The 288,358-nt window shown below is 44.0% G+C and overlaps 3 protein-coding genes and 3 long non-coding RNA genes across 18 annotated transcripts; 3 read left to right on the forward strand and 3 right to left on the reverse strand.

The window, feature by feature from the left end:
- Nucleotides 1–8,257: 8,257 nt before the first annotated feature.
- CMPK2 (cytidine/uridine monophosphate kinase 2) lies at nt 8,258–24,735 on the reverse strand. Its single transcript, XM_003908242.5, has 5 exons — nt 23,861–24,735; nt 22,308–22,422; nt 20,067–20,268; nt 11,613–11,846; nt 8,258–10,144 (listed from the first exon to the last, which is right to left on the reverse strand). The coding sequence occupies exons 1-5, from the start codon at nt 24,530–24,532 to the stop codon at nt 10,021–10,023; spliced, it is 1,347 nt and encodes a 448-aa protein (XP_003908291.2). The 5' UTR covers nt 24,533–24,735; the 3' UTR covers nt 8,258–10,020.
- An 8,425-nt stretch (nt 24,736–33,160) lies between these two features.
- Nucleotides 33,161–50,599, forward strand: RSAD2 (radical S-adenosyl methionine domain containing 2). The gene is given in 6 exon segments (NM_001279531.1): nt 33,161–33,503; nt 37,823–37,984; nt 41,290–41,519; nt 44,549–44,698; nt 48,346–48,378; nt 50,435–50,599. Coding segments are annotated over 6 exon segments (1,083 nt in total).
- Nucleotides 40,812–72,068, reverse strand: LOC116270235. Its single transcript, XR_004178170.1, has 3 exons — nt 71,560–72,068; nt 68,919–69,077; nt 40,812–40,893 (listed from the first exon to the last, which is right to left on the reverse strand). It is a non-coding gene; the product is annotated as an uncharacterized LOC116270235 (long non-coding RNA).
- Nucleotides 72,069–72,104: 36 nt separating this feature from the next.
- On the forward strand, nt 72,105–226,950 carry RNF144A (ring finger protein 144A). 13 transcript variants are annotated; one of them, XM_031654912.1, is made up of 10 exons: nt 78,014–78,154; nt 81,329–81,363; nt 82,387–82,530; nt 93,975–94,174; nt 150,218–150,363; nt 163,809–163,913; nt 164,067–164,127; nt 169,796–170,003; nt 173,706–173,853; nt 179,452–180,216. In XM_031654912.1, exons 5-10 carry the CDS (start codon nt 150,229–150,231, stop codon nt 179,659–179,661), a joined length of 867 nt encoding a protein of 288 aa, XP_031510772.1. In that variant the 5' UTR covers nt 78,014–78,154; nt 81,329–81,363; nt 82,387–82,530; nt 93,975–94,174; nt 150,218–150,228; the 3' UTR covers nt 179,662–180,216. The 13 variants fall into 13 exon arrangements, with proteins under 13 accessions (XP_031510771.1, XP_031510779.1, XP_031510776.1 ...); XM_031654911.1 differs by lacking the exons at nt 78,014–78,154; nt 81,329–81,363; nt 82,387–82,530 and adding an exon at nt 72,105–72,335; XM_031654916.1 differs by lacking the exons at nt 78,014–78,154; nt 81,329–81,363; nt 82,387–82,530 and adding an exon at nt 72,734–73,107.
- Nucleotides 114,059–114,648, reverse strand: LOC116270236. Its single transcript, XR_004178171.1, has 2 exons — nt 114,497–114,648; nt 114,059–114,416 (listed from the first exon to the last, which is right to left on the reverse strand). It is a non-coding gene; the product is annotated as an uncharacterized LOC116270236 (long non-coding RNA).
- LOC116270237 lies at nt 120,309–127,970 on the forward strand. The gene is made up of 2 exons (XR_004178172.1): nt 120,309–123,411; nt 123,506–127,970. It is a non-coding gene; the product is annotated as an uncharacterized LOC116270237 (long non-coding RNA).
- Nucleotides 226,951–288,358: the final 61,408 nt, after the last annotated feature.

Below are 288,358 nucleotides of genomic sequence, written 5' to 3' on the forward strand. Positions count from 1 at the left end.
CAGAGAGAGGCATTTGTTATCATTCTATCAACTTCACCTAGTCTAAGGGTGAGAGTTTTACCCTCGGGGGTGTGTCTTTCTGGGTGGGGTTACAAATGCTCCCATACCATGTTCCCTTTATACCTATTAAGTCCTTAATGGTTTAAGGTAAAGTCATCAGAGGGAACCTTAAGATGGTGAGTTCTGAATAATTTCAAAGAGTCCATTGGTGTTATTAAACTGAGTAAATTGTTCAGGGCAAACAGTAATCAGTCTTGTTGTACAGATTGGCAATATCTGATATTGTAGGGGCCAAAGAATGTGAGGCACTGCTACATTTAGCAATGAATGCTAGTAAACGCGATAGTAACAAAATCTTCATATTTATCTTTTATCTGTGACTACTATCCCTGCTATATGAATAATAACTAAGCAAAATATTATGGCAATTGAGACTCTTTTCCAAATATTCCACTTAGAAGGTGCCACAGTATATAGTCCTACTGCAAAGAGCAAGGTGAGTACAATTCCCATATGTGTGAAGTAATAAAGTTCCATTTTTAAATCTTACTCACCAAGATATATAATTTTTTTGTGGGGGTGGTTTATGAGGTTATGAATATAATCCCATGGGTAATCAAAATCTGCCTGTAAGTATATGACACAAGTTCTAATATCTAACAGCAAATCTCAAGAAGAAAGGTAGAAATGACTTTGGTATCTGGTAAGGGAAGGGTGGGATTGAACTGAACAGAGAGTTCTCACTCATTTACTTATCTTCTGTATTTTCAGTTTGAAATCCCTGAATTCTTCCTACTGATATCTGGGATGTTCTTCTGGGATGTCAGGGGTCATTCCAGGTCTTGACTCGAGTGTGATGAATCCAAGAGTCCAGTCCCACAAACTTCACCACCAAGCGGGTGGAGAGGACGGTATAAAGTCCCTCCCAGCTGGGACATAGAGAGGGGAAAAGAGAGGAAAAAGCCTTCACCAGTACCATGTCTCCTTGGTCGAACAGAGGTGGCCCTAGTTCTTGGGGTTGGAATTCTGATAGCTGTTTTAATTCCTGCTGGAAACGGGCCAGGGAGGTTACATGTTTAACCAATTCAGTTCTCTGATCTAATATAAAATCATTGGTAAGGAAAGGCCATCCACACACCATTTCAAAATGGTGAAGGAACACCCCTTCGACCCTAAATTTGAAGGGGTGTTCCTCACCTGCACTAAGGCTATAGGAAGATAAGCAGTTTAGAGGAGGTGAGTTTCTTGAGACAACTTCCTGAGGTGTCTCTTAATGATATTATTTGCTTTCTCCACCTTCCCTGAAGACTGTGGTCTCCAAGCACAATGAAGATGGTATTGTATGCTCAGTGCTTTTGAGACCCCCTGGGTAACAGCCACCTTAAATGAGGGGCCATTGTCACTTTGGAGGTATTTAGGGAGTCCAAAGCGACGAATTATTTCATTGACTAGTGCTTTTATCGCCCTAGAGGCCTTTCTGTTTGACATAGAAATGTCTCTACCCAGTTAGTGAAGGTATCCACCCACACCAAGAGTCGCTGAATTCCCCTTATCTTTGGAAAATGGATAAAATCCATTTGCCAGTCCTCCCCTGGGCAACTTCCCATTCTCTGAGTTGCTGGGGATGGAGAGATGCCATTTGTTGAGGGGATTGTTTTTGAGGCAGATCTTACAAGCATTAACAACTTGTTTGACTGTTTTTGGTAGATACTTACCTGAGAACAACCTCTGTGCTAGTTGATGAGTTTTATTCTTTCCCAAGTGAAAAGTTTGGTGAAGGATCTTAAGAACTTTCCACCGACTGGAGACTGACAAATAACATTTGCCATCCTCTGATTGTAAACATCCTGAGGGCTGAAAAGTGCATCCTCAAGAGGTGGCCCATTCTATCTCTGCAGGGGAATACCGAGGCTTTATTTCCCTTATGGAGCCCTCCCAAATTACAGAGGCTTCAAGTGTGCTGGGACCTTGGGGTCTTCTTACTGCTGACTTAGCTGTTTGGTCTGCTAGCCTATTTCCTTCAGCTATTTCATCCATCCCCTTCTGGTGCCCTTTGCAATGTCTACTTGCCACTTCCTGCAGAAGGAAAACTGAGGACAACAATCTATTTCCTAATGGTATTTAACGAAAGACCCATTAGCATTCAGGAAGTGTCTTTCTTTCCAAATAGCAGCATGAACATGAAGAACCAGGAAAGCATACTTAGAATCCATATATATGTTAACTGCCTTAGCTTTGCTTAGTTCAAGCACCCTCATGACGGCAATTCAACTAATTGAGCACTTGTACTTGGTGAGAGAGGTGCGCTTTTAATGATGTCATCCAGGGTGACTATTGCATACCCTGCCGTACAGGTTCCTTGTTCTATAATAGAGCTTTACTTGTAAAGAGAGCCCAGTTTCAGTTTTCTAGAGGAGTTTCCTGGATGTCCTCTCTGGCTGCATAGGTTTGCATCACTATTTTTTTCACCATCATGTTCAGGTTCTCCAATTTCATCTGGAAGGAAAGTGTCTGAGTTCAGGCAAGGACAGGACTTTAACTGAACTGCAGATCCCTCCAGCAGCAAAACTTAATATTTGAGGAGGCAATTATTTGTTAGCCAGAGACTTCCTTTAGATGATAACAGTCCTGCTACGTTATGGGGAGTCTAAACAGTTAGGTCATTCCCCATGGTCAACTTAGTCGTTTCTGGCACCGGCAAAGCCACCACTGCAACTGCTGGGCTGGACCTCCGGCCTGAGTTAAGACTCCCAAAGCTATCCCCTTCCTTTCTGAGATATGCAGATTAAATGCCCTCCCTATGGGAAGACTGAGGGTTGATGCTTTAAGTAAAGTTTGCTTTAGCTGATTAAAGGCCTTCTGAGCCTTAGGTTCCCAGATCAGGGAGTGAGTTTTAGCTACTTGAGTTTCTTTTATAAGATGATATAAAGGGTGAACTATTTCACTGTACCCAGGTATCCACAGTCTACAAAATAAATAAATAAATAAATAAAAATCCTCTTAGCTGTTTGAGGGTTTGGGGAAGGGGAAAGGAGGAAATAGGCTGAATCCTCTTCTCATCTAATGTTCTGGTCCCTTCTGACAAGACTAGATGTAGGTACCTTGCTGAAGTTTGACAGAGCTGAACTTTAGATTTGGAAATTTTATATCCCCTACCTGCTAGAAAATTAAGAAGAGCTTAAGTACATTTTTGAGAAAGTCCCTCAGTTGGGACACAGAGGAGAATATCATCTACATATTGTAAAACTTTAATCTGAGGATGAGAGAATTCAGACAGGTCTTCTGATAATGTTTGCCCAAACAAGTGGGGGCTGTCTCTGAACCCCTGAGGCAGTACTGTCCAAGTCAACTTGGTAGCCTGACTGGAGGGATCCTCTAAAGCAGACAAATATTGGGAGTCAGCATGCAATAGCATTCAGAAAAAGACTTCCTTTAGGTCCCAAACTGTGAACCATTTAGTTCTCTCAGGTATTTGAGTTAGCAAAGTATTAGGATTAGGAACCACTGGATGGATTGGAATTACAGCTTTATTAATGAGATGGAGGTCCTGAACTAGCATCCATTCCCCACTGGGTTTCTGTACCCCTAATAGTGGGGTGTTATAAGGGTTGTTGGAAGGTCCAAGAAGGTCCTGTGCTTTTAAATTATTAATGATGGCTTATAGTCTTTTTGGGGGTACTGCATTAGGGGGTACTGCTTCTAGTTAGGGAAGGAGGTGGGATCCTTAAGGTGAATCTGGACCAGGATAGCAGTTGCAGCCTGGCTATTTTTCCCTTGACTTGCCCACACCTGTGGGCTAATGTTGATTTCTACTAAGGGGAGACAAACAGTCTGTCCTGGAACCATAGGAATGGTGGCTCCCATATGGGCTAGAATATCTCTAGTAAAAGACTGGGACTCTCAGGTATGATTAAAAAGGCATGAGGAAATAGCAGTTCCCCCCTACTACAACTAAGGGGATATGAAAAATATTGGGTTAAAGACTTTCCTGAGATGCTCACCATGGTTGTGCTGTGGGAGGAGAGAAGGCCAGGACTGGAGAAGACAACAGAGAGGGTGGCTCTAGTATCCAGTAGGAAGTCTACTTTTCTCCTTTCTACATCCAGAATCACCCAGGGATCCTGGATAGTAATGGCAGTTCGAGTTGCTGGAGCCAAGAAATTAAGCCCCAGGACCCATCAGTCCTACTGGACCATCTGGGAGACTGGCTCTGGACCTAATGACCTATGTCTCCAGGGACAGTTTGACTTCCAGTGGTCTCCACCACAGGGTGAACAGGGTTGAGGTGGCTTCTTCTTGCTGTCTGGGCAACCCCTTTGAAGTGCCCCAGTTTGCCACAGTGATAGTGATTAGCAAATCCACCTCAGGGATTCTGGATTTTATAGGCCTCTAATGTGACCACTAGAGCCTCTGTTTTTTCTCACATTTCCTCTTCTTCTCCTGGGCTTCCTCCTGGACTGTATTGTAAAAGACCAAAGTAGCCACTTTCAAGAGGTTCTCCAGAGTACTATCTGGACCTATGGCCAGTTTCTGCAACTTCCTTTTGATATCGGGGACTGCCTGGGTAATAAACTTGTCTTTAAGATTGGCTTTCCCTCAACTGAACGAGGAGCCAGGGAGATGTGTTTCACTAATGTGTCACGAGAAATTTTTATCTGGTTTTTGATCTATCATGGATAACTTACAATAATTAAGAGATTTGGTACTGGTCCTTCTCAAGCCTTCCCGTATACACATCCGAAAGTGTTTTCTATTCAACTAATCTATAGGATCACTGGCATTCCAATTGGGATTTTCAAGGAACACTGCCTCCCTCCCTATTGGTAATACAGATTCTGCTACTTGTTCACCTTCCTTTTCTCTTTTGCCCTCCCTTCTTTTAGACTTCTTCCCTTCCGAACTTTTAGACTGGCTATAGGAGATACATTGTTCATCTCCGAATGTTTCTGCTTCCTGTGAGGCTGCCTGCTTTTCTGAAACAGTTAGGGTTTGGCTTAAAAGTAGCATAGCATCTCTCCATGTAAGATAAAACATGTTAAATTTTGGAAAGACTCTATACGTCTATCAGGGTCATCAGAGAACCTGTCTAAAGTTGGGAATTTCTTAAGTGGCACAGCCAGAGGAACTAATGATTTGGCTTCTAGGAGTCCCAAATAAGTGAGGCAGGTAGGGCATGCAGAAGTTGCATTCGAGGATTCCCCAAAGGGTTTGACTCTTTGATTTTGGGGAATTATCTTTTGTAGGCTTATCTGACATGGCTGCCCCAAGTGTGGGGTCAACTGTACAATGCTTACAAAGATTTGGGTTGTCTCGCAGGGCAAAGAAAGCTTGTACATAGTAAACCTTGGACCATGTACCCTCCCAACTACAGAAAATATCTAGTTGTTTAATAGTATATAAAAAAGAGACTTCTCTTAGAAGGCCAGGTTTGTTCATCCCCAAGATGGTAAAAAGACCATGTCCTTGTACAATAGAATATGAGCCATTTTATCATCAGAGCCTCAGGGTCAAAGGAGTTCCACTGATTCAGAATGCACTAGAAGGGAGTACAGACTGCAGATGGTTTGTTATCCATCTAATAAGAGATGGGAGGCAAGGCATCCCTCAGTCCCCTTCCTCCTTTCTGTGCTACCCAGGGTGGACGGAAAGAGAGAAAAGGCATTCCCCTTCTCCTTCCTTCTCTCCTCTGGGTCCCTGCAGCCATCATAGGTGCTGCCCCATGGATGCAAGCATATCCTTCACCCATGGATCCAGATGAACCAGTAGGCAGGGCTAGTCATGCTTACCTGCATAAGGCCCTAGCTTTCCACCCTGCTGGATTCCTAGACCCACTCAGCCAAAAAGGCTCTCAAGGTACCCCAAGAGGCCTAGGAGAGATTATGTAGTAGTTGGGTTTGGGCAAGACTCTTTAATGCAGGGAATGTCCTAATACCATCTGTGGCTTCCCTTGCTATGGCCCCAGTGAAAAATCAGAATTCCACAGGATGAGACTGATTAACATCCAAACATAAAATTCTTTTTTAAAAAAATCCCATTGTAGTTGAATGCAGAACGGGTGCCTCAAATGAGTGTAAGAATTGAATGGCTGCCATTCCTTTGATGGGGACAGTACTGAAGCTAAGATCTATCTTATCAGGATGGCCACTCCCAACTGTCGAAAGCAGATTTTTTTTTTTTTTTTTTTTTTTTGGTCTACAAATAGGACATGGGGTCTGATCACTGAAAGAGGTACATAAAAGGGAAAAGAATTGGCAAACAAGAGGTTTGGGGCAGAGGAATGACAAGGCTCCCCACAGAAAAAAATTCCTTTCTACTAGGTGGCACTGTAGGGTTAGAAATGTTCAGTAAAAACTCTGACTCCAAATTCTTTTCAGGCAAAAGTTAGAGAGATTTGGGGTTTGATAGGTTGCCCCCATAGCAAGCCTCCCACCATAACAAAATTAACTTCTCTCATAAAAGAACTGCTTAAATTCACTGGACAATGCTGAAGTCTTATACTGGAGGAAAACACAACCCAAACGGAGAGGAAGATATTCACTCCGGGTGAAAGATCCTCCCATATGGTGCCATGAATGTCTATTACTGTGGGATAGAAAGGCCCTTACTAGGTGAAAATTTAGAGTGAAGTCTTGAATTCCCTGTTTCCAGGAAATCACAAAAACAACTCTTTGAATTACATTCTTGATTACTAAGACACAAACTAACTCTACTCAGGAAAATTCTATCCCTGGGTTACAAAAATACCCACAACATTGCATACAAAGAAGAGGTAGGAGACATGATAGCCACAAGAAGAAAGAAGGAAAATGCAATAGGAAAAGAGTGGAAGTCTTTGTGCTGATTCCCTGATGGGCTGTAGGGGACTGGAGTTAGTCCAAGGGCCTCCAGATAACACTGAGGGGTAGCCCCAGTCAGAAACCTTCAGTTGCCCTGGGACCTTCCAATCCCACTTGACAGCTAGGCCCTCTGTGAAAGGAAACTAGATTGCAATAGACAAGAAGCCTCAGAAATGCAAGTAAAGGGTGACAGTTAAAGGTCAACTATTAATCATCCTTCTAATGAATTCCCTTCTTCCCAGTCAATGCACCAAAATGTGTTGTAGTCTTACCAATGCACCAAGATGTAACAGTCTCCTGTTGTCTGAGATAATACCCAGAGTCCTTTGTCCTACTTCCAAGAAGATGAAGGAGTGCAGACACGAAGGTGAAGTTGGAGTGAAAGTTTAATAAGTGAAAAAATAAAGCTCTCTGCCAGCAGAGAGTGGGGATCTAATGGGGTGCCCACTATAAGGCCAGTTGTGGGGGGTTTATGGGCTGCAAAGGGGAAGGAATGTGCTTAGTCTACCAGCTGTCTTGGAGAAGGCGTGACTCAGCTTGGCCAGGCACCCTGGCCCAGGACCAATCAGAAAGCCTGGCCTAGGACATTTGCCTGGGACCAATCAACGGCTGAAGTTACGATTCATAGAGGCCAGACTCACAGTCCAAAAACTGGAAAGGAAAGTGCCCACTGGAACCCACTGGAGCCCACTGTGCCCATGCCCACAAAAGGAGAAAAAACGTTTTTTATGCCAGGACTTGTTCCCTCATCTGAGGGAGCCAGAGGTTTGTGAAAGCTTTTATCTGAATGGGCCAGAGGCTCTCCTATCTGTGCAGCCGCAGGCATGTCTCCAGGCACAACACCCTGTGCTAGTTCCCTTATCAGTGCCTGCAGTTTGATTTTTTCCCCAGGCTGCTTTTTAGGTTATGTGGGATGAGGCACTTACCAGTGGGCGGAAGGCTCTCTGGGGACCCTTCCCTTGTTATTTACCTAAGGTAAGCTAATTCCTTTCAGTGTCATCCTTATCTCTTGGTCCTTAGATGGCTCGCTATCACCTCTGAATACAGTTGATATGAAGAGTTAAAGGGGAAAGGGATAATATCCCCTTGACATTTCAGATATTCCTTCTGCTCACATAGTATTGGCAAGAAACTAGCCAGTCACCCACCTCTAGCTGTAAGGGAGCCTTGGAAATGCACTAGGAATTCTTGGCACCCATGTACCAAGCTAAATATTACATTACCATGGAATAAAGGAAGAATAAATTTTGGGGTAACTAATGGTCTACCACAGGAACAGAAACAAAGCTCATCTTGCAATGAGCAGAGCCAAGCAAAGGATTACCTGCCATCAGTTTTAGGGTAGGAGGTGCTATTTTACCGAATACTCGTAAGTCATACATTCCTATCGGTATATAAAAAGTCCAGGTGTACAAAGAATAAATTACAAAAAGTCTTTAATATTTGTAATGAGGAAATGATATTTAAAAGCAAACAATAGCCCTCCCCTTTCTCTGAAAGCACTTTGACCACAAATTCCACTTAGCCTGCCAGCTCACACCTTTCAACTTCCTTTACCAAAATTTCCCTCCTTTATATCACAATATTAAAAGGGGAACTGAAAAAGCACGTTTCAGACAAATCAATACGTACCCAGGATGACAGCACAGAGTAGTAAACCACAGCAAAGTTTATTCATGTGCAAGGGACATAAAGATACATTAATTGTTTGTTTTTCTGGGCTGCCAGTATAAGCTTTTCAGAATGTTTAAAGTAAATAAAACTAATAATACAGCTAGATACCACATTGCTAAGAACCCTAATGCTATTTATCAGCTTTAAAATACTTTCAACTGAAACCAATTACATTTTAATATATATAGATATATTATATAGAAATTAACTATAGCTCTTTTAAAAATCCTATGACATTAACATGAAACTTTATTAGAATTTAATATTCTATATGCAAACCCGATAAAACCTTAAATTTAATTATTTGGCAGTAATGTCTTCTTAAGAAATGGTAGATAGGATAAAATAATTTACAGTTTTATCTGCTTTTGAACTGGAAGGAATTTTAGGTAATCACCTGGTTCAACCTACTCCCTAAAGCCACATAGCTCTATAATTTCCCCTTCACTCAGCTACTTTTTTCTATCTAAAGATATCTCAATGCGATTTTGTATGTAATCATGAGACATTCAAGTGCAAGATAATTTACCAAGAAATCCCACTCCAAGATCCACTGTACTTACTGAACAAGACAAATTAAGTTTGTGTAATGAAAATACACAACAAACATTGCATTTAGCGTTTTGACTCCACTTTTAATTAGTGAATCATAGCTCCTACGCTGAGGAAACATATATTATGTATAGATCAATATAAATAAATTACTGGATTGGCTAAATGAAATACATCCAGTTCAACGGAAAATGTGCATTCTATTCAGGGCCATACTTTAGATAAAAAAGAAAAGGAATATAAATAAGCAAAATATAATTCAGAGAAGGTTGGTTGCAGTTGGAGCATCTTGGCTTGAATGTCTTTATATATGACTCAGAAGCCTACCAAAAGGGCTCTGAGCCTCAGACACAAGACCAATGCCTTCTTTGTAAGTGTTCCTTACCCAAAACATGGCCCTGCAGGAGTGTCCTTGGATAGCCAGGACATATAGACAGCCTCTGCAGGAACACTTGGCTCTAGAATTTGGGACTGAGGGAGATGCAGCGAGCCCATCATGATGAGTGCAACCAGATGTGGAAGAAGCCAATGCTAGGCACGTCACGATCTCATCAGCATGCCAGTGTAGGAGAAGGAGGGGCTCCGGAGGCTCCTTGCTGATCCGGAAGATCTTCTCCGCTGCTTCTGTACACCTCGTGCTGTCTGAGTAAGACAGGTCTTCCAGAGATTTGGTAGTGATGAAGTGAAACTTATGTTCCAAGAAGATGTTTACTATGCCAGGAAGAAAGCAATTGCTGGCCTCTCACTGGAACATGATGAGAGGGTCCTTTGTGATGACAGGTCCATTAGTCAGAAGAGGGTATGATGGCTGAAGTAAAATTAAGATGCCTGGTCTCCAATTTTCTGCCACACAACATGCTTGCACAACAGAAATTTGGGAACACTGCGTAACAAATGGTGGATGTAGATGTTTCAAACAACATCTAATCTAGTTAGACATGGCACCTGGCCAGAGTAACTACAGTTCGTTAAAACTATTTTGGATTAGGCTTAATACTGTCTGCAGGACCTTTTCTCTGCAGGGGCTGGCATCAACCACATGGCAGCCAGGATTCTCCATCCGCTGGTAGGACATTTCTACCCTGAGGACAGGCAAAACACAAAGAGTTGGTCTACTTTTTCACACAGCTATTTGCATTAATGTTCGTTTCCTACCATAGCATAAACAGCTTGAAGCAAGCTTCCCATGTCATTTATCTCACTGTAACTAGCTTTGCCCACAGAAGACGTTGATGCATTTTATTTAATAAATAATAAACGAATAATAATGTTTAATAGCTAGCATTTGTTGAATACCTGTTTTCTGCCAAGCATTAGCATTTTGCATGACTTTTCTCATTTAATTCTCAAAGTAACCTTAGGAGGGAGACTATTGTCATCCCTCTTTTGCAGAGAAGGCAACTGAAGCTCAAAGAATTTAGGTAATTTGTTCAGTGGCAAATTTCCCCCAAGTCTGTGCCCTGAATAATTTTCATGCAAGCCAGAGTCCTTGATATATGCATGGGACTCTTCTAATATTTTGCCAGAAATCTACATATCCTTTCCATGCTAGCTAGCCTTCATGTGTATACCAGAGTGACTAGTGCCTATATCTTTATGGAATCCTCACAGCACTGCGGTTAAAACACGGGTGTCGAGGTGGATCGTCTGCACTCACAACTCTGCTTGACTACTTCCTAGCCAAGTGAATTGGTCAAATCTCTTATCCTCCGTGTCTCAGTTTCCTCTGCTGCAAAATGAAGACTGAAACCATACCTCCCTTGCAAATGTTCACTGAAGTTTAATGGAATTAATATAAGCCAACTGCTTAGCACAGTATCTTAACCCACAGCAGCTACCATTATTCATAAACATTACTATGTTATGGTAACAGAGCTGTCATTGTTTAGTTAGAGAAAATATTTCTGCTTCAGTTTTTAAAGGCAGTGCTGTAGAACTGATTCATACTCAGTCATGAGGCAGGAGGCCTGGCCAGACTCTCTTCTGCTGTTGTGTTTATAACTTTCTAATTAAAACAAAAACACTGGCTGCAAAATCAGAAAGATTTTAATCCCGGTTTTACTACTGAACACTTATGTACATTTAGACAAATCACTTAATCCTTTGAGCCTTAAAGTTGCAAACTGTAAAATGCGGCTAATGTTTTCCTCGCAAGGATGACATAACATCAGTAAAATGCCTGACACACGGGAAGCATCTAATAGGTAAATGTTACTGTGAGCTCATTATCTAGTGCTCTGTGTGATTTTGCTATGACTGGGGAAACTGAGGCACAGTCACTTACTGTCTTACCCAGGTGCAGCTGCTCCTAGCACAGCCAGGATCAGCGGCAGGGTCTGATCCCTAGTCTGATGACCTTTGCTTTAAGATAGCAATGCTGCAGACCTGTGGTGACAAGCCCATTGGAAAGGGATGAAGTAACTTAGAGGATGTTGCCTCTTGCATTTGAAAACTGGAAACAGTATCACTTCCTCACAATCCTAAAGCCAGTGCCAGTGGCGCATCTCCCTTCAGGAACGCCTGCCACTCACATTGCATTGGGACACCTACTTTTGACGAAATACACTGTTGGCCTCAAGTTCTGCTTCTTCCCTGGTCTTCTCCATGCCCCGGCCCTGGAGCCTCTGCAACCTCTCCTCAGGACTCACGGTGAGCAGCAGGATGAGGTCAGGTTTAAGCAGGTCCTCTGGCCACTGGTATACAGGGTGATGGGCTGGGGGCAGGTGCTGGAGACCCCCACTCACCTCGGTGGCTATGGCATAGGTGGCAGTGCTGTGCCAGTACCTGAGAAGGAATGGGGTAGTGAGTTCTCTGTCTGCAGAAGAAGTCAAAGTAGCATCTGAAAATCAGCAGCCGGGAATGATGAAACCAGGTTTGGCTCTACAGACGGTTTTCTAGTATTGAATAAGTTAAATAAAATTAAATTTTATAAACTAAAAAATGTTATACAATATTGTTTAAAACATAAAATTGACAACAGTAATAATGCAGCGTGTTCTTCACATAGCTCCATTGACGTATCTCAAACTACCATTTAGTGTGGCCTCCGCCATCACATCTTTTTGGTCCTGCTGTCCGAGTTCCTCTATGAAAGAATGGAGGGTGACAGGGCACGATGAACCTGTTTGGCAGTTCATTTGTATTTAAGGGCTGTGTCTTGGCAGACTAAAAACCTGGAAAGGCCATGTCAGTTCCTACACCTTCAGTTCTTTGTTTTTTTGTTTTTTGCTCTTGGTGTTTTTGAGATGGAGTCTCACTCTGTTGTTGCCCAGGCTGGAGTGCAGTGGCAGGATCTCAGCTCACTGCAACCTTTGCTTCCCAGGTTCCAGCAATTCTCCTGCCCCATCCTCCCAAGTAGCTGGGATTACAGGCATGCACCACCACGCCCAGCTAATTTTTGTATTTTTAGCAGACATGGGGTTTCATCATGTTGGCCAGGCTGGTCTCAAACTCCTGACCTCAGGTGATCCACGTGCCTTGGCCTCCCAAAGTGCTGGAATTACAGGTGTGAGCCACCATGCCTGGCCCAATTCTTTAAAATCCTAAAATTTTGATCATTTTAGAAGTGCACTCCTCTCCACAGTGGAAAGTACACAGTGGTATCCACATAATAAATTCCCTGTGTCACCTGGACTGTGCGTCATTCTGCCTGTGCCCCCCGCCCCACTTGTTTTGTAGATATAGGTAAAAGCCATCGTAGCTGATACAGCCTCAATCTCCTTATCTGGAAAACAGAGATCATGCAAGGTTTGTTTGCCTTCCATAGTTGTTGCAACCTCTCCTCTGGACCTCTGTGCTTTAAAAAAAACTGTATCACACTGTTACTATAAGATAAATATCTAATTCTTATCAGACACTGGTTTTAACTAAAGCCAGATCATTGCAAATTATGATAACAGAATACAGGACAGCACTGAAAAGGACGCAAGAAAAAAATTCACTTGCGAGTTGATCATCCCGACGCCATTCATCCTTCAAAGCCCTTGCTCACCTCCAAAAGTGTGCTCTGAGAGCTTCAGGCCACTGCCAGCTCCTGTGAGTTCTGCCTGGGCACCTTCCTAGGTGTTACTTACCCAGCTCCTGTCACTCACAAACTTGTACTTTCAGCTTCTCTGTCAGACGGATTTTGTCCCGCAAGCTCAAAAAAGCCAATCAGGGTCTCCGTTTTCTTTTTCTGGTACTTAAACTATAATTTACACCATGGTCTGCGCATGCTCCAGATTCACTGAATTAAATGCCCATCGATGAATACAGAGTCTGATATCATCTTATTTTTAAAGTCTTCTTTATTGTAGAAAAATCACCAGCAAGAATAGATTTTTAAAGGTAATAGGGGTGATTAAGTCTCCAGCCCTAACCACAGTCCCGTTAAAAATTACTGTCTCTCATATTTTTCAGCTAGATGATGGTATTGTCTAAAATGGGTTTCATTCAAATCTTTAAACATGAACAAAACCCACAAAGACAACAAATAACTGCTCTTTTCTTTTCATCTGACAAGGTGATACAGCATTTCTTTAAAGAACTAAATTGCAGACAATTCACACACACAAAGACGACAAATCAAGGGAAGAATTAGGGACCCGTTTTCTATAGAGTTCTCCCTAGACAATACAGCTGCTTGTTTTAAATAATCACACCCTTAGCCCATCAATTTCAGATGCTTCCCACTCTTTAGTATTCTCCAATCCTGCCGTCAGGGAAGCCACATTAGTTCAAATCAAAAGCAATTTGCCAACACATACACAGCTCATATTATGATGCTTTATATTTTAATAGCAATTTCCTATTTTCAGGGCACTTCCACACACATCCACTCACTGAATCTTCATCAGAACTCCTGACCGTAGGAAGGGAAGGGGGCATGAGTGTCCCCACTTAACAGATCAGAAAACTGGGGAACAGAGCGCAGAAATCCCTGCCCGCACACAGTGGCCAGTGCTGCTTCAGGATCCGCAGGCGTCCTAGGAAATAATGTACCTCGAAAGTCATACCCTGCTGGGAAAACCTTAGTTTTCTCAGTGCTTTTCAGTCCTTTTCAGTGCTGTCCTGTATTCTGTTATTATAATTTGCAATGATCCGGCTTTAGTTATAACCAGTGTCTGAAAAGAATTAGATATTTATCTTATCGTAACAGTGTGATATAGTTTTTTTAAATAGTTTTGATACAGGACTGTATCAAAAAAGATATCAATTTGGTTTGGTTCTTTGTCCCCACCAAAATCTCCTGCCAAAGTGTATTAGGTTGGTACAAAAGTCATTGCAGTTTTCGCCATTAAGCATAATATCAAAACCCACAATGACTTTTGCACCAACCTAATAATTCTCATTGTTGGAGATGAGGCCTGGTGGGAGTTGACTGGATCATGGGGGCAGACATCCCCCTTGCTGTTCTCGTGATGGTGAGTGAGTTGTCACAAGATCTGGGGGTTTAAAATGTGTAGCACTTCCCCTGGCTCGCTCGCTTTGGCTCTCTCTCTCTCGTGTTCTCTCTCTTTCTCTCTCTCTCTCCTGTTGCCATTGTTTCCTCTTCAACTTCTGCCACGATTGTGCGTTTCCTGAGGCCTCCCCAGCCATGCCTCCCATATAGCCATGTGGAACTGTCAGTCAACTAAACCTCTTTTCTTTATAGATTACCCAGTCTCAGGTATGTCTTTATAGCAGTGTGAGAATGAACTAATACAGATATCACATATGATAACACCGGGCACATTAACAATAGGGCAAAAACATTTTCCAGGCAAAGCATTCCCATAAACGACCGAGATTTTGTATCCTTCTCAGTTCATCCTAAGATTCCACATAACTTGCCAACTTTGAAATTCTTATTGTGTTATCCCCATTGTCATCCCAGGGTTAAAACGACTCATGGGCCATCACAGTCTAGACTGTAGCAACAGCCTTCTAGCTGATTCTTTTTCCTTTCCTGCCCCTCCCCCACCACACACTTTATTCTCCACATACACTCAGGGCGGTCTCTTGATGGAATATTTCAGACATACAGAAAAGTGTACAGAGAAAGATATAGTTTCAAGAAAGGAGTAGTAGTTCTGTGTCCCGATATCACAAATTAGCTTTTCAGTGACCAGCTTACCCACCAGGAACAAGTGGAAAAGCTAGAGGAGTCAAAATTAAAACCTGCTAATACTAAATGTCAACAGGGCTGTTAGTCACAGGGACTTGACAAACACTGCTGTTGGGAGGGGAGGAGACTCAACATTCTTTCAACCCCTTTAGAATACTTTTTGCAACACCTACCAAACCTGAACAGCCACAAACCCCATGCCCCTGCAGTTCTGTTCCTGGGAACCTATGCAACAGAATGGCATCCATATGTGCACCAAAAATGTATGAAATTTAGTTCACAATAACAGAGACAAATCTTCAAAACACATGTGGTATGAAAGAAGTCAGGCGCAAACAGAACTCCATACCTAACAAATAGTTGCATTTGTAGGCAGTTTAAGAACAGGCAGAACTAATATATGGCTGTCAGTTGGGACAGTCATCACCCCTGGGGATGAAATGGGCAATGACTGGGTGGGGGCAGAACAGGGGTGTAGGGGCTGTGGCAGGCTCTCATTCTTGATCCGAGTACAGGTGACTTGGTTGTGTTGACTTCTTGAAATTCCTTGAGATTTACATTTATGATTAATGTTATTTACCAACTATGCCATACTTCAATGCAATTGCTTATGTTTACAAAAATAAGTAAATCTTTGGAGAAAATGAACATTCAAGAAATGGTAAGAAATAATCCAATCACAATCGAAGTCCTTCTGAACTCCTTCTCAACCACATTTATCTCTACTTTCCAGAGAACAACTTTCTTAAATCTGCTGTTCAACATCCTTTCATTTCTCTACTCTTTGCAGTATGAATAACTGTGAGTGTATTCTACTGAACATCTTTCGGCAACTTGACATTTTCATTCAACATTATGGTTTTGTAATGTGTGCGCTCTCATGCACTGCACAACATATTTACACTGCTGCTATATGGTTCTCCACCTTATAAATATGCTGGTATTTATTCATGCTTTCTCCTGTTGATGGGCTTTAGGTGTTGCAAATTTTGCAACAGTATGAAGGAAGCTGAAAGAAACTTTTGTGAGTGTTTCTTCAACAGGCAGGAGCAATCTTCCACTTTGCTACATCCTCTCAAACTGCTCTCCAAGTGATTATGCTAGTATCATATGATATGCTCTGACCAGCATCATATGAGAGTTTCTATTGATCCATATCATATGAGGAAACTTTTAGTTACAGTAGTTTCACCAACTAGATGGGAGTAAAATGAAATCCAGATGGGAGTAAAATGGAATCTCACAGTGACTGTAATCTTTTCATCCCTGTGCCATCGTGATGTAAGTTCAGTATGACCTACTTGTCATATTCTTTCTCCTTTCTTAGAGTATTTTTAAAGCTATTTTTTTCTTCTTTTTTGTTTTATTGTTTTTGGGATTTTTTTTTTGAGACAAGGCCCCTCTTGCTCTGTCACCCTCTTGCTCTGTGATTGTAGCCTTGACCTCCTGGGCTTGAGGGATTCTCCTTCCTGAGTCTCCTAAGTAGCTGGGACTACAACTGGGCACCACCATACCCAGCTATTTTTTTTTCTTTTTTTTTTTTTTTGTAGAGATGAGGTCTCACTATGTTATCAAGGCTGGTGTTGAACTCCTGGGCTCAAGCACTCTTCCCACCTCAGCCTTCCAAAGTGCTTGGATTACAAGTGTAAGCTACTGCACCTGACCTAAAGCTATTTCCTACAGATGAATTTTTAAAGTACATATCAGTTTATGTCTCTCCTTTATCAGAAACATTCCAGTGGCTCCCCAGTGCACTCAGAATAAAATCCACTCTATGCCATGGCCTACAGGCCCTACAGATCTGCCCCAACCTTCCTCTTCCCATTCATCCACAAAGCACCTCCTCATCTACTACGTTTCCAGAACATAGACCATTTTATAGTTGTCAGATATGTTAACTTATTTCAGTTCAGTCTTAGCTTCATTCTTGAAGATTCCTCTCTCCACACTGCTTTCTGTTACCTGGGAATTTTCACATTTGGCTTTTTTTTTTTTTTTAAATCAGGGCTCTGACTAATGGTGCTTTCTCAGACAGGCCTTCCTAAACCATATCTAGTGGGAGGTTAGCCATTTTCTAGCACATTACTTTGATTTTTCCTTTTCCCTGCATTTATCATGCTTTGATATTGTCTTATCTCATCTTATGTATTATTTTATGTATTTGTTCACTTGATACTTTTCTTCTCCTAAAATGTTAAGTTTGCTCAATGAAAGTAGGGAACAATCTATCTCATTGTTATGGTTTGGCTGTGCTCCCACTCAAATCTCAGCTTGAATTCTCATGTGTTGTTGGAGGGATCCAGTGGGAGCTAATTGAATCACAGGGTCAGGTCTTTCCCATACTGTTCTCATGGTAGTGAATAAGTCTCATGAGACCTGATGGTTTTAAAAAGGGGAGTTTCCCTACACAAGCTCTCTACTCTTGTCTGCTGCCATGTGAGATGTGCCTTTTACCTTCCACCATGACTATGAGACCTCAGCAACATGGAACTGTAAATCCACTAAACCTCTTTCTTTCGTAAATTGCCCAATTTCGGGTATGTCTTTATCAGCAGTGTGAAAATGAACCAATACAGTAAATCAGTACCAGAAGTGGGGTGCTGCTGAAAAGATACCCCAAAAATGCAGAAGTGACTTTGGAACTGGGTAACAGGCAGAGATTGGAGCAGTTTGGAGGGTTCAGATGAAGACAGGAAAATGTGGGAAAGGCTGACCTCCCTAGAGATCTGTTCAATGGCTTTGACCAAAATGCTGATAATGATATGGACAATGAAATCCAGGCTGAGGTGGTCTTAGATGGAAATGAGGAACTGGTTGAGAACTGGAGCAAAAGTAACACTTGTTATGCTTTAGCAAAGACATTGGCAGCATTTAGCCCTTGCCCTAGAGATTTGCGGAACTTTGAACGTGAGAGAGATAATTTAGGGTATCTGGTGGAAGAAATTTCTAAGCAGCAAAGCATTCAAGAGGTGACTTGGGTGCTGTTAAAGGCATTTAGTTTTAAAATGGAAAAGAGCATAAAAGTTTGGAAGATTTGCAGCCTGACAATGTGACAGAAAAGAAAATCCCATTTTCTGAGGACAAATTCATGCTGGCTGCAGAAGTCTGCATAAGCAATGAGGAGCCAAATGTTAATCACCAAGACAATGGGGAAAATGTCTCAAGGGCATGTCAGAGACCTCTGCTGTAGCCCCTCCCATCACAGACCCAGAGGTTTAGGAGGAAAAAAATGGTTTTGTGGGCCCAGGGTCCCTCTGGTGTGTGCAGCCTAGAGACTTGGTGCCCTGTGTCCCAGCCACTTTAGCCTTGAGCAAAAGAGGCCAAGGTACAGCTCAGGCTCTTGATTCAGAGGGGGCAAGCCCCAAGCCTTGGCAGCTTCCATGTGGTATTGAGCCTACAGGTACACAGAAGTCAAGAATTGAGGTTTGGGAACCTCCGCCTAGATTTCACAGGATGTGTGGAAATGTGGGGATGTCCAAGCAGAAGTTTGCTGCAAGAGTGGGGCTCTCATGGAGAACCTCTGCTAGGGTAGTGCGGAAGGTAAATGTGGGGTTGGAGCCCCCACACTGAGTCCCTACTGGGGCACTGCCTAGTGGAGCTGTTTGAAGAGAGTCACTGTCCACCAGACCCCAGAATGGTAGATCCACTGACGGCTTGCACCGTGCACCTGGAAAAGCTACAGATAACACCAGCCTGTGCAAGCAGCAAGGAGGGAGGCTATACCCTGCAAAGCCACAGAGATGGCACTGCCCAAGCCCATGAGGACCCACCTCTTGCATCAGCATGATCTGGATGTGAGAAATGGAGTCAAAGGAGATCATTTTGGAGCTTTAAGATTTGACTACCCAGCTGGATTTCAGACTTGCATGGAGTCTGTAGCCCCTCTGTTTTGGTCAATTTCTCCCATTTGTAATGGCTGTATCTAGGAAGTAACTAACTTGCTTTTGGTTTTACAGGTTCATAGGTGGAAGAGACTTGCCTTATCTCAGATGAGACTTTGGCTGTGGACTTTTGACTTAATGCTGAAATGAGTTAAGAGTTTGTGGGACTGTTGGGAAGGCATGATTGGTTTTGAAATGTGAGGACATGAGGTTTGGGAGAGGCCAGGAAGGGAGTGATATGGTTTGGCTGTGTCCTCACCCAAATCTCATCTTGAATTCCCATGTATTGTGGGAAGGACCCGGTGGGAGGTAATTGAATCATGGGGGCAGGTCTTTACCATGCCATTCTCATGATTGGGAATAAGTCTTACAAGGTCTGATGGTTTTAAACAGGGGAGTTTCCCTGCACATGCTCTCTACTCTTGTCTGCCACTATGTGAGATGTGCTTTTTACCTTCCACCATGATTGTGAGGCCTCCCTAGCCCCATGGAACTCTAAGTCCATTAAACCTCTTTCTTTTGTAGATTGCCCAATCTCAGGTATGTCTTTATTAGCAGCATGAAAATGGACTAATACACTGGTTTATCATTGAATCCTCTGAATTGAGACTAGTCTTTGGCACACAGGAGGTGTCCAGTAAGTGTTTGTTGAATAAGCCAATGAACAAATGAATGACTGAAAGTATAGACTCATTAATGTCCCCAGTATGCTATTTCCAGCTTGCTATTACCTTGGCAAGTTACTTTACCTTTCTGAGATCTACAGTTCTCATCAGTAAACTGGGAATAGCATTTAACATTCACCTACCCAAGTTATAGTTCCAGATACTAGTATTATATATGTAATTCTCCAGCAAATGCCAGTGCCTGGTATAGGTAATTAACAATTCATAAGCAGAATTCCTATTATTATCATAATACAGTTTGACTTAAACACAATTTTTTCTTGGCATATACATGTATGTATACACACACACACACACACTCACTCATATATTAAGAGAGAAAAGGCCTAATTCAAGGCATCTTTATACCCACCTGTCTACAATCACAGGAGATTTGGCAGATTCTTTAGCTATTTCAGAGGCCACAATATAATTGCCCAATGAATAAAAAGCTCTTCTAATGATAGTTGGTTCATCATCAAAGATTTTCCTCCACTGGCCAATGCAAGAGGGTGGTGACTTTAAGAGGACAGCCTTAAGCGAATCTGCAACTGACTGGGTCACCGTGGTTTTACCTGCAGATCATACACAAAGTATACACATCTTAACCACAGCCCAAAAGTTAATATTGATGTAGAAAGAGCACAGACACTCTCTCAACCTGCAAATCAAATGAGCAGACTAAATAACAGGATTCTTTATAAAAAGCTATAGACCCATAGGAAGGTAGGATTCCTCTGTGTGGTATTAGGAAACCTGGAGGAAAAACTCTTGTTAGTGATCAAATCTGATATTGGGAGTCTAGATACAAGAGCCCCTTTTATGTGTGACTTTTATTCCCGGCAGCCCAGCTACTGCTTACCCTCTTACCATGTTCCCCACCCTGAAGACTTTCTCTCGTCTTACTGTCTGTAGTTGATGAACCCACAGCTGGCATCCACAGCGACTCTTCTCGCCCCTCTTCTCTTTCTACCTTCTTCAAACCCTGCTTCCACTTCTGTGCAATCCCTTTCCAATTTCCAGGCCTGGTTCTACCACTCACTCCCGTGCTTGCCCCTTTGGGCTTGGCCTTTAGAGCTTTTGTATCTGCTTTAGGCTTCAGCCTTCTCCTCAAAGACACTGCTCAGGCCTCATTGACTTTCTGACTCCCCCTTGCACAACCTCAGGTGACAGATTAGCCCCTTCCCAGAGCCCATCTCACAATTATCAGCTGCTGCCTGGAGCTCAGGACAGGTGGTGATGTGAAGATGATCTACTCCAGCAAACTGTGCACTAGTTTCTCTGAGCTCCTACTGTTTCAATTTGTTTATAAGTTTCTCTATCACATACTTAACACTTTATTGCCAACTATCTATTTTCTTTTTTTCTTGGGTTATCAGGATGGACCTTAACAGTAGCTACCATTTCTCAGTGTCTACTAGGAGCCAAGTACTCAGCACGTTATGCTCCTAATTCTCCAAAATAGTTATTATTCAATCATCTTACAGATGAAGAAACGGAGCACTGGAGAAGTTAACAAATTTACCCCAACTCACCCTCCTGGCAGGCCTTGGTGCAGGATGCAAATGCAGGGCAGACAGAACCACTAGCCTGTGTTCTTTCTGCCACTCTATGCTATCTCCTTGTAACATTTGTATGTGTGGATGCTTGTGTTGAGGCAGAATTTTTATATCTCCTGTAATCCTACCAAATCTAAATTAGCTGTGGGTACAAAATAAATGATCAACAAAACACATCAGCTGAAGGACTGATAGTGTTACAATTCCCTCTGCAGCTGAAAGAAACTATGACTTGTCCTGGGCACAGCCAGTACACCTGAGTGATGACAGCTGGTCTCCCTGAAGGCCAAGGCATGGCCCGATCCTTCATATGGAGCCAGGATGGTCAACATGGGCCACATCTCCCTAGCTGGGTACACAAGTGCCTCTATATGGAAATTGCCTTTTATATCATTAAAAGTCTGTACCCCTCAAGTTTACACAGGAGGAGAAACTCCTGTGCTGAACCACTCGGATGCTAGTTCTCCAGCATTAACCCTCCCCTCGGTGTGTCCTGGGCCACAGGAGCAGCACTTCTGCCCCTTTTGTACTTTGGGCTAATGTGAGCACACATTGTATTTTGACCTCAGTTTGACAGCTCAGAAGGCTTTTTTTCTTGCATTTCCTAGTTCTTCCACATTTTGCTCCAGAAGAATCTCTGAATTGCCTGTGGTTCCTGGACACATCACCCTGGTTCAAGCCCCTGCACATTTGCCCATGCTATTTCTTCTGTCTGGAGGATGCTACCTGCTTTCATCACCTGACCAACTCCTATCTCTACTTAAAATACAATCCAGGTATCACGCACTCCACCCCACAAAGCCCCACAGAGGCCAGATTCAGTGCTCTCCCTATGTTCCACCAGACCACTGAGGGTTCGCGCCCACACACCATGCTGCTTCATATTGAAGGTCTTATTCATCTCTGCATCCCAGGGCCTGCCTAGCACAAGGCCTGCCACACAGTAGGGCACAGAGAAGGCTCCATATAAAGTTTTGTTTTGCAGGAAGTATTTCTGTTTCTGCAACTAATCAGTTAGTGTCATTGCCTATAACTAAAAGGTAATATTATCTTACCCGTGGCATCCAGTCCTTCGATGGCAACAACCTGGCACTTTCCTTTCTGGACCTGTTTTGGGCACTGGTCGACCAGGTCAAGCACCGCCCGGGCTTCAGGAATAAAGGAGGTACACTGTAAAACAACGTCTATCCGTCAGCAATGAAGCCAGGGGGCTTTTGCAGAAATCACACCTAAATTGCTCAGCACAACATTATAGGCCTAAGTTATACTGAGAACCGTGCCAGACCATGGAAATTCAGAGTATTTGATGCTAGGGTGGACTGGAGTGTTTTATTTTATATTAAGTAGCCGAGGCTCGAAACAGCTGTCCCCATCTGGATCGCTCGGTGGCATGCAGCCCTCACTGAGCAGCTCTGAGAAAGGCCAGGCAAGGCACATCATTAGTGTCCTGTGACACAGCAACATGGAACTACAGGCCCACTGGGAACACAGTGTCACAAGAATGGGAAATCAGCTACACAGTGAGCTGGAGACAGCAGTCTGCATCTGCAGCATGTCCTCTCCTAGCCACTCAGGAGACTGAGCAAAAGAGCCAAGCACAGCAATCACAAAGCCAGCAGAGCAGCATCCCTCTGGGAATTTCCAGTTCCTCAATGTGCATTATCTCACTGCACGCTCACGGCAACTCACAGCGAGGCTCAGACACTCATGTGCTTGCTCTGAGCAAGGCAATCTTTTAAGTGCTTTACAAGTATTCAGTTGCCAATCTCTGTGATAGCTTTGAGGTGGTGGTTGGGGGTACTATTATAATTCCTAGCCTATGAATTAAGGAAACTGAGGCAGAGAGTTGAAGAAACTTGCTCAAAGTGACACAGTTCATAAATGCCAGAGTTTAAATTTAAATACACGTGGTTGATCTTGCACTCTTAACTGCTCCACAACGCTGTCCCGTAAGCTTGGAAAATATTCCCAAGATCCATGGGGCATCCTCAAGGGTCATCTGTGCCACAGGAGGAAATCTGCCTAGCCTGCGATCAGAAAGAATCTTCAGTCTCTTTCTTTGAGTACCTGTTGTGAGTCAGATGTTTCCTTAATCATCAGGACAACACCGCAAGGCAGGAATTGTACAAGTCAAAGGGTCAACCTTAGAGTAGTTGAGTAACCTGTACAAGGTTCATGGCCAGTCGGTAGGTAAACACTATTTAAGTCTAAATTTCTTAAACCGCCTAAACGCATGCATTTTCTTTTTCACCCCAAGATCCTCGAATGGTGATCATCAGCAAATAAAATGACTTCCCAGCTGACATTATTTTCCCTTACTCCCGGCAACCCCTTTACTCCCTCTGTAGTGCTGTCGGGATGCTTTTACAGCAAGCATCGCGTGGCCTGGTGTAGGTCTATGTTCCACATCAGGTTGGAAGATCCTTGCAAACAAGAATCTTGAAAGAGTTGCCTGGCATACAGGACACCTTCCCTACCTGATTTGCGAACGGAAATAAACAAACCACCCAGGCAAGAAGCGGCTTCACAGACCAGCCTCTTGGTCCAGTTTTCTGGTCTGAAGGGTTCAGATGCCACGCTGGGCGCTGGAAAGGGACAGAACTCTTACCTCCTCCAAAACGGCCCGGGCGGCTTCCCGGTCCGGGAAGACTACGGAACTAGGCAAGTCTGGCACCACCGGGTGCAGCGGGGGCTCCGGGGCGGGCACGACCTGTGCGCAGCCCACCTGCAGCCGTCTGCCATCTTGCACCTCCCAGAGGCGCTGCCACAGCTGGCCGCGGGGGTCGGCCTCGAACTCGCCTAGGTGGGGGCGTGGTGCCTCCTGGCAGGCGCCCAGCAGCTCGAGCAGCGCTTGCCGGGTGTCAGGGCCATCCAGGGGGTCGCGCAGCAGGAAGCCTTGCTGCGCGCCGGCCTGGCCGCCCGGGCAGTAGCAGAGCAGCCTGAGCAGCTGGCACCGCTGGAAGGGGCCGCGACGCAGCTGGTGCAGCAGGCGTTGGTGCAACCGCGCCGCCCGGACTCGGGCCCCGCAGCCGGCGTCCGGGGTCACCGGCACGCACAGCGAGTAGCTGCGCTCCGGGGGCCCCAGCAGCGCCGCCAAGCGGGGGTCGGGGGCGTCTGCGTCGCCGGGGTCATCGGCGCCCAGGGCGAAATGAGCCAGGGTGCAGTCGGGGAGCTCCAGGACGAAGCGGCGCGGCGGAGCCATGGCCCCAGCGCAGACCCCGCGCCGCCCGAGCAGCTGCCCCGAGAGTGGCCGGCGCAGAAGCGGGCGGGCGAAGGCCATGGGCGTCTCAGCGACGCCGCCCTCGGCCCCGCCTCAGAAAGGAAACCCGGCGGGAGCCCGGCGTCGGCGGGAAATGAAACCTGGCGGGAGCCAGGCGCCGGCGGGAAACGAAACCGAAGCGTTGCGGGGAAACGAAAGCCAGAGGCCCCGGCGGGGCAGGAGCCCTGAGGCTGGCGCGCTCTTCCGGCCTCTCCTCCTCGCCGCGAGATTTGCGCGATAAACAGCCGGCGCTCGGGAGCAAACGCTCGGCCCCGGGGCCCCAGGTGCGCGGCGCCGCCGGCCTGCGCGGTCCCCAAGCGCAGGCTCCCGGGGCTGACACCGAATGAGGCCCTGTGTCCTCGGCCCCAAGGTAGCTCCGTGTGCGTTCTGCGGGTGGCTGGCGGTCCCGACCCTGGTTTGAGTTGCTCCTCTGCGGCATATGCTGGGTGCATGGAGGGGGTGGGGGTGCACGCGCGAGGGACAGAGGGACAGAGAAGTCCCTTCCCGGTGTAACTGGCTCTGAAACGCCCACGTGCAGGCGCACTACTGCCCTTGGATGACTGACCAGGCCCTGCAGACCGTGGGTCCCCTCCCCGACCTCAACTCCTAGCTCTGACCCCGCGTCCCCGCCCCTGTAATCCTGCAGAGCTGCCTTCCTATGGGAACAGGGCGCAGTTCTGGCTCTTCCCTCTCCTGTATCTTATCTCACTTGTTCACTCACTCACCTGTGCACCCACTCACCTGTGTACAAGATTTTCCCTCTTCCCGGAATTGCCCTCTCCTTTTTGCTGATTCCAACTGGGAAGTGTCGCCCAGATTGGCACCTCGAAATCGCCTTTCATCCACCAAATTGAAGTTTCCTGCACTAAGGTGAAGTGTGTCAGGATAGCACCCTCTGCCTGCCACAGTCCAGCATCAGCACTGTTGCTGCCCAACAGTGTTAACTGCCCAACAGTGTAACAGTGTTTGCCCAGTTATATGGATATTTTATTCTGTGTTTACTCATTAACTGATGGCTTTTAAAACTGATATCAAACAAACAAAAGGATAATATTCTCCAGGGAAACTCTCTCAAAAATTTAGAATTGAGACAAAGATTGAAAACATTAGATGAGCTGAAAGCAGTTATATTTTTTATGTCTTAATAATATTGGGCTTAAACTTGGGATTATGTTTAATTCTGAAAAAAAGTATTTTTAACAAATGTGAAATATAGATAGGTGGTTGGAGTGTGGGTTCATAGGCTAAGAAGAATTAGGAGTTTAAAATTTTTTAGCTCTTGGAGAATAGAATAATTTATCAGGAATTTCACTTTTGGACGTTTAGCATGTGCGAATGGTTTCACGTGTATGTAGTGTATGAAAGTAAGAATCTCCCAGCCACTCCCTTTTCTTCTCTAAGACAGTACTGCATCCTCAAGCCTGCTGGACGTTTTCCCTATGCCATCCGCCTCTCTGGATGTATTAGTCTATCTTGGCTGCCATAACAAAATACCACAGACTGGGCAGCCTAAACAATAGAAAATGTATTTTCTCAAAGTTCAGGTGGCCAGAGAAGTTGGAGATCAAGTTGCCATCAGGGTTTGCTTTTTCTGAGGCCTCTCTTTCTAGCGTGCAGATGGCCGCCTTCTCTCTTGTGTTCTCACGGCACCTTTCCTCTGTACTTGCATCCTTGGCGTCTCCTTGAAAGTCCAATTTCCTCTTCTGGGAGGGACACCAGTCATACTGGATTAGGGCCCACCATAATGTTCTCATTTTAATGTAATCACCTATTGAAAGCCTTATTTTGAAATAAGTCATACTGTGAGGAACTGGGGATTAGGGCTGTAATGTGAATTTTGGGGGACATGATATAGCCTATAACCCTCCACATATCTGGGTTAGTAGCCTCTCCTGTATCCCCCACCAAGGCTTTTTGTATCCTCGGACTTTAACACTCCACAGTCACTTGCCAGTGCTCAGCTCCCACCACGGAGCACCTAGAGGGTAAGTAGGAAGACTAGCTTCTTCCTAACTTTTCTCTGAGCCTCCAACTGAAAGAAAACCTGACATACAGTTTGCCAAATGAAGAGTCCTATGTTTTTTTAATTTAAGTTTTCCTGTTTTTCACCTACCTTTGCCCTGCAAAGAGATGTAAAGTTAATAACACTGCGGTATCTGGGCTTAGTCAATATTATATAAGTGTTGAAGATGTTGAAGATATATCTTCATTCATAAAGAAACATTTCTGTTAGATTTTCAAGCCCCTTCAAATTTGTAGGACAGAGACTCTGAGAGCCACAGCTGGATGTTTATATTGGCTAAACGTGTCTGTAGCAGCCCACGCTTGCAGGTGGAAAGGAGAGAAGCTGCAGGCTGGGAAGATACTTCAAAGAGGTGTCTTTAAATGAATGAATAGCACAGCTGTATCATAGGAAAAGCCACAATCTTCAACATTTACAGTATTAAACAAGAGAAAATGAAACTTTTCTAGCCATTCTGCTCCTAAGAAAGAAATAAGTAGAATGGGAGAATTAAAAATATAAATAACAATTAATAAATAATAAAATGAAAAAGTAACATTTTGCAAAAGAGCTTAGTTTTTGAAAACATGTTTAAACAGATGTGCTTCTAGGTACTTTATTCAATTGGAAAAAGAAAGAAAATGCAAATCAGAATAGGAATAAATAAGATGATAGAACCACAAGTTGAAAAGGATGCACAAAAGAGAATATTACAAACAATTCCACATTCGTAAAAGTGAATATTACAAAATAAATGATAAGCTCAGAAAATAAGAATTAATAAAATGAGCCCAGGATAGAGTGATGACTCTATAACCCAAATCCGAGGCTAGAAGTTAACAAAAGGGCTAAAAACACTGAGCAACTTTCAGAGATCAGGTCTAAGTAAATCATAAGCTGCATGAAAAGAAAGTTTATAAAAGCAATTTTCTGTGCAAGCAGGTTGGCTACAATTGAAAAGAAATTGTACATGAGTCTTTCTCAGGATTAAACTTTGATGTTAAAAATACACTGATACAGAACTTTAAAATTTGGTCCCCTGTATTAAAACAAGGTTTTCTTAAAATACTGATTTGGTCTTAGTAAAATTGCAAGAGTAATTTTTAATTTGCAAATCTGTTCCCTTAATAGTAATCCTCTAAACTACGAACAGTTTCTGTTTCTGGCATATTTCCTCCTGAGATCTATATAATTTTCCTGTTTTCAGGTTGTAAATGCAGCTCTCTTTCTCTTGGTCCTTGAAAAGGTAAATTCTTTTTGCATGGCCACATGATAACCATCTCCTTCAACCTTTTTGTCAAGTCCTGTAACTTTTTCTCTGGTTCTAACACTGCTGTCATGGCCTGATGCTAAAATGTTTATTTTGAAGTTCTAGAAAACCAAAGTTTTCCTTCATTATAACTTGATTTTACACTCTTGGCTTTTCTTGGTGTGTCTGAACTGTTCATGTAACCAGGAAGCTTCCTATGCTGTTCCTAAGAACCAAGGATTTCCACGTTCAAGGTACTAGTTTTCTTGTTTACGTTTCTCTATAATAGCATACGCTTAGAATTCTGGCCGGGCGCGGTGGCTCAAGCCTGTAATCCCAGCACTTTGGGAGGCCGAGGCGGGTGGATCACGAGGTCAGGAGATCGAGACCATCCTGGCTAACATGGTGAAACCCCGTCTCTACTAAAAATACAAAAAACTAGCCGGGCGTGGTGGCGGGCGCCTGTAGTCCCAGCTACTCGGAGGCTGAGGCAGGAGAATGGCGTGAACCTGGGAGGCGGAGCTTGCAGTGAGCCGAGATCGCGCCACTGCACTCCAGCCTGGGTGACACAGCGCGAGACTCCGTCTCAAAAAAAAAAAAAAAAAAAAAAAAAAAGAATTCTGGATACATTCTTTCCGTGCCTGATTAAATTCAAATACCCTTTGCATCAGGTTTAACTTTCAGGTTATGCGAATGGGCTTTCCATAAGGAGAAGCAGTCATACTAAAGGAAGTTTGTTTCCCCTTTACCTATTAGATAACTGGTCTAGTAAGCTAAGAGTCTGCGTTTTACTGAGATAATTCCTTTGCTTCATGTTGTTTTTATTAGGCTTTTCATTATTTAGAGAAACTGAACTTTAAAAAAAGGTAGGATTTTCACATCCATGTAAATCTGTATTCTTTTTGAAGTCTTCTGATTATCACTTTGTTTATTTAGCAGTGATATATGATTCTGGTTAATCAAGTATTTTGAACCTTTTGACACCTTTGGCAGGTTTCCTCAATACCAAAACCCTAAATTAGGACTCTTTGATCTTGTAGAGATACTAAATGATTAGACTTATTTGGCAAATCATATGGGAAGCATATCAAATGAGAAATGGTATTTAACTCCCTTTAAGTTATATTTATATAAATATGTTACTAATATGTGTTCCAGATTGCATGAGATCTTAAAATTCCGAGATGTTATATGATATGGTTTAGATTTGTGTCCCCAGCCAAATCTTATGGTGAAATTGTAAACCTCAATGTTGGAGGTGCAACCTGGTGGGAAGTGATTGGATCATGGGAGCAGGTCCTTATGAATGGCTTAGTACCAACTTGGTACTGTCCTCAGGATAGTGAGTTCTTGTGAGATCTAATTGTTTAAAAGTGTGTAGCACCTCCCCCCGACCAACATCTTTCTCTCTTGCTCCTGCTCTGGCCATGTGAGACATCTTCTCCCACTTTTCCTTCCGTCATGATTGTAAGTTTCCTGAGGCCTCCCCAGAAGCCAAGCAGATGCCAGCATGATGCTTCCTGTACAACCTGCATAAGCATGAGCCAATTCAACGTCTTTTCCTTATAAATAACCCAATCTTGGGTATTTCTTTACAGCAATACAAGAATTGACTAATATATCATAATATGTGTTATCAGTCTTGAGTATGATTGTTTTGTTAAATGATTGTGTGCCACAAAAATATCTTAATTTTCTTTTAAATTTTCTTGCAATTATTTCTACATTCTTTCTAACAATTTCCTTGTAAACTCTCATCAGAGTTTTGATCATGGCTGTTCTGTATTTTTCTCCTCCACAATTATTGTTTTAAATTCTTCCCTAGTAGCATTTGCAATCAGCTATAGCCCAAAATTACTAATTAAAATTAAGGAAAACAAATAACTGAAAGTGAGTAATTGATAAGGATAATTTTATGACTTTTATTTAAAATGTTGGTTCTAAAATATTTTTTCAGATTCAAGAAATTTTTCTTTCATTAGCTATAGTTTACAATAATTTGGTGAAGTATACTTTTGTGAACACCAGTGGAAGCATTTGCCTTACTCCAAACTTGAGTCCTCCGAAATTCAGACACTATTTGTGAGCATTCTTATTGTGTTTCTGTAAGTTCAGTAAACATCTGCTCTCCCTTTATAAGCAGGATACTATTGGAAATACTGATTATATTACTAGGCTTTGACTGAAAAGTCGTATTTAAGAAGGGTCATAAAATGCCTGGCTTCAAGAGTTCCCAGCCTTATAGTGAATGCATAAAACTTGTCACTTCCTGCTGGGCCCAATAACCTTAAGACCCTAAGTAAAATCTAAAGCCTGCCTTGATTTGGCTTCTTAACCTCTAGAGGTTCTAAAACCTGAAAGTTCCTGTATGATTAATGTGGAGAGAAAAAGTCATGTTCTTTTTTTTTTTTTTTTTTTTTTTTTTGAGGCGGAGTCTTGCTCGGTAGCCCGGGCTGGAGTGCAGTGGCCGGATCTCAGCTCACTGCAAGCTCCGCCTCCCGGGTTTACGCCATTCTTCTGCCTCAGCCTCCCAAGTAGCTGGGACTACAGGCGCCCGCCACCTCGCCCGGCTAGTTTTTTGTATTTTTAGTAGAGACGGGGTTTCACGGTGTTAGCCAGGATGGTCTCGATCTCCTGACCTCGTGATCCGCCCGTCTCGGCCTCCCAAAGTGCTGGGATTACAGGCTTGAGCCACCGCGCCCGGCCCAAAAGTCATGTTCTTAAGAAAAACTAACATGCACCTATTATTAGCCCTGTGCCCTGTTTTCAAGTTCAGGTTTTCTACCTGTAGACTGGACTGGATCCTGAGTTCTCCTAATTTCCTACAATATCTGGCTACAATTAAACCCTGATAAAGTTTACCAGCCCTCTTCCGTCAAGCAGAACTATAGAGCCTCTCAGGACATTTCCCCTACTCGAATTACTCAACTAGGGGAATTAGGTATTAAGATTGGAGAAAACTCATCAGAGCTCTGGTCAACACTGGGGCTACTCTGTCCATCCTTAACCCCAGCATGCTTTCCGTGGACCCTCCCCAGGGTTCTGAATTCATCCAGATGGTTGGGGTAGCCAACCAACCTATGATGGTTCCTAATCTTCACCTATCCTTTTCCAACTAGTAGCCCTCGTGGGCAGTTGTTTTTCGTTCGGGCTTCCACACACTTCCTAGGAAGGGACTTCTTAGAAATATTCCAGGCCCGTATTTTATTCTCCCAGAAAGGAGAAATAATACTTGAGTTATCCTCACTGGGAGATTTTGCCACGGAAATACCTTTTCCCAAATTCCCATCTATTCAGTTATCCCCACCAGCACTACCTACCCTGTTCTCTAACAGTTATAATCCAACACTGATGATAACTCCTCAGATTATGAAAATAATAGTTGTTGATACTCTCAAGGATATAATTCATCTAGAAGAGTTAACCCTAGAAGGAGCTAGATTGGAAGGTTTTTTGGGTCCCAATTTAAACTAGATTCTGCTTGGAATTCATAAATGATCAGAAACCCTTCCTGAACTGTTCACAGAATTGCCTGCTCCACCACCCAAGTGATCAGAGTGCAACAGAGGTCCATAGACTCACTTGCTCGTGTGGTCCTAGACAAACACATTGCTTTAGACTCTCTCCTCCCTGCACAGAGTGATGTTTGCGCTGCTGCTGCCACTTTCTGCAGGGTAAATACTTCCAGGCAGGTTGAATTGGGAACATGTAAGATCTTAAGGCTAGCCAAATCTCTGAAAAACACCTTCAAAAAGCCTCCTGGCTGGACTTTCTAGGTTAAGTTTCTGATCTCCAGATATTTCCAGCTGGCTTCCGCTGCAGTAGGGTTCCTTCTGCATGCCACCCTACAAGTCTTGATCCTCCTCATGTTTGGGCTAAGCATTTGGCGCCTCTTTAAGATTTTCCTAGCCTATTTTAACCGATGCCTGCAAGAGACCCCCACTAGAATCGTGCTGACCTAACCTTTGAGACTTCAAACTTTCTCCAGCCAGAAAGGGGAACCAAGTTAACCCAAAAGAATTTGACTCAAATTTAACAGGTACCTGTATGCCTCTCATGATCACACGTGTATGCAGAAGTGAGATCTAGCAAAAAGTGATTTTCAATTGTGCAAGACCATGGCCTGAGAGTTTAAGAAACTTTGGGCTGAGATTTCAAGGACTTGAGATATAGCTACTGTTGAATATTTGGTAATCATTAAGCAGACAATTTTGCAGATGTTAAATGTTAAGTTAAACATGTTTAATGTTTTATTTTAAGTAAAATAAGTCATTTCTGTTTCAATTCAGAATATGACAGGATCAGAATAACAGGAGCTAACCCTAACTGAACACTTAAAGTTTGCCAGGCAAACTTCATTTCTCTGGATTTCTCAAAAATTGGCAGTTTTACTCTGCACAAAAATCGCATGAGATATGCGGCTTTGCTGATAAAGAAATGGAAATCCAGAGAAATGAAGTCACTTACTCAAAGTAACCCAGCTACATGATTTGTGGGCTCTGGAAGTTCAGCTACTAGGACTCTTCCAGCTTTCTACAGGTGTCATGAAAGCACAAGACCACACACACACAGCTCTGATGAAAGACGGCTAAAAGGAAGATTTCAGTAAAAAGGTCAACAAGGCTTTCTAAGAAAACTGTAAAGATAAATAAACAATGGGTCGCAGTAATTCTCACCAACTAGGAAGCATCTCAGAAAAGCACTGGATTTCCTCTAACTAAAAGCATCTATAAAAAATGATATCAAAATACAGGAAGATGTAAATACCTAAATTCTAACACTGTCACCTTGCATACATTAGGCTGAATAGCTAATGGACTAAGACATAAATTCAATTTTTGTTCCATGCGTTTTTACTGTGATCTGAAAGGGGTCTCGAGGTGAATGATCCTGTACTCATCCTCCACCAACCAATCAGTCTGTTTATTATTTGGCTCTAAAAAGAAACTTTTCCTGAGGACCCCCCCGACCCCCACTATGATGGAGCAAAAACTATTACTTGGCTATGTCAAGAGAAAGCAATGCAACAAGTACAAAGCGTGCTGATCAATGCCCCTGTGTCTATCTCTATCAGACAGAAAGCTGGATATTGATAGAGACTGCTATCCTCATCTGTAACTACATCAAGCTAGAGAGACTGTTATAATACAAGGGGTCTGAGGCAGCCGTGAGTAGAGAAACCAGGAATGCTGGTCCCGATCTCTAGTCTTCAGTCTTGGCCCTGTTTCAACTTTCACTTTCATGTGTGAAAAATCGAAACTCTAACTCAAGTGAGTGTTGGTCAAAGAAGGTGTGTCCTGCTCCCCATGACAGGTTGCTCAGAGACTGCTGATTTCCACCCCTATATAAAGAGAGTCCCCGGCATACAGGGACTGCTGTGCTCCAGGCGTCTGCCACCATGTGGGTACTCACGCCTGCTGCTTTTGCTGGGAAGCTCCTGAGTGTGTTCAGGCAACCTCTGAGCTCTCTGTGGAGGAGCCTTTTCCCGCTGTTCTGCTGGCTGAGGGCAACCTGGCTGCTAGCTTCCAAGAGGACAAAGCAGCAGCTGGTCTGGAGAGAGCCAGATGAGACCAAAGAGGAGGAAGAGGACCCTCCTCTGTCCACCACCCCAACCAGCGTCAACTATCACTTCACTCGCCAGTGCAACTACAAATGCGGCTTCTGTTTCCACACAGCCAAAACATCCTTTGTGCTGCCCCTTGAGGAAGCAAAGAGAGGATTGCTTTTGCTTAAGGAAGCTGGTGAGTCCATGGTCCCAGACAGAAATCGGGATTCTCAACCATTCGGCAGTAGGGTAAGGCGAGAAGGGGCTGGGGGCACACACAAGCTGGTGAGCTTCTCCAAAACTCAAGGTCACCATTTGCCATTGCACGGTGAGCATGTTGTCCTAGGAGAAAATAATTCAGTGAATTTTGGAGTGGGCACCTAGTCCTTCCTAAATCACAGAGTTGGCCTGGAGCAGGGGATTTGTGGAGCAAACCTGTCCCTCCTGCCACTTGGAAGTGAGCAGGGGTCTATGCAAAGGGCAGGTCCCTGTTACACTCGGTGTTTGGAAAGAGGCAGTTTGGGAAGATTGTACCACTTTCTGAGTTTGCCCACAACACTAATGAATTTGGGTTTTTTAGAAACAGTTATTAATAATTAGGAAAGTTGGAAACAAAAACAAAAACTTTGACGTAAAAACAGCAGCGGTTGAATCTTATATTTGAGTTTGTGTATATTCTTTTAATAGGAAGCCTTACAATTTTTTTGGCAAATATGTCAAGGACTTAGCTCTCAAGAATGCTTACTGAGTATCACCACATTAGTAACTGGCAGCATCTTGGAGAGTACTCAGCATGTGACCTTCGAATGCAACATCTTCCACTCCAGATCTGTTCTTCCTTCCATCCTTGTCTTCCTGTCTTTCTTAGAGTACCTTCTCAGCTAGTAACTTCAGCAACATCTCTAGCTTCTTTCCCTCCTTGTTTAACTTTTTAACGAAAGCATAGCATACATGCACCATATTACACATATTCTGGGTGTGCATCCTGATGAATTTCAGAAAACAGTCACACTCATTTTCTCCAAACACCAAAATCGCTAAGACAATGGTCATATTGTTGTCTCTTCCTAGAATGTCTGTCCTCAAATCTTTGTTGATGAACTTTCAAAGCTCCTTTGAATTCTCCTTGGTTCTCTGCAGCCATAATTATGCCCTTTACTTTTCACTTGTGAACTCATGGCACTTGCTACAAATGTGTCTTGCAGCTTTTTAAAATGTACTATTTTGTTCAGTTTTTTTTTTTTTAAATATCTGGTTCCTCAAAGAAATTGCATTCCAAGGTTGAATTTTACCCTCCTGTGTATCTTCATGCCTGGCAGAATGTCTAGAATGTAATAGAGGCTTAAGAAATGTTTTAGATAAATGAATGAATGCATGAGTGAGTGAATAAGGAGACATGTCGAGTGAAATTTCGACTTTCATTCAGAAGGCCAGGGTTTGAGTTTCTGCTCTAACATTTTCTAGACTTGTCAAGACATTTAGCTTTTCTGAGTATCAGTTCCATGATCTTTAAAATTATCTTTAGATAATAATGATAACTGATAAACCAATCTCAAAAAAGTTGGTACAAGGCACAAACAAGTGAATGTTCATGTATTTTGTCATAAAAGATAAATTATTAATAGTTATAATTAATACTTTTATATAATATCCTTTTGTTTTAAGTAAATAAAACCAAAGTTAATTGAAATGCTTACAGGATAATGTAGGTTGTATTTTCCTGTAAGAGAGATTTCTATATAATGGAGGAAACCTATTTTTTTGGTTGTAGGAATTAAAGAAAGAGGAAAGAATCACAAAAGGTGGCTCCACAGTCAAGGACAGGTTTATTTTAGAGAAAACAAACCTGATAGGGGCTTGTGGCTGAGTTAGGTCAGAGCCCATACTCTTACAGACCAAGAGTTTTAAGGATTTAGGGTGGGAGAGTTTATTAGAGGCTTGGACTGCTTCTGTTTCTCTTTGTTGTGTTTATCTGGGAAGGAGAGTTGTGTGTCTGTTACCATACATCTTCCTGCAGCTGCAGGCATACCCACCCTGAATCTGCTTTTAGCTTCCCTATCTTAGAGCACTGAAGAGAAACGAATGTGCGTATTAAGGCCCACTGTTTTACTGGGGCCCATTGTATGAGAATGAAGTTTGGCAGTTACCTAAGAGACTTCCCTCAACCTCCCTCTGTGCCCGAGCTGTCTTATCTGTGTTTTACTGTCTGCTCTTTCTGGCTGCTTGTAGTTAGAAGAGAAGTGACTTCCTTAAAATGCATAAGGCCAGAAAGGGAGCTGGAACTTGAAGTGGTGGTGTTTGTCTGAGATGACGATGTTCCTGCTCTGTCGGTGGTAATTAAAGGTTTACATTTACATTGAAATTTAAATTTTAATATATATTTTATATATTGTATTTAAAATTAAAATTTACTATTCTGGCTAAAGATGCTTCTAAAATATACTATTTACTTTTCTGGCTTTTAAACTGTTTTGAAATTCTATTCAGAAAGACTGAATAGAATTAAAAATAATGAGCATCAGATCTGGGCTGTAATATGATCACTCGTGCATGTTAACACTATTGTAAATCAATTACTCCTTGTCTAAGATCTTAACTATGCCTCTAAATTCTATTCCTTCCATTTCCTTATTCTTCCATCCCTTCTAAATATAGTCCTCAAAATTGTTAGCAGTTCTGTGCCACTGGCCAGGCCCCTGTCTTACTTTCTACAGTTTATCTGCCACTACGTCACCACACTACTTAGGTAATTATGTTTTATTTGGTTTTCAGGTTATAATGAGTGTCACTCAAGCTGCCTCCCAGCATGATGGATCATAAATAGGTGGTATAATGTCTCACTGTCCAATCATAGAGACGTCTGAGCGTGAAAGGGGGCACTAAAACTCACAGATACTGTTTTGTTTACTATAAACCAAAACTGTTCCAGGCACACCAGCCTGGAGGCTTCTCTACTTATAAAGACTCCAGGCTTTGGATCTAGGCATGTACCTTAGCTCTACTTTTCTCTTGTCTTATGATCTTCAGCAAGTTGTTTAACCTTTCTTGGCTTCAATTCTTGCACTAAAAACCAGATAATAATTCCTTCCCCATGGGTTATTTAAGGGTTGAAAGCTTTAACCATATTACCTTGGGTGATGTATGGTGAGACCAGATACAGATTAAGAGAGACCAAAAAGAGGTTTGCACAGGCTCACTCTCCTAGAATGCAGGCAGGCAGGTGTATGATGCATAGGCCTGTCCTTCTAGAACGCAGACTGGCAGGTGTATGGCACAAAGGTCCATCTTCCTAGAATGCAGGCAGGCAGGTGTGTAACGCATAGATCCATCCTCCTAGAATGCAGGCAGGTGGCTGTATAACGCACAAGCCCATCCTCCTAGAACACAGGCAGGCAGATGGGTAAACGTAGACCCCATCCTCCTAGAATGCAGGCAGGTGGATGTGTAACGCATAGACTCCATCCTCCTAGAATGCAGGCAGGTGGGTGTGTAACACATGCAAGAGACAGATGTTCTTCTCTGAGAAAACAAAATGACCCCAAAGTAAAGACCAAGGATATTAGCAGTTGGAGGTTTTTCTGTGAATAAACCGGTTTACCTCTCTGTCTCTCTCTAGTGAAACCCTCCTTTGGACCAGCCCCTCCCTTCATCATATAAATTCCATTCACTTATTTTGTGCCACACTGAAATTTAAATGAACAAATAAAAACATCAAAAGAAAAGGCAGACACCAAAACAAACACCCAGAGAGGATGTAGGAAGAAGAAAACTTCCAAAAAAACTATAACTAGTAATTGCAGAGAGATAAGAGAAAGAATTGCATATATGAAACAAGAATAGAATGCCTGGAAAGGAATAGTCAGAATATGGAAGTGTCTGGGGAACTAAAAATGGGGTTTCTAAAATTAAAATCTTAATAGAAAGACGAAAAGGCAAAGTCTTGCCAAAATGAGACCAAAAAATCAGGATAGATATAGAAAGGAAGATGATAAGAAAATAGTAGTTAAATTTAGAAACTCCAATATTCCAGTAATATAAGTTCCAGATTCCTGCTTTTACATTTTTTTCAGGAAGCCTGTAAAGGGATTTTCTAAAATAAGGGAGTAGCCCAAGAGAGAGGGCGACACGGAATCCAGGACAAGGAGTGGAGATGGGAAACGCAGAGTGAGGAGGAGTGTTATTCCCTGGCTGGCAGCTGGCCTGTGGACAGTCAGGCCGCATGGCAGGGATGTGGCTTTCTGCTTTGCAAATCCTGGTGCTGCCTCATTGTACCCTTTGGTGTCTGAGCAATTCTATTCATCTGTGTAACCAATTCCCTGCATCCCTGTTTAGACCCCAAATTTAACATATGCTATTCCCATTGGGTGGGATTGGTGTTGAGAACTAGGGTTAGGGGAGAGGAAGATAATGAGAAAATTTTATTTCTTTTTTTTACATTGAGAAAATATTACTTTTGCTATTAAAATAATAATGTATATTTGTGAAGTGGTAAAATTCATGTATCACCTTGCACAGGTATGGAGAAGATCAACTTTTCAGGTGGAGAGCCATTTCTTCACGACCGGGGAGAATACCTGGGCAAGTTGGTGAAGTTCTGCAAAACAGAGCTGCAGCTGCCTAGCGTGAGCATCGTGAGCAACGGAAGCCTGATCCGGGAGAGGTGGTTCCAGAATTATGGTGTGCTTCATGGGATGGCACTCTCCTTACTGCTATTGTTATTGTTGGTTCTTGTATTTCCTTCCATCCTGGGCCTTCAGCCAGACCTGCTGAGGAGAACTGGAAGGCAGGAAAAACTAATCTTGCTAACTCTAATCGCTTTTCAAGCTGTGCATGGCATTATGGCAGTTTTACTTCCTTAGGGTTCTCAGTAAACAAGTTTGGCAAGTTAGATAATAGACCTTATTACTGAGATGACTATCTTGTACATTGCAATTTAGCAAATACAAGATCTATGGCCTTAGTTTAGACACTAGGTAGGAAAATTAACACATTTGACAGCTTTGTAATAAAATATCTCTGTTGGGACTGGACTGGATCCATAGACTAATTGTATCAGAACCTCGTGGTGTGTGGATTGGCCAATATGGGGAGCTCCAAGGGATTCTACCGTGTAGCCAGAATTAAGAACCGCTGAATTCTAAGTCTGCTGAGATTCCTCGCAGTTTTCAGCAGATGTCATGTCCATAGAGCAGTGCTTGAAACTTAGCAAGGGCTTGGAAAACATTAGCTCTTCTTATATGGACTGTCATGTTGGGAAACAGGTATAACCTGTTATAGTAAAATTCTCTGTTCTTGTTTATATGAGCTGTTCGAGACTTGAAGTCTTTCCAAGAGAAGCTGCATTTATAATCTGTTGAGGATGTTGCTGAGACATCTCTGGTACACCATCTGTGATGGTGCGGACATGGACTGTGGGGGAGGGACGCTGTGGATGTGGGTTGGAGGGTCCATCTGATAAGGGTTAACGGTAGTGAAGGGAGGCACTTTGTCACACAGGCGGTCTGAGGTTGAAAAGTGAACTTTGGGAACCATACTCAGAGAGAGAAAAAAGAAACTGAGGAAGCGGTGTGATGGAGAGTACCTGGCGGGATTTTCTGGGTGGGTACCCAGCCAATGCCCTTCCTCTAAGATCAGTCATCCAGGATGTCTTTGTGGTGTACAGATCAGGGATAGTGCTGCACATGCAGGTCAAATCTCTCAGGCTTGTGGGAGAAAGTGGTATAAATTAGTGAATTTAGAAGCATATAAGAAAAGTCACTGTCAGCAGCTTGGAGACAATAGGAAAGCACAAAGACTGGAGGACGGGAAGCACTGTGCCCTATTCCTATAGTGCATGGGCGGAGAGCCAGCTAGGAGGTTTCATTGATTTTTGTGCCGCAAGATAATTTGGATGATCCTCAAATTATTAAACATAGATCAAAAATATATAATTATAAACATTTGTAAATAATTTGAAATACTTTTAGGCATTGTGAGGAACAAATGTATACAGATGCCTATCTGGCCCATAAGCTGCTAATTTTCCACCTCTGGCTCAATGGGTCAGGGATGGGTCATGTGCTTGAGTGGATGAAGAGAGCTGTTTTAGAACCCCACTGCCTCGCCAAGTTTGGTAATTTGCTAGAAGGACTTCCAACACTCAATAGCCAGCTATACTCATGGCTAGGGTTTATTAGAGTAAAGGATACAGAACAGAAACAGCAGGGTAATGACATATATATATCACCAGAGTCCAGAGAGTCCAGACACAGGCCCTGAGTCCTTCTCCATCCCAGGCCTCACAGGTTGTACTTTCTCTCTAGCAGTGAACTACAGGGACATAGTTGGAATGTGTTTGCATAGGAAGGTCCATTTGAGTCTTAGAGTCTGAGGCTTTATACAAGGCTGGTCATTTATGCACATGCTGCTATGTAACCAGCTATTGGAACTGAAACTCAGGACCCCAACAATGCAACCAAGGAAGTCGTGGATCTGGCTAAACAATCCTGAGAAGTCTTGACAAGTTGATTTAACATGCTCCATTGCCCCAGGTTTATACACCTCACCAATGATAAGTAGAATATTGTAGTTGCCATATATGCAGGGGTTGGCCAAGATTCCACCATGGTTCCGGGTTCTGGAAAGATATAGGGACTGAGCAAACAGATCTGTTCCATTAAATCTTTCTTCCCAAGAGCTTTGGCAAGGAAAAGCTGAGAACAGGAGGATAGTTATCATGGACATACAGCAAAAGTTGGAAGGGGGGCAGAAGATAGCAATTGACTTACAGATCCTCAGATGACTTGTCTTGACTTTTGCATAACTGATAAGTCTCTGCATTTTTGGTTTTGAACTTAATTTCTGGTCTGTTTGGAGATCAGGTGCTCAGTGATTTGCCTTTTCACAATGTGATATGCCATTAGGAATTTATTTGAGATCAATTTTTAGAATGTTTCGAGTTGTTTTAAATCATGGACAGTTGCCTTATTCTGGCTCCAGTTTATGCTAGATGTTTTGAGGGCATATGTTACATATGGATAAAATAAAATTAGCCCAAAATAGGAGTCAAAATGACTCCTTTTGTAATATTAGAGGATAGCTGCTTAAAGAGTTTTTGGAATTTCCAGCTTCTATAATTTGAAAGTAATTTTAAGAAAAGCAGTCAACTCTTAAAAAGTCACAAAACTAGGAAAACTCTGACTTAATCAACTGCAAGGAGTGACTCAGCCATCGAGAATGCCTGTACTTAAGAGATAAGTGGATAGCATGAAGGAGCAGAGGAAACTGGAGGGGTAATAAGAGAGGTGGAGCAGAAACTAGTGTGACAGAAACCAAAGCAAAGGTAATTGTGAACACTTTCTGTACTCCCGAAATGACATGCTATCACAGCTCTTCACATACCATGTTGCAAGGAGGGTCTGTTTACACTTTATTCCCACACCAGGCTTCCCTTTCTCTTGGTTTTCTTGGCATCTAACACAGTTGTCATTGACATCACATAGAGTGTTTCTAAATATTTAGATGATGAATCAACTATTAAGGAGATGTCCAGAAGAAGCTGATGAACTTAGCAAAAATACTAGGGATCTTCAGCAGAGCAATTTTATCTGTGTGATGGAAAGAAAAAGAAGTAAATTTGTAACTGTTCATAAATAAGTCTATAGGCATCCAAATATATCTACATGCCTCAGAAATTACATACTTTGTATGCAGGAATAAATGAAAAACCTGATATATTTAAATATGTCAGTAAGTGCTCACACACATACATGTGCAGAGTTTTCAAATAATCAACTAAGTCCTTATTTTACATATATATTTAGTTTTTCAAGTTTATTTGACATAAGAAGAAAGTATAATTCATATCTCAGTGAGTTTCGTGGGTATAAGGAAAAGTGTCTTTTTAAAAATTAAAACAACATATATTTTATCACAAGAGATATAATAGCCTGAGGGGCTTGGTGCTTGGATAGAAAAGTTTAAAAATGATCATTTTCCCTCAGGTGAATATTTGGACATTCTCGCTGTCTCCTGTGACAGCTTTGATGAGGAAGTCAATGTCCTTATTGGCCGTGGCCAAGGAAAGAAGAACCATGTGGAAAACCTTCAAAAGCTGAGGACGTGGTGTAGGGATTATAGAGTCGCTTTCAAGATAAATTCTGTCATTAATCGTTTCAACGTGGAAGAGGACATGACGGAACAGATCAAAGCACTAAACCCCGTCCGCTGGAAAGTAAGTACACAAGGTCGCTTTTGCTGATTTCCTTCAAGAAAACATTCAGGAATGACTTTTTTCAATGAAATTGAAAATAATACTGACACAAGAGAACTCTGAACCTCGCAAGCCAGTCCAGAAGTCAGATTCTTGGTCTTCCAGCTCTGTTAGACTTAAAACTGTACTTTTCTTTGCCTTACTTCCCGTTTCTGAAGACTTGAAATGATTTCCTTTGGAAATATTGTGAGGATAAACATAAAAAAATATGCTCAGTGCTTGGAAATGTTTGGAATAATATGTTCATAGAAAGCCTACATTTCTTTTTAAAACTCTTGGCTTATGAATGGACAGATACAGGTTCCTCATAAATTCTGATGCAGTGAATTTCTAGAAGACATTGGGGTAAAGTCATCCCCAAGTTGTAGCAAAATGGGACCTTTACTCCCAGATTCATGCTTTAGGGCTGGCGCCACTACCAGCTACTAAAAGCCTGAAGTCCACACACATGCAAGCCAACTCTGTATATGCAGCTCCCACTGTGTGCAGACATGCATGACTAAAATCCCAGGTTTCTACCTTTGACTGCTTGTCAGAGTCAACTCAGGAGGCTGTTTAAAAGCAGTTTCTTGGGCCTCATACCTGCTGTCCTGAAACAAGGCCTGTGGTGAAGGCAAGCATAGCAGGGAGGGCTTGCACAAGCATGTATTTCTAACAGGCAGTCCTGGGGACTCTTGTATAGCCACCCAGCGCCTGTGTCTGGAGCCCAGCATAGATGCAATGAAAGATAAGATGCAGAGCGCAGTGCTAGCACAAACACACAAAAAGAGATGTGGGAAAAGTCACTAATAGAAAGCTATGTGTGCTATCATACCGTGAAATGGCAAAAGAGGCTGAGCTTAAGCGGAAGGCTTCGTATAGGAGGAGGCATTTGGCTATGCTCTGAAAAATGGAAAGAATTTTCATAGGTGGCAAAGACCTGAAGAAGAAAGCCACATCCAGACTAGAGGGCTTGCCTGCACAAAGAACAGGTTTTCCTTCAAAGCTGCCTTGGCTATTTCTTTTAATCCCATGTCAGCATTCCAGATAGAGTTAGGGAGGAGGGAAAGGGATATTCTATCATTTTCCTGAAGCTGTCCTGTAATATGTGGAAATGGGTTAGGGGAAGCTGGAGATGCTACTTTGAAAAAATTTTAATAGGTATGTTGAACTTGAACTTTTGGTTACATGTATAAGGACATGAAATATCAGCCTCATTTCCAGGTGTAGAAGGAACTGGAGAAAAGCTAAAGAGAGAGGTCTGATGGGAAAAACAGGAACACGATCCACCAGGAAGGCAGAGGCTCCAGCTGGAGGGCTAAGCTACCTTAGAGACATTGACTTTCCTGCCTGCCCCTCTCCTGTCCCCACCTCTCTCCTCTGCCCCATGTTTCCTGTTACTGTCTTCCTCATTGCTGTCTTTTGGCATCCTTTTTTCAGATGTATAAGTATTTTTTCCCCAAGCTTGGTGTTCTCCTATCTCATGGCCTTTCTCTCAGATATATTGACTCCTACACTGGCTTCCATTCATCTGATTCACTCTAGATTTGCCATCAAAATCCTGACTCTTTTGGTGGAAGGCTAGCTTCTGCCTGTTTGGAAAACCAGATTGTTGGTATATGCAGGCTTCCAATTGATGTAAATTGATGCTCCTGGATCAGGTGCCTGTTCTTAGTCCAATCGTACATTGCACTCAGAACCTGGTTTCCTGAGGCTGCCTCCTCCACCATGAGGCTGTGGGCTGGAAGGTGTCACCAGCCGTGTCCCCGGGACAACAGCACTGAGCATACGATTACTCATTGGGAGGCTTTGTTGTGACCTGTAGGCTTGCTCCAGCAGCATGGCAGGAGGGAGCTCGTTCTACTCTTCCATGCCCAATCCCACGCCCTCAATATTGTTCCCCTTTCAGCTCCTACAGCTTGGTTTTCTCCTGCAGAGGCCCTTCCATTCTAGCTGGCTGATTCTGGAGTCAAAGTCCCTGGGAAAAAATGCCTGTGATGTATGTCTTCTTTGATAGTCAAGTCTGCTCATGATTCAAACCTACATGGAAGGGCCCTCCCTGCCAGGCCTCTCCGTACCCTGAGCCTGAATGGGGCATGGGGATGGGTGATGATCCCTCCCAAGATGCTCACAGTCTTTTAAGGAAGAAACCATGAAAGCAAAAAGCAAAGGGGACAGTGGAGGCAAATATCAAAAGACTGAGGAGCAAAAAAGAAGGGGAAAATAAAGAGTGAGCAAAAAAGGCAACGTTGAAGTGTTGACAATTCCTTCTCATCTGACTACAGTGGCATCTGAGTGGTTCAGATGATGATATTAGTGAAATTCTGTGTAGAATAATCCTTTCCATGGAAACCCTTTAGATCTGGGCTTGTCCTGGCTCTGTCTTGGGTTAGCTGTCACCCTTTGTCACCTTGGGCAAGTCTCTTCACTTCTTGCCTTTTGTAGGACTGAATTTTATTTTCAAACGATGGTAGTATGTATAGAATAATACACTTTACACAATCATACATACACATTTGTTCACTTAAAAGACTGTCAAAAGAGAATATTAATGATTTTGAAAAACTGTTCTTAGGTTTTAAGTGAAAAACAGACATACACTAGAGGCTTTTATAAGAATCTATTAAAAATCAGAGAAAACAATGTTTTTAAAATGTGTTTTTCTTGGTTATGGGATTACACATGATTTATTTTTTATGCTCTTTTATAGTTTATATTTTTTCAATAAATACCCATTATTTTGTTGTCAGAAAATATTATAAGACTCAATCAAACATAATCTAGACAAGTTTTTGAAAGTTTATATTTTAAGGATGTTTGTGCTTCTAACAGCATATTCCTAAATTTCAGGGCTAGCTTTCATTTCCACAAAGTAATATTTCTCTAGAATGTCCCTCAGCTCATAGAGTCTTCTTTACTCAGAAGAAATAAAGCTTGTAAAAGGGGAGTGAGGTTTGGGGGAAAACATAATGGAAGCTCTCTGCAAAGCAAATGCTACCATTGCCTTTCAGGTGTTCCAGTGCCTCTTAATTGAGGGTGAGAATTGTGGAGAAGATGCTCTAAGGGAAGCAGAAAGATTTGTTATTGGTGATGAAGAATTTGAAAGATTCTTGGAGCGCCACAAAGAAGTGTCCTGTTTGGTGCCTGAATCTAACCAGAAGGTTGTATAAAGCAAAAGTTGTTTTATCATCATACATTCAGACTGACTCCCGAGAGGGAAGTCTCTCAGCCAAGGGTCCCACACATCGTTACTTTAGAGGGTTCGTGGTGAGAAGTGGGAGGAGTGCCATGTCAGGGCAGATCGGGCTGAGGGCTGCCATTGGCTCTGCCACCTCCCAGCTGCAGGGTCTTTAGAGAGCTTCAGCTTCTCTATCCATGATGGATACAGTGGTACTTTGCAGACGATACAATTGTATATAGATTCATGTAGATATTCTTTATATATGATTCATATATGTATAAGGTCCCTATGTGTCATACATGTATGACATAGCCCTTAAACACAGAAAGAACTAACGAATACCACTCTATTGATATCAATATTATCACTTTATTTAGTTGAATAATCTCTATGTATAATTTTGTTATGTTGCATAGAATGTAGAAGAAATGTTTCCTGTTTAGTTTTCTAATGGAATGACAATTGGATCCATCCTATTACCACAAATTTCATACACAGATAAAACAAGGTTGGCCAAAGCATGTCCACACTGTGGAACTCTCAGGTATTACTAGGAGCAGGGGATCTAAAGATGTGTTCTCAGAAGCTACAGAAAAAAATCCATTAATAAGGAACCTCTTTATTTTTTTTTTTATTTTTATTTTTTTTGAGACGGAGTCTCGCTCTGTCGCCCAGGCTGGAGTGCAGTGGCGCGATCTCGGCTCACTGCAAGCTCCACCTCCCGGGCTCACGCCATTCTCCCGCCTCAGCCTCCGAGTAGCTGGGACTACAGGCGCCCGCCACCACGCCCGGCTAGTTTTTTGTATTTTTAGTAGAGACGGGGTTTCACCATGTTAGCCAGGATGGTCTCGATCTCCTGACCTCGTGATCCACCCGCCTCGGCCTCCCAAAGTGCTGGGATTACAGGCTTGAGCCACCGCGCCCGGCCGAACCTCTTTATTAATGAAAGATACAAACTTAAAAAAAATTGATAGTATAATTGAATCCATAAAATTAAAAATATATGTCACACATGTCATAAAATTAAAAGTGAAATATGTTAACATATTATACTGAATTGTATAAAGTATTATATATAAAAAGTTATTTAAATCAATAATCTATTAACACCAAAAAAGCAAAACATGCAATGGACATAAATAGTTTACAGAAGAAAAACAAATGGTGAATAAATATTTTAAGGGCATTTGATATTGTCTATATTCAAAGAAATACAAAATAAAATATGAAGCATAAAGTTGCAGTAAGAGGCAAGTTCATGTTGTTAGCAACAGTATAAATTATTGCAACTTTCCTAGAAAACGAATTGCTAACTTTATAACCTTTAAAATAGCCACATATTTGAATTTAGAAATTCTACCTTAAAACATGAAATATTCACAGATGTAGAGAAGTATTTATGTAAAGATATGTTACTGCAGTATTAAGAATAATACTGGCTGGGCACGGTGGCTCACGCCTGTAATCCTAGCACGTTGAGAGGCCGAGGCGGGTAGATCACGAGGTCAGGATATCGAGACCATCCTTGCTAACACAGTGAAACCCCGTCTCTACTAAAAATACAAAAATTTAGCCAGGCGTGGTGGCGGGTCCCTGTAGTCCCAGCTACTCGGGAGGCTGAGGCAGGAGAATGGTGTGAACCTAGGAGTTGGAGCTTGCGGTGAGCAGAGACCATGCCACTGCAGTCCAACCTGGGCAACAGAGCAAGACTCAGTCTCCCAAAAAAATAAAAAATAAAAGAAGAATACCAAAAAAATTAAAGATAGCCTGTCATTCAGCATAAAGAGAATGAGTAAATCTGTAGGTTCACAGAATGAAATGTTACACTGACTAACAAGCATATTCCAAAAATTTTTAAGTGACAAAGAGAAATTCTGATAATATAACAGTAGGTACAGATAAAAAACAGTATGCAAAATTAATTTGAAGTTTAAGCCTAATGTGTAAAAAAAAGTGCATGTCTACATATTCCTATGGTTATCTTGGAGTAGTGGAATTATGAGTCGTTTTATTCACCTTTTTAACTTTTTGAACTTTAAAATTTTGTAACTTAAGTATTAGTTTTATTATTTTAAAAACAGCTTCTCCATCTGCCATCCAAAAATACACATACAGGAAAATCTCTACCCCATATGCTTAAGTAATGCTAGGAACTCAAAGAGCAGACATTCATTCCTTATGTTTTAGACTTCTGAGGCTCTAGGTAAATGGTTCAAGTTTAAAAGGTAATGTTGAAGTGAACACGAATAAGAAAATCCCGGAATGGCGGACAGGATGACCATGAAAAAGAAGAGAAAGGGGGTAGAGGAGGTTTTCCTCTATGCACTATTTTATTTGATATTTTAAAACTCCATCTTAATTAAATAGTTAATATGACATTAAAGAAAATCTGGCTGAGTACCTCCTTTGTAAGAGGGGCTGTTATCCCTTTGACTCATCACCATTTTCACTAGTGCTTCATGAGCCAGGTTTTATCATCTCCGTTGTATACACCAAGAGGCCGAGTGGTAGGTGCTCATTTACCAGACTTGTATCAGGGGCAAAATCTGAATTTTGATGACCCCAAAGCCCACGAACCTTTTAGCCAGTTTGTTTCAAACTTCATCAAATCACCTGGGATCTTGTGAAAGGGCAGACCCTTACTCAGTGGGTCTGAGGTGGGCCCACCACTCTGCACCTGGAACTAGTTCCCAGATGATGCTAATGCTACTGGTACCCCACTAGACATCCAATAGCAGGTCTGCTCCTATCCCTGCAGAGGAGTTGGCAAACGCTGGCGCCAGGGACGGGTCTGGCCTGCCACCTGTTGTAGTACAGGATGCAAGTTAAGAGTTGATGAGGGAAAACATCAAAACAAGAATCGTTTTTGTGACCTGTGAACATTATGTAAAAGCTGTTTTTCTGGGCCCATAAATTAAGTTTCAGGGGAGCTCAGCCAAGCTATTTTTCTTATGTATCATCTGTGGTGGCTTTTGGGCTGCAAAGCACAGTTGATTAGTTGTGACAGACTGTGTGGCCTGCTAAGCAGAAAATATTTGCCATCTGGCCCTTTACAGAAAACAATTTTGCAGACCCCTATCTACAAGGATAGGGATAGAAGGAATACCTTCCCATCAGCAGTACAGGTACAGCTGCTCTATATGTATAGAGGGCATAACTATTGACAAGTAATGTTAGGGTAATATTAAAATCCTCAGGTCAATCCACCTTTGAGCTCCCAAAAGTAGCTTTCAAGAGAGTTCTGCTTCATAAATTGAAAAGGGGGAAATTAGATACATGGTGGACAGAGTCATTGGAAATACCACGTAAAGAAGAAAAGGGCTCTCCAAAAGTGTGAAGGGATGGGGAAATTGCCTTGGAGTTCACTGTCAGGGAAGCCTGCAGGAAGAAGGTTCTGATGTTTGACCTTTTCAGCAAAGAGCAGAGAATCCAGGCCTGCTGTGATCTGTTGGAAACCGAATGCACACAAACAGAGCCTTGTCTTGCGAGGGCCATGCCAAAGGCAACTCAAGGGAAATGAGAAATGCTGGATCCAAAATAATAACGCAAACACTCCAGGTGGACAGTTGAGCTCACATACTGAGAAATGCACCTGAAACTAAATTTGTATTAACTTCTCCTTTGCAGATGAAAGACTCCTACCTTATTCTGGATGAATATGTGAGTATTTCCAATGAGTTATAAAATTATCACTTAATTAATTAATTAGCAGCAGTGGCAGAGTTGACTTCCATAAGCATAATTATCTAGTACCTATTTGTCCTTCTTAATTAGCACTTCACAGTTTGATGGTCAGTGATTACGATTATGCCAGAGCCCTCACTTCTCAGGGTCAAACGTGGAGCTAAACACTGGAACAGCACAAGCTTGAACCCAGGTCCCAGCATTGATTTGCACTGAGCACCACGTGATATTGTCTGCCATATAGCTATGCATCCGTGGATGTCACATGGAACTCGTTATCACACACAACAAAGTCGTCTGTTATGTAGTCCTGGGCTGGAGGCTCTCCTGAGATACGGCATCCAGCCTACTTTGGAGCACTATTGGCCGTATCACTCTTCTCATTATCTTGGAGAAACCAGACACAGCCAGTTTGTCTTCTGATTGGTAAACCTTGGCTTTGGTGAGGAGAGGCTTATGGTTCTGCTCCAAACACCACTGATATTATTCCTACCCCCACTGCCTTCCAAAGGAAGAGGGAAACCCATGCTTCTCAAAATTGAAAAACAAATCACTTCCCCCTTTCCTCTGTCTTTTTTTTTTTTTTCTAGATCTATAACCTTTGCCACTCTTTCTAGCAAAGGACAAATAAGTCCATTTGAAGACGTATTTTAAAGAAATGAGCTCCAGCCACCTTGAGTTCCGTATTTAAATTGGATTTGTCTTTTGGAGAAATGCTTACTGTCACTTTTGATGTTTTCTTTTCTTTTCTTTTCTTTTTTTTTTTTTTTCTGAGATAGGGTTTCCTGTCATCCAGGCTAGAGGGCAATGGCACAATCTTGGCTCACTGCAGCCTCAGCCTCCTGGGCTCAGGTGATCCTCCTGCCTCAGCCTCCCAAGTAGCTGGTACTGCAGGTGTGCATTACCACACACAACTGGATTTTTATGTATTTTTTGTAGAGATTGGATTTTGCCATGTTGCCCATGCTGGTCTTGAACTCTTGGGCCTCCCTAAATGCTGGGATTCCAGGTGTGGGCCCCCATGCCCAGCTGGTATTTTGTTATTTTCAAGTTAACCAATCAGTGTTTATAGCCATTTCATTTCTTAACAATATAAGCTTTCTTAATAGAGTGTAAGGGAAAAGGTGATAAGGAAAATACTCAGTTTCTGGGTCCAAGGTAGAGAGGAAAATTCAAACAATTTATTTTTGGAGTGGAAATTATTATGATTGACTAGAGATTTTGACCAGCATCCCTCAGCAAGCTAGCTGGTCTCCACATATTTGGAAAACACATAGTTGAACCAAAATTTGCTTTTACCAATTGAATAACATTTTGCTTCAACAAGTATTACTTGTGCTCCTATGAAACACTCAGTGTAGGTCGTAAGGAGTGTGAAGAAATATTTCTGCCTACAGAGTAGAATAGGACAGAATAAAACAAATGAAAATGGATGGAATAAGATTAAAACAAAGAACCTTAGCAGGTCATAGAAGACTCTTGTTGATCCGGCACCTGCCTGCTTCAGCAGCGCCTTTCTTTACATCCTCTCTCCCTTTCTCAAAACAAGCCTTTATTAATATTTACGTGTGTATATGCATGCACTTTATACATGCACATCGTTTCTATTCCAGAAATACCGTCTACCTCCAATTTCCCCAGTACATCATGCTATATCACACTTCTGTGCTTTTATGATACCATTCCCTCCAATTTAAAATCTCAACACATAATTCAGATGTCAGCATTTGGGGGAAGCCTCTCCTGATTACCCCTTCCCCCAGTGGAGCTACATCTGCCCACGCGGAGTGCATATCATTCTGTTTATCGTGCACTTAGGTGTCCACTATGCTTAGCCCAGCCTCTTCCACCAGATCATGAGCTGGTTGAGTAGAGAGATGCGGTCCAAGGGGTTCAATATCAGCCACAGATTTCAAAAAATATCTGTCGACATGACTGGAATATCAAAAGCTATTTGGGATTAATACTGTAGATTGAGTTCTACAGGATTCATCACATGGAAATATACCAGTTTCTGTTATGAATTTTCTAGATGCGCTTTCTGAACTGTAGAAAGGGACGGAAGGACCCTTCCAAGTCCATCCTGGATGTTGGTGTAGAAGAAGCTATAAAATTCAGTGGATTTGATGAAAAGATGTTTCTGAAGCGAGGAGGAAAATACACATGGAGTAAGGCTGATCTGAAGCTGGATTGGTAGAGCGTAAAGTGGAACGAGACTTCAACACACCAGTGGGAAAACCTCTGGAGTGACTGCCATTGTCTGCAGTGCTATCCCGTTGGTATTTCCCAATGGCTGAAAACCTGATTTTCTGCTGCACATGACATCTGATTACCTGTGGTCACTGAACACATAAATAACTTGGATAGCAAATCCTGAGACAATGGAAAACCACGAACTTTACTTCATTGACTTATAACCTTGTTGTTATTGAAACAGCACTTCTGTTTTTGAGTTTGATTTAGCTAAAAAGAGGGAATACACACAGGAATAATGGCCCCAAAAAAGCTTAGACAGGGTCCCTATACACAGGACCTGACCTTTAGCTCAATGGTGCATTTGTAAGAAATAAGCTCTAGTGATATCTGTGGGGGCAATATTTAATTTGGATCTGACATTTTAAACAATGTTTACTGTGATTTCTGTATTTCCATTTTGAAGCCATTTCTTGTTCCAAGTTTGTTCGTTTGACAGAGTCAATATTTTTTGCTAAATATCCAGATACCAGTTTTCACATCTGAGACATTATGAAATATCTGCTTCAATTACTTCTGCTGGTTATAATGCTTTTCTTTTTTTATTTTTGGCCTTTATGCCATTGCAGTCTTGTACTTTTTACTGTAAAGTATAGAAATAGTCAACAGATGTTTCCAAGAACATATGATAATCCTACCAATTTTCAAGAAGTCCCTAGGAGATAACACATATTTACATGTGTACATGCATGCAGTTTATACGTGCACACTGTTTCTATTCCAGAAACAACGTCTACCTCCGATTTCCCCAGTACATCATGCTATATCACACTTCTGTGCTTTTATGATTCCATTCCCTCCAATTTAAAAAAGGGTGCAGCCCTGCGCATGGTGGCTGTTCCGTGAATGCTGGCTACCTATATATGTGTGGTACCTGTTGTATTCCTTTCTCTTCGAAGATCCTGAGCAAAACCAAGATACGCTTTCCATTTGATGATGGCGTTGACATGGGAGCAGTGCTTGTACTGCTTTGTTCACCTATCATTTGGCCACATGAGGCTGTCAAGCAAAAGAATAGGAGTGTCGTTGAATAGCTGGTTGTCCCTACGTTTCTGAGAGGTGACGGCACACAGGATTGGCATAAGATATCCTAAAATCATGCTGGAACCTTGGATGAAGAAGAATGTGAGCAAGAGCAGAGAGAGTGCCTAGATTTCATGTCAGTGAATCCATGTCACCATATCATATTTTTGAATGAACTCTGAGTCAATTGAAATAAGGTACCATCTAGGTCAGTTTAAGAAGAGTCAGCTCAGAGAAAGCAAGCGTGAGGGAAAATGTCACGTAAACTAGATCAGGGAACAAAATCCTCTCCTTGTGGAAATATCCCATGCAGTTTGTTGCCATAACTTAGTATCTTATTGCCTAAAAAATAATTTCTTATCATTGTTTCAAAAAAGCAAAATCATGGAAAATTTTTGTTGTCCAGGCAAATAAAAGGTCATTTTAATTCAGCTGCAATTTCAGTGTTCCTCACTAGGTGGCATTTAAATGTTGCCTGATGTCATTAAACACCATCCAGAAATTCTGCTTCATAATCTGTTTTCAAGACTTGGTGATTTTGAAAGTTTTGGTTTTTGTGACTTTGTTTCTCAGAAAAAAAAAAATTCCTACTTAAATTTTAAGTCACTATAATTCAATTTAAATATGTGCGTGTCTCATCCAGGATAGGATAGGTTGTCTTCTATTTTCCTTTTTACCTATTTACTTTTTTTGTTAGAAAAGAGAAAAATGAATTATAAAACTGTTCCCCATGGATTTTGATTGTATCTAAGCTATGATAACCTTCATATAATCAGCATAAACATAAAATAAATTTTGTACTTAACATGAGTGCACTTTGCTGATCTTCACGGCACGGTGGCTCACGCCTGTAATCCCAGCACTTTGGGAGGCCGAGGTGGGTGGGTCACGAGGTCAGGAGTTCGAGACCAGCCTGGCCAACATAGTGAAACCCCGTTTCCACTAAAAATACAAAAATTAGCCAGGCATGGTGGCATACACCTGTGATTCCAGCTACTCAGAAGGCCCAGGCGGGAGGATTGCTTAAACCTGGAAGGCAGAGGTTGCAGAGCCGAGATAGTGCCACTGCACTCCAGCCTGGGTGACAGAGCAAGACTCCATCTCAAAAAAAAAAAAAAAAAACAAGAGTTCAACTAAGAAGGGTCACATGTGTGAAAGCCCCAAGGACACTGTTTGATATACAGCAGGTATTCAATCAGTGTTATTTGAAACCAAATCTGAATTTGAAGTTTGAATCTTCTGAGTTGGAGTGAATTTTTTTCTAGCTGAGGGAAACTGTATTTTTCTTTCCCCAAAGAGGAATGTAATGTAAAATGAAATAAAACTGTAAGCTATGTTTAATACATTTTCAGCTATTTTATCCACTATTATTCACATGCCACGCCAACCCCCCCCCCACACACACACACAACCCGCCACCGCTGCCTAATGCACTGGTAGGATTTGCAAGGCCTTAATGTTTAAAATATTCAGATGTTAATTTCTCTTAACGGGGAGAAATAAGGACTTCTAACATTACAGTAAATTCAAATTCAGTCTATATAGTGTTTTGCTTTATATTTTCAGTTTTAAATGTGAGTGTTAGTTTTGTAAAACACATTCAATTGAGAAAGCAAGGAACAATTTCTTGGAGGTATCTTACATGTTAAGGGAAGATATTTTACATTGCATTTAATTATTTTTTTAATCCAAAATTTTATTTGACTGTGTTTGTCTAGAAGTGACAGTATCATTTCTTACATTAACTAGAACTGGAGCCTGGAGATAGAAAATAAGTCTAGTTACATAAAAATTTTAAATGTATGCACATTTGAATTTATCAATTATGAATATATACACTCTACACAATGAATTGTGGAGAATAATGAAAGTAGCAAACCATTGTATATGTCAAAGTAATTTCTAGTGCATATATATATGTGTATGTGTGTGTGTGTGTGTATTACACTTTAAGTTCTGGGATACATGTGCAGAACGTGCAGGTTTGTTACATAGGTATACACGTGCCATGGTGGTTTGCTGCACCCATCAACCTGTCATCTACATTAGGTATTTCTCCTAATGCTATCCCTCCCGTGACCCCCCAACCCTGACAGGCCCTGGTGTGTGATGTTCCCCTCCCTGTATCCATGTTTTCTCATTGTTCAACTCCCACTTATGAGTGAAAGCATGCATTGTTTGGTTTTCTGTTCTTGTGTTAGTTTGCTGACAATGATGGTTTCCAGCTTCATCCATGTCCCTGCAAAGGACATTAACCCATCCTTTTTTATGGCTGAATAGTATTCCATGGCATATATGTGCCACATTTTCTTTTTCCAGTCTATCATTGATGGGCATTTTGGTTGGTTCCAGGTCTTTGCTATTTGTGAACAGCACTGCATGTGCATGTGTGTTTATAGTAGAACGATTTATAATCCTTTGGGTATATACCCAGTAATGGGATTGCTGGGTCAAATGGTATTTCTGGTTCTAGATCCTTGAGGAATCACCACAATGGTTGAACTAATTTACACTCCCACTAACAACGTAAAAGCATTCCTATTTCTCCACATCCTCTCCAGCATCTGTTGTTTCCTGACTTTTTAATGATTGCCATTCTAACTGGCGTGAGATGGTATCTCTCATTGTGGTTTTGATTTGCATTTCTCTAATGACCAGTGATGTTGAACTTTTTTTCATAGATTTGTTGGCCATATAAATGTCTTCTTCTGAGAAGTGTCTGTTCATATCCTTTGCCCACTTTTTGATGGGTTTGTTTGTTTATTGTAAATTTGTTTAAGTTCCTTATAGATTCTGGGTATTAGCCCTTTGTCAGGTGGCTAGAATGCAAAAATTTTCTCCCATTCTGTAGGTTGCTTGTTCACTCTGATGATAATTTCTTTTGCTGTGCAGAAGCTCTTTAGTTTAATTAGATCCCATTTGTCAATTTTGGCTTGTGTTGCCATTGCTTTTGGTGTTTTAGTCATGAAGTGTTTGCCCATGCCTATGTCCCGAGTGTATTGCCTGGGTTTTGTTCTAGAGCTTTTATGATTTTTAGGTCTTACGTTTAAGTCTTTAATCCATCTTGAGTAAATTTTTGTTTAAGGTGTAAGGAAGGGGTGCAGTTTCAGTTTTCTGCATATGGCTAGCCAGTTTTCCCAACACAATTTATCAAATAGGAAATCCTTTCCCCATTGCTTGTTTTTGTCAGGTTTGTCAAAGATCAGATGGTTGTAGATGTGTGGTGTTATTTCTGAGGCCTCTGTTCTGTTCCATTGGTCTATATATCTGTTTTGGTACCAGTACCATGCTGTTTTGGTTACTGTAGCCTTGTAGTCTAGTTTGAAGTCAGATCACGTGATGCCTCCAGCTTTGTTCTTTTTGCTTAGGATTGTCTTGGCTATACAGGCTATTTTTTGGTTCCAAATAAAATTTAAAATAGTTTTTTCTAATTCTGTGAAGAAAGTCAATGGTAGCTTGATGGGGATAGCATTGAATCTATGAATTACTTTGGGCAGTATTGCCATTTTCACAATATCGATTCTTCCTATCCATGAGCATGGAATGCTTTTCCCATTTGTTTGTGTCCTCTCTTGTTTCCTTGAGCAGTGGTTTGTAGTTCTCCTTGAAGAGGTCTTTCACATCCCTTGTAAGTTGTATTCCTAGGTATTTCATTCTCTTTGTAGCAGTTGTGAATGGGAGTTCACTCATAATTTGGCTGTTTGTCTGTTGGTGTAGAGGAATGCTTGTGATTTTTGCCCATTGATTTTGTATCCTGCGACTTTTCTGAAGTTGCTTATCAGCTTAAAAAGATTTGAGGCTGAGACAATGGGGTTTTCTAAACATACAATCATGTCATCTGCCAACAGAGACAATTTGACCTCCTCTCTTCCTATTTCAGTACACTTTATTTCTTTCTCTTGCCTGATTGCCCTGGCCAGAACTTCCAATACTGTGTTGAATAGGAGTGGTGAGAAAGGGCATCCTTGTCTTGTGCCAATTTTCAAAGGGAATGCTTCTAGTTTTTGCCCATTCAGTAAGATATTGGCTGTAGTTTTATCATAAATAGCTCTGATTATTTTGAATATGTTCCATCAATACCTAGTTCACTGAGAGTTTTTAGTATGAAGGGTGTTGAATTTTATCGAAGACCTTTTCTGCATCCATTGAGATAATCATGTGGTTTTTGTCATTGGTTCTGTTTATGTGAAGGATTACGTTTATTGATTTGTGTATGTTGAACGAGCCTTGCATCTCAGGGATGAAGCCAACTTGATCATGGTAGATAAGCTTTTTGATGTGCTGCTGGATTCGGTTTGCTAGTGTTTTATTGAGGATTTTCACATCAATGTTCATCAGAGAATATTGGCCTGAAATGTTCTTTTTTTGTGGTCTCTCTGCCAGGTTTTGGTATCAGGATGATGCCGGCCTTATAAAATGAGTTAGGGAGGAGTCCTTCTTTTTCTATTGTTTGGAATCATTTCAGAAGGAATTTGTACCAGCTCCTCTTTGTACTACTAGTAGAACTTGGCTGTGAATCCATCTGGTCCAGGGCATTTTTTGGTTGGTAGGCTATTAATTACTGCCTCCATTTCAGAACTTGTTATTGGTCTATTCTGGGATTCGACTTTTTCCTGGTTTAGTGTCAGGAGGGTATATGTGTCCAGGAATTTATCCATTTCTTCTAGATTTTCTAGTTTATTTGCATAGAGGTGTTTATAGTGTTCTCTGATGGTAGTTTGTATTTCTGTGGGATCAGTGGTGATATCCCCTTTATCATTTTTTATTGTGCCTATTTGATTCTTCTCTCTTTTCTTCTTTGTTAGTCTGGCTAGTGGTCTATTTTGTTGATCTTTTCAAAAAACCAGCTCCTGCATTCATTGATTTTTTTTGAAGGGTTTTTCATGTTTTCATCTCCTTCAGTTCTGCTCTAATCTTAGTTATTTCTTGTCTTCTGCTAGCTTTTGAGTTTGTTTGCTCTTGCTCCTCCAGGTCTTTTAATTGTGATGTTAGGGTGTCGATTTTAGATCCTTCCCACTTTCTCCTGTGGGCATTTAGTGCTATAAATTTCCCTCTAAACACTGCTTTAACTGTGTCCCAGAGATTCTGGTACGTTGTGTCTCTGTTCTCATTGGTTTCAAAGAACTTACTTATTTCTACCTTCATTTTGTTATTTACCCAGCAGTAATTCAGGAGCAGGTTGTTCAGTCTTCATGTAGTTGTGTGGTTTTGAGCGAATTTCTTAATCCTGAGCTCTAATTTGATTGCACTGTGGTCTGAGAGACTGTTTGTTATGATTTCTGTCTCTTTGTAGGTCTCTAAAAACTTGCTTTATGAATCAGGGTGCTCCTCCTGTATTGGGTGCGTATATATTTAGGATAGTTAGCTCTTCTTGTTGCATCGGTCCTGTTGCCATTATGTAATGCCCTTCTTTGTCTTTTTTGATCTCTGTTGGTTTAAAGTCTGTTTTATCAGAAACTAGGATTGCAATCCCTGCTTTTTTTTTCTTTCCATTTGATTGGTAAATATTCCTCCATCCCTTTATTTTGAGCCTATGTGTGTCTTTACACATGAGATGGGTCTCCTGAATACAGCACACTGATGGCTCTTGACTCTTCATGCAATTTGCCAGTCTGTGCCTTTTAATTGGAGCATTTAGCCCATTTACATTTAAGGTTAATATTGTTATGTGTAAATTTGATCCTGTCATTATGATGCTAGCTGGTTATTTTGCCCGTTAGTTGACACAGTTTCTTCATCGTGTCAATGGTCTTTACAATTTGGTATGTTTTTGCAGTGGCTGGTACCAGTTTTTCCTTTCAATATTTAGTGCTTCCTTCAGGAGCTCTTGTAAGCCAGGCCTGATAGTGACAAAATCCCTGAACATTTATTTGTCTGTAAAGGATTTTATTTCTCTTTTGTTAATGAAGCTTTGTTTGGCTGGATATGAAATTCTGTGTTGAAAATTCTTTTTTTAAAAAAAGGTTCAATATTGGCCCCCACTCTCTTCTGGCTTGTATAGTTTCTGTAGAGAGATCTGCTGTTAGTCTGATGCGCTTCCCTTTGTGGGTAACCTAACCATTCTCTCTGGCTGCTCTTAACATTTTTTCCTTCATTTTAACCTTGGTAAATTTGACAATTATGTGTCTTGGGGTTGTTCTTCTCGAGGAGTATCTTTGTGGTGTTCTCTGTATTTCCTGAATTTGAAGGTTGCCCTGTCTTGCTAGGTTGAGGAAGTTCTCCTGGATGATATCCTGAAGTGTGTTTTCCAACTTGGTTCCATTATCCTCGTCTCTTTCAGGTACACCAATTAAACATAGGTTTGGTCTTTTCACATAATCCCATATTTCTTGGAGGCTTTGTTTGTTCCTTTGTATTCTTTTTTCTTTTTTTTTTTTTTTTGTTGAGACAGAGTCTCGCTTTGTCGCCCAGGCTGGAGTGCAGTGGCCGGATCTCAGCTCACTGCAAGCTCCGCCTCCCGGGTTCACGCCATTCTCCTGCCTCAGCCTCCCAAGTAGCTGGGACTACAGACGCCCGCCACCTTGCCCGGCTAGGTTTTTGTATTTTTTAGTAGAGACGGGGTTTCACCGTGTTAGCCAGGATGGTCTCGATCTCCTGACCTTGTGATCCGCCCGTCTCGGCCTCCCAAAGTGCTGGGATTACAGGCTTGATGCATGCTTTTTTCTCTAATCTTGTCTTCACGCTTTATTTCATTAAGTTGATCTTCAATTTTTGATATCCTTTCTTTCACTTGATCGATTTGGCTATTGATACTTGTGTATGCTTCATGAAGTTCTTGTGCTGTGTTTTTCAGCTCTATCAGGTCATTTATGTTCTTCTCTAAACTGGTTATTCTAGTTAGCAGTTCCTGTAACCTTTTATCAAGGTTCTTGTTACCCAACTTCTACTTCTGTCAATTCATCAAACTCATTCTGCATCCAGTTTTGTTTCCTTGCTGGTGGGGAGTTGTGATCCTTTGGAGAAGAGGCCCTGTGGTTTTTGGGATTTTTCAGCATTTTTGTGCTGGTTTTTCCTCATCTTTGTGGATTTATCTACCTTTCGTCTTTGATGTTGGTGACCTTTGGATGGGGTTTTTCCATGGGCATCCTTTCTGTTGATGTTGATGTTACTGATTTCTGTTTGTTAGTTTGCCTGCTAACAGGCCTCTCTTCTGCAGGTCTGCTGGAGTTTGCTGGGGGTCCACTCCAGACCTTGTTTCCCTGATTATCACCAGCAGAGGCTGCAGAACAGCAAAGATTGCTGCCCGCTCCTTCCTCTGGAAGCTTTGTTCCAGAGGGGCACCTGCCAGAGGCCAGCTGGAACTCTCCTGTATGAGGTGTCTGTCGACCACTGCTGGGAGGTGTCTCCCAGTCAGGAGGCATGAGGGTCAGGGACCCACTTGAGGAGGCAATCTGTCCCTTAGCAGGGCTTGAGCGCTGTGCTGGGAGATCCATTACTCGCTTCAGAGCCAGCAGGCAGGAACATTTAAGTCTGCTGAAGTTGTGCCCACAGCCACTCCTTCCCCCAGGTGCTCAGTCCCAGTGAGATGGGAGTTTTATCTATAAGCCCCTGACTGGGGCTGGGGCTACTGCATTTCTTTCTTTCCTTTCTTTCTGATGGAGTCTGGCTCTGTTGCCCAGGCTGGAGTACAGTGGCCTGATCTTAGCTCACTGCAGCCTCTGCCTCCTGGATTCAAGTGATTCTACTCCCTTGGCCTCCTGAGTAGCTGGGATTACAGGTGTGCACCACCATGCCCATCTAATTTTTATATTTTTAATAGAGATGGGGTTTCACCGTGTTGGTCAGGTTGGTCTCGAACACCTGACCTTGTGATCCACCCGCCTTGGCCTCCCAAAGTGCTGGAATTACAGGTGTGAGCCCGGCCGGGCTGCTGCCTTTCTTTCAGAGATGCCCTGCCCAGGGAGGAGGAATCTAGAGAATTCATCTGGCTACAGCCACTTTGCTGTGTTATGGTGGGCTCCCCCCTAGTTCGAATTTCCCGGCAACTTTGTTTGAACTGTGAGGAGAAAAGAGCCTACTCAAGCCTCAGTAATGACAGACGCCCCTCCCTCGACCAAGCTCAAGTGTCTTAGGTCGACTTCAGACTGTGGTGCTGGCAGCAAGAATTTCAAGCCAGTGGATCTTATCTTGCTGGGCTCTGTGGGGGTGGGATCCGCTGAGCAAGAGCACTCGGCTCCCTGGCTTCAACCCCGTTTCCAGGGCAGTGAATGGTTCTGTCTCACTGGTGTTCCAGGGGCCACTGGGGTATGAAGAAAAACTCCTGCAGCTAGCTCAGCGTCTGCCCAAATGGCTGCCCAATTTTGTGCTTGAAACCCAGGGCCCTGGTGGTGTAGGGCCAAGGGAATCTCCTGGTCTGTGGTTTGTGAAGACCATGGGAAAAGCATAGTATCTGGGCTGGATAGCACCATTCCTCACAGCACAGTCCCTCATAGCTTCCTTTAGCTAGGGGAGGGAGTTCCCTGACCCCCTGTGCTTCCTGGGTGAGGCGATGCCCCACCCTGCTTTGGCTCACCCTCCATGGGCTGCACCCGCTGTCCAACCAGTCCCAATGAGATGAACCACGTACCTCAGTTGGAAATGCAGAAATCACCCACCTTCTTTGTTGCTCTCACTGGGAGCTGCAGACCAGAGCTGTTCCTATTTGGCCACTTGCCAGTCCTCCAAGTCAAGTTTAATTATACAAAAACCCCATATATGCTTAGGAGAACTACAGCAAGTCCACCTCAGATACTACTAAAAGAGACTTAAAAGATCAGAACGATTGTAACAATATTTATTTTTATTATTTAAAAATACGCATTTGGAGGATTTTGAAAACAGTAAAACAAAATGAAGAAAATTAAAATTACCCATAATTGTGTCACATAGAGGTAACTGGTAATTTAGCTTACATCTTTCCAGTCATATATATTGCTTAGTAGAATTGCATTCATACTCAATAATTTTATTTTTCACGTCTTCTGAAGTTTTTAAAAGTCAATTAGCATGTTATACTTTAATGAGAACAGCCAGTTCTCAGCAATTCACACTAATAGATGAGAAAACATTCAATGGCATTAAAAAGTCAGAGTTAACTTGAGAAAAACCACTGGATTTGGTTTTTGAGTTGTTTACATGTTTGTTTATGGATGTGAGTGGTATCCTGTTAATTTTGGTAATATTCTCTACACACACACACACACAAATAAAAACAAAGCTTCTCTGTGAAAGTTCATTCTTGGGGAATCTGGAAAACTGCCCAAACATTGTTTATTTTTTTCATTCAGGGCCGCCTCAACTTGTTTCTAAACCCCTCTCAGCAACACGTCTGAATAGACTGACCTTTGTCAGTTCTCTTCCTGGGTTATACTCAGCTTTATCTTTTATGTTTTCTGACATCTACTCATGTGAATAACCAGAAAACCTTTGTATATATGTAGCTGGTGCCATCTGCTTTTGCGAAGAATACCTCATTTTTCATTAAATCGTAACTCAGATATCACTGTTTCCTGAAAGCCTAGTAGACAGCAGGCATTCAAATGCTGGTTGAGTCAAACTGACCTGAATTAGTCAGCTCAGGCTGCCATAACAAAATACCATATACCATGTGGCAGAAACAACACACATGTATTTCTCTGGAGGCTGGAAGTCCAAGATCGGTGCCAACTGTTTCAGTTCCTGGTGAGGCTTCTCTCCCTGGCTTGCAGATGGCTGCCTTGTCCCTGTTCTCATATGGAAGAGAGAGAGAGATCTCTCTCCTCTTACAAGGCCACCATCCTTTTGCATAAGGACTTCATTTGAATTTAACTACCTGCTAAAGACCCTGTGTCCAGATATAGTCACACTGGGGATCAGAGCTTTGACATGTGAATTTTGGAAGGAGACAATTCAGTCCATAGCATGACCCATCATTGAAATAGTAAGATGTAGTATACCTAATAGATTTGACATGACTTTGTTGCCATTTAATAGATTTGACCTGACTTTGATGGCAATTAATAAAGCCACTTCTATTGAAATAGGCAGTGCTGTGAGTAGTATGACTTGGTGACACCTATTGCCTCCATCAGCTGTGACAGAGCCTGAAATATCTTCGTTGTGATTACGCTTGCAATTTCTCCACTGATTTTCTGTAAAACTGAGGGAGTTTGGGGAAGTAGCAAACATTAATCTTGTTCTTCCAGTTGTCGTGGGGATGAGTCAGCACCACCTTTCCTTCAGGTATTGGCCAGGAGAGGGAAAAGAAGGGAACAGAGAGCAAACTGAAGCTATGTCCTACCTATTTGCCTACCATAACCTGGTGATGCATGGCAAGATCCTTGTAGTTGAAAGGTTTAATTCAGGAACAGCTGGGTGCATATCTACCATGTGGTGAGACTTGTGCCAGACGCTATGGGGAATATCCAAGAAGAAGTTGGGCTTTTCAACTTTGAGAAATTTGCAAATGTTGGATAGGACAAGAGTTGGACACACGAGAGAGTTAAACAACTGAGTAAGAGAGGCAAAGCAGTGATAGAAAAGGCACAGGCCAAGGAGACAGCCCGGCTTGAGCTGCAGTACTGTGTTTGATTAAGGGTGAGATACTTAGGTTCACAAAGGCCCAGTTTCTTCATCAGCAAAATGAGGGATCAATGCAAAGATTAGAGTAAGGACTTGAGTTAATTACACAAACAGCTCCTGGTGGCCTCTGGTAACTACTAACAGTAACCGATGAGTTCACATCGCGTGAAAGCCATCCTTCATAATCTAAGGTAACGCAGGACAAAATAGATAAAATCTCATGTCACAGTTTCAAGTCCTGATAATTGTCGTGAGCAAAAAGAGAGGACATTTGGGTTTGGGGGAGGAACACCTTAGAGAACAGGAGGCTTAAGACGGCTGCCCATTAGTTCACTTACTCATTTAGTATGCACCTATGATATATCAGGTTTTATAGCAAGTGCTAAAAACACAAAAATGAGCATGAGATTGCTTTGTTGCTAAGGCGCTCAAAGTTTAGTGAAGAAGGCAGTCTTGTAAACAAATAGGTAAAATAAGTGTTGAAGGATGGTAGAAGTAGCAACAAAGTTTTCACACACACACACAAAATACATGGCTGACTCTGGTCTCGTCTCTCATTCTACATCTTAATGGGAATATTGAGATGAGTGCCTCCCCAGAGCTCAGGTCTGAAAAATTCAGTAGAACATAAACTTCTAAAAATGTTCTGACTACTCATCCATAAAAAAGAATGAATTAATGGCATTTGCAGCAACTTGAATGAGATTAGAGACCATTATTCTAAGTGAAGTAATTCAGGAATGGAAAACCAAACGTTGTATGTTATCACACTTAAGTGGGAGCTAAGCTATGAGGATGCAACGGCATAAGAATGACACAGTGGGCTTTGGGGACTCAGTGGGAAAGGGTGGGATGTGGGTGAGGGATAAAAGACTACAAATTGGGTGCAGTGTGTACTGCTCGGGTGATGGGTGCACCAAAGTTTCACATATCACCACTACAGAATTTACTCATGTAGCCAAACACCACCTGTTCCCCCAGTAACCTACGGAAAGAAAAAACAAAACAAAAAAACGCTTTGCTCTGTTTTGTGAAGGGTCCAATGTTGGCCTTCAAGTGGCCTCAAAAATCAGAGACACAGAAATGTGCAAAGCAACTGGATATAAGACAGCACAGGGTGGTGGGAGCCAGGGCGAGGTAGAAAACATACTCCTCTTAGAGGCATTCAAGTTTTATAAAACATGACACTCCCCAAGTGAAATACCTCTGAAGATCTGACTTGTCTTATCAGATGCCTGTCTTCAAATTCAAGTCTCATTGCCACCATGACTATCCCCTAATTTATTCAATGGTATGTCAGGCATTAGCTGTTCACTGAAAACTGCTAACCTTAATCATTGTTCCTTGAAGGAAATATTTTTACTCCCTATTGTAAAGACGTTGAGTAGTCTTTCATACCCCCTTCTGTGAACATGAGAAAATTATACTTTCTCACCTTCTTTCAGTTAAGCAAAGCTACTCGTTCTGGCCAATGATGAGTGCGTTTAACTGCTGGTACAAGGCTTTACATTTGCTTTTGGGTCCATAGTGATTACAGAGGAGGCCTAATGTTGAGATGGCTGAGTCTAAAAACAGGCAACCTTGATCTTGTGTGCTTATTGGGAGGATAGAATTGAAGAGACAAATATGGTCATAGCAAACTGCATATATGGGACAGTTCACCTTTTGAGATTACTTGTTACTGTAACACAGATTAGCCAGTCCTAACCAAAATGATCCCATAACAAATAACATTCAGATTGTCTAAGGCTAATGATGGAGATACAATTTCAGTAGGGGTTAAGGCATTTGGACTTCACAGTCCCATTTCACAATATTGACCAAGATTTACATTCTCCGTGGGGGTGGCTCTACAACTGATAGAATCACAATAATCTCGGCCTTGGGGGAATGCGCCTACGCCTCCTACCAGTGGACACACGATTCTTCTCTTAAACTATATGGCCCTTGAGGGTAGAGAGCATATTTTAGCAGCTAACAATTTTTGAGCCCTGAAGCAGGCATGGCAAGTATGGTGTTAAGTGCTTTGACTAATTTTTATTTTAAATGCTCAGAGAAACCATATAAGAGAAGTGTAATCATCCCTTATTTTATAGCTGGAGCGGAGGGAGTCTAACTGACATGACCGCGCCCATAGCTAGATCTTGATGAAACACAGACTGACTTTGGCGGCCAAGCCCAAACCAAGCTCAGGGAGATGGCTTTGTCCTTCTTCCTTCCAAACTGCCTGGGACTCAGCTTCTGAGTTTCTGGGTTTTATTTGTTGTTGTTATTTGTTTGTTTCAATCCGTGAAGCCTGCTCCCCTCTTGATGATGAGAAACTGTGAGTGCATGTCTTCTTTGGAGGAAGTGGCTTGTGGCCTTGCCCTGTGATCCTCTGATAAGAATATGTTCTCAGAAATACAACCCAATAGACCAAACTTTCACACAAAGATATGAAATGAGAGAAGAAGGAAGGAGAAGACAGATGGATAGAGATCTTCATACACATGCAAGATGGGGAAAGGAGAAAGAGGAATTTGCATTCTTTCATTGGAATATTACATTCTTTCATGTCTAATGCCAAACATACAAATATAATAATATAATAAGAGAGTAATAAAAGTGGTGTGAGCACAACTCAGCAGAAAGATTGGCTAACCCAGCGGGGTGACAGAAATGTTACTAGAGGTGTCAGTGGTGCACTGAAGTTTAAAAGAGTATGAGAAATTTTCCAGGCTGTCAAGGCATGGGGATTTGATGAAGGTGTTTGCGTTAATTATTGTTGTTGATGGGGGTGGCGATGGTGTGTGTGTGTGTGTGTGTGTATGTGTAGAAAGAAAGAGAAAGAGAGAGAGAGAGAGAGAGAGAGAGAGAGAGAGAGAGAGAGAGAGGAGTTTTTAAGTACTGTATGTATTTTAAGGAGATTGAATAATCTAAGGTTAGGAGCATTTAAAATAATAGCAGAATAAAAGTCAAATACTTAGAAACACAGAGCAATGAGACAAAATGACCTCTAAAGGGGCTTTTAAGTATGTTTCAGTCCACAAAGGGTCTCTATAGCCCCTATTCTTATTTTTATTCCCACCATCCCCCAGAACTTTCCATTCTTAGGTGACATCCAAGGCTCCATCCATTCCTGCTCCGGCCCACCTGCCACCTTTATCCATAAAACCTGCTGGTCCTACCAAGTCAGACAATCTATTGTCAGGAAAATGTTTTATGATTCTCTTCTGCAGTCTTGCTGGAGCTCACTTTCCCTATCTTACTGTCTCAGGTCAGGTTCCCTGGGAAACAGACTCTTGAGATGGAGGTTGGCTGTTAAGAGATGCTTAGGAAGGGTTCCTGTAGAAGAATGAGGAAGCAGGGGAGCTGGGATGCCTTTGCTGGGGAACTCTGGGGCTAGGGAGCCCTTCAGTGTGGTTCCAAGGTATGCCAAGTGGGGCAGGCATTAGCCTTGCCTGGATCAGGCATTAGCCTTGCCTGGATCAGGCAAACTGTTTTGGAAGCAGCTTTACAGGAGGCAGCTACCTTTGACCAAGGTATCGATTCCTGGGATTCCTGGGATGCAAGCCTTCCACATCCAACAGTCCCAGTTCATGGGATCATGACTGCCTTGGTTCTGTAGCGAATCTGCATGAAGCACTCAAGCATCCACCTTGCGATATATCACCTGAGCCCTGTTCAGTAGGTGGAGCAGCAAGTCCTGTTTCTCCCCCGTGGCTCTTTATTTTAAACCTCATGTGTTACCACGTGGCAGCGTTCACTAGGAATGAGCGGTGGGCACCTGAGTTGTTGTCCAGGACACAGACCTGGATTCTGTACTGTGTTCCCCTTCCACCTATCTGCTACCTGAATTTCTTCTAGGTTCCCATCTTTTCCTAGCTCTTGGCTATCTGCCTCAAATGTGCTCTCATGTCTAAGACTGAATAACTTACTCTGCCTACCTAGCACTGTACTTGGGCTCTCCTTCAAGACTCAAGTACCTATGAATTACTGCTACTCAAAACCAGTTTACAGTGAATGTGTTAGCTTTAGTTGTTAGTTTAGGCAAGACCATGCTGCACTAACAAATAAACCCTAAAATTTCAATAGCTTAATGCATGCAGGTTCAGATTCTCCTGAGAATCATCTTACCAGTGGGCAAGCCACAGATCCAGCGGACTCCATTTGGTGGTCCCACTACCTCCATATGTGGTTCTATCACTGGGATGGGGATGGGCAAGTTCAGTGTCATGAAGGTCTTCTCTTTGCCTTGGCCCAGAAGTGAGGCTTGTGTCTACAGTCTATGGAACAAAATGAGTCACATGCCCTGGCCTGACTGTGAGGCCAGAAAATCTAGGAAAGTGCGCGGCTATTTAGTGAGCATTAAATGTTTGCCCACGTGAAGTCTGTCTGCTGTTAAATATAATCATTCTTGGAGACTTGAGAAAGCCTTTAAAAATTTTGTCAAGCCCCAGGGGCCATATTCAATTGATTACTATAGAAAGGCAGTGTAATAAAAAGTTAAAAGACCTCTGAATCAGCCTTCTGTAATAGTACCATATGTGCCATGAGCAAGCAGGGATCCCGGATCTGGCACAGCCTCGGTAAACCTCCGTGTTTCCATAAGTGAAGTGAAAAGATCAGACAAAACTTTCTCTCGGGTCCTTTTCAGTTCTAAGTAGACTCTATGGAGCTTGCATTTGAGCCATGCATAGAAGATCTGGTTAATAGAGAACCATGGAATGTTCTTTCTTACATCCAACAAATGTAATTTCTTACATTCAACAAATTTTAATTAAGTGTCTAGAACTTATCTTGCCATTGCTGGATATGATGGCAAACAAGAAAGACACATCTCTACTTTCTAGGAGAATGCTAGGAAAAATATCTTTACTTTTAATTCACATGTTAATGTTTTCATTTATTGTCATTTATCTTGCCACCTCTGTGTAACACTTACTTTTATTATAACGCTTGTCCTCTGAGTTGTAGTCATGAGTAGACACTTTCCATGTGCTTGTATTAGTTTGCTAGGCCTGGTGAAATAAAGTACCACCTTCCAGGTGGCTTAAACCACAGAAATTTATTGTCTCACAGTTCTGGAGGTGTATTAGGGTTCTTCAGAGACACGGAATCAATAGGAGAGAGAGAGAGAGAGAAAGAGAGAAAGATAGATAGATGGATAGATAGATAGATAGATAGATAGATAGATAGATAGATAGATAGATAGATAGATTTATTATGGGAATTGGCTCACATAATTATGGAGGCCAAGAAGTCCCATGATCTGCTGTCTGCAAGCTGGAGACTCTGAAATACTGGTGGTGGAATTCAGTCAGAGGCCAAAGGGCTGAGAACCTAGGGGTGGAGTGGGGAGGGGGAAGCATGCTGTCATGTAAGTGCTGGAATCCTGAGGAATCCTGAGGCCCAAGAACCAGGAGCTCTGAAGTCAGGGGGCAGGAGAAGATGGATGTGCCAGCTGGAACAGAGGGAGCATCTGTGCCCTTCCTCCTCTTTGTTCGGGCTCTCTAGAGACTGGGTGATGCACGTGGGTGGGGGCAGATCTTCTTTAAGGATTCAAATGCTGATCTTATCCAGAAACACTCTGAGAGATGCACACAGACATACTGTCTTACCAGCTATCTGGGCGTCCCTTAACCCACTCAAGTTGACACTTAACATCAACAATCACAGGGGGCTAGAAATCTAAGTCAAAGCTCTAGCAAGATTGGTTCCTTTTGAGGGCTGTGAGGAAGAATCTGGTCCAGGCTCCTCTTCCAGCTGCTGATGCTTTGCTGGTCATCTTTGGTGTTTCTTGGCTTGTAGAAGCATCACCCAAATCTTTGACTTCAGTTCACCTGGTGTTCTCCTTGTGTGTGTCTGTGTCCAAATTTCCCCCTTACATAACACCAGTCATATTGGATTACAGCCCACTCCAGTATGATCTCCTCTTAACTAATCATATCTGCAGTGACCCTATTTCCAAAGAAGGTCACATTCTGGGGTACTGGGGCTTAGAACTTCAGTGTATGAATTTTAAGGGGACACAAGATGTCCGTGACAGGGCTGTGTTAAGTGACGGGAAGGATGAAGTTCCTTCTTCACTTGCACTTTCTTTCTTGAAGTTTTGTTTGAAGCTGCTTGGGGACATCTCTGCATCCTGTCTTATGTGGATGCCACACCCACTGCAGAGATTACTTGAGATGTCAAGGTTGGAAAAGAAAGAGAGGGTGCTTTTGAAGGGAGGAGGGTAAGAGTACAGACAAGGGAAGCTGTCAATAAAGCTTGTCATTGTCACAATGTCACATGTGTCACAATTGTCACACTGCCAATAAAGACATGCCCAAGACTAGGTCATTTATAAAGAAAAAGAGGTTTAATGGACTCACAGTTCCACATGACTGGGGAGGCCTCACAATCATGGTAGAAGCCAAGGAGGAGCAAAGGCACAGCAGGCAAGACCATTTGCAGGGGAACTCTCCTTTAAAAACCATCAGATCTCATAAGACTTACTCGCTGTCACGAGAATGGCACAGGAAAAACCCACCCCCATGATGCAGTTACCTCTCACCGCATCCCTCCCACAACATATGAGAATTATGGGAGCTACAATTCCAGATGAGACTCAGGTGGAGGCACAGCTGAACTGTATCAGAAGCTTTGCCAAGAAGACCCTGAGAGTAGCGGAAACTCTCCTCTGTTCCTTGGCATTACCCTGGGAAGGCTGTGTGGCTCACCTGGGGACTGTGCCTCTGGCAGGAAAGCCTTGTGCAGTCTGCTCCTGAGCGAAGGCATGGCTTCCTGAATGAGACGGTCAGTAGCACAGACAGGCTGAAGATGAGAGGTCACATTCCACATTCCCAGAACCATAATATCCCCCAGATTCCTGTGTGTCCCTAAAGAGAGAGAGTCAGAATGAGAACTGGCATTTAATTTCCTGCTACCCTAGAGAAACAAGAAATGGAATTTGTTAATTTTTAAAATTAAAAAATGTGAATTTTCTATATTTATGGAATGTGTGATTACAAATTCACACAAACTCCCCTGTCTAATTTTTTTTCCTTTTTTTTTTTGTTTGAGACTGAGTTTTGCTCTTGTTGCCCAGGTTGGAGTGCAATGGCACAATCTTGGCTTACTGCAACCTCTGCCTCCCGGATTCAAGTGATTCTCCTTGCCTTAGCCTCCCGAGTAGCTGGGATTACAGGCATATGCCACCACGCCTGACTAATTTTGTATTTTTAATAGAGACGGGTTTCTCCATGTTGGTCAGGCTGGTCTCGAACTCCCGACCTTAGTTGATCTGCCTGCCATGGCCTCCCAAAGTGCTGGGATTACAGGCATGAGCCACCAAGCCCAGCCCGTTGTCTAATTCTTTTTAAAAATTCAAGTGTGAGTCTGAGCTTCCCTTGATTTTGTGTCTAGAAGAGGTGTCAGAATGGCTGTCTGCTTTCCCAGCCTCTGGGCCTTTTGCTGCAGCACTGAGTTGCCAGCCTGCTTCCCATGAGCAGAAATTTTACCCATCTAGGTAATCAGGAAGAGCTTGTTCAATGAGTGAAGGGTGAGTCACACTGCATTGGCACAAACACTTGGCAACAATGAGTGTCCTTTACAATGGGCTCTATGGGACAGCCCTTTGGGGGAGATGGGCCAGCCAGACCTGAATAGAGGGCTGGATTGAAAACTGACAGTGACAGCTGGAAGTGAACTTGAGAGACCCAACAAACTTACTGTTGGAGAGAACTAGGGCAGCTGCTCAGAGGCACAGCTCAGAGGAGAGGATTTCACTCAGTATTTATTGAGCGCTTATTATGTTCAAGGCCCTAAGAGGGAATATGTAGAAAAACGCTGTTCTCTAGAATCTTAAGATCTAAGCATCAGAGAGTGAATGCCACAAACAATAAGTGTGGCAGATGCCATGACCAACATAGACAAAGACTAAATATTACACCAGCTCAGAGATCAGAGATCTGGGGATGGGGAATGCCATGATAGGCCGGGAAATCTTCGCAGAGAAAACTGCATCTGAGTGCCTTTTGAGGCCTGCTGCAAACTGTACTTTCAATGCCAGTGGCCCCTCTCACTATCTCCCCAACAATGATTGCATTCACAAAGACAGAGCAGGGGAATGAAGTCACATGTGTTACCACATGAGCAATTACAAGTCTCAGTTGGGTTAGGGCGGTTTTGCACCTTAACTCTCTTCCTGCAGCCCCAGATGCTCCTATGCAGTCCCCCAGCTTGACTCTTATACCTCTGTATGCCATGAGAACGCCTGCATCTTTATACAGACCACTTTATTGTGGGGAACACAGTACAACGTCCACTTCTTGTGCATTTGCAGTCACCCACCCATGCATTCCCTGAATCCTTCATTCATAAGTAGTACTCAACCAAGAACTTCTCTGGTATCCCAACTCGGACATGGGAGGTGTGAATATATTTTTCATAAAGCTCAGGCCTTTATGCAGAACTATTTTCATCTTCTAGTGAGAGGCTGGAGTAACAAAGTGCTGTTGTTAAGATTCTTCCCATTGTGCATTTTTCTTGAATAATGACATTTCTAAAAAGAATCTGAAACTGAGGCATTAGAAGGCAAGTGCTCGTTCATATCTTTGAAGAGGTCAAAGATTTACCAGAATAACTTCTCAATACAGAGGAGGCAGATTTATTTTATTTTATTTTACTATAAAAATGTATGGGTAGCAGAAGACAAATGATGCAGAGCTTTGAGTTAGTTAATAATCATCTCATTTAATTCTTTGGAGAAATGAGACAAACTGTAGCTCAGGACTATGGAGTTGTTTTAGTTTGCCAGTTATGTTTAATTTGACTATCTATTTATTGAGAGACAAAGTCTTACTCTGTTGCGCAGGCTGGAGTGTAGTGATGCAAACACAGCTCACTTCAGCCTTGACCTCCTGGGCTCAAGCAATCCTCCTGCCTTGGCCTCCCAAAGTGTTGGGCTTACAGGTGTAAGCCATGGTGCTCGGCCTATTTGACTTGTGTAATCCCTCCCAAGAACTCATACATACTATTGCCACCTCATTTTCCACATAAGAAAATGGAAGCACGAAAACATTAAATAACTTGCTTAATGGCTAGTAGGTGGTAAAGCTTGCATTTAGACCACACAGTGTGGAGGGTCTGCTATTAAGGAAAAACGATGTTCTAGTGGGGTTTCCGTTTAATATTGCAGAAAAAAGAATCTTTATATTGAAGAAGGTGTTATTTCATGCATACTCGTAGGTTTTGTTCATATATGCACATCTGACATACAATTTAACATTTGTGTAACTTGAAGCTCCTATGGGGAGTGGCAGAAGATACAGGAATTCTATTAATACCTTCGCAGATCTTAGATTCCAACAAGCTAGATACCTTAAGAAAAAGAAAGAAAGTGCTATGCTTGGATCCCAGATGTCCATTCCACCTTTTGGGACCACCCGGGGGCGGGGGACCCTCTCTTCTCCATCCTTCTAGACAAGCAGGTAGTGGGATGAACAGACAGACTTTCCTTGCGAGGGTTGGCTCAGGAAGGCTCTGGGCTCATCTCACAGCACCCCCAGCAAGGGTCTGGGAGGCAGGTGCTGGCTCCGGTGGGGTCTGCAGCAGAGCAGGACCGGAGCCCAGGGCGCAGCTGCGCAGCTTAACGCCGGTTCGCGCCCTGGTTTAGAGCGCTGGGCTGGGTCACCCCTTCTTTCCTAGCTTGCTGATATGTGTTCCCTCGGTGTGGGAATCAGGGCAGTGTCTTCTGGAGGCCACTAAAGCAGGAGTAGCATTTTCATGTTAGCGTGCGCAGGCGGTCTCCGCAGTCCCTCGTGGTCCCGGAGCCTGTCCTGGGGGCCTGCGGGGCGGCTCCCGACCTCGGGCGGGCGCACGCGGGCGGCAGGGGGCGCTGTGCGGCTCGGGGCGGGGGCGGGGCCGAGCCTCCCGCGTGCCCGGCCTCTGTGCGCGCTCGCGCCCCGCCCGCGCCGCCGCCTCTCCCCGCGCGGGCTCTCGGCAGGCGGGAGGCAGCAGGGCCGGGGTTGCAGAGCGGGCCGTGCGGGCTGCGCGGGCGCGGGGAGGCGCGGGCGGCAAACGGCGGGCACCCGGCACCTCGCAGCCGGTACCGGGCGGAGCCGTCGGAGCCGCGCACCGCGGAAGAGCAGGCCCAGGTAGGGTGACGCGCGTCCCCTTTGTGTCGGCATCGCCCGGGCCGGCCGCGGAGCGGGGAGGGCGGGACGCGGCGCTGCGGTGCCGGCCTTGGTGCTCGGGGCTTGCGGCCGCGCCTGCCCCGCTGGATCCTGCCCGGGCGCCGGGTGGCAGCGGGCGGGGGCCAGCGTCCCTGGCGGGGACTCGCGGGCTCGGTGCAGAGGACGCCCGCCCAGCTCTGCCCATGTCCCTGCCCTCGTCCCTGCTCTGCTCCTGCCCCTGCCCTGCCCTACCTCTCGCTGGTGGCGCCCGCGCCTCAGCGCAGTGGGCGCTTAGGGACCTGGCGGCCCCCTGCTTGCGCTGCGCGGTCGCGGGTCTGCGCTGCGGCGCGGGATCAGGGCGCCCCGGGCCAGGGTCCCGCGGGCGATCTGGCGGCGGGGCTTTCACGGTTCGTGGCCCCGCCCGCAGACCCTGGGGCTGGAGCCTCGGTCCCAAGAGCAGGTCTGGGAAAGGACTACGCCCCCGGGGCACCGCCACCGGCGGGGAAGGTCGGAACTGGCCAAGAGGACGCCCCGCACATCTCCTGCGCGCGGGGTCCGCGGCCACTACTGCCCGCAGTACCCACCGCGAGCCCTTTCCTGGGGAATGAGCCGCCGCCCAAGCCCCGGAGTTCCCTGCGGGTCTTACCCACCCCAGCCTCCGGCCGCCGCCCCCAAGCCGCCTGCACTGTGCTTGGCTCCCAGCTGTTTGGTCGCTTATGCCATCCTGGAGGCTTCCTGGTTCTGGGGTGAAGAGGTGACTTCTTTACCCTAATGGTCTTCGTAGGCAGGTCTCAGGATGTCCACTCCAAAGTTCGTGGTCTTTTTTCTAGCTAATAATAATTTTTAAAATCCTTTGAACAAATATCCTGCGCTGCCTCCTGCAGGGTCAAGGCTGGGGTAACAGAGGAGTGAGACAAGGCCCCAAGAAACTATCCCCAGTGGATCCCTGCTGCCCTGCGGTGAGAGGGGGTCTGGCTCCTGCACTGGGAGACTGGGAAGAAAGCACTTCCCGTAGTGGGGCCTGGGAGATGGAAGGAGGACATGCCCCAGTGAATGGGGCTGGGGTTGGGGGTTGAGAGTTGATCCTGGCACCTAAGATGCATTTGTAAATGGAATGCCAGGCAGAAAGTAAGTTGGTGTAGGCGCCTGTGGAGCTGTGGGAGTCCCTAGGAGTCAGGGTGGCTTTGCAAGGGAGGGGGGGTCTGAGTCAAAGCTTGCAGGTGGGGCAGGTCCAAGGTGGCAGGAAGGGCCTCTGTCCAGAGAGAGCTGCTCCAGCAAAGGAAGGGGGAGGGACACCGTGAACTTTCCCAGGGGGTTCACCCAGTGGTTCCAAAGGAGACAACAGCCTTTTTGATTGTATTCTCTTCTCCAGTACTGAGATTAGGGAACCTCGTTTTTTGCACTTTTCTAGTGCCTTTTACATTTTTTGTTTTTATTTTTAAAGTGTGCAAAGGAAATGTGACTAGAGGGGTCAAATGAGGATATATCGTGAAATCTTTGAATTCTAGGCCAAGACTTTGGGTTTGACTCTGTGTCAGTGGGAGCCATTGATGATTTTGGAGGAGGAGAGTGATCTGAGCCCTGCTCCAGAGTGATTGCCACAGTGTTGAGTGGAAGGGAAGGCATGGTGCCGTGTGCCTACTGTGGCTTCAGAGTCAGACCCCCACTGGCTGTGGACTTCCACCTGCATCAGGCATGGAAGGTTGTGGATGGATTGAGGACCTCATGAGAAAATGGGTGCAAATAACCCAATTTTAATGGGATGGAAATTTTCCAGACCCAGTGCAATTTGATTTTTGCAGTTTGTGTTTTTAAAGAGGCCCTGATTCTAATGTCAGGAACTCTGGAAGAGGAACTAATGAAGGGCAAACTCAATTGCACGATGCAGGCACCCCCAGGTCATCTGTGCCATGAGGATTTGGGAAACTCAAAGAGCATTGTAAAATGTATATATTTTATAAATAGATTCCAGTGCCCTCAGCTTGCTAGTTGGTAATCCCTGTATCCAGACTGTTACTAGAGTAAGTCACGTCTCCTGGGGATTCAGTGTGGTTTGGGACTTTGAAGGGACCTCACACTGTTTGGCTGAAGCTGCTGAGGTTCAGGGGTAGACGTGCCACTCTGGCAGGCAGCAGCAGGGCCGGGAGCTACAAGCCACGTTGCCTGCCTCTGAGAACATTTTTTTCCCCTGTGGTCCACCACGTGGCCCCACTGCCTACTTTTGTTCACATTTCTCCCTCCTAGAAGCCTTTCCCTCTGGGGGTAGCGATGGAAAGGAAGCCTGCCCTTGGAGACTGACAGTCATAGAACCAGGTGGGTCAGCACCCATCTGCCCTGCGAACCCTCATTGTAACCATGGGAACCTTGTGGCTTGGAGAGGAGGGGTCAGGTAGCCCAGGCCACACGATAAGCTGTGGCTGGTCCAGCCCTGGCATCAGCTTTTCTGGTTCTGTCTGCTGTCCCTTTTTCCCCCACACCTCACTTGCAATAGTGGATGAAGCTGTGCTCGCTGCCCTGCGTGTTGGGTGGTCTGGAACCACTCAGGATGGTACTGAGCCCTCAGACTCTCCCAGGGAACTGCCAAGCAAGGAACCCCTGGCTTCCCAGGATGTGGGATCTCAGAGGCAGCCCAGAGGCGGGGAATGGAATGGAATTGCTTCTAAGGAAGAGGGACTCTCCGTATTTTCTCTGGGGAATTTTCTAACTTTGAGATCCAAGAATGAAGTTGAAGGTGCCTTTCTTTTCTTTAAGAAGTAATCTTTTCCAAGACCAGCCTCCTTTCTCCGTTGTTTCTGCATTACTGAAACATATGAATACCCTTTCTTAATTAGATGAAGAAATTAAATTGAAGCCACTGCTCACATACCTGCTGGGTAGTGGGGCTGAAGAACAGAGCTTATTACAATTTCCTGACCCAGCTGTCTGGCCCTGGGCCAGCGTCTTAACCTCCCTGGATGGCTCCAGTGTTTTGAGGATAAAACTGAGGTGTTGGCCAAAATATTTTCCAAGATCCAGAAATAAAAATGTCCTGTTGGATCATATTTTTTTTCCAGGAGAATAAATATTACAGGACGACTCACCAGGTAGAACCATTCGTAAGGGTCTGTTTGTTTGTTTCCCAAGAGAAAATATTTTAACTTTCAGAAGAGTGGCTTTTTTCCGGAGTGAAATGGTGAGAAATGAAGCTTTGAGGAGGGTGCCTCATTGCCTTCACCTTGCTCCACTCCACACATAACCCAAGACCTGAATTTAAAGGTGCTTACTTCCTGGATGTTCTGTAGAACTGGACGATGGCCTTTCTCTAAGGAGCAGGCTTATAAGCTGGATGCAGTGTTCCAGACAAAAGCAAGCTCCTTGATGACATGAAGTGTGTCAACCAGTATTTTATCATCTCAGGTGTGTTTGGCACTCGAGGTGGAGGAGGTGGTGGTTAATATTCATTATGCATTTGCCTTACTTTCAGGGTTTTGCTTGGATTGTGGATGCAGTTCTCACACAGCCCCATAGCACAGGCATATGTGGCTGTGTCTAGCTGACAGAGGAGCAGAATGAAGCAGAGAGCGGGGATGTTATCCAAGGTCGCACACACATCGTCAATTTTGAATCCTGGCTTTGAACCCAGAGGCCTGCAGATAAGGACAGATCCCATGACCTTGAGGAGGCTGTCGTCTAGGGAGCGGGAAGCTCAAACATTAACAGATGGTTTGAACGGTGGTGTCAGGGCAGCATGGGAGGTCAGGGCAGAGTGCAGTGGGACTCATAGGATGCCTGGGTCAGCCCCGGGTGGCAGGGAGGCTGCTTGCTGGGGCGATGCTGCTGGTCTGGGATGGGAGGGACGGGTCAGAGTTAGCTAGGCAAATTAGAAGGTCAAGGTCACATTCTGGGCCTGGGAACAGCAAGAAACAGCCTGGGGTGGACAGGGAACTTAGGACCAGCACACAGGGCCAAGCTTCCCAGCTGCCTTACTTACCACTAGCCTTTTTAGGGTGGCTGGTGGTCTCTGAGCTGTTTGGACCTAGATTTCCATGTGTGACACAGCCGCTTCCATTACTAGCATCTCCTGGAAGCTCCTATCGCTGCATTTTCGTTTTCACTGTTTTGTTTTGGAGCCTCTTTCTCTGTGTTCCCTCCATTTCCTTTCTTCCTCCTCCAGTTCTACCTGGTGGGAGAGTGAGTTCGGGGAAAGATCCGGGAAACCACCCATAGCGACCATTGTTTTTACAGTCAGTCACTTTGCTCCCATGTCTTCCGAGTGACCCATAGTCGCCTGGCGCCAGCGACTAGGAACCTCTGAACTAGACATTAGCCCAGTGCAGGTGCTGGATATGGCAGTGCAGGCTCTGGGGGCTTCTGCCTGTGGGAGCCTGTGGGAGCGAAAGGGAAGGGTTCCAAGTCCTGAAAGTGGATGTTGTCAGAGTCCTTTACTGATTAAATGGGATTTTGTATCTGTCCTAGGACTGTGCACATCTCTTACAACATTGTGTTCCTGGGAATACTATTTAGGTTTCCCAAGAACGGCTTTCAGGTAATTGTTTGGAGCAGGGCATGTTTATTGTTGATGTGTGGTGTGTGAAGGTCCTCTGGAGGGCAGGGGAGTGCTGAATGCAGCAAGCGCGACTGCCTCCTGCGAGCCATGCAGAGGGGACCTGCCCGCTTTGTCTTCTTTTTCTTTTTCTTTCTTTCTTTCTTTCTTTTTTTTTTTTTTTTTTTTTGAGACGGAGTCTCGCTCTGTCTCCCAGGCTGGAGTGCAGTGGCGCCATCTTGGCTCACTGCAACCTCCGCCTCCCTGGTTCACGCCATTCTCCTGCCTCAGCCTCCTGAGTAGCTGGGACTACAGGCGCCTGTCACCACCATGCCTGGCTAATTTTTGTTGTATTTTTAGTAGAGACGGGGTTTCACCGTGTTAGCAAGGATGGTGTGGATCTCCTGACCTCATGATCCGCCTGCCTCGGCCTCCCGAAGTGCTGGGATTACAGGCGTGAGCCACTGCGCCCGGCCGACCCGCTTTTTCATAGGTCTCAGACTCCAGGGTGTGCCACCTGGCTGGTGATCTGGTGGGTTGCAGGAGTCCCCTCTGTGCACCCTCCATGACTGACTGGTCTGCACCCACTTCTGCAAGTTTCCAGCATTCGAGAGTGAACTCTCCGATGTCTGCACCACCTGTTTGACCCCTGCTACAGCCTCTTCAGTGAGGCCTGTCCATATCCTCTGAACAAAAGGGGGCCTGACAGGGAGGCAGCAGCACTTCCCCATGTCCCCATTTGGCTCCTGGGTGTAGGGAGTGTTCCCCTTCACAGAAATACTCAGATGTCTGTATGAGGGGACTTTCTCCTCAAGTTCAGACATTCACTGAAATGGAAATGCACTGTAGCTGGAATCACCGCACGCCTTTTTTAACTGTCTTGGGCAGGTTGCGTGCTAAGCCTGTCGGTGTCTGTAAACACTTCTCTATTCAGACACCTCCAGCAACCCTCATTGCCCAAGTTACCTGTGAGCCCGCAGTTGAGTGTTCAAGCCTCTTCCTGCCTTGGCTCCAGCCTGTCTTTCCAGGGCTGATCTCAGCAGCTGCTGACATGTGCCTGGGACGCTCTCCCACCATGCATGTGCCAGCTTCCTAATGATTCTTGAAGGCTCATCACAAATGCTGCCTTTCCTTCCAGCTGTAAAATTACCCACATGGGTGGCTGTGGAGATGCTCTCCTCTGACACTGGCATTGCGCAGATGAGAAGATGGAGCCACAGAGAGCAGAAGGGGAGCGGAGTTAAAGCCCCAGGGTCCAAACCAGGTCCTGCATGCCCAGGTGCCTGCATTCTCTCTTTTCTCTTCCCAGGCACAAATGTTTTCCCCACCAGGTGCTTCCATAGCAACTTTTTCTTTTTTTTTTTTCCCCAGAACCTGTAGTTGCATTTAAAACTCTCTAATCTAATTTTAGTGATTTATGTAACCATCTTATTTCCTCTCCTAAATTATAATCTCTGCACAGGTAGGAACTTACTCACTTTTACATTCTCTCAGTGCCTATAGTGCTCTTTCTGAATGGATTTTTGTTAAGTGATTGACTACAAGATAGAGAAACCTGGTTTAAGAAGGAAGCCTGGAACAGATTATGAATGAAAACATGGAATTCGAGTTTAAATTCTGTACTCCACCATGATCCGAGCAAATCACATGCTCTCTTTAGGTCAGGTCCCAGAACAACACACCGCAAGACTGTGAGAAGTCGGGTGGGAATCTTGGCTTGGGTTTAAGAGTGAGGATAGTAGAATGTAGCCCGGTGGCCTGGAATGCAGAGAGAGAATCCTGGTACCGTGGTTGTGTAGACACCACGTAAGTGAGATCCAGTGTAATAGCTGGCGAGGCTTCCATGGCCATGTTGCTGGGGGGCCCAGGGGCCCGAGGCACTCTGTGATGCACAGGAAACATGTGACGTGGCCTTTGCCCGTGATGTTCCTCATCCAGCAAAGGGAGACGCATAATGCAGAATGGTTAGGACCAAGCGCCAGAATGTGCCCATCCGAGCACATGTCCTGGGCGTCTGGTGAGGAAGTGATTGTGGAAACGGGAGTCAGCATAGGTGGGCTTTGGAGAGCTGGGAAGAGTAGAGAAGGGGGGTGCTCTGAGCTGTCAGAGAGCGGGGCAAAGACCCAGGCCAGGCAGGGTTTGTTCTGGAGGATACTGAGGAGACAGCGTTGTTGGATGAACCCTCAGGAGCAGCAGAGGAGGGGCCTCTGTCTCCCCTCCGAGCGCGGGACTCTCATGAAACACTGGGAAGCTTTCGCCAGTGCCTTGGAACAGCTTGCCAGGTAAGGCCCCAGGGCCAGAGATTCCTGTGGTTCTTCCTGTATCGGAGTTGAAGAACTGCAGCTGCTAAGTGTGCTGTGAAGTGTGTGAGGAGCCGTCCTTCGTGTTCACTGTGTTCTCTGTCTCTGAGGAATCCGTTTTCTGAGTAACTTACGTGCCCTTGGTCTAGGGTGCCAGTTGTGCACTCACAGGCATAATGCAGGCTGTGTGCTCTGAGGGAGCCTTTGCTTTGGGAAGGGTGCGGGCTTGCAGAGACCTTGGGGCTGACTCTTTGACGGATGGAGAATGTCAGGAAGCACCCGGGTCCTTCTGAGTTTTCTGGCGACGCCGATTGCCACGTGGCGAATCTTGGTAGCGTATGCACTGGAGCGATGTAGTCTAGGGCAGTGGCATCCAAAATGCTTCCAGGAGACTTTCTGAGTTGGCACCTTAGATCTGAACTCTCTTGACTGAAACACGTGCATTTCCTTCTAATCACTTGGTAGAAGTAAGAGGATTGTAATCCCTAGTGTGGACGGGATGGGGCTGGCTCTGTGCCACAGATCTCACTCACAGGTCGCAGGTCTTTCTTCTTTTTGTCTCAGTGAAGCACTAGCCAAGGCCCTGAAAACGGAGCCAGTCTGGTCGTTGATGGCCGGCAGAGTGGTGGATAGGGCCAGGTGTATTAGGAAAAAGAAAAAAAAAATCTCTTTAGTCCATCGTGAGACCCTAAGAAACCAGCTGTGTTTCAGCTTCTGTCCTCCTCCCTCCCCAGCTGCTCTCTTTACTTCCCTCATTATCATGTGTAGGGGTAAAAATGGCCAGATATGAGAGTAAGATTTCCCATTTATCCAAGGACAGAAGCAGGCAGGAACCTCAGGATCTGATGTGGGCAAGCCGCAGGTAAAGGGCAGGTTCAAGGCCCAGAATACAGGTAGATGATTCTCTCTAATATCTGCCTGCATCTTCATGTGGCTGTCTTCTCTCTCTGTCTCTGCGCTGGGAGTGTGTCTCTTCTCACAAGGACATCAGTCATGTTGGATTAGGGCCAACCCTGTTGATCTCATCTTCGCTTGATTGCATCTGCAAACACCCTAATAAGGTCACATTCATAAGCATCAGGGGTTAGGAGTTCAATATATCCTTTGGGGGAGACATGATTCAACACACACACATGTGTGCACACACACACATAAACACACACATACACATGCATCGATACACACAACACATATATAGGTACCAGTATCAGGTGTGGTGTGTGTTTGTGTTTGGATATGTTAGCATATGTTTGGCCAGCAGCATAGCACTTACTAACAAGGACTTAAACAGCTTTCTGTTTCCTTGATAGCAAGGCACTGAAGGTGGGTGCTTGCTTCCAGGCGCTGGTGCAGTGGCTTGGGATGTTACTGAGAGCCCAGGTTCTCTCTTCTTTCTGCTCTGCCATCCTCAGCATGTTTTCCTTTGCTCCATGATGCAAAAGGGCTGGCCACAGCTGTGGCACATCTGTGTTTCAGGCAGTGAGAGAGGTGGGGGATTTGGTGTCAGCTGCATCTGTCCATTTTTGTCAGGAAGCGACAAGCTTTTCCAAAAGTTTGGTGGCTGACTCTATTCAGGGCCCAGTGCCAGAGCTGGGCTACGTGACTGGCTCCTGGAGAACGAGAAGGTGAGAAAATGAGGGTCTGCCTGGGAGAAGGTCCTGGAGGAATGAACAGGATAACACATGCGAGAGAACTGCCCCATGCAGGGGTTGGCCGTGCTAGGCCTTGATAACTGCCTTTCCCTCTCCTACCTGCTCTTCCTGGCAAAGCAGGAGCCCATATGGATTAGGCCCAGAGCCATGTGCATGCAGCTTCAAGGCTGCAGGTGTGGTGCTACGCACACCTGTGCGTTCCATCAGTAGGTTCGGTGTGGGTGCGGTGTGGGTGCATTGTGGGCCGGGAATCCCAGTCCTGTCCTGGTCGTCTTTGTACCCCTCTAGCACCCAGCACACAGTCGTCTCATAGGAGGCGCTCAATAAATATTTGTTGAGCTGAATTTGCATCTTTTCCCTTCAAAGACTTTTGAGTCCAGAAACAACCACACCCATTCACTATAATATTCATGAATATCTTACTCTTTATTTCTATTGATGTTGTTATTTATTTACTTTTGTTCTTTTATCCATCATTTGGCAAAAACTACTTGGTACCAGGGATTCAACGACACATTGAGGACTATATAGTGAAGGTGAGGACTTGCAGAGAGGAACGGATGGGGCAGAGTTGGGGGTTCCCTTTCTGAAACAAGGGAGAGTTTACCGTTCTGGAGTCCACATGGCAGGGATTCATCTCTTAAACTTGAGGAATTTTATTGAGTCCAGTTTCACTTTAGTAAAAACAAACAGAACACGTAGGAAGCCCTATTGGTCCCGTCAGGTTGCCTGCTCTTCACTTCTGTTTGTGAAATAGCACAGGATTTTAGGTGCAGGGTATTTCACATGCTGAATAAATATTTGTGTAGCCTTCGCTCTTGGCCAGGTACTGTGCTGTCAACTGTGAAAACCTGAGTAAGACTCAGAAGGACGTGTTGCAGCTCCTCCTGAAAGGAATGCACAATTTCTGCCTGCTGATTGGCCGAGGGAAGCATTTCTTATCTGTTAATACTTTAATCACTCCTGGGACTCTCTCCCTTTGGCCTACAGCTCTGCTTCCTTGACAGTGACCTTGTTTTTTTTTCTGTCCCTGGCCATGTGCAGTGGATCCAGCCTTTCCTCGGGAGGACCAGCATGACTGTGCCTGCCTGGGCGACTGATCAGGGCCTTGAGCTGTGTCCTGCTAGCCTGGCAGATAAGGGCTGCTTTCCGGAGGCAGGCAGGACTTCTTCCTTGTGTAGCAGGGAAAACAGAATGCAGACAGGCGGAGGGGAAGCGAGGACCTGGAGCCAGGCTGTCCTCTGTGGTAGCCACTGGCCCTGTGGGGCCCCGGAGCGCATAAACTCCAGTTTAAAAGCCAGTTCCAGTTGAGCTGTGCTGTCAGTGGGTTTGGGGTGTGAAAAACAGAATGTAAAGTACCCACTCATAATTGTTATATGGATTATATGTTGAGATGATTATATTTTGGCTATATTGGGTTAAATAAAATATATTACTAAAACTAATTTCCCATGCTTTTTAATAAAATGTGGCTATCAGAAAATTTACAGTGATGTGTGTGGCTTACATCAGACTGAATTTCTGATCTGGAGGCCTTGGAGAACTGTGCTTCTTTCCAGGTTACCAGCCTTTTGACCAGCTCTTCTAGAGTGCTTACCTGCCCTGGATTCTGGGATCCCAGCATGGACAGGGTCCCTTGCCTGCATCTGGGGGCCTGGTTTGTGCCATTTCACCGTCACTAGGCACGTCGTACATGCCTTGAGGTTAGTTGTGGATGGTTCAGACTCTTGTCCCACTTGTCCAATTGGGGCATGTCCGTCTCTGTAGCCTGTATTATTCAGACTCAGCTGTTCAACCAGCTCAACTCTGTTTAGTCTCAATTCAGATTCCAACATGTTTGGGTCTTTTAAAAAAATGTGTAAAATGGAGGGTTTGGGTTCGATGAATTTAATATTTTTCCTTAAAACACTCTACTGTCAGAATCTACCCTGATGTCCATCATCTTTGCATCAAGTTCATTGCCACAGGCCCCCTTCATTTCTCCTCTGGGTCCACCACCTGCCTGTGTGTTTGCCTGTGGCATTCTCCTGGCCTTCAGCTGTCAGGGCAGACGGCACCCAATGGATCTTGCACATATGTTTGATTCCCAGTGAAGACTGGTTGAGAGAAACCTCTCCCATACCTGTCTCTTCTCTGCACATCCTACATCTGCACCACAGACCAAGTACGCACGTCTAGAATACCAAACACGCCCCCAAGCCACCAGCTCCTAGCCCAGGTACTGCTCTCCTTCACTGGCCTTCTGCATGCCCTGGCCTCTGTGCTCCTCCCTTCCTTTCTGGCGACTGCACATTCCTCATTTGAGCCCTTGCCTTCAGAGTTGCCCCAGATTTTTTTCCACATCTTTGAAACCTGTGGCTTTTGCTGACCTTTTCTCCGTGGTTGGCTCCAAGGCCTCCTATCACCTGACACCCTCTGTGGTCGAGGGCTTCCCCGTGAACTTCCTCCTCACCTGCTTTTTCCTGCATCCCCAGTGTCTCCTGCTGTGGCACCCTGCCTTCGGTGATGGTCAGAAACTGGCCCATCCTCTTCCTGCCACTTCTGGGGGTTCTGCGTGGCCCCTTCAGGCCTCTTCAGTTCCCTGAGCAGCTCTGGCATTTTGGGGGTGACATGGAATGAAGTCAGCATCCATTTGCTCCCTAGACACAGCAGAGTTGGTGCCGAGGGCCTATGAGCTTTGCCAAATGAAATATTTAAAAAAATTGGAAACAAGTATTAGCTCTAGAGTATTAAAAAAAAAAACACCAGAATTGGTGTTACCATGTATAACATGTCAACAAAATTTAACTGTTATTGACTTGATTGAAACTCCATGCATAGTTACATAGAAATTGTATTTAACCTGATGTGAGGGTACTTTTCAGTTTTTGGCATAAAGAGAGATGAGACCTGTGGAAGTCACGTGCCCCTGAGTTAAATACCGCCCTCGCCACCATATTTTATCTCTACCCAACTCTCCTTGACCGTGGAATTGAGACTGAGTTTGACATTTATTTGTTGCGCTTCCATAGGGTGAATGAATGTACAGTGAGCTGGGCTCCTGGAACTAAGCCGTGGGTGTTACTCATTTTGAATTTCCAGCGCAGGACGTGGTATGCTGAACTTCACTTGGGAACTTTTCACTGAACTCTCTCTCTCTCTATATATATATATATATATTTATTTTAAATAAGGAACATTGGGATCCTGCCTGAAGGTCTGTGTTTTCTTTTTACTGAAACACCACAATGTGGTGGTTTTCGAAACCACGCATGTCTATAAACTGACCTCAAATGGCAAAAACCCTTAGCTGAGGTGCTAATAAAAATAATTATTGTGAAGCTTATACAATTGTAGTTTGGAAGACTTTGAATTATATTTGAATATTTCCTGGTATTGACTTATATGTTATCCACACCTACTGTTTATGTAGAAATCAATTTATTTAAAATATGACTACCATTATGTGATAATAAATAGCTTTGGAGATAGAATAAAGTTTTTCTTGTTAAGCATGGAACTGTTATTTTTTTAAAAAAAATTCTATAACTACCATTATGTGATAATAAATAGCTTTGGAGATAGGATAAAGTTTTTCTTGTTAGCATGGAACTGTTATTTAAAAAAAAAAAAAAATTTCTAAGAGAAAGTAGCTAAAGTGCATTTCCTAATATGATGAAGTGGGCCCTGGTGTGGGAAGGAAACAAATATAAATCATGTTGGCTCAGCAGAAAGAATGAATTTCTAGACCTAAACTGGTGAAAGGATGGCTTAAGGAAAGACACAGTATTTTTATTTGCAATGGTGTGATTACTTTGCACGGTTGCACTTTGGGGAATCCAGCTCCAAGAAATGATACTAAATGTGGAGAAAAATAAATGCTTGATGCGCAAATGTATTTCTTCATGTTTTTTAAAGAATAATAGCCCCAAATGGAAAACATCTAAATATAGTTAAGTAAATATCATGCTCTAATTAGATAAGATTTTTGGAGATAGTGGGCATGAGAAATGTTTATATTATTAAGTGAAAGCAATGGTGAGGCAGAATAGTACAGTTTGATGTACAAACTTGAAAAATGTGCTGAGGAGAGAGAGGAATCAGAACTCTTAAGGACTGTGACATGTTTTCTATTTTTTATTTTTCAATTATGGTTATATTTCATTTTTAGTGAAGTAAATTATTTTAGTTTTGTAAAAAATTAGTTGTAAATTCAGACACTCGCTCAGTCCACACAAATTTTATTACTTCATATACCAAAAATACATGTATACAGACACATGCCCACCACACACACACACATATATCTATGTGTATGTGTCTATAGACACACACACACACACACGTGTATATATACGTATAATTTTTTTTTTTTTTTGAGACAGGATCTTGCTCTGTCACTTTGGCTGGAGTGCAGTGGTAAAATCTCGGCTCACTACAGCTTTGATCTCTGGGACTCAAGCACTCCTCCCACCTCAGCCTCCTGAATAGCTGGGAGCACAGGTGTGTGCCACCACACCCAGCACATTTTTATATTTTTTTGTAGAGGTGGGGATTTGCCAGGTTGCCCAGGCTGGTCTCGAATTCTTGAGCTCAAGCAGTCCTCCCACCTCAGCCTCCCAAAGTGCTCGGATTACAGGCTTGAGCCACTGCACCTGGCTAACTATACATATTTCAACCAATACATCCACGTTATATTTTAAGTGGACATTTTGCTGCCGTGGAGTTGAAGTGAAACAAGGAAGAAACCCTCCTATTATTAATAAACTGGACAAAGCTATGCAGGCACGCACATTGCTCCTAAAGGGCTGCCCTCCCAGGCTGACCTGATACCGTACACCTGCAGGTCTGGCTGAGAGTACTGTTCATGTCAGAACTGGGACAGCGTACCCGGCAGAGTCCAGAAGCATCTCCTAGTGCAGCGGTTGTGGTCAGTGCTTGAGCAGAGAAGGCAAGACTGTGGGGACAGAGACAGGATCCTGCTCAAGACTTCAGGCCCCACTGGATTTGTGAAAAGACCTGTGACCTCTCTGTAAATGTTCCTGTTTTATTCATCTCTAAAATGAGAATAGTACCAGGGTTACTTATTTTGTGGGAATCTTCTGAGGATTAAAGAAATCATGCCCATGAAACTTCAAAGGAAAACCTTGAAGTCCTATCCAAAATGCAGATCCACAAATTACCCTTGGAATTCCATAGGTGGGAAGCTGGGTTTTGGGAATGGGGAGGGACAGGCCTGCTGACAGTATTCAGAATCCACGGTGGAGAGCTTAATTGGCTTAATAAAAGACTGCCCTCTTGTCCACAAAAATGGAAGTATTTGACCCATGTAGTTTTTTTTCCTAGGTTTCAGGTAAAGATAGCCTAGATGAAATAATGCCGTATTTCCATTTTTTCTCTAATTTTCCGTTTTGGTGGTGGTTTTGTTTTAAATTTATGGTGAAAATGCCAGTGGCTCTTGTGTTATCTAGAAGTGTGCTGTTTAATCTCCAGATATTTAGAGATTTTCCATCTCTCTTTCTCTTACTAATTTCTAGTTTAATTCCATTGTAATAGGAGGGCATACTTTGTATGATTTTTGTTTTTTTCTTTGTTTTTACATTTAAGGTGTGGTTTGTGGCCTGGACTCTTCCCTTTGAACTAAAGAAATGTGTATTCTACTGTTGCTGGATGGAATATTCTTTAACAAGTAGATCAAGTTGATTGTTAGTGCTCTTCAGTTCAATTGTGTTCTTGTTGATTTTCTGCCTGCTGAATTTGACAATTTCTGATAAAGGGGTGTTAAAGTCTACAGCTTTTAGTGGTGGATTTGTCTGTTTCTCCCTGCAGTTCTGTCAGTTTTGCCATATGTATTTTGATGCTCTGTTGCAGGGTATTACGTGTTTAGCATTGTTTTGTCTTGGAAAATTGATCCTTTATTAGTTTGTGATGGCCCTCTTTGTTGTGATGATTTTTTTCTTGCTTTGAATTCTGCTTTATCTGAAATTAACATAGCTAGTCCAGTTTTCTTTTGATTAGTGTTAGCATGGTATATCTTTTTCCATCCTTTTACTTTTAACATGAATCTTCCTGTTTGAAGTGGGTTTCCTGTGGACAACACAACATGTAGTTGACGCTTGCTATTTTAGCCACCCTGAATATCTGTACCTTTTAACTGGTATATTTAGACCACTCACAATTATACATACTTTTAAAATAGAAAATACTGTGTATTGCTATTTGGAGATTCTTTTTTTCCTTAGTATATTAGGTTACCTTATTCCTTTACAAAGTTACATAGCCAAAGGAATTGCTTTCTAAGTTCTTTAAAATTGGTATGTGTTTTATCTCACCATTCTAAATAAACTATTTTTTCCTGTGGTAATGCCTCTACTCTAACAAGCTTCTCATTTTGTGCCTAATTTGGTATCCGGTCGGGTAAATCAATTGGTTCTTTGTGAGCAGTTTAAGCCTAAGACTCAGCTTCATTTTTATGAGTGGTATCTTAGAATGAGGAATGGTGGCAGAATTAGCCAAATGCCTTTTATCACAATAAGAGAATTTTAAACAATACTCAGTTAATTGATAACCAATGAACCAACGAGGTTGTTCCATAGCTATAATTTAACAAATGTCTCCACTGCTGAAGAGTGTATTTTATTTTACCCCAGAGAAGACAAGTGCAAAATAACTCACTGCAGGGCAACTCTAAAGGGATCCCTGTGTTTCCCAGCGTACAGACTATTAGTATACGATGCATGCAAACAGAGAGGTGCTTTATCGAAGCGGGACAAGACCTCTATTCATAGTAAAGTCAAACAAACCACACATGTGAAAACCTCCACTTATAGTGGCTGCATAAGCTTAACTGCACAGAGCTATACTGCTTTTTGAAATATTAACTTGCCAGTTCAGCAACGGCTAAGAAAACAATCCTAGACTTGGAAATTCAAAGACTGGAGGGATTCCTTTGGAACCCCTTTGTGTACATGTGTGTGAGGAATTGTAGGTAAGTGGGAGGGTCTCTCTTGAGCAGTATTTTGCTGTGATAACTGGTGGGCACAGAGTCTAAATGTTCCTTCATTAGGGAGAAGAGGGAGAAAGGATATGGAGAAGGAAGAGCCTCCACTGACTTGGATTTCTGTGTGGATTTCAGAGCAGACCCTACTCTAAGGATTTGCTTCAGTGAGGCTGCAATGCAAAGAAACGCTGTCTTTTTGTGGGATTTTAATTTAGAGCTTGCAATATGTTATACTTATGAGATACAATCCTTGGTGAGGCAAAATAAAAATAGTTGTTTTCTCTCAGTGTATAGTATCTCGTGGATACTGTATCGAAAGTCTTTAGCCTCTAAAAATTTAAAGTTATGAATGCAGAGAGTAAAAAACAACTTTGAAAGGAAGAAAAAATGGAGAATAAAATTCTCTTTATTCTAACGCAATTATCCACAGGTTTTTTTTCAAATTTTAATTCTTCTAGAAAAATTGTATTGTGAGTATAGAACTTAAATGTGTGTTCACAAATGGGATCATGGTGTATAAATATTTTTGTACTGTGACTTTTTATTTGCTGATATATCTTAGACATCTTTTAATGCCAAAACATGAAATATTAACTAAGGTTCAACTTATTCTTCACTCATATAGCTGTATTATTTATTCAGCTTTTCTTCTGTTGATGTAAAATAAGTTGTGTATGTAAGTAGATTTTCCATTTTTTGCTGTTGTGAAGATTGCTTCCAGGGTTTTTTGGTTTTTGTTTCATTTTGTTTTAACATACACATGATTTTTTTTTTTTTTTTTTTTGCCAATGTATCTCTAGAGTAAATACTTAGGACAGCACATGTGGGTCAGAGTTGTGTGTGTTTTATATTTTCATCTGTTCCTAAGTCATTTTCCAAAATGACATCTATTGTTGTACTGCTAAGAAATGAATGAGAGTTCCTCTTTCTCCACATTCCACAGTGTTGGGTTTTTATTCAACAGTATCGAGGTTTTTCATCATTGCTGATCTGACAAGTGAAATATGGTATCTTTTTACTTCACGTCTTTAATTAGGAGTAAGTTTCAGTGGGAGCTGAAAACAGCTTTTCAAATGTTTATCAGCCACTAGTATTTCTCTTTCTGTGAACCTGTTCACATTCTTTACCTGCTTTTCTATTGCAGTGTTTTCTATTGATATTTTTCTGTATAAATTAAAAGTATTAATTCTTCATTGCATGTAATGAGAGTAATTATTCCCAGTTTTGTTATTTACTTTTTACTTGTCTTATGTTATTTTTTTCCAAATAGAAATATAATTTTTATGTAGTTAGAACTTTACCACTTCCTTATTTTTGAGGTTTGCTTTAAAGGCCTTTCTCCCTGCTGGGTTATACATATTTTAGTTATTTTTTTCCTCAGGTAAAATTGTAGTTTTACTTCTAGCATTGTTAGGAAACCAGCCTAATCTTTTTTTCCCAGCCTATTTTTTCCCCACCTATAGCTATTTGTCTGAAAACTGCTTAGTGAATAACCCATCTTTCTTCTATTGTTCTGAGACACTACTTAGAAGTATTTAAAGATATCTGCATAGAAGACTTTGTAGAGTCCTGGGTAAGAGCAGAGCTCTGCATCTGGACGTGGGTTGCCGCTGACAGCTATCTGACCTGGGCAAATATTTTAACCTGTTTCCTCTTCTGTAAGATGCAGCTCTTTTGCAGTAGCTGTGCTTTTGCCAATATTGTGCATATCACAGCATAGTTCAGTGACTGTCACATGGTCATCACTTAAAAAAAAAAGAAACCACACAGTCAGGGTGGAGTGGGCGCTGTCTGTGCTTCTCATTGCCGCTTCCAGGCCATTGCGCCTTCTTCCTCCCTAAAACTTCCCCTGCTCCCTTGAGACATGTGCCATCAGGCTTTACCATCCCTCTTCCTTCTTCTTTGAACCTTCTACAGATACCCCCTCCTTTTGTCCTCCTCCGCATTCATAGATGAGTTTAGCAACGAATTCATCGTCTTCATCTTCCTTCCTGTTACTACTTTAGCCATTTCAACATCTGCATAGCAGGCCATTTCAAAACTGGATCCCTCACTTTCTTCTTTGGCCTCCTCCTTTTAGTCATTCTCTTTGTCTTACATGAACTACCCATTCCTTCAGTAACACCCTGTTCTTCTAAAATCTGGACATCCAGCATCCTGTTCTGAGGTCACCACCCTCTCCATGCAGCTCTCCCTGCAGCTCCCTTTGCAGCTCCCTGTTCCTCCTCCTTCATTGGTCACTCTTCATTCCTGAACTGTGTCTCTTTGTTTGGACATCCGAGGGCCCCATAGCTCCATCCTCAGGCCTCTTTTGCTGTCTTTCCCTTCTACATCCCTGCCCAGGTGAGCTCATTTATCCCCCAGTGTTAATGTTAACAGCATGTAGATAGGATGGCCTCTCACTTTGTGTCACCAGACCACCCCCAAGAGCCCGTGCTTGTCGTGGGCACAGCAATCTGCACACCTACCCTGGGGCTTCTGAGGGACACCAGTGTCATGGACAGGGCTGCTCACACGACCGTTCAGGACAAAAGTCTGGAAGCGTCTTTGACTTCTTTCTTTCCCTCCCTCCTTCCCTGCCACCCTTCCTTTCTCCCATCAAATCTTTGGGAGGTACCTTCAGAATCTGTCGGGTTTCTGCTTCTCACTGCTTTCACTATTCCTTTAGGCCAAGCCACCTAAGGGAACAGTTCCCTTAGGATCTCGGGCGGCTCGGCCTACGGGAACAGTGAAGGCGGGGAGCGCTTCACTCTCAGTGCTTGTGAGGAGCAGTGAGCATGTTTGTGGAGCATGTTCTTCCTCTGTACATTCTCATGCCCTGCTTGCTCATTTCATCCAGGACTCACTTGAGATATCACGTCTTCAGAGAGGCCTTAAAGACTAAGAAAATAGCGCATCCTTTCTTTACCTGGTTGTGTTTTATTGTAGCTGTTATCACTAGCTGATGGCATGTGTATACACACCCCCCACACACACACATACATAGATGCATATATACACATGTATACACATACATGCGTCTTTAGATGCATGTGTGTGTGCATATAGAGAAATACTCAGACTGCAAAATTCTCAAGGTTTTGAGTGGTTGTCACTGACTTTTTTTTCTCATAAGCCTTTTTATTGTAGTGATTTCAGCTGCTGCTATTTTGGTGCCTTTATTTAATAAGGAGTCATCTTATATAATCTTTAAAAATCACCAACGGGATCCTTTTCTATATTGATATACACACACTTGGTGAAAGAAATAAATGAATAAAATAATTTCTTTAATATATGTTTTTTTGCATCAGGTTGACTTTCTCAGGTTATTCTGAACCATTGAGTCTTTTGTTCATAGTTTGAAGTAGCATCTGTGTTCCCAGAAAGGTGTAAATTAATTAATTGTATTGAAATTACCAGAGAAGCACACTGTTAGGAAATGAGAAGCCTCATCCTGTCCTTCAGTATATCAGAGTTTTTTCAATGACACACGGTAGTGTGTGTGTGTGTGTGTGTGTGTGTGTCACCGAGGGCCAGGTGCGTTCTTACAGATTCCTGCATAGTCTGAGCTCCTTGAGAGCAGAAACCACATCTTATTCACCTTGTTATCACGCCTACCTGCTGTCTCAGCACATGGTCGAGGTGCAAGAAAAGGCTGAGGAGTGCATGAACATTTACTACAGATGTTTCTGCTAAAACCCAATACATGCATTCCTGGTGTTCTGTAAAACCTGGTACTAAAAATATGAGGGCTTCTTGAGTATTGAGAGACTGACCACTCAATACCCGTGTGGCTTTGTAACCAGAGTAGTATGAAGAACAATTCTTGATACCTGGGCACACATGCAGCTTGGCTGGAGGCTGTAAGTTAAAAATATGGATGACAAACAAGCAAGTGAAATGCATGGCACTTCATTAGCGCCTGTTTGCTGGTGCTGAGAAAATGCGGATGCCAGTTAGCTATGTGACCGTGGGCCACTGTCCAGTTAGGGGCAGGAGGCTTTGCAACCTGCCAACATCCCAGGAGCCACACTGGGCTCCCAGCACACCCCTCTGGGCAGAGAGCTCTGTGGCCAGGCTCTCTTTATAAATCTTTTTATAATGCAGCTGGGAAAGGCTTCATTTGCCAGTGCACCAGCTGAGCAGAGAGCTTTTCTTCCTGCTGGAGGTTATAATTCTGTTTATAAGCTCTCTTACCTGGGAAAAATGGCGGAAGCTGTAGTAAAAGACACTATATTGTCTTTTATTTGAAGGCTCAGAATTTATTGCCAAGTAAAGGCAGAGAATAGATTTGCAACAAAGTGGATACCGTTTTCTGGAATGGGTATCTAGATGCTGCTCAGGACTGAGGAGGAACAGCTTTCTGGAGGTGAGAGGCTTGCTCTGTGCACTGCCGGTGATGTTCGGAGGCTGGGTCAGGGCTCTCAGCTGGCGGAGATATTAGCATTAAAGACTTTAGCTTGAGCAGCCTCGTCCTGAGTGCTGCAAAAAATTAGCATCCTCAGACTGCATGTAGGCAATGCTTGCTATTTTAGTAAAGGAGCAGTAACAAGGGAATATCTACCAAAAAGATACGTGGGCCTGTCCACCAGGCTGTGTCTTCTGGTCAGATGGAAACACCACTCCTCTGATTCTCTGCTTTGAGAAAACTAGGATGGCCCTGCAGAGGCAGAGGGGGAGAGAGAAAGATGCAGTTGAATTTGTTCTTTGCTTCTCGAACAGAAATGCCTAAAGTTAAGCAGAGTTTACATATAGTGTTGCAGTCTTGATGAACAAAAGCTATACTGAGAAAGAGAACATTTGGGAAAACCTGAAGTAATCTTGCCTTCGTCTTTTACATTTTCTTCCACTTGGCATGTTTCTTTCCTCTCCTCCGCATCCACCGCCCGGTCGCCAACCGTCCGAGTGGTCCGCACGCACCGCATCGACCGCAACTGGCACCGCAACCCGCACCAATCAACGCAACTCCTGCCCTCCCCTCCCTCCCCTGCTTTCTTTTTTTTTTTTTTGATGGAGTTTCACTTTGTTGCCTCAGGCTGGAGTGCAATAGCTGCCATCTTGCCTTTCACTGGGCACCTCTGCCTCCTGGGTTCAAGCGCATTCTCCTGCCTCAGTTCCCAGCTGGGATTACAGGTGCCTGCCACCATGCCCAGCTAATTTTTGTGTTTTTGGTAGAGATAGGGTTTCACCATGTTGGCCAGGCTGGTCTCAAACTCCTTACCTCGTGATCCACCTGCCTCGGCCTCCCAAAGTGCTGGGATTACAGGTGTGAGCCACCACGCCAGGCGTCTTTCTTTCTTCTTAAATAGTAGTTTTATTAAAATAGAATTTGAACAGCATAAAAGTCATCATTTTAAAGTATACCATTCTGTGGTTTTTAATCAATCTGTTAATATATTAGTTTGGAAAGTGTTGCTATCTTAGCAATATTGTCTTCCATCCATGAGCATGGGATATCTACTTTTTTAGGGCTTAAAATTTCTTTTAATGATGTTTTGGTAGTTATTAATAGACAGATCTTACACATCTTTTGTTAAATTTGTTTCTAAGTATTCCTTCTGGTGCTATTCTAAATTATGTTTCTTGTAATAACATATAGTGTTACTCATTCAAACAATCCCTGCCATTTGAATGGAGTGTTTAAACCATTTAGTGTAATTACTGATAACATTGAACTTATGTCTGCCATTGTACTATTTGTTTTCCATGGATCTTAATGTCATTTGTGTTCTTCTGTTCTTCCATTTTGCCTTCTTTTTCATTAGTTTATTTTATCCTCTTTTAATTCTATTTTTATTTTATTATATTCTTTTGAGTTATTTTTTTCATGGTTGCCCTGAAAAGCAAGCTTTTTTGTGGATTTGCACCTCTCTCTATAGGAGACTCACTGGGCAAAGCTGAATGGCTGTGATTAAAAAAGGAGGGGACAGAATGTAGATCGAGGGGACAGTTTGTTATCTCAGAATTGTCTGTGTTGATGGATTTATTCATTAACTTCTTGGTGGATTTTTTTTAACATAGTAAACCTCAGTTTTTTCTCCGGTATTCTATTATGCTTCACAACTGTCTGACTGGATAAGATTTCTAGTGTCAGTAGCCTTTCCTCTGGGCTTGAAGAAAGGCTTTGTACCCTGCTCTTCTCCTCCCTGCTGCTCTAACTGCCTGTGTTCTTCTCTTGTTTCCTAGGCATCCAGCACTCTGCTGACTCTGACATGCCCCCAGCATCCCCCAGCTCTGCAGGGAGCCCTGGTGCCGGAGACCTTCTCCCGCTTCTCCCTATGGGCGCCTGACCTGAGGGCAGAGCTGTCTGAGTGTGCATAAGCACAGTAGGACATCAGGACCTGGCCGGAAGACATTTCCTCCCCTCCCCTCTGGACTTCTCAGAGGTAACTTTGAATTTGGAAAATGAAGGCTTGCCAACCTTCACTGATCTCTTCTTAGAGGAATCTCAGGTCATTGCTGGAAAAGATGGTAGGCCTGCCTGGGTGGATTTTTCTATACCTCTTAAGCCACACTGTATAGGCAGTTTTCTAGTAGGCTTCCCTGGAATGAATTTTAAGATAGTGTTCAACACATTATTTTATGCCATTGTAGTTATTTATACTTTGGAAAGATTTCCAGGTTTGTTCATTTGCTACTTATAACAATCTTTTGAGACTCCTGTTTTAGATCTCCCTGATTCACTGGAGAACACGTGGATTGGGCTCCCGCGTGTGCCAGGCACAGCTCTAACTCAGAACACAGTGAGGCAGCACCAGTTCCTGCTCGCATGGAGATTCTGTGTTTGTGGGGAGTACAGGTGGAGGATGGGGTTTGGGATAGGCAGGAAGAGACAGATAATTTTCATTTGACAGTAGCAGAAGCAAATTACATGCTATGCAACAAGCCCTAGATATTGTAGAGAAAAGAAAAAGTAGACTATTTAGTCTCGTTTAGTAGGATGGGGCAGGTTGCAGTTTTAAGTGGAGTGGTCAGGGAGGTCTCTAAAGGAGAAATTGAATATGGACTTTAAGGAGGTGCAGGAACTAGCCACTTAGCATCTGGGCAAGAGCGCTGCAGAGAGAAGGACTGGTGGCTGTAGCACACAGACAGCTGGAGGAGCACCCAGCCCAGCGTGGCTGGAAGGATGCAGCACAGAGCCGTGAGCTGGGACTGAGCGGGACATAGCAGGACCTGACTGTGCCTGCCATTGCAGGCTGTTGGGGAATTCTGGGTTCATGATGGGAAATCAGTGTAGGGTTTTAAGCAGAGAAGCAGGGTCTAATTCATTTTAATCAGCTTACTCTGGCCTCTACATTGAGAATAAACTGTAGAAGGTGGAGGAGAGGGTAGAATCCAGGAGACCATCTTGGAGGATATTGCAGATGGCAGAAGACAAGGCTAGAGTCCAGGAGACCATCTCAGAGGACTTTGGAGAGAGTGGAAGACAAGGGTAGAGTTCAGGAGACCATCTCAGAGGCCATTGCAGAGGGTAGAGGACAAGACTGGAGTCCAGGAGACTATCTCAGAGAACTTTGGAGACGGTAGAGGACAAGGCTAGAGTCCAGGAGACCATCTCAGAGGTCATTTTAGAAGGCGGATGACAAGGCTAGAATCCAGGAGACCATCTCAGAGGATGTTGCAGAGGGTGGAGGACAAGGCTAGAGTCCAGGAGACCATCTCAGGGGATATTGGAGAGGGTGGAGGACAAGGCTAGAGTCCAGGAGACCATCTCAGGGGATATTGGAGAGGGTGGAGGACAAGGGTAGAGTTCAGGAGATGATCTCAGAGGACATTGTAGAAGGTGGAGGACAAGGGTAGAGTTCAGGAGATGATCTCAGAGGACATTGTAGAAGGTGGAGGACAAGGGTAAAATCCAGGAGACCATCTCAGAGGACATTAGAGAGAGTGGAGGACAAGGGTAGAGTCCAGGAGACCATCTCAGAGGATGTTGGAGAGGGCGGTGGAAAAGAGTAAAATCCAGGAGGCCATCTCAGAGGTCACTGGAGAATTCTACTTTAGTAATCCAGACAAGAGACAGTGGGGCACACTCTGCAGATAGCAGCAGCAGCAGCAGGGAAAAGTGGCCACATTCTGGATACAGTTTGAAGAGAAAGCCCTTACCATGTCCTTCCAGAGTGCTTGTGAGTATGAGGAAAAGGGGAAAGTCTGTAATGATTCCAGGGACTTTAGTTTGAGTAACTAGATGGAATTGTCACCAGTGGAGATGGAGTAGGTTGCAGCCAGAGAAGGTTTGGGTGCAAAAAGGGATTCAGAGGCTGGGCACGGTGGCTCACGCTTGTAATCCCAGCACTTTGGGAGGCCGAGATGGGTGGATCACCTGAGGTCAGGAGTTCGAGACCAGCCTGGCCAACATGGCAAAACCCCGTCTCTACTAAAAATATAAAAATTAGCTGAGAGTTGTGGCAGATGCCTGTAATTCCAGCTACTCAGGAGGCTGAGTCAGGAGAATCTCTTGAACCTGGGAGGCGGAGGTTGCAATGAGCTGAGATCACGTCATTGCACTCCAGCCTGGGTGACAAAAGCGAGACTCCGTCTCAATTAAAAAAAGAGATTCAGAGTTCAGTTCTGAACTTGCTGAGTGTGAGAAGATTATAAACCACCCACATAGAGATGCCGAGTGGGTGATCCTTTCCAGAGCTGGTTGTTTAAGAGGGCGGTCTGTGCCGGAGATGTGATGGGAGTCTTTGGCCTCTGGTTGGTATTTCAAGGAATAAGATCAGATGAGATCCCCAGTGAAAGAAGAGAGGAGTTGTATGGACAGGGCCCTGGGGCATTCCAGCTTCATGAGGAGCAGAAGAGGACAAGCCAGCAAAGGAGAACAAGAGGGAACCACCAGGGAGGAAGCGGGGAAACCAGGAGCATGGAGAGGACTGAGAATGGAGGCTCAGGTCAGTGCCAGGGCCAGTGGTCTGGTGGCTGTGGCCACACACGCTGGATTGGAGAGAAGAATGCAGGGGAGGTAGTGGATACAGGGATTGTAGACAACTCAGTTGAGCTTTGCTGCAAAAGGGAGCAGAGTTTGAGGTGGTATCTGGTGGGGTAAATAAGCTCAGGAGAATTGTTTTTCAGTTGGAAGCATTATCAGCATGTTTAGATGCCGATGGGAGTGATTGAGTAGAGAGTGAAATATTGATTATGTGGGCTGGAGGGTTGCTGAAAACACCTCTTGAGTAGGCGAGAGAGATGGGTTTGTGGACAAGTGGAGTCACTGGCTTTAGGAGGAACATGGATAGTTGCCAGTGGGGATGGACCAAATGACGGATACATGCATGGGTGGTGCTCAGAGGAGGAGGCTCTGCAGTTCTCTTCTGATTGCCGACCTTCCTTTTTGAAATGGGAGTCAAAGCTAGCATCTGAGCATGCCACATGGAGGAGGGATTGGAAGTCTCCAGAGACCAGGAGGCAGCAGAAAGTCCTCTAGAGAGGCGGAGGTGCAGAGCCGTCATCTGAAGCTTTCCCAGCCCTCTCGAAGCCCTGGCCGCAGACTGAAGGAGCCACTCTGGTGACTGCACGCTTCTCTAGATAGCCCTGCTGGGGAGCTGACACGTGCAGATCAAGAATTGAGTGATCGTTTGGCCGAGCTGAGGGGGACACAGTGAAAGAGTGGCTGGAGTTGGCAGTGTGTGCCGGGGAGAGAGGATCCTAATCTCAGAGGGCACTGAGACGGGGAAGTGAGGAGCGAGGACAGCAGGGCTGAGGGAGGAAGGAGCAGAGGAGGAGCCATTGGAGATGCGGGAGGAGGCCGAGCACTGTGGGGCCGGGGCGATGGAGAAGGGACCTGCAGTGGCACAGGCAGGGATCTGAGGTGGTGTGAGGAATCCGGAATGTGGGGTGTGTGCGAGTGCCGCGGGTTCCAGTGTTCCTCCCAAAAGCTCGGCTTCTTAGTCATCCTGCCTCACGTTTTCATTGTCCGTACTTTAAAAGGGCTGCTGGAGAGATCTGCCCCTCCACTTACCCAATTGCCTACTTACCCCTTTGGTGGGTAATTGCTAAGGTGAAAAGGCATTGCTAAGGTGTCACTGTTGCATTTCCTGGCTGGGGCACTGTGGCCCCGATGTGGCCACCAAGAAAGCTGACATCTGAAGTTTCCCCTCCCACCTTCTCTTCCATTCCTTGGAAAATAAATGCATTCAAACTTTATGTTTATTTTTTAATCTTAACATTAACATACTAGGATTACTGCATCTTTCCCTGCAGTGCTTTTGCTGGTCCCGAGATAGGGCCTCCTCAGGTGTGAGCGAGACAGTAAAGAACCCTGGAGAAAACTCATGATGAGGCCAAGTGGAATTCTGTGTTCTCTCTGTTGGCCACGCCCACCTCCCGGGACGCTCTGTTTGGGAATCTGTCTCAAACAAATTCCAAGAACTGTGAAATGGCTTCATATTCACAAAAGAGTCATGGTGAAATGGCCAAAATACTAGAAAATGACATTCCAGCATCAGCAAAGATGTTTATAAATGTTCGGGATTTATAAAGAGAGATGATTTTCATGGACTGTAAACCAGCCTCAGTCCAGCCTTCTATGACTGATGTAGCTAAATCTGAAATACAGGTTTTTATTCTGTTTGGTTTTGTTGTTTTGTTTTTCCCAAGTGGGAAATATCAGTAGTTTAAAAAGAAAAGAAATCGTCGGTTAAAAACTTGGCCTCAGCCCTGGCCATCACTCAGCCTTGGGACCGGCCACGTTTGGGAACTGCAGCTTTGTGTGGCCGGCTCATTGCTGGTCTGCCTTTGGCTAGTTGGCCTTTAGGGCAAAGGTCGTTTTTAAAGCATGAACTGGAAGCGAAAAGATCAATACCTTGCTCTAGTTCCTCCTGGATTCAGAATTCCTGACGTGGAGAAATGAGCAGTATTTTTAGAAATGGAAACAGAGATGCTCTTCTGAGATGCAGCGGCTGATGGTATCGTTAAAACCAATCGTAACCACATTTTCCACATTTAGCTCAGTTACAGTTTTCTGGGGTTTGTTTTCTTTTGTTTTTCAGCACTTTGGGCCATTTTCCTCCGTGTTCTGTGCTCTAGGCTATGGTGTTAAGTCAGTCTGTTGCTGGGTCACTCTTCTCTGAGCCTTCCGGGTGTGTATACTTGCCAAACTGGAGGGGCCAGAGAACTACTGGCAAGAGAACAGCAAGTGCCTGTTTGCTATGGCAGTAAGATTTCTCTAGAAAGATCAAGTCGGCATTGAATGAGCACCCATGATGTGCAAGGTCCCATGCTTGAGGCCCCCAGGATAAATGAGGAGACACAGGCCGACTTCTGTTTATAAGATTGTGGTTTTTTTTGTTGATTTTCTTTTTTTTTTTTTTTTTTGGGTAATGTTGACAAGCTGAGGATGTGGACTCCAGTTCCCAAAACTTGGGCACAGGCCAGAGTAAAACTAAGACAATGGGAAATGGGTGCTGACTGTTAGAAGAATTCTCACAACCAAGGCAGTTTTGAGCCTGCTGTGAGGAAAGAGATGAGGAGAACCTGGGGCCTGGAACAGCAGGGCTGGGGGGCCGCTTGGAGCCTGGAGTCTGAAGATTTCCTGTCGGGAGGAGGTAGAATCTGTCTCCTGGGCAGGGAGAACCATTCAGATGCGTCCAGGGTAGTGTTGTGATTCAAAACGAAAGGATTCTGGATGGTTGATTGGGTGATATCTGCTTCTGGGATAAAGGGAAGAAGACCTAGCAGGAAATGTTGTGTCATGAGGCTTAACAAAAACAAATGTATTTTTGTCCTTATTTTAAACATATATTTCTTTTGATTATTCCCAAAAGCCTAACCACAGAGCTTCATAGACACATGCATATACATTCGTTAAAGAAATATCATGCCTACTCTCAGACTTACAGCTTCATCAATAACGTCTAATTTTAGCTCAATTTAACACTGCTTTATTCAGTATAAATGAGACCACCATTAGTATCTTGCCTTTATAATTTGTTATAAAATGGGTAACATAATTCAATCACCTCAATCTTGATTTAAACCTGACCTTACTGATTTTAATAATCTGTTTGATGAGTTATATTTCATAATTTATCTCTCAGTGCTTTAAAAATTACTTTTCCTTTTTTCTTTCTCTCTCTGTAAATATATATGATATAAATAAATATAATACCTATAATTATATGTACATAAATATATAGTCAATGTAAAAACATTTATTTGAATTTAAAAATAAGGTGAAACCTCTTCTGATAGAACATAGGGTTGATCGATTTGACAGTGAGAGCCTCCTTTGTTTCTTTTTTTTTTTTTTTTTTTTTTTTTTGTTTTTGAGACGGAGTCTCGCGCTGTCGCCCAGGCTGGAGTGCAGTGGCCGGATCTCAGCTCACTGCAAGCTCCGCCTCCCGGGTTCACGCCATTCTCCGGCCTCAGCCTCCCGAGTAGCTGGGACTACAGGCGCTGCCACCTCGCCCGGCTATTTTTTGTATTTCTTAGTAGAGACGGGGTTTCACCGTGTTAGCCAGGATGGTCTCGATCTCCTGACCTCGTGATCCGCCCATCTCGGCCTCCCAAAGTGCTGGGATTACAGGCTTGAGCCACCGCGCCCGGCCACCTTTGTTTCTTAAGTTATTAGAATGAGCTAAATATACAAATAATATTGACAAACATGTAACTGAAAGATTTTTAATAATAAAATCGTGTATTAAGTTTTTTTTCAGGCTCGTTCTGAGTATATTGACTTAAACAAGGTGCCTCCAAGTGAAAAAGTAATGAGTACAATTATTTATAAAGTCTTAGTATAGTCTCTTGATGTATTTCCCAGAAACTGGGCTTGAATGACTAATATCTTGGTTGTTCATTATTTACATATCTGGTGGTTCCCCAAGGTTTACTTTTGTGGGAAGATCTGCTGATTAAGTTGTCAGCTGATCACTTAGAGTTAGTTTTTCTTTGATTACTATGTGATTTTTGGCATACATGTAGAAGTTCAGGACTTGAGTTTCATTTTTACAGTGTATCTTCTAGTCCATCTGTGTATGTATGTGAACAACGTAGTGAAGTTATTATAGCTATAAAAGTGAAAAATTGGAACAAAATTGATCTTGAATTGAGTCTTATTATACACATAAGTAATATTTATCTGTAGATATACAAACTTAGAGAAAAAAATCTAAATTCTTCTATTTTCAATAGAAGTTTATTTTTTAGATTTAAGAAATACACATTAATTTTATATTTATCCTGTTTTTATTAATTAGATAATCATTACAATTGCAGTAATTTTTAATAGTTGGAACCTTATGGTAACAAGCTATTTCAAAAATTAATACTTTTCTTAATTTTTAAAATCAGTAAACTACTTCCGCTGATAAAGTATAGACAGAGAATCCTAGCTTACATTACACGAAGTAAAAATTATGTCAGGAGAATAACAATGCTCATATAGTGTCAGAGAGATAAAGGAATGCTATAAAATTTCTGCCCAAGAAGAAAGTTTCTGCGTATATAAAAATTAGTGATAGGCCAAAAATTAAATCGTTTTCAACTGACCTTGACTTATTTTTCAAAAGGCAATATGCCAGAAGTTACATCATTTTCAGTGATTTGTAGTTCTTACGAATTTTTTTGATGGCAACTGAGGGCACGTGCAAAGGGCCTGAGTAGTTTTTAAAAAGTATTTTAAGCCGTATTTAAGCCAAAAAAAGGGACAGCCTCTGCTGCAGGCCACACAGTGCCGATGAGAGGGTCTGTGGGAAGAGGTGGAGCTGGAGAGTCAGTGAGGCCTGGCTCTGCCCCGTCCTGCCCACGTGATCTGGAGAAGCCACATCCCTCTTGGATTTGTTCACTGTACAATGGGAACGGCGGATGCTCTCTCTAACGATCAGATGTGTTGAAGGATGGGGAAATTGTTCGTAACGTGTGATCAACATTCAGATATTAGCCACTCACATGTTAACTATGGGCTAAGAACTAAAAGCACACAAAATGACCACCTGCAGCCCAGTCTAGGTCCCGAGGGAAGAGGGAAGGAGGTCAGTGTGTGCAGCTGGTGCAGCCATGCTAAATGGTGGAAACTCAGCAGATACAAACAAGATACCAGCGAGCTCTATTGCTCCCAGCTGCAAGGAAGACTGGGTATGGAGATGGTCTACATGTTTTATTGTCTTAGGGGAGAATACTCTGATGGTGCTGCAGGGATTTGGGAGATCCAGATCTGGCTGAGGGATATCTTCTGTCACAGCACAGAGAGAAGGGACAACCTTAGAGGAGGTTGATTTTGATTCTCAAGCTCTTGGAGCCACGCAAGTTTGGATCCTGCCCAGAGGTCTAGGGATGCATGAAATACCTCATGGTTGCTGCGGACAGCGATCATTTGTTTATCACTTTGATGTTTATAAATGCACTTCCATCTGCATGGTTATTTTGCCAGCTTACACAATGCCCCTGTGAGCTACGGTGTTTCCCGTCATCCAGCTGAGAAAACTGAGACTGAACAAGGCTTGCTCAAGATGAGGCAACGGGCCATTGGTGGAGCTGAAACAAGCCCAGGATGCTCCATTTCCAAATCTCACATTACCTGTCTGCCTGGTAAAAATTTTGGAGGGACTCTTAGGAGGTGACTCTTAGCACCAGGAAAGCAGGGAAGATAAAATCTTGGAAAATATCTTGATTCCAAATGGAAGTGATTTAGGATTGCAAGACTCTCCAGGGTCCAGATGGGCATGGGTGTGGTGGGAGTGGAGTGGATCATTTCTGGACATTGGTGTTTTGGAGGAGCCATTTTAAGGGCTATCAGCTGGTGTTTCATGTGCTTCAGAAGAGATCTTGAGTACCAGAAATAATGGTGTCCAGCTGTGGGAAGAAGCACATATTGAAATCAGATGAATTATTTTGCAGAGACTAGGAACATGACTGTGAAGTCCATTAGTGGATGAGGTCATTGGGGACAGAGGAGAGGCACCAGTGGGCTCTGGGGTGCCTGTCCATCCCTGAAAGCGTAGGCCGTGCGGGATGACCACATGGTGCTTTTGATTTTTCTTCTGGGTCCTCTTTGCCCAATTCAAGTTGAAAACTTCGGTGCCGGCTAAAGTCAGCCCCAGAGAGTGTCATATTATCACCAACACTTCCCAGAAAGAAAAAGTCAGATGCAATTTGAGGTTTTGAAGAATCAGAATGAAGAGCCTGCTGTTAAACATTTCTCCACTATGTGAATAAGTCGACTGAATGTGAGGATTAACTACAAGCAGGAGGTTTGTACATAAATGTTTCCAGAATGGGAGAAAAAAATCACATTTCAGAATCTTTGAAGAAGGGGTTAACCTGGGGAAGGCATTTCACAGTCCCCTCCCCTCCCTTCCCCTTCCTTTCCTTTTTTTTTTTTTTTAAGGAAATCAAGAAACTTCTGGTAGAATAGAGAATAAATTGAAAGTGCATCGTCCGAGGAAGATTCTTATATAGGACAGGAATTAAAGGACATCCTCTGTATTAAAAGGATCATGAAATCCACAGACTTTGCGAGCTGACCCCGGAGGCAGTCTAGGCCTCTTTAGCACAGAGCTGAGTCTCTCCTCGAAGAGACCACGGAGTGAGTAGGGTGTGGGCATTACCCGGGACTTCCCTGTCAGAGACCCGCACTCAGCCGGACCGTTTCTGTGTTCTTTCAATTCATTGACGAATCAACATTGGATTTTCGAAATTCATTCAGGATCTGTCTTTGCTCTTAATCTTAACTTTTGTCTTTGAGTTCTAGAAGTTCTCTAAGGAATTACTTAGTTAAGTAATTGTGGATAATTTATTTTAAAAATCAATATACATACACAGTAAAATTATTAAACTACAGAGAGTGTATTAAGTAAAAATTTAAATTTTCTACCTTCTTCCCCAGAGAAAACCACTATCATCATCACCATTATTATTGTTATTTTTATTGACCCTTCTAGAAAATTTAGGAGGCATAAAAAGATACCCGCTTTTTAATCAGAACAGGATTCTGCCGTATTACTGTTTTAAGCAGTGCATTTAAAGAGCTGTATTCAGTAGAATTTGATACATGAAAAACTGCGTTATGTCAGTTTTGGAGCATCATTCGCAAATATCCGTGAACCTTCCTTTCAAACGAGAGCATTGTCGATGTGAATGGTGCCCCCATATATTGCTGCCCTGGCGTCCCACCTTTCCCCTGAGCTACCTCCTAATCTTCCCTTGCTATTTTAAGCATTCTTTATTGCTAAACCTCGTATCCTTTTACTCATTAACAATGATACTGTGCTATAGGTAGACTTGCTTACGCAGTGTTCTCTAAGATTTAACCAGGTTGTTTTGTGTAACTGTATTTATTCATTTCATGTTGTGTGATATTTGATAATCTTAGCATCAGTTTCTTCGTGCATTCTTCTGCCATTGGATGTTTGGATGATTTTCAGTCTTTACTGTCAGAAAACAGTCTGCTATTAGTATTCTTGGTTCCTACATACCTGGTCCATGGGTGCAATTTTTTTCTTGATTATATACCAAGGAAGAGCACAGCTGGGCCTGAAAAATAAAAGCTAATTAACGATTAAGTTTGCAAGAAAATGCTGTAATGATTTCTGAAGTGCGATCATGCCAATTCACATTGCCATCAGCAGTGAATAAGAGTTTCCTTTAAAATTTGTGCCTTTCTTATCCCAACACTCGGCATTATTAGGTGTGTTAATTTTTGCCAAATTAATAGTAAGATGAATTTAAGGTACCAGTAATGTTGAGCTTCCTTTCCCGTGTTTAATCACCATTAAACTGTAAAATGACTGCTTGTATTTTTGGTCTAGTTTTTTTATTGGAGTATATTTTTCTTACTGGTTTGAACACATTTTTCCTGTATTCTGAAGACTATTGTTAGTTTCATGTGTTAAAAATATTACCTCCCAGTTTGTGCGATCCATTTTCACTTTCTGTAAGTTACCTTTTTAATGACTAGAAGTTCTTGATTTTAACATGCTGAGTGTATCAACCTTGCCCATTTATAGTTAGGGCCTTTTATTTAATACAGTCTTATGTATTCTGAGGTCATAAGTCACTCTCTTATATTTAATAGTTTAAAAAGTATTTAGAATTAACTTTTGTGTGTAATGGAGGAATCCAATATGATTTTTATTCATAAGGAAAAACAATACCTAGTAACATCTATTGAATGGCCCTTTTTCTCTATTTATCTGAAATACACACTCTGTTATGTGTCGTATTTCCATGTATTCATGTTTTTGTTTTTTTTTTTTTTTTCCTGTGTCTCCTTTATTAACTTGGTTAGATTGTCCACCTCTGTGTCAATGCAGCATGCTCTTAATGACTCCAGCTCTCTAGTAAGTTTTGGCACTTGGCTTTCAGCCTTTTCCCTGTTATTCGGTGGCGTTTGGCTAAACCTGGTCCTCTGCCCTCTGTAGAGATTTTAGAGTTAGTTTATGAACTAACAGCACCAATGACAACAGCAGCAAACCCTTGTTGGGAAGTTGCTTGGATTGCATTAAATGTGTAGGTCAGTTTAGAAAGAATTGGCATAATCTGTGATACTGCCTTTTCTCATCCATGAACATTGTATCACTATCCATGTATTTATGTCTTAAATGTCTATGTTTTGTACTTTTCTCTAGATCCATACACCTTACTTATCTTTTGTTGAATGTGCTCCTAGTACCTTAGTTTCTTTTATACCCTTGGAAATGGAATCTTTGCTGGAGTGTATAAATGTAATTACCTTTTTAATATTGATCTTGCATCTAGTCACTTTACCAAACCTTTGGTATTCTTAATATTTTGTCTATAGATTCTTGTATGTATACTGTGTTTTTTAAATAATGAAATTATTGTTTATTCATTTTCAATTCTTATAGATTCTCTTTCTTTTTATTGTTTTCTTTTTTGCAGTAGAGCCCAAGGTACAATATTGAATTGAAGTAATAGCAGATATCTTTTCCTTCAGCCTGAGTTTTGTAGGGAATGTTCTAATTTAATTAAGAATATATTTGCCGCCATATTTTTGTAAATGTCCTTTGTTAGGTTAAGGAAATTACCTTGTGTTTCTAATTTGTCGAGTTGTATTTTATGTTTTTAATCATAAGTGCATGCTGAATTTTATCAAAGGCTTGTTCTGCATCTATTAAGAGGACCATATGGTTCTCACTGTTTTTTTTTTAACGTTCTATTACACTTACAGTATATTCTAATGTTAAATTCTCTTATACTTCTAAGATAAATCTAGCTTGTTTAAATACACATCTGACACACATCTGGATTCCATTTGCTCATATTTTGTTTTAAATTTTTGCTTCTTTACTCATGAGAGAGTTTGGCCTATATTTTTTCTTTCCTTAACTGTTTTTGTCTGATTGAAGAGGGAGGGTTTTTTTTTCCCCCCGGTTTTTCCCAATTTACCAGAAGATTTTGTGTACGATTTATATTATCTGCTCTTGAAATTTTGGTAGTACTCAACTGAAAATGAGACCTGGTGATTTTATTGTAGGAAGATTTCTAGTCAATTTTTTTCAAAGTTCGTAAAATTATTTGCACTCGTTTCTTCTTGAGTCAGTTTTCTTAAGCTTTATGTATATATGTATATGTTATATATAAAAAAGTATGTTAACATATGTTTATATATATAACTTAAGAAAAAAATTTAAAAATGAGCAAATAGAATCCAGATGTGTATTTATATTTTATATATACATATATACACACATATATATGTTTTAGAGATGGAATCTTACCGTGCTACCCAGGTTAAATGGTATTCTTTTAGGCGTGTGTTCATAATTCCCTGCTTTTCAATTTAATTAGCATGAAATTATTCACAGATTTTAAAATCTCTTCTATTATTTATTACAATACAGTTGTTCTTTTTTCTTCCTCAACGAACCTGCCAGATTGTGCATGTATTATGATTTTCAAAGGAAAACACTCTTGGCTTTGTTGAGCCTCTGTACTGTAACTTTACCTTGTGTTTTGTTTATTTTTGTTTTTGTGTGTTATACGTCTTCTTTTGCTATCCTTGAGTTTAGGCTGTAGTTGCTTTTCTGACTTGTTCAGCTAAAAACAACTCAATAATTTTTAGCCCTGTAAGCATTTAAGATTATGAATTTTCTTTTCGGGGCTGGACGCAATGGCTCACATCTGTAATCCCAGCACTTTGGGATGCCGAAGCTGGTGGATCACCTGAGGTCAGGAGTTTGAGACCAGCCTGGCCAACATGGCGAAACCCTGTCTCTGCTAAAAAATACAAAAATTAGCGAGGCATGGTGGCGGGTGCCTGTAATCCCAGCTACTCGGGAGACTGAGGCAGGAGAATTGCTTGAGCCCGGGAGATGGAGGTTGCAGTGAGCCAAGATTGTGCCACTGCACTCCAGCCTGGGACAAAAGCGCAAAACTGCATCTCAAAAAAAAATTTTCTTCTCACTACTGCTTTAATGGCGTCTCATACGTTTTCTTAAATAATATTCTCATTAATGTTCAGTTCTACATATTTTTTAAGTTACATATTTTTCTATAACCCATGAGTTACTGATAAGTCTTTCAAAATTTTCCAACATGGGGAATCTTTTCATTATCGACATCTATCTTAATTGCATTGAGGTCAGAACACATGGTCTGCTGAGTTGTTCTTTATGTCTCAGTATAATGTCAGCTTTTGTGAATTTTCTGTTTTTGTTTGTTTGTTTGTTTTTTTGAGAAAACTGAATTCCCAGTGTATTGGTTCTGGGTTTTACAATCTATTACATCAAGATTGTTTACGGTGCTTTTCATGTTTTCTACATTTTTACTAGTTTGCATGTTTCCCATTTTAAAGTCATATATAATGAGTTTTCTCAGTGCGATGGTGTACTTGGCATTTTTCTCAGTAAGTGTAATTTTTGCTTTGTATATTTTGAAGTTATTTGATGTATACAAACTTAAAATTTTATGCCTTCTTAATGAATTAAACCTTTTATAATTATTACCTTCTTTTTCTCTAGTTAGACTTTATTCTTTAAAGCCTATTTTGTCTGATAGCTTTCTTTTGATTGGCATTTTTCTTGATCACTTTTCTCCATCCTTTGACTTCTAATTTCTCCAATTTCTTATAGTTTTAGGTATATTTATCTGTTTTTAAAATTTAATTTTGCCATTTCTTTCTTTTGGCTATCAAGTTTAATCCATTTATTTTTTATGATCTTTAACATATTTGGTTTTTTTTTCTCCACATGCTTTTATGCTGTTTCCTGTTTTTTAAGTACATATTTGTTTCTTTATATTATTACTTCTTTTTTCTTTTATAATTTGGAAGTTATACATTCTGTTTCTCTCCTCTTAGTAGACACCACTGGTATTTTTCTGTGTGCACAGAAAATTAAAACAAAAAAAGCCTTCAATTCTCAGTTTCTAAAAACCCTAAGAGCCTTAGAATTCTGTAGTCCACTTACAGGTTTATAAGCTTATTCATTTTTTAGTTCAATCTGTTTTAACTGGGCTTTAGTTATTTTCTGGTGGGAAGGATCTTGATAGAAACTAGTTCATCATAATGAGGGAAGTGGATGTCTGCAATTGTTGATTTTGTTGGGACTGAAGACGTAGGTGGCCCCTTGGTTCAAAGCCTGTTTAATCATTTGGATGGAGCATCAAAGAAGATGGGAACTCTTCACTGATAGGTTTTTCATGACACTTATGTAGATTTCCAATTAAGCAGGCACAGATTTTCAGTGTAGAAAAAATATTTTATGATCATGTGAACTAGATGAAGGACTGAGATCTTACGTACGTGTAAGTCCAGGGACATGTGACACACTTTGCAAATGTGGAAAGAACATAGCACTGGTAACATCAAGTTGATATTCTAGGTTATCTTCATTCTATAATTTTTTAAACCTTATTTTCTGTAGTAAACATATGTCAACATTTATAAGGTGACCCACGCACTACTTTCTCCAAAAGATAGTGTTATTTTAAAAATAGATGCCTCTTTGCCCTATTTTTTCTGTGTGACTTGAAATTTGGGAACAAATCAGGATTTCATTATCAGACATGTTTATTAGGGTGTCCATAGCACAATGACAGAGTCTTTTAGGGTAAGATAAGAAACCTTTTTTTCTTTTGATTTTTTTACTGTAAGGCAACACTGTTGTGTGCAAATATGAACGCTTAAAGGAAATTATAGAGATCATGCAGTACAGAGTTTTCAAAATTTGGGGAGTAGTTTTGTGGTGATCCATTTTCCAAAGGAAGTCTTATGGAAGCCCGATGTCTTAAAAATAAATGAAAATAAAATTCAGCTCAGGCTGAGACGGGAATAAGTTTAGGGCACCTGTGACCCCTATCAACTAAGGCTTCCCCTCCGTGGTTCCCCTCCATGAAACGCAAAAGAGCATCCTTTACATTTAAGGCCTTCATGTTACAGAGGCGGGATCGGAGACCTGCGGGGGTCCCAGGGCTGGCCAGTGGCTAGATCAAGTCCGTTCTTCTCAGCCCATTCCAGGCAGGCCCTCCTGCCCCTCCGCAGCTCATTTCCACAACCAAATAGAGTTGCTTCTTCATGCAAAACCAGTTAGGAAGTGTTTAGTGCAATTTCTTTCTTAATTATTTCCTTTACAATCATCACTGTGTCTAAATGTTTTGCTTGGATGACCCCCGAGTTTCCAGCCAGACTTGTCCTGTCTGTTGCACCCTAGCTCCGTGGCTGCTCCTGGCTTTGTTGGTGTCTCCTGGACTGGAAAAGCCTGTCCAGTGTCCCAAAACAGGGATTTGGTGACAAGAAGCCCCGTTTTAATGGCTGTCTTTTGTTTGCTACAGGCCCTTTGGTGGTCTTCTAGCTGTTGCCACAGAAGGATTGATTCTTTTCAGGCAGACAGACCACATGCTATTTCTGTGCTGTAAATTTCCAAAGCTTCTTCCCTGTCCACCTCTCCAACCACACACTGGAACAAGAAGTGTGTTTGCAGCTATAATCAGCACACTTAAGTACTAGTTAAATTCAGAGTGAGGACAAAATCCGTACAGCTCCTGACTCTGAAAGAGGCTATAAAAATATTACAACATGGCTTCAAGCCCTCTAGGACCTTTAAAAATAAGGTGATCCCTCCTAACCCATTGAAAACTTATTGGGGGTTCTAAAATAGCCCAGATTACATGTTAAGGGAGTTGTCTGATTCATAGAGGATTGTGTCAGACACCAAGGAGTCCTGGCTGCCGACTAGCAAATTCTTTTCTTGTTTCTGTTTTTTTTTTTTTTTTTAGGGGGCGGGGGATAATATGCACAGTTATAGCCACTTACTTTCCTGTAAACTCCTTGAGGCTAGTCACCTTCCTCTGTATCCATGGTGTGTACCTGAAATGGTCGTGAAATAGCCAAACTAGAGAGTCAGAGGTGCCTGCGGAAGAAGCAGCTTTCAGCTCTCTAATCTCGTCTGTACACCACACATCTTTTTGGACGTCATTTCTGTAGGTTATTGCAGAGATCCCCATGACAGCCCTGTGAGAAGCAGGGCAGTTCTCAGTAACCCAAATCACAGATGAGGATACTGAGGCTTTATGGCACCATGGAATGGTCCAAGGTCTCATGAATTTAATTTGCAGTAGGGTCTTGAATGTGGGTCTCTTGGATCTTAGACCGAGATTTTTGTTTGCTTGGCCCACTGTTAATCTCAGGTCTGGCTTCGCGATACTCTGTTCTAATCTAGTGGCATCCTGGTACGCTGCTCAGCTTCAATGTAAGAACAACCCTGCATGCTTCCGGCAGGCTTGGTGGTTTGTAGTCCACTCATACGTTGTCTGATAAGCTTTCAGCACATACATATGCTACGAAAAATATGCAGGGCACTTGCAAATTATTACTTACCTGCAGCAAAGTTCTGACTGCTTTCCTTGTCTCAGACTGTAGAAAATCATGCGAAAATGACAAGCGCATTAAAATATTCTCTGTTGAAAACTCCATCAGTAGTTCTCAGGGCGTCAGGAGCAGGAGCAAAGTTTGGACTCTTTTCCTGAACCTGTGAGGAAGCTCCTGGCCTGGCTGCAGACTCATTTACTCTTGGGCCACCAGCACACTCCAACTGGAATGTAAGGAATAATTGGTGGCCCTGGACAGCCCTTTGGTGCTCTGGTTTCTCACTGGCTCTTCCCTCCCCTTGGTCCAGTGTCTGCAACAAGCTCTTCGTGGGAGCTCTTCTGGTTGAGAAACCCCTTCTCTGTCCTGCGTGCTTCCCTCTGTTAAATCCTGTATCCCTCTGCCCTGCATGTAGGGCTTTACCAGCTGCATCTGGGCTGAGCTCAGTGTAGAAGGCCTGGCACCTGCTCCGGTGTTAAGAGTGCTCAGAGGTCAGAAGGCACTTGGTAAATATTTGCTGAATGAAGGAACTGTATTTTAAAACAATTCCCTTTTGCATTATATTTGTGCAAAACTGTGTGCAAAGTGTGACAGGAAGGATGTGATTGTGTGCAGGTAAGTGCCGGATGTTGTGCTTAGTAAGAGGGAAACTGGTCTACCTGATGCCCACCTTGGCGTTGACCACACCAGTCTTAGAGAGCTCACTGCATAGAGGCTGCTGTGGGATTGGCAGGAAATGGGTACCCCGCATGGTTTATCTCTGTATTTCCTCCAAGCAACTCTGCACACTTTTGCATCGAACTGCCCCTCAACAAGTGCTTTTGGGATTGAATGGCGCTGTCATGTCTCTAAATACTTGGACTTTATGAGCCCTCTGGTTCTAGGCCGCTGCTGAGATCCCAGAGGACACCGAAAGGCATATTCTGAGAGCTACCTCTTTGCAAATGCTTTTATTTTTAAGTAAAAGAAAATGTCCTTGTTTCCTCCTACCCCTTTTCCAATCTTAGCACTCTATATTGCCTTGCAGGGACTGTGGGCCATCACTAGCTCCCCGCCTCTCACCACTCAATCTCAACATGTCTGTTTTTTAGCAGCTTGGTGTGAGGCTCTTAGCTTTCCTTCTGGGGGCTGCAGCTGAGACTGCCTAATCTTGGATGTGCCCAGTTAGGCGACGACAGAATGGGGTGGGGGAGTCGGGATGGAGCTCCAGGGAAGCAGATGGATCGCCGGAGGGCTGCTGTCACATTGCACTGGAAGGTGACAGATGGAAGCACACAGTAGTCTGCAGCCAGGCTGTCATGCGCAGGCACCACGGGGCACCAGGCACGCTGCCTCTTCCTGGAAGGTGGAACCTGATCACCGCTCTTCCTGGCCTCAGCAGTGCCTTCTGCAGGGCTCTGCTCTGGGCTGGTGAAGGGACAGAAAGCAAAGTGAAGTGATTGAAGGGCACAGCCCAGTAACTCAGCTGCCTGCCGTGCCAGAGGTGGAACAAACGCATGGACAAGGGCAAGCCTGCCTTGCTTTCCTCCCCCGCACCCAGGTGACCACCGAGTTTGGGAGAAAAAAAGAATGTTGCAATTTAGGCAGAGCAGCTGGTTAAGGTTCTCGAGCCAGATGTCTTAGTGATTCATAGTGCTCTCAGCATAGACCTTGAACAATAACCCGTGTGGCCCACTTCGGTCGTTCTTGGTGGAGTGCTGGCTGCCTCTGGGAGTTACAAATGTTGGACTGTGACTAGCACCTTGAGCTAATGCAGTAGCCTCTCTCCTGTGTCATGGTGGGGAGTGTGTGGGACGCTGAGGGACAAAACTGAAGAAAGGTCAGTGTCCATGATTCTGGCGGACTGTCCATGTGGATTTTCTAGAGGGTCCCAGGCTGGCTGCCTTCCCAATCAGGCAGTTGCTTCTGTGGATCCCGCAGGAGGAGGCAGAGGAGGACATGGGTTTGGTATCTCACCTGCAAGGTGGCAGTGGGTGGGCTGTGCAGAGATCAAGGTTAAGAGTGGGCCCTGCTGAAAGGAGCTTGGATACTCTTCCAAAGCTCCTCTTTTACCCAATGGCTCCCTAAAAGCTTCTCTCTTACCCAGTAGCTCCCTATATGGTGCATTAGATCATCTTGTGGGTGCAGCATGGGGCTCCAGTTACTGCTCTCCAGTGCTTGCTCCCCTGAGCACTCTCTTACGGCCCTTGGAGCACAGAACACGTGATGTTCCTGGTGAAGCACCTCATTGACTCATTCCAAATAAACTCCCTCAGTGACAGGACAGGGCTTCCGCATCCCTGTGGCCAAGTCACAGCACTGGGTGTGAGGCTGGTGATCCGATACATGAGAAGCGCCCCGGCCTGTCTGCAACTCCAGGGAGTTCCTATCTCAGGGTCTCATGAAGCCCTTGTAACTTTCACAGCTTGTTCTCTCAGTGGGACATTGGGGCATGGCCAGGAATCAGAGACTATAAAAAGGAAGCAGAGAACCGAACGGCGGGATGGAAGTGAAGGTGGAGTGTGGCTCATTGGCATGATGATTTAATAGATTATTAGGAAAACAGGGATCATGATGTACCGTTGCGTGTGCACATCCAGCTAGGAGAGCTGCTGTTGGATGTCTTTGTTCATTTTCTGTTGCTGTAATAGAGTATCTGAGACTGGGTAATATAGAGAAAAGAAGTTTATTTCTCACAGTCCTGGAGGCTGGGAAGTCCGGGATCAGATGACCTCATGGGGTGGGCTCTTGGTGGGGGGCCTCACACTGCATCATAGCACAGCAGAAGGCATCACAGGACGAGGGGCGCACAAAAGAAAACCAAAGTGGCTTCTATAACAGACCCACTCTCATGACAGCTATTCTGCTCCCGTGATAACCCGTTAATCTATTCATCCATGACCAGTGAATGGATTCATCCAGTCATGAGGACAGATGCCTTATGACCCAGTCACTTCTTAAAAGATCACCACCGCCCCCTATACTGTTTCATTGAGGATTAAGTTTCAGCATGAGTTCCAGAGGGAAAAAACATGGAAACCATCGCACTGGAGCAGCAAGTGAAGTTCCCAAGTCCCCTGGATTCCCCGGGACTAGCCTACTACCAAATAGGCATGTGGATCGCAGTCAAGGGGCTACCTGTCCCTGCCCTCCTGTGGAGATCGTATAGCGCCGCTCCGAATTGTTCCTCCCTGCCCTCGTGTGGAGACCGTACAGCGCCGCTCCGTGTTGTCTCCTCCCTGCCCTCATTGTTGTCTCCTCCCTGCCCTTGTGTGGAGATCGCACAGCGCCGCTCCGTGTTGTCCCCTCCCTGCCCTCCTGTGGAGATCGCACGGCGCCACTCCGTGTTGTCTCCTCTGGGTGGCCCGCGTTCCGGAGACCCTCCAGCCCTCACGTTCTGTGATTCTAACAGTTAGAAATGAATGTCTTGCCCCTAGTATCCGGGAGGATATTTCATGGCAATGGAGACCACAGGAGAACTAAAGGGAAACATGGGTGGAGGAAAAGTAAACTGTATTGTTCAGTGAAGCCCTAAAATCCTCTTTTTCCTTTTATTCCCTTGGAGTAGACTAGGGACCATGTACATCAAAGACCCTTGTGCCTTTGGCATGGAATCTTTGCAACAGAGTGAAACCCTTTGAGGTTTCCAGATCAACTCTGAGAATCTGCCTCACTCTCTTATTTTTTTAAAAATGAGCCCAGCTGAAGGTGGTTCCCGACACTCGGAAGGCATACCATGAAGGGACTTTGACTTTTGTTAGAGAACTTGAGTCGGGGTGAGTCCACCTGGACCCCTGGATGGTACTCTTTTATGAAGGCAATGAGAGTGGCCAAGGTTGTGTTCTGGAAAGTGATGGTCACAACACACAACGGGGGAAGGATAATGCCATCTGGAATTGAAGGAGAAATTAGTCATGACTCGGGAGTGTTGGTGTGTAGAGAGAGGATTCTCAGATAGAACAGCACTGACCTGCTCTCTGCATAGATCAGGCATGTATTTCTTCTCACCGTGAAGGGAGGAGGTCATGCCAGGTAAATCTCAAGGAGCTTCCACACCTGAAATGTTCCTGGCAAATACGTGGGTTCCCCGGTGTGGCGGTATGAGAGTTCTTTTCTCCTTCACCGTGGACAGGCAGCTCTGTGGCAGTTTCAGGCTCTCCGCTGCATTCACACTCACAAGTGGTTTGTTTACTTCCTTCAGCATGAAGGAAGAACTGAAGAAAGTGCTGGCATGCGCTTAATTTTCAAATTGGCAGTGAAGTGATTGTATGAAGTCATTGGTCAGCATAATGCCAATTTCAATTGTGTGTGTGTGTGTGTGTGTGTGTGTGTGTGTGTGTGGTACTGAAGAAAGCTTTCAGAAAAATCTGCTTTGCTGTTTGAAATACAACTAGGTCCTCTGGATGTCTTTCTTGGACTTATGTGGTTTTTCTTCTTTATGGCTTTAGTGTAATTTCTCTTTAAAACATGTAATAATTTAGCAATTAGAAAAGGAATAATGCATGCTTTTCTTTTTTTAAGTCTGATGTTAAATCAGTCTGTGGGTTTCCGGTTATCTCTTACTGTATCACAGAAATGTCTGCTGCTTCATAGGCATTTAACATGTTGCGATTATCTTTATGATAATAAATCTTTATGATGATAATGATGATGATGATAATGATATGACCAGGAAAAAAATTAATTTCTGAGGGGTGGAGGCGTTTTATCTTCCAGATTGAATTCCTATAAAGGTACATTTTTTTTTCTCTTAGAATATGAACTACTCTTTTACAGACCTGCACTGAGTGCCTACTGTGCCCAGGGCACTGTCAGTGGAGTCCCTGCGATCCAGAGTATTTGATACAGACCCAGCCTCAGGAGACAGTAATGTATTTGGAGAGATGAGACATGCATGCATCCTAAGGACAAGAGGACACTAAGAGCCAGAGGACACTAAGAGAGAAAAGCTCCGATGCAGGGATCTTGCTGTGGATGACATCCTTGAGGCCATGCCTTCATGTCTGGCACATGACTTTGAATACCCATCCCCCTTTTGTCCTTCTGCCTAGAATTTCTTTCACTCACATAACAACATCACTCCAGCTTTAAAGCCCAGCACGAATAGCCCTTCTTCCCTGAAGCATTCCTGACTTGGCCACCTGGAAATGCTGTGTTTTCTTGGAATTCCTAGGCAGTGTGTGGTATTGTGGGAGTCATATTAGCGACAGTGTTTGATTGGCATTTGAAAATCTCTCTCTCATTTACTAAATACTTGTGAAATTGAAACAGCCTCGTTGTCTGGGGTAATACCTGAGGTTTGTTGTCTCATGGCCAGGGAGAACAAGGACACCAACACATGAAGAGTGAGGTTGAGAGTGGAAGTTTAACAGGTGAAAGAAAGAGAATAGCTCTCCACTACTGAGAGGGGTCCTGAAAAAAATGGGTTGTCGGATCCACAGTGAAATACAGGGAGTTTATAGATAAGCTGGTGGGGAAGTGATACCTGATCTACACAGGGAGCTAAAGACTGGTTAGACCAGGTGTGCCATTTGCATAGGATGCAAATCTCTGGTAGCCCCCACCCTAATGTTTTATTATGCAGGGCGGTTCTCTGCCTGAGCTGTACCATGTTGCCCTTTTATTTATTACTGTACACGTGGTAACAGAAAAGGGAAGATGGAGCCTCCGTGTTGGACATGCCCGGCCCCCAGGTAACTCTTTTCTATTGGTGCAGCTGCTGGCATCCCTCATCCAAGCTTCTAGCTTCCTTATTTTTGTTTGTGGCTCCATTTTTCAGGGTGTTCTTTGTTATAAGAGAAATGATTTTGGGGGGCAGGTTTTTGGTAGAAGGGAAGCTCTGCCAAACACCCTTTTGCCCTCACTGCCTGCCTAAATACTTTCTTTCTACCTCCTATATCAAAACTTTGTGCTATTTAGCCTTCTGACTGAACACTGGTTTCCTCATCTGTGAAGCCATGTATCTCATCAGATTATGGATAGTTACATTCACTGAAATAGGGAAAACTTCTAACACTTAGACCAGATAGTCAATAAAACATTAGTTCTTCCCCATTCTCTTTTACTTGAATATTTGTGCACTTGTCTTATTAACTGCAGCATAAACTTCCCGAGGCAGGGCAATGCCTTTCCCATTACTGAGCATAGGCATTCATGCACTGAAGGTCTTCAGTTAATGACTGGCCCCACCTTGCTAGTCTCCATGGTTTATGCCATCATGATGCCAGTGTTGCATTTGTGGTGGTCTTTGAACTGTGATTGATCATTGAAGGGAGATGACAAGATTATTTTGATAATTTGAAAAGGTGGATGAAGAAGGGGACTGTCCTCGGCACTGAGAAGCAGAGGTCAAGGATGAAGTTGTACTTGGACTTGAATTAGGCTAAGTTATAAGTGGTGATTTGATGCATGAAATCCACCTTCTAGTTTTGAGATACTGGAGCACATCTTGTCTGAATCGTGCCTTGTTCCACAGAGAGATACTGAGGCCTGAACAGACAGGATCGTAGGTAACATCAGGAGTCCTCAGGTAACATGAACATGAAATACCTGAAAAATGTGTGTTTGATTTTTACCCTTACTGGCCAAGCAAGGAGTCTCTGGGTTGAAATGTTTGTGCGCGTTTAGAGATAAGTGAATCTCCAGTGATTTTGGGAGCATGAAAGTTAATATGCAACACATTCTGATCCGATATACCTTCTTTGTTGGCTCCATCCTGTTCCTTAATGGATTGATGAACCTCTCTCGGTATCATGTCACTTTCTGAGCTCATAGACATTCCTCATCACACAATTAAATTCTTCGTGATTTTTTTTCTAAGTTAAACCTTTTCTTGCCTCCTTCCTCTTCTCAGAATGAATCTGTGTAATTGGATGTGTAAGGTCTGCTTACTTGCCATTTACCTGAATCTTTCCAAAATGACAGAACAAAAGACTATTACAAGAGAAGAGGCCCAAACAAACCCTGCAGTTTTAACAAATTTCCTTTTCCCCTTCCTTTTTCCCTCTCTCCCTCTCTCTTTTCCCCTTTCTTCTTTCCTCTGTTTAATTGATGAGCAAAAGTCTTTAGCTAGTTAATTACATATCTAGAGTTAAAACTCAGGGTTTCTGAGTCATGTGTCCTTGGTGTGCAGTCATTGGGTGAGGAGCTGGGGTTGTTAAAAATGAATTTAATATAGTCCCTCCTGTGAAGCAGCCGCAAACTAGAGGCAGGCATGGGACACACTGTATGCCCCGGAGTGGCTTTGCATTTGAGAACCATCCTTCTGGAAGCTGTGCAGGGAATGGGTCAGCCTGGTCTTGCATTTTCCTCACTCCCCTCCTGGCCCGCTCCAGCAGCTGGTAGGCAGAGCTGTAAAGGAAGTAATGATGTGGCTCAAGAAAGAGGCATGAGGTTAAAGTAAAACTGTGGCAAGGGTAGCAGAGATGGAAAACAAAAACAAAACAAAACACAGCAAGAGAACACATTGGCTTCCAATGTGAATTTTCATTCTTTGAAAGAGGGAGCGTGGTTTTGCACTCAACACAGTAGCAAGGAGTTTAGGTATAAAATTAGGATTTCTGCACACAGAGGAATTCTGCCTGCGCGTGCGTGCTGGGTGCCCCGTTTGGAATTGTTTACAGACAGTTGTACTCAACAAGTGTCAAATGTTTGCCCTATCATAGCTGGCAGGCCTGTTATGAGGATATTTACAAGAAACGTGAAACAACCCTGCAGACACATGCACTGGGACGAGGCTCAGCTTTTCTGGGCCTGGAGGGAAAACAGGAAAATAGGACACGATCTCAGCTCAGGAGGAGGGCGTGTTGGAGGCCATCATAGGAGGCAGTGGTGTCCCTGCAAGGTGGGGAACAGCCCCCACCACACATGCAAAGGCAGGTGGAAGCTCTTTGGTGAGTGGACCTACAGCACCAGACATGTACATGTATGGAGAGCAATTTTCTGTCAATTACTCAATTATAGAAATGTCTGTATATTCAGGGCCTTTATGGAGTTTAAGGGACCAGTGCCTTCTAGAGGGAGAAGCTTTTCTAAGCCTGAGGCATAACGCAAAACCTAAGCACAAATAGCGGGAAGGTAGGGCGGTGACTCTGTGGCAAGTGTGGAGCTGCAGGCCGGTGCGGTGGCGCAGAGCTTGGGGAAACGGGCGAGGATTGCATCTTCAGGATGGCATCCCGAAGCTGTTTTCCCATCCTTTCCAGGTGAATAAGGAAATAGGCACAAGATTTATAAAAATTGCTTTTGATAATTATCATCTTAAAAGGAAATCTCTCTTTTACCTTCTAGATTGCTATGCTGTTTGTATTTGGTGAAGAGACAGAAAATTTGCCTAAGTTTATCGGGGTTTTCACTTATTAAGCTTTCAGTTTTTAAACAGGATGTGCGTTTTAGGTTTGAAGGAGTTAAATGTTTAGTATCATTAAAAAAGAAAGAAAAGGAAAAAAGATACCCCCCCAACCCCCACAACACACACACTAATACCAAAATTACACATTCCCCCACAACACACACACTAATACCAAAATTGCACATTCAGCATTGGAGAAGTTGTTTACTCAGCAACAATTGTTATACCCTGACCTTTGCAGGCACTTCAAAGTCTTAGCCCATATATTTCACAGTAAGAAGAAATGGTGGTTTAAATGGACCGTGTGAGGACGATTATGACAATATTGGCCAGAGAAACACTGGAATATTTTAAAATTTGAGTTAGTCTCCAAATGTTGGATGTTTTCTTCACCTTCTAGCTAGGATGCAGAAACAACAGTAACACGAAGACTAAACAGCCATGGTCAGCGTCACCCGCTTTGGTCTTCCCAGAACCTGAAAAGTCTGTGCTCTGAGGTTTGTTTGGGGAGAAGGATGAATTGCCCCTGGAGAAATCTCCAGTCACCAAATGTCTAAAGCAGCCCCCACTATAAAAAGAATATTTTAAGAGGTTAATAGTAGCCAAGTTCTTTTTCCATGACAACCTCCTGTCTTGCGTTTTGAAGTACAGTAAATATTGGCATGAGAAGGGGAGTGATTTAGGGGCTATTTTCAGGAGGCCTGAAGCATTTCAACTTTAATAGAACAATCACCGAGCAGAGTGTTCCGTGAACAGGTAATTAGGAAGTCCGTGGTTAGGGCAGTAGCACAAGCTTGTGCAGTGAAGGCAATTCTTGAGCTGGTGTTACTCCTGATGGGATTTTCTATGGCCAGGTCTCTGGTTATACATCCTGGCCACTTCCACCTGGAAGCCCTCCTGATCCTTGAAGATCCATGCTTCTCCCCTGTACAGGCTTCTTTTCCCGACCGACCTTCCTCTCTTGGCTTTAGCTTTAGTTCTTTGGTTCGTGGTGTCAGGAGTTTTTACAGCCATCCACACAAGACATTTTGGAGACAAGTTTGTCTCCTCCTCCTCCCCACATACCATCCCCCATGCCTGTATGATGTTCTCCCTTTTCGTGACTCTCCCAGCAAGCCTTTGCTTCTCCAGTTTCCCATGGTCACCTGCTGAGTCAAGGTTCTTATTGGTTCGTACATGTGTGATAATGAATTTTTTTTTTTGTTTTTTTGAGAGGGAGTCTCGCGCTGTCGCCCAGGCTGGAGTGCAGTGGCCGGATCTCAGTCACTGCAAGCTCCAACTCCCGGTTTGCCGGCCTCCTGCCTCATCTTCCGGTGGCTGGGATCACAGGCTACCGGGCCTCGGGGCTATTTTTTTTTTTTTTTTGTATTTTAGTAGAGATGGGGTTTCACTGTGTTAGCCAGGATGGCCTCATCTCCTGACCTCGGATTCAATCTGCCTCGCCTGTGATAATGAATTTTACCCATCACTATGCATGTAGGTCATTCTTCCTCCAATGAGAGTTTATTCTGACAAATTACTACAAATCAAGCTTTGAAAATGTTATGTGAAACATGTAATTCTTCATCTACAGAAGACACCGTTCGTTTGTCATCTGCGACAGAAAACTTCCCTTGGGGCGTGTGGGCACCAGTGGTTATGGGGGAAGGAGGATGAGTGTGAAGGGAACCTGCCCAGGGTCTTGTTAGTGCCCCATTGTGCCCCACCCTTGCCCCTTTTTGCATGGGGACTTTGAGGAGCCCCTCAGCCTTGTCCTGTGGCGCCCTGTCCTGGAGCAGCCCCCGGTCTTGGGAGATAGAGTTGGTAGATCTCAGCCCCTGCTCTCTACTTCTGGGTAACTATGAGGCAGGGGTGTGACAGTGACTGTCTGAGTCCTCCATGGGATTAAGCATCCATTAACCTCAGTAGCGACCAGAGTGGTAAATCCTTCACTTGTACTTCATTCACTTCTTCACGTCTACAACTGTTTCCTTAGCTCAAGAAACTCACCTACCAAATAAATCACTTGCATAGGAATCATTGTCTCAGGGTCTGCTCTAGGGGAAGCCAAATTAAGATACTTCCATAGACTTCTTTTTTTTTTCTTTTTATGTGCAAAATGAGGGAAAAGTCAAAAGCTCGCTGGAAATATCAAATGAATTAAAAGTTGATGAACATCTTTGCAAACCCAGAGCACTAAGCTACTTGATTTGGGAACTCATGTTTCAGTGGACCTGGACCTTCTATTAGCATTTTAAGGAACAGTGTTTTTTTCAGAAACGGGTCACTGCGTGCGGTGAGTTGTTGATATCTGTAGAGTAGGGGAAGTGGTGTCCACTTCAAAGGATTCTTAATTCCATGGGATTTGGCATTAGTTGCTTTTGAATGGTATGTCTCTTCTGCTCATTACTCCCAGAATGGTATCATGTAAAACAGCCCGGTGTGGGCAGCCACCCTGTCCTTGCTGATCCTTCCTCAAGGGCCTTCTCTTCTCTGGGCAACCCTTGAGAAGGCTAGAGGAGGTGTGTTCTAAACTCTTCTGGCATTCCATATTTTCATTTGAAAATACAGAAAGAGAAGATCCTGCAGGATGAGTTGCAAGTTAAAATACGTGGGCATAGTACTTTCTTATATTATTTTGGTTGAAGGAGGGGAACAGTGAACACTTCGGGCCCAGAGCAGGCAAGGTTAGAACAGACTCCTGGTGGGTGCAGCTGGCTTTGCCAGTGGCTCTTCACCTCCTCAGCTGGGACAAACCACTGATTTATTCTGGGAACATAGAACACGGCTCCAGTAATTGGAATGTGTTCTTGTGGCTGCAGCAGTCCTGCGGGTCCATGCTTGCTGGCCCATTGCCTGGTCTTGAAGACAAGAGCTTTGCTCCCCCTACTGGGATCAGTCTAGTCTCATCACAAGAAACAAACACGTTTGAGAAAACAAATCCTTTTCTCCTACCATACAAAATAACACCCAGAATTACCTGTCAATGTGTTTTTTACAAATTTAGCCACAGTGTCTGGAAAAACGCATCAACTCTTCTTCAGGGCAAAGCAGGCACTGTGAAGTTGGCGAGGGCATTGCCAGTGTCTCTTGGCATCATCCTCCTCAAGCATGACTGGTGGTCAGAGCCCACGGTGTTCCCAGGTATTATGTGTTCGGGCTGTCCCATTGAGTCCCTGCAGTGGTAGTAAGAGGCTGGTGAGATGTGGAGGTTCCTGCTGGTCAGATGAGGTCCTGGGCTCAGGGACACTGTGAGCGTAGCACAGAGCCGCCCCTCGAGAGCATAGCATGTGGTCTCAGGGTGCACCCAGGTATACCGCCTCTTGGTCCAGGGCTGTAGCCAGTAGGTTAGGTAATACCTCATCCTTGGGGCTGAATGTCAGTAGTGATGACAATAATGATGGCCATTCCTGTAGTGCATCAGTGTCATTACTGGCCTTGTTAGTAGGGTGCCACATCTGTTAACTTATTTAATCCTCATTATTCTAAATGGTGTCGTGGGCTTAACCATGTCCCCTTAAAATTCATATGTTGGAATCCTAACTCCCAGTACATCAGAGTGTGTGACCTTATTTGGAAAGAGGGCCTTTACAGTGGTAATCAAGTTTAAATTAGGTCGCTGGGGTAGGCCCTCACCCGGGATGACTGGTGTCCATATAAGACGGGGAAACTGGGAGACAGAGATACACACAGAAGGAAGATGATATGAAGAGACACAGGGAGAAGACGGCACCGACAAGCCAGGGAGAGGGGCCTGGGACAGATCCTTCCTCTGAGCCTCAGAAGGAGCCGACCCTGCCCACACCCTGCTCATGCTCCTGCATCTTCCAGAAGTGTGAGAAAATACGTTTCTGCTATTGGAGCCACTCAGTCTGTGGTGTTTGTCACTGCAGCCCCAAGAAACTAATAAAAGTACAGGCTGAGCATTCCTAATTCAAAAACGCCAAAATCTGAAATGCTGCAGAGTATGAAACTTTGAGTGCCGACCGTGCCACGGGTGGAAACGTTCATATTTGACCTCATGTGACAGATTGCAGGCAAAATGCAGTCAGTCTGCCTTTCATGCACAAAATTGTTACAAATCTTTTATAAAATTTTACCTTCAGGCTATGTGTGTATAAGGTGTATATGGAGCAAAAGTGAATTTCATGTTTAAACTTGGGTCCTGATATGGTTTGACTTTGTGTCCTCACCCACATCTCATCTTGTAGCTCCCATAGTTCCCGTGTGTTGTGGGAAGGACCTGGTGGGAGATGATTGAACCATGGGGGCGAGTCTTTCCCATGCTGTTCTCGTGATAGTCAGTGGGTCTCCTGAGATCCGATGTTTTTAAAAACAGGAGTTTCCCTGCGCAAGCTCTCGCTCTGCCTGCTGCCATCCACGTACGATGTGACTTGCTCCTCCTTGCCTTTCATCATGATTGTGAAGCCTCCCCAGCAATGTGGAGCTGTAAGTGCAATGAGCCTGTTTCTTTTGTAAATTGCCCGGTCTCGGGTAAGTCTTTATCAGCAGCATGAAAACAGACGAATACACGTCCCAGCCCCAAGCTATCTCATCAGGTATATGCAAATATTTCAAAATCCAAAACACTTCTGTTCCAAGCATTTCGGATGAGGGATATTCAACTGGTACCATTTTCCTCATTTTATACAGGAGGAAACTGAGACCTGGAGAGGGAGGAACTTGCCCAGGTCCCTTCAGAGAGCAGAGGCTATGGTGGAGAATGAGCCCAGGGTCTGTCCCAGTATCCACACCCTCAGCCACCAGCTTCACCAAGTAGTGACTTGCACCTTCTTTCTGCACAAGCCACAGGACTGTGTTTTTCTCACCATGCGATGGCTTCTCCAGTGGCCTAGCCCTTCCTCCTGCAGCCCCCATTTCTGTTTGAAGTTTTGAACCAAATTTGTTGCCCCCAAAGCATGACCTGCACAAAATTGAGTGCATAGAGTCATGTGTAAAACTGAACTTTGAGAATATGAATTTTGTGCACTAAAATCACTCTTGTCTTTACCTTGCTTTCCTTATTTGACACATTTTTCTTACTTGTTTTTCTTTTTGCAAAGTATAACATACACTTCGTAAAATAACTGACAAGTATAGAAAAGCAGAAATACTTAGTGACCATGTCATTGTACTCTGTGGTGTGTGGTCACTGGGTTTCCCATTGTTCTTTGGCCTTGTCCTTGTTGCAGGAGTTCCAGCTGATTGGACAGAAACCTCTGGCTGGGAAGTCATGCCCAGTCCTCTTGGGACGGGTGTGCAGTTTTCCACGTTCTCCTGAGTCCCTTTCCGTTTCCACATCTGTAAACTATTGCCTGCTTTAATATTCCTTCAGTTGTCTGGTTCCTTGAGTGGGCCTGCCTTCTTTCTACTGGGAGCCCCTGTAGGGATGGTAGGGATGGCCAGGGTGTGGGGTCCCAGTGATAGGGCTGTCTAGCATATGAGGTGATTCTAGTCTTCAGCATATCTGCCAGAAGGATAATAAATGTTACAAAACTAAAATATGGGGCAAACCAGGTCATGGGTGAGTTAAGACTGAATAACAAATTGCATTCTGAGGTGGGGTCTGGCAGCATGCTGCAGTTTCAGGGTCAATGAGATTTTTCCTTAACCCTTCTCTTTTGCAGTCTTCAGCTGTGTGGAACTTGCTGACATGGGGCAGTCAGTTATTCTAGACACAGACAGCTCTGGCACCTGTGTGGGGAGTGGCAGCGCTGCTCACCTGGGCCTTGGAATTCTGTCCTCTGATTTGCCATGTATCTGAGTGATACCAGATGAAGTCTTGGACAGAAGCACTCCCTGGGCTCTCGCTAGTTCTGACCTTCACTTTGTTTTTTGCATGGATTCAACTCCCAGTTTCCAGTTAGCTAAGCCTGCTTCTCTACTTTTCAGTGGGACCTGGGATATTTCTCTACTGTGGGATAAGAGAGTATACAATGTTTCTTTCTAGATTCCTGATTTTATTCTTTTGAACCTAATGCAGTTTCCTTTCTAGTCTTAATGGTTTTCAAAAAGAGGGGATTGCAGTTTGGTTCATGAATGGAGAGCCTTGGAAGGGGAGTCTCATTTCTTCTCACACAGGCCCCTGGGGAGGAATTATTGTCTCCCCCAGGGTTCCGATCCAGCCCACAACCTTATAGGAGTAACTTCAAATCAAGCTGATGCCACCTAAACCCACCCATTTCCCTTGAAGCCAGAGCAACAGCAAACAGCAGAGTGGATTCTAATTTTAACTGGTCTGCCTCCTCTTCTTTCCCTCCTCCTCATTGCAGGCCTAAATTGTGGGCACACGCTCAGTCATCTGCCAGGCAGAGCTGCAGCAAGATTGAGTGACAGTCTGAAATGCTGCTGTACTTCTGTGTTCAACTATCAAACTTTGGGAGATAACTTTCCTCCTAGCTACAAAAGGGAAATTATATAACTTCTTGTGCTAACCGCCACTTACCCTCTTTAACTGCACATGGCTTCGTATGTTTATAACTTATTTTTTCCTTTTTAGAATAATTTTTCAGGTGGGTTGGGTGGAACGGAAATAGCCCTGTGGGGGGGTCGTTCCTCGGGCTAATTGCTGATTCTTGGAGTGGGGCTGTGGGATTGGAAGATTCCTCTTGACAATCCTTTTCCTTTTCTGGTTGCCTCCCTTCCTGGCCTCTCTGGCACATAAACCATCTTCTCTTAGAGATTGACTGTTCGGTGCGCATGTTGCGCAGGACTATAGCTAACAAGGCAGCCAGCTGTGTCTCAGGGTTGCGTTCCACCCCGGGGATGCAGTGTGTCCCAGCGAGGCCAAGGACTGCCATTCTGTTCCCGAGCCACATCCAGGCCCAAACTCCCACAGAAAAGGACCTACAGATGCTTGCATCTGGCAAAGCGGAAGATCCACAGGAAAGCGTTTAGTTCTTGACTAGAAAGGTGCACGCCCTCTAACAGTGGGGGATAATAGTTACAATAATGGTAGACACCAGCACCAGTGAAGCCCAAGAGGCGGTCACATTTATGGTTTGAAGAGTAGGATTCTGAAGCCAGATTGCCTCTGTTTGAAGCTAGGCTCTTGACATTTACTAATTTTGTGACGTTGGACAAGTTGGGGAACTTTAAAGCCTCATTTTCTTATCTGTGAAATGGGGATGAGCATGCCTACTTCATAGTTTACTGAAAGGATTAAATGAGGCATTATACCACTAATGCAGGTTCGGATGGTGCCTTAGTTACTGGAGCTGGTGTTAAGTGTAGGCAATTTGCCACAGTCACGTGGTTGGGTGTCTGAGCTGGGGTTCAAACTCAGTGGCCTCTGATCCCAGAAGATTGCACACTTTTTAGTATAGGATGTTGTGTCTAATATTAGGATGTCGTGTCTAATATTAGGCTCACGTGGTGTCTTAGGATCTTTGGATAAAGAGACTTAGGCTCTTATCCTAAAATTGTCATTAACTGTTCAACCACAGACTAGTTGGATTAATTTTATTGTACTTCCTCCATTTCTTCTGTGTGTATCGGCATGTAAGGCTCTTGTATTGCCATCAAACATGCAGATTAAATGCTGATGGAAGGTGGCCCGGGTAGAAGGTCCTCCTGGTCACCTCTTAGTACAGGGTGGGCATCTCCTCAGAAGACCAGTCCGACAGCACAGTGCACACTGTCTGCTGGAAAATAGGCCAGGGAGGATGAGGTTGGGAAAGGGTTTCACATCAGGCATAAGTCTTTGGAGTGGAAATGGAATTTTAACTTTCTTCCAATATTTACTAGAGAAAGGAGAAGATTGGAAGGGTGAGATGGATTTCCACCATCCCTAGAAAATTGTCAGTACCCACCGCAGGGGTCAGCATATGGTCCATGGGCCAAATCCGGCCCACTGCCTGTTTTCATAAATAAGGCTTCACAGGCACACAGCCGTGCCTGTTGGCTTACATGCCATCTCTGACTGCTTCGTGCTCCAGGATCAGAGTGGTCTTTTCTACAGAGACCCCATGGCCTACAAAGCCTGAAATGTTTTCCATCTTGCCCTTAGCAGGTAGACTTTACCAATCTCTGGTCTACAGTGTTACTGGACTTCAGGATAGCACGTTGTTCACCACGTAAGGAAGGATGTGGAAATTAAGAGTAAGTGAGAATTCTGGAGGATCTAGTTTTTTAGGCTATGACTCATGCCCATTAATTGATGTTAGATTTGTCATTTACCAGCTCCACCTCATTCTCAGCCTGTAAAGTGGGAGGGTGGAAGTTACAGGCATATCTGTTCTCCAGGAGTGCTGAATAGTATAGGTGTCTCAAGAAGGGAGAATGGCGTTTGTAGCATGATTCTGCACATTGTCAAGATTATGGCTGCCTTATGACCATCAGTATCACGTGCATTCTAATTTTCAGAAAATAATTAAATACAATATTGTGGTTCAGAGCATGGGGCTGGCTTCAGACTGCCGAGATCCATATGCTGTTTCCATGTCCGTGGTAGTGTGATAGTCAACAAACTTCTTAACCTCGCTGTGCCCCGGTCTCCTTGTACCAAATGGGAGGTAATAATACCACCTCACTAAGCTATTGTAAGATTAAGTGGCTTATGAGTTGGTACACCTAGTAAGATCTTAATACATGTCAGCTATTATTAGTGCATAATTCTTGTTTGAATTAACACTGTTTTTTTTTTTTTTTTTCTTATGGGAAAAAGAAAAGCCTCCCTGAAAGGCTGGCACTATGAAAGTAGTCAGACTTTACTGATTGTGAAAGTAAGTCTTACATTCACAGTGCCGTGAGCTGACCAACCTTGTCTAACTCTTAGCTCTCGACAGGCAGATGCATCAAGGATGTTGCACCTTTTGACAATAAAATACATTTCAGATTTTAAATTAAGAAGAGACATGTAGGGGAGCCGACATAGGCTGACATTTTTGGAACTCCGAGTTAGAGACAAAAAATTAATTAAAATATTATTTGGAATTTTTGTGGTAATTTATACAATACTAAAATACATTTCCTAACTTTCTTTGAATAGCCAAATAGATGTATAGAATGAGCAGGTATGATTGCTTGGTTGTGACCGGAAACGAAGTTAGAGACCGTCTGTTTATTCTGAATGATTATAATGGCTTTTATTTTTATTAAAATCTTTGCAATGTTTAAATATGCACGTGTATTAGTCTGTTTTCATGCTGCTGATAAAGACATACCCAAGACTGGGAAACTTACAAAAGAAAGGTTTAATTGGACTGACATTTCCATGTGGCTGGGGAGGCCTCACAATCATGGCAGAAGACGAAAGGCACATCTCACATGGCGGCAGACAAGGCAAGAGAACTTGTGCAGGGAAATTTCCATTTGTAAAACCATCAGATGTCGTGAGATCCATTCACTATCACGAGAACAGCACGGGAAAGACCTGCCCCCATGCTTCAGTCATCTCCCACTGGGTCTTTACCACAACTTGTGGGAATTATGGGAGCTACAAGATGAGATTTGGGTGGGGACACAGAGCCAAACCCTATCAGCATGTGATTCATAATCAAACTTCTTTAAAGCTATATATGGAGAATCCAGCTGGCACCTGTGCCTGCTCCTTCTCTCCACTGTCCAGCCCTCCTCGCCATGTTAAGTAACTCTTTTAATTAGAATCTTGGATATTCGGCCAGATGCAGTGGCTGACTGACGCCTGTAATCCCAGGACTTTGGGAGGCTGAGGCAGGCACATTGCTTGAGCTCAGGAGTTTAAGACCAGCCTGGGCAACAAGTTGAAAGCCCATCTCTACAAAAAATACAAAAATTAGTCAGGTGTGGTTGTGGCACAGGCCTGTGGTCCCAGCTACTTGAGAGGCTGAGGTGGGGATCACCTGAGCCCAGGAGGGCAGTGCTGCAGTGAGCCAAGAGTGCACTACAGCACTCTAGCCTGGGTAACAGGGCGAGACTCTGTCTCAAAAAATAAAAGAATCTTGGATATCCATGCAGTGTTTATTTATGTGAACACAAATAAATACACAAAGTTTATCATAGGATATATGCTGTTCTATGCTTTGCTCTTTTTACTGAACACATATTGCAGATCTTTCCATTTGAATGCATAGAAGGCTTTTTCATCCTTTCTTCAGCGGCACAGTATTCCACTGTGCAAACCTTCCATGGTTTAGTCCACAGCCTGCCACTTGGGTTGCTCTCAGTCTTCTGATGTTACAAACAAGACCCCAGGGACTAACTTCCTCCACTGGGCACATGCCTGGAAGTGGGATTACTAGGTCAATGGGTACATGTAGTAAACCTTTGGTAGGTATATTGACGTAGTCCCCATTTCATGTGTTCTATCATCATTTGGAACTCCAACCAGGAAGGTGTGTGAATGATGGTTGACCTACAGCCTCCCCAACAGGATTTGCCAAATATTTGAATTTTTGCTAACTTGATAGTTGGGGAATGGCATCTCGATATAGTAAGAGTGAATTTCTCTTCTTATAAGTGTGTTTGAAGGCCATTTGAGTTGTATCTTGTTCCTTGATCATTTTTTATTCCGTTGTTGCTCTTTTACTTCTCAGTTTATAAAGTTGTGTATGTATTAAGGAGAATAACTCTTTGGGATACATTTTGCAATCTTTTTCATTTTGTTATTTGTTTTAAGTTTCCTCGGTTTGCAGAAGTTTTTGAAATTTAACTTTCCTTGGTTTGCAGAAGTTTTTGAAATTTATGTGTATATAAATGTCATATATATAAAACTATATATAAATTTCATATATAACGATATATGTCCTATATATGTACATTACATATATATAAATTTGTCATATATACATTTCATATATAACCTTTTATGTAATATGAATATTGCACAAAGAAAAACAGTTACTTCTCACTCTCATAAGAAATGATTTTGTGTGAGTATGTACTGTCCTTGTCTTTGTCTGTAGTACCATTGTAATTAACAGATGGGTTTTATGCTTACTTTTCACCTACCAAAATTATACCAAAAGGCTATTGGTTAATCCTACAAAATGTCATTCTATAACATATTCTTCCTTTTTTTATTTATTTATTTTTTCTTCTTTTTTTTTTTTGAGACAGAGTCTTGCTCAGTTGCTCAGGCTGGAGTGCAGTGGCACGATCTCGGCTCACTGCAAGCTCCGCCTCCCGGGTTTACGCCATTCTCCTGCCTCAGCCTCCCAAGTAGCTGGGACTACAGGCGCCTGCCACTACACCCGGCTATTTTTTTTTTTTTTTTGTATTTTTAGTAGAGACGGGGTTTCACCTTGTTAGCCAGGATGGTCTTGATCTCCTGACCTCGTGATCCGCCCATCTCGGCCTCCCAAAGTGCTGGGATTACAGGCATGAGCCACCGCGCCCGGCCTCTTCTTTTTTTTTTTTTTAACTGGTCTGATATGCCTTTGAAAATATTATATTCATGCACTTACAGCTTTTTAATATTATAGACAATGCTGTAATCCACATTTTCATGCCTGCAATTATTTGTTCAATGGATGAAATTCCCAGAAATTGGACTTCTTGATCAGGGATTTAAAAAATTTTAAGTTCCTTGGTAAATATCACATATTGCCTCTCAAAAGTGTTATTTCATTGTATGTTACCATTAGCCATGTTTATTGCTTTCTCTAAGACTATAACCAAGTTATTACAATGTTTTTAAATGTTCAGTTGATTTTATAGGTGGAAAATAAGCCCTATCATTCTCCACATGAGTAAAGAAGGATGCAGAGAGCTTAGGAGATGTGCCAGGATCCCAGGGCTGGCAGAAGGCAGACCCAGGGCTGGAAGCCAGGCCTCCTTGTTCCCAGGGAGGGAAAGCTGCATATGCCTTTTGAGTTAACCCCACGGAAGCACAGGCAACCGGACATGGTTCTTTTGAACATTTTAACATCAATTCACTGGGACCAAATCAACACTGAGCAGCTGTATTCAGTGTTTAATGCACATTTTAATTTCAGTGCAGAGAGGATCACACCTCATTAGTAGCCACTCAGTAAATATTTACTTTCTACATGTAGTACATTATACCAAATAGTTGATGTTACATGGGCCTAAAATGATCCCTGTTACTAGGAAGCTTCTGGTGCAGGAGAGGTGGTAAACCTTTTATTGCTGTTACAAGAGCTTTCTCCAAGGCAGCAAGCTTTAGAGTGTCCATTAAACTTTACTGACCAATTTTTATGGAGCACCTCCTGTGTGCTTGCACTGTTGTAAATTCTTGGGATAGAATAGTGAACCAAGCAAATAAAAACTACTGCCCTCATGGGGTGTCTATTCTGGAATGACAAAAAGAACATAAACAAGAGAACTAAGTTATACAGTAGACAGTACTAAGCCTATTGTTTTGAGGAGGACATGAAAGCATAGATGGTAGCGAGTGTCAGCGGGGAGCTGTTGGGGAGTTTGCATTGAAGATACGTCACTCTGGAGTCACTGGAAGTTTCCGTCTGGGAGACATCTCTTGAAATAGTGTCCTTGGTGGGTATGTGGTCAGCCGGTGAACCCACTCCTCATCCTCAACAGGGGCGAGTAGACCAGGAGAGGAGAGGAGGTGTGGGCACCCTCATGAGGTAAGGGTGCCTGTGGTCCTGCATAGTCCTGGAGGACTTGGACTTACTTCTTTCTGGAATGACAGGAAGCTCCTAACAGGACTTTATGTGTCAAAGGCATACGATAGCCTGTGAATGTGGAAAACATGGTTGCATATGGTGGGTTCTATTGTTTTTGGTGCTGTAATTTTACATTAATGATGCTCAAGTGACCAAGGACTTGTACTGTCTTAAGAGCACATAGTCCCATTAGGCCTATTGTCATTTCAACAAGATCCTTCCTGGGAACAGACTTCTAGACAGCCCATGTCTGTTGTTTGTGACTGGGGCCTCCAAGCTCAGGGACACCTTATAAAGGTTCCAAGGGTAAAAACCCAAGTTTGAACGTGGGGCTGGAAATAATTACTCCATACAGACTTGTGTTATTATGGGTATTCCCAGCAGGAATGGTTCCCGCCTTGAAGACTGTTCCCAGGTTGCTGGGGTTTTCTTGGGAATAATTTGAAGTTGGCATCTCTGTTTCCCTCCAGGAGAGGTTGCATCAGTTTATGCGGTGACGTTCAAGTCCCTCGAGGTTGGACTCAGAACCAAGCTGAATGCTCAGGAAACAAGTGGGCTGGTTCTGCAGTCTGAGCCTGGACCCTGTCTGTTCGTAGGCTTTCCTTCTCTCTTTGTGAATATTCTCTTTAGGAGAAAGCTCTCTTTCTGCACCTGTGGGGATCATCACCACCATGTCAGAACTAATTCTGAGTAAGTTCTGTGGTTTGTTTTTATAGCTAACAGTTTCCCATTGTTGTCCAGCAAAGGGATGGAGCATTGGATGGGTGAGGATTGGCTTCCAGGAGAAAGGGTGGCATGAAGGGTTCACAGTCCTACAGTGACCACATATCTCTACCCAACTTCTGGGCTGCCTCTCTGTCTCATGAGCTCATCTGCACTTGGTGGTCTCTGCAGCCAGCGTCAGAAAGTAGAGAGATAGGGACAGCCTTGTGGGTTTCCTGAGTGCCTATTGGAGTCTGAGTTCTAGAATAGTGGGTGAGGGGCTGGGACAGAGGCTGCGCCTTGTGGATCTGAGGGATGTTGGACAGAAATGTCTCTTCTGAATGAGTGGGAGGCGCTGCTGTGGGTTGATCCTGAGCCTGTGGTCTTCAGTCTTGGCCGAGGCTGTAGGGATCATGCAGACTTCCTCACAGAGGGGGTAGGAGATGCAGATGAGATGAGATATTTTTTTCCTGGTTATTAGGACAGGCAGTCTCCAGCACTGGCTGTGAAGGAGGCAGAGGTGCTTTCTGTGTAATTATGACTGGGGAAGTTGAGCACTGGATTTATCTCTGCATCCTAGCCAACTAAATGCTCTGCCATTGCCATTGTTAAACCAAAGGCCTATTTAATACCTAGAGGACTCTGTGATGAAACAGACATTCTTCTCAGGTGTGAAAAGTTAAAAGAAATCATTGGCTTTTTTTTTTTTTTTTTTCTTGAGGGTGGCTTCTTTAGTATTTCTAAAGGTGAAACAATCAGATTTGCAATTACATCTTTGGTGGGGGACCAGAAGTTATTGTTTATGAATGAGCCTTCCAGGCTCCACAGAAGCCTCCAGGATGATGTGTACCTGAAAAGAATGTGGGGTTTGTAAGTCAAGAGACTTAGGTTTAAGTTCTGAATTTGCCACTTATTACCCAGGGACTTTGGACAAATTGTGCATCCCTCTTAAACCTCAGTTCTTAATTTGTTACATGAAGATAATTGAGTTAATGTATTAGTTCATTTTCACACTGCTGTAATGATACTACCTGAGACTGAGTAATTTGTAAACAAAAGAGGTTTAATTGAATCAGTTCCGCATGGCTGGGAAGGCCTCAGGAAACTCGCAATTATGGCTGAAGGTGAAGGGGAAGCAGGCACCTTCTTCACAAGGAGGTAGGAGAGAGAACACACGCAAAGGAAACTGCCACTTTTAAACCATCAGATCTCATGAGAACTCCCTCACTATCATGAGAACAGCCTGGGGGAAACTGCTGCCATGATCCAGTCACCTCCCACCAGGTCCGTTGTCCCTCAACATGTGACGATTACAATTTGACATGAGGATTTGGGTGAGGACACAGAGCTAACCCATGTCATTCTGCCCCAGCCTCTCCCAAATATCATGTCCTTTTCACATTTCAAAACCAATCATCCTTTCCAACAGTCCTCTGGAGTCTTAACTCATTCCAGCATTAACCCAAAAGTCCAAGTCCAAAGTCTCATCTGAGACAAGGTAAGTCCCTTCCACCTAAGAGCCTGTAAAATCACAAGCCAGTTAGTTACTTCTAAGATATAATGGGGGTACAGGGATTGAGTAAATGTTCCCATTCCAAATAGGAGAACTTGGCCAAAACAAGGGGGCCAGAGGCCCCCATGCCAGTCTGAAATCTGGCCAGGCAGTCATTAAATCTTAAAGCTCCAAAATCACTTTTGATTCTATGTTTCAAATCCTGGGCATGGTGGTGCAAGGGGTGGGCTCTCACGGCCTTGGGCAGCTCTGCCTCTGTGGCTCTGCAGGGTATAACCCCTGCAGCTGCTTTCACAGGCTGGCATTGAGCACCTGCAGCTTTTCCAGGTGCCCAGTGCAAGCTGTTGGTGGATCTACCTTTCTGTGATCTGGAGGACAGTGGCCCTCTTCTCACAGCTCCACTGGGCAGTGCCACAGTGGGAACCCTGTGTGGGGGCTCCAATCCCACGTTTCCCTTCCACATTGCCCATGGAGATTCTCCATGAAGGCTCTGGCCTGCAGCAGACTTCTGCCTGGACATCCAAGCAATTCCATACATCCTCTGAAATCGAGGTGGAGGCTTCCTAAGCTTACCTCTTGCCTTATGCTCACCCACAGGCACAACACCACGTGGAAGCTGCCAAGGCTTAGGGCTTGCACCCTCTGAAGCAATGCCCTGAGCTGTACCTTGGCTTCTTTTAGCCACAGCTGTAGCAGCTGGAACCCAGGGTGCCATGTCCCAAGGCTGCACAGAGCAGCTGAGGCCTGGGCCTGGCCGCAAAACCAATTTTCCCTTCTACACCTCCAGGCCTGTGATGGGAGGGGTTGCCTTGAAGGTCTCTGACATGCCCTGGAGACATTTTCTCCCATTGTCTTAGTGATTAACATTCTGCTCCTCGTTACTTATGCAAATTTCTGCAGCCAGCTTGAATTTCTCCCCAGAAAATGGGTTTTTCTTTTTTTCCACATGATTGGGCTGCAAATTTTCTAAACTTTTGTCTCTGCTTTTTTTTTTTTTTTTTTAAACGTAAGTTCCAATTTCAAATCATCTCTTTGTGAATGCATATAACTGTGTGCTTTCAGGAAAAGCCAGGTCGCATCTCGATGCTTTGCTGCTTAGAAATTTCCTCTGCCAGATACGTTAATTATCTCTCAAAGTTCCACAGATCTCTAGGGCAGGGGGAAAATGCCACCAGTCTCTTTACTAAAGCATAGTAAGTGTGACCTTGGGTCCAGTTCCCATTAAGTTCCTCGTCTCCATCTGAGACCATCTCAGCCTGGACTTCACTGTCCATATCACTATCAGCATGTTGGTCAAAGCCATTCAACAAGTATCTAGGAAGTTCCAAACTTTCCTACATCTTCCTGTCTTATTCTGATCCTTCCAAACTGTCCCAACTCTGCCTGTTACCCAGTTCTAAAATTGTTTCCACATTTCCAGGTTATCTTCATAGCAGTGTGCCACTCCTGGTACCAATTTTCTGTATTAGTCTGTTTTCACACTGCTATAAAGATACTACCTGAGGTGGGGTAATTTATGAAGAAAAAAGGTTTAATTCATTCACAGTTCCCCATGAGGCTGGGGAGGTCTCAGGAAACTTACAACCATGGCAGAAGGCAAAAGGGAAGTAGACACCTTCTTCACAAGGCGTCAGGAGAGAGAGGGTGCACGAGGGAAACTGCTGCTTTTAAAACAACTGGATCTCGTGAGAACCCTGTTATCACCACAACAGCATGGGGGAAACCACCCCCATGATCCAGTCACCTCCCACCAGGTCTGTTCATCGATGTGGGGATTACAATTCGAGATGAGATTTGGGTGGGGACACAGAGCCATATCTTATCATTGACTTCACATGAGTGGCAAAATATAAAGTAGAATACAGAATAGAGATATTAGTAAACCTTGTAGCTACTCGTAAGTGTGGTGTAATGTGCTGTGTGTCATTATGTGATCAGAAGATGGATGCATTAGATACATGGGGACTTCTTTATTTGATCAATGGAGGGAAAGCGCCTGTCACATTGACTTGGCTCCATGGTTGTCGAAGAAGAATTGCCCTCTTCACACCAAGGAGGGAGTCATTGCCTGATTCACGCTAGTATTTTCTTCTTCCTAGATAACTAGGCAGTAAAGAAAATAACAAACTATAGCAATTATTTGTATTTGAATAGATTTTTTAAAACACTTGGATGATAAAACTGAGTCCCTGATGCAGCTTAACTTTTTTCCTTCGGGGAAAAACAACAAATACATAAGCCTAGGTCAAGTATGTCAGAGAATGGCTGTGGAGTGAAAGGAAGAGGCTCAAGGGAGAAAGTGGTGAGAGCCCTGGCTGTGCCTGTAGCAGTCAGACAGTCGAGAAAGTGGCAACTTCATGGATTCTGGGCCAGTGTGCATTGGAGAACATCAAGCTTGGTAACATTATTATCACAGTCATCATCCTGCTGCAGTAACATTGGGATTCTTCAGGTTTCTGTGCTTGTTTTCTAAAAAGAGGGATCTTTTAATCATTCTCACACCTTTAGTACATTGGAAAATAGCTGAGGCCCCGTGAAATGGAATGCCACAGCTTCTGCCTAGCGGCTTATGATTTACTTGTGATTCCCAGTGAGCTCTGGCTGTACCTAAAGGTAGAAATAAGAATGTGCAGAGAGCCTAGGAAAGGCTTTTGTCCTAGAGGTGCTACAGTTTCCAGGTCTGTGAATACCCCACGTGTTCTTTGGTGGCATTTGCCGGCCTCTCCCGTGCTTGTGCTGCGGGCTGTCAGATGTTACTGCTTCCTTTGCTAAAGATACCACCTCCATTACCAGGAGGACACAGTGTTTGCAAGTCTCCTTCCTAGTGTGAGCTGCTCGGCATGCTTTAAGTGGTAGAAGGGGAATTTAAAAGCTCCGGTTTTCTTTTCTATAAGAAGTCTTCTGGAAACTGTGTGTGCCCTGGGCCCTCTCCCTGGCTCCATGCTGTTGTCTTTCTAGAACAATCCCTGGGGGACTGTGGATCTCTGTGAGCTCAGGTTCTAAGAGGGGACAGTGCTGTCTTGCCCTACAGCCTTTTTATCTGGTAGTGGGGTTTACAGACAGCATCACGCCTGTGGCCATCTTAACTCACTGGATGGAGCCCAAATCGCTAGTCCTGTCTCTTCTTTCTGATGGCAGAGGATGCTAGAGGGCTACTTATTCTTATGCAGATCTTAAGTGACACTTTCAGGATGCAGGTGGCTGCAGTCCATTGCTTTGGTCCTGACCTCTCACGCAGTCTCCTAGAGGATTTCTGGCAGGAGTTTCCTGACTGTTTGTGAGCCTCGTTCCGGAATCCTCCTGTGTGGACCCCCACTGTGTCTGTCTACCTTATAGCAAAGGAGAGGCTGAGGCTCAGGGGGCCTCGGTGTTCCCAAAGCCATGCAAGCAAATGATGATGACCCTCCTGACGTCACCACAGAAGTGCTCCTCCCCAGACGCCACAGATGGCAGCTCCGTCCTGCTGCCTACATAGGGCAGAAGCCTCGGAACCACCCTTGGCTCCTCTCTTTCTCCCACGCCGATCTTGAGGCTCCACATTCTGAGCAGCTTCTTTTTCAAAGTATAGCCTGAATGTGACTACTTGCCATCAGCCCTGTTTGTCACTGGGCCACGTTGGACAATCCCCCATCTTGTCCCTGGATGGTTGCAGTCACCTCCCAGTGGGCCACTGGGCTCTGCATTTTCCTTGGTGCATCGGGATCTCAGTGCACAATGTCAGCCCCAGCTCCCTCTCCCTGCCTCATTGTTCCACTGAGCCTGCACAGTTAACAAGCTGTGTATCTTACTGATTTATCTATTTTCTGTATCCCCGCTAGAGTATAAGTTTCTCGAGGGTGGGAATGTCTGCCTGTTCTGTTCACTGTTCACGTTTCCAGCAAGGAGAGCACTGCCTGCAACCAAGTTTCTTTTTTCTTTCCTTTTTTTTCCCCCAAGACGGAGTTTTGCTCTGCCACTCAGGATGGAGTGCAGTGGCGCCATCTCAGCTCACTGCAACCTCCGCCTCCCAGGTTCAGGCAATTCTTCTGCCTCAGCCTCCCGAGTAGCTGGGATTACAGGCTCCCACCACCACCACATCCGGCTAATTTTTGTATTTTTAGTAGAGACGGGGTTTCACCATGTTGGCCAGGCTGGTCTCGAACACCTGACCTCATGATCCACCTGCCTCGGCCTCCCAAAGTGCTGGGATTACAGGCGTAAGCCACCGCGCCCTGCCCCAAGTTTCTTGAATGATTGGAAGGATGTCTCTGCCTTTTGTTGTAGCGTGTGGGAATAACTGTTTACTTTTAACTCGTGTTTTATTCATCTTAATAGCATTGCTATACACTGGGAAAATAGGAGTGCATAAGTGTGTTTAGGTTTTCCTGATCATGCAGATCCTGAATATTCCCAACCTTTAGGACTTAATGTGGTCGTGACATGCTGCCTCCAGCACCCAAGGCCAGGATCATTTTCCTCTCTTTGTTATTTCATACCGTGCATGGGGTCCACTCGCGCACCCCGCTGGGTTTTGTCTCCAGAGTCTGCAGATATGTTTGCCTCCCTCGCTGGAAGTGTAAAGTAGCTGTTATCACCCCATAGAGTTCATTGTTTTAGTTTATTCCTCTCTTTCAGTGTTTCCCATGTTCTCTTCTGTTCACTGACCAGTTACTAGAAAGCAAAGACAAAATCAAAATAAACTTCACATAAGAAATACAGGACTTGGTGGAACAGGAAATCTTCTCTATGTATTTGAAATACATAATGTTCTGGGCAGATGGTCAAATAAAGCTGTGGCCTAATACTGATAAATGAAAGGTGATTCCGTGGGACTCCTCCAGGTTTCTTTGAACAGATTTAGTGCCATTTGCATGTTTTCATTCATCTCCCTCCCCCGACCTTTTTTTTTTTTTTTTTAACAATGAGAAGATCATCAAAGGCAGCTGCTTTAGGGAAAAGGGGCTTTGATTATTATTATTATTAGACAGTGCTCCCTGGGTGGCCATTCTGCCCCGGTTGCTTTTGTAATCCCTTCTCTAGAATAGTATTTAGAACTTTCTAGGAACCTAATTCTGGTTTGCTCGATAACTGATAATGAGTAAGTGGAAGCATTAGGGGCTTGTAAATGTTAGAATAAGAGATGGAGGGACCTCTGGAGTTGGAATTGCAGGTGAGTTCCTAGGAAGGTGGACGTGGAAGGTTTAGATGGTTTATCAGACGGAACACAACTCGAGCCACAGGTGTAACATGCGCTCTGAAGTTGATCTGTATCAATGGGGTTTTCAAATCGGAAAGCATGTGTTATCTCCATCACCCTCTTACTTCGAGATCGGTTCTCCTCCCTGTGTGGAAGAGGCCTCTCACTGAGGAGCAGAGTCACAGGTTTTCACGTGGGAAGAAGGAGTGAAGGCTGCACAGGTTTAGAGAAAGGACGGCTTAGAGACTTCCGGAAGCCAGCTCTCCCAGTGAGCATCCTTGGGTTGTAGATGAGGCCACTGTTCCATGAAGGTACAGTGACAGCCTCAGGGTCACATGGTCAGTCATTCCCAAAGCTCGCAATAAAACCCAGGTTTTTAAAAAAAAGCTTACAGAGGCCCATTTCCACCCGATTTCCTCCTCCCTGCTCCGTTACCTCCATTATGTCTTCTTCCATTAACTCAAGGGATTGGCAAGATCCAAACCCAGAAATTTCCCAGGCTTGTTGCTTAGCAACAAGGTTTTTGTTTGGGGCCTTGAAGGAGACCGCCATTGTGCCCGACCTGCCCCTGTGTCGAGCTGGCCAGAGGCCTGTTCCTAAGCCACCCTTGAGATCAGCAAGTACTGACCTGAAGGAACTGAAGAAACTGCAGATGACCAAGTAGACGAGTCTGCCACACCCCACAGTGGCTCTGGCTTGTTGTTTAATAGAGTATGATTAAGATCACTTCAGGGCAGGGAACTGGGTGGCCCACTGCTATTCAAGGTTTATCATAGATGTCCATATATATCTCTCCTGCTGCTTTTTCTTTGTGTTCTGTCTGACAAAGAGAGAGAGAGAGAGAGAGAATGACTATGTCCCTAGCAAAAATTTTGCAATAAAACGTTAAGGGTAGTTCTTTATCTGATGGAAGGAAGTGGGGTTGGGGTGAGGGGCAGGGTTGCTGTGACTTCTTAGCAAATCCCTAAACAGCTCAGAAGGAGGGAATTGTCTCCAAAAAGAAGGAGGGATGATCCAAACATCCCCCCTTCAACTCTAAAATTTAATGAGTTGATGTTTGATTTTGATGGCATTGCTCTCTGGTAGCTGAAGTGTAATGTTTATCTGGGCAAATACATTAGTGTTGAAATAATAGGCCCTTTGTGTCTTCCTCTGCATCTCATTCCCGGATGGGGGTCAGAACGCGTGGCTGAGTCTGGGGCCCTCTGTGGGAAACCAGCCATCATGTTGAAGCCACCGAGAAACGTTTAAGTTTGTGTGTGGAATGTTTTATCAGCGCTCTGGGGAATGGCTGAATCAATTGTTTTGGTCTTAGAAATAAAGAAGGAGCTTCCTGTCATGAATAGCAGTTGTTTTCCAAGCCAAGTGGCCTGCAAGAGAGGCTGCCTCCAGAAGCTGGTCTGCAGATCTGCGGGGGCCGGGAAGGAGGTGTCTCGGGGCCACACCCGGGGCAGTGTTGGGTGCTTCTCTAAGGTCGTTTTCAGCAGGGTTTCTGGGGGGTGTGTGTTTGTGTGTGTGCGTGTGTGTGTGTGTGTGTGTGTGTCCCTGTCAGATCACAGTTCCGTCCTCTCTGTGGCCTGCTGTGGGACGTGCAGACTTAAGAACACTTTGATGGGTGGAGAGAGAAACACAGGGCTCTGCGTGGAGGTCGCCTGGCCTACGAAAGAAAACAGTTCCGTGTAAGTAGACTTTCTGCTCACCGACCCTGTATGTTTTAGTGTCCAGTTATGGATGCCGTCCTCTGCAGTTGAGGTGCTCCCAGTGGCCGGCCCTTCACCGTCACTTGCAGGTGCAGGTAAAGGTAGAAGGCAGAAAGCACCCACGACCTCCACTTGGTGCCAGGCTGTGGCTGTTTCTCCAGTGAATCTATCTCCATCTGGCCCTGTGCTCAGAAGGTGGGCGCCCTTCCTCTGGTCCCTGGGTTCTTCCTTATTGATTGTGTCTGTTCTTCTCTGTACTCCTGCAAAATCTTCATTTAGGGAAATCTGTTATATTGAAATGACTAAGAGCAGCTTTCTTTCTTTTTTTGTATTTCTTACAAAGCTTTAATGCTATGCAGTAGTGCTTGAGAAAGTGTTTTATGGGCTCCTTGGGCCCTTCTGTGTACCTTTCTTGGACTGTGACGGTCTTCGTTAGCATACCAAAAACCATAAGAAGTTTAAAATGCTGAAAACTAAGCAAACTAATCTGTTTAACTGTATTTAATTTAGTGTTTCTCAGATTTTTACTGTCAAAGTGTTTCGTTTAAAAATAAACTTTTATTTTAGGGCAGTTTAGATTTAGATTTACGGATTTAGTTTTAGATTCAGATTTAGTTAGACCGTTACGGATTTAGATTTGGAAAATGACGCAGGTAGTACAGAGAGTTCCCATAAACCTCATGCCCAGCTTCTCCTGTTAACATCTTGTATTAGTTCAGTACATTTGTCACAATGTTAAACCAGTACTCTTACGTGCTTATCAACTCAAGTACCCTCTTCATTTCAGTTTTTTGAGTTTTTACCCAGGGTCCTTCTTCTGTTCCAGGTTCTCTCATTGCATTTAGGGGTCTCATCTCCTTAGATTCTTCTCCACTGGAACAGTTTCTCAGGCTTCCATTGAAGACTTTGACAGTTTTTGGTTAGGAATTTTGTAGCGTATTCTTGAATTGGGATTTATTTGATGCTCTTCTCATAAGAAGACAGGGTTTATTGGTTTTGAGAGAAAGATCCCAGAGATGAAACCTTATTCTCATCACATCCTGGGAGGGTGAGGGGTGTGGTCACCGTCAACACCACCCATGTGCACAGTCACCCCTGATGCTGTCGGGGTCACCTCACAGAGGCAGCGTTTGTCCTCTTCACACGGGTGAACTCCTTTTTCCACGCTTTTCTAAACTACACTCTTTGGAAGGAAGTCATTCTCTACGGCGCACTTCAGAATGAGGAGTTAGGTTCCACCTCCTTGAGTGTGTAGCATCTACGAAAATTATGTGGAGTTTTTCTGCCTGGGAGATGTGTCTTTTCCCCCATTTATTTATGTGCGTATGGGCTCGTGGGTATATATTTTCTATTCCGGGCGATAATTCATGCTACTCTGTTGCTCTGTTTTTTTTCAGCTACAACCACTGGGAGCTTTTTCAGTTGCCTCCTATACTGTTTGGACATCCTTCAGCTCAACTTGAATGTCCTTCCCCAGTCCTATAATCAGCTGTTTGTCCAGGGAACCCTAGTTTCGGTAACTGGAACATTGTGTTAGAATCAAGATCTGGGCACTAGATGTGCTTGTTGCAAACTGGGATGTCATTCCTTCTGTGCCCTGTCAGCTGCTAGAACAAGGAAGCATATGTATGTACACTAACCGGTGTGTGCACACAAATCTATATGTATTTCTTTATGTAGCCACCTGAATCTATATTAAGCTAAACATGAGTTCCTACTGATGATGCCAACTCTATTCCGTGACCACCCTTGCTCATCTGACACCTTCCACTCCAACAGTGAGAAACTTGGATCCCACCGTCTACCATCCCTTTACTTATTTGTTCCACTCCAGTGTAAAGGGATAGTGGCTTCAGAATTGTTAACCCATGCCCTGCAGCAGGCAGCTTCGTCATCTGGAGAGCAGTGCTCATGAACTTGGCCGTTATTATTACGGGTTCAGCCCATTGCTGAAATCATTGTGGTCAGCACCTTTCCCCCACCCGCTTTTAATACAGGTGGAAACTTTGTCACAGTCTGGATTCCGTCCTGCCATGCCTCTGACCTCCTCAATGATTGTTTTTTAAATTGCATGCATTAAGGATCACCCTTTGTAAAGTTCTGTTTTATGGGTTTTGATAAGTGCAGAATGTCACATATCTATTATTACAGTATCATACAGAATAGTTTTATTGCCCTGAAAATGCCCTGTACTCAGCCGCTCAAGCCTTCTCTGCTTTCCCAGCCCTCCCCAAGCCACCAGTAACCACTGATCTGTTTGCTGACTAGGGTTTTGCCTTTTCTGGAATGTCATATAATTAGAATCATACAGTAGGTACCCTTTTCTTAAAAAAAAAGAAAAAAAGACCTTATTTTTTTTTTACAACAGTTTTAGGTTCAAACCAAATTGAACGGATAATACAGAGTTTCCATACACCCATCCCCACATACACACAATTAGCTATTAACATCCCATACCACAGTGGCACATTTGTCACAATGAATGAATATACATTGATCAGCATTCTCTCCCAGGGTTCATAATTTCCTATGGTAGTCAGTTGGGGATGCTGTAACAGAATACCATTGACTGCGGGGCTGAAACAACAGAAATTTATTTTCTTGCAGTTCTGGAGGCTGGAAGTCTGAGAGGAGGGTGCCAGCATGCTTGAGTTCTGGTGAGGACATCCGCCTGGCTTACAGAGGCTGCCTTCTTGCTGTGTCCTCACATGGCCAAGAAACCGCATAGGAGTTCTCTCGTCCTCTTTGTGTAACTCCAGTCCTATTGTATTGTGGTCCCACCCTTATGATCTCATTTAACCTTAATTTAACCTTAATCCCTTCCTAAAGACCATATATATAATTTTTTTATATATAGCAGTGTGTATATATATAAAATGTAACATATATAATATAAATATATAACATGTATCATATATCATATAACATATATGGTATATAATATAACATATGATATATAATATAACATGATATATAACATGATATATTGTAGTTTATATAACATGTTATATATAATATAACATGATATATTGTATATAACATGTTATACATACTACTATATATGTAGAGAGAGATTGCTACACACACACACACACATATACAGATACACACACATAGATACAGATATATAGACTTCTAGATGGGCTAAATCTCCAGATACAGTCACAGTGGGGGTTAGGGCTTCCACATACAAATTTGCCAGAGGGGTAAAATTTAGTCCATAGTTCATGCTAGGTTTCACTCACCCTTAGTGTTGCACATTCTGTGGGCTTTGACAGATGGATAATGACATGTGATCACCATTACGCTTCATGCTGAATAGTTGCTCTCCCCTGAATACTCTCTGTGCTCTGCCCGATCATCTCTCCCTCTCCATGATCTCTGGTAACCCCCGATCTTTTGATCGTCCTTACAGTTTTGTCTTTTCCAGCATGTCCTAGAGTTGGAATCATTTGTGTGTAGCCTTTTCAAGTTAGCTTCTTGCATGTAGTAGTGTGCCTTTAAATTTCTTCCGTGTCTTTTCTTGGCTTGATGGCTTATTTTTTCAGTGCCGAATAATATTCCACTGCCTGGATATACCATAGTTTACCCATTCACCTGCTGAAAGACAGCTCGGTTGTTTCCAAGTTTTGGCAGTTTACGGCTGAGCGGCTATAAGCATGCGTGTGCACGTTTTCATGTGAACGTAAGTTTTTACATTAGCTGGAGACCTAGGAGTGTGATTGCTGGAAATAGCTAAGTTTTTATCATTGAGTGGGCACCATCTGCTTGTAAGGAGACGACGTCCAAGTACTTTTCTAAAGCATCATGGAACCGTACACTTGAATAAGCCAGCTCTTTTACAGCCAGCTTTCTACTCAGCCACCGTTCTCCAATTTCTGCTGCTGATGACAGCTCCAAATTATGAAGATGTAGCTTTTCCCAGCCACTGCCAATCTGTACATGCTCAAGTTAAGCCCAGGAAGCTCAGAAGCAAAACCGAAGTTGATTTGTCTTATATCTCTACAAATCCAAAAGGCTCCATCTCATTCAGCTGACGAGGATATACAGAGGAGGAGTAGCACAGTAATTGGCTGTGTCTTAGGGCCACACAGACTGTGAAGAGCCCTTTGTGTTTGTGCAGGTGACCCTAATCCTCTCCGAACCTTGGTTTACTCATTGGTAAAGTTTGAATAACAGCAAACTATCAAAGTCTCAAAGTCATTGTGCAGAGAAATGAAGTAGTATATGCAAATGATGATCACAATGTCTGATGCACATTTAACAGTCTCTCTCTCTCATACATATATATGTGTGTGTGTGTGTGTGTGTGTAATTGTTGTTATAATTATGGAATATCTGCAGTGATCACTGTCCAGAGGCTAGAACATAGTTCTTACTCTTGGATAATGTATCATCAAGTTGAGGAGATAAATTCCCACATCTGTCAGACTTTGAAAGCCACACTTACCCAGAAAGACTGGTGAGCTGGTAGACTTCCAAAGCCACACTTACCCAGAAGAAATGAGAGTTACTATGAGAGTCTGGCCCAGGGCCTTGTAGACATGACAGCTGAGTGTTGGTATTGTTGAAGAACGGTGCACTTGGTGGGCTTCAGCCCACACAGACTTGAGTCAGACGGACTTGGGTGGAAATGCTGTTGAGTGGAATGATACAGACCAGTGGTTCTGGGGCTTCATTGTGCATCACAGTCCCCGCCAGGCTCATGGAAACGGATCACTGTGCCGCCCCACCCACCTCCCCGGAGTTTCTGTTTTAATGAGTCTGGGTTGGAGCCCAACCAGTTACATTCCAGCAAGTTCTCAGGTGATGCTGATGCTGCTGTTCAGAGAGCACTGCTCAAGAAGCCTCATGGACCACACACAGCAGAGACCCAGAGAAAGGGGAGACAGCTGAGAGATGTGGGAAATCAGAAGGGATGTCACCCAGCACCAGGACTGATGCTGGGTGTGAAGGGTTTGCAGGATGTGGAGAAGGGGTAAGGAAGGAAAAGGGAGTTAGGCTGTGGAGGAAACATGAGAGTGTCCCAGGCAACTGGAGGAGAGCAGGGACTTGCTGGAGGAAGGCATGAAAGTAAGAGGTGGATGACGACTGGCTGGCAGCTGCCTACCTTTCCCAGTTTTGCTTTGAAGGAGTAAAGGTGGGAAGAATAGGGGCCTACAGAGGTCCATAGCCCTGGGGCTCAGACATGGGATAGTTTTGGCCAAAGAACCACCGTGGACCTTACATGAATCTGCCGAATCTCTCCACAATGGACGATTTTCTCTTCCAGCTCTCTCTCATCCTTGTGTCCACACCTCTTTCATCACAAGGCACAATCCTTTGCACAGCCTCAGTTATGCTTAATAAGTAAATTGCCTTATACAGATTTGAATTGCTTAAATTGAATAATACTTATAATTGACCAGATGTTCCTAAAACAGTTTGCCATTTCATATGACTTGACATTCACATTAGGAAAACAAAGACTCTGCTTTCTTTTATTGTGCATTGTGATTCTCTTAGCACAATCTAATTGCAAGTTCGCAGCTGTTCACTGTTTGCAAAATCATATTAAGGCCATCCTGTGTGTAGGGAAGGTCCATGATGGGTTTAGACAATATAGACCTTTTTTTTTTTTTTTTTTTTTCTGTGAAATATATCCTGTTGTTGTCACCATTTGAATCACGATTTTGAGCACAACTGAGAGACTGTATTCTGTTGGGGAAAGAATAGTGATGTGATTCCTGGAAATGGTGATGTGACCTGCTTCAAATCCAGCTCACAGGGCTGGTGGGGGAAATGGGAGGTGAGGGCCACGGGATGACCTGTGCCCAGGGCAGGGGAAGCCACTGGGGGCCAAATAGAAATCATGGTCCAGGCAGAAAGGAAATCAGACAGATGGAGCCCTGTACGCCGTGCCAGGGGGGGTCACAACAGAGAGGCTGTAAACAGGAAAAGGAGCCCAGATCTGAAGCTGGAAGGAAAGAGAATTGTCCTGGGACCAAGCATGATGGGGCAGGGCAGAGGTCCAGGACAGAGGCTGTAACTGGCTTGTGGGACAGGGAACTGTTGACACAGGGTGGAGGCGGGGATTCAAGGGTCCTCTGTGGAGCGGTTAAGCTCTGCCCTTGGGGAATGCGTTCTCGGTGATGTCCAGGCTGGGAGCATACTGCATGGCTGACAATAAGGGAGGAGGCTTTAGGAGGTTTTGAGGTTTGATTCTTCTAAACATTTTCTCCATTGGATTGAACTTCCTAAATGACTAATTTTACCATATGATATCTCTGCCCAACAACTTATTTTATCCATTTCGTCTATGTAGGTTAAAGTCTAAGCTTGTTAACCTGACCTATTGTAATGACTTCCACTTACCAAGCTCCTAGTATCTCCCAGGAACTTGTAAATATATTACTTCTCACTCATTCTTCCAAAGTCTACATGGGTGGTGATGGTTATATAGGCTTTACCGAGGGAAAAAACAAAACAAAACAAAAACAAAAATTAAGTTCATAGAAGTTAAATTTAAGTTATGTAATTTCTTCAACGTCATATAACTAAGTATGGCTAAAAAGGCCGAGGCCCTTGGTGCTCAAACCTGTAATCCAACACTTTGGGGAGGCCGAGGCAGGCCGGATCTGGTCAGGAGATCAAGGCCATCCTGGCTAGCCGGTGAAACCCGTCTCTGCCAAAAATACAAAAACTAGCCCGAGGCTGTGATGGCTGGCGCTGTAGTCCCAGCTGCCTGCCAGGCTGAGCCAAGAAGAATGTGAGTGTAAACCGGGGCGAGGGGAGCCCAGTGAGCGAGGTCAAGCCACTGCACTGCCAGCCTGGGGCGTGAGAGCAAGACTCGATCTCAAAAAGGGTAAACCAGGTCTGGCTTGATTGGCTTGAACCCTGTATCTCTAACTCCCAACCAGCCCAACAGGGAGCTTCGCCTTTTCCCTGTGCTTTTTCAACATTAACAAAACCATGGCGCTCCCAAATCTCCAGGCCAGAGGAGCCAATTGCCAGCCACTGCCCCCTGGAAACTTTTCCAGCCCTGACAGATTTCTGCCACCTGCCCCAAGCCTCAGTGCCTGGGGTTAAGGTTCATCAAATTAATTTGAAGACTGACATTTTAAAATATAATTATCACGTTGTCCAGTGAACTTTAAGAGATATTACTTAAAAAAATTATTAAGTATTAAAACAGAAAAAAAGATACAGAGAAATAAAAAGAAAAATGTCACGGCCCAGCAGCTTAGGACCCGGAAAAACCCGTGAGAGTTTTAAAACGATGGCAATCATAAGCATAAGCATAGTCATAAAATTCAAGGTGTAGAGAAATGATCCAAATGAAAATGACCTTGGGGAGGACGCCTTGATGTCTGTACCCCCTGCAGCCGCAGAGAGCTGTGTGACGCTTCCAATTATCTCACTCCTCAGGACCCACCAGCTTGAGGTCAAATCATGATGCCTGTTTAAACTATCTTGGAAGTGCTCGCCAGTCCAGAGGAATTCGTGCCAAAGAGTCCTTTTGTAACAAGGGAGACACGTGTTTTAGACCGAGTGACTCGCAGGCATCAACTGCCCTTGGGAGAGGCCCCTCCGACTGCAGCCCACTCCTGCCCCAGACGCCGAAGGCCTGCGCAGATTCCCAGTGCAGATCCCGGGTGGCCTTCAGTCACCCCCTCAGTTGCTTGAGCTCTGATAGTCAGGGTGTCCTCCCCGGATCTGGCTCATTTCCACCTCTCATGTCCTTCCTCCCGTCTCACTGGGTCCCATCTGCTGGGTGAGCTTTCAGGGCCCTGCAGGCACTTCCTTCTGGGCCAGACGTGTCTTCTCCTCCTGGTAGAATTCTCCCTCCATATAGAATTCACCAGATGGGTGAATTCTCCCTTCTCCTTCCACGTAGAATTCACCAGGTGGGTTTTCCTAATGAAATATTCGCTCAGTGACACCCAGTGAGGTGTGAGTCACAAAACTTGAGAAAGGAATGATAAATTTTTTTTTTGTTTTAAGTTAGGACAGCTCCTTGACCCTGGGAATAAGCTCCTCGAATGACAGTAAGTCCCACACCTCCCTGCGGCGTGCAGCGGCATCTTCACATTCTCTGACTGCTAAGCAATGGCTGAATCAGGAGACATCACAGGGGAGGGGAGTGGATTTGTTGGGGTCCTCTAGAGGGGCAGAACTAATAAGATAGATGTTTATGTAAAGGGGAGTTTATTAGGCAGTGTTGACTCACACGATCACAAGGTAAGCCCCCCCCCAATAGGCTGTCCGCAAGCTGAGGAGCAAGGAAGCCAGTCCAAGTCCCAAAACCTCCAAAGTAGGGAACTGACAGTGCAGCCTTCAGTCTGTGGTCGAAGGTCCAGGAGTCCCAGAGCTGAAGAACTTGGAGTCCGATGTTCGAGGGCGGAAAGCCCCGCACAGGAGAACAACGGAGGCCAGAAGATTCAGGCAGTCTAGTCTTTCCACGTTTTCCTGCCTGCTTTTTATTCTGGCTGCTCTGGCAGCTGGTTAGCTGGTGGCCACCTTGACTGAGGTGGGTCTGCCTCTCCCAGTCCACTGACTCAAATGTTCATCTCCTCTGGCAACACCCTCGCAGACACACCAGGAACAAGACTTTGCATCCTTCAGTCCAATCAAGTTGGCACTCAGTATTAACCATCACAGGGAGGAAGGGATTTTCCTGAGCACTTTCTGTGTGCAGCTGACCCCTTTTATGATCTCGCATCATCCTCAGAACACCTCTGTGAGAGGGGATTATTAGCCCCATCGTGTGGATGAGCCAACTGAGGCTGAGAATGGTTAGGGAACCGTGCTGCTTGTGGGCAGAGGGAGTTTGGAAATAGAGTTCTCTCTGATCACAAAGCACAGCATTGGTTCTGCCCCTCCAGGGGGCCCTTGTGCCCTGTCTTCTGGTGAAAGATGCTACAACATTTCTTCCTTCTGTTGGATGTCTATCTCCTTTCCAGCTGCCCTGAAAACTCAGACCTCACAACCCCAACCAAGCCCTGCTGCTCTGACCCTTCCACCCGGGCTTGTCCTGATATTCACAACGTCTTTAACACTGGAGAACAGTTAAATCCAAGCAATATGTATTTTAGCAAAAGCTTCTTTTCCAAGATGGCTGAGGTTTTGCCCTCCTGGGTTAGCAGCCTGGTTGGCAGATGTCTTAATAAAATGCACATCAGTGGGAGGAAGAGAAGGATGGGTGTGTGGGTGAGTTCTTTGCCATTTTGAGGGCAGACATGAAAGTTACTATCAGAATGGTAAGGGAGCCACTCACAGACCCAAGGCAGGCACCCCTGGTTAAAATTTCTCAGAGCTTGGCAGGCCGACGTGGGCGGATCAGGAGGTCAGGAGATTGAGACCATCCTGGCTAACATGGTGAAACCCCATCTCTACTAAAAAAACAAAATTAGCCTGGCGTGGTGGCACTTGCCACCCAGCTACTTGGGAGGCTGAGGAAAGAGAATCGCTTGAACCCAGGAGGTGGAGGTTGCAGTGAGCTGAGATCGCACCACTGTACTCCCACCTGGGCGACAGAGTGAGATTTCATCTCAAAAAAAAAAAAAAAAAAAAAAAATTCTCAGAGCATCCAAATGCTCTAGGCCCCACCAGCAGTCGGTTGGCCACCGCCCTGGGTCCCAGCTACAGCCAGGAGATGTGACCCCTGCCACGGAGCAGGTGGATGCCAGGGGTGGGGAGGTCTGACCTTCCATGCTTCTCTCGTTTCAGACTGTTCTGCGATGACCACAGCAAGGTACCGGCCCACCTGGGACCTGGCCCTCGACCCGCTGGTGTCTTGCAAGCTCTGTCTTGGGGAGTACCCAGTGGAGCAGATGACAACCATAGCCCAGTGCCAATGCATCTTCTGTACTCTGGTTGGTCTTTTTGGATAAAATACATGTTGCATTGATTTTAGGATGAGCTTTTTGCTTTCATTTGCAGAGACACTAGGCAAACCTTTGGACTAAATTCTGCCTGACAGTGGAGTCTTCTTGTTGAGGCCTTCACACAGTTCTTGGAAGAATTATTCTGTTCGTCAGGCAGGCTCCCAGAGTGGAAGATTTCCATTACAGTTGCTTGTGGTGCAAAAGCAATCAGTTAAACAGAATTTTAGAAGCTCGTGATAACAATTCACAAAACTTAACATAGCGCATATTCTCCTTGCTACACAGCAAAAGCTTCCACACCTTATATCAAATGTATTTTGATAGTCACAGGTCTGAAGTTACGGCAGTGCTAACCTAGTGATTGTGTGTAGTTAGAATATTCCGTCCTCAGTGTCATCTTTCCCTGACTTAGTGCTAAACTACAATATAGATATTTTAAAATCACATTTAATATTTATTATGATGTAGCCAACATTCTTTTGGGGCCAGATGATCCTTCAGGGCTTAATGAATGTGGGGACTTCTAAGTCAAGAATTTGGGGTGTGGGTCAAACTCAAACCCCAGATTTTATCTATTGGAAAAGATAAATGAGTGTGTGAGGTTTACTCACAGTTAATCTCATTGAATTTTGCATGTTTTTTCAGTCCATTTGAGGAATGAGAAAAGAAAATGAGGCATAGAAGCTGGAAGTAGGACGGTAGTTGCCCGGGGTCTGCAGGGAATGGGAATGGGGAGACGTAGGTCAAAGGGTGTGAAGTTGCAGTTATATGGGTTGAATAAGTTCTAGAGACCTAATGTACGGCATGATAATTATAGTTAATCATGCTGTTTTGCATACTTGAAATCTTCTGTGAGGATAGATCTTAAGTATTCTCACTATACACACACAAATTGGTAACTACGTGAGATGATGGATATTTAATTGGCTTGATGGTTTTACAGTGTAGTATACAAAAAATGTATATCAAAACTTCACATTGTTCACTTTTAGTATAAAATGGCAGTCTTTATCAATTATAACTGAATAAAGCTGAAAAATAAAACACAATGTTTATCATTTTAAAAAGTACAGAAAAGAAAAATGAAAAACGGTCTTCAAAAAAAGAAGTTGCTTCTGAATTTAACTGCTGTTGTATGTGGATGGTGTAGACGGCTTCCCTGTGGGTTTTTCAAATGCCTGGATTATAATCTGTCACTCGAACAGTCACTGACGCGTTCATCTTTCTTGCATAGCTTTCAGACTTTATTTCATTTGTGCCTCATGATGTCCTTGGTATGTAGGCACAGCAAATATTTTTATCTTTGTTTTATAGATAAGGAGAGGGAGCTTGACAGACATTTATGTCTATGTCTTCTGTTTCTTGTTTATGCTAGATTCAGCCTTTCTTAAGGGCAGAAGAATTTCTGGCCCATTCTCTGTCCACTTAGCACCTAGTTCAGTACAGGACCCAGAAGAGCTAATCAGTAAAAGTTCACGGATTGAAATGAAGTGTATTGATCTCAGTACTGTAGTTGCCATCCAAGAAATGGTGCCTCATTAACGCGCCAGGAAGACAGCTCCAACCTGGAGGAAAGGAAGTTGCTTTTGACATGTTTCTGAGATGGAGAAGGATAGAAGGGAGATTGATCTCCGTCCTGTTAGCACCGTGAGTGGGGCTTATCGTCATTTCTAGATGGGTTAGGACGGTAGAACCCATCAAGATGAATTCAATAATCAGCTTTACACAAAATCACCTCCTCTTGCCTGAAAGGACATCTTCCCAGCTGATCGAATGGCTCCCCCTCTGCCAAAACTGCCTGTTGGGTGGAGGGGGGGGCGGCGCGTTTGCGGTCTCTGCAGTCGCCTGCCTGCTGTCAGAGGCCACAGCTTGTATTCTTACCCTTGAAATAGTTGCTTCTCCCTGGCCTTTTTGCTGAGGCCTTCATTTTTGTTATTGTTGTTTTAGTTTTCTATTTCTAGAGAATTGTAGTAAAAACAAATAAGCCACTCGAACTGAGACCAGAAGCCTAACTGAAGTCAGTGGATGTGAAGGAAGAAGCTGGCACTGTGTTCTCCGAAAGAGGCTGCTGGGGACACCAAAACACAGTGACGCTGCTGTGATTTTTTTTCACAACTATTTACCAAAATTTAAAATGTTGAAAATAGTTCCACCTCTGCCTGTAGCTCGCTGTAGCGTGAAGAGAAGGAAGCACCTGTGTGTTGAAGATTGAGAAGGGAGGAGGTGTCGGGGTGCCCTGATCTTTTCGGTGGTGCCTTTGCCTTTGTGTGGGCTGCAGGTCGCCTCAAGCTGGGGGCAGGGCATGGGGAGAAGCCGCGAGTCTGTGGCCAGAGGAGTTGTAACTGTCCTTTTCTGAGGGGTGCAGACATGGGAAGGAAGAAAATTAAGACTAAAAAGAGGCACTCTTAAAAAAAAAAACAGTTACTACAAAATTACAGTTAAGTGCTGAAGTAACTTTATCTCAAGGAGTCCAGGGCTGGAGGGAAAAGCATGGTATTTGGAGTCAGGTGTCCTGGAGCTGAAATGCCAGCTCTATTTCTGCCCTGAGCAAGCCTCGTTTACCCCATCTGTATAATGGAGGTAAAAATAGTTTACCTCGAAGTTCAAGTGGAAGAACGTGTGAAGTCATGTGGTAGGCTGTCAGCAGCCCTAGTTCTTTCTCATTTTGCTTCTAAGTTTGGGGTTAGAACTGCAGGAGTAAAAACAGAGTTTGGGCAGCTCTCCCTAAATGTCTTCTGAAGAACATTTATCTCAAGAGATGCACTCAGAAATGATTTGTGTGGTTCAGTGGGTTTGCTAACGACGGATGCCACATCCCTGCCCACATCCTCCACCACCAAGGCTTCCTGGGTGCCCAAGAGCAGGGTGAATGTACCGAGACATCTGCAGTCAAAGACGTACTGTCCGCTTCCCTGTGTTCCTTAAATGTATTTCAGCACGAAAGGGACTTGCGTAGCAATTGCTAATACGGCACTCCCCTGAAGCAGGTTCTCCAGGGCTTTCCTTGCTTGCAGGGTACCTGGTGGCTTCTTTGTGATTCTCTGGAGGTCACAAGAGCCTGTGTGTGGGGCCTGTTCACACGTTCCAGGTGCTGTGCTAGGCCTTGGGAGCTTGGGGGTGATGAGCTACCAGATATCTTAAATTGTTCCATTTGGATTAGTGTGAAATCTAACTTTTGAAGGCCAAATGTAAACCTGAACATTTGTGTGCAAAATAGTGACATGTAAGTATCACCAACAAATTCCGTGCTGGAGCACTGGCCGGAGAGAAAGGATTGTGGACACGTATTTTGAAATCAGGCTGCTATTATCTCACCATGAGGTCAATCCCATGTTCATTGTGTCAGTCGGAGATGCAACTTGTGTGTAGAGTGACCTGGGATGTTCCTCATGGGCTGAAATCTAAAATGTAGAAGATGTTTTAACTTAAAATTGGACATGTTAGAGTCATTTAGGGCTGACTTATACTTGTGCCTTTTGACAGTGACACTGAGAATGTGAATGTGGTGGTGTTGCTGGCAGAGTTGTTTGCATTCAGACAGCTGCTAGAACTAGAGATGATACTCTCATCCCAAAGGTGGGAACACGTGAAGCTGAAAAAGGGCAGTGCTGTGGTCCCATCCCAAGACCCAGGTCCCTAGTTATCTGGGAAAGTAGAAATGTCTACATTTCTGTTAGTTCTTAAAATAATAGTGTAGTGAAAGTTATTTTTTAACCATGACAAGGTTGAATAAGCCAAATAAAACATATATACACACACATATATTTTATATATATTACTTATATATATAAAATATGTATATAAATTATATAATTTTTTTTTGCTTTGAGCTAGATTTAAATCTATTCTGATACCAGCTATTTATTGGTGATTAGGAATTTTGCTATTAAAACCCAGATGACAGGATTTTGATATATAACCATGGAAAGTTGTTACTTAAAAATGTAACTTTTGGCCGGGCACAGTGGCTCACGCCTAAAATCTCAGCACTTTGGGAGGCCGAGGCAGGTGAATCATCTGAGGTCAGGAGTTCGAGAACAGCCTGGCCAACATGTTGAAACCCCGTGTCTACTAAAAATGCAAAAATTAGCCAGGCGTGGTGGCATGTGCCTGTAATCCTAGCTACCCGGGAGGCTGAGACAGGAGAATCACTTGAACCTGGGAGGTGGAGGTTGAAGAGACAAGATCACACCATTGCACTCCAGCCTGGGCAACAAAAGTGAAACTCCATCTCATAATAAATAAATAAATAAAATAAAAATAAATAAAAAGATAAAAATGGAACTTTTTGCCCAGCACTTTGAGAGGTTGAGGTGAGAGGATTGTTTGAGCTCAGGAGCCTGAGAGCAACATAGTGAGACCTTGTCTCTACAAAATATAAAAAAATTAGCGGGGCATGGTGGCAGACAGCTGTGGCCCCAGCTACTCAGGATGCTGAGGCAGAAAGATTGCTCAAGCCCAGGAGGTCGAGGCCGCAGTGAGCCATGATTACACCACTGCACTCCAGCCTGGGCAGCAGAGCCAGACCCTGTCTCAAAAACAAACAAACCAACAAAATGTAACATTTAGTAGACAGAGTCTTTCCCACGCAATGCATAACTATAATAAAAACGACTCTTAGTTGTTTAAATAAAAAGTTGGGACCAGATGGTTGGTTGAGTTGTGCGGTTGAACATTGCAATGGAATATAGGTTCAGATCTCTGTTCTGCCTCTGCTAACTGCTAACTGTGTGATTTGCAGCAGGCTTCCTAACTTCTGTAAGCCTTGGTTTATTCATCTCAAAAATGTGATCGACCTCATGAATAAATTAAATGGAATAATGTGTATAAAGGATTGAGCAGTAGCGTGCCTGGTGATAAATAATACAATATTGTTTCCTTTTTTTCCTATGTATTTGCAAGGTCATTCACCTGGTATACTGCAGAAAAGCTACATGTAAACCCTAAGCTTCTGATTAGGTAACTTATTGGGAAATAAGTGGCATTTCCTCACCTAGAAATTAAGCTGATTTGGGGGATGGTCTTCCTTTGCACCCCTGTCCTGGGGTGAGGTGCTTGCTGGAAAGCCTGACTCAGGTGCACCTGCTCCTTGCATATCTGCCACTCCTTTTTTTTTTTTTTTTTAACTTGTGGTATTGATGAACTGAAGTGCTGTTAGAGAATTTCACAAACCCTGATTTATACACACATACAAAGTGGTTTTCTCAGTGGCATCTTTCCTTTCATGAAAAGCATTTTTTCCTAGTGTTGCCCCTGAAATCATGACAGCTATGTTCTGTCCCAGTCTAAAGCCCAGATCCCAACAATCTCTGTTACCCAGAACCTCCATGAAGCAGGACAGCTTGTTGAGGGTCTGGAGTTGTCAGAGATCCTGCACATTGATCTTGGCAGAGGACTTCACTCAGAGCCCAGGGACGCTGTAGTTATAACTTTTTCTAACTTGATGTTTGTTTCTCCTAATCAAGAGTATGAAAAACTAAAATGTGGAGGATGAGCAATTCTCTACACGATTAACAAGAAATGACACTTTGTAACCTGACGACACAGGATAAGTGGCAAGCCAGAAGATCGCAGCCTGTGCTGCAAAATGCTCCCAGGACACTGACACGCGTGTCACCAGGACCTGTGTTTTGGGAAGGGACACCCGCCTCCTCAGTGTCAGAGGGCAGGAGAGGGTAAGGGGCCTGTGACTCCTGCCTCCGATGCCTGTACTGGCCTCAGAGGAGAGTTGTGGCCCTGCTACCCCAACCCTTGCTGGTCTTCACAGGTGGGTCCTGGTACCCTGTCCCCCAGCCCCTTCACTGCCTCCTTCCCTCACTGGTGCCTCTGGGACCAGGCTGGCAGCCCCTGTCCTCTCTCCATGGCCACATCCTGAAAGCCTCCCATCCTCGCTTCCCTGTCCGTGGCCTGCCAGTCCAACAATATTCTCTGAAATAGACACTAATGTAAGTGGGACTCCTTACCCTCTTCCACCATCTGACATTGAGGAGGTGGGTGTCCCTTCTCAAAACACAGGTCCTGGTGACAAGCATGGGCCTATACCATGAAGTAGGCTGTCTCTGCACTAGACATTTGGTGTCTATTAAGGGTCCTTGAGAAAATGCTGATTCCTGTTATTGGCTTTGCTCAGAAAATGAGCCAAGGGATGAAGGGCCACTCTGGACGCCTTTGCACACCCTGCCCCAGTTAAGGTCAGAGAGCGCCTTCCCTCCCTCTCAGAACACTGCCCCTTCTTCCTACCTGGGAAGGATCCTTGGGATCTGCTTTCTCTCCCCATTTTGTGGATTTGACTCTTCACCCCAAAACCCTCCTGAGTGCTTTCTTCCAGGAGGCCTGTCTAGGACCGACAGCAGGTAGCGTCCTCAACCCTGCCCCAATATTGGCAGGATCCCTATCAGTCTCCCCAGCCCTTTCTTAGACAAGCGGTAAAGAGCAGACAAATAAAACTTCCGGTTTCACGATGGGCTGGAATGATCTTCAGTTGTCTGGAAAATTCAGATCTTCCCAACAGAGGCTGAATTAAGAAAGTGTCACACGATTACAACTTAACCCTCTGCTGTTACACATTCTGAACAGTTGCACGCCTACTCACGTTGTCTCACACTCGCCTCTCAAGCCCTCTGTGCATGTGTCCCCTTCTGCGCAGGTCTTCTTAAATGCGCTCACACTCGATTTCACAGACACACTCGTTCCAGCTCCAGTAGGAGTCTGACCCGGGGATCATCCTGCCTCAGCTTTGAAGCACCCTCAACATAGTACACTTGCCAAGCCATGGTATGCCTTTCACCCATTGTCACAGCCTTGGTGCGGAGTACATAAATATTTGTTGAAGGGACAGAGAGGTCGAGTCTCTGCCTGTTCCTGCCTCATGTTGGTGCTGTTTGTGTGCACACCCTGCTACCACACTGCCTCTGTTCTGTTCCACTGGGAGGTCTTCGTGAGGAAGCCGTGGCTGGGTGAAATACGCATTTTTGCTCCTCTGTGAATCCGGGTTTCCATATTCAACAGATAGAACAAACGGGCCGCGCTGCCCACACCACCGCTTCTCTTGCAACTTGTTTGGAAGCTGAGGCTGCGGGAGCAACCTCCTTGCTAAGGAGGGAACGTGCGTTCTCTCCGAGGTCTTCCCTCTCCGCCAGCCCAGCACTGCCTCCAGAGGCGAGGGGAAGGCAGCTGGACAGTTCACTAGTCCCTGTGAGATAGTGGAGAGCACAGCCTCCACGTCAGTGTCTTCCCCTTGTGGCTGACGAGGGGGAGGATACGCCCAGTGGCGTCCCTAGAGAGCCAGATCTTCCTGGCTGTCACCCCAGTCTCGCCCTGCCTTTGGCTCCCTGGGCTCAGTCTTCAGATCCTATCACTGCCTCTTTGGCTGCCACCCAGACCTCAGGACCGGCAACTGTGAGAACAAAGAGCGACCTTCCTCCTTTTTGGCAGCGGGTGCATGGTCACATGTGCAAGCCTCCTCGAGAACGTCCAGCTTCTGGTGGCTTTTGTAGACCGTAGTGTAGCTGCAGGGCCAGCTACAGGTTGTGCCCTGTCCCTTTAGCCTCCAGCTGTCCCCTCACAAACACTTCCCCGAAGCCCTGCTGACACAGTGGCCTGATTGAGAACTGATGGCCTGACCCGTCGCACTGGCCTCCCTGCCCCGAGTGGGTTCTTATCAGGCAGCCGTGGATGACGCAGGCCCCCTCCCGACACAGTGCGATTTCCACTGCCCGCAGGAGTGAGCCCTGCACTCCGCTCAGCACTGCTGCTGCCTCCCGGCCCACCACACCCGTGCTTCCCTGTCCCCCCGGGCCAGATGCTGTTCCTGAGCACACCCCTTCTGGTGGAGCCTGCTTCTCTTTCTCCTGACTGCTGTTTTTCTTGGACAAACTCAACACTGGAAGGGGCAGTCTCTTCCCTGTATAAGGAGATGGAATAAACAGCCTCCGCCTCCAGCCCTGCGGCCGTGCCTTGCTCCTGAGACCTCTGGATGGCCAGGGAGCCAGGGTTCTGGGCATCCTCCTGGCCTCCACGCCGGGTCCCTGCATGCCTTCCCACAAAAGCAGGTGCTCAGTGCTAACTGCTGAGTGGACTTGAGAATCCCAGATAAGTGACAGCCTTGCTACTGCTACCGTCCCACCTGGAGTTCTTGAAAGAGAGCATTTCACATGAAATCATTCCATCCACATCTTCACTGAGCATCTGCAGTCACCAGCCACCGTGTGAGGGCCTGTGAGGGCTGCACAGGACCACAGAGGCATTACCCCTGGCCTTATCTACACCGCAGCAGATGAGGTGTGCACTCACCCTCCACATGAGTGACAGGGGCCCACACACAGCATGCATGCTGGAAGACTCTTTGACGATGGAAATTGTGCATGGGCAGAATGAGGTTAAGTAGGTGGAGGATACTGAAGGGGTAAGAAGAACTAGTATTTGCCGGGGCCCTACTTTATATAGGGCAAAATCCACACTTCCAGCAAGGATGCCCCCTGCAAAGCAGGATCATCTTCTTGTTCTGCAGCTGAAGGGCCTTAGTCTTAGATACCTTGGGAGAAAGGTAGCGCAGGGGAGCAGCACGCCCATCGCGACCTGAAGCAGCTGATCATGAGCGCCTGCCTCCTGCGCGCCACCCAAGGCTGTGGCGAGAGCACAGGAGACGGCGGGTCTAAAGGCTCGACAGAAGCGAGAACTCATGTAGATGAGAGCATTCATTTTATGCGTAAAGTCTGGGTTTTGTTTTGTTTTGTTTTGTTTTTCCAAGAACTTTATAAAAGCAAACTTTATAATTTGAATTCTTCAGCTTGTGAGCGAAGTCACGTTCCCATATCCTTGAGGAAAGTGATCCTTGCCAGAACACGTACTGTGCAGCTTGCTGGGCAGTTCGCTCCAGGTTCCCAGGGCCACCCAGTGAGAGTTGCCAGGGGGATTCCCCTGAGGCTGTCCTCAGAAGGGAAGGTGTGCAGGGGGTCATGCCTCCAGCCTGCTTAACTACAGCCAGGTGTTGCCAGGTGTCTGGCTACTCTGTGGGTGTTCTACTCATCTCTGTGTCCTTCCATCCACCCTGTATCTGCATGGCTTTGATTCATCCCTTGCTGTTTGCCAGCACTCTGTTAGGTATGGGAATAGAAAGATAAATAATTAATAGATCTTGCTTTCAAAGAATTCACCATCGACTAGAGGAGAAACATCAACAGACCATGGATTATTGATGGCTCTAGAAAGGCTGAGAGAAAGCCTTGCAGAGCGTGTGAGCAATATGCCAGAGCACCACTGTCTCCGGGGCACTGCAGCTGTGGAGTGATTGTCCTTCTGTCCGCCAAGCTTATCCCACAGTATTAGGAAGGGGAGGCACTGGGAGACGAAGGTCCATGCTAGACCCACATGTCTGCACAGTGGGTGAGCTGTAATTTCAAGGCAGCCTTGTGATTCCAGGGTCTTTGCTCCCAACCACTGTTCGTGGGACTCTTGCTGCTTCAGTTTGGACCTGCCTGCATGTAATGCTTGTGTTCATAAATCGTGGATCCCAGATAAGCACCTTTGAGCACAGTTTCTGGGCATTTTCTCCTGCTTGTAGGGTCATCAGTAGCCAACAGGCCTTCGTGTGAAAAAGCAGACAAAAATCAGACTTGCTGTAGTTTTAGGCGAGGCAGATATTTCTCCGTGGCCGCTTCTCCTTGGCAGGAAACTTGTGACGCACCGGAGGTATATTAGCAAATCAGCAGTGCTGTCTCCTCATCAGGTTTCAAAGAGTTGGAAACCAAAGTGGAAAATGAAATTCCTGGAACATTCTGTGGCTTACCCCCCTTTCTTCCCTCTGTGTGGCTGATCCCTTTTTTCCTGCAATGCCTTTGACCCTCTGGCCAAATTTTCATCTCTGGGAAGCCTTCCCTGATCCCCCCCCAGGGGGGACCCCTCCTCTCTACCCACGTACTGGCCCGTTGGAGCCTCCCTGTCCCCTTGAAGTGGCCCCAGGAGAGCACGGAGCACAGTGCATTGTGATGATGATCTCTGCACGCCTCTTTCCTCCACACTGGGCTGTGTGGGTCTTGATCGCATTTGCAGCCTTGCAAATGAATCATTGTGTTTGCAGCAGCATGAGCATATAAAGGAGATGTTCTCGGGGTTGACTGACACTATGCCCCTTTAAAGTACGTACGATTCCTTGTCTATAAAAAAAGTTTATGAGGTAAACAGAAAATACGTATTGAATGATTGCTTTTGAAAGAGTTCTTTTTTTAAAAAAATAAATTTTATTGTTTGTATTTGAGGTTTACAACGTAGTATTATGGGATACATATAGATAATACAATGGTCATATAGCGAAGCAGCCCAGCGTATTCATCATCTCACATAGCTGCTTTTTATGGTGATGAGCAGCTAAAATCTTCTCACTTAACAATAATCCCTGATACGATACAATTGTATTAAAGTTAGTCCTCGTGTTGTATGTTAGATCTCTAAACTGGCTCATCTAAAAGTTTTCAATTGAGGAGTAAGTATGCAAAAAATTTAAAACAGACAAACGTAAAACCTCACCAGCCTTGGAACCAGCCACACGTGGGTTTGAGCCCTAGTGCTTCTACTTGAGCTGTTGTTAACGTCTCTGAGCCTTGGTTTTCTCATCTGTCGTGTGAGCGTGGTAACACACCATATGACTTTTGTGCATGTTTAATGAGCTAACATAGGTAATGCGATTCACATAGAATCTAGGACTTAGAAAGCATTTGACTACTATAATGAGTGCAATCGTAGGAAAATGTGTCAGTGTCTGCTTTCAGGCTGTGTATTTTACAGAAGTTTCTCTGTTTACCTATTTTTGTGCTCATGTCAAGACATCTTTTTGCAATTAGAATGAAAACCATAGCTTGTGAGTCATGACCCACTTTATATCTGGAAGAAAGCTGGGCTTGTTTTTGATGGATGCAAGGTCAGGCGCTTGGAACCTCATCTCTCTTTATATAGTGAACAAATTGATATTCCCAGAACATAATCCTTTTGCAAATTGCACAGATAGCTGCATCCTGATGACACATAATGTTCACTCTTGGGTAGCTTCGAAACCTAGACATGACTCACTACTTGTTGCATATGGGTGTACGCGTCATGCCGGTTTTAATTGTTGTATTTTGCTTCTTAGAAGAGTCACGTTCTATCATTATATGCTGATATGCACAATATTCTGAGAGTCTCCAGCATCGTATATCGGTTTAAGGCATTCCAGTATCCTCCAGAGACCCAATTTAGACAAACTTCATAATAGAAAGTAAAATAATGATCTTGTTGCCAAGGTTTTGGGATTTTTAAATGCCTATAACTGTAAGAGACATATCACGTAAGTAGACAAAAAAGAAACAACAGCCACTATTTACGTAGCTGGTGCTTTCATAGATTACTGTCACAAAAGTGCAGGGAGATGGGCATTCTGATTTTATTGTCAAGGGAGCTGTTGCCCAAACTCTGACTTGAGGGACACGGATTGGTTGAGCCCGTCTGGCTCTGAAGCCTACAGTCTTTCTCCCTTGTCATGTGGCACCCAGTCATAAACAGAAAGTTCCACTGATCTGCCAACTGTCCAGCTCATTGTTACAATGGTTCACCACTCTAGTAGTCCACAGTGCCACTGGCACTTAACATGTCGGCGGATACTACCCAGGACCAGGCTGCAGCCCTGCTGGAGGCTGGGTGTGACTCCTCTCTTGCTCATCCTCTGCCTCTCCCTTGTTCTGAGAAAAGCCTTTGCATTGGTTTTAATGAATTCATCTCTGAAAATTCTGCCATCTGGAGTCTCACGTAGAACTCCAAGCCTGGGCTCGTCCATACTCACTACTCTGGGAACTGTCTTCCTAAACCTTAGGTTGGCAAAATGTGGATTATCTGTGTAAACCTCAGTTCAGAGCCACTGCAATCATCAGAGCCCAGGCAGATCAAAAGAACACAGGCTGGAACACAGGGTTCAGTGTGGAGCCACCAACGTTGTAATTTGCACTTGAAGTTGTAGCTCTTGAGAAAAGCTTTGGGAAGTGGCTCTTTCTGAGGATGACCTTGATTTTTATTTTTTAAAGAAATTGCAATCTGGAGTCTTCAGTGAATGAAATATTCTATTTTGCTAGGATGGGGAGTATTACCAGTTTAGATCAAATTATTCTTTATATATCAACCATATACTCTTTTCTGTGTATTCTTCTAAACTTTTTCCCTTGCCTGAGATTCTTACAACTCCACTGTGAGGTAGGTTAAACCACCCTAAATTGCAGAGCAGGAAAATAAGGATGGTAGAGAGAGATTAACAGACTTGTTCTAAACATGGAGGTAGAAGGAATTGCAGTTGGATTTCCATTTAGACCCATTCATTAGTAATGATCATACATTCTTGTAATAAAATGGGTTATACATTTTTGCGGGGAGGTATCAGCAAACATAGCGTATGGATTTTTCTCGATTAATTGCTATTATATTTTAATAATGGTATTGTAATATTATATATTATTGCTAATATGAACTTTAATTATACTGGGACTGTGATTGAAGTTGATTTGGGGATGCCATTGTGGGATTTTACATCATTTTCTATGCTCTTTGAGTTCTTATATAAGCTCTACATCTAGTTTCTCTTGGTAGTGAGCCTAGCTGGCAAAGGCCATATTGTTTCTTCTCATTGCTGTTTATAATATGCTTTTCAGGGAACACTAGATTTCTAAGACTAGTAGACTTTGTAAAGCAGGAGTGAAGACCACAGAATCTTTTATGTTAACTCTACTTCGTTTCCTTCACTTCCTCTTGTTTGACTTACTTCAGGCTTTAAGCAGGGCCTCCAAGTAGGTAAGGTAGATAGTGAGTAATTGCCAGGTAAGTGAGGCACCCTGAGTGAGGAATGCCAAATACAGTTGGGTTCTCAGCAGGGAGAACGTGAGCATGTTGTCTGAGCAAACCTGGGTTCACATCGAGGCTCTGGGTACTATCTGTGGAAGTTGGCAACTTCCTTCTTTGCTGACTCAGTTTTCACATATGAAAAATGGAACAGTCATACCTTTCTTGTAAAAATGCTCTAAGGCTTCAGTGAAACACTGGGAGATAAAATATTTAATGCAGTGGCTGCACCTCATAGGCATTTGAGAAATATTACCTCCCAGCCTCCCTTGCAGCCTTTCTTCTTGCTTTTAGAATTCTTGGCTCTTGTGTTTGCTGAGGTTTTGTGCGGGGATCTAACCCATAGCCTTAGCTTTGTGATTGAGCATACAGTCCCTGGCACAGAATGGGTACCCCATAAATAGTTATTGAATGAATAAAACCTCGAAACCTCAAATTTGTTGGTTGCTATGGGCTAGACAGTGAAAATATTAAACTATAATGCAACAATGTTCTTGGTCCTTTTTTTAATGCATCATGATTTCTTCAGCATTAAGGAGGTAAAGATGTTTATAGACCCTTCTCTGTTTTTCTTTCAGTGCCTGAAACAGTATGTTGAGCTCTTGATCAAAGAAGGATTAGAAACCGCAATTAGCTGCCCAGATGCTGCCTGCCCTAAACAGGGCCACCTACAGGAGAACGAGGCATGTGCAATTGAACAGACTGGGCTGTTTGATGTGCTCTAGCATGCACAGCTGAACTTGTCAGAATAACGCGGGTTTTGTTTGGGTGTACATTGCATTATATTGTAGCCCTCAGCTTGTTATCTTTCTTGTTTGCATTTTTTTTCCCCTTAGATTGAGTGCATGGTTGCAGCTGAAATTATGCAAAGATATAAAAAGCTACAATTTGAAAGAGGTAGGTGCCTGATATGTCTGCCAGTTATGGTTCCTGTAATGTATGAATGTGGATAATTCTGTGGGGAGTTCTTTTGGTAGCTATGGTTATACAGCATTTGATAGGAGTTTAAAAGTTGATGTAAACTAAACTTCTGAAATTAAACTGACATTCTGGATTCTCTGAACAGCTCACAGTTTGAAGACCTTGTCTAGTGATCTATTTGGTAGCAGGAAGAATTTATGGAACACAATTTGTTTATAGGGATTTATAGGCTCCTGGGGGAGGTTTAAAGATGATGGCTCTCATGAGGTATTAGATTTCAGCCAGCTTAAGCCTAAGAGTTTGAGGGTTAAACTCTTGGGCTGGCCCAGAATTTAAAAAATGCAAAGTCACAGAGGGAAGTCATGAGGGTAGGCATAGCAGAAATTACAGTAACTCCCGTCCTAACAACAGTCCAATGGTAGCTGTCCTGTCTGCACTTACTCACCACTGGACACAGGCCTAGATAGTAGGTGCTAAATGAATAATCAAGTCCCTTATCCCAGTAAGTGACACAACAACTCTACAAAGCTAATTTGTCATTATCTAATAAACGAATCCCCAGAGAGGCTAACTGACTTGCCCTGATTTCTAAATATAGTGGGTGCTTTGGGACCACATCCCATGACCCTTCGTCATGCGCTCTCCACTGGGCCCTGCATAGCCCTCCTGGCTGGAGCAGGCCTGATGCAGACCCAGGGGTCCTCTGGGAGAGCAGTGTGGCAGGTGCACACAGAGCAGAGTATGATTCTCAGGATCATATTGCAAAGCATTAAGCCATGTGGAACGTCCAGAAGAGGTCTTTAGCTCTGCTCTCTGAAGTACTCCGGGCTCATACAATGAAACCGTAAAGGGTCTGTGGACTCTGTTTGGCTTTGTTTTCATATCTCTTCTGGGCCCCGGGCTCGTCTACTAAAGAGCCAAGTGACAGATGTGTGCAGGCGACACTCCTTATGCAGAACATCATCGTGAGGACCCTGCAGACGGATTCTGAGTTTGGATTGCTGGCATCTGCTCTCCCTCTCCCTGCACGGATTCTCGGGTTCTTGACCTGAACAGGGTCTCACTACTAAGACACAGCCCTGGAGGATGGGCTTACGTGAAAGCATGGCCAGATGGGGAGTGGACGGCAGAGGAGACGAGACCAGAGGACAATATCCAGAGACTCCCAGTTTAGCTGCATGCAGAGACCTGCTGTTTGTATATTTTTGCTGTGTAAAAGAAATGCTAGATATAGCTGGGCCCAGTGGCATGTACCTGCAGTCTCAGCTACTCAGGAGTTCAAGTCCAGCTTGGGCAATGTATCGAGACCCTGTCTTTAAAAAAAATAAGAAAGAAAAAAAATATGTAGCCTACTTAAAAAAGACTCAAGCAGGATTTTTCATGGCATTGCCATTTGTTTTCAAGAGTGTGTTTATTTAAGTGTCGTATATCATTTGCTTTGGGGCAGTTTATAGCTTTAATATAATGTCATTTGGTACAACAGTCAGTATGTAGAGCAATAAAACGGATTAATTTGGATTTCTGAGACTTTCAGGCTCTTCTGAGAATATTTTCCAGAGAGAATCTTGACAGAAACTGGCTGTTGTTTGCGTTACAAGAATATGAACTTTCTATGACATTGAATTTAATTTTAAAATGCAGCTGGGTACATTTTCCAACCTAATAATTTTAACTGTTATTTCTTTAGTACTTTGGCTTAGTCAAAAAATCTTTTTTCCTTTTGCATAAACATGAAGCCAACTTGGCTTCCGTTAAAAAAAAAATCTCTCAAACCTCTCACTTTAAAACATTTTACTAACATTATGTTAAAAGTATTTTTTTTAAGTATTCAGACTTAGTACAATAAAAGACCTGTCTAGATAAAATGTTAGAATGTCAGAGCTAAAATATAGCTATAGATTATAGCCAGCACCTTGAAAGAGTTTGGAGACAAGATCAGAAAGCAAATTTTGATTTCTCTGTGCCTCTAAAATCTAATCAAGTAGAGGATGCTCTGGAAGAAAACTGAGACAGTTCAATGATTTTCTGAAAACATTTAGTTACCAGAAAGTTCTATGGTTAGGTCATATTGCGCACACTGTCTGCATTTAGTCTTAGAGTGTCTCCTCTGATATAACAGAGGAGACATTGGATTTAGTGTCCATGTCTCCCCTTCTGGAGCAAGCAGGCAGCCAGGGAAGGGGGCCAGGAAGCTGGGTTTTCATTCTGAGCACCTCCTCACAACTGGCTCACTCCAGAGTCTGGGGAGGGACAGATTCTTGAGTGAGGGGGTGTGGACCCCTCTCTCCATGCTACACTCGATGCCCGTGCCCCTCTGAGACCCAGCAGTGCTGTGCTAAGGGCGTTCCCGCGCACGTTCCTCTGTCTGGAGGCTCAGCCGTCCCAGAGACAGGACTGTGGGTCCTCATGCCTACGTCCCACTGCCAGCCCAGTGCCTGGCCAAGTGAATGCTGACGTCAAATCTCACCATGTGTTGTTTTGTTTTGTTTTTTTAAAACAAAGTAAAGCTCAGAGAGATTAAATAATACAACGGGTTATCCACCTGTAATCAGGCCCGACTAGAGCCAACACCTGAAAATGTTACTATCTCACAGTAGGATCAAACCCAGCATTCCAGCCCCACGCCAGGCACCAGCCCGGCTGGGCAGGGTAGTAAGTGCAGGGATGAGAGGGGATGCTGGGTGCACTGTCATCTGTCATGTGCTTCTGAAAGGAAACTGTTTTAAAAGGAAAGCCACCTTTTTAAAAAGTCTTAGGCATTTTTAAGCAGGGAGTTCTTAGAGACCCGCTTCATTAATCTGCGATGAATACACCTCTGGGAGATAAGAATTAACATTAGTTTCCTCTAGTGTGCCAAAAATATATTATTTGCTCTGTTTGAAAATATGTCTCATACACTACACACGTATGTAGTACGTGTAGGGGAGGATAATGGGGAGGATAATGCAGAATGTTAATAGACATCTACACCTGAGCCTGGGGCCATGTTCACAGGGTGTGACGTGCCCTGGCAGCACAGGAAGCACGTTTGCAGTCAGCAGTCTGAGCAGCCATTTGTCCCTGACCTTTTCGATGAGGAATCTGTCTGTATAAGGACAGGCAGTGCCAAGTGACAGCTCTGTGAGGACAAAACTAATAAGATTTAAATCGTTCCCATGGAAACCTTAGCCAGGTCTCCCCTGCGTGCTGTCCTGGGGGCCTTTCGTGATGGGGGCGCATAATAGCGTCTCCCACTCTTGAGCCAGTAGGCTGGGCAGGAGGCGGTGCATGACCATCACGTGCATGAAGATACCGAGACCCAGCTTTGGGACATCTGCTTCTTGCTGATGTCAGAAGCTCCTCACTGCACAGGAGGGGTGGGGACAACCCTACTAGGGGAAGGGTCCCTAGCAGGCAGCACTGCCCTTCTGGGTCTAGCCCCAGAGCTATACCGGGAGGAGAGCAAAGAGTGAGCGAGGATTTCTCTTCGCGCGCAGTGTATTGTTCAGTGCACAGAGCACTTGCATCCTCCTGCAGGGCTGGGCAGACACGGGCCTCCTATCTCATCGGGGACAAAGCTGGGCTTACCCCACAGCATGCACAGACAGCAGGCAGAGAGTTGTTGGAGGCATCGCAGGTACGGGTTGGGAGCGTGACCCAGGCCAGCTGCCTTTAGCCTTTGGCGTTTCCTCCTCACTGCTCAGTGTGGCGCTCAGTGCCCCAGGCTGGCACGTGCAGCCCCTCCTTGCTTTGCTGTGGACCCTCAGCTCAGGGGAGCCCCAGGCATCTGCCCCCACACAGGTGACCCACAGACAACAAGTACATTTTCTCAAAAAGCCACTTGTCAGAACTGACAGCTAGGAACATTCTTAGAAAAGCAAATGCAGAAACTATCAACAGATAAGAGAAGAGCTAATTGTGTCCATTCACTCACTATGAGGAGCACCCTGGGGATTTTAGATTATTCTAATGAAGATCATTAGAGTAGAGCACCTGTTCCTGACCTCCAGCGTTCCCGTTATTATCAAGTTCTGCTTAATCTTCTACCACCCCTAACATTCGGACAGTTTTTGTGCTGTTGATTAATTCACGCTTTAAAAAAAAGGCAAGGAGCAGCCAGATGAGATCAAGGGTCAGCCTGCCATGGCCAGTGGGCCAGATCCAGTCCGGCCAGTGGCCTGCTGCTGTCAAGTTTTGCTAGAACATTCATTTCCAGGTCACTGTGTCTGCTTTTGTGCTGCAACAGCAAAGCCCAGTAGTTAGTACAGAAACCCAGAAACAATTTGGTCCTCGACTTCTTTGATGACTATCCGACCCTCTACAGAGGAAGTTTGCCAGCCCCTGGATTAGATGACTAGATTAGTTCAAAGCTAGACCCTACACAAGATGGTTTCTAGAGCGCTGAATCTGGCTTCCCCGTGTATTGGGGGAACATGTAAACACACAGAGCCTTACACGTACATATGCGTGTGCACCGTCAGGACACCCAGCTGGTGATTTGTCATTAATTTGCTGCTGGTCCCGTGGCAATGCGTGTAGGTGAAGTCCTGGTCCACGCGTGGCGCCAGCCTGTTGTGGATTCCAGTGAGAGGAATCCCATGTGTGATGCGGGTGAGCGGGAGCTGCCCGGCTGCCAGTCACAGGGCCCGGACATTTGCAAGGACTTGTCATCGCCTTTCAAGTCATCTCTGAAACTCAGTTGTCCCGACAGACGACGACTTCCCAAGAAGAGCCCCGCTGAAAACTTAGAAACCAGTGGCCCACCAGAACGCCTTTGGAAATAGCCCACATTGCACTGGCCTCGGAGAGCTTTCTGGCAGAGCCTTCCTTCTCCCTGGGGTGGCCCCTCATCGAGAATTCGGCGTCATGCCGGACACGAGGGAAGATGAAATGAACAACCAGTCTCCTTACAAAGGGCAGCCAATAATTTAAAGAAATGCAATTTTTGGACAAGGATGTGAAGAAATAGATGTGTCAAGGTGTCCTGTTTTTAGAAATAAGCTTCTTGGCCAATTCCATAAGATTGGGCTCTTAGAAATGTGCGCTGTGATTTGGAGAGAAAATCTGGCCCTTGAAGGGTTGGTTTCACTCCATGGTTAACTCATGGCTTAGATTTGAGAAGGGGAGGCCATCTTAGGCAGGTGAACTATTTGGTTAGAAGAATAATCCAGCCATCTTCTTCCCTCTTCCTTTCCGTCTTCTAACAGCGTTTTCCTGGTGCTGGGTGTGTGCCCAACATGGGCCATCAGGGGCCCGGCTTCAGAAAGCTGTCCCCTACGGGAGGCAGATGAGCTAGCACGATGTGCGTTGCTCAGGGAAACCTGACAGGCAGGTGGGACAAGCTTTCCAGAATGTGGAGGCCTTTGAGCTGTGAGCTGAGTCCCGGAGGCAAGCAGGGCTGACCCAGGGCTCCAAGGGCATTCCAGGGACAGGAGCAGCATTCCTGAGGGATGCCTGGGGTGTCTGGAGGTCTGTTGCATGAAGGGAGAAGTTGGGAGGTGGAGGTGGAAGGGTGACTTGGGCAGTGCTTCGGTTGGGGCTAGTGATGCTGGCTGTATTACCTGGACGTGTTCCTCCTGTCCGTGCACTGAGGGGCTCCTTCCTCTGAAGCCCACATGACCCTCTGGCTTAAGTTTGACTTGCCCATTTTGTCTCCCTATACCAGAGGTGCTGTTTGATCCCTGTCGGACTTGGTGCCCAGCGTCCACCTGCCAGGCTGTGTGTCAGCTCCAGGACGTGGGGCTGCAGACCCCCCAGCCAGTGCAGTGCAAAGCCTGCCATATGGAATTCTGTTCCACCTGCAAAGCCAGCTGGCACCCTGGCCAGGGCTGCCCGGAGACCATGCCGATCACCTTCCTTCCCGGGGAGACCAGGTACCCTTTGTACACACTCTGCCACAAAGGCGTGGGCTGTGGGCCAGGAGAAGCAGGCAGGCATGTTTCTTCCTAAAAGTGCTGTTACAGTGTAAGTGGCTGTGGCTCAGTCAACCCTAACACACACTGTACCTCTTGAGCCTCACTCAAGCCTGTCATTATTTGTATGTCTATTTATTTTTGAGAACTGTGTACCAGGCACTTTGTGAGACCCTGGAAATAGAAAGGTGTGTGAGAACCACACTTAACACGGCTCGGCTAGAATGACAAATGCATGCATGGTTTGTGACTTCTAAGGGTTGCAAGTCCTGCAGTACCTGAAGTTTCTCCAAGACTTCACTGTGTTGAAGGTGATCTGAAATGGGGGTACAGGAACAAGAACAGGAGTAGGGTGCCCCGGTCATAAATACTGTCTGGAAGGGGATGGGAAGACACTCCCTGGTGGCAGCCTCCCCTGCAGCCATAGTCGGGCTGTTTGCCCAGGAGGATGCTGCGCGCTGTGCTCTGTACCGTGACATTTCATAGGTTGATGCATAGGAAGTTGATCATATCCAGGTGTTTGTGTCCTACAAAATCTGCAAGGTCACATGGTTCCACTAGACACTTGACCCTGTTCCTGTTGAGTCCAGGATCCTCACAGAGGAGCTGCCACTCTGCCCACCACCCTCCCCAGGGTGTGCTCACCAGCTGCTCCCTGTGTGCCCCTCTTCCCATTCCACTGTCCGCAACTCCCGTTCCTTTCCACGTGACCCCTGTGCCCTGTTCTAGCCCCAGACCCTCTCAGGGTCCCTGCCACACACCCCTGGTCTCCTTCCGGGCGAACCTCTCTTCCTGTGTCTGGAGAGCCCTGCTCCGCCCTCCTCCTTTCCCTGGGGGCTCCTGCCACACTTCAGGTGGAGATCACATCCCTTTATCAAGCTTCCCAGTTCCCAGGACAGGGTTGGGGCCTCCACCCTCTGTGTTCCCCCTGAGATTGTCTGCATTGTTACAACCCTGGACATAATTGGATTGGAGTTCTTCTATTGACAGGGCCGATTCTGCCATCAGGTTGAGCTCCTGACGCACAGGGCCTGTGCCTTTCTGAGCAGCCTACATCAGGCAGGCAGCTGCAAGCACAAACCACTTGTACTTATACTTCACTTGTACTTGGCATCTTAGAGGCTTCAAAACGTTAGATGGAGGCTGGTGAGTGTTTGGAGCCTGATGACTTAGTTTTCTTTATCTGTGACATTCTAGTCTCATTTAAATTATTCTCCAAAGGCGATCTGAATCAAAATTCAGAAATCTCATTTTGTGGAAATTTAAAAATCAGAAGATGTCACATAAAAACTGGAATTTCTGGCTTCTCTGGGAAATCTGAATCCTGAGCCTCTCCGAGCCTGCCTCCCCCTGCTGGCAGCCAGCACAGCAGAGCAGCGGCCCTTGCCTGGGGCACCTCCTGGGCCAAAGCCCCACAGTCCTCACGCTCCTTCTTGTCCCCCTGGAACTGAGGCTGCCTATCAGCTGCCATTTATAAGTGAGAAGGCACTCAGCTAGTTTTTGTATTGGAGGGGTTTTGTTTTTTTTGTTTTTTTGGTTAAATCTTCTCCTCACCCATGTTTTTATCCAGCCCCTTGACCACTTCACTCATTTAGCATCACCTGCCCGCCCCTTCAAGATGCTGGGCCACATGTAGATAGTGATTAAACTGTCAAAACTCTTGTCTGCATTTATAATGAGTTTACAGTAAGTGTTATTCGTAATAATTTTAAATCCAACTCAGATACTAGGAAATATTTGAAAACCATTGTCTATATCATGCAAAATTTTACGCATAGCACAGTACACCAGAACTTGCATATTTTAACTGTTTTCATCTTGAAATGTCTCCCCAGGAGACACTGTACATGGTGTTCCTGCCGTTTCGTTCAAAATCATCTTGTGAGTCACATGAGAGAACTGGTTTCTTAGCTTTAAGGTGACGCCTGGCTTTCAAACCAAAACAGTGTTATCTAACCTGAAAACCAAGCTGGATCACCAGATTCGGTGTCTCATGACTTCCAGCTTTTTGCAAAATCAAAGTCATTCTCAGAAGCAAGCCAGGGCTATGGTTTGCTCGGAGCTGGCTGTGTGCTGGATCCCTCTGGAAACATTTGCACATATGCTATCTCATTTGCTCCTTGCAGCAACCTTAGTTCATTCTTTATCACATCCTGCGTGGCCAGGTTGGTCTGCAGTTTGCTTTTAAATTGGAAGCATTTGAGCTAGTGACCATTGTGTTATCTTTCAGTAACAGGTCTTAATAATAACTACTGTTTATTGAGTGCCTGGTACTTATGTGCTGGCTTCTGCACTTAACATGTGCAACCTCTGTAATTCTCACGACAGCCTGTAGAGATGGATGCTCTTAGCCTTTTTCATCTGTTTTGCAGACGAGGAAACTGAGACACATAAGACATAAATAGCACAGCTAGGATCTGTCTGTCTCAAGACTCTGTGCTCCTAATTAGGAGGACATACTGCTTCTCTCATTATTTCTTACCCTGTTGCCTTCTACTAATGGACCAAACAGTCACGTTCAGTTGGAATGTGCACCCCAAGTGGAGCATTGTTCACTGCCAATCATCAGACGGCTCATACTAAGGTGAAACTACGTTTAATGCTCATATTGACTAGGAAGCTTGTGAGAGATCCTTCAGCCAGAATGCACTCAGAATGCCAGAATTTGCTCAACTTCAGTGAATATATACTCACAAATGTGTTAAATTCTGAAAAAGCTACTCACTGCAAAGGAGGGATGCATTTTCTCCTGCTGATGTTGGTTTAACTTAGCGAGTTCAACAGTATAGCAAATGCACCCCCATAATCAGTGATCACTTCTCTTAACAGTTTATCATTTATTCCTTCAGATGCTTTTATGAATGTTCTTACCCATCTTTTAAAAATTAACAGCATGAGGTGAGTCATACCTAATGTCTGTGTTATCCTTCTTAGCAACATTGAACTACTACTGCCCCTTATCAAGCACTTCATAAAAGCTGCAGCCCTGCACTGTGCTCTTGTCACACGGAATCTTTTCTCACGGTCACACTGATGAGAAAACTAGGGCTTGGAGAGTTGCTTCCCAGCTAGTTTGTAGCAGAGCCAACCTTGACCTCAGCTTAAAGCCCTTTGTGCTAACCCTGCAGACCTAGCCAACTTCTGAGGAAAACAATTTTGTAAAAAGAGCCAGGTGGATCTATCCAAGTGAACGGTGTGTGTTTATGTGTGTGCATTTGCAACATTTATTTATTTTTCTTTTAACAGCAAAGTACATACAATTTATATCAACCCTTTGGAAAGTAGACAGCTCTGTGACTAAGCAGACACTGTTTGACCTTAACATGATTATTCAGATACCTCCGTTATAATAAGCCTTTTGTTGTATTTTCTTTTGTCTATATACATAATATCTCTAAATTTAGATACGTGCTGATGTTGCTGGTTTTTTTTTTTTTTTTTTTTAAATTTTTCCTAACTCAAATTGGCTGATTCACAGTGTTTTGGTTAATTTTTTTTTTCTGGAGTTTCCGGTTCTTTGTTTTTTGTTTTTTGTTTTTTTTTTCATCTAATACCAAGAGAACTCAGTCTGTGAAGTGAAGCTGATGCTTCCAGCATAGCCGATGCTCCTGGGTCTCCTGTGGGATCTGTCTGTGCAGGGTCCTCACGGCGTTTCTCCCACAGTGCTGCATTCAAAATGGAAGAGGACGATGCGCCCATCAAGCGCTGCCCCAAGTGCAGGGTCTACATCGAGCGAGACGAAGGCTGCGCCCAGATGATGTGCAAGAACTGCAAGCACGCCTTCTGCTGGTACTGCCTGGAGTCTCTGGACGTGAGTACGGCCTTCAATGTCACCTTGCGCATTTAGCTTTGAGGTTTAGATTTGGAATGAGAAAACTAGACCAGCTATTTCCTAAAGAGCTTGGTGCTTACTCCTGTGGAACAGCGAAGGAACACTGTTTGGTGTTTCTCCTGGGTTTGGGAAAACATTAACTCATGAGCGCCACGGTGACCGAAGCCTCTGTGACTCGTATGGTTCTGGGGCCTAAACACTTCATGGAGGTTCAGGATCCAGCCTGGGATTTAAAGGGGTTTTAGGATCATAGATTTTGTCTAAACGGGGACTGCCATTGTCAGTTTGGGCTGCTGTTGACATAATATCATAGATGAGGCAGGTTAAATGACAGACATTTGTTTCTCATGGTTCTGGGGGCTGGAAATCCAAAATCTGGGTACACTAGATTTGGCTCCTGGGTTCTTGATCAGGGTTTCTTCCTGGTGTTCAGGATAGTGAGGACAGACAGAAGCAGGGGCTGGGGAGCTATTGGGCTTGGGGCCAGTTTTAAGACTTCATTGACACTCATGTCATCTACAGGGCAGGAAAACATGCAAACCCTTTGCTCTCTGGCAGAATGGGAGTTCTAGCTTCATATGGCAGCCTTCTCCCACATGTGCTCTGCCTGAATGTGTCTCAGACACACCACTCTGTGTATGCCTGCAAGAGCCATGTCCCTGACAGGAAGGCACAACCTCCCAGGCCCACGCTTTTCTGGAGCTTTGAGGCCTGATGCACAGGTTGCTGCTATTTCACTTCTCATTCTCCTTCCTTGCCCATATTAGGGCGTGGGCATCTTGCCAAAATGATGAAGCTATGATTTTAGTTTAGAAGAGTTTATTGGTGCATACTTTTAAAGGAACTATAATTAGGCAGGGCATGGTGGCTCATGCCTGCATTCCCAGCACTTTGGGAGGCCTAGGTGGTCAGATCACCTGAGGTCAGGAGTTCGAGACCAGCCTAGGCAACATAGTGAAACCCTGTTTCTACTAAAAATACAATGGTGGCATGCACTGGTAGTCCTAGCTACATGGGAGACTGAGGCACAAGAATTGCTTGAACCTGGGAGGCTCAGGTTGCAGTGAGCTGAGATTGCACCACTGCACTCCAGCCTGGGCAACAGAGCAAGACTCCATCTCAAAAAATAAAAATAAATAAATAAAACTATAATTAAATAGCAGACCTACTTATCTATTGAAACCATTGTAGCTAGGACAGTCCAAGCAAATGAAGTCGTGTGTCATGAAGGGATATATTTATGTCTGTTCTGCACAGCAAGGATGAACGTATCCAGTCCATCCAATAATAGTATTAAGCCATTCAGGTCTCATTCAGATAAAGCGGGTTATGGGAGTGTGTGGCAGTCAGAACAAGTCCATGCTTCCCATGTTAGCAGTTCTTCTGTCCAGAGACTGTTCTTTCTTACCAGTGTTTCTGGGCAAGCGTTCATACCATGGGGCTATCTCAGAGCCGTTCAACGTGGCACCCAGTGGCTGAGATGGGTTACCTCTGGCTTCCAAGGTGAAGGAGAAGTGGTTCAGACCAATGGGCAAAGTGGAATGAAGCACAGGCTGAGAGATTTGTCTAGAAGAAAATGAGTGTCTCTTTGAGATGGAATATTACTACATATGATAACAGGTCTGTAATATAAAGGCTACCTTAAAAAATTAGATTGCTGCTTTTGGAATTGTTCCTTTGAAAGGCCTGTTGTCTCTTTATGAATTTTAAATTACTAAATTAATAGTAGAATCTGATGTGGCTGACCAAATCTGGGTAAAATATCACCATCTTCTATCCTGAGGCTTCATTTTTACTTCCTAGGCAAGCTTAATGAATCCGCGTGACAAGATGAGTTTTCTTTAGCTCAAGTCCTCATCTGAAGCCTTACCAAATTTTTTAGGGCCTTCAAGGTCTTATTTATTTATTTATTTATTTTTGCATTTTACTGTATTCCAGTTTTTTTTTTTTTTGAAAACTGATTATTGAGTTATGATATAATATCTAATATCTGGCCCACAATTTATTATTCTTTGTAACTTTCCTTAAAGAAGGAAGAAAGTGAAATGTCAGATTTCCCGCCCCTTGTCACAGAGCCCCTTGCGGGTCATTTAGGAGCTGCGTTAGAAAGGGACTGACAGAAGTTTGGTTTCCTCAGGCTGCTTGGACCGAGTGACAGGGACGAGGAGGGAAGCTGCTGTTTTTCTCCTTCCAGCACAGGAGTGTGTCTTCTCTGCTCTAGTCGCTGAGGAAGGCCCTCCCTGTCCAGCTCCACCCTAAAGCAGGTTCCGCCTCTTGCGGATGGAGAGGAACCAGGCTGTGCTTTGCCTCCATCAGAGGCATCATCCTCATGACCGTGCAGAGTTTCCTATGTTTTCTTTGTACATGAAGAAAAATGACCCTGTGGCCAGAGGAAGCGGATGTGAAGGAAGGGGAGTCTGCTGTTGGAGCCCTTTACCGAAGACATTAACAGTGATTTAGGACAAGCATGGAAATGCACTGCCTGAAGCCAGCCAAGAGCACTCAGAGGAGGGAGGAGGGCTTTCCACGGAGCTTTTCTCTCCTGTTTCCCCCAAGCGTGCTTTCTGGCACATGCAGACATCCAGGAGTTATGAATATTTCAGACCGCCTCCTCCCTATCATGGTCCTTACTCCCTCTCCTCCCCTGCTTCCCTCTCCTCATCTGCCCCTGGCCGAGCCCATCTCCCCTTGAATCCTCACTGCTTCTCAGCGATCAGTGCTGGCCCAATGTTTGCTATTTACTGCAGAAAGGGACATGTGCCGTTTCTTTCTTTTATGTATTTTTTGGCAGTAGATAGTTGATGTTTATTGAGGTGATTGTTCCAGATCAGCATTATACAATTTGCTCTGGATACCTGCTTCCCTTAACACACACAGCATTTCAGTGAGTTGGAATGAGGAAGGCCAGAGAGGTTTATCTTTCTCAAACTAGTAAGGAAGGGAACCAGCCCTGATCTTTCAAACTCTAAAAACCACATCTTTGTGTTAGATCGGGCTGTGTCAAGGCAGAGTTCGAGTGGACGTTTTAAAGCTGAAGGGGCTAGCATTGCTCTGGGGCATTTGCGCTTTCACCAGCCCTCTCCCTGACTGCAGCTTCCCGGAGCATGCACCGTTGTTTCGTCTCACCCTGGAGGTGAATGGAACTTCTCTCTGAACAATAGGAGGAAAGTGTTCCCTGCCACAGAAATAGATCCCCGTTCCTGCTGCTCCTGGGATTGCTAAGCCCCAGGGCTTCATCAGGAAATTAAAAATCACAAGTCAATCATTTCTATATTGTGAAACCATATTTGAGTGCTTTTATCAGGAGATAAGAAAAGTGCTTTTTAAATAAGCATTCATTTTGTTCATGAAATCTGACTGCGTGTCAGCAACTCTGCTCCGTTGGACCCCATGTGGGTCTGGTGAGATGAGGGCGGGGATGGGGGTGGGGGGTGAAGTTCTTGACCTTGAGGAGCTCGTCATCTCCCAGAGGAGCCCCGTAAGGCATGATCCGGACACAAGGCTATGAAGGAGGCTGCATGGCTAAGGGTATAAAGTCCCTGTCGGCCCCAAGGAGGAGTCAGGAGGTTACTGGGTCTCGGGGCCATGGGGTAGCTGAGGACTTGAAGGCTGAGTGAGTTTGTTCACCAGGGAGGACAGAATGTGCTGAGCCAGGTTACCACCAAAGACCTGGGCACGATGAAGGAGGATGTGAACTCATATGTGGCCTGGCCAGAGATGCTGGAAAGATAAGGTGAGGCCCAGACGACGGCCCCTGTGTACCAAGATCAGAGGCCTGGCCCCCGCAGAGGCCTGCGCTTCCCAAGGATAGGATGGATCAGAATCACTTAGGGAGCTTGAGGATTGGGCCCTGCCTCAGACCTTGGAGTCAGCATCTTCAGCTTCCAAAAGCTGCCCAGGTGACTCGGCTGTGCAGCCAGGCTTGTCCGTGTCTGCTGGCAGAGGTCAGTAACCACTTCTCAACTGGGTAGTACACAGGATTTGGTTTGAGTTTCAGAAATGTTTAAGTTGCGTTTCAGAAACGTTTAAATTCAAAACCGTTTAAAGAGCCCACAGTGCCAGACATGGCACGAGGCAGAGTCTGGAAAATGGAGGCGTACAAATGGAGAATGAGCTCATCTCAGTGGTGTGTGAATTAACATCATCACAAAGGAAATTTCGGTTAAGAGTTCAAGGAGGAGAAAGCTCACAGTGATGGAGGTGGACAGAAATAGCATCGTGGAAGAGAAAGGTGTGGCCAGAGTGACTGTGTTTGCCTGTTCCTGCCCTTCCTCTCACAGATGAGACGTCTAGGTACAGAAGCGAGGCGGACAGTGGTAGCTGGGACCCCAGGCCCCAGCCAAAGCCTCCTGCTACTGCACCTGTAACAGCCAGGATTTGATGGCTCTCCATTCACTGTACGTTCAGACACCAGGAGGCTTGACCCCAAAAATCAGCAAACTCAAAGCTGGTGTCCTCCCCACAAGGAGAGGAAGGCCGGATGCATCCCCCAAACTATCTTACCAGAGTTGATTGAAAGGAGCAGAAGGCCGTGACCCCTGTCCTGCTCCTCCTGTTTTTTGGAAGAGTGACTTCCTGTTCCCTGAGGCACACTGGGCCCTGTGTTTATTTGCTCTTTTCTGAAAAAGCAGCTGTCATTTTACAGCCTCCTTGAATGAATCAGCAGGCTTGCGCCTCCCTGGTGCCATGTGCCTCACCATCTCCTTCACTGATCAGGATTGAAAACGGCGCCTCCCGGTCCTGGAGGCGCAGAGGGCTGGGTATAGACATGCCGTTCCCCTCATGCCAGTGGGTAGTCGTTGAGATCTGGGTGCCAAGCGCTGAGCTGGGGAACACGGAGAGAGCAACTTGTGTGAGGGTCCCAGCTCCAGGAGATGGAGGTGAGGTGGAGGACGCCTGGAGGGAGGCGTCCGCAGGCGTGCCCGGAGTGCAGAGGGCCACTGCCCACTCAGGATGGTCTGAGAAGATGCAGATAGAAAGTGCTTCCCGGGCTGGATCTTGAATCATGAGGAAAATCGAGTGGCCTGAGTGGAGAGGAAGCACTTTCTAGGTGAGAAGCCTGGCCCGATGGAGGGGGATGGGCCAGCAACAAAGAAAATCATCCAATCCTGGGAATAGCCCTGTCACTGCAGCAGGAAGCTGCCAGGGCAGAGGGACTCTGGTGGAATTACACACAGCCGGGGCCAGCAGGGGCTCTTTGGAGCAACCGTGACCTGCGTGTTCAGTAGCCCTGTGTTCCCACGAGATCCCTTCTTTCCCACAAGCTCAGAAGCCAGCCACTGTGCCGGGGAGGCCCTTCTTTGGGCTGGGCCTGAAGTGTGCTCCAAAGCTCCCTCTAGAGCCCGAAGCTGTGCTGTCCAGGGCTACTGGGTGATGAAAGGAGGCCCTGGGCAGGAGCAGCCTGGGCCTGCAGTGGCTGTGGCCAGGTGTTCCCGGGTGCGTGCCCTTCCCTGTGTCACCTCCCTCATGTCTCCACTTATCGTGAGCATAGGAGAAGAAGTATATCAATGGCCGTGATACACACCGAACTGAGCAGGGACCGCTCATTCACGCTGTCTCTGTCTCTGCCCCTCACAGGATGATTTCCTTCTGATACACTATGATAAGGGACCCTGCCGGAACAAGCTGGGCCACTCCCGGGCATCTGTGATCTGGCATCGGACACAGGTAGGAGGTGATTCACCTAGAACTTTGATCTCAGACAGAGAGAGACTCTGTGTGTGTGTGTGTGTGTGTGTATCTTTAGTGTTTCCAGACTTGCCTATAGGACAAAGGTCTCCTGGATAGAAAGAGCTAGTAGATGTGCTTCCTGCTGGGTTTTTGCTGGTATAGGGTTATCCTGATGGAAGCCCTGGCCCAAAGTTAGTGTCAACGCGCACATTCGTTGTCTGATGGGCCTTCAGCATCAGACTTCAGATCGCTTGCATGGGACTCATGGCCTTGGTCATGATCTACTGACCATGTTTAGGTAATCCTTGCCTAGCACTTAACAAAGAGCTTTCTCTTGAGGCCCTGAGATAAGCAAGGGAGTAACAGGAATGGATAACAAGGAAGGAGTGGAAAAATTCCTAGGTCAGTGGTCCCCAACCTTTTTGGCACCAGGGACTCACTTTGTGGAAGGCAGTTTTTCCACAGACTGGGCAGGGGGACGGATTTGGGATGATTCACCACGTTGCATTTATTGTGCACTTTATGTATGTCATGATTACATTGTAATATATGATGAAACAATTCTATAACTCACCATCATGTGGAATCAGTGGGAGCCCTGAGCTTGCTTTCCTGTAACTAGATGGTCCCATCTGGGGGTGATGGGAGACAGGGACAGATCATCAGGCATTAGATTCTCATAAAAGAAACGTGCAACCTAGATCCCTAGCATCAGCAGTTCACAACAGGGTTTGTGCTCCTATGAGAAGCTAATGCTGCCGCTGATCTGACAGGAGGTGGGGCTCAGGCGGTAACGTGAGCCATGGGGAGCAGCTGTAAATACAGATGAAGCTTTGCTCATTTGCTCCGCCCACCCCCCACTGCTCACTCCTGCTGTGCACCCTGGTTCCTAACAGGCCACAGACCGCTACCAGTCCATGGCCCAAGGGTTGGGGACCCTGGCCCTAGGTGGTAATGCCTGTGCAGCCTTTGGAGTTGATAAAGGACCCTCGTGTTGCTTAATATTAACGTGTGCTTTCAACACATATTTATCACCTACTGTGCACTGGGTACTGCTCTAGGAGCTGGAGATACAGTGGTGCATGAGACAGATACGTCCTTCTACGGAGCCTACGTTCTGTTTAGGGACAGAGATGATAAACCAGCAAGCACACAGAACCTAATAAATCAGCTAGAGGTGATGCGATGGGGAGGTGGTCAGAGATGATGACTAAATCAGCTAGAGGTGATGCGATGGGGAGGTGGTCAGAGATGATGACTAAATCAGCTAGAGGTGATGTGATGGGGAGGTGGTCAGAGATGATGACTAAATCAGTTGGAGGTGATGTGATGGGGAGGTGGTCAGAGATGATGACTAAATCAGTTAGAGGTGATGTGATGGGGAGGTGGTCAGAGTATGATGACTAAATCACGACATTTCAGAGGTGATGCCTGATGAGGGAGGTGTGTCAGAGATGATGACTAAATCAGTTGGAGAAGCTGAGTGTGATGGGGAGGTGGTGAGAGATGAGGGAAAGGTCCACCTACAACGGCACTTCCTGCACAGCCTCAAATGCCAACCACGTGGCAAAGCGTGTGGGCGTCCGCAGCGGGGGATAAGACACACCTCCCATCAAAGAGCAGATGCTAAGCATGCTTGGCCTCGCAGGCCGTAGGTCTCTGCTGCAACTGTCAGCTCCACCTGGCAGCACAGAAGCAGCCAACAGGATGTCAGTGAGTTACCTTGGCTGTGTTCCAGTGAAACTGTTTACACAGGCAGGTGGAAGTGACTGTGGCGATGGTTGCGTAACTCTGTGAACACACTGGAAACCATTGAATGTGTACTTTAAATATCTGAATTGCGTGGTACGGGAATTATGTCCCAGTAAAGCTGTATGGATAAACAAAACAGAAACAGATGATGAAGCCGGATTTGACCCAAGGGCCGTGGCGTGCTGCCCTCTGGTCTAGAAGGTTGGTTTGAGCTCCTCTGACTGTTTTCTCTGCCCTTGGCCTTGCATGGCTTGAATCCACACCCCTTCCAGATCTGCTCTGGCTGCTGTGACAAAGCACTACAGACTGGGTGGCTCAGAACAGCAGAAACATATTGGCTCAGTCCTGGAGGTCCGAATTCTGAAATCAAGGTGTCAGCAGGGCCCTGCCTGGTCTGAAACCTGCAGGAGAGTCCCTCCTGGCCGCCTCCAGCTTCTGTGGTTTGCCAGCCATCTATGGCATTCCTGGACAGATCAATGCATCGCTGCAATCCTCCGTCTTCCTCCGGCTGCCTCTTCCCTGTGCGTCTTCACCTCGTCTTCTGTCAGTGTCCAAATCCCCCCTTTGTATCAGGACATCAGCGGTATGGGATTGAGGCCCGTGCTAATCACCTCGTGGTAACTTGATTGCATCTGCAGATACCCTGTTTCCAAAGAAGGTCACATTCTGAGATACTAGGGGCTAGAACTTCAACATACTGTTTTGGGAGGACACGATTCAACCCATGACGACACCTATGCCCACCTCCCCACACAGCACAGAAACTGCCACGAGGCTGCGTTCCTCCCCTGCACTTGGTTTGCCCTGGGCTGTAGGTAGGGGTTGACTGGGTGCTAACTCAGGGTGGCCGGCATTTGCCCAGCCACCGTGTGAGTGGATGCTGTTGTGTGTACGTTGGCAGAAACTGAGTCACAGCTTGGTGAGAACTTGGAAACCATTTCCCAACTCTGGCAGTTTCCCTGTAGAGAAGGTGAGTTCCGGGTGAGAGCGAGTGCTTTCCACAGGGACCCTGGCTGGCTGTTGCTGGGTGCTAAGCCTCTCACATACTCAGGCTGACCATCCTCATATGTATTTTGCTCTGGAATCTGCGGTGTGAACAGGGCTCAGCCAAGGCAGCCCACATGCGGCCCAGGTGGCGTCAGCTGGGGCAGCTCTGAAGCCGGGCAGGAGCCCCTGCAGGCCCGCACCCCATGCTTCTGGTGCTTGATCTGGCTGCTGGCTGGGGCCTCAGCTGGGGCTGGCAGTCGGATATCCTCACGCCATCGTGCCCAGGAGCTGCCAAAGGCCCAGTGCTCTGAGTACCTGGGACAGCCTGAGCACGGGTCTTGGCGGCCACATCTTCCCTGCTCCTCCAGGCTCACTCTGAACTTCTTTGACGTGCAGCGCCCGTGCTCTCCCTGCCTCTCTGCTTTGCCCCGGCTGTTGCTGCCACCTTGGTCTTCATCACTGTCTTCCTCTGCTTCTCCTGTTCCTGCCCAGCTCTGCACATCCACACTCCAGCCCTCTCTGTGACCCAGTCCAGGTGTGACCTCCGCGAAGTCACTTGTGCCTGGTTGTCATGCAGGAAGCCCCTCCCCCCACATGGCCCACCCTACTCTGGTCACAGCCCAGTGCTCATCTGTGTCTGATCTCTTAGGATACAAAAAAGTGCTCTTGAGAGCAGAGACCTGTTTTGCTCGTCTTTGTAACCTCTTTGGCACCAGTCCTGTGCCTGGGACACAATGATCTTTGGAAGTAGTGCACGGGCAAAATCGTGAATGACCCATTTGGCCGTGGGTGTTGACTCACAGTCCTCTCCACAGGGCCAGTGGTCGTCATGCCTTCAGCAGCTTTCTACACATGGAGAACTTCACTGGGACTAGGCAGGGAGCTAAGGGTTGCTGTGTCCCTGTCCCAGGACCATGACAGCTGCTTTAGTTTCTGATTCTGCTCCTGGTGAGGAGAAGGTGGAAGTGGATGACTTGTAGCTTGTTCGTCCCCATGCAAAGACAGGAAGAACTTTTTTTGTTTCTCTTAGGGAGGGACAGGAGTAATACCCCCTCTCTAATGACACCTAACAGTTCTTCCTTTCTTTGAAGGCAGAGGTTGCAGTGATCCAAGATCGTGCCACTGCACTCCAGCCTGGGCAACAGAGCAAGACTCTGTCTCAAAAAAAAAAAAAAAGAAGTTCCAGTTTACAAAAGTGCAGTGGGACCTGGAGCGATAGTGTTTGGGGAAGCAGAGCAGGCAGGAGTGCCAAGGTGCAGCAAGCGACAGCATGCAGCGTTTGAGTGGACGCCCACCCTCCTTAGGAGCCCTGGCTTTGCTCGGACTCTTCTCTGTCTGCCTTTTGGAAACAAGTCCATGTAAAGAGCTCGCTTCTGCCACCTCCTGCCTGTTTTCGGGCTTCCGGCATCTCCCTTGCCCTGTCCTTCCTCCGGGCTGCTACGGCACTGAGCACGCTGCCAAGTGCAGTGCTAGGAAACCGGGCAGCACGAGGTGCCTTTGTGGCACGTGCACCTGCCAACCTGCCAGGCTGTAGGAAACTTGGAAGATCGCAAGGCAGGGTGAGACATGAGAAGCCAAGAATTATTTCTTGTTGATAATTCAGCAAGCTGGAATATTCGAGAAAAATAGTATGAAATGAGTGGCACCTAAATCAGACCATAAAGGTCCTAAATGCTGGATGCTGCTGAAAGTGCTTTGAAGGAGGAGAGGACAGTGTGAGCAGAGGCACAGAATGGGACACTGCGGGGCCGGCTGGGGAGCCTTCGGGAGTGCAGCTGATGGGAAGTTAGGGGCAGAGTAGTGATTGGACTTGGAGAGGGTGTGGTATCATGCTGTAGACTTAAGTCTGTGTGGCACTAGGGAGCCACAGAAGGTTTTAGAGCAGCAGAATCAAATGCTCAGATGGGGCATAACCTGAAGACTTCTGCTGATCCTCTTGGTCCTCTACATTTGGCCTCCCTTGTCATCTTCATCTCTACAAAGCAGAATCTGCCAGCCTTGTGGCCTCGGAGGAGCCCTGCCTGCTCAGGCTGGCCTGCTGTTCTGCCTTCTCCACTCCTGTGTCTCTCCCTTTCCCTGTTCTGTTCCTTCTCCCTGTCAATCTATATCCCTCCCGTCCGTTTTTAAGGCTCTGCTCCAGCTCCTGCTTCTCTCCTTACCCGTCTCTAACCAGCCCAGGCCACAGCACGTGCTGAGCAGCGTCTTTGGAATCTTACTTGATTGTAGCCCCCAGGGAGACATGTACCAGGCATGGTGCCTATAGATCCCTATAGATCCCTGCGCACACCTGCATCGACATAACTTACCCACTCTGTGCTCCTGCGTTTTCTGTTCTGCTCTGTTTGCTAAAGTCGTCGTCTTGACCCACCACATTGCTTTACCATCCTACAAATGGGTCAGCCGGGCCACCCTCTGTCACTGACCCTGCCGTGGTTTGGAACTTCTTGCCTGCGTTGGGTTTCGTAGGCTCCCTGGGGAAACGTTTCTGCGTCACACAGGGGCTTGCTCGACTCACACCTCAGGAGCACTCAGAACGCGCCCTGAGTTCAGTGTCCTGTGATTCCCGCAACGTTCAGGGTCATTTTGAAAGGTTCCTTCTCCTCAGTTCTTCCTGCCTTTAGATGTGAAGCTCAGTAAGATTATTCTACGAGATTTGGGGGAAATCCAACGTGTCTCCTTGAGATTGCAGGCTGCTTTCATTATTTGTATGGGAGCAGAGGTTTTGTATGCCCCCTGTATCTTACCTGGCGCTCTTGTCAAATGGACCTTTGGAACAAGTGCTGTAAAGGAAGAATTGTCTTTGTTGCACCAAGTTATTGTACAGTTTGTTTCATCCCAAGTGATACATTTTTTATTCAGTATAGCAGAGTCTTCTGTTGAAGCAAACGAGCATGAGAACCAGCAGAGTGGCCGCGAAGGCTGCAGGGTGGGCAGAGATCTCACGTGGAACTGACTGTGCAGTTGCTGGAGTGAGCGTGGGTGCTGTGAGCCACACCTGTGCCCTGTCCATCTGCTCTCTTGTACATTCGCTGTACTCACGACTGCATGAAGTGCTTGCCGGCCTTTTTCCAGCGCTATCCCAGAAATCAGCCATCATGTGGAGGAGCGTTTCATTTTCACTGGAGTAACCTTCCTTCCTTAGGACATCAGCATCTGACAAGGGAGAATCTTACCCCAAACCAGCTCTTTCTTCTCTTCTGAGAAGTGAAAGGAAACTTGCTTTATCCCAGTCCGCCTCCGATAAAGAGCTCATTTTTAGCCATAGGATGGCATTTACTAAAGCCAGCTAATAACTGGTCTGTGTTCACACACATCCGTGGAGGGGCGCAAAGTGATAGTTTCAGAGGCTGAGCTGAAGGGCCAGGTGTTCCTTCCAGAAATGCTTGTGTTCTGGAAGCCGTATGCAGTGACTGTTCTAAGGGTATTTCCCGCTGAGATCAGTGAAATATGCACGATATAGCTCTTGTACTTATACCAGGATGCTCAGCTCTGTCTGTTTTAAACAAATATTGGACCTCTGGAATAGCTTTTTGGGTATAGATTTTGCATCTGTGAAATGAGACAATCAGTCTGGATTATAATCTAGGGATCAAATATGATACCGTGATTCGGAACTTGTCTGTGCCACCTTCAGGTACCTAGTTTCAGTACATTAATAGTGTTCCATTCACCTTACCAGATCTCAGATTTTGGCTTAGTTTTTCCAAGCCCTTGAATGTGGTTTGTAGAAGAATTCTCTGGGGAAACCATTCAGATCATGGTCAGTTTATTTTCAACGGGCTCATCCCATGAATCTGGGTCGGACATTTATTATGAGAGTGCCGGGCTGTGCATGGGAACTTACAATGGTTTGTAGAAAGGGTGTTCTGGCTTTAGGTAGCATACAGCTAAGAAACTTCATGGAAAGGGGTAACTGTTCCTTTAAATCTTAGGGTTTGCCAGTACGAACGAAGCTGTACTGTACAGATTCTCTCTGGAGCCTGAAACTGTTTCCCCGTCCGTCTGCCTTCTCTGAGCAAGTATCTGACACACATCCACAGCACACACACACACACAGTGATTCTTTCTGTTTTGTGATGTTTGCTTCCTGTCTCATTTTTTTCACTGCTGGCTGTATAACTCTGGCAACACCTGCATCTGCCTGTCACCCATTGGCAATACGCTGGGTGACCAACTTCTCAAACAGCAGGCAGATTTCGACACGAGGTGGACCGAGTGAAAAGCGAAGACGGTGTGTGATTGGCCAAGAATGTGATCATTTGGTCCAGGATTTTGGCATGATTTTGACTGCAAAGAATGTGTGGCTCCTTCGAGACTGACAGTGGTGTGTCAGGTAGTCGAGATTGCTCCAAATTGCCCTTCAAATAAAGTAGAGCTTACTGCATGTTGTATGCATTCTGCATATCAGCATGCACATGATTTCAGTAAAGCATGACCTGAATTCACACGGGGTAATTCCACCGTCGATATGTTGTTCAGACAAATGAACGTAGCCAACTGGGCGGCAAGCGTGGATTCCCGGTATTAGCACAGTCTAATGGATAAATGCAACGTGACATAATTTATTAAATGCAGTCTAGTTTATAAATGCATGCACGTACCTGTGTGTGTTGGTTTTCAGGAGAAATCTCAGCCGAGGTGTACTTTCTTCCAAACATCTGGGATGCTTTAGTAGAGTCTCATATTTTAGGGCTGATAATGGCCCATTAAGGTCTTTTGCTTCCATTGTTTATTTTATAGATGAGAAAACAGACCCAGGGAGAAGTGAATGAAGGCTGAGTTGGAATGAGAACCATGTGCTGGTGCTTGCATTTACTGGTCACACTGAACACTAGGTGGCGGTCTAGCCCTGTCTTCGGTCTCAGTTCTGCAGGCTGCGTGCCTGGGTTGGGATTCTGTGAATGGCGAGGCTGGCTGGAAAGCAGGCTCTGTCCCTCTTTGACCAGCCGTGCCGCCTGACTCAGATGATGGCATGTCTGCATATGAGGTTATTTCTTTTGGCCTTTACTCATAACTAGGGATAAACATGTTTTCAAACAAAAATCAAAATACGTAACAGTAAATATTGGGCTTTAAACTCTAGGAAGGACGGGGGCCAGGTCATTCTCTGATGCACTACGCCTGTGTCTTTTCTGTTTTCTCGTCGGAAATGAACTATTCCAGTCTTTCTTCTGTAGTAACAACCTGCTTGTCTCCGTTATCTCAGCCACCTGCCACTGGAAACCCTCCGTTCCCCTAGCAAATGGTGTCTGTCAGTCACATGGCAGGGGTGTGGGGGGCTGCACCCCTGGAACCTGATGGCAGTTTCTGTAGAATGTCTTGTTATCAGTTGATTAGATCTTGGTCTTTTTCTGCCAGACAGGGTGTTCCTCGAGGGCCAAGATGTATGCACTTCTGTATTTGCAGCATCAAGTGCATTGTCTGGAGCAGGGTGGCTGCTGAGAGGAAACTTGTTAGTTAATTGGATATATAGATGTATGGATGTTTGGGTGTTTAGATGGAAAAAGGTGGAGAGAGCGAGAAGGAAGGGAAAAGAAGAGGTGGAAAAGAAGAATGAGGGAAAAATGAAGGGAAGAATATTATAGTGGGTCGATGGATATATAGTGGGCAGATGAGTGTGTGGGTGGGTAGATGAGGGTGTATGAATGGAAGGGTGAAGACTGGTGAATTGATGGGCAGATGGATGATGGTTAGATGGATAGATGGGTGGATGGATAGGTGGATGGGTGGATAGGTGGATGAACAAATAGATGGGTGGGTGAGTGGGTGGATGGATGAATGGGTGGATGGATGGATGGATGAATGATGGATGGATGGATAGATGGACGTAGAGTGGACGGATACAGGATACCGCGATGGATAGATGGGTGGATGGATGGGTGGATAGGTGGATGAATAAATAGATGGGTATATGAGTAGGTGGATGGGTGAATGGATGGATGGATGGGAGATGGATGGAAGGATAGATGGATGGGAATGGATGGATAGGTGGATAATGGTTAGATGGATAGATGGGTAGATGATGGGTTGGTATTGATGGGTTGGTGGATGGTTGGATGGATGAATAGTTGGATGGGTGGATGAGTAGATAGATGGATGGGATGGATGGATAGAGAGATGGATGATGGTTAATTGATGAATGGGTAGATGATGGCTAGATGGGTGGATGGATGGATGGATAGATGGATGGATGGGTAGATGGATGGATGGATAGATGGATGGGAGTGGATGGATAGATGGAAATGGTTAGATGGATAGATGGTGGATGGATGGTTGGATGGATGAGTAGATGGATGGGTGGATGAGTAGATGGATGGGTAGGTGGATGAATAGATAGAGAGATGGATGATGGTTAATGGATGAATGGGTAGATGATGGCTAGATGGGTAGATGGATGGATGGATAGGAGATAGAGGGATGGGTGGGTGGATGGATGGATGGATAGGTAGGTGGTTGTGTGGTTTACACGTTAGCTCTGGAACCTCCAGGCCAAATTCTCCTTACCTCTACCCCTTTGTTTCTTCAGGGTCATGGGTATTTCGCCGGGATTTGGGCTCTGCCTGGTGGCCTCGCCTTTCCTGCTCCTGGCCACTCCCTTTGTACTTTGCTGCAAGTGCAAGTGCAGTAAAGGTGATGACGACCCGTTACCCACCTAGAGGAAGCACGATGCTGGAACAAATCCCTGCCTCCGGGAAGCGTGGCTCTCCCCCAACCCTCCCCACCGTCCCCCTCTCACTAAACATCTTTCTTGCCTTATGTGCCCCATTGAGCTTCACAGTGTCAGGCTGGACGCCGTGATTTCAGGGACCTATGTCACAACGTTCGCTGAGGCCCCAGGTGTGGTCACCTAGGTGTGGGGAGGGGGAGGCAGGTGTGGGTAGGGCACATCCCCACAGATCAATCTCTGCAGATGACAGGGAGGCGCACCAGGCAGCTTTCTCTCTGTGGTAGATTAGGCATGTCTGGGGATGGCCTAAGAGACTTTCTCCTCCTTGGCTTCTAGATGGCTCCATGTTGCTGGAGAAGTCTTTTAAGGATTGTGACTCTCTTCAGACAGAATCTGATTATTCCAGCTTGAGAAAAGCACTCTGTTTATGACAACTGTTTTTATTACTAATGGCATTTAGTAAAATCCTTTTTAGAAGGTATTTTTTTTCCAACTGAGTAGTGAAAATCAACAAGGTGCATATAAACCATCCTATGCCTTTCTTGAAATGTGCATTTTAAGAAGTTATAGTTAAAACGACTTTTCAGGAGATTTAGAAAGCCTTATGCACTCTTTGTGTTTTTCTTGAAACTTGCTGTAATAACTTTTTGAACGCTGTAAGCTATGTACTGTTATCAATGTGGTTCCTATATTGTTGCATTTCCTTGATAATATTGACATGTTTAGAGGAACATCTCATCTCCATTAGATTTGCCTTTTGTTGTTTTCTCTCTCTGGTGATTCAGCTCAGCTCAAGGGTCTCATCCCTTCTCTCCCAGGTAGCAGAAAACGCCTTTTATTGTATTCAGTCCAACCGCTTTGCTCGGAAATGGCTCTCCTCCAAATTGTTGCTGTCTGGCCTGTGGCCTAAGTCTTCAGGTAGACAGAGAGAAGAAAGCAGCCTTATTGATCCGCAGAGGTAGGGCCTCTTGGCAGAGGCTGGAGAACTCTGGGGGCTAAGGAAGAGCCTGCCAGATCTTCACGTTTTTAAAATGCTCTAGTCATTTTGAGAAATCATATATCTTACACGGTTCCAAGTCCTGTTGCTAACCGTTTTGCTCTTGTTGGGGAAAAGAACCTCCCATTTCACTTAGTTTTACTGTGGGGATTTTACCACTTGATCTTTCACAGGGCTGTCTGTGACCGTTTCCATGGCAGCAGGATGCAGGGATTAATAAGGAGAAGAAGTTATACATTACTCCACCATTACTCCAAGTTATACATTTCACACACATGACTCCACCGGCTGACTTTGAAAAGTGGAGAAAGTGTATTCTTTAAAGAGAATTTACTTCTAAAAGCCACAGGTGCTTTTACAAAGCAAACTGCATTGAACTGAAAACTTCTAAAAATAACAGGCAAATATTATAGAGATATTACAGTGGGATTTAAAAAATCTTGTTAAACATTCTGTAAAGAAGTAAAACAAAAACAAAATCCTTTGATCTCAGTTATTTGCTCATCACAAGCACATTTTTAAAATGCTGCTTTGTGTGTGTTTGACTTCTGCATCTGAGTATCAGTCTCAGGTCCTAGTTTACCTTCCCTGGTTGGAGATTTATTTCTTATTTCCTAACAATGAATTCGCTAGAAGAAACAGCATCACATCACTCTTCACCTCTCATGTTGATTTTCCTTATGAAACTGAAGCCATTTAGAAAATCCCTCTGTGTCAAAATTACTTTCAAAACGCTCTCCTTGTAATTGCGATTTATAAGTTTAGTAACTCAATAAGAACATGCCTGTGACTCCTTTCTGGATGAAACCTGGGCTGTGGCTCTCTGTAGTTTGTGGTGCTGTGATGGTGTCTACTGGTAGAATAGCTTTTCTGGAGGTGGGTGGCAACTCCATGCAGGAGTCATTGGCTGGGCTTGAGCCCTCAGCCTGTGATATGTGGATGCAGCTGTCCAGTCACTGCCCTTTAAACTGCCCAGCACACATGGGAGGCCTGTGGCCCAGTGTCCACCATATGCTTGTCCTTCTTGCCTGAAATTGCTGCTGCCCATCGCATGAGCCCACACAGTAGCACCCCCATCCTTGGGATGAGAGTCAGAGCCTTTGGAAAGTCTGCATCCCCAGGGCTAGAGCACAGATGACCTTATTTCTAGAGGGACAGGCTGTTCTCTTGGAGGAGTCTCTGGCCCAGTCATGCACATGTGTAGCCCAGCCATCCTCGTGCCTTCACCTCTGATGTGTTTCACGAGCACGTAGTTCAACCCAGATGGGACCACAGAGATTCTGGGGCCGGCCAGGGGTGGCCACATTAGCACCTACTGGCTCTGACTTTTTGTATGAAGCAGGCCTCAGTTTGCTCATTTTGATCTAGTGACAAAATTAAAATTGTCCATTTCCTATATAGATACCAGCAAGACCACTCTGAGATACATGAACTCGCATTTCCTTCTGTTTTAGTAAGGAATGCCAGACTCGTCTTTGCTGGAAATACAGTATTAACCCTGCTTGATGTAAAATGTAAATAGCACATGGGCAGATGGCCCTGGGTGTGGACTTTGGTCTTGCCATCACCCCCCAGTAACACCTGGGGAGTTCTGCGTTGAGTGGATGGACTTATTCCTATGAAGCGGCATAATTTGTCTCCATTGAAAAATGGCATTCACTCTTGCAGACGGTGTCCACTGCAAAGCCCTGGAAGCACATGGCATGTGTTCACTAAGAGGCCTTGAATCCTGGGGAGGAAGGGGCGAAGGCCCTTAGACAACCACGGCTGCTGTACTGCCGCCCAGGTGGGGTGGCCAGGGAGGACTGGCCATAGCCCAGTGAACCTGTGGCTTATCTGAGGCCCTTGAGTTACTGACCACATTTGGAGCTTTTGCTGGACATGCCTGATCTCTTGGTCTGGCTCTGCTGTGTAGTCCATAGCCCAGCCAGATGAGTTTGCACCCTCACAGGAGGCCAGCACCTTGCAAAGATGCAGTCACCATAGATATCCACATAGCAGAGACTGATTAGGATCTGAGATGAAGCACTGGATTGCAGGAATAACTGTCCAAATTAGTTCTTCCTCCTCAACTCACAGGAGTAGCTGTGGACAGAGGAACCAACATCTGCCACCTCTGGCCTTTTCTTTCTTTCTTTCTTTCTTTCTTTCCTTTTTTTTTTTTTTTTTTTTAGATGGAGTTTTGCTCTTATCCCCCAGGCTGGAGTACAATGGCACGATCTTGGCTCGCTGCAACCTCCACCTCCCAGGTTCAAGCGATTCTGCCTCAGCCTCCCGAGTAGATGGGATTACAGGTGCCCGCCACCTCACCCAGCTAATTTTTGTATTTTCAGTAAAGACGTCGTTTCACCATGTTGGCCAGGCTAGTCTCAAACTCCTGACCTCAAGTGATCTGCCCACCTCGGCCTCCCAAAGTGCTGAGATTACAGACCTGAGCCACCGCACCTGGCCTATTTTCTTAAAGGGGAACAAATGATCTTGACAACATATTATTCCATAAAACCAGTTTAGGACGCATGCCAGTTCCTGATTAGAACACAGGGCCCATGGAAGGGACTATCAGAGGTGCAAAAATTACTTCAAGATGAGTTTGTTGTTTTCATTTAATATTGCAGAAGTTAGAAGTCATTTTACAAATTTAGAAGAGAAAATTTTTTCTTGGTAGTGTTTAAAAATTAGGGGATTGAAAGGATCCAGGATGGGCTTTGTGTGTGTGTCTCCGATTCTCATTTATTAGTGAGCACACCTGTGTATATATATAATTCACAAGGAGATCATCAAGGGAAAACATTTTGCATGTGTAAAGCTTCATGAAGTTCTCTTTAAAAAATACCAAAGCTTGTTTATTTCTGATAATTAACCTAAGCCCTTATGAAAATAAACAAAATGAAGGGATTATGACCGGCATTACCAAAAACAGCAAAAGGAACAAAGGGGCCTGCATTAAAATCTATTTGCTAATGCTTCACAACTAGGAGAGCATGCCGTCTTGATGTTTAAAAAACCCAGGGTCTTCGCCCTTCCTTTGATTTGTGCAATTCTGTCTTCCACAATTCCGGAGCCTTCAGTGAGGGGTAGCTACATGCCCCATGCCTGCCCTTTCTCTCCTTCCTTGCTCACTTTACTATGGGTGTATTTTAATCTTGTGTAAAAATATGCATGAATGAGTCATGCACATGTATACGTTATGTATTTGACAAGTGGTGGTAAAGCAAAATCAAAACAGATTTGGTTTGTGTTTTTGAAATGTCAGTTCATTTTGTGCCACTAACACTGTGATGTATAAAAGAGCTGTTTGAATGCCTTTTAATGTTGTGTTTTGTACTCTGGAATTATATGGAAAAAGTTTGATTTGTAATTTCAATACATATTTTAAATGTATCGTGTCTTACGTAGTTTGTCCCCCCGTCCCCCTTTAGCAGGGATTCCTTTTTAAAGCTATTTTGGCTGGAATACAGGTGATTTTTGTAAACCCCGCGTGGCTCCGTCTTTTGTAGATGCTTATTTGACTACTGGCCTGAAGATGGAAAAATATTCTATCTTCAATCTTCAATATTTAACCTATTGAAGATTGAAAATATTCAATATGGGAACTGGGGGTGGAGGGAGAAAGGGTGAGGCAGGGGAGGGATCTTCTGTCACTGGGAAAACAGCTCTTGTATTCTGAGATTTTCTGTTTTAGGAATGTTCTCAACTCTTGGATGCCAAAATCACTTGGTTTATTGGGTGAATCAACCCGTCCAGCCATTCTTGGCTCCCTCTTGTGGTGCTAAACCGGTACTGCAGCATCAGGAGCCTCTCATCCCCACTTAGGGCGCTCTGCCTCCGTCCACAGAGACAAGTGCCTTACAGACCTGTCACTTTCTATGGGATGCATCATGAAAATCAGGAGGCATCCTTTTCCTGCTCGGGGGAAAAAGTAGAATAAATATGGATCCTTCTCATTTCATTGGAGAAATAATAAGCTGAAGATGTGGTGGTTCACCTTGATTTTCATTCCTCTCCCTCCAGCTTGTAGGAGAATCTATACCTCATGCATTCATATGCTAAAGACTGGGATAGGCAGTTGGTTCCTTGTTCTGTGTTTAAATTTTAAATCCATTCCTTGTACCTACAGGTACACATTAAGGGAGTGGATTTTGTTAACTGGTCATTCATAGTGGGCACTGAAGACTCAATATATTTGCCCTCAAGGAGCTCTTAGTCTCCAGAGGCTGACAGAGAAGTCAATCAATTATCATAAGAAGGTGTAATAAATTCAGTGGTAGATGCATGCTCAGCAGGCTGTGGACACACACAGCGCAGCCCTTCAGCCAGGCCTGAAGGTCAGGGAAAGCTGTCCAGAGGACGCCGTGTATGAGCTCAGTCTTGCAGACAAGTAGGAACTAGCCAAGCAGAACTGAGAAGTGTGTTCAAAGGAAGGGCCCAGTTCAACAAGCGCACAGAGTTTGGTCCGACTGGCATGTCGGGGTTGGAGAGTTACTCAAATGTTTGACCTGTTCGGGGCATAGTGTGTGGAACTGAAGAACCGGACCTTCATTGTAAAAGCTGTACGGTAGGAGTGAGTTGGGGTCTAGGGCTGCTCTCACAAAGGACCACACACTGGGGGTTACAACAGAGCTTTACTGTCTCCCAGGTCTGGAGGTTGGAAACTGAAGGTTCAGGTATCTACAGGGCTGGATTCTCCTGAGAGCGGTAAGGAGGATGCCTGTGTCGCTCTGCAACCTCCTGGTACTGCTGGCAGTCCTGGCTGTTCGTTGGCTGGTAGATGCACACCCAGTCTCTGCCTACAGGTTCCCACAGTGTTCTCCCTGTGTGCACGCCTGTGGGCACGGCTCCTTCATCTAAGGGCAAGGTCATACTGGATTAGAGCCTACCCTGATGACCTCATCTTCACGCGATCATCTGCAAAGACCCTATTTACAGATAAGGTCATATTCACAGGTTCCGGGGGTTAGAACTTCAACATTTTTTGTGGGAAACACAACTCACTTCCATAGGCGGGAGCACGGACTCTGCCTGGGCCGTCTGGCCCCAGGGAGGTCAACCAGAGAAGGTGGACGGGTACAGCAGGTGGCGGGGCTCCGTTGCTGGTGGTGCTGCCTCCGGGTGCGGTCCAGAAGCAGTCCTTCCCTACGCTGGGTTGCACATCAGTTCTTCCAGCGGACCTGGGATGTAGGAATTGCCCCCCAGAAAACACTGCCAAAAAAGAATGACTTTTAAGCAAAATAAATCCATATTTGTCTGTCTCCATAGGTACATACATTTGTTTCTAAAAATCGAGAAAGAAATTTGCCAGCAAAGCGTCTTATCAACGTTGAAGAAAGACTCTTAGAGGAACCCAAATTACGGGGCGTAGAGGGTGGGAATGGCACTGACTTCGATAGCGTGTGCTTGTCTGGAAGGTTATTCTAAACTTGACCTTGTTTGCAGGAGGCACATGAGAGAATATAATGGCTCATGTGGCTCGACCACAAGACAGTGTCCACTACTCAGCTCAGCTCATCTCTGTCTATACCAGTGAGCAGCTCAGCCATTTATAAACAGCAATTGCTGCCCACGACCTGGTGTTTGTTACTCGCTCTTCTGTAGCTAAAGTCACCCAGGATTTGCATTTTTGGATGAAGCCAACGTCGAATGGGGCACAGAGCAGCAGGATGAAGAGAGCTGCAGTGGCTGCTATACCAGGGAAGTCTGGAGCCACATCGCAGGGGGGTGACTCCCCGTACATGTGACTCAGGCTGGGAGCACCTGTTTCCTGTTTGAACACTGGGATAAAAAGTCCCACACAGGATTTTTCTGAGCATAAATGAGGAAATACCAAGTAAAACATAGAGTACATTTTGGTGACATATTAAGTTGCTCATGCGGTTCCACTGTGAATGTGGATGAGGCTCCCAACAAGGATACCCACTCAGCACTCCTGCTTCAAGCACAGAAGGACCCTCTTCCCTCCTGTTTTCCTTGTAGGACCTGAGAAATGAACAGCTCACGTCATGGCTCATGCTACCCAGGGGTGCAAGGAAGCGGTTGTGCCGCAGCCTGTGGTTAATGCAAAGAAAAATGGAGTCAATATTTTCATATTGGAAAATCTGAATTTGCAGTATCAAAAGTCATTCACTTGTTCTTGTGGGTAACTGTCTGGGTCTTTTAAAAATATATTTTTATTTATTCTTATTTTCTCTCACCAACTTACAAAATTCATTCAGAATGTGAATACATGTGACGTGTTTTTACTGCATGAGAAAGATCCAACAAGGGGTAGTCTTTTCTCGCTCCTCAGAACTTCTCAGCTTATCACAACTTTTATGAAAAGCCCAAAATGCAAAAGGGATTACTTTTCAAACGCTTCTGACGGTTGGACTCCACGTTCATTTTATCTAGGGATTTAGGGAATTCACATTGTAAACAGGTTTTCACATATGCCTCCTCAGCCCCTACTGTTATTGGACACATAGTAGTGACTTACTGAATGCTTGTCAGGTAAAGGAATTGAACTTCTGCTGCCAGGGTGTGTGTGTGCAAGAGCCTGTGTGAAGTACATGTGTGAGTGTGTTTATGTGTCTGTGCATGTGACTGTGTGTATGAATGTGTGTATTTGTAGTTTGGGGAGCATATTAGTCCGTTTTCATGCTGCTCATTAAGACATCTGAGACTGGGAAGAAAAAGAGGCTTAATTGGACTTACAGTTCCACATGGTGGGGGAGGCCTCAGAGTCATGGTGGGAGGTGAAAGGCACTTCTTATATGGCAGTGGCAAGAGAAAAATGAGGAAGAAGCAAAAGCAGAAAGCCCTGATAAAACCATCAGCTCTCGTGAGACTTACTCACTATCACAAGAATAGCGTGGGAAAGACCGGCCCCAATGATTCAATTACCTTCCCTTGGTTCCCTCTCACAACATATGAGAAGAGATCTACAATTCAAGTTGAGATTTGGGTGGGGACACAGCCAAACCAGTCACTTGGGATGGTTCAGCTACAAAAAAGCCTTAACACTTGAACTGGAAGTGTAGACAGTCTAGAAGCAAAAGCCTCAACTGTAGTTGGAAGAAATCCCTATTTTGAATTGAGAACCTCTTCTGAGCCAGGCACTTGCTCACTGCTTTCCATGGGTTGTGTTTCATGCTCACAAAGCTGCGAGTCTTATCTTCATATCACTGGGGCTTGGAGAGGCCCGTTTGCCTCAGGTGACACCAAGGATAAGTGGTGGGTGAAGCTGGGAACCCAAGTCTGCCCTACAGGGACCCAGTGTTCATCCCACCACACATGGCTTCCCTGGGCCTCTTCCCTTCCCAGTTTATCCTGACTGGCACGCAGAGACTCTCTCAGCCATGCCGAGTGGTTTCCTTTCTGTTCCTGGGATGGTTTAAATCCTGCATCTGAAGATCGCATCCCAGGAGAAAATCCCAGTCCTGTCTATTTTCAAGCCAGCAAGATGAATGAGAAAAATGAGCTCAGGAAATCCTGAGGGGGAAATTGTTGCTCTCAGGCACACTCATACGATCTCAGATGATTTCAGAGACTACAGACAAAACATGGCTCATCTCCACCTTCAGATAATCGCATACACAAGGACCTTCCAGGGGACCAGCATCAGGTGGGAGACGGTGCCCATCGCAGGACAAACACTGCACTTCCTGGATCAACATTTTGTTCCCAGGAGAAACTAATTATCAAAACCACCCTGGGACGTAAACTATTATTGTCACAATTCTTCACTTTATAGGCAATAAAATTAAGGCTCAGAGTCTTGCCCTATAACAAACAATGAGCAGACCATAGGGCCCGGCCCAACCCCACAGCCCATAGGAACACACCCAGGCAGAGTTCAGTAAGACACCCAAAGCCACGTGAAGGGTAAGGATGGGCCAACAGTGCCCAGAGGAGACTCCCTGCAGAAAGGGTGTTAGGCTGCAGTAGGGGCCACCTTGCTTGGAATTAGGGGGTGACCACAGCATGGGGACCTTTCTAAGCTATGTTTCCATGGCAGCAAAGTACTTCATAGGAAATGATCACCATGGAAATTAACATTTCCACAATCTGAAATAGAATTAATCCAAGAGCTAAATTGACACTGAAAGCTACAGAGGTAAGTGCTGGTGAAGTCTACTCAACCTTCTGGAAGAGATTCGCTTTCACCTAAAGCCAAGTATGAATGCATAGGCAGCAGCTAAAACACAGCTGTCTTGGGTGCCATAGGCTCTTCATTGGATACCTACTCTGCAGAAACCCATGGCAACTGAGAATGATAGAGATGCAAAGCCTCCTAGAACCTCTTCCCCCTGGGGCTCAGGGTGTGGTGGGATTTACAGTGTAGACAGTTACACTCGATGAGAGGGTTTGTGGGGCCCTATAGGATCACAGAGGAGGAATGAATGGCTGCACCTGGAGGGAAGACAGGGCCTGGGGAGGCTCCCTGTGCAAAGTGAACCCTCTGAATTGAGTGTTGAAGGCTGAATAGTTTTCAGCGGGGCTGTTGGGGGAGGGGCTGGCCTTCCAGGCAGAGGAGGGTAAGGGATATGAAAGTACCGCATTTTCAGAAACACTGTGCATAGTGGCTGAGCACAGTCAGTGCTCAACAAATGTTGCTTCAATGAGCAAATGATGCTTCCAAAATAAGTCCAGGAATGAGGTGAAACTGGCTGTATATACATTATTGATCAATGGTAAGGGCAATGGATGAGAAATGGCTGATTCGGTAACATCATTCACACTCAGGAGAGAAAACTCTGGAGATTCTGTTTGCTGATTCCTCCTGGCATACAAAGTCCTGAAAAACGAGTCTCTTGGAATCCACACAGGATGAAGAGGACAAAAATTCAACTGTGCTCAGTGGTTTGAGTTTTCAAAGACACAAAAATGAGGTTTTTTAGGAGATGCAGATGATGAAGAGGGACCGAGGAAAGAAAGTTCCAACAAACTGAGCTTCTGTCTTGCAAATACAAGCAAATGCACCTGTGTATTGTCCACAATACACAATACAATATGTGTATTGTGGGAAGCTCAGACCGCAAGGCTAACACAGGGTTAGGAGGGAAAGCAGTCCAAATGCAATGGCTTTTGGAAATGCCAGGGGCAGGATGTGTGATGGAAGTCATAAGAAAAAGCACCATCTCCCTGGCTTTTTCAGTTGAAAATGCATTCAATACCTCGTCTTCTCATTTGGTTGCACGTTGGAAACGGGACATGACTTTGAAGGAAGAACAGTTTGCCTTTCCTGGGAGATGAATTCACCAGTGAGTAGGACCTGGTTCCCTGTCCTCAGTTCGGGTCCTGATATGGTTTGGCTGTGTCCCCACCCAAATCTCACCTTGAATTATAACAATCCCCACATGTCAAGGGTGGCGCCAGGTGGAGATAATTGAATCATGATGACGGTTCCCCATATTTTTCTTGTGGTAGTGAGTAAGTCTCAAGAGATCTTATGGGTTTATAAATGGGAGTTCCCCTACACAAGCTGTCTTGCCTGCTGCCAAGTAAGACATGACTTTGCTCATCCTTCACCTTCTGCCGTGATTGTGGGCCCTTCCCCAGCCATGTGGAACTGTGAGTCACTTAAACCTTTTTTCTTTATAAATGCCTCTGCCTTGGGTATGTCTTTATTAGCAGAGTGAGAATGTTGGAACTGAACTGTCGATTCCCTCCTGGGCAGGGGTCGCCGCGAAGGATCACCGACACGAGATTCACAGCAGAGAGTTATTTATTACTAGCGCGCTAGGGTCCCAAGCTCTAAGTTGGCCCTGGGACCCCAACTGCTTGTTACAGGCTGTTTATATAGGCAAACACAAGTTCAAACACAGCTTATGGCGCGAAATTCAAACAAAGCTTCAGGCGCACAATGATTGGCGCCTGAGCAAGGTGTCTTGTTCTAATTAGTTAGAGCAGGACCTTAAGAGGTTCTTTCCTGGAGTTGTTGATTCCGGGAACTTCGAGGCAGGGTGGGACCCCCGGAATTGGCAGGGTGGGACCTTATCGAGGCAGGGTGGGACCCTATCGAGGCAGGGTGGGACCCTATCCAGGGCCACCTGGTGTTAATTTTTTTTAAGTTTTATGAGGCCTAGTTTCAAGAACAGACTAATACAGGTCCTCTTCAGTCTCTCGTGGACACACCTGGGGCCTCCTAAAATAGCTTCTCCCAGCCTCCTCCTCTCTCACCATTCTGTTCCTGGGGCATTCTCTGTTTCCCTCTTGTGAAGCTTCTGTTAAAAACCATTGAGAGCCTTCTGCTCCCTGTGTGGTTAAATCCCAATTCTTCACCGTTGCCTATATTTCAGCAGCATAAATTCTCTCATATACCTTTAAGGGAATGTAGAGCAACTCTCTTGAAAGATGAGCAGATTCTTAGCTCCCTCACTGACCTCCGTGGGGAAGTCTTAGGACTCCGTATACCAGCATTGCAGGGGAATGTCGAAGGGAACAGGAGCTCCCAAGGGAGGAAGTGCTGGAATCCTAGTGCTGGTGGGACCACTCAGACCTCGTCTATATTTATAAACAAGAAGCTCAGCGAGGCAGAATGCTTCGGGTGCAGTCTTGAAGCTAGTTCCCAGCAGGGATTGGACTGAAGTTTGGATCCTCCCTTTTCTTCATCAGTGCCTTGGTACCACACCACACAAACCAATGCAAATGCACGGGGACATCACAGTCTAGTGGGGCAGGCCCGAAGGTGACAATCCCACCCCACAGGTGGTATCAGAGAGGAGCTCCACCCCCTGCAGGAGAAGTCAGAGCAAATTCCTGGAGGAGACAGAATTGGGGTCGGGGATGGAGAGAGCAGGGGGTTGCTCAGAGCACAGATTGGGAGGGAATGCCACCACACAAACACACCTGTGCGCGAAAAGCCACAGACGCCCCAAGAGAGCCTGGCAAACCTTCAGGACAGAGCTGAGATCCAGTAGGGGTGAGGGGATTGGAGGTGGAGCAGGTGGATGGGGAAGAGCGGTAAGAGACAGAGGGGACCCACTCTTTAAGGTTTAAGCCAGGCTGGAGGATATCAGGGTAAGGTTGGTGCTGACACAATAAGATGTGGGATTTGCCTACGCCACGGTAGCTGCATGTAGGGGAGCTCGGATGCAGAGGATGAGGGCTGGGACATGATGTAGGAAGCCGCCCAAAGGAGCAGGGAAGAGGAGATGGGGGTCTATGCCCAGCCTGTGGAGTGGAAAGTAACAAGCATCAGTAAAAAGACAGTTGAGGGCGGTTGCGGTGGCTCACCCCTGTAATCCCAGTACTTTGGGAGGCCAAGGCCAGTGGATCACCTGAGATCAGGAATTTGTGATAAGCCAGGCCAACATGGTGAACGCTCATCTCTACTAAAAATTAGCTGGGTGTGATGGCGGGTGCCTGTAATCCCAGCTACTCGGGAGGCTGAGGCAGGAGAATCGCTTGAACCCAGGAGTGTGGCTTCCAGATGAAGGTGTTCTGCACTGACTGGTCTGGCTGCTTCAACCTCACGGGATCTTCCTGAGCTTAGTGCTGACTTCCGAGAGTATCACTGAATCCCCCAATATTTGGAATAACCCAAGGACACCCTCACCTAGGTATGCCCAGTTCTCACTCATATTACTCCTCCCTTAGTCCAGCTTAATTCGAATGCCTAATTGGAAGTAACAGAAATGCCTCCAAAATGCCCTATTGCCTCTGTAGCTGTGCCCTAGAGAGAGGCAGTCACAAGTTAACAGTCCATGGTGTCACTCAGAAAGCGGGTGGTTTATACCTTGGCATCACCTCACCTCGATTCTGAATAAGAAAAAAACAAAACACTGGCCGTGGCAAACATGAGAAAAGGCCGAGATGATGAGGAACCTTTTTCCTTTCTTCTGTGGTGCTTCACTCCACCTGGGAGCTCACTGCTTAGCATCTAACATGAGGAGCCCTGGCACTTTTCATTTTCTAATCCTCACAAAAGTGCTACAAATAAATATTATTTTGTGCCCATTTTATAGATCAGAAAACCTAAGTCTCAGTTAAGTTCACCTGCTCACAGTGAAAATTAGTGACCCATGAAGCCAGAACATGAGCTGTCCCGTGGCCTCCAAGGATGGGTCTCTCCATGAATCATTGTGTTGCCTAGTGCCTCTTCTGAAACAGGACTCTGTGGAGGCAGGGAGGGGTCATTATTTTAAGAGAGAAGCTCAATGTGGTTCAGAAAATGTGTTCTGAGCATCACCCATGCATGCATCCACCCAGGCTCCCCAGGGCCTCTTGCAGTCTGTCCCCAGTCCTGTGTTTCAGAAGGAAAAACTCTGGCTGTGACCCCCATGCTAAGAGCACGTTTTAGGTTTCTGTTGTGATATGGGGTGGGGGGTCACTCGTTTACTGAGGACCTTCCTATTCTCTGGAAATGCTCAGCTTGTATATGAAACAGAATGATTCCCACACGGGAGCCTCCTCTCCAACACACACACCATTTACATATATAATATTTAGGCAAATCTGGGAAGTTTCTTGTATTTCTCTTTACAATATTTATTTCATCAGTTGTCTTTTCTTTCTCCTGCACTGCATTATCTCTTGAAAATGACTTCTGTGAAATACTTCCATATGCATTTAAACTTCTACAACATCATTTTTCAGTTCTTAGTGAAATTGTGAAAGTTTAGATATTTGCAACTGGTGATAAATTCTTTTATTTGATTCCCATGTTATTTTCTTCTCTGGCTGGTATATAATCTGAGAGTTGGAAGGAATCTCAATAGGCATGTATCTACCGTTTACTGAAAATGTGGTTTTAGACCAGAAGCATGAGCATTGCCTGAGAATGTCAGAAATGTAGAATCTCAGTCCCACCTCAGACCTACTGAGTCAGAACCTGGATTTTCAGAAGATCCCCAGGTGATCAGGATGCACATTATATTAGTTGTTTATTACTGTATAACAAATCAGAAAAAACTTAGTGCCTGTAAATATGTTTATCTCCCAGTTTCCATGGGTCTAACTGGGTTCTCTGTTCAGGGTTTCACAAGGCTGAGAAGATGTCACCTGGGCTGGCTTTCATCTAGAGGCTCAATTTTCAAGTTCTTTCCATTTGTTGGCAGGATTTATTTCATTTTGTATGACTGGGATCTCAATTTTTTGTTGTCATCTGGAGGCCACCCTTGAGACTTGCAGGCTGCCTACGGTTCCATACCATGTGAGTTTCCTCAACACGGATGCTTATTGCATCAAATCAGCAAAGAAAACTATTTTTAGTGTATGATAACAAGACAAATAACTATTTGTTTTTGTGTATATGTATACATTTTTAAGGTACATGGATAAGAATTAGGCTGAGGCAGATACCCCAACCTGCATGACTCAGCAGGATTGGTGCACAGGTGCACACCTCCAGTTGTTATATAACCTGTGTGTGTAAGCTCCTACTTGGCTTGGAGCCACTGTCATTTGAGAAAGATATAACTGCCTTGCCAATGCCGTACAGGTGCTCTTGGGCATGGCTCGACATGGCTGTTGTGCAGGCACTGGTGCCCAGAGAGAGAACCAGAGCTTGTCCGTCTTGTAGACAGAGGGGAGCCAGTGCACAGCTCAGCATGGCACAGCATGGCACGGCATGGCATGGCACAGCATGGCTTGCCCATGTGCCCAGAGAGAGAAACAGCTAAGCTGCTGACCCTGAAGGCAGGAGAGAGCCGGCTGCACAGTTGTGTGTGGGAGTGGCCGGCTCAAGGAGCTGAGACGAGGCAGACAGTGTGAGAAAGCCGCTGATGAGAGAACAATGTGAGAAAGCTGTTAGTGAGAGAGCTGCTGAATAAAACATTTGGCCTGCCTACGTGCCCCCAAGTGTTCTTTCAGCCATCACCCACTACCCAGGACCTAACATTCGTATCTATACATGCACACACATACATATACATACATATGTACATACACACAGAGATCTATCATCATAGGACTGACATTTTTGCCTTGGTGAGAAGTAAGTTGCAAATCTTGCCCACACTCAGGTGAGGGAATTATGTAGGATATGGGACACAAGAGCTACCCTAGGATTTTTCTGTCATGCAAGTTAAAGTCTGAGAAATAAGGGGCAAATCCAATCTGTTGCCAATCCCTCATAGGTGCTAGTACCTAAAGCTTTGTGCCATGGTCTGAATGTATGTGTTCCCCCAAATTTATATGTTGGGACACAAGACTCACTGTGATAGTATCAAGGGCTCAAGGGAAATAGCTGGCTCTTTTCGCTTTCCGTCTCTTCCACCATGAGAGGACCTCAGCAAGAGGCACCATCTTGGAGGCAGAGACCTGTCCTCACTAGAACCGCACCTGCCGGTGCCTTGATCTTGGACTTCCTGGCCTCCAGAATTGTGGGAAAATAAATTTCTGTTCTTATCAATTACCTGGTCTAAGGTATTTTGTTATAGCCATACAAGCAGACTGAGACACTTTGCTTCTGTACCAATTTTCCTAAGTGACACACGTGGGTTTCTTGCTCCCCTCATTTGCTTTTCAACCCCTGTCCCTAGCTCCGACACCACCGTTCCACCCAAACCTCACCCAAACCTCTCCTGCTGAAGCCACTAGTAACTTCTCTGCCACCGTGCCCTGCAGGTGCTTTTCTCTACTCTTCCTGATGGCTTCTCATTAGCATTGACGGGCTGGAAACTCCTCTTTGAAACGCTCTCTCTTCCTTTACTGTCCTGTAGCTCTCACTCTCCCAGTTTCCTTCCCACCTTTCTGGCATTTTTTTTCTCAGGCTGCTTTGTGCCTTCCCTTCTCTTCTCTTCTAAGCTTTGCAAAAGATGGAATTATTCAATCCTGAGCCTTGTAGCTCTTCTCAGTGAGCTTTCTCTTCCAGACAATGCTCCCAGCCTTCTCAGCTGAAACTGCTTCTCTGAACTGCAGAGTCTCACACACTGAATGGTTCAAGCTCAGTATCTCCTCTTGATTTGGTCTCAAAAGTTCTTCAAATTACACCTGCTCCCAAATTAATGTTTGAAACCATTACACCACCTTTAGCCTACTCCTTCCCTGCAGCTCCATAACTTAGTACTGAAACCACCATCCTCTCTGCTGTTCCTTCTCAAAACCATCGTTGACACTGACCTTTTTAGCACTCACACATCTAATCTTTCACCAAGTTCTTTCAATTTTACCCCTAAATATCTCCCCAGCATGTTTATATCTTACCATCTGCACAGCCAGGAGTCTAAGCAAAGCCATTGCCCACTCCTGTGTGGGCTGCTGCACAGGTGAGTCTGAAATCCCAGCATGTGCCATTTATCAGGTCTGTACTTTCCCAGACTGAACATTCAGTTCCAAATTCCATGCATTCCTGTGATTCTAAGTTGATTCTCAGGAAGCAAACTGAAAATGCCAGGTTTTTTCTTACTGGTGGAGAATGGAGTTCACAAAAAGCATCCACGGACCAAAACTAGCCCTGTCCTGTGCAGGTCTCTAGGACTTTCCTCAGAGCAAGTGAGTTTCCCTGTCACTTGCTTCCTCTCATTGTCTGGACATTCCTACCCAGATGCTGGGCGGGCGTGCACACTCCGTAACCTACTGACATCTACTGAGGGTCCTTACAGAGCCGCTGCTCTGTCCAGTAACTGGTCAGGAGACTATGTGAAGGCTTTATTTCCTTTCCCAGCCCTAGCCCAGTGGTTTGCTGGGAATTTCTCACCCATAGAACTGATTTTAGCATTACAGTTAATGACTTTACTTCGCTATGGTCTTGGTTCTCTTACAAATTGGGAAGCCTATAAAATGCAGTAGCCAGGTGGAGCAGAGCCTCATGGTGGCTGTTCTGATCTCATTATACCCTCTCTGACATGCTCACTGTCAGTCTCCCTTCGAAGGCCTCTTCATGCCAGACTGAACTTGCTTCCTTTCATCCCACATGCGTGGTAAGACGTGCCCTCTGTGCTTCCCTTACAACCTAATTTCTCCCATTCTACCATCAATTTCTCGGGCAATTGTGAACCTCCCTCCTTATCTTGGTACATGTCTCTCCTCTACCACTTGTGACTGTTATAGACTGAATTGTGTCATTCGTCCCTCCCCCCAAATTCATATGTCTATGCACTAATCCCTACTACCTGAGAATGTCACTGTATTTGGAGATAGAGCCTTTATAGAGGTAATTAAGGTTAAAAAAAAACAAAAGGCTGTTAGGGTTTGCTTTAGGCCAATCTGACTGGAATCCTTAAAAAAGAAGAGATCAAGACACACAGAGAGACACCAGGGATGTGCGGGCACAGAAGAAAGATCATGTGAGGACACAGGGAGAAGAAGTCCACTTGCAAGGCAAGATGAGAGGCCCCAGAAGAAACCAACCCTACTGAAACCTTGATCTTGGACTTCTAGCATCCAGAACAGTGAGAAAATACACGTCTGTTAAGTTGCCCTCTCTGTGATATTTTTACTATGGCAGCCCCAGCTGACTAATACAGTGACACTGTATCTGATTAATCTTAAGTACTTCAGTCACACACCAACCATCCCTCCTCAGCCCACCCACCATTCTCAATCGTAGGGTATCTTGGCTCTTAACTCTCTTCTAGGTCATTCCAGTTGTGGTTCCTGCAGCACTGGCCCCATTTTCACTTTTCGGGTTTTCAGTATCCTCCCAACAGCATTTCCTGCCACTGCCCTCAAGTGTTCCCTCCCCTGGGTTAGGAAATCCCCACTACACATTTTGTTCACAGTCCTTGGGGCCCACACTTGATTCAAATTCCACGGTCTCCCTGCAGTTGTGGCCTTCTCTTCTCTCGCCTCAATATCTACTTTGGAGACATCTCCTTGTGGCTTCCTTGTTTGTGTATCTCATGCACCTGCTTCCATTGCAGTCAGGACGATATTAAATATGTGCACCAAAACCTCCCTGGCAGCCTGTCTGCCTGGCACAGCATTTCAACAGCCTCGCCTTGGGGCTCTTAGTTCTGTGGAGCCTCCATCTGCTGAGCACCCTGACGTTCCTTGCCGGGGACTGCTGGATCTCACCCCCAGGGGGTCCTGCCAGTGTGGTGTTGACCAGAGAAACTGCCCATCCGTCGGCGGGAGGTGAGAAGGGATGCTTGTGGCGAGTATTACACAGCTTTAGTAGTGGAAAATTAGAGGTTTAAAGCCGTCATGCTCTGTCTCTGTGCCATAAAGACCTTTCTATATACCCTATACAACAGATTCGAACAAAGAATTGCATTGTACTTATTTACAATAGATCCTAAGTTATTGATGACTAGCCTGTTTTTCTAGGTAAAAGTCTAGCCCAGCTGTACTGCAGCACCTGGTACCTCTTAGAGGCTCAGTAAATATCTCCTGAGTGAACGCTGTGTGGTCATGCCAGATACAAGGTTTAGGGACAGCTTAATGAGGAAGGACTTTCTAATCTGGGGGAAATTGGGAAGTCCCTTGGCAAGGGTATTGCAGAGGCAGTAAGATGTTAGACAGTCAGGAGACCTCGGATGTCGTCCTCAGTTCAGTTGCTAGCTAGATGCTCTTGGAAATACACTCTTTTCTCTGATTCTCAAGTTTTTTAACTTGCCAAATATTGAAAATAATTCCCATCTGATGGCTCTCTTGGATGGTATAAGAATAATGGATGAGGAAGCTACTATTTGCCTTTCATGCAGGAGAGAGGTTCCATTCGTCATGTGGGGATTGGAGTTAAGATCTTACAATGCCTAACCATCCTGGAATTATCAAATTCTAGTTGCTGTGCATCAAATTGGATACAGTTTAGATAGCCATACCATCATCATCATTGCTTGGAGTGAATAGGTAAAAATTGAAAAAAAATCTTGTTATATTTTCTCATAGAAGTCTGCCCAGGGATCAAATGTTAAGCAGAGATTTATTAGTGGACATGATGTAGTCAGCAAAGAGGCCGGTAGTATTTTGAGAAGCTTCCTGGAGGAAGAGGAACTGGAACTAGGTGTTGAAGGGATGTTCAGGTTTAAACGATAGAATAGAAGTGAAGAAGTTAATGAATATGGCACTTCCGACACGTGCCAGGTGCTTAATAAATGTAATTTAATCCTCACAACACAAAAGAGGTAAAGATAACTATCTTCTTTTTAATGTAAGTACTGACAGTGTGCCAGGCAACAGATGAGTCAATATGATACCTGAGATGGCTGCCAGGGTAACAGAGCTCACTCTGAGAACCCAGGGACAGCTCCGGGAGCTGAGACATGAAGAAAAAGTAGGAATTAGATCAGAAATGAAGAAAGAGAAGGAAAGTAATGATTGAGAAAAGGATGCCCCAAGTCATGAGGATAACATGAACTATGGCACTTGGTTGTGAAACCACAGGAAGTGTATGGGGAAACCAACAAACAAAAAAAAGTAATTATCAGAATGTTTTTAGTTTTTTATTCTGGAAAAAAAATTGTTTAAACATAGAAACATCTAGAATAGTACAGAAAACCTCTACAAATTAAACATCATAACGATCATCAAATTGTGGCCATCAACTCTCCTTCCATCTATATCCATTCATTTTCCAGTCCTTATATTCTAAGGCACATATCAGATATCTGTAATTAATTTCTAAATATTTATCCAGATGTTTATAAAGGATAAAAACTTTTTATTAAACATACCTCTAATAATATCCCATCTAAAAAGTTAACAATTTTTTATATCACACATCTCTGGTTTGTGTCTAAATCTCCTCTATTATTTCAGATAATTTTATATTGGTTGGTTTTCATCAGAATCCATTGCAGTTGGTAGACATATATAAGTCTTTTTGACTTCTTCTATTTTTGTCCTTGCAATGTTTTTGTTAAACAGTTTTTTATTCTACAGAGCACCCCACATTTTGCATTTTGCCAACCATATACCTGTATGCTGTGATATGCTCCCCTTTTCCTGCATTACCTGTATGTATGCAAGTCATGGTAGTTACCTGTATGTATGTATGGCAGGTCTATCTAGAGGGACATTTAAAGAACTTGGAGTGGGAGCTTTTTAACATGGATTGAGAGAGGGTGAGGTGAAAAACTTGTTTAAAAAAATACTGTGGATGGGCAGGGCGTGGTGGCTCATGCCTGTAATCCCAGCACTTTGGGAGGCCGAGGCGGGCGGATCACGAGGTCAGGAGATCGAGACCATCCTGGCTAACATGGTGAAACCCCGTCTCTATTAAAAATACAAAAAATTAGCTGGGCGTGGTGGTGGGCGACTGTAGTCCCAGCTACTTGGGAGGCTGAGGCAGGAGAATGGTGTGAACCTGGGAGGGGGAGCTTGCAGTGAGCCGAGATCGTGCCACTGCAGTCTAGCCTGGGTGACAGAGTGAGACTCCATCCCAAAAAAAACAAAAAAAAAAAAAAGGCAAATACTGTGGATGTACCAGAATAATACAGTAAAGGATTAACCAAAGGCTTCAGCTTTCAGTGCTTCCTGTCTGTGCCATGTCCCGTGTTCCCCTCCCACCCACTTCCTGAGTCAGGCAGCAAGGGCATCTATGCTCATGCTGTCTGGTAGGGTTATTACATCAGACATGCAGAGAGAAACAAAAGAGTCAAGTGTCAGCTTTCATGTTGTAGAAGAGACTTTTGATGAAGATGCAGAGTGATCAGTATAGAGAGAACCCTGGGGACCAGCTGGAGGCAGATAGCTCAAGCCATACCAGAAGGTCCAGGTGCCAGCAACCAGAGTCCAGCAGTTAAGGAGAAATCTGAATAAATTCTAATGATGACAGACACTGAGCACTGAGAACCCAGCACTTTTCTTCTCAGTGCTTTGTTGCTGGATAATTTACACCAACTCAGAGGAGAAAGGGTGAGGGAGAAGCACTAAGCCAACTGAAGGCAAAAGCCTTGATTTGCTTGTTTAACATGAATTGCTTAAAATTTAATTTTCTTCTCTTGAGTGAAAGTGGTGCTGCAGGTAGAAAAATAAAGTTATGTTGTTGTGGACATCTGAACCCAAACAAGGGCTTGTGTGTGTAGCTGTTTATGCTTACAGTCTTAAAATGCTGTCATAGGAAAATAGCACTTTCAAATTAATATTCCCCATCATGTCGGTGTCTCGAAACATTATCCGTGTTCTGGAAATTTCAGTCATCAGAATGAATCTTCTAGAGTGAATCTACTGCTAAACATAGTTCCACCAATTGTGTCTTCTCTTTCTCCTTCAGCCCCTCCTCTCACTTCTCTTCCTTGTTTCTCTTCTTTCTGCCCCTTCTCTTGGCACTTTCCTCAAAACATTTGAAAGTTGAAATAAGACATCCTGTGGTTTTTTTTTTTCTAATCTAAGGTTTCCAGATGGATTATGCTGGCGTTCTGCTTTCCCAGAAAGATTTCCAGAGCTGAGAGGGGCAGGACAGAGAGCACATGTGCTGTTCCAAGCTGTCTGTTGCCTCTGTGTGGCCATCTGTCATTTTCCTCAGGCACATGATGACCTGCAGGGCTGGATCTTGCTTTTGTTTCCTTCAAATCCTGAAGGATTCAGACAGACTAACTTTCCAATGCCCTTTATAACCTTTCCCCCTGGCAAAACCTCAGCCAGAATAAACCAAAAATGAAATGGAGAGAAAGATCATTGCATCTTTCTGGATCCCCAAATTTCCATTCCAGATTTAGGGCTGATGTTTCCAGCTCATGGTCCCTAACCACATCGTTGTCACCTATGGTTTCCCAGACCACAGCAGAGATGCATAGCATTCCCCTACTCTCTTCTCACCTGCAAGAATTTATAACCTCTTCTGAGACCCACTCAGATGCCCCAGCTTACACAGAGCCTTTCCTGTGCAGTCCTCCACCTAACCCATTGCCCCTGCAACCCCTGCTGTCTTTTCTTTTTCTTATGCTCTAGTAGCGTGTGGTCAGATCAGCACGTCAGCACTTGTGTTGAATTGCACAAACCTATGTACTCCTTTTTGGCATGTGGTTTCCTTGAGAGGAGATGGGACCTGAGTCTAATAGTTTGTTTTTCCTAGTGTCTAGTAGGTGGCACCACATGATTTCTAGAAGGCTGGATGGAACCTGTGGAATCAAAGGGAAATAAAGCAACATTTTGATGGCCTGGGCTCTGCTGTAGTAGTGGCCCAAGTGTTTCTACTCTGCTCACCCCTGACATTTATGGGAGCTGTCCATGGATGTAAAAAAGCTGCTCTGATTTCAGACCTGAGCTTCACCATCAGGTCCAAATTAATTCCCGACGTCCAGGCAAAAGAGGAACATGGCCCTCTGACAACTCACCCCAAGCTCATTTGTGTAAATATTTTTACTGCACAGTTTTACGTCTCCGAGTTGGTTTCTGACTTCCAATGTCAGCACAGAGCTCTCATGGGAGCCTAACATTCCCACCAGGCTTCAGCTGAATATTTATGAATGTTCCGTAGTAGACATTTTCTATTGTTCCTGGAAGACTTTTATTATTTAGAGAGCAATTCATCATATTCTGAGGGAACATGGAGGAGCCAAGTCACATGGCAAGGGTTATGATGGTTTTTTTTCTTCCAAGATGAGCAAAATAATCTCAGCCAAGGCTTTCTCAAAGATTTGCTTATCTCCTTTGTCTATCTGCACACATTTCTACAGGCCATGTTTCCATCACAAGCAGCCAGCTAGAAAGTAGGGTTTAGGCAATCTTCTGCTCTCAGGATTGCTGACCACTGGCACACCACTCTTTAGGGCCTATGATTTACGCCGAATGCTGAAGCCTAGAACTACATCCTACATTTACTTTGGTAAGGATAGCATTGCTTTTTAAATTACTCAACACAAGAATGAGAAATATTTATAGTTCTTAGAGGATGATATAAGGAGGGATGAATACTTTGTTGAGTGCTTACTATGTTCTTTAGATATATTATTTGATAGATATTACCTATCATGTATGTATGGTAAATAGTATATGAGAGCATTTTTCCCATTCTACTCTGATACACAGAAAAGAGATAAGAGATGATGTGTGAGTTTGTTATTGATAAGTAACTCATCACTCCAAAAATCCAGTAGCTGAAAACACTGAGCATTTGTTATTGTCCATGGGTTGAATGCTGACTGGGCAGTTCTAATCTCAGCAGAGAGAACTCAGGCACCTGTGACCAGCTCGGGGTGGGCTGGGTACCTGGTTCTGCTGATTGAGGCTGGGTGCTCATTGTGTCTTGAGCTTTGGCTGGAACAATTGGACTAACTTGGCTCTGTTTCATGCAGTGTCTCATTTCCAGCAGGTTTGGCAGGAATTGTCTTCAGTGCAGCCTGAGCAGGGGTATGAGAAAGAGCAGAAACATGCATGGTCTTTTGAGATCTGGGCTTGAAACTTACATCTTAATTCTGCTGAGTTTTGTGTTAGTGGTGGTCGTGTTTTTGTTTTTGCTTTCTGCCAAAGGAAATCTCAAGACTGGTACAGAGTTAAAAGTGAAGAAGTACATTCTTCCTCTAGCTGGGAGTTCCTGCAAAGACCCATTGAAAAGGTTATGAATAGAGGAGGTCATGTAATCAAGTACAGATGTGTTTTGAGAAATAGTGCTAGGTGCTAAAAAAAAAAAAAAAAAAAAAAAAAAAAAAAAAAAGGGAATAGAAAGAGGGCTTTCAATATCAACAGAAAAAGGTCACAAAAGACATTGCAGTATAGTAGCTGGGACATTATACCCCAAGGTAAAATAAATTGATAACACACAGTGAAGGAAGAGAGCCAGATAAACTTTACTCACCACTGATACTGGAGCAGGATGGACCAGAGGAAAGAAAGCAGAGACATTTATCCAGCTTCTCTGAGTCCCTGATAATGTGGAAGCAGAGTCTCTCCCCTGCCCAGGGAACTGGCTGATTAATCCTTAATCAGCTCAAATATTGAACTTCTGGTTCCTCTGCATTTTGGGATGCTCACATTACAGATTGGATAGTTTCCAGTGAGCACCAGTGAACCCATCAATCCTCTCCTTTTTCTAGAAACTCTTCTTTTGGTGGAACAAAACATGCAGTAAGAAGACAAAACAATAAAAATGTATTGGAAATATTTTTGATCTGAGTACTGAGGAAAAAAAGTTTGACAGTTATCCAGAGGCTGAGCTTTAGTCTGGTGAGAGACATGATCAGCATTGCAACTGGGGAGGAGGACACCTAGTCTGAATGCTGAGACTGGATTAGCGGGCAAAACCTAGATTTGGTGGTAATCCAGGTAAGAAATGATGAAGCTCCTAACCACAGCACTGGCAGTTTGTTTGAAGAAAAGACTCCTAACCACAGCATTGGCAGTTTGAAGAAAAGAGGACATATTTATGAGATGTTTACAGAATAGACCTTGGAAGTTGCTTTTGTGTAGAGATGTGGAGGTTACGGGGAGAAATAAGGCGGCTCTCTGGATTTTGTCTCCAGACCCTGGATGAATGTGCACAGCTTCCAGGGAGTGGTTGATACAGGAGGAAGAGTGAGATGCGAGTGATTATGGGTTTAGTTTGCAGACAGGTCGAGCTTGATGTGCACACTTGGAACTTAGTGGAAATGTCCAAAGGTCAGGTAAATATGAGAGAACAAAGGTTAGGAAAGTAATTAGGGTGGGACCTTAATTTTAGAGCCATTGTGGTAAAGATGAACAGTAAGGATATGGGAGTCAAAGAGGTGTTTGAGAGAGAGTTATACCAAAGGAGAAGAGGTTCAAGGCAGCTGACCAACATTAAAGGATGGGCAAAAAAAGAGCAGCCACAGAAGGCACACTCAGAAGTGGCCCAAGTAGTAGAGGGAAAAAATGGGAGTAGAGAGCAAGACATTTCAAAAAGGAAGAAATCATCTAATGTCTAATGCTCCAGATAATTCAAGATCTTTCTGAAAGTACCCATTACCAATGGCAATAAGGAGATCATTAGTGATCTTGATAAATTCCACTTCATGAAATATGCCTTAGTCCATTTTCTGTTGCTATAATAGAATACCACATAGTGGGTAATTTATTAAGAAAAGTTTATTTAGCTTATGGTTCTGGGGGCTGAGAAGTCCAAGAGCATGGCACCAGCATCTGTTGAGGGTACCCATGGTGGAAAGTGGAAGGCAGAAGTGAAATGTGAGTACGTGAGACAGAGAGACACAACAGGGGTTGGACTGGCTTTATAACAAACCAGGCTTGTGATAACTAACCTGCTTCCACAAGAACAATATTAATTAGTTTATGAGGGTTTTGCCCTCATAACCTAAACTCCTGTAATTAGGCCCCATGTCTCAACACTGTTGCTTTGCATTGTGGATTAGGTTTCCTGTGCATGAACTTTTGGAGGACACATTAAAATCATAGCAGAAGAGAAAGAAGAAAACCAGAGACTAGGAAGCAGGGTTTGCCAAACATACTTTGAACATGTTTGAATGATGAAATAGAGAAAGAAACAGAGCAGTACCAAAGAGGAAAACTTCTTTTTAAAAAGATAAGGTAAAAGAGATTTAAGAGCATTTAAATGCTGATAATAAGGAACCAAGAATAAGCAGGGGATATCATGGAGTGTGAGGGGGCTTTAGGAAGAGGAGAACTCTTCTACTGTGACTTCAAGGGGAGGCTAACCCAAGGATGGACAAGTGAACTAGTAGGCAGTGCCAAAGGAAAGTTGAGTTTCTGTCTCGAGGCTTTCAGAAACTCACTGAAGTAAAAGGAAGAGTCCTGTGGTTTCAGTCATGGAGGGAAATGAACAGTGAGCACAGACCAACACAGCCTGTAGATTAAAGAAGATTCTGGTAACGACTTTGATATACTTTCAGGAGGTTGGGAAAAGGGGAGACTGAAGTGGTCCAGAGATAGGAAAGGATAAAAGGTGGTATTTGAGCTTGGCCTTGACACATGAGTAAACAGATCTCAGCTTTCTATAAATTGTAATTGAGGATGAAAGGAATATTCACATGGATCCCAGAAAGTTCTGAGCAGCCCTGAAGACAGACCTAGAGGTAGCCAGGTGGACAGAACCCCTTCAAGTCACTTGCATCAGATTAAATCACCAAGCCCTGAGAACTCAGGGCAGTAGTAGGTCTTTTCTGGCCATCACAGGTAAATAAAACATTCTGTGACAATCTACATTCTGAGACAGCTCTGTGATAAAGTGAGCCTACAATCATAGTGCAGTGATAATTCTAGCTAATGTTTATAGGCTGTCTGCTATGTGCTAGGTACCACTCTGAGCGTTTTCCATGTGTTGACTTATGTAATTCTTATAACATTCTGACAAGGTAGGTACTGTTATTCTTCCCAACATACATATGAGAAAACTGATGCAGAAAGAGGTTAATGAACTCATCTCACATCATATGGCCATTAAGTACGTCTTGATCTTTAGTGTGGAAGTCATGCTGTTATCTGCTGCACTGGACTGTCTCTTGAAATACATGCTGAAAAAAGTGAAAATGTTTGTGAATAAAGAATCAAGGGCTGGGCACGGTGGCTCACACCTGTAATCCCAGCACTTTGGGAAGCTGAGGCGGGTGGATCATGAGGTCAGGAGATCGAGACCATCCTGGCTAACATGGTGAAACCCCATCTCTACTAAAAATTCAAAACAAAATTAACCAGGTGTGGTGGTGGGCACCTGTAGTCCCAGCTACTCGGGAGGCTGAGGCAGGAGAATGGCGTGAACCTGGGAGGCAGAGCTTGCAGTAAACCAAGATTGTGCCACTGCACTCCAGCCTGGGTGACAAAGTAAGACGCTGTCTCAAAAAAAGAAAAAAAAAAAATATCAAGAAGAGTTCCATGGCATAGGTAGCATGTGAACTGAGTTTCTACCTTATTTCCTAGGCAGTTAAGTGACTTGATGAGAGGTATGTTTTAGCAAGTGTAATCCAGCAGTAATGTGAAGATGGGCTGCGAGAGAGAATGGAGTCAGGAATACCAACTTGTAGTAACAATGAACATAGCTATTATGTTAAAAGGACTTATGTGCCAGGAACTTTGCCTAGCAGTTACAGTATATATGGTATAAGCTAACCTTTCTTGAGTGGTTAACATGTTTCCCATGAGGCACTTTGTGTTTCAGGCACATTTTCTTTTCAGATACACTCAACAACATTGTGAGTTTGACATTCTCATTTTCACTTTATAACTGAGCACCAGCAGCGTAGAAATGTGATGTAACTGGCCTGAGGTCCCACGGCTAAGAAGGAGCAGAATGGAATGGAATTGCAGATGCTCTGATCCCAAAAGCAGCTGTCTGAACCAGTACTTGATGATCACTTTTCATGGTATATTAGTTCAGACACTTTGGCCCGAAAGTACAAAATGCCACTCCTTTAAGTGCACAAGAAAAAAGAGATGGATTTATGAGATGATATAGACAAGAACGCACGTGGTTCTCCTATTTACTGGGAAAAGGGTGTGGACTTTCTAGTGAATTCAGATAGTTCTCTCCAACTCTTTTGCACTGACCTTTTTCCTTTACTGAAGACTGATTCTGTAAGTTTCCCACACATCCATTTTCTGATTGAAACTGCTCTTAAGTTTCTATTTCTTTTGTCCAAAAAGGATTTAGATCAACACTGGAATCTCTTGGTTCCAAATCCAAATTCCTGGAGAAAAACTCTTGATTCCTGGAACAAACTCATCAAATGCCGCCTTCTGGCCCCATCAACTGAAGTTAGGGCCTGGAGCTATTGTAAAATGACTGCTTCCATATTGACCATGTCAGATACGGGGAGTTTAGAGAGGCAGGTTCCTCACAAGTGGGATGGGATTGACAAAGATTCTTTCCTTGGCCACACTTTTGTGGAAAAGGGATCCTGGAAAAGAAATATTGTCTTTTGCTGCCAAAACTGGCTGAGATTGGATAGGTTCTTTTATAAAGTTTTATTAAAATTAGGTTTAGTATTAATTGTACACTAGTGCAGAACTAGAATTTGGTCCTCTCCATTAAAATTATGTGAAAATGCATGTCACAGAAATAACCAAATATCTTTGGCAATTGCATAATTATCATAATGAACTCTCATCATATTTTTAAGCATGGCCATATGGCCATTTTAAGTCTTTTGTTATTTATGGACAGTTATTATTTCACTTTGGTTCTTCTCTGAAAGCATTTGAAATCAGCTACATTCCAAACTTGCTTCTTCTTCAAACATATTCATGGAAAAGACTATGAAAGTTACTTTTAAAATACAGGCTTCTGCTGAAAACTTTAAGATCATACCAGCAGACCGGGTAAGAATTTGCAGAACTCTAACGAAGAAACCTATGGCTTCATGAAAGTTCTATCCCAAGCTCAAGAATAACAAGAGTTACATGGGACTGAATGAACTGATGAGGACAATATTTTAGTGACTTTTTGTTTGAAATGTTGCTGGTTCTTTAATATTTTGTTTTCTAAATTTAAGAAAAGTTTTTCTCTTTTATCTTAAGCTATCTATAGCTTAGAACAATTTGGTAATGTATACCTTTGTGAATAAAAAGGAAATAATTACTTTTTCCTCCTGCCTGATCCCTCTGGAATTAGAAAACTATTAGTAAACATTTTTATTTTATGGTAATGTAGTTATTTGCATATGTGCAGTAAGAATATGTTCTCCTTGTAACAGTACACAATTGAAAACACTGGATATATTATGAAGGCCTTAACTGGAATGTTGTATCTTCAGATATGACCAGACGACTTTAAGAAACTAAGGTTGACTTTATGGAGTCAATAAAGCCTCTTGGAAAAAAATTATCACTATGGTGTGTTGCATACTTGGTTCACTTACATAGTTTCCTTCCAGGTAAATAAAGAGTGTCACTTCCTGGCAGGCCCAGGAACCCCAGGATATTTTGGAGACCTATAAAAGGGATATTCACTCAAATCCCTAACTGTTTCAGAAACAGCCTGAGAGCAAGTCCTTGGCTTAACTTTCCTGTTTTAAGAGGCTTTTAACTGTTCAGTCTGAGATTCTCCTAAAAGTTCCAGGAAAGCAAACTCAGAAAGAGCCTAGGTGGTCAATCATTATTTTTGCTGCATTTATATAAACAATCAAGCCAAGTTAATGAGACTAAACTTATCTTGCAAGCAAATCAGTCTTTGCTTATTTTTGGTAGGAATGGGAGTGAATGGAGAGAGAGAAATTATGTTTCAGAAGAAAACTATAGCACACCCCTTATTGAATTTTAGTCCTGCTCATTGTTTATGCGCTTTTCTGATTTGTCTACACACTGGACTGGATCCTGAATTCTCCAAGATTCCTCCAAAATCTGGCAACCACACTCCAGACTAATATTTCCAATTTTCTCCAACTCTTTGGACTTGGAATGATTAAAATTAAAACTGCTCCTTTCCTGGAGCCCCAAAAGCTGAAGCTGGAGGACTTGATACAGACATCAGAGAGATCACTACAATAGCTCAGGGGTAGACAACCTTCATGACGTTAAAACTGAAAACCAGGAAGGTCTATCAGCTTGCCACTGCCTGCTTCCACTCCATCTGAAGAGGCTTCAAGTGCAGTGTTTAGAAATCTTTTTGATTGGTTGCCCTCTGGGCTCAGAAACTGAGTTTCCAACTATTAATCTTTTTTTCCATTAAAAAAATCCCCTCATTAAATGCCGGACTGTTAGCACCATCCAGTCTATTGGAACTATCAAGTCCCAACAGGTGGTGACTCAGTGGTTCCTTAGTGAACAAAAGGTGACCACATGAGAAAAAGAATGTCTCTTCTTTCCTTGAACAAGAGGAAGGACTGACAAAAACTCCTTGCTTGGCCAAACTGTAGCCAGTCTCCTAAAGCTTCTCCTATGTCTACCTGTGTACTTCCTTGTAAAGTCCAGTTCTTGGGCCAAGAACCCTGCTAAGTCAGTTTATCAAGAACTCCCCACCCTTGATATCTGATTCAGTATTTTCAATATATGACCAAGTTTCTCGTTTCCATCATCCCCAGGTGATGTCTGATCACCATGGCCTGTTTTCAGCAAGAATCTTGTTAGATTTCTTTAGCTAGAATCCCTGCACCCTCACCCCTGATATCTCCTCTTAGTAATTTTCTATCCAGTGGTCCCCACCCTGCTCCTTGACTATAAATTCTCACTTACCAGTGCTGCACTCCGAGTTGGGCCCTATCTCTCTTCCCTATTGCAAAATCCCATTGCAGTGGTCCCTCTATTGTGATGCGCTTTACACAAGTATCATTGAGTTTTCTTTAACACGGTGATGCCATCTTAGAGAAATGCGTTCTCCATAATATTGAATCTGAGTGTCATCTGTAAGATGTGGGTTGTTTATAACACATTTTAAAGATGAGAAAATTAAAACAGAGTAATGCATTTGGGTAGTGGCACCGTGAAACTTTATAGTGAATGGGTGATAGGATCTAATGATTGGCTTTCAGGCATTATAGAAGAAGAATCAAGAGTGGGTTGAGCTTCAGATCCCTCTGGCCAAGAGGTTGGTGCTGCTAACAGAAACAATAAGCAGAAGAGGCAGAAAGAGAGGGTGATAGCAGTGATTTTGAGCATGATATGTTCATCCAGGTTGAGACCATCAGAGGAGAGGAAGAGCATTTCAAAATGGCAGACTGCGCTAGAGACTCCGAATCAGACAAGAGAAGCCAGGCTGAAGATAACAGCCCAAGGGCTAGGGATTTTACTGAGCATAACAGAAGTAGCTGTGTATGAGTGAGGAAACAGAAGTAGAACAATGAGAGATGGCAGATAGAGATGGGAACTAAGCTTTCAAGTTCTAAGAGAGAATGATCTTGGAGGATGCCATCAAAGCAAGGTCACAGATAACGTGGAGGTGGCCATGAAGAGTCTGGGACCCAGGGGGCTTGCATAGACCTGAGTATCATCACCCCATATGCTGAAGTCACCACACACACTTAAGTGGAGGCTGCCTGGCACCTCCTGCGTTCCAGCCTCCGAGCTGGGTGCCCTTTTTCACAGGTTATTACAGCGCCTTATCTTCACAGCAACCCTGCAAGATAGCTTTTGTCTGTATTTCACAGCTGAGGAACCTGGAAACTGAGACAGTAACTTGCCCTAAGTCAATAGTAGCCCAGCAAGGAAGCCAGTTGGCTCAGTCAGACTCCAAAGCCCGTGACTTCACGTGGGGCTTGTCCAGATGTACCTGGTGGGTGTTGAGCTGGGGGCAGCTGTGTGGGAGGTTAACTCAGCGCATCAAATGTAGAGGCTGTGGCCACCCTCCCATTGCCTTCCACTGTCTCCTGCATGACCAGGAGGACCATGCCACAGCCTCCAGGACTGGCTGGGACTGGCTGTTTCATCTGTGTGGCCAACAAATCTCTATCTTACTTTTTAGCAACAAATTAATCCTATTTTGAGAACAAGCTTGAGCACCAGAGGGCTATTTGGTTGGAAGTTTTTCTACCAAGCATTATTTTTCTCATAACATCATTCCAGCATTGCCTATTTTCCTTTCTGAGTGGCTTCGATACCTTCATTTCCTTCACATTCTCTCTTTCCATCCCCTGGTCTCTTTGTTGTTGTTGATTTCCGAATCACTTGCTCCCTCTCATTCATATTCCCATCTTTCCCACTCCTTCTCTTTCTTCTTCTCTCTGCCTGACTCTTTTGTTCTTATTCAGGCAACTTAAAATACAACACTTTTTAATGAATCTCTAGCCATTCGTAAATAAATACAAGGTAACCACTTATGTTTTATTCCCTCCCAAATTTTGGAGGGTTGAACACAGGGAATTTGAGTTCAGGGAGATGAGAACTCAGGCTCAGGCTTATACTAGAGAAGCTTATGTAAAAAGCACTCCATAAGATGGTAAAGACACAATTTCTAACTAGAAGTTTCTTAACATCCCAGAGATTAACTTGCTGAAATAGTTAAAAATTTTGTGTTTATAATGACAAGGAACAGCTTAGCTTCCAATATGTTGTCAACAGCTCTCCTGCTTGAACTTTTCAAGGTTTTGCGTTGTCTTTTTGCGTGCCTGGAAGTGCTAACACGAAGACACAATTGTCTCTCAATCTAAATGTCGCACATGGATGAGAAGGTTCACAGTGTCTTGCAAGTATCAGGGATGTCCCAGTATTAACCAGACTGAACTTTGAGACTCTAGGAGACTTCTAGAAAAATGAAACTCCAAAGGTCACGTTCAGCAGAATTAGTAAAATGGAGCTTTTCTTTTCTCTCTCTCTATTTATTTTTTAATCTTCTTGAGACAGGGTTCGACTCTGTTGCCCAGTCTATAGTACAGTGGTGCTATCACAGCTTACTGTAGGTTTGACCTCTCTGGACCCAGGTAATCCTCCCATCTCAGCCTCCCGAATAGCTGCAACTACAGGCTTGTGCCACCACATCCAGCTAATTTTTGTATTTTTTTTGTAGAGAAGGGTTTTTGCCATGTTGCCCAGTCTGAGAAATAGAGCTTTTTTTTTTTTTTTCAAATAAAGAACAGCATGAGGTCAAGGGAAAACATTGTGACTGCTTTTCAGAGTTTAGCTTTCTCCTACTGGTAGGAGCCTATTGGGGATTAAATTGTGTCCCTCCAAAAGTTATGTTGAAGTCCCCCCTCCCAGTACATATGAATGTAACCTTACTTGGAAATAGAGAGTGTTCGCAGATATAATCAAGTTAGGATGAGGTATTACTGGATTAGAAAGGACATTAATCCAGTGACTGCTCTTTATAACATTAGGGAAATCTGGACACATACGCCCAGAGGCAAGTGCTGTGTGAAAACAGAGATGCACTGAGAGCGCTCCATACGATGGAGGAGGTAACAATTGAAGTCATGCTGCCACCAGCCAAAAAAGTCCCACGATTGCCAACAACCACCAGAAGCTAGGGAGAAGCCAAGAAAGCTTCTGACCAGTCTCAGGAATGCTGCCCTGAGGAACACCCTGACCCTGGACTTCACCCTCCAGAACCGTGCACCAATACATCTCTCTTGTTTTGAGGCTGCTTTGCTGAGACTTTTTTTTTTCCCCCCTGAGATGGAGTCTCACTCCATCACCCAGGCTGGAGTGCAATGGCATGATCTTAGCTCACTACAACCTCCACCTCCCAGGTTCAAGTGATTCTCCTGCCTCAGCCTCCCAAGTAGCTGGGATTACAGGAGCGCATCACCATGCCAGGCTAATTTTTTGTATTATTAGTAGAGACGGAGTTTCACTATGTTGACCAGGCTGGCCTTGAACTCCTGACCTCATGTGCTCCACCCTCCTCGCCCTCCCAAAGTGCAGGGATTAGAGGCGTGAGCCACTGCGCCTGGCCTTTGCTGTGATTTTTTTTTACAGAAGCCCTGGGAAACTGACACAGAGCCAGCTACAGATGTGTGGTTGGGCAGAAATGTGATGGGCAGTGACTTGGATTTCCCTAGCATGGGAAGCACTGCAGAGCTCCTCATGTGCCTGATTGTCAGGGACAAAGCGTGGGCCAGCAGCACACTCCTTCTTTGGACAAGGTCTTAGGGCAAAAACATTACAGTCAGACAGTGTAATTTCACATCACAGCCTCACTACTTCCCGGCCGTGTGACTTGGCCTGAGTTATTTACATTTGGCTCCATTTCTCAATTCCAGTTTCATTGCAGCACCTATGTGATCGCATTCCTGTGATGATTACAGGTAAATATCATCGTGGGTGAAGTATAAGAGGGAGGCCTGGCATTTACTAATTACAAGATAACTCTCCTCCCCACACTGTGCTTCTTGAGGTTTGGGATCCTGAATGGATTCCCTTCTGGTGATAGTCAGTGTTGTATGTCAGTGTGGCGAGGCTACAGTCTCCAGTCACTCAACAAAACCGTCGTCTAGGTGTTGCTCTGAAGCTATTTTGTAGATGTGATTTCACATTTACCACCCGTTTGCTTCAAATGAAGAAGGCCATCTTTGATATTCTGGGTGGGCTTGGTCCACTTCACTTGAAGGCCTTAAAAGAAGAAAGAGCTGAGGTTCTCCTGAGGAAGAAATTCCACCTGGAACTCTAGTGCCTGCTCCTGCTCAACAGGTTCCAGCCTGCCCTAAGGATTTCGGATTTGCCTAGGCAGCCCCCCACGTTGCCTAAGCCAGTCCCTACTGGTTTTGTTTTTATGTCGTTCCACTTGATGACAGTAGGAAGTAGAATGACAGTAGGCTCGATGGTGCTGTAACAAATGCCTAAAAATGGGGAAGCAGCTTTGGCATTGAGCAATGAGCAGAGGCTGGGTAAATGTTTAGCCACATGCTAGACAAAGCCCAGATTGTCTTGAGCAGACTGTTGGTAGAAATTTGGAAGCTACAGGTGCTACTAGTGAGGGCACAGATGATTCTTGCTATAGAATTGCAGAAGGCTTTGCCCAGTCACATCCTTCTGCTGTGTGGAAAGCAAAACTTGTAATTAATGAACTCAGATGTTTAACCGAGGAAATTTTCAAAGCCAAGTATGGAAGGTATGGCCTGGTTTCTCTCGGCTGCTTACAGATGAATGGAGGGAAGAACTGTTAAGCAAAGAGAAGCCAGAGCTTGAGGAAGAACTGCCTGTCAGGCTTGTAGAATCCTGCAGGAACCTCAGGAAATGGATGGACTTCTCTAAGAGCCATCCTTCCATTTTTTCTGCCATTTGTCTCTCCTCTTCCTACCCCATTCCATTTTAAGAGCATATTATTTTATTTTCTCACTTATCTTGCCACAGAATATTGCTGATTTATTTACCTGTCTCCCCCCAGCTAGTGTCTGCTTGAAGGCAATGGCAACATCTTCACTGGGTTTTAGAGCTTAGTGGTGTCAGGTACAAAGCAAAAAATAGATATTTGTGGAATGAGTGAATGAATGCATGAACCAAACTTTGGGACATGAGCTGAATGATCAGGATTTAAAGATATTCTGGAAAATCAGAAAGACCAGAAAGGCAGTTCCTTGACTGGGATCAAGTGTGTACCTCAAAGGGGCTGAGCTGAATCCAGCGTCATGGGCCAGAATGAACTGGTGTCTGACCTGGCATCTGTGGACTGACACTCCTCGTGGCTTCCTGTCCTTCTGTCCTTGAACTTCCCTCTGTCCCATATGTATCATGAGACTCCTTTGAACTCTCTACCACTTCTCCAGCCTCACCTGTCTACGATCCAGCCCATCTACCCTGCCCATACCAGACAACCTTGAGTTCCCCAAAGAACCCTGTCGCCACTCAGGCCCTTACCTGGCTGTTTCCTTTGCTAGGGATCCACCCTGTCTCCATCCCTGGGAAGGTCTACTCCTCCTTCAAGACCAAGTGCATGCAGTAGCCCCTGTGGGAAGCCTTTCTCAGTCTCCTCCTCACCCCACGTTTGGCTGTTGGGAAACCATTCCGCTTTGTACTTTCTCATGCTGGATTACAAATGTGTCTATCACTCCCTGGAATTGCGTATTGGCCCTGGAGGCAGGAATGATGTGATGTTCATATTTGTATGGAGGCCAACAAGAGGTCAGAACACTGTGTGATTCATATTCATATTTACAGATTTACACATATATGATGTTCTGAAAAAGGGCAGTAGAACGTCCTAAGGAATGGGTAATAAGGAATGAATCATTTTTTAAATTAACTCAAAGTCACCCCTGGAGATAATGAGGTGTCCTTATGAGGTCTGGCAATCTTAGCCTATGCAAGTAGAAGAACCCAATGCCTGGCACATTGACTGTGTTAAATAGCCATTGTTATTTCAGTGAAGAGTAAAGATTATAACAAACTGATGTTTGTTAAGCACATAAGCTATGCCATACGCTGTTCTAAGCACATCCCATGTGTGAACTTATTTAATCCTTACATCTTATTTAATCCATACATGAGGTGAAGCTTAAATTGGTCCTTGTAGGGTCACACCACTGTGAATTCAGAATATTCTGCTAGCTCTTCAACCCAGGCCCTCAATCGGGTCTGTGCAGCCTGCAAGGGCATGGGGGAGGCCCACTTCAAACATCAGCTCTTCTTTGAGCATATTCCTCCATTCTCTTGTTCTCAGACCCTTTAACCCTCACAGAGCAGGGTCTGTCCATTCAACATCCCCCTTACTTGACTATCCCGTCCCTTTAGAACAAATCTCTTGCCCCATCCTCAGGAGAAGACTGCAAGTTCCAGAGGGCAGGAGTGTTGCTGCCTAATACTCCCCAGAGCCCGTATCAACACCTTGCACAGAGGACACATGAGATACATTAAACTACAGTGACTCTGTTACATGTTCCTGGTTTTCAGGAATTTGGGAGCTTGCATCACATAAACAAAAGTCAGTGGATTTCCAGGCACCAGAGCTTTCCTCTCATAACACTTACCACGAGGGCATGATAAAAACTGTGCTCATTCTGGGCCTGCCTACCCATCCGTTTACCCACCTTGCAGCCTACTGACACACCTACTATATATAACTCCACCCTCCATCCTAGCAAGCATATGTGAGTACAACCATAGCCCAAACCAAATGTAATTTTAATATACAATCATACAAATTGAAATGGATTTCTAGTCGACATGTTATTTTTATAGATATTTGTAAAAACATTCAATTGTACTTACAGCTTTTAAAAATTTTTTGTTGTCAATAATTTGTCGTAGTTGTCTTAAATATTTTGCTGGGCCCTTAAAAGCTCTATGCACTTGGTACCTCTTTATTGTATAAAGAATTAAATTAGTTCAAGCTCATTATATGTCTGTCCTTTCATATGGGTTATAAGCTTTGTGGGGCAGATACGTTTGTGTCTGTGTCACCCCCAGAGTCCCCCACACTGAGCAGAGTACCTGAAACTTAGGAGGTGAACAATGAGTATAACAAAGAAAAGAAAGGAAGAGAAAAAGGAAGGAAGGAAAAAAGGAAGGATGGAAGGAAGGAGAGAAGGGAAGAAAGAAGGAGGGAAGGAAGGAATCCCTGTATCTTTAGAATTTATTTGGACAAGATGGGATTGAGTGATCAAAGAATGCCATGGAAGAGGAGGTTCTCATTTTTTTCTATAGCATGGCTTGAATTTTTTTAAGGGTAAGAATTATTAGCAAAAGTTTTATTTCCGTTACAAATACTTGCATTCCAGGTACAATTGCTACTACCCTTCCCAAAACGTTTTTTTATACTCATGGGTTCTGCAGATCAGAAGTTGGGCAGGGCACAGTGTGGATGGTGGATGGCTCACCTCTGCTCCATGACACCTGCAGCCCCAGATGGGAATAATAAAAGGTTGGGAAGACATCTTTCCACTTCTACCCCACACTCCAACCAGAATCATCAGAAGGCATCTTTATTTGTATCTCATGGTTGATGGCAGCTAGGGCGACAGCTGGGCTATCAGCTGGAACATCCCCCACCACACAGTGTTCTCTTCTCATGGGCCAGTTTGAGCTTCCTCCCAGCATGGTGGGCTCCAAGGGAATAAGGCTAAAGTGTTAGCATATCTATGACACAGTGCTATGGACTGAGCATCTCTCCCAAAATTTCATATGTTGGAATCTTAATCTCTAAATCCCTCAATTTATATGTTGATGGTGTTTGGAAGTGGGGTTTTAAAGAGGCAATTAGAAATAGGTAAGGTCATCAGGGCCCCCATGATGGGACTGGTGGCTTTATAAGAAGAGGAAGAAAGACCTTAGATAGCACATTTGCTTTTTTAGTCATTTGATGCCTCCTGCCATGTCACGACAAAGCAGAAAGGTTCTCACCAGATGTAGCCACCTGATCTTGGACTTCTCAGCCTCCAGAACTGTGAGTAAAATAACCTCTATTTTTTATAAATTACCCAGTCTCAGGTGTTCTGTATGGCCACAGAAAATGGATTAAGACATTCAGCCTTGAAAGACACATGGGCATCACTTCCACTATATGCTACTGACCAAGCCAGTTGCAAAGGTTGCTCAGGCCTAAGGGGAGGGGACATGTGAGGCGGGTCATATTGTTGAGGCCTCCTTGGAAAGTGCAATCTGCCATTACTGGTTCACCCTGTAAAATGTGTTTCTTACTGTACTTTGCGGCCAAAAAAGTTTGAAATATCTCTGCTTCTTATTGTGTATGTTGTGAATAACCACAAGTATTGCATCAGGCTGTTTTGATGGACATTTGTTTCTAATTTTTCTTACTTGCAAAATCAATGCTGCAGTGAGCCTCCCTCTGTTTCTGTATGCACATGGAGTAGTTTCCTGGATGAGTATGCTTAAAACTCCAAGCCCTTTCCCTAGGGCTTGCTGAGAGGAAGATGGCCTGTGTGGTTGAGGGTTTTTTTCTAATTTTAAATATGTGCTACTGTATAAGAAATCCATTGTTAATATAATTGATTACTATTTTGTACTAAAATTATACTGTAATTTCTTTCTTTACTAGAAATTATTTGTAAATATAGCTTGGTTTTTTTATTTTTCCAATTTTTGGATTATAAATGATTCTGTTGCCACACTATATTTTTTGTTAGCCTGATTGCTACCTTAGGAGTTTCATGGAAAGAGAATAAATGGTTCAGAGGAGACCAAAACCACTTTAAAGTTTCCTGGTACATATTGCCAATCAATAGGATGCTATTTCAGCTAGACTGTGGAGTTGAAACAAAACCTGTTGAAACCCCGTTAGTGTGGCTGTACTAAGTCCTCCTGAATATAATTAGAAAATTTAAAGTAGCACAAGGTAAGCAATTATCAGAAGAATAACTTCCAGTTAGTTCATAACTCAGTTTCTGAACCACTCGTTGGCACACCAGTAGGTGCATACAACCCTGTATACAGTGCTTGCAGGGAGGCAGGGGGGTCTGTAGCATCACCCATCCTAAGACATACATCTCGGTGAATAAGCAACAGTTCGTTGGCCATGGATGTCCTGTGGGACATGCTGTGGGGAAGCCTGTCCTGCAGGGGTGCCTGTAGCTAGTGCCAGTCATGATTTATGACAGCAGAGTAACTCATATAAAACACCTGGCTTTGAGGCAGCACCTTCCTCCTCAGTGAGATCTTGCAAAATTTGACTCTCTGTTGCTTACAGCATCTGTTCAATTCAGTTTAGCACTCAGTGTGTGCCAGCCCCTGTGCTAGAAATACAGATGTAGACTGGTTTTTTTGGTTCATTGCTGGGGAAGCTAGTCTAGAAGACAGAGAGAGGTTGGTGAGCAAATGCTTAGAACACAATAGGATAGTAATGATAAAGAGACGTACAAACTAATGCCAAATGTTTTCATCATCCTGTGAATAAGAAGTTATAATAGAATAAGCCTCTTCTGGTAAGTATAATGGTGGTGGAGGGATAGAATTTTCCCAGAGGAGTGAATGTTTGAACTGAATCGTGAAAGATGAAGTATTTACTGGACAGAAAAAAGAATGAAGGTGATTTCAGGCAGGGACAATTTGCCAACAGACATACTTTGTAAATTAATTGGGAAATGACTTGGCACTTAGGAGGAACCTCCACCTGTTTCTTAGAGAAAAAGGAGCAGAAAGACCAGAATTCCAGGGCTGGGACCTTCCATCTATGTAGAAATACAAGTCAGTGGCCACCGAGTGAACTGTTCAGAGTTCTCGCTCCAGAGTGTGGAATCATGATTTCTCAGCATAAAACTTAATTCTTTCTCTGAAGTTCTGCCTCCGAGAGCACTTCTGGTAGATCTCCTGACTGATTCTACCATGTTTTGCTGACAGGACTCTGACACCATGTACTGGGCGAAAACAGGCCCATACACACTGTCCTTAGAGAATTCAGGCCTAAAATTGCTTATTACACACGAGATCCTGACTTTGTCTAACACACATCTGGGAACAGTTTTTCCTGACTTCCAGAGAGTAGCCCTTTTTCTTTCCAAAGCCTTATAGAAGCCAGCTTCAGCAGGCTCAGGGGGTCAGTGGGAGAGGCTGGACTACAGCATGCTGGGGTGCCATCTCTCTGGCTCCATGGGCCATTGGACAACGAGGGGATTGTCCCTCCCCACTGAATAAATGACATCTGGGGCCCATTATTTTCCATAATTATTGTAATATAACTCAATAAAACTAAATGCTTTATTTGTGTTGCTGCTTGACAGCAAGTTTCCTTAACAACACAACACCATTGTATGCCTACGGAAACAGCTGCACGAGGCAACACATATACTTGGAATTTTCTTGCTCTTGCAATCCTGTTTCCCAATGACTCTCCTGTGAGCAGAATAAAAGTGCTCTGCTGTAACAGGACGGTGGGCACTCCCAGCTGCTCTCTGTACTCCCCAGCAAGTACTAGGACGGCCCGCTGGAGTAAAAACTGGGAACAACTCTCTACTGAAGACCTTCTAGGTGGCATCTATCGTGCAAAGCAATTTGTCCTTGATATTTCAGATCCTTTCTTCAACTCTGAGCAGTGGGCTTCATCCCGAAAAGGAGAGATGAGAAATCGAGTCAGAAACTATAAGAAAAATTGCACAAGATGACGTTGTTAGGAAGAGGTGGCTGAATTTGGCTCACCCCAAAGTCTGAAGTCTCAGGACTTGATACCTGCAGGAGTGAAGAAGCCAACTCAGGCCAGGACTGAGACTAGGTGGAAAATATGGAGTGTATCTCTGTATTTGCCTCTCCCTACTCTTCTCCCCTGGGTGCTGAAATTCCCTGATTTCTTTGGGGGATCTAGAGTGTTATCAGTGGGCTCTTTACTTAATGTTTACTTTCATGTCTAGATCTCTGTTCATGCTCTTCTTATACTTTACAACAAATCTCTCCTTTTTCGTCTTGAAGTCTTATCTCCAGAATAGTGGTTCTAGGACACTGGTTCTAGGACTTTCCCCTGCTCTATGTTTTTGGTAAGCAGCCCAGGAGAAATTAACTCTGGTCCCTGGGATCCTGTATAATGTTGAACTGTCCACCAGGGTGAATTCTTTTCTGTCTCACCTCTAAGAACAAATTCAGATGATGACAGGTAAGGTAATTCCACTATTACCAACACAGGTGAAAGGGCTGCCACCCTACTGCTCAAACATGGTGGTCAACCCGTGGGACTAAGGAGGCCTTTGCAAGTCACAAGGCATTCCATTCATGGAAGCAGGTCCATTCTCCTCATGTCCACCTAAACGTAGGCAAAGAAAACAAAGTTCCTTGCTCCGAAACGCTTGTACATCCCAATGGCTTGATTCATGTGTGTGATTCTGATGTTATAAAATATTAAGCAAAAAAATTTAAATGTTTTATTAACAATCCATTCTTATCACTATGAAAGCCACCCTTAATTGAGCATTGTTCTGGAACTATTGTGTTTTTCCCAGGATTGCTTTTAAGCTGAAAAGGCCCTGCAAATTTGTCTATTATATAGAGGGCAATGTGAACTATTACAATTACCCTTGAACACCTTTGACTGCCTGCCTGCCTGCCTACCTGCCTCCCTTTCTTACTAATTGAGGCTTTATAGCCAGAGCAGGCTCTGAAGTTACAGTTAGCAAGAAACTCTTCATTCAATATAAAAGAAAGATATGAACTACTACTACTAATATAATATGGTAGGAACTGTCAGAGCTCTTAGAAGCTGTGGAAAGTCAAGGAAACACCATCCATCCCTTCCTGAATAGATGTGGTTCAGGGAACATGACTTTACGGGAGGTAGCATGTGATGAGTACCAGGATGAGCAGAAAGCCTTGAATGCCATTCCAGATTTTATGCCACTCCTAGATTTTATCTCCTAGAAAGATTTTGTCTCCTAGAAAGCAGAGGGATCTTTACATATTTGAAATACTAAAAAGATTTGGCCTTTCCAATATCAAGAGTGACACAGATTTTGTAATGTTCCTACAAATATCCTAGACATTAAAAAGTGAGCAGAATTATGAGTGCATTTGATAACCCAGATTAAATAGCAAAATTCCTTGAAAAGCACAAGTAATCATACATGACAAAGAATAGAAAAACTCTAAGAGCTCCACATTTCCTAAAGAAACTGAATTTATAATTAAAATCTTCAATAACAAACAAAACAAAACAAAATCTCTAGGCCCAGATGGTTTCACTGGTAAACTTCATCAAATATTTAAAGAATGTTTTTAAAAAAAAATCTAACAAAGTCATTCAAACTAAATGAAGTGACAACTACTCGCTTTATTTTATAAGACTACCATAACCCTGATACTCAAACCTGGAAAATTACAATAAAGTAATATTGTATAAATACAGATGCAAAACACTTTATTAAATTTAGTAATTCAAATCCAGAAATATACAAGAAATATAATTCACCATAGTAACAGAATAAAAAATAAAAACCATAAATCATCTCAGTAGGTATTGAAGAAAATCTTTGACAAAAGTTAACTTCCTTTTGTGTACGAGCTCCCACTAAACCATGGATAAAAGAAAACCATTGCAGTTTGTTAAGGGATGTCTATAGAAAATTACAACTAACAATGAACTACTGACTGCTTTTTCTATAACATTGACAACAAGCCAAGATTATCCACTCTTTCTATTTCTATCCTTCATAGTACTGGAAATCCAAATTAGGGTAATAGGCAAAAAAGAGAAATAAAAGGTATGAAGAATTGGATAGGTGAATGTAAATCTGGCACTTTTTCTGGATGACATGTTTACTTACATAGAAAACTTGAAAATTCTAATAGATCCACACAAAACTACTAAGTACTAAATGAATTTAACTATGTGTAGAATACAAGTCAATATATAAAAATTTGTTGATTTCTATATACTAGCAACAAATATTTGAAAAATTAGTTTTAAAGAGTCCATTTTAATTACATCAAAAATTCAAAATACTTAGGAATAAATTTAACTAAATATCGGTAAGATTTTTACTTTGAAAATCTCAATACATTGCTAAGAGAAGTAAATAAATAGGACATATGCAGTGTTCATGAATTGAAGGACTCAATGGTGTTATGACGTCACTTCTCTCCAAACTGTTCTGTAGATTAAATGAACTCCCCAAATCCCATCAGACATTTTTGTAGACATTGAGAAGTTGATTCTGAAGTCTATATGAAAATACAAATAATCTATTAGGTTGATGCAACAGTAATTGCAGTTTTTGCTATTAAAACTAATAGACTACCTAAAACAATCTTGAAAAAGAAAAATAGCAAAGTTGAAGGACTTACACTACTGCTTTCAAGATCACCCATACAACTAAAGTAATGAAGACATTATAGTTTTGGAATAAGGATAGGTGAAAACAAGGATTGGCAAAATACAGCTGTGGGCAAAATAAAGCTTGTTGCTTGATATCATACTGCCTGATGTTCTACAGAGATAAGAATACTTTTTATATTTTTAAAAGTCTGACAAAATCAAAAGAATAATCATATTTTGTGGCACTCAAAAATTATGTGGATGTTAAATTTGTGTCCACGAAGAAAGTTTTACTGGAACACAGCCATGCTCATTTGTTTATCTGTTTTCTAAGACTGCTTTCCCACTGTAATAAGAACATAGTTAAATAGTTGTATCACAGATCATTATGGCCTGAAAGACCTAACATGATTACTTACATTGGCCCTTTACAGAAAATAAATTCAATCCTTGGACAAGGAGATCCAAAGAGCAGATACAGAGGCCCAAAGTAGGCCCATATATGTAGGATACATAAGCCTTCAACAAAAGAGGCCAGAAAAGTGTTCTCAACAAATAGATCTGTAACTGGGTAAGTACACGGGAAACTCTGAACCTAGAAACTACTTCACATCCTAATAGAGTGAATTCGTGATAGAGCCTAGATTTAACTTAAAAGCTACTAGAAGAAAACATAGAAGAATATATTTGTAACTTTGAGGTAAATAGGGACTCATTTTTGAGAAGACACAAAAACATTAACCATAAGAGAATGAGATTGATAAATTGGATTTGTCATAATGAAACCTAAAACCCAAGACAGGATGCCATTAAGAAAATTAAAAAGCAAGCCATAGAGTGGGAAAAAAATATTCACAATGTAGTATCTGACAAAAGACTTCAATCTAAAATATATAAAGAACTCCTGGAAGTCAATAATGAAATGAAACTAACCCACTTTAAAAGGTGGATACAAGTCTTCTTTCTATAGCCACATCACAAAAGAAAATATATGATTAGCCAATAAACATAAGAAAATGTGCTTGTGTTATTAATCATCCAGAAAATGCAAATTAAAACCACAATGGACTATTATTAAACATTCACTAGAAACATTAACCTTAAAAACACTGACAGCACTAAATGTCAGTTTAGTGCTCTTTCTGAGGATGTTTCTCAGGCTGTTTCTGAGGATATGGAATAATTCTGAGGATATGGAATAACTTGAACTTACATACCTTGGTGTTAGGAATATAAAATGACACAGCCTACTTGGAAAGTTGTTCCATTTTCTCATAAAGTTACATATAAACCTATCTTAGGACCTAAGATTTTCACTCCTAGGTATTTACTCAAGATGCATACAAATATATTTTTACAAAATGATTGAATAAGACTATTCACAATAACTTTATTCACAACAGCCAAGAGCTGTCACAGAGTTTTTTGACAATCCAAATGTTTGTCAAAATGACAATGATTACAAAAATTCAGTATAAAAATTGAAATGTATTTTCCAAAAAAAAAGGATTAATCATTGCTATATACAACAAGATGGATGAATTTCAAAAATATTTTTGTTTGTAAAAAGCTAGGCAATAGAGTGTATGTATTGCATGATTTCATTTAGGTCAGGGTGTCCAGTCTTTTGGCTTCCTTGGGCCAGATTGGAAGAAGAATTGGCTTGGGCCACACATAAAATACTGTAACACTAACAATAGCTGATAAGCTACAAAAATCATTAAAAAAATCTCATCACATTATAAGAAAGTTTAGAATTTGTGTTGGGCCACATTTAAAGCCGTCCTGGGCCACATGAGGCCCATGGGCCACTGGTTGGACAAGCTTGATTCACATAAAGTTATAGAACAGATAAAATTAGTCTATAGTGATAGAAATGAGAACAGTTATTACTTAGTGTAATGGAGATTGATAGAATGAGGGTGTGAGGAAATCTTGGCTTCAGACGTGTTTATGCTGTGGCTTTAAAGTGACAAAAACTTAGATTTTATATGCTGAAATTATATTTTGTTCACATATGTGTATTTATTTGAAGTGGATGAGATATTTAGTTGTAGTCTTCAAAGATCTGTCAATCTTCTGAAATAAGGCTACTCTCAAATTTGTTGTGCAGATTGGTACAATAAATATAATATCAAAGTGGTAAACTGCTGTTACTGACAGAATTGTGTCCACCCCTCCTGCCCAATTCATATGATGAAGTTGTAATTTTCAATGTGACTCTATTTGGAGATACAGCCTGAGGAGGTAAGTAAGGTGAAGTGAGGTCATAGGGTGGGGTCCTAATCTGATAGGTCGATGTCTCAGTAAGAAGAGGAGGAGACACCGGGGAGGTGTCTCTCCATGCACATCCACAGAGTCATGGCCGTAAGAGGACACAGTGAAAAGGTGCCTTACCAAACATCGATGTTGGTGGCACCCTGATCTTGGAATTCCAGCCACCAGAACTGTGAGAAAATAAATTTATGTTGTTTAAGAAACCCAGTTTGTGGTATTTTGTTATGGTATCCTGAGCTGACTAATACAAACCTGCTGAGATGCTCTAGAATAAAATTGAGTGGACTTTTTCTGTAAAGGGCTAGACGGTAAATATTTTAGGCTTTACAGACCATATAGTTTCTGTTGCAAATATGCAGCTCTTCTGTAGAGGGAAGAGTCATGGACAATATGTAAACAAATAGGAGTGTCTGTGTTCCATTCTTCAAAGGGGACTCTGAAAAAGAAAAAGTTGGTGCCTGCACCCACAGACATTCCCCACAACCCACTCTGACTCCACTGAGCACAGAGGACCAGCAGGTCCCTGGGAGTTGTGGGTCTCTTGGTGACCTAACTATTGGCTTGGGCAACCCGTAAGGGAGTGGAGAGTGTAGCCCGCCAGGGCCTGCCTTGGGGCTAAGGAAATGTGGGCGCAGTGCCCGTGATTAGAGGGGCCTCCTCCAAGGCTTATGAATGGACTTGGTAAGGGAAGTTCATCTCTCACCTCCTCCTCCATTTCCGGCTCCTCAGAGCACTGCTGTGAATGCACTGAAATACAAAACAGGTGCTAAGAGCCTAGTGCCATCTACTGTGTCGCAGCCTGAATTACACCATCAAACAAAAATAAATTCCTTCAGCACGCATTGCTTGTGAAACCCAATGCAGGAAACTAGCCTCAGCTAAGGAACCCATACAGAGCCTTGGTCCTCTGAAAGCACCCAGAAATGAAACCAAGTGACTATACATAACATACAACACTGTCTGTAAAAACAAAAGACCCTTCCAAATGACAACAACTTCAAAAGGATAAAGAAACACCAACCCTCTCAGATGAGAAGGAACCAGTGCAAGAACCCTTGCATTCCAATAAGTCAGAGTGTCTCCCTACTTCCAAAGGATTGAACTAGCTCCCCAGCAATGGATCCTAACCAGACTTAGAGGTCCGAAATGACAGACATAGAATTCAGAATCTGGATGACAAAGAAGCTCAATGAGATTCAAGAGAAAGTTAAAACCCAATCCAAGGACCCCAGAGTTGAAAGATGAAATAGCGATTTTAAGAAAGAACCAAACTGAGCTTCTGGAATTGAAAAATTCACTACAGCAATTTCAAAATAAAATTGGAAGTCTTAACAACATAATAGAGCAAACTGAAGAAAGAATTTCAGAGCTCTAAGTCCAGTCTTTCAAGTCAACCCAGTCAGACAAAAATTTTGAAGAAATGAACAGAACGTCTGAGAAATATGGGATTATTTAAAAAGACCAAACCTATGACTCGCTGGCATTTCTGAGAGAGAAGAAGAGATAGTAAGCAACTTGAAAAACATATTTGAGGCTATAGGCCATGAAAAATTCCCCAGTCTCGGTAGAGAGATCAACATGCAAACTCAAGAAATTCAGAGAACCCCTGCAAGATACAAGACAACCATCCCTAAGACACATAGTTATCAGACTTTCCAAGGTCAATGCCAATAATGGTGTTTCCTAGTTTTTCTTCTAGGATTTTTATAGTTTTAGGTCATCTATTTAAATATTTATTTAATCTTGAGTTGACTTTTGTACATGGTGAAAGGTAGGGATCCAGTTTCAATCTTCTGCAATAACTACTAGCCAGTTATCCTAACACCATTTATTGAATTGGGAGTCTTTTCCCCATTGCTTGTTATTGTTGACTTTGTTGAAGATCAAGTGGTTGTAGGTGTACAGCTTTATTTCTAGGTTCTCTATCCTGTTTTGTTGGTCTATGTGTCTGCTTTTTTTTTTTTTTCCCCAGCATCATACTCTTTTGGTTACCATAGCCTTGTACTATAGTCTTAAGTCAGGTAGTGAGGTGCCTCTGGCTTTGCTCTTTTTGCTTAGGATTGCTTTGGCAACTTGGGCTTTTTTTGTTGTTGCATATGAATTTTAGGATAGTTTTTTTCTAATTCTTTGAAAAATGACATTGGTAATTTAGTAACATTGAATCTGTAAATTGCTTTGGGCAATATGACCATATTAATGTTGATTCTTCATATCCATTAACACAAAATATTTTTCCATTTATTTGTGTCATATCTGATTTCTTTCAGCAGTGTATTTTAATTCTCATTATAGCTATCTTGGTTAGCTATATTTCTAGGTGTTTTATTCTTTTTGGCTATTGTAAATGGTATTGCATTCTTGATTTGGCTCTCAGCTCGAATATTATTAGTGTATAGAAATGTTATTAATTTTTCTGCATTGATTTTGTGTCCTGAAACTTTACTGAAGTGTTTTATCAGTTTTAGAAGCCTTTTGGCAGAGCCCGTGGGGTTTTCTGGGTATAGAACCATCATTTGTGAAGAATGATAATTTTGCCTCCTCTCTTCCTATTTGGATGCCTTTTATTTCTTCCTCTTGCCTGATTGCTCTGGCTAGGACATCCAGTACTAGTTGAATAGGAATGGTGAGAGTGGGCATCCTTGTCTTGTTCCAGTTCTCAAGGGGAATGCTTCCAGCTCTTGCTAATTCAGTAGAAGTTGCCTGTGGGTTTGTCATATGTGGCTCTTATTATTTTAAGGTATTTTCCCTCAATGTCTAATTTTTTAAGAGTTTTTTTTTTTTTATCATGAAAGGATGTTGAATTTTATTGAAATCCTTTTCTACCTCTTTTGAGCTTATGATTTTTAAAAAAAATTCTGTGTATGTGGTGAATCATATTTATCGATTTGCATATGTTGAACCAATCTTGAATCCCAGGAATGAAGCCTACTTCATTGTGATGAATTAACTTTTAGAGTGCTGCTAGCTTCAGGTTGTTAGTATTTTGTTGAGGATTTTTGTATCTATATTCATCAGGGATATTGGCCTGAAGATTGTTTTTGTTATTGTTATATCTCTGCTAGGTTTTTGTGGCAGAATGATACAGCTTTGTAGAATAAGTTAGGAAGAAGTCCCTCCTCTTCAGTGTTTTCGGAATAATTTCAGTAGGATTACTGCTAACTTTTCTTTGTATATGTTAAAATTTGGCTGTGAATCCATGTAGTCCTGGGCTTTCTTTTAGTTGGTAGCCTTTTTATCACTGATTCAATTCTGAAACTTGTTATTGGTATATTCTGGATTTCAGTGGCTTCCTGGTTCAATCTTAGTAAGCTGTGTGTTTCCAGGAATTTATCCATTTCTTCTAGTTTTTCTAGTTTGTGTGCATAGAAGTGTTCACAAAAGTCTCTGAAGATTTTTTGTATTTCTGTGGGGTTGGTTCTAATGTCACTTTTGTAATTTCTGATTGCGTTTATTTTGATTTTGTCTATTTTTTCTTCATTAATCTAGTTAGTGGTCTGTTACTCTTGTTTATTCATTCAAAAAACAAACGCTGGTTTCATGGGTCTTTTGTGTTAATGTTTGCATCTCAATTTATTTCAGATTAGCTCTGATTTTGGTTATTTATTTTTTGCTGCTAGACTTGGGGTTGGTTTGCTCTTGTTTTTATATTTCCTTTAGGTGTAATGTTAGGTTGTTAGTTTGAGATCTTTCTAACTTTTAGATATAGGCATTTAGTGCAATAAACTTTCCTCTTGACACTGCTTTATCTCCTTCCTAAAGAATCTGATATGTTATGTCTTTGTTTTCATTAGTTTCAAATAATTTTTTGTCTCTGTCTTAATTTTATTCTTTTTCCAAAAGTCATTCTAGAGCAGGTTATTTAACTTCTATGTAATTGTATGGCTTTGAGAGATCACCTTTGTACTGATTTCTATTTTTCTTGTACTGTGTTCTGAGAGTGTGGTTGGTATGATTTTAATTTTTCTGAATTTGTCATGACTTGCTTTATGGCTCCATATGTGGTTAATCTTAGAGTATATGCCATGTGCAGATGAGAAGAAGGTATATTCTGATATTGTTTGATGGAGCATTCTCTAGATGTCTACTAGGTCTGATTGGTCACATGTTGAGTTTAAGATGAGAACATCTTTGATAGATTTCTGCCTCAATGAACTGTCTAACACCGTAGGTGGGGTGTTAAAGTTTCCCACTACTATTATGTGATTATGTAAATCTCTTTATAGATTTCTAATAATTTGTTTTATAAATCCGGGTGCTCCAATGTTTGGTGTGTACATATTTAGGATAGTTAGGTCATCATGTTGAATTGAACAACATTATGTAATATCCTTCTTTGCCCTATTTGATCAGTGTTGGTTTAAAATCTGTTTTGTCTGATATGGGAAGAGAATCCCCTGATCATTTTTTTTCCATTTGCCTGATAGATATTTCTCCATCCCTTTAATTTGAGCCTATGGGTGTTGTTACTTGTGTAATGGGTGTCTTGAAGACAGCAGACAATGGAGTCTTGCTTCTTGGTTCAACTTGCCACTCTATGCCTTTTAAGTGGGATGTTTAGCCCATTTATTTACATTCAAGGTCAATATTGGTAAGTGAGGAATTGATCTTGTAATTGTGTTGTTAGCTGGTTGTTATGTAGAATTGGTTGTATAGTTGCTTTATAGTGTCAATAGGCTATGTACTTAAGTGTGTTTTTGTGGTGGCAGGTATCATTCTTTCATTTCCATGTTTAGAACTACTTTTAGGACCTCTTGTGAGGCAGATTTAGTGGTAATGAATTCCCTTAGTATTTGCTTGTTTGAAAATGATTTGATTTTTATTTTTCTTATAAAACTTAGTTTTGCAAGATATGAAATTCTTGGTTGAAATTGATTGTCTTTAAAGATGCTAAAAATTGGTCCCCAGTCTCGTCTGGTTCGTAAGGTTTCTGCTAAAAGTTCTGCTGTTAGCCTGATAAGGTTCCCTTTGTAAGTGACCTGCCCCTTCCCTTTAGTTGCCTTTAAGATGTTTTTCTTTTGATTTGACCCTAGGTAATCTAATGACTATGTGTCTTTCAGATAGTCATCTTATATAGTATCTTACAGGAATTCTCCGAATAGGCCACACATGTTTCTTGGAAGGAGAACAGAGCCTAGCAAGGATGCTACGGGCCCCCAAGGAGAGCCTGTAACAGAGAAGGAAGCAGTGAGTACTAGGGCTGGAGGTTTGGATGGGCTACACTGAAAGGAGGTAGGAGCTAAACCTAGAAGGGTGGATACGATTCAGGCATGTGGCATTTGAAGAGGACAAGCCAGTTAGAAAGAAAGATATTAGCAGACTTAGAAGTTTAAAAATATTCATGAACTCTTCAAGTTGGTTAGTTTGACTGAAGCCAATGCACTTTTTAGAGGAACGAGGGGCAGTATGATGGAGGAAGGAGCTGGAGGATGACTGCCTTGGTCCTAGCACGGGGCAGTGTAGCCTTTTCCTGAGAACCAACTGTCTTAAACTGGGTTCCAGGGGCAGCAGTATGCGATGATGTGGTACTAGGTGTTCTGCAAAGATAGCCCTTGGCTTCCACCAGATAAAACTAGATGGGGACATAGGAGAAAACTATAGTCAGATATATTTGGGAAATGACGGGTTAATAAAGTTACGCATTTTTCTTTCTGTGTGATTCGTCAGACCCTCTCATGGATCAATTGGCTTTGGAATCTCTGTTGAAGGCAGAACATGTGGCACTTCCCACTGGCACAGACTTGGAAATTGCTTCTTTTACCAGGATCTGGTATATGTAGGAGCCCCATTTCAAAGTTTGGAGTAAAAAGAAAGCTGCCCAAGTAATGTTTCAAAATATTAACCTTCTATTGATGTAGGTTAGCATTGGTTTTTAATCTAACACACCCAGGATTCTGGCCTTCAAGATAGGCTCAGAAATATCCAAACGCCCAGTTCTACTTGCTCCTTCCTTCTTCCTGCCGAAACCCCGAGGCGCCCTCTCCAGAGATGAAGAAATTGACAGCAGAAGGGAGTCCTGGAGCATTCAGCGCAAGCCTCTGCTCCCCACAGCGGCTCCGCTGGAGCCAAGGTGCCCGTCAGAGCTCCCCATCTGTGGCCCTCCGTGCGGAACAGAGGCAGGAGGTGAGGGCCTCTGGCCGGACCAGAGATGGGTGGCGCGCACCCTCCAGAGAGCTGCGGCAGGGACCGCCCTACGAGCTGCCTCCTTGGAAAAACAGCCTCACATCTGTGAGAATGGCCTGCCGCGGGGCCCATACTCAGATGGAAGGAACTGGGAGGTTTCTGGCCAGATGCTTCTGTGTGTAGGTTGTGGTAGTGAGGTGTGTGCACGTGTGTGTGTGTGCATGTGTGTGCATGTGTATGTGCACGTGTTAGCCCAGTTGCAGGCGCTTTTCACTCTGAACATAAAGGTAGAAAAAGAGATCAGTGTGCACATGAAATCGTTGCAAAGATGATATTCGGTATCTTTAGCTACCACTAGAAAGTACAATGGGTTAAAGTTAGCCTGATCGCTGACTTCTGACAGCTGAGTGTGCGCTGGCTGCACTGGAGCCCTCTGCTCCCTGACGGGCAGTCGCTGCCCTGTGCCCTGTGCCTTGGCAACCCAGGCCCACCTGTGCCCCTGCAGGGAGCCCCACCCTCAGCTGTCTCTGGCTCCCTCCTGGAGTCTGAGCCCTGCCACCCTCTACCCACAAGTTCTAGCTTGTCATGGGCCCTCCGGGCGTGGAGGACGACCTGGCATCTCTTCTTTGGGCTCAGCAACCTCCTGACATGGTGCTGGCTCCTGTCCCCTGCAGCCCCAGGATACAGAGGGGCGGCTGGGCTACTGTCTTGATGAGGGTCCCACAGTCCCCACAGGCTGGGTGGCTTCTGAGGAAAGGCCTGGGGCAGGGCTCCGGAGCAGGGCCCGGCTCATGGCCTCCGGACTTTGGAGGCTGGATCCTGGCCAGAGACGAAGGCCGCTGGAACCGGGCTGTGTAGCCCACAGTTCTGCCTGGAAGGCAGAGGATGAGTGTTGGCTCCTGCCCCCAGGGGATCAGTTGTAAATCCCTCGTTTTTTTAAACCTCTATCAGACTTTTCAAGAGTTGTCCTCAAAAAACTTTCTCATCTAGAGAGAGAAACAGCGCGGCAACTTCTAAGTGATGCTGGCTAGAAAGTCAGGAGACTTGGCATTTACAACTTTCTAAAGATCTGAATGCAAATGTCATCTGGAGCATTGGAGTATGCCGAGGGCCTGGGTGATGAAAGTGGGGGAGAAATGAGAGGGCAGGGGTGCGATAAATGAGGGGGAGATTTCAATCCTGTCCGTCCTCGGGCTTGTGTAACTCAAGGTATTGGAGAGTCAAAGTGTGCTCTTGGTTTTACTGCTAACTTGAAGCGATGAAAAGCGTGCTGGCAGACTTGTGGCCCTTTCCCTGACCTGGTAAGAGAAATGTTACAGGGTGTTTTAGGATGATGCTGGGAAGAGGCAGGAGCCCTGTCTGTCTCTGAGGGTCTGCAGGGCACTTCCCTGAGGGCAGATGGTGCGGACACAAAGCAGCTTGGGGCCTCCTTCCTCTTGGCCTCCCTCTGGGCGGGACCCTGAGCTCTGCCTGGGGATCATGCAGGGAATTCCCCATTCCCTTGGACCAGGCATCTGCACCTCCGGGCTGGTCTCTCGGGGGCCAAGGGTGAAGGAGGAAGGAGCGAAGTGTGCACCTGGGTCAGAGGCCAGGCTGGGTGTCAGGAGCCTGTGTTTTATTTAGTACTCCCAAATATCCCATCACATAGCGATGGCCACTATTCTCATTTTATAAATGAGAGAATGCGGGCTCAGGGGGGTTAAATAACCTGCGGTCCTACCATAAATGAGACCCCAGTCCTCTGGGCCACACACAGAAGTCTGCCGACTGCTCCAGGAAAGCCTGGGTGTGGCGCAGGCTTCACAAGGACAGACTCCACGGCCGGCCTGGCCTTGCCCAGTCTGCGAGGCAGGCAGGGTCAAAGGGCCTGGAGGAGGAGGAAGGTGGACCTTCCCTGAGCAGGGCTGGAAGACGCTGCCAGGCCCGACTCAATGGCTTTTTGGTGCCGGAAACTTCCAAGGAGAGAGTAGGAGCATTCAGGACAGTCCTTAACAAAGAGGGGGGAGCTTTTGCAGCTGCCACCCCAGAGAAAAGGCAGCATGATTTCACACTGCTGGCTGATGTCCTGTGGGGACAAATGCTGGGGTTTTTCTCGGGGCTGACCTGCTTTTGAGGGTCCCCACTTGCCTGGGGCCAGCCACAGGTCACCTCCACCCCGGGTTCCCCAAGACCCTTCACGAGCCCTTCCCGGTTACTTTTGTCCTTTCTGGTTCTGTGATAACACAAAACAATGATGACAATGATGTGTATCAAAGGCTTATTTGCCAGGTCCATGCTCAGGGCAGCCTCAGGCCACAGATGCTATCCTCATCCCCGCCGTACCCATGTGGAGACCCTGGAGAAGGATACAGGAGGCTTCCTCACCATCCTCCCACTCTGCTGCCCGCTTCCCATCCTTCCCCCTGAGTTCTGTCCATGGGGATGGTGGCCAGTCCAGTGTGAGAGATGATCCTCTTCTGGGATCTTTCTTCCAAATACAGAGACTCTCCCCTCATAATTAATACTCAGCTTAGAGATGCTTACGTTCAAAGGAAGCAACAGGTGTATTGATAAATATTGTCAATCTTTTTGTCCTCACAACCTACTGATGCAACACTCACGGCTTTTCGTTTTAAAAAAGCTGTGGATAGAGATTTTTCAAGGCAAAATTGTGTGTCTATGGTTTGCAAAGCTACTCTCAAATCACAGTTTCAGCCCCAAGAACAGGCATGCCATTTACTTACGATGTTCATGCCTAACATTGCTTTTTTTATCCTGACTTGCATATTTTTGAAATATAGTATGTAGTTTTATTTTCAACCAAACTATATTAAGAATGAAATATATTGGCTGGGCATGGTGGCTCATGCCTGTAATCACTTTGGGAGGCCAAGGCAGGAGGATAGCTTGAGCCCAGGAGTTCGAGACCAGCCTGGGCAACACGGTAAAACTCAGTCTCTACAAAAGAGTACAAAAATTAGCCAGGTGTGGTGGCACACACCTGTAGTTGCAGCTACTTGGGAGGCTGAAGTGGGAGGATTGCTTGAGTCCAGGAGGTTGAGGCTGCAGTGAGCTGAGATCGTGCCACTGCATTCCAACCTGGGCAACAGGGTGAGACCCTGTCTCAACAAAAAAAAAAAAAAAAAAAGAAAAAGAATAAAATATACTGAAATGTTAAAAGTTGCATTGTCTAGATGGTAAAAATATGGGCAATTTTAATTTTATTTATTTTAAAATTATTCATAAGTAAAACAATTATAATGATATGGGGAAACATTTAAAGAAAATATGTCCTTTATTTTTTATTTTGTAATATGTGATATTCACCATAGAAAAATATTGGCTATCTATGTAATAAGATGGGGACAGTATCTGCCTGATAGTATTGATGATAAGAAGTATTTTCTCTCATACTGTCTATAAATTCCAAATTTGCAACAATTAAATATGAATTCATTTTATTTTTTCAGCTTTACTGAAGTATAATTGACCAATAAAATTTGCATGTATTAAAAGTGTACAACTTGATATTTGTATGTATTGTGAAATGATCACCAAAAGCTAATTTACATATCCATAGCCTCAAAGGTATTCCTTCCTTCCTTCCTTCTTTCCTTCCTTCCTTCCCCTCCCTCCCTCTCTCTTTCTTTTCTTTCTGTTTTGAGTGGTGTGAATACGTTGGATCTACCCTGTTAGCAAACATTTTTAAAGAGAGAGTAGGGCTAATTGAGCTGGAAGGAGGATTTCATGTATATCTCAGGTTCTGCACTTCTGAAATGGATTCCAAATAGTGTGTGGATCCTGGAAGTCCTTATAACCTTCTCTGCATTTATCCCTCTGTTCTGTCTCACATCAGGTCAGGGACGGACAGGAGTGAGCAGGATGGAGTGCAGGCATCCTTCTTGGACTGGGAGAACAGCCTCAGGAGGACACAGTGTCATGGCCTCCATGAGGCTAATGGGCTCCTACAGATGCTCCTCACAGCAGCAGAGTGAGGCCAGTATCTTGTAAAATGTTCCACAAACTTCTATGCACCTGCAAGCATGTGGACAATGCATAGGAACCCATGGTGGGTTATTCAGAGTGTCTGTTCAAGGAAGTTGTACTTTATGTTAATGCTCATGTTTTCTTGGAGCTAGATAAAAGCTGGCATGCTCCTCTTGGAGCATTATTAGGTTTTCAGAACAATGTTTCTTTGTTGAGCACACTTAAAGTGGAAACTGAGACTGGTTCCTTCACCCCCACCCCAGGAGGCCTAGAGAGGAATCACCAGCCTGAGCCAGAAAGAGGAAAGCAGGCGAGAGAGGAGGAGATGGTGGGGACGTGTTCCCCGATGTGCCCATTTCCTAGCTGTTATGTGGAGTGTGTGTGTGCGCGCATGTGTATGTGCACACGTGTATGTGTGCGTGTGTGCGCATGCGTGGGTGTCCATGTATGTGTGTCTGTGCGTGTGTGTGTACATACATGCTCAGCAGCGTAGGCTGGTGAAGGGCCTGGAGTGGCATGGAGGGAAACGCAAGGTGAATCTATAAAAGAAGGACCACCACGGATGCGAGAAATTTGCAAGAGGGAAATGTGGGGAGAACTTGGAACACTCACTGTCTTTGGAACAGGGGTCCAACAAGCTGACCTCTGTGGCTTGAGGGTTCTGATCACTGCATTTACTATGTCCTAATGTTACAGAAGGTAGCCAGTCAGGCATGAGCAGGACAGGAGAGGGCTCCCCACACACACCAGGAGTGTCTGATGACCATCAGGTGATAGGCGATTGTAAAGTGTCTCGCTAAAGTAATAATTGGTCACAGCTGGCACCAGGGAAAGGCACTCTCCAAATAAAAATTAAAAAAAAAAACACCTGAAGCTGGTGATCGGCAGCTTCCCGATAAGATCTCAGGAGGTGGGCGAGAGGGTTCAAGCAGGTACATTAACAGGCAAAGTGGTGGAGTTTAACTAGTATAGGACCTTCCTGTAGGAATGCTAGACTGGTAAGGAAAGAACGTCTCAAGTGAGCATGCATACAACGCCAGGAAACACACAGCACATGCTCCACTCCCAAGTGCTGGCGGGCCACCGTGCATGAAGACAGCCCACCCCAAGGGACACATCAGGGGAGAAGGGACACAAGACCCCGGAAGCATGCCAACATATAAAAGCCCAAGTCAAAAGGTCAAACTTCACACTCGTCCTTCAAGTTACCTGCTTGGGCCTCTTCCAAGTGTACTTCCCTTCCTTGTGTTCCTGCTCTAAAGCTTTTTAATCAACTTTCATTCCCGCTCTAAAATATGCCGTGTTCTCTCCTTCTGCCTTATGCCCCTCCGTTGAATTATTTCTTCTGAGGAGGGAAGAGTTGAGGTTGCTGCAGACCCTTAAGATACGGATTCGCTGCTGGTGACACTAACATAGATGCTGAGCTGTAATCCAGTGCAGACACCAGTGGCCTGAGTAGGGGGTTGTGTGATGGAAGGAAGTGTGACTTTCAGGATATGCTTAGAAGGCAGAATCAGTGGGACACAGTGAGTAACTGATGATGAATCCCCCATTTCTGTTCTGGGCACCTGACAATGGTGGGGCCTCCGCTTGGTGTGCAGGACTCAGAAGATGGAGCGTATTTTAAGGGAGCAGGAAGCTGGCGAATGTAGGTTTGCCCCAGGGAGTTCAAGGTGCTGCAGGATATCCAAGTGGAAAGGTGGTCAGTTGACTCTTAGAATCTAGGCTTCAGGGGAGACACCTGCGTTGGCAACGTAGCTCTGGCAAGATTAGTTTAGACTTTGAGCCCTATCTGAATGTTTTTCCATGTGAAAGCATTCAGTTTCAAGGATGGAGTGCATTTGGGTGGGGCAAAGAGGAGAAAAGCTAAATGAGCAAAGAAACCCTGTGGGGAGGGAGGGCAGGGCCCTACTGCAGAGAGAGGAGGCTGGGGGGAAGCATTGCTCAGGGCCACACTATGAAGGCTGTCCTGGGGGTGGCAGGCCCTGTCAAAGAGAACTTTGCTTCATGCTGCCTTATCCTTCTTGGGTGTGAGTAGGTGGTGGGTGCCTCTTCTGTGCCGGTCACTAGATTCTCCAGGGGGCAGTAGAATCCCGGGGAGCAGCTGGTCACCTCATACACGGGGCTCAGGAGGAAGAGTCTCTTAAGTACACGTGGTGAATTTTTTTTTTTTTTTTATGAGACAAACTGTTGCTCTCCCACCCAGGCTGGAATGCAATGGCGCCATCTTGGCTCACTGCAACCTCCGCCTCCCGGTTCCGAGTGATTCTCCTGCCTCAGCCACCTAAGTAGCTGGAATTGCAGGCACGTGCCACCATGACCAGCTAATTTTTGTATTTTTAGTAGAGACGGGGATTCACCACGTTGACCAGGCAGGTCTCCAACGCCTGACCTCAAGTGATCCACCTATCTCAACCTCCCAAAGTGCTGGGATTACAGGCGTGAGCCACGGTGCCTGACACACGTGGTGAATTTTAAGTGAGGGGCAGGTCCTTGCTCTTCACCATCACTTTTTCCCGTGAAAGACAACCAACGATTGAAAACCTTTGGATTTTCAGCTGGTGAAAGCCTCAGCATTTACTTAGCAAATATTGGGACATTGGATGGGAAGCCTCTGATGTTTCCGGCACTGTGTTCCCTGTCCTGAGGAAGAAATAAGATACTTCCCTGTAGGATCTCAGAGATGAGCAGGATGATGAGTCAGGAAAGGGCCAGGTACTAGGCATGGAGTCCCCAGAAAGAGGCACAGGGCTGGGAAAGGCAGGGGAGGACGAGCTTTCCTCCAAGGAGGAGGAGGAGGGAGGTGGCTTTTAAGTGACCCTAGAGAGAGGCATGGTGGTTTGGCCAAAGGACCCTAGGGTAAGCCATTTCAGAAGCAGAGACTAGGGCCAGGTTTTGTTAGCAGCAGAACGTCTCTGAGTCACAGGGCACCCAAGTATGTCAGCAGCAGCAACTCCGGACGAGTCTGCAGCAACTTCATTCCGTGCCTCCTCGGAAGAAAGAACTCATCTGAGGAGCATTAGGCAGCAGGAGAGACTGAGGCAAGTTTTTGAGCAGGAGTGGACGTTTCTTAAAAAGCTTTAGAGTAGGAATGAAAGGAAGGAAAGTACACTTGGAAGGGGTCCAAGCGGGAGACCTGAAGGGCTAGTGCAGGGTTTGAGCCTTTGACTTGGGGTTTTATATGTTGGCACCCCTCCGGGGTCTCGCGTCCCTTCTCCCCTGACTCTTCCCTGGGGGTGGACTGCCCGCATGCGTGGTGGGCGGTGGGGCTTGGGAGTGGCGCGTGCGCAGTGTTTCCTGGCGTTGTGCGCATGCTCCCTCGACGCGTTCTTCCCTTACCAGCCCAATGCCGCTCCCTAGGAGGTCATGTGCCACTCACACGCTGCCATTTTGCCTCTTAGCGCGCATGTGTTGAGCCCACTCACGCGACGCCCGAGATCTATCTGAACGCTGCTTGATCACGGGCTTCAGGTGTTTCTATCTATTGGGAGATGCCGTTCCCTGGCGCCGGCTGCAACCAATTATGATTTTAGAGAGACAGCTTACCAACCGCCTGACCACCACCTGATGGTCGCCCGCCCCTCATGGTGTGGTGGGGGCCCTCTCCTGCCCTGCTCCTGCCTGACCAGCTACCGACCTAACAGTTTGATGTCCTTGTGAGCCATGCTAAGAAATTTGAACTGGCTCCTATATGAAATGGAGACCACTGGCAGATTTTCCGTTGAGAGTGAAATTTAAATTTCTATGATTTGGAAAGACTTTCTGTCGACTGGACTGGACTTGGAGGATCCTGAGTGCCGCCAGATTTGCTGGGGACGCTGAAGTGCGCAGGACGCTGGAGGGACGGCCAGCATGCAGGGCCACAGGTCGGTCAGCAGGTGGCGCGCGAGCACCGCGTTTAACCAGTGTCTAGGGGCGCGTGCTTTGCTATCTTTTGTTACCATTTTGTTTGTTGTTTGTTTTGGTTTTGGTCTTTTTGTTTCGCGTGTGAGTGATGGATTTCTGTGTCTGCCCCGAGCTCTTCCACCCTATGCCTGCTCAGGCTTCTTCAACTTCTGATTTTCTCCCTCCCTCTCTCCACCCTAAGATTAACCAGAATTAGACCGGGCAGCTTAGACAGAGAAAGCAGGTGTGCAGTTTCAGAAAGACCACGTGGCTGCCGCCAGCCCAGCTGGCCTGATGTGCACCTCCGTCCTCCACCAGAGCTCTGCAGCAACTCGCCCTGCCCTGAGCCCAGCAGGCATCACAGCCAGTGGGAGGGGCCCCGGGCTGCCCCGGGCTGTGAAGAGGCACCCCCTAGCTCCCCATCCCATGCGCTCTGGTCCATTTCTTCCTACATCCCAGATGGACTCACCAGTTTCAAGAGGCCCCCCATCGCATCAGCTTCAGCCTTCACCTTGGGAGTCCTTCAGTGCAGGACTCAAAAGTCTGCATTTGTTCTTAAGGACAGGAGATTTGCTTTAACTCAGACAATTTCTCCTTGTAGACTCCTTTCTTCATAGTAGAAAGTGAAGGAGCCCCCAAAGGCACATCCTCCTAGCAGGTGGTTCTGGTCCCTGTTCTGCCAGTCACCTGTTTACAGCCCAGGCGTGCCACTCAGTCACACTGATCCTCAAGGGCCTCACCAGGAACATTTTTACCTTCTGTGCCCTATCCCCCAGGGTGATGAGGATAAGAGAAAAATAAAGCAAGTATCGCAATTTCCCCTTAGCAAGTGTTTTCAATAACTTATACCATTTAATCCTTGGATGGGCTAATTTGAGCTAGGATTTCTGCTCTTATTGCCTTTGACATTTAATGCCTATGAGACCTTGGGCAAGTTCTTCTACCTCGCTGACCTGTAGGTTCAGGTAGAGTTTCTTGCCCAAGTTATGTGCTCCATACCCATAAGATATGGATAATAATACAAATTCATTAAAGATTCCATTAATTGAAAATAATATATAAAGTTGGGCTTAGTATTTCTTATGATTAGTATACTGTCTTAATATCTAACCTGATCGCCAGTCCACACATGGATAACAAGAAGACCTCCTATTTTTTTTGTTTTGTTTTTCTTTTTATTCTATTTTTAATGGATAAATAATTGTAAATATTCACAGGATACATAGTGGTGTTTCAATACATGTATAGGCATCAGACAAGGTTAGTTAGCATGTCCATCATCTTCAACATTTTTCATTTCTTTGTGTTGAGAGAACTCTTATTTTTATTTTTCCCATTAATTTCTTACAAATTTATATACATCTATGGGGTACAGGTGCAATTTTGTTACATGTACAGGTCGTATACACGTCAGCAAAGCCACTTAATCTGGCACTTATCAAATGCCAGATTCTATTCAGTAAAAGGTGTCAGAGATATTTATTTATCTTAAGGGTGAGACCTTTGCACTGCAAAGCAAAGTCTTATCAGAAGTAAAAAATTTCTTGCCTAGCAAGATGAGTGATTCCAGACCATTCTCACACTGAGGGGCTTGGCCTAGCCACTGGGTTGGGATCAAGGGGGAGTGTACAGGCTTGTAGTCAACTGGAAATTGGAAGGAAAAAGAAAGAAGATCCCAGGTTCTGCATCTGGGTCTGTGCCATTATCCAGCCAGGTGGTCTTGGGTGATTCACTTCATGTCTTTGTCCACCTTTCTTATTAGTAAAGCAGGACTGTCACCTTTCTATGCTCTGTCCCAAGGCTCTCCTGTAGGCCAGGTGGAGATGGCGGATGGAAAAAGTCTTCTGCAACCATAGAGAGCTCTGTAGATGCAGCTGTTAATAAGTGGGTCACTTAATTCTTCAGATGGTTTACACTCTCTGTAGCCTGCTGCTATGTGAATCAATGGGCATAAAGCAGGGTGAGAGACAGAGTCAGAACTGAACAAGACACACTTTCTTAAGTGGCTCATATAAAGCCCTTCAGTTTGATAAAGTTTAAGCCCATTTATTTATGAAGTTTGTATTCCCTAGATATATTTCCACCAAATAGGAAGGTGATTTCCTGTTAAAGCTTTAAAAAGAATGTACATAAAATATATGCCCCTGGACTTTATTTTCCATATAGGACCATTTTACTAACCTTGAGAATCTATTTCCTCGATGAGCATTGCTGTGAGTTTTTTACTAACTACCACAGTAGGTGATATTGTTAGGCTTTCTGTCCCCACCCAAATCTCATCTTGAATTGTCATCCCCAGGTGGTGAGGGAGGAACCTGGTGGGAGGTGATTTTTATCATGGGGCGGTTTCCCCTATGCTCTTCTCATGATAGTAAGTTCTCAGGAGATCTGATTGTTTGTAAGTGTTTGGCAAGTTCGTCCTTAACTCACTCTTCTCTCTCCTGCCGCCACGGGAGAAGCGTTCTTGCTTCCCCTTTGCCTTCCACCATGATTGTAAGTTTCCTCAGGCCTCCCCAGCCGTGCAGAACTGTGAGTAAATTAAACCTCCAGTGTTTATCAATTACCCAGTTTGGAGTATTTCTTTATAGCAGCGTGAAATCGGACTAATACAGTGGGCAAATTCCTACCCACTTTATACTTTAGTGATACTGAACTTAAAAGGGTACTAAGCCCATGAAATCATCTGTGGGCTTTGAATTCTGGAAACATTTCTAGCTTTCTTCTGAAATCACAGCAGGCTAGTACATTTAAAAATGAGGACTACTAACTTTTCTTCCTCTCTGCCTGGTTATTATCCATTGCTTATGTATTTTTTCCCATATGGATTATTCATTCTTTGTCCTTCAGAATCATGCCTGATTTTGAGAGATTTATCCTATCTGCAGGCAAAATTTTTCTATTTTCTCCCAATTTCATTTTAAGTTACCTCTTCTTTCATCTCCATAATAATTATAACCATTTTCCTATTAACTATTTCCAATCTTGTACCTGCTTATGCCTTATTAGACACAAGGTTAATATATTTGTAAAAGCTTCTGATCTAAGCACCATGCCACATGTATACCTTGGGTGAGGAGCAGCATGGTGTCTGGCTGTCACTATTGCCTGCACTGCCCAGCAAGTAGATGAGATTTTCTTCTGGGAGATCTTTTGTCCAGTCTAAGAAAGGTCTAAAATTAAAAGTTTGTGAATAGAAAAAAAAATGTACACTCTTGTCCATCTCTATCGCAGTAAGAGTTTTAAATCAAGAATAGATCTGTAATTTTATCAAAGAGTTTTCCTGCTCTTACACAAGGATTATATAATTTTACCTTTGTGTTCACTCAAAGGTAAATTGGTGAATTGTATTGTTAGGGTTTCTAATGTCGAATCACCTTGCATTTCTGGGAGGAGCTCCGCCTGCCCGTGGTGGTAGTCTTTGGATGGGACTGGATTATATTTGCTAATATATCTCAAGAAATTTAATATAATTATTTAAAAGTGCAGGTGACCCACAGATTTCTTCTTGCTTCTTCATTGGGTTAAGGTTGTATGTGTTGCTAGCTTTACAAAAGGATTTGGAACTTTTCCTCCCCTTCTCCCTTCTCCCTCTTCCTCCTGTCTCCTCCTCCTCCCCCTCCTTTTATGTCTCCTGTTCACAGAAACATTTAATATTCAAGTAGTCTGTTTCTCAAAGATTTGTTAGAAATCTGTTAAACATACAGGGCTTGGTGCTCTTTTGCCAGAAAGAATGTTAGTTCTCTGAGAACTTCATCTGTTCCATATTAACTGGTCTATTTGGAATATTTTCTCTTTACTAGGGTCAGTTTGGATACTGTACAGTTTTATCCCTTCCAGATCTTTACATTCTGGAATGAAAGCAAAGTATGATTTGATCTTTCTTTTACTTTCCCCTTCTGTAGTTACTTCTTTATTATTAGATAATATTAATAGTTCATCATTTTTGCTATTGTTGTTATTTAATATTCTAAAAGCAACACTTGGATTTATTTAGTCCTACAATTTTTTGTTTCTTATAAAATAATTTCTGCCTTTATCTTTGTTATTTGGTTCTGCTTTCCATAATTTTATTTTTTTTAGTTTTTCGAATTTATTGAGTTGAATAAAAAATCATATTGCCATTTATACTTGCTAGTTAATTAATGTTTTGCATTTAAGTATTGAGACTTTGATGTACTCTTTGACCAAAGTGTTGTTAATGGAAGAGCCTTAAATTTCCTTATGAAAAGCTTTTCAAATTAATTTTACTTTCTAATTTTGTTTTTGAAAATTTTTCAAAGTACTGTATATAGCATTGCTACTCTTTGAGTATTTAGTGAGGTTTTTCTTGTGACCTAATAAAAGGTCAGTTTTTTAAAATTGTGGCATGAACACCTGAAAAGGCATATTTTCTGTTTTCATGATGAAGAATTAGACATATGTTCATTATATTCACCCTAGTAATTATGTAGCTTAGGTCTTCTGTATTGAGATCTATTTTTTGTCTATTTCTATTTTTTATGAAATCAGAGTGGTAAATTAATGTTCCACCACTGGTGTGTTTCTGTTTATCCATAGGCTATCTTTAATTTTTGTCTGTAAATGTTCATTCAGGTATTTGGAGCATGAAGCTTAGGTGTGGTCTGGCTTCCTGGAAACCCTGGCTCTCCCACCTGTGAAAAGTTGGCTTCCAGGAGTCACTGCATTAGCTGAGCTTCCATGTACTTATCTGGAAAATGGGATAATGATTTTTTTTTAGACTGAGTTTCACTCTTGTCACCCAGGCTGGAGTGCAGTGGTGCAATCTCAGCTCCCTACAACCTCCGCCTCCCAGGTTCAAGGGATTCTCCTGTCTCAGCCTCCCGAGTAGCTGGGATTACAGGCGTGTGCCACCACGCCCTGCTAATTTTTGTATTTTTAGTAGAGACAAGGTTTCATCATGTTGGCCAGGATTGTCTCAAACTCCTGACCTCAAGTGACCCACCCGCCTCGGCCTTCCAAAGTGCTGGGATTACAGGTGTGAGCCACCGTGCCTGGCTGGGATAATGATTCTTATGTTGTAGAATCAAGATGAAGTTTAAGAATAATGCTTGTAAAACACCAGGTCCATAGTAGATGCTAATAAAACGCACTGCTTTTAATTGTTGTCATTATTCTTAGACTCATTCTCTGTTAGCCAACATAATGGCTTTGATCATAAAGGGGTAATGTGAAGCACACTTTCCTAATGTTTTCTCTATTTCTTAGGAGCTGTACATGTCAATACTTCTACACACACTGCTCTGTTACTCACATTATTTTAATCGCTTCTGCCCCTCATGCTGCTGCTACTTCTTAAGCTATTTTTATTCCTATTTTTATTTCTGCTTCTGTTATTGTTCTTCAGTAATTCTACTTTTGCTCTTTTGCTTCTATTTCTATTGTTGACATGGCTTCTAAGAAGGCTTCTCCTGCTGTTATTTCTATATTTACATTACTACTGCAACCACTGTTAGTGTCTTACTTTGATCTATGAGTACTTGAGTAGGAAAGATCATGGGGCTGGAAGCTGGAAGTTTAGGCTGTCGTCCTCGTTTTGCTCTGAGTCTGGAACCACTCATGCGCCCTCTCTGCACATGCTTCCTCATCTGACATTTGAGAGCCTCACTGCTCTAGGAGTTCCCTCACAGGATTGCCGTAAGATTCAAATGATGCCATGTTTGCAAAAGCTCTGCAGAGATGCCGAGGGCCCTGGAAGCTACCTTCATTTTTTTTCAAGTTCAGTAGATCATTTGGATCCCAGAGAGGGCTTCAAGGATTATGAGGTCTTGGTTTCCTCTCTCTTTATTTCATAACGGGCCTGACCTTATGAATGAGTGTGTGTGAGTGTGTATGCATGAGTGTGTGTGTGTGAGAGAGAGACAAAGGGATGAAGAGAGAGAGAAGCTAGTGCCTCAGTTTCTGCCTCTAGTCTAAGATCAGATGCCATTTCTGCAGACAGACGACTCTGCGGGGCTGGAAGTTTTGGAGCTGCATTTATTCCTGGATGCTGTTCCTAGAGGGGAAAGTAGGTGTGGAGAGGCCAAAATGTTAGCGCCACTCCCTTTTAGAATATTGCATTTCAAATTTCCAGTGTTATATCTTAGCTAAATATATGTGTCCACAGATACAATAATCTAGTTTAGGTTCCAAGATTTATTATCTCGCAAGTGATGCCAAGAAGATGGCTTCTGCCCAGGGTTCCAGGAGAGTGGGACTGCACACAGCACACAACTTACTTTGCAAGGAGGGATTGCATGTGGTTTTCATTAGTTCTGGAGCTTCTGAAGTCACTGACAAGCCAGCTACTTCCCAGGAAAATATGCACTTCGAAGGACTCCTGGGCCATCCAAATTGCAGGACAAAAGTGGTCTTACCTGTGTGCCCTTCTCTAGCCACCTTGGGGCCGGAAGTGATGTTATAGACAAGCTAGGGCCCTTCAATCCTCGTGTAACCATGGCTGACTTGGGTGCTTTGACCAAAACAGTCGCTGTCCGAACTTCCAATTTTTGGTGTCTGTGTGGTGTTAAGTAATATCATGCATGTAAAAATGTTTGAAAATGAATGTGCATAGTAAGCGTTCAAGCAATGTTAGTGTTTATTATCAATGCAGAATACCAGGTTCTAAAAGAACCTGACTAAGCTCCTGGCACATTTTGGGTGTTTTAGAAAGATTACCACATACACTTAGATGTTCAATCGTGAGAAACAAAACACAGGATTGAGTATTAGAACAAAAGAGGGTGTTTATGATGCTGACAACAACTAACTGGAATAGTAGAATTTTGGTGGAGTAATTAGGAGAGAGTTGGGCTGCCTTAATTTCGTTCACACACTCATGTGTGTGCGAGTACGTGAACACACACGAACAGAACACAGCCCCATAATATGTAATACTATCTAAGAATAAGTTGTGTAGCTGGCTTCCCTGCATTGCTGGGCCTTGGAAGCTCCTTATCTGGAGCAGGGGTCCAGGAAGGGTGACACTTGCTCCCAGCTACAATGCGTCCAGTCAAGGGAAGGGACCACGTCAGCACATTTCAGAGAAGCCAGCTTAGACGGTCAGGTGGATTGTTCTAAGCTGTCAGTAGTTGGAAGAACTGGGACCCAGTGGGCAGGGAAGCAAGGTGAGCTGAAGGAAGTTGTCTGAAGTGGGAGATGAAGAAGCAGCCTAGAGGAATTGCCTGAGCCCAGGGGTATATACCTAACCCTGGTTTCCATTGAGAGCTCAAGCACTGTGCTGGGGTGGGATAGGGGGTGCTGGAAAAGGAACTGCCTCATGAGCAGTGTGGACTGAGGCCAGGGTCCACTAATATCGTTTGGCTCTGTGTCCCCATCCAAATCTCATCTTGAATTGTAATCCCTGTGTGTTGAGGGAGGAAGCTGATTGGATCACGAGGGTGGATTTCCCCTTTGCTGTTTTCATGATAGTGAGTGAGTTCTCACAAGATCTGATGGTTTTATAAAGGGTTCTTCCCTCTTCGCTCGGCACTTCTCCTTCCTGCTGCCTTGTGAAGAAGGTGCCTGCTTCTGCTTAGCCTTCTGCCATGATTGTAAGTTTCCTGAGGCCTCTCCAGCCATGCAGAACTGTGAGTCAATTAAACGTCTTTCCTTTGTAATTACCAAGTCTCGGAAAGTTATTTACAGCAGTGGAGAATGGACTAATACAGACACACAAATCTGAGTTGGGGAAGGAGCCAAGACCCACTAGAGGAGCTGCCTGTGTGGCTGCAGGAGGACCCCGCTGGAAGCCGTATCTAGTTTGGAGCAACTGAGCTGTCACCACCATATGAAAAGACAATAAGAGGCTCTGATATGGCTCAGAGACTGTGTGCACATCTGCCCCAGGGCAGGAGCACCCAAGGTTAGGAAAGGGCATCTCCAGGTAATTAATCAGGAACTGGGGTTCTGATTCATGAGAGGTCCTCAGTGCAGGGAGACCAGAGGCAATGGGATCAGAGGAAGTAGGGGGTCACAAATGGGGACACAATCTTTGGCCTTTAAAAAATTTTCTTAGGGCTTACTTGCTTTAAAAAATAAGAATTTGTACCTGTAATCCCTGTGCTCTGGGAGGCCAAAGCAGGTGGACCACTTGAGGTCAGGAGTTTGAGACCAGCCTGGGCAACACGGCAAAACCCTCTTTCTACTAATAATACAAAAATTAGCCAGGTGTGGTGGCACACACCTGTAATCTCAGCTACTCAGGAGGCTGAAGCATGAGAATTGCTTGAACCTAGGAGGCAGGTTTTGCAATGAGCCAAGATTATGCCACTGCACTCCAGCCTGGATGACAGAGTGAAACTGTGTGTCAAAAAAAAAAAAACAGTAATTTGCCATCACAGCAATCTGCAAATTTCACTTTTTAGGTATATTTAATCATTTAAACCACCTCACTTAGATATTACAGATGAGGAAATGGACTCTCAAGATAAAAAATATAGCCAGTTTCATGCAGCTCCTAAGAAGCGGAACCTAGATGTGATTGCCTTCATAATGTGGGTTCTTTTACTCTGTCACTGGGCCTAATTGTCCTATATCGATCTAGGCTTTTGGAGGTGAGCAATGGGTTACTTCCTTTTCAAAGGTCACTTATGGTAGCTATGTTTGTTCAAACGTTGCCCACGGGCAGCCTGGTGCTGTGTGAACGTGTGTGCACACACAGAAGCAGGTGTGTGTCTACGAGTGTGTGACATTTACTTGTGCATGCACCTGATTTGACATAGGGCAAGCAGCAGTGGTTCTCACGGAGCTTATCCAAACACCTAGCGAGGGTGTAGGGCTATTTTGTAATGCATGTGACCAAGCAGGGTCAGCTTCTGTTGTATGATGGTGCATAATTCTTTTTCATTAAGCGATGGAAACATCTGTTCTCTTCAGCCTCTTTAAAGGTTTTACTTTATTAGATATTGGTTAATGATCACAAAGTAATTTGCCTTTAAAAACAGGTGCTCCTGTCTGCACATAAAGCCGGTGTCTGGGGCTAGTGGGAGAATAAATGACCCTGTACACAATGTGTGGGCATCCCCCAAGGAAGCCCTAAAGCACTCTGGAGGCGGCAGAGGATCCATCTGAGATCCCTTGGCTTGCCCTGTCTTTATACTAGTCCGGTCTACGCAAGATTATTATCATTGTTAATGTGGGTAGGGGTGTGGGGAATGTACTTACTTCCATCATTGTGGAATGTCCCATTTGGACATGTAAAAACATTCACAGTGGAGTTAGTGTGGTGACAGTTTATGGTTGCTCTGATCTTCCTTTTGCCAATAAAATCGACTACCTGCCCTAGGATGCTGAGAAAAACAGTGAACTTTCATAGTTTCTTGCCCAATTCTCTCGGAATGGTGTACCCTGACTTTTCTTGAGCCAGGCATTAGAAGGAGTCTTGTAGCCAAATTGCAACCACTACCAGCAACCACAAGCTATCAGGCTGTAGAATATGACTTTAAAATAAAATGGTCTATGCAACGCCTGCAAAGTTATCCTAGAGATGCTGCAGCCGTTGGCTGTGAGCGCTGCTTACTCCATACACAGGTGAATGTCAGAGATTTCACAGAAAGTCTAGGAGAAAAATTTCAGAAGTCATGATTCTTTGGTCTTGTTTCATTTTAATTCTATAAATGATTCATGTGCTCCTACTACGTGCAGAGTGTCCTGAGGGACACATGATTGCTGGAAGCCATCCTTCTTTTGATGAGTTTAAAAAATATTTGTGAGCACCTAATCAAAAATTCAATTTATATCTCCATGACTGTTAACAGCCACATTCTTTCTACAACAGTGTGTGTCATAAGCAGGTAGTTCCATTTGTTGTTGTCAGTGTGTCCAGAAGCAAATGGATGGGGTGAGGTAGCCTATTCTTCAAATGAGGACCATTTTGCCCTCTTGTCCATTGGTCCTTAATCCAGACTATGCATTAGAGTCTAGGAGCTTCTAAGCATATCCAGGACAAGGCCATGCCCCAGAGACTAGGAAAGAAACTCTGGGCTCAGACCTTGACAACAGGATTATCTTTTCATCTCCCAATCATATCAACATGCAGTGGCTTTCAAGAGCCAGCGTTCCAGTTCTTAGAACAAACAACAGTGTGCCACAGCAGAGAAGCCAAGTTTACTCCATTCTGAAACAGCCAAGGTGCTTATCTTTCAAAAGCTTGATTTGGCCATAGAGGATTATTTTAAGATCTTTAACACCTAACAGTAAAAAGTTCCTTAAACTTGAGAGATAGAGAGGACACAACATGTACAATTTCAAACATCCATTTATTCAGTTGCCATTGGCAAGGGCGTACTCCATGCTGAAACTTGTGCTGGACGCAGTGAGACATGAGGATGAGCTAGCTAACCTCTACTTAAGAAAGCTGTAATCCAGTGAGTGACAGGACCAAGTAAATGGATGACTCCAATCCAGTGTCATTGAGGGAAACCCATTTTATAGCAAACTGGCCTAAGTAAAAATCGCAGTCCATCTTAACCCCATCAGATGGACACAGAACCCCTGCTTTGGGCCATGATGCAGGCAATGAGTCCAGCCACTCACCTCATAGCTCAGCTCTTTCTATCAGGTAGATGACTGGCTGTCTTCTTTGGTCCTGAGACGTGTCTTAGCCCCATTCTGTGTGAAAATCCATACACCTGACCTAATGCTATGTACTTGTACATTCCTATAAAAGTCCGTGATTCTGTGTAGTAGATGTTGTCATACATTTATACATTTATTTTATGGATAAGAAAATGTGGGTTGATTAGTTATTTTTCCCTTCTGGGATATCAGCCTTTTGCATAGTTCTGCTTTGGGTAGAGAGACCTCCCCTTCCATCTGTGACAGTGGAGTTCCAGCAACCACGCTTCAGCTTCCTTCTTATTTGAAAAGAGAGAAAGAATCATGTAAGGAATTAAGTCCAGGCCCCTAAAAGAACATTAGTGGAATGAGCCAGACAAAGAGAGCTGGGATGCCGAAGAGCTGCCTAACGCTCTGTGCCGGCACGTGGGTGGGGCCTTCCCCTCGACTGGTTAGAATCCAGCCAGGTAACAGACGCGTTGGCGGTTATCAAGTCTCCCCCACCCTTAAATATACCAATAATCTTTGTTTCCCCCTAACACTCCATTTTTATTCCCCAAATCCAGATATTTATACAGTAATTTTAAAGCCGCAGGTTCCATAAAATTCCTTTACACTTAAAAAAATTTAGAGTCTGTATATTTACTGTAATCAATGCATCTTTATTCCATCCATGAATAGCTGACCTAGAAAAGTTTTAAAAATCTTAACTTTTGGCTCATAGGACCACATTGCGGAACTTGAGAACTTATGCTATGTATTTGACACATCATTAATTTTCTTTTGAAGCAGGGGTGGTGCCACTGGGTTGCCTTCAAGAGAAAAATTTGCATAAAGACTACGGGTATTTGTGAAAAGGCTGAGTTCTACTTTCTGCTCTCTGTCAAAGTAATTGTGTGAGCTTGGGCAAGCTGTGTGGTTGGACTCTCAAGGCCTTAATTTTCTCACATGTAAAATGAGAAACTGGTGTTCCATTTGAGATATAATTTGAGTTTTTGAGCTCTATACAGGATATCATGTGAGACCACAAAGAACATCCGAGCCTCAGTTAATGAGAGTGGAAACACCAGTGATTAAATGGTTCACCTAGAAGGTCATAAGGAAGGTCTGGGGGTCACTGCTATCTCTAATAACAGCCCCATACCCCATACCCCCTGCTGAGGGGCACCTCCAGGCTGAGAAGAATGCTCAACCCTCCTTCCCCTCTGGCTCTCAGACAGCACTTGGGGATTAAACCTGGAAGTTCCCGTCAGGAGGCCGGCTCAGAGCAGGCACCCACACGTGCCACTGCCACCTCCCAGCCCTGATTTCATACAGACCACCGTGGTGGGGCCCTGTGAGAACTGGACGTTAGTGATGGCATTGCACATGGCACTATCCTCTGTGTCCAGGTGGCAGGTTCAGGAGAGTCAGCTTCCTGACAGGGCTGTAGGTGGCAGGTAGTTATATTGTTTAGTAGCTAAGGAATGGTTAGGTGTATGTTGGCTTTAAGAAAAATAAACACAGGAGCAGTTGGGTCTCTTCTGTTTTGCTTTTCTAGCTGGCTGCTTCCTGCTTCATAAATCTGGGGAGGGAGGTGAGGGAGGCAGTGAGCTGCTTCCCTGAGCCCCAAGCCTCTGTGTGTGTGTGTGTGCATGCATTTGTGTGCATGTGTGTGTTGGGGGGAGTCAGCCGCAGCACCTCTCTGGACCAGCTGCTACATCCATCTGCAGCTGGGGCCGGCTCAGTGATCTGTGGCCACAGCACTGCACCGTAGGGGCTTTATTGCTGCTCCGTGGCAGCTGGTGTGGATAGGAGTGGAAAAATAAGCTCTCCTCTTCCCCAGCATCAGGAAAAATGCTCCCAAAGACAAACAAGCACACACCTCAACTCTTCCATCCTGGGTTACAATTCTCAGGCCTATGATGTGAGCCCCTGTGGCTGGGGCTTTCAGTCTTGAAGACCTGCCTCTTTCATCCAAGAGCAGATTGAATCCCCAAAATCCCCCAGGATATATCTTAAGATTGGCATTCCGGCTCCCAGCTTCCAGGGGACTTAGGAGTCCATGGAGAAAGGTTGGTCTTGAATTAAGAGGAAAAATACCTTCATTTTCATTTACTTCGGATTTTAATTTCAGAAACATTTTTTGAAATGACTGATCACAAACATCTATTGCATTAGCCATTGATTGCACTGCGTTTTACTGGACCAGCTTGGCCACCCATGGGCCTGGAAATGGTCCGCGAGTCTGTGCAGCCACCACCAAGTCCTAAATCAGGCCCAGCACACAGCAGGCCCCCACTGAACCATGGGGAAACACCTCTTGGTGAAAATGTCTTTACTCCCCTCTGGAATTCCGATGGTCCAGTTCAATAGCACAGAGACCTCGATAGGAGCTGAACTAAAGAGCCCGAACAGGCATGCCATTTCTTTTCACGGTGCATAATTTTTGTAGATGCAAATAAGTGCCAAGCACTCTTTTGAGTCTTTGCTTTAGAGAAATCCCAAACACTGAAGGGGTTCAGAGCCCAGAGAGGAAACAGAACTGTGTGCAATAGTGATAGGGTCTTAGAATAATATTGGTAGGGGGCCTTGTGGAGTACAAAGGAGGTCGCCAGGCCAGCCAGTAAGGAAGGGCAAGGGGAAAGGACAAGGCATTTCACAGTGGGAATGTTGGAATACGATCAAAATTGCCAATTCATTATCACACAAATTAAATGCTGCTGTCTCCAGGAGGCCTTTTCTGATTAGCTCAAAGTGATTTTTTCTTCTTCTGGGCTCTAATATTTTAGTGTCTAAATTTCTTTTCTTTTCTTTTCTTTTCTTTTCTTTTTTTCTGAGACGGAGTCTCGCTCTATTATTGCCCAGGCTGGAGTGCAATGGCGTGATCTCGGCTCACTGCAACCTCCGCCTCCCAGGTTCAAGTGATTCTCCTGCCTCACCCTCCTGAGTAGCTGGGATTACAGGCACGTGCCACCATGCTCAGCAAATTTTTTGTATTTTTAGTAGGGATGAGGTTTCACCATGTTGGCCAGGATGGTCTCAATCTCCTGACCTCGTGATCTGTCTGCCTCGGCCTCCCAAAGTGCTGGGATTACAGGCATGAGCCACTGTGTCCGGCCTTTTTTTTTTTTTTTTTTTAACTTTTTCTTAATGGAAAATTAATTTCTGTCCTTTAGTTATCTTGAGGGGAAAGACAGTATGTGACATATCTTGTGTCCCTACTTTATATCTGATATGGTTTGACTTGGTGTTCCCAACCAAATCTCATCTGGAATTGTAATCCCCACATGACAAGGGCACGATCTTGATATGACTTGTCTGTGTCCCCACCCAAATCTCGAATTGTAGCTCCCACAGTTCTCACGTGTTGTGGGAGGGACCCAGTGGAAGGTACATGAATCATGGGGGCGGGTCTTTTCCATGCTGTTCTCATGATAGTGAATAAGTCTTGCAAGATCTGATGGTTTTGTAAAGGGGAGTTCCCCAGCACATGTGCTCTCCCTTGCCTGCTGCCACGTAGGATGTGACTTTGCTTCTCTTTTGCCTTCCACCATGATTGTCAGGCCTCCCTAGCCACGTGGAACTGTGAGTCCACTAAACCTCTTTTTCTTTATTACCCAGTTTCAGGTATGTCTTTATTAACAGCATGTGAACAGACTAAGACAGACCTGGTGGAAGGTGATTGGATCATAGGGATGGATTTCCCCCATGCTGTTCTTGTGATAGTGAGTTCTCACTAGATCTGATGGTTGAAGTGTGGCACTGCCCCCTGCTCTCTCTCTCCTGCCACCCTGTGAAGAAGGTTTCTCTTGCTTCCCCTTCACCTTCTGCCATGATTTAAGTTTCCTGAGGCCTCCCCAGCCTTTCAGAACTGTGGGTCAGTTCAGCTTCTTTCCTTTCCAAATTACTCAGTCTCAGGTAATATCTTTATAGCAGCAAGAGAACAGACTAATGCAATATCCTTGGCAGGGTAGATAGAGGCACATGTTTCTTCTTTGTCTGAATGAACAACTGGACAGGAATCCACTTCACTTGAATTCATGTTAAGACCTGTGTGCCTTTGAGCTCCATTTGGCCCCCAACCTTGAAAGATCTTGACAGGTCGAAGGTGGAAGCTGAATCTGTTGCCTGCAAAACACCCTTGAGGATGCTGCCCAGCCTGATGCAGTCAGTGTCTGCAAATGTCCTTTAGCCTCATCCTGTCAAGTGAGGATGGTGACAGCCAATACAGAGAGAGCAGCTGATAGGGTTGAAAAAAGCAAGGCCTGTCCCTGCTAAAGGAAACAAACACTGAGGAAGCCTGGATTCACAGGATAAAATATCAGATTAGAATAGTCATAGATCATAGACTTTCTTATTCTACTACCATGGATATATGGATTAGTTTCTCCACACTTTGGTTTCATCACCTTTAATGGACATTTTTGAACCACATTTTAATAATGTGGAAAAGAATTCACACACACAAACACACACACACACACACACACACACACATCAGTATATACATAATACAGGTTAAGCATGTCTGATCTGAAAATCTGAAATCCACAAAGGTCCAAAATCTGGAACATTTGGCACTGCCATGATGCTTAAGGATAATTCTCATTGGAGCACTTCAAATTTTGAATTTTTGCATTAGGGAATGCTCAACTGGTATGTATTTCTGCAAATATTTCAAAATCCAAAAAACCTCAATATCTGAAACACTTCTGGTCCCAAGCATTTCAAATAAGGGATATTTAATCTGCATATGAAAAGAGAAGACTGGATCATGACTCATGTAAAGACTCATGATTTCTTTAATAGAAAGAGAGAGACCTATTATTGCAGAGAGGGATCCATGATTTCTTTCTTTAAAAATCATAGTAACAAGTATGCATGGTTTGAAAAAACTCAGAGTAATAGAAAGCTTAGGGGAAAAAAAAAACAAAACACTACAGGCTTTTGTCATAGCTCTCTTAGGTCCCAGAGACAACTAATTCAAACCCTTGTAGCAATCTGGTATAAAACATCTGATTTCTAAACAATATGATTATTCCTTTTTTTAAAAAAAATTAAGACTTCTCTATTGACTTCTACTACAGAAGATGAGAACTTGAAGGCCAAACCACATGCTCCTCATGTATATTTTTCATTTAAAGAATGATTTTTTTTATGTACCCAGCAATGATTCTTTTTGTAATGAATTTTAGAATCCCATTCAATGTAGTCAACTCCATAGAAAATATATTGATCCCATTGTTGCCTTTTGAGGCACCCCTCTGAGATCTTCCATCTCCTGCTGGAACAGGGACAGCTCCTCACTGGGTCTGTAGCATTGGTGTCAACTGGGACTTTAATTTACCAATTTCCTGTAAAATTATTTTATATCACAAATATTTTGGTATTCCTGTTTTCTAAATGACTTCCTCTTTTGTTTGGAGTCTCCTCCTTCAGCTGTTGGAGCAAATCTTTTGGTCTCTTATTGAGAACTTTGGCAGAGGGGGTAAATCTAGTGACACACTGCATGAAAAACAAACTTATTTGGGGCTAATATTTTTGTTTGCTTGGATCTATAATTCTAAATCAGAAATGGCTTCAATTTAGAATATTAGGTTCTCCTGATATTGCTGCATTGTATTGTAGTAATCACTTTCAGGTTTGATAAATTTGGTTCCTATCTGAGTCTTGTTCCTTTGGAGACACTTGCTTCTCCTCTGAAAGCTTTTAGTCTCTTATCTTAATTCCTAATATTCTGAAATTTTGCTTTGATGTTTCTTGCTCTGGATTTTTTTCTTTCTTTTCTTTCATTTATCGAATAAAGCACTTTCTGGAATTCTTATTTTTAAGGTCTTCAATTTTTTTCAAGTAACCTTTTTATCATCTTACCTTTTCCTATTTTTTGCCTCTTCTATAGTTTTAATAGTTTTATAGTTCTATGGTTTTATAGTGTTCAAATTTCCAGGAGATTTTTTTTCAAACTTAGCTTTCAACCCTTTTCTTGTGTTTTAAATTTTGTCTATTATAGTTTTAATTTCCATAATTAAAAACTCTATTTTAATATATAGCTCTATGATTCTCTTATTATTCACTTTCATCATTTTCATTTTGTGGCTGCAAAAATTATCATAGACTGGCTAAAACAAAGAAATTTATTGTCTCACAGTCTCATAGTCTCATAGTCTGAAATCATATTGCTGTATGGAAATCAAGGTGTTGTCAGGGCTGTCCCAAGAGCTCCAAGGGAGGATCCGTCCTTGCTTCTTCCAGCTTCTGTTTGCTGACAGCATTCCTTGGCTTGTGGCTGCATTACACCAATCATCTCAAGATTCTTAACTTAATTACATCTTCAAAAACCTTTTTTTTTCAAAAAATTAACATTGCCATGTTTTAGGAATTAGGACACAGATATCATTCAAGGGCTACTATTCAGCTCATCACAGTTTTTCAATAGAAAATCAAAATACTTTGCTTCTGGGAGATTTTCTTAGATCATTTATTTAATAATTCTCTTCAATTTACTCTGTACTTTCTGGAATTCTTAATTTTGAGATCTTTAATTTTTATATACTAATTTTTTTTAAAATTTTCTTAGCTTTTATTTCCCATCTTCTGTAGTTTTTGAGTTTCCTGGAGGGTTTCTCAAACTTAGCTTCCAGCCCTTTTCTTGTGTTTTAAATTTTATCTATTATAGTTTTAATTTCTATAAAAGCTATTTTAATATAGAGCTCTCTGGTTCTCTTATTGTTTGATTTTAATAGGATTCTGTTCTAGTTTCATGAATACAGTATCTTATCTCCTCGAGGATATTAAATCTATTTTTAGAAGTTTTTTTCTACTCATTGTATGGCCTCCGTTTCTTTTTCTCTGCTCTTATGTTTTGATTTGTCTTTCATGTTGGAGGCTTTCCTCAAATGGCTAATGCTGCTTGGTTTTCTGCTTAAAAACTCAAGTACTAAAAAGCTGATTTGAAGGTCTATGTGTACGTGTGGCTTATTAATCGGCAAGCTTCACTTAGAGTCATGGTGCTTGGGATAGATAGGATTGGGCCCTAGGACTATGTCTTCCATGTTGGGCTCTCCCATTCTCCAGATCAATTCTCTCATCGCCTGCCTGGGCTGTGCTGAGACCCAAGGAAAGAAGGAGGTTGGGAAGACTTCCTCTTTGTTATGATGACTTATTTATTTCCTGTGTCTTCAGCCTCATACTTTATCTTCTTTCTCCTCTTTACCAGCTAGCTCTAAATCTGGAGACGCTGGTTCAGTTTCTCCATCATGTAAACACCTGGTATCCCACCTGGACAGAGGAGTGCTGTTTCGCTGCTCGGGGTGGAGCCCTTGGACTGGAGTGCATTCTCTGTCTGGGATTCTAATTAGCTTTTCTTTTTTCATTTTCTCTTCTGACTACTGCTTTCAGAAGTAAGTGGAGGCTCCAATTTCTAAGATTTTCTGTGGCCTTAATAAACAATTGAATTTAACATACAACTGTTTTAATTTATTTTTTGTTTGGATAAACAACAGACACTGAGCACCGTCCATGTGTCAGCTACGCTGGGCATAATCTGGGGAATGGGATTGTTTGGCGAGGTGGAGTATCAGTAGAGGAGCATGCAAGAGATAATCAAGAATTAATTGAGAACAGTCAGGACAAAACCAATCAGAAAAGTCCCGATGTGCTTTACCTTAGAGGTTGAATTCATTTTGTGGGCAATGGGGTTCCCATGAAAGGTTTGAAACAGAGAAGTGTAAGTGTCTGGCAAAAAGCTCAAAGAGAGCTTGCACGCAGAATGTTTCCATCTCCCTTCATTGTCATTGCTTTTCCTCTTTGTGCCCCATCTCTTCTTCCCGTTTCTTCCTTCATAATCTTTCTCAGAATAAACACGTTCATTTATAAATCTCTCAAAGGATTTCTTTGATTTTGAAGTATTGTATAATCATCTTTTCACTAATTTAGGTACTCTTGTTTTATGCAATTTTTTTAGTAACAGGCACAAAGAGTTTGATTGTTTGAAGCCGTATTTTAATTATTGAAATGAACAGTTTACACCAATCAAAAGAAGTCAGTGCTTGGAATAGTTGCAAATGGATAGACAGAGAGATTTGGAGCATATTCTGATAACTGAACAGGAGGACAGCTTCAAGATTTGTGACTCAGGGTTGTCCAAGATTCCCATATTTTGAAGATTTGCAGGCGAGCTCACAACCTGTTTAAAATAAGGCTCTCCTGTCTCAAATGCTGATCACACTTGTCCTATGAATAGACAGAGCGTATTTTATAAATGTCATCCAAGGGAAGGTCAGAGCTCCCCACCTGGTCCTTGTCTTTACCAGCTGTGAAAAGAAAAAGTTGTGAAGAAAGAGTTTCCAAAAAATTCACATCTCTTGACACATATGAAGAAAAAAAGAAAATGAAGCCAAATTTATTGAACACCTATTATGTGCAAGGCACTGAGCTGGGCACTTTCCCATGCATTTATCTTATATCATGCAATCATGCCGAGAGGCAGGTGGCTGTAATCCCATCTTCAAATGACAAAACAGAGAGTCAGAGAGAGACAGGTCCATAGCACAAAGCTGGAATGGGGAAGAGCAGAGTCTGCGCCCAGGGCTGTCTTTGTTCCCCAGCTGCATTTTCAGGTTCCCACAGAGTCCGAATCCATCCTATGGCTCCTTCTCATCCTACACTGCAGAGGGAAAAAGAACTCCAAAATGCTACTGCATATTCAGAGGGAAAGCATGTCTCTTTAGTGCCTACTCGTCAGCAGTGACAGTCTGTCTTCCCCTAGCTTGGTGCAGAGGGTCAATTTCAATCCTCTGAAGTGCCAAGAGCCCCATCTGCTCTTCCATCTGAAATGGGAATATTTTGCTCTTTTTTTTTTTTTTTTTTTTAAATCTTGATTTGGTCTTTTGCTGTTTGTGTTGCAGCCTTCAGCCCAGATGCCAATAAGTAAGAAAGTGTATTAAGTGATAAGGGGCAAATCGATGAAATTAAAATGAATAAGGGAGGAGAATTTGACGGGGCGGGGGGCGGGGAAATGAAGTCTCCCTGTAACATCTAGTCCAGGCGTACCAGGGAATGCGAGCAGGTTCCTATGCGATTCCAGCAGACACTGACTAAAACCACACGTCTGGGGTAGGGGAGTCAAGACGGCCGGGGAAGACGTGCCAGAAACACCTTGAAGAGACTCTGCCTGCAGACACAGCCGGCTCTGTGGTACAGCTGCTGTTCATTAGGGATGCTCATATTTTATGTATGCTAGCCTGAGAGGGGAGTGCTGTGCTAACTAACGCACAATATGTTGGAATCGCAGCTTATCGGTTTTACATCCATGTGCAAAGCTACGACTCTCCATTATAAGAACGTGAGCACAAAGTTTCAGAGAATGGCAGAATTACAGAGCTCTGGGCTAGCGTGGGTGGGGGTGTGGGATCAGGGCCTCATGGAGCATTCACTAGGAATCGCGGGGACATGGGAACCAGCCTTGCTATGAGAACCAGCCTTGCTATGTGCTGGTAGCTGACTTCCAAAATCTCCCTGGGCCTGTTTCGTCAACCAAAAATTGAAGCTGAAGATGCATGTCATAGCAAGCCGATGTAAGAAGCCAAGAAAATGACTGTGTTTAACATATCATCCGAAGATAACAATGTTTTATTAATGATATTCTCCTAATCAAAAACTCTTATTTTATAGTTGTGAAAGGAGAGACCTATGGAAGTAAAATTATTTTCCTCTTAAACAGTGCAATATTAGTTTATCTTTTGGCATTAATTAATGCTTTGTCAGATGAGCGGTCACCCTGGATCCTCACAGTGACTGTGAAGGAGCCCAGCAGGCTGAGGTACCCTCATTCTCTAGATGAGACGCAGATGTGGGGTCCTGGAGCTTGAAAGCACCCCGGGCTGGAGATCAGGGCGGCTTGTCCTGTGCTGGGCAAACTGCCCCTGAGGGTCCCCATGCTGCCAGGGAGGCTTTTCAAGGCTGCTTTGGGGAAAAGTAGGGACCCTCATCTTGTCTGATTTTATAATTAGACTTTTATGCAGGATTGTGTTTTGTATATGCAAAACAGATTCAACCGATTTCTTTAAAAGTTTAAAAACTCTTGAGTTATACTCTGATTTCTTGACTTGGTGCACACAGAACGATGACTCAACTTGGAGAGTTGAAGACATCTCCCAGGACGTCCAGCTGCGGACAGTGCTCTGCCACTCCTTGCAGGACTGTCCCTCCTGCCACCAAGCTACAACTCTTCCTTTTTAGGAATTAATGGATTCCTTATGAAGGTCAAAATGAAAGCTGAACTTTGTATACATATAGGTGAGAAAATATTTTTGGAACCCCAAAATAATCATTTTGAAAGTATTTCCATGACTACCTGGAAAACAGGTCGTTTCAAAGATTATCTTTAAAAAAATCTATACGAGAAGATGTTGAAAAATCACAGAAACTTCAAATCCTGCCTTATTTAAAAGTTAAGGGAAATTAAAATAGTAATAACAGAATTGTTTCCTAAGATACAGGGCAAATGGGAAATAGGCATAGATGCCAAATGCTTCCTGTTTGAATTTCTAAGGCGTTAAAGCAATCAGGGGCTGTGTTGTTGAATGTGTCTGCAATGTCAGGTGAACTCTGATGAGCCTGGAGCAAACAGGATTCCTTTTCACAATGCAGGGTAGACAGAAGAGTGAGGCCATTTCTCATTTCTCCCTCCCCGCACCCGATGACGACGGGACCTCAGCAGTTCCATCTGCAGGAGACAGCTCCACTGTGGGCAGACTCTGCTCTAAGGATGCGTGGTCTCAGTGTCCTGTGTTTTGACGGAGGTGCCCAGGGACAGCTCTGACTGTCCTGGGTGGAGAGGGCCACCTCTTGTTTAGTCTTTTCTGGCAGGGCAGACCCGTGACCAGGCTGCTTTGTACCATGCCAGAGGGGTCTTTGATTCCTTTGTTTCTCAACCCAGCAGACATTTTCTTTCCTTTTATTTATTTCTTCCAATCCCTGGCCTCTCATTTGATTTTTGCTTGTTCAGCACAGCAGTATTTATTCCCCACAAAATGAATCGATTTCTCCTTCCAGATGTTGGAAATCTGAAAGTAATCTTGGCCCCACAGAGAATTTTCTTTGAGAAATCACCCACTTTGTCCTGAACAGCAGGTGTCACTGTTGCAGCAGAAAAACCCTGCTGCTTCCAGGCCGGACCAGCCCAGAGATATTTTTACCCATAAGAGAAAAGGCCCAACGTGAGATTCAAACTTGGCAAAAGAAATTCCAAAATGAATGTGAAACCTCATAAAAGGCTGTAAATTATCAGCGTGTCTTTAAACGCTGAGCCCAGAACTTTGAGCACCCATCCCTTGGGAAGAGAGACCATGGGGCTGGTCCCAATCTCCTGTCGCTCATGATCTCATCCATCCTGCAGCCCCAGGGCTGCTGTCCTGGCCTCCCAAGGATGTAAAGGAGCAGTGACCGAATCCCCTTGTTGTCTTCTGGACCACAAACCTCGGGGGAACATAGGGAATTTTGCTGTGCATGTGCTGGTGTCTGGCACTCCAGGATTAGCTCTCCTGAGGATGCTTTCAGCAAGAAGCTTGTATGCTGGAGCTCGCAGGTTTATGTGATTTGCCCAAGGACACTCAGGTCATGAGTGGTGGAGCTAGAAGCAAAGCCATGTTTTGCTAGGCCCCACTATTTCTTCTATATATGTGCTATAGCTTGAACCACAGGGATAATGTGGCACGCGTCAGCATGACTTCTCCTAGTTCTCTTTGCAGAACACAGCATTTTTAAGTGAACCCAATTTAGACTCCCTTGTGGCCAGGGCATTTGGTGTGGCTGGGCCAACCCCACTGGGAAAGGTGGTCTTGGTTTTGACATGCAAAACCCTATCTTTATTCCAAAATGTGCTTTGTTCTTTGCAAACATGATCATTCACTTGAAGTTCAGGCATCACGAAATTTTAAGAAGTCAGAATTTGTATACCTTTAACTACACAGTAAAATTGCCATGCCAGTTAATTGGACCTTGACATGCTAACATACAGCTTAGCACATGGCCATAGAATTTAAGTACATTGTGTTCGCATCTAAATAGAGAAAACAAAAGAAATGAAGAAAATTTGGGAGAGCCTGGAGCTGGAGACCAGATGGGCATAGAGCATGATCCATCAACTTCTCAAGCAGTGTCCGTCATCCCCAGCAAGGCCTGTACTGGAGGGTGGGTTGGGATTTGGAATTGCTGTTTAGTAGAGTGGCTCATTCTTTTTTCTAAAATTTTTTATTTTACCGGGATACATATGCAGAACGTGCCAGTTTGTTACACAGGTGCACATGTGCCACTGTGGTTTGGTGCACCCACCACCCCTCACCTTGCTTTGAAACCCCACGTGCATTAGGTGGCTCATTCTTAACAGGCAAGCCAGGCCCGCTAACGCAGGGCTGTGGCATCTGCAACACGCCAGGACAGAGACCTCATTTTTATCAAGGGGAAGAGAAATCAGAATATTTGTGAATTAAAAAGTGCTAGGTGCTGAGGATCCCTCAGAGGGAACAGACACATTTTTCCTAGAAGATGGAGGCTGTCTCGGTTGACTAGCTCAAACTCCACATCCCCAGAATGGGGCTAAAATTCTGAATCTGGAGCCAGCTGTGTAACCTTAATTAGTCATCTCATCTTTCCAAGCTGCATCTTCTGAATCTGAGAAATAGAATTTATAACTCTATCTACTCGATGGGGCTGCTGTGAGGATTAAGGGAGAAAATGAATATACGTCCTTATATACAGCAAATGTCTAATACATGTTAACTAAGAGTTTATTCATAATAGATGGATGAGGTGAATTCATACTTGGTCCTGCTTCCAGATGGACACAGCTTCACGGCTAGAGGCACCTTGACTGTCAGAGGTAACTGGATGTCTTATCCCATGAGGCACCGTGATCAATGTTAGGGGTTGTTTGGAGTGCTGTCCTGTGTAGGATCCTGAAGCCTGATCCCACTTAAGTAGACAAGAGTTTTGATCTTAATTATCAATGCCTGTCAAGGGAATAGGAGAGAGAAGTGACATCACGGGGCTACATAGTCCCAATTTCATTCCCAAATTAGTTCAACAGCCTTATTTTCAGGCAAGCCTAGAGTGGTCAGGAAAACTGGGGAAACACATTTTTCAAGCTAGTTTTGTGGCTAATGGAGTCCAGATCTCAGTCTCTGGGTTTTCCTGAAGCTATTTCTCATTTGATTCTGCTGCAACTGCTGCCCCTCCCTGCAGGAAAGGCAATTCACTTCCGTCAGAAAGAGAAATCACCGTATACAAGAAGGTTAGTGATACCCCTATGTTATTTTGCTCAAATCTTTGTCTGGGTTCAGAGAATAAATTCTTTAACTCCAAAGTGGAATTTCTGTAGTTACTCTGCCTTCATCTGTACTCCCAGGACAGACCAAGGCACTGTGAATTTTACTAGGTGTCCATCAGAAAGATGCAAGAGGACTATGGTTGAACAGAATCCCTAGAGACCCTGCCCTGCCCCTGCTGAGGTGTCCCCTAAAACATGTACCTACAGCACTCTGGAAAGATGTGGAATGAACAATAGTTTACATGGAACATTACAGGGAATATATGTTACAATAGTATAGAAGTAGCTGGAGGTGACAACCCTTTATGGTTTGGGCAAGCTTTCATTCTAAATGAGTCATATTGTTTTTTGCTCCTTTTCTCCCCCTTCATGTTTTCTCTTCCCTCCGTTCCCTGCATCCAGACTGAAGCTGGTTTAGAGAACAGGATCCATGTTAATCTATGGGTAGAAGTACTTCAAATCTCCTCTTCTGATTTCAGACAAGCAGTGATCCTGCTTAACTAGCCCCACCTGTTCCATTTGGAACTGCCAGAAGGATGGACTTACTTTGGATTAACCCTCATGGTTCTTGCTCTGTAAGAGAAATATCCTGGGATATAACAGCCACTCAAGCCACAGGCAAAATGAAGGAGCAGACTGGAGGTAGCGCAGAGTGCCTGACACAACAGGTAACTTCCATGAGACCAAGCCTCCACACAGCTTGTCCAGGCCGTCTTCTCAGAGTATGCTTAAAGTAATCTGTTTGTGGCCGGGTACAGTGGCTCATACCTGGAATCCCAGCATTTGGGGAGGCTGAAGTAGGCGGATCAACTGAGGTCAGGAGTTCAAGACCAGCCTAACCAACATGGTGAAAACCAGTCTCTACTAAAAATACAAAAATACAAAAATTAGCTGGGCCTGGTGGTGTGCACCTCTAGTCACAGCTATTTGGGAGGCTGAGTCGTGAGAATTGCATGAACCTGGGAGGTGGAGGTTGCCGTGAGCTGAGATCACACTCCAACCTGGCAACAAAGTGAGACTCTATCCCCCCCCAACTCCCCCCCCCGACAAAAATAATCTGTTTGCCTTCTTTTCCTATGTGAATTTTGATGTCAGGAGCCAAAACTTCAGTTTGTAGCAGATCAAATACCTATTTCTAAGAATATCCAAGGACCTCTTTAACTCAACACTTTCTGAAGATGGCAAGAGAATTGAGAAGGCCCAAACCCACACTCAGGACTGAGGAGGAAAAAACTTTACACATTTTATTAAACCTATTCATGCACAACTACAAGCTCTGTCTGTAGCGTGGGGTTCTAAAATTAATTCCAGCAGCCAAGTGTGACTAAGATAACCATCTCTATGGCAGCCTTTCCCTGATTTCTCATACTCTCTTAGCTGAACTCTGCTGGTCAGCTTCTGCAGGTGCCATGCCTCGTGGGCTCATGGCAAGATGTGCTAAAATGTTCCTTTATCGTGTTCTTTTAATAATTTTTAGAAAGTCCTTGATTTTTAATTTCAGTTGCTAAAATATCACCATAAAGACCTCATTCGCCCCAAGGACGTTGCTAAAAAGGCTTCCTCTCCTCCCTCTGCTCTGCTTAGCTCAGCTCGTTACCTGATGAGCGGGCAGAGGAAGGTGGGGGTGGGAGTCGGGTGGGATCAGTATTTCTTCCTCTGTTTGGGTGAACTCCAGCTCAGTTGGTGCCCATGTGTCTTTCACCAACTGCCTCTCTTTGTTCCATTATAAACATTCTGTGTTTCTTCTATTATAAAGATTGCAAGAGATCTTTAAACCTGTGGGGTTTGGTTTATTTGCGTTACCATTTGAAGAACAACTTCTGGATTCAGTTCTGAAATGACAAATGATCCATCTCCTCCCATCTTTGAGCACTGACGATCTTCCTTGGTGGAAGCATTTCCGGGTGTTAATATTTCACCAGTTCATGTCTGTTGATAAAGAACCCAGGTGTGAGCAGGCTGGCTGCCCCAGGTGTTCCGTTTAGGAGGGAACAACACACTCAGGACACTCCAAGTCCTGTACCACAAGGTTCCACCTTCCATCCAGTTGGCGCTCTTTGAGAGGCTCAGGCTGAAGTCACAGATTTCCCGCTGTATCTTATGACACTCACAGACAGGCGCTTCAAGCATCCATTGGCTGCTGAGGTGTCTGCTGGTCTTTCTGATCCCCACGAGGGCAGATATTCCTGTGTAAGAACCTCCTGCCAAGGAGAAACTCTATCAGCCAAGGTGAGGGGAGATGCCTCTCCTTCAGTGCCCAGTACTTTGTCTTTTGGAAAATGAATGAATTTTTTGCAAAACCACTAACAGTACATTTTCAATAGGTGATCACTAACTTTAAATGAAAATAGTCAGTTATTCCAAATAAAAGGGCCATCGGGGAGCTGGTGGTTGCAGCCATTGTGTTTGCCTGTGCATTGCTCAGTTTGGAGCATCTTAAGTGCCAAGACACCTGGGTCTCTTCTCCTAGGAATTCCTAAGAGGTAGGGGCTCTGTAGCGCAATCTGTTTCCTTGGCTCTGCTGTCCCTGTGCTTCTGAGGTGGAGAGGTAGCCAGGAAACGTGCAGTTCTAGAGATATATCCTCTAGGTTCTTTTAGAAGTAGATGTTAAGCATTCAGAGGGGAAAGAAACAAGAAATGCAGAAAGTGGGGAGGAACTTGGTAAGGAAAAAAATTTTTAAATAGCATAGAAAAAACTGTAGCATAAAATCTAAATACCTTAAAGTTTTGGGCATATTTTATATGTGTTGAATATAACTTGAAATGAGTGGTCTTAATTAGTCAACAATGAGTTTCCATTTTCTTTTACTGTGAAGACTGACAATGATGAAATAGAATAAAAATATACAGCGTTGAAGAGGGCGAGAGGGGTTGGCGTACACGGACACAGCTTGTGTGAAAACAAATCACCGTAACCTCTCTGCGGCAGGCATCAAAGGCTTTAAAAGTGATCAGTCTTTTGATCTGCTTTTAAGGATTGATTGTAAGAAAATTATTGATCAAGTACTAAAATATGGGTATACAATGATGTTCATTAAAGAGTTTTTTTTAAAGTAACAACAAACGTTAATCAACTGTAATCTTAATAATTGAAGGCTGTGTAGCTAATAATAGTCTAGGCCCATGCAGTAGAATGACACAGCTACTGAAATAATAATGGGTATTTTATCTACTCACATGAAAACTTGATAAAATATTACAGAACATATATGCCATACAATTGTATTGTATGACCTAAGCATGTTTGTTGGGAATCTATAGGAAATTTTAAGACAAGCTCCAAAATTGTTATAAGGACATAAAATCCCCTTGTTTCAATTAGGTTAACGGAGGTCAAAGCAAGTTGATGTCAATACCCCATTGTTTCTAAAGGGCTTAAGCATAATCTTTCCTTTCCTTTCTTTCCCTTTCATTTCCTTTTGTTTTCTATTTTTCCAACAAAGCCATGCGTTAATTGTATACTAAAAGTAATGAAAATGAAAATGGGTAAAACGTCAACCTCAGTGTGAACTTTTTCTTAAAACAAGAAATCAACAGTTATTTGATTGATCTCTGTTTTTTGTCCAAAAATACATGTTTGTTATATAATCTGCATATCTTGTTTCTACAAATTTCAAATAGTTTATCACCATCATAAACATCAATCATCACTATCACTATTATTATTATAGCAACATAATATTACTGTTGTAGCAATGTGATCTTGGTCAAGCTAATTGCCTCATAATCTATTACTCCCATTCATTTCTGAAAAAAGGAAGTATCAGTACACGGAAGTGCTATAGGATCTCAAGCCTAATTTCAGGCTTTTTAAAAAATTATGTTTTAAGTTCTAGGATACATGTGCAGAATGTACAGGTTTGTTATATAGGTGTATGTGTGCCATGGTAGTTCGCTGCACCCATCAACCCATCACCTGCATTAGGTATTTCTCCTCATGCTATCCTTCCCCTAGCCCTTCACTTCCTGACAGACCCTGGTATGTGATGTTCCTCTCCCTGTGTCCATGTGTTCTCATTGTTCAACTCCCACTTACGAGTGAGCATATGCAGTGTTTGGTTTTCTGTTCCTGTGTTAGTTTGCTGAGAATGAAGCCGATGGTTTCCAGCTTCATTCATGTCTCTGCAAAGGACATGAACTCATCCTTTTTTATGGCTGCATTGTATTCTATGGTATATATGTGCCACATTTTCTGTATCCAGTCTATCGTCGACAGCATGCATATATGCTATCTATCTTTTATTGCCATGTAATAGCTTTAGAAAGTCTCCAGTTTGCTTATCCAATAGGAAACTTAGCCAGTATTTTATTTATTATTAACCACTTAGGCTAGTTCTAGTTTGGGCCCAGTAGAACTGAAGCTGAATGTTAAGCGTATGCCCTGTGGCAGCTGGGGCTAGAAGGTCCTAAGGCAGGACCACATGACTTGTGTTGCTCAGTGGATCATGGGAAGAAGGAACAGCCTCTTTGAACTTTCGGTGGCATTCTCCACACCATCTCTTCTCTCCATGCTGAATGGCTATAGAGCATCTGGGGGAGCCTGAAGTTGGCAGATAGATGCTCCTCAAAGGATGCTGGATCCCCTCAATGGATGGATTCTTGGAGGAGAACTCCCAGAGGAGTCTCAGCCCACGATGATCCACACTGGGCTCTGTGCAGCTGCGGAACTGACTCTTGTTTGATTTTGTTAAGCTGCTAAGGTTTGAGTTGATAAATTCCCAGTATCAACTCAAAGAAGATGAACATTTATGTGGCTGTGGCTAAATATTGCCAAAATCATATGACTACTATAAGATTTTGCTTTATCTCCAGAGACACATGCCTATATGAACTGTATGTCTTTCATCTAGGACAGAAAAGAACATTGTATTGGTCAGGGTTCTCCAGAGGGACAGAGCTAATAGGATATATGTACATATGAAAGGGACTTTGTTAGGATAATTGGCTCACATGATCACAAGGTGAAATCCCACAGTAGGCCATCTGCAAGCGGGGAAGAAAGAAGCCAGTGGTGGTTCAGTCCAAGTCCAAAAGCCTCAAATGCAGGGAGGCTAGCAGTGCATCCTTTAGACTGTGGCCAAAGGCCCAAGAGGCCCCATCAAAAGAGTCCAAAGTCCAAGAGTTCAAAGGCCAAAGAACCTGGAGTCTGATGTCCAAGGGCAGGAGGAGAGGGAGGAAGTGTGCAGCCTGGGAGAAAGAAGAAAGAAGACTCAGCAAGTCAGCTTATCCCACCTGCCTCCGCCTGGTTTATTTTAGCTGAGCTGGCAGCTGATTGGCATCCACATTAGGGGTGGGTCTTCCTCTCCCAGTCCACTGACTCAAATGTCCATCTCCTCTGGCAACAACCTCACAGACACACCCAGAAACAATACTTTACCAGCCATCTAGGCATCCTTCAATCCAGTCAAGATGACACCTAATATTAACCATCACAAACATCTATATCTATGTCTGTAGAAATATATTTCTGTATATATTTTGAAGCAGGAAAACTATAGTAATGTAGGACCTGGGTTTAGGCATTTATATATTTCTTCCCCTCCCCTCTCCTTTCCCCCCTCCCTTCCCTTTCCTTCCCTTCCCGTCCCCTCCCTCCCTCTCTCCCTCCCTTCCTCCCTCCCTTCCTCCCTTCCTTCCATCTTCCTTCTCTCTTTCTCCACCTCCCCTTCCTGCCCCACGCAGCACTCTCCTTTTGGAAGAGAATCCAAAATTTTTTAGTCTTACTTGGAGGAGATAAAGTGTTGTATGCACGGACACTGTTAAATTGTTGCACATTGCTAGCTCTCTCCTGAAGCTCTTTGCTTACTGCTTTTCTGATTGATCAGTTTGTTGTTCTGTTTACCCCTGGTCATGGATCTCTGTAATTGACCACATGATTTGGAGTCCTTATATTTGTTTTCACTTTGATATTTTCTTAGCATCCATGAAACACATGTTTACTGAGCTCCTCTGTATGCCAGGCACTGTACTAGGTTCTTAGTATAGTTTAGTGGATAAAACTGACATGGTCTTTGACTCTATGAAATTTGGAATTTGCAACACTCCATCTTTTCCTCCCAGCTTTCTGTATATAACCACAGATTGGAGGCACCCTTCACTCAGGTCTTCTGACCTCCCAACTTCAGCTAGGTAAAGCCATCCTCTGCCTACTGTTTTCCCATGAAGAAATTAGACATGTAAAGGGAAATGAGGCCTGAGCTGGGAGAAGATCTTATATGAAAACCTACTCCATTGGTATCCCAAAGTTTTAAAATAGAATAGGAATTTGTATATTATTTTTGTAGTCAGAGTATTTTAGAAGGAACTAATTTATATAGGTCGGAAAATTTGCTAATGTTGGGGAAACTTTGCAAAGAAATTTATAGGATCAATAAAAATATATGTATCTATTTGATTTTACTTTTGAAACTCAACAAGGATATAGGTGAGTGGATGGAATATATGTTCATATATCTTCAACTATATTGTTTTGAATCAAGAAAACTGTGTTGTCTTCACGAAGAAACACTGGAAGATGCACTTCCTGTTCTTTTTCAGCGCTATACAAAATATTTAATAGCTGGTTCAGCCCTGAGCACCAACTAGTCAGAATGGCTGTGGTTTTTGTTTCATGTTTTGAAAGCTATTTGTGATCATATCTGCATGCTGGTGGGATAGCAGGGGAGCACTGGTATAGGAACATAACTTCCAGTAAAACCACTGGGTTTCAAAGAAAATCTTATTTTTCTTTTTTGGAGCAGGAAAACTATACTAATGTAGGACTCCTGCTTAGGCAACGTCTTAGTTCATGCTGCTCTAACTGAATACTGTTGACTAGGTGACTTAAACATCAGAAATTTATTTCTCACAGTTCTGGAGGCTGGAAATCCAAGGTCAAGGCACTGGCAGATCTGGTCTTTTGTGAAGGTGCCCCTCCTGGTTTGCAGATGGCTGTTTTATCGTGGTACCTTTACATGATGGGTGGTCGAGGAGAGCAAGCTCCCTTATTTCTTCTTATAAGGGCACGATCCCATTTATTGGACTCTACCTTCATGACCTAATTACTTTACATAGGCCCTACATCTAAATACCAACACATTAGGAATTTTGGCTTCAGCATGTGAATTTCAGAGTGGAGGAACAGCACACACACTCCATTCATAGCAGCAGTGCATAACTTGAAGTTTGAATTTATTTCTATTCCCTTGTCTAGTGGATTGTCTTCAGCTGGATGATGATGGTCTGGTCCATTTAATAACATCTTTGGATTCTATTAGAAGATTTGAATCTCAGTTGCAGCCCTCAGCAATGACATGCTCTTGGGCAAATTATTTGCACTTTGGAGGCTTAGTCTCCCAAACCACAAAATCGGGGCAATATTATTTATCTTGCCCGACTGTAGTGCAGTTGAGACAGTACAAAACATGCAAGATGCCTGCATGGTCTAGCAAAAGTAGAGACTTCGTAGTGGTTCTTCTTATAAATATTAATAAAACAAAGTTAAAGTTGGATTTTCAAGAAAAAACCTGCTTCCCTTGGAGGTAGTCTTTGAATGTGAAATAGTCTAAAAAACAAGCTAATTCTGCAGCCAGTGCAAATATTAATTAGCAGTCTAGCAAGAAGCAGGTCACAATGCTGAATGTCAATGTGCTAAAATGTCTGCTAGTTTCAAGACAGTAACACCTTGCTAATTTGTCATTAAGGGGCCTCTGGAGCTGAGAGAGATGACAAAAATCTGTGTGAAGAAGAAATTCTCACTGGTTAAATCAAACTTCTGCAGTTTTATAAAAATGTGCTACTTTTGTTAGCTTTGCTTTGGAGTTTTTAATGCTATTCACATAATTGGCAGTGTTCTTCTAGAGGTGAACATGGACTTCTTCAATTAAAAAAGTTGGTAAATATTGTTTTCCATCTAAAGGGGCAAAAATATGCACATTGTGGACCTGAGACTAGAGACTTGCCCTAACACAAATTTCTCTCTGAATTTTGGTTGAACCATCTAGACATTTTCACCTGGCTCTGTCATCAAAATTAACACATTATGTTACTTTATCAGAAGAATTTAAAGATTCTTTTGTATTGTCACTTAAAAATAGAGAAGTTTAACAGATTAAACCTAATGAGAAAGTTCAGATTTTCAGAAGTAGATACTATGTGTTGAAAAGAGCCAACATTTTGAATTCAGATAATTCTCAGTGTGATTTCTTATTTTAGACTCAGTATATGAACTTGGGCCAGATACATAAAACAGGGAAATTTTTTCCTGCCTTATAAGGTTGATAGAGGTGAAAAGTGCAAAGTGCTGGAACATAGAAGACATAATTTTTCTTACAGATGTCTTTTAATATCACTGGAAAGGGAAAAACAGGCTCAGGTAGCAATTATCTTCTTGATTGCAACTTTTTACCCATCACAAATATTTAGAGACTTAGAGCTTTCCAGCAGTACCTGCAAAGGCCTACCCAAGACAGACAGATACTCAGTTTTCAAAACAGCCACTTGGTGGGAATTAGACTTACCAATATTTGGGAGTGGGGGGTGGTCTTTCCAAGTGGCCCAGTGCACAAGTCTCATGGCAGATATGCTCCTAATAAGCAGGGCTTGGATTTGAAGTCTTATTCAGAGTGTTAGAGTGAGCACACTCCATGTGCACACTCTAAACAAGAATAAAAACCCTGGCAGGATCTCACACCACCACGTCGTTCCTTTTGTTGATAGAAGATCTGCTTCATACCAACAGTACCAACATTTTAGTTGGGAGGCAGACCTGGGCCGAGGAGGCAATGCCCTGCTGTTTAAATGTGAGAACGTGGGAGCTAGGCTCTGTCTCAGTTCTGCCTGCAAACTTGAACAAGGCGTGCAGTTACTCTGTAGTAAATTTCCTTATCTGCATGGCCTATCAGAGCTTTCCACTCTACTCCCTGATCCTGCAGTTCAGGAAAATGCATCTGCGCAAGCCTAGGTTTGCAGTGGAAAATTGCTTGTTCAATAAAGAAATAACAAAGGGCAGGAGAATGGCGGGAACCCGGGAGGCGGAGCTTGCAGTGAGCTGAGATCCGGCCACAGCACTCCAGCCTGGGCGACAGAGCGAGACTCAGTCTCAAAAAAAAAAAAAAAAAGAAATAACAAAGGGGTAACTAGCTTGTAGACACTACTGTATAAAAGCTTTTAGTAGTCAGAAACAGAATATTCTAACTGGGCTCATTTACATGTTTATTAGAGTTTATACTAAAGGAAACTCAACTGAGAGTTTTGCCAGTGGGATAGTTTTCTGCTGTATACGTCTACAATGTTCATTTTCCCTGCTTTCAGCAAATAATAAAATTCTCCAATGGAGACATTTATGTTCTATAACATTTTTTGTGGTTTTTTGGCCATAATTACTATTAAGATGCTCTCTTTTACCTCCCAATGTTAATGCATAATTATGAACACTTAATACTTTGCTTTTACTTAAAAACGTGGTTATAAAGGGTATACTACTCATTTTTATAAATAAAGTTCTTTAGAGTAGTCAACTTATTTGTTCCAATGGGAATTTATTTATAACCCCAAGGTATAAAATAGATAATAACATCTAACACTTTTTTAATGCACATTTTGTGTCTGACCCTTTGCTAAGATATTTAAATTGTATAATCTTCATAATAAATCTACAAGTTTAGGAAGGTAGCATTATTATTCTCAATTTATAGATGGAAAAAACCAATGCACTAAGGTGTTAACTGTCCTGCTGAAAGCTACAAGACTTGTGAGTGGTAGAAGATGCAATTGAACCCAAGCAGTCTGGGTCCAACGTGGGTAGAACCACTATGCCATGTGTCTTTCCACAAAAAGTGGAGTCAATTTATTTGAAACAGGTTTGGGAGCCACAAGCCCTGGGCTCTTCCAAGTCCCCTCTGGGGCAGTCCTCCTGGAGGCAGTACCCAATGCTGGAGCAGCCCAGGTCTCTCCCTTAGCCCTTTCCTTTTCTCTACAGATACACTACTCCTTTGCTGTTCTTCCCATCTTGTTGCTTTAAATAACTTCTGTAATCTTGAGTATATATTTCAGCGTCCCTCCACTGAACACCAAACTTCCCAATCTGTCTACCTGACAGCTTTTGTTGGGTATTCAATAGGCATCACCACATAACCTATCCGAAACCAATACCTTATTCCTCTGTTCCTACACAGAACTGCCACCTGCGTCTCAGGGGATGAGAATCCCTCTTTGCAGTTTCCCAAGCCAGAGACCAGGAAGTGCATCATGTTGCATTTCTTTCTGCTCATGTGGCAAATCTCAGCAGACTCTTTTCAAAATAAATCCAGAATTTGAAATCTTCACCACTTCCATTGATAGGCTCCGATCCAAACTGCCCTAATCTCTCTCTTGCCTCCGAATTAGTTTGAGCTTCTCCTCCTGCCTGTGTAATGCAGACTATTTTTGACCTAGAACCCAGAGGGAGCCCTTCACAGGGAAATCCATCTGTGCCATTCCCTGCTAACCACCTTCTGATAAGGTTTCCACCACACCCCGCAGGCCTGACCTGACTCCCTGCTGCTCTGCTGGGCTGGCCCCCTACTGCTCTGCTAGCCTCATCCCCCACTGCTCTGCTGGCCTGGCCCCCTGCCGACTGCCCATGCTTCTCTTTCCTACATGTCTCATGTCCTCTCTATTCCTAGAATGTGCTGAGCTGTGCCCACTCCAGCATGGTCTCCCTGTGGTCCTCCTCTTGGAATGCTCTGCTGTCAAACATTCTCCAGCTCTCTGGGGTCTCTGCTGAAACCTCACTGTATCACAGAGGCCTGTGCGCGGAGGTTCTAAAGTGAGGAACACTCCTCCTCACCACCTGTGGAAATGTCTTCACCCTTACCTTTCTTTACTGTTCTTCCTGACACGGAATACCATTCATCAGGCTCCGTTTTGATCATTTACTGTCCTTTCTCTCCCGCTTCCACCCCTACTAGAGTGTCATTCATGAGGACGGACAGGGACTTCATTTTGCTATTTTTACAGGTTCTTTTTTTTTTTGGACAGAGTCTCTCTGTCGCCCAGGCTGGAGTGCAGTGGCGCCATCTCGGCTCACTGCAAGCTCTGCCTCCCGGGTTCACACCATTCTCCTGACTCAGCTTCCCGGTAGCTGGGACTACAGGCGCCCGCCACCACGCCTGGCTAATTTTTTGTATTTTTAGTAGAGACGAGGTTTCACCGTGTTAGCCAGGATGGTCTCGATCTCCTGACCTCGTGATCCGCCCACCTCGGCCTCCCAAAGTGCTAGGATTACAGGCATGAGCCACTGCGCCCGGCCTTTTACAGGTTCTTGCAGAACCTATGGCACTCATATTAGTCAGGCATTCGGTATTGGTTGAATAAAATGAGTAAATCTTTGAGAAACTTCCAGGTTTTATAGAACACAGCTCTATAAACAGCCATAAGCCACCTGGACTCTTAACAGAGACATGAGTGTGACACTGACATGAGCTGACATGAGCTGAGGTGTAAGGAAGGGAAGTCAGGAACAGACCAGAACTGGCGACCAGGTCAGCTCCAGGTCATCCTAACCAGGATTCTAACATTCAGACTTGCCCAAGGTGGTTAGGGGGTTCAGTGGGGGTGGCAAACTTTTGTTTGATTTATGCCAGTCTGGGTCTAGGGTGACCTAGTCTGAAAGGTGGGATGTAAGAGGTGACATTTGCAATAAAGACATACAATAAAAATTCCGGTCTATTTGGAGCAGAAGGAAGTAGGTAACTGGGGTGGAGAACGTGAAAAGAGGTGGCTAAGCCAGGGCCCAGTGCTAGTACCAGCAGGACCCCAGGGATGCAGAAGAAATCCCAGCACTGACTGGGCCCACGTGCTGAGATCTTAGAGCCACGGAATCAAGGCAAACAGAACTCAACCCAAACAGACTAGATCATGAGTCTGGGAAAACACCTACTGCTACGTCCAGACTTCCTCGCCTGTGGGTGGAATCTGCTCCTGTGAGCTGCTTTCTCGGGGGTTGACATTCTGCAGGTGCTGCAAGGCGGCACCTGTAGCCTTGCTAGGCTGGGGAAGCCAGGGCTGATGCCTGACAGCCTAAGATTACCTTTCTGCAGGCTTCTCCAGCTTCTGTTTATGGTATTTACCTTCTGTTCCTTTTGGTTTGTTTACTTGTTTAAAGGAAGATTAAATAACCTCACACAACATTGTACCACTTGAAACTAAAATGAATCTTGAGATTTTTTTTCTTTTTCTTGCAAAGAGATAATGAGGTAAACAAACACCTCTGTCTCCTGCCCACCTCTCTCAGGTGCGCCTGCTGTCAGAATTCTCCGTTATAACAACCTAACTACTGAGTACACACAAATGTTTCATCTGCAATGTTTTTCATAAACCTCAGGGGACCCTGCAGCCCCTCTCCAAGAAGTCTTCTTTGTGGATTTCAGCGAACACTCACTCTTCTCCACTAACGGCGACAGCTCTATCTAGCTGACGATGTGAAATATCTATTTTTCTTGTTGTTTTCCCAAATTGTTGCATATTTATGTTTCTAGCCCATGTTTCTTCTGAGAGTCCCTATCAGCAGCACAGTTTACATCGTTTGCATCTTCACTTGGATATGTCAAATGAAGCCATCTCAAACTTCAAAATCTAAGTCTCCACTTCATGCCTGGCTTACTTCAGTGAGTGACATCAATATCCATCGTGGAATTGCTCATTTGGGTTAGCAACTGTTTAATCTTGGAAACCACATCATAAGTGGGTATAGTCTAATTGCCAAACAAAATGTGCAGGCCCAATAAGCATCATCTGGACTTGGCAAGTTCAGTGATAAAGCATGGAACGCAATGGCAAGTGAGCCTTGCGTGGGGCACAAGGCAGAGGAAGACCTGTGACTGTGCCCTCCCCTGCCTGGGCCTTGTCCGTCATCTGCTACTGGAGACTCCTTTCCAGCAGCCATGCTTCCTGACCAACCTCAATGATGAAAGCAATTAAAATACCACCACTTTTCAAGTTTTAGAGGAATTTTCCTAGAAATAAACAGAAACAGTCTTTCTAATTGCATCGGTAACCTTTTAAGAATATAAAGACCAGTAGAGGCCAACCACACTCTAAAGAGAAGCCAAGAGAGGTAAATAGAGCAATTAAATAAGCCATCACCCAGAGGACACTCGCTGAAAAGGTGAAGGTGTGATTCCGTTTTCAAGGCCACACAGAGCACTGGACAAAGTTCAAAGCCAATGTCCCACCGTAGGGCCAGTGGATCTGCCCACCCACAAAAACCTGTGATTTTAATTACACCTTTAGCCTAAGAGTAAATTAGAATGCACTTACTCTCCAGTTAACTACTAGAAAATCAACTGTCTCCAACCTTGAGTCTAAGTTGGAGGTTAAAAAACATATATATTCCCTAAGAATTCAAAACCACAAGCAGAATCTCATACAGGTATGAACATCAAACGCACACTTCTTGTGTAGGATTAAAAATGGTAAGTTGGGATTCAGTGTCTCCAACCCTTGGTAAAGCAAATGCAGTTCCTGTCTGGAGGAATTTACTTCAGAAATAGAGATCTTCAGGTGCTGCCCCACACCAGACCTCCCCAACTAAGATCTTAAACATGGACACGCACAGAAATTCCACAGGGAAAGTTTCAATAAACAGGAAGTCACAGCAGTAAAAAATGAAATGACGGGGAATCAAGACACTATGAGGAATAAACAGAAAACAATATAATCCTAAAAGAAAGACGTCAAATAGTGACCTAACCAGACATTGAATGTCTTCTAACATGGTTTCTGAAAATTTATGAACCACCTGGTGATATGTTTATTTTCTTATCATGAAATTTTGACTCAGAAGGTCTGAGAGTTGGGCTTCACATTCTGCCTGTCTAGCGAGCTCCAAAGTGTTACCACTGCTGCTCATCTGTGGACCATACATTAATAAAGTTTTGATATTGTGTTTAATATGCTACCTTAGTTTTTTATTGTTGCTATGAAGAAGCACCACAATACTGAGTCTTGAAGCAATCAAAATTTATTATCTCACAGCTCCGTAGGTTAGAAGTCCAGTTTGGTGCATCTGAGTTCTTGACTCCAGGTTTTACAAAGCACAAAATCAGGTGGTAAAAATAAATACACAAATATATTTGCATGTATATGTGTGTATAATAATAATACAGTTGTAATGAACTAAAATGCTCAGTTAAAAGACAGACTTGATGGGAATAGCATTGAATCTATAAATTACTTTGGGCAGTGTGGCCATTTTCATGATGATGATTCTTCCTCTCCATGAGCATGGAATGTTTTCCATTTGTTTGTGTCCTCTCTTATTTCCTTGAGCAGTGGTTTGTAGTTCTCCTTGAAGAGGTCCTTCACAACCCTTGTAAGCTGGATTCCTAGGTATTTTATTCTCTCTGTAGCAGTTGCGAATGACAGTTCACTCATGATTTGGCTCTCTGTTTGTCTATTATTAGTGTATAGGAATGCCTGCAAATTTTGCATATTGATTTTGTATCCTGAGACTTTGCTGAAGTTGCTTATCAGCTTAAGGAGTTTTGGGGCTGAGACAATGGGGTTTTCTTATTACATGTTCTCTTTTGTAATACTTACAACAGATGTAATTATATATTTATCCCTGATTTAATTCTTTATTTTTAGCTTTCATTAATTTACATACAGTAAAAGTCACTTTTTGATGTACACTTCTATGAGTTTTGACAAATGCATGGAACTATGTTTAATGAGCAGCACAATCAAGTATAGAAGGGTTCTGTCACTCCAAATAACGACACTAATGCTTTCCCTTCCACCTCACTCTTCAACCCTGAAAGCCACTGAGTTATTCTTCAACTGTATCATTTTACTTTTTTCAGAATGTCACATAAACGGAAGAAAATATAGCACGTAGTGTTTTGAGTCTGGTTTCTTTCACATGTCTTAAAGCATGTGAAATTTACCTTTTTTATGGCATGCATCAATAGTTCACAATTGTTATTACTGAGTAATATTAGTGTACTATGTTTTATTCAGTCACCATTACGATCATTTAAATTATTTCTCTTTTTGGTGATTATTAATAAAGTCTCTATAAATTTTTGCGAATAGATATTCATATAAATTCCATTTTAAAATTTCTTTTGAGTAGGATTGGTCATATAATAAGTTTATGGTTAAATTTATATGAGACTGAAAAACAGTTTTCCAAAGTAGTTTACTATCTTGCCTTCCCCCTAGCAATGCATGAGAGTCCCTGTTGCAGCACATTTTCACCAGGACTTAAGATTGCCATTTATTATTATTAAATTTTCAGCCATGCTAATAAGTGTACAGTGGTTTCACCTTGTGGCTTTAATATATATTTATCTAATGACTAATGATATTGAGCATCTTTTCCTACGCTTAAATGACCATTTTTTATTGCTAAATTTTGTAAGTTCTTGAGCAAACTATCACAAGGACAGAAAACCAAACACTGCATGTTCTCACTCATAGGTGGGAATTGAACAATGAGAACACTTGGACACAGAAAGGGGAACATCACACCCCGGGGCCTGTCGTGGGGTGGGGGGAGGGGGGAAGGATAGCATTGGGAGATATACCTAATGTAAATAATGAGTTAATGGGTGCAGCAAACCAATATGGCACATATGTACATATGTAACAAACCTGCACATTGTGCACATGTACCATAGAACTTGAAGTATAATAATAAAAATAAAATTATAAGTTATTTATATATTGTGGTAAAATGTTTGCCAGACACTTGACAGGTAAATATTTTCTCCCAGTCTATGGCTTGTTTGCATTCTAACGACAAGTAAAAATCTGGGCAAACTGAAAATCAATCTCTGTTCTTAGCTATGCAAGAGAAATGAGGTCACAGAGCAAACCGCTGCCCCCTAAATTGAAGAACTATTGGTGAATACTCGATACAGAGAATAAGAACCTAGCAGAGCAGAAGGCTCTGTGAGAACTAGTACCGGGCTAGGGAAACCTGAACTGTAATTGATGAACTACTAAAGGCTCCGCGTGAACAAATCTGACAGTTAAAAACTCCAAGGAGACTCAATCACAGGGAAGTCCCCCTTTCGAGAGTTTTACCTCCAAAAGCTCTTCAGAGAAAAATTCCCTTAAAATTCCTTTATGCATCTGGCAGGGAGAGAGGAAAATGAATCATTCTGGAATACACCAGAGTACCGTGTTCTTCTTCTTCTTCTTCTTCTTTTTTTTTTTTTTGAGACAGAGTCTCACTCTGTTGCCCAGACTGGAGTGCAGTGGTGCGATCTCTGCTCATTGCAAGCTCCGCCTCCTGGGTTCATGCCATTCTCCTGCCTCAGCCTCCCAAGTAGCTGGGACTACAGGCGTCTGCCACCATGCCCAGCTAATTTCTTTTTGTATTTTTAGTAGAGACGGGGTTTCAACGTGTTAGCCAGGATGGTCTCGATCTCCTGACCTCGTGATCTGCCAGCCTCGGCCTTCCAAAGTGCTGGGATTACAGCCTACTGTGTTCTTCTTAACAAGACTTGTCCTTAGGAGGAATTAATTAACCATAGCCCAACCTGCTGG

The sequence above is a fragment of the Papio anubis genome, chromosome 14 (assembly GCF_008728515.1).
Source record: "Papio anubis isolate 15944 chromosome 14, Panubis1.0, whole genome shotgun sequence".
Taxonomy (NCBI): domain Eukaryota; kingdom Metazoa; phylum Chordata; class Mammalia; order Primates; family Cercopithecidae; genus Papio; species Papio anubis.

What these genes read in the sequence shown, in the direction of transcription:
- CMPK2 (XM_003908242.5), bottom strand. Translation starts at nt 24,532, where the DNA reads ATGGCCTTCGCCCGCCCGCTTCTGCGCCGGCCACTCTCGGGGCAGCTG. An exon ending in CCCGGGCCGTTTTGGAGGAG is followed by an intron (nt 22,423 to 23,860) that starts GTAAGAGTTCTG and finishes GTTGTTTTACAG; the next exon opens with TGTACCTCCTTTATTCCTGA. An exon ending in CGAAGGACTGGATGCCACGG is followed by an intron (nt 20,269 to 22,307) that starts GTAAGATAATAT and finishes TATGATCTGCAG; the next exon opens with GTAAAACCACGGTGACCCAG.
- RNF144A (XM_031654921.1), top strand. Translation starts at nt 150,229, where the DNA reads ATGACCACAGCAAGGTACCGGCCCACCTGGGACCTGGCCCTCGACCCG. An exon ending in AATGCATCTTCTGTACTCTG is followed by an intron (nt 150,364 to 163,808) that starts GTTGGTCTTTTT and finishes TTTTTCTTTCAG; the next exon opens with TGCCTGAAACAGTATGTTGA. An exon ending in TTCCTTCCCGGGGAGACCAG is followed by an intron (nt 170,004 to 173,705) that starts GTACCCTTTGTA and finishes TTTCTCCCACAG; the next exon opens with TGCTGCATTCAAAATGGAAG.